The sequence below is a fragment of the Gymnogyps californianus genome, chromosome 25 (genome assembly GCF_018139145.2).
Source record: "Gymnogyps californianus isolate 813 chromosome 25, ASM1813914v2, whole genome shotgun sequence".
Taxonomy (NCBI): Eukaryota; Metazoa; Chordata; class Aves; order Accipitriformes; family Cathartidae; genus Gymnogyps; species Gymnogyps californianus.
Genome location: NC_059495.1, coordinates 271,481 through 542,464, shown reverse-complemented (window position 1 = coordinate 542,464; position 270,984 = coordinate 271,481). Strand labels below are relative to the sequence as shown.

At 57.1% G+C, this 270,984-nt stretch overlaps 15 protein-coding genes across 20 annotated transcripts in view; 9 read left to right on the top strand and 6 right to left on the bottom strand.

Annotated features, from left to right (window-relative positions):
• Positions 1-42,182: 42,182 nt before the first annotated feature.
• REXO2 (RNA exonuclease 2) lies at positions 42,183-48,329 on the bottom strand. The gene is made up of 7 exons (XM_050910824.1): positions 48,198-48,329; positions 47,995-48,078; positions 47,446-47,523; positions 45,310-45,421; positions 44,409-44,517; positions 43,999-44,052; positions 42,183-42,605 (listed from the first exon to the last, which is right to left on the bottom strand). Exons 1-7 carry the CDS (start codon positions 48,327-48,329, stop codon positions 42,476-42,478), a joined length of 699 nt encoding a protein of 232 aa, XP_050766781.1. The 3' UTR covers positions 42,183-42,475.
• A 619-nt stretch (positions 48,330-48,948) lies between these two features.
• On the bottom strand, positions 48,949-51,700 carry RBM7 (RNA binding motif protein 7). The gene is made up of 5 exons (XM_050910821.1): positions 51,605-51,700; positions 51,195-51,357; positions 50,488-50,590; positions 49,999-50,092; positions 48,949-49,541 (listed from the first exon to the last, which is right to left on the bottom strand). Exons 1-5 carry the CDS (start codon positions 51,698-51,700, stop codon positions 49,116-49,118), a joined length of 882 nt encoding a protein of 293 aa, XP_050766778.1. The 3' UTR covers positions 48,949-49,115.
• Positions 51,701-56,256: 4,556 nt separating this feature from the next.
• Positions 56,257-57,676, bottom strand: NNMT (nicotinamide N-methyltransferase). The gene is made up of 3 exons (XM_050911052.1): positions 57,501-57,676; positions 56,805-57,012; positions 56,257-56,692 (listed from the first exon to the last, which is right to left on the bottom strand). Exons 1-3 carry the CDS (start codon positions 57,658-57,660, stop codon positions 56,257-56,259), a joined length of 804 nt encoding a protein of 267 aa, XP_050767009.1. The 5' UTR covers positions 57,661-57,676.
• Positions 57,677-60,772: 3,096 nt separating this feature from the next.
• Positions 60,773-140,728, top strand: ZBTB16 (zinc finger and BTB domain containing 16). 3 transcript variants are annotated; one of them, XM_050910993.1, is made up of 7 exons: positions 60,773-60,886; positions 78,803-80,165; positions 110,347-110,444; positions 119,504-119,590; positions 136,961-137,131; positions 139,236-139,403; positions 139,678-140,728. In XM_050910993.1, exons 2-7 carry the CDS (start codon positions 78,877-78,879, stop codon positions 139,905-139,907), a joined length of 2,043 nt encoding a protein of 680 aa, XP_050766950.1. In that variant the 5' UTR covers positions 60,773-60,886; positions 78,803-78,876; the 3' UTR covers positions 139,908-140,728. The 3 variants fall into 3 exon arrangements, with proteins under 3 accessions (XP_050766950.1, XP_050766952.1, XP_050766951.1); XM_050910995.1 differs by lacking the exon at positions 60,773-60,886 and adding an exon at positions 78,202-78,267 and having other exon boundaries at positions 78,807-80,165; XM_050910994.1 differs by lacking the exon at positions 60,773-60,886 and adding an exon at positions 78,237-78,267.
• A 5,215-nt stretch (positions 140,729-145,943) lies between these two features.
• LOC127025870 (5-hydroxytryptamine receptor 3A-like) lies at positions 145,944-151,319 on the bottom strand. Its single transcript, XM_050911022.1, has 10 exons — positions 151,253-151,319; positions 150,802-150,805; positions 149,096-149,258; positions 148,880-148,924; positions 148,409-148,518; positions 147,678-147,847; positions 147,295-147,455; positions 146,826-147,036; positions 146,410-146,643; positions 145,944-146,242 (listed from the first exon to the last, which is right to left on the bottom strand). The coding sequence occupies exons 1-10, from the start codon at positions 151,317-151,319 to the stop codon at positions 145,944-145,946; spliced, it is 1,464 nt and encodes a 487-aa protein (XP_050766979.1).
• A 7,187-nt stretch (positions 151,320-158,506) lies between these two features.
• Positions 158,507-185,238, top strand: USP28 (ubiquitin specific peptidase 28). Of its 3 annotated transcripts, XM_050910866.1 has the most exons (26): positions 158,507-158,563; positions 162,074-162,151; positions 163,497-163,629; positions 164,859-164,970; positions 165,651-165,813; positions 166,731-166,817; positions 167,660-167,797; positions 168,236-168,309; positions 168,851-168,927; positions 169,306-169,454; positions 171,630-171,757; positions 171,920-172,015; positions 172,890-173,069; positions 173,763-173,977; positions 174,219-174,289; positions 174,607-174,835; positions 176,278-176,481; positions 177,031-177,170; positions 177,361-177,546; positions 178,484-178,579; positions 179,557-179,735; positions 179,829-179,907; positions 180,300-180,379; positions 181,490-181,613; positions 182,482-182,680; positions 184,100-185,238. In XM_050910866.1, exons 1-26 carry the CDS (start codon positions 158,507-158,509, stop codon positions 184,273-184,275), a joined length of 3,450 nt encoding a protein of 1,149 aa, XP_050766823.1. In that variant the 3' UTR covers positions 184,276-185,238. The 3 variants fall into 3 exon arrangements, with proteins under 3 accessions (XP_050766823.1, XP_050766824.1, XP_050766825.1); XM_050910867.1 differs by lacking the exon at positions 177,361-177,546; XM_050910868.1 differs by lacking the exons at positions 177,361-177,546; positions 178,484-178,579.
• A 2,909-nt stretch (positions 185,239-188,147) lies between these two features.
• LOC127025898 (putative claudin-24) lies at positions 188,148-188,815 on the bottom strand. Its single transcript, XM_050911055.1, is given in 2 exon segments — positions 188,148-188,215; positions 188,218-188,815. Coding segments are annotated over 2 exon segments (666 nt in total).
• A 2,048-nt stretch (positions 188,816-190,863) lies between these two features.
• Positions 190,864-192,943, top strand: LOC127025749 (G protein-activated inward rectifier potassium channel 4-like). Its single transcript, XM_050910833.1, has 3 exons — positions 190,864-191,040; positions 191,148-192,360; positions 192,609-192,943. Exons 1-3 carry the CDS (start codon positions 190,864-190,866, stop codon positions 192,941-192,943), a joined length of 1,725 nt encoding a protein of 574 aa, XP_050766790.1.
• Positions 192,944-195,354: 2,411 nt separating this feature from the next.
• UBE4A (ubiquitination factor E4A) lies at positions 195,355-207,081 on the top strand. 2 transcript variants are annotated; one of them, XM_050910982.1, is made up of 19 exons: positions 195,355-195,491; positions 195,580-195,756; positions 196,024-196,136; positions 196,786-196,938; positions 197,069-197,228; positions 197,427-197,629; positions 197,876-198,067; positions 198,982-199,315; positions 199,582-199,708; positions 200,650-200,957; positions 201,856-201,988; positions 202,915-203,102; positions 203,523-203,623; positions 203,728-203,841; positions 204,737-204,911; positions 205,040-205,220; positions 205,673-205,820; positions 206,082-206,239; positions 206,408-207,081. In XM_050910982.1, the coding sequence occupies exons 1-19, from the start codon at positions 195,368-195,370 to the stop codon at positions 206,544-206,546; spliced, it is 3,228 nt and encodes a 1,075-aa protein (XP_050766939.1). In that variant the 5' UTR covers positions 195,355-195,367; the 3' UTR covers positions 206,547-207,081. The 2 variants fall into 2 exon arrangements, with proteins under 2 accessions (XP_050766939.1, XP_050766938.1); XM_050910981.1 differs by having other exon boundaries at positions 197,069-197,237; positions 197,403-197,629.
• A 327-nt stretch (positions 207,082-207,408) lies between these two features.
• On the top strand, positions 207,409-209,205 carry ATP5MG (ATP synthase membrane subunit g). The gene is made up of 3 exons (XM_050910987.1): positions 207,409-207,510; positions 207,645-207,805; positions 209,025-209,205. Exons 1-3 carry the CDS (start codon positions 207,447-207,449, stop codon positions 209,121-209,123), a joined length of 324 nt encoding a protein of 107 aa, XP_050766944.1. The 5' UTR covers positions 207,409-207,446; the 3' UTR covers positions 209,124-209,205.
• A 3,261-nt stretch (positions 209,206-212,466) lies between these two features.
• Positions 212,467-258,179, top strand: KMT2A (lysine methyltransferase 2A). The gene is made up of 36 exons (XM_050910884.1): positions 212,467-212,817; positions 224,797-224,866; positions 226,125-228,793; positions 230,123-230,300; positions 230,696-230,930; positions 232,252-232,316; positions 233,132-233,503; positions 234,134-234,207; positions 234,891-235,019; positions 235,874-235,987; positions 237,184-237,330; positions 237,619-237,714; positions 238,510-238,630; positions 239,441-239,554; positions 239,907-240,091; positions 240,673-240,846; positions 241,673-241,783; positions 242,032-242,105; positions 242,625-242,818; positions 243,208-243,314; positions 243,458-243,595; positions 244,874-245,032; positions 245,323-245,440; positions 245,525-245,603; positions 245,859-246,019; positions 246,804-246,989; positions 247,646-251,957; positions 253,321-253,401; positions 253,936-254,000; positions 254,386-254,556; positions 255,210-255,284; positions 255,593-255,767; positions 256,165-256,272; positions 256,707-256,790; positions 257,041-257,170; positions 257,567-258,179. The coding sequence occupies exons 1-36, from the start codon at positions 212,467-212,469 to the stop codon at positions 257,840-257,842; spliced, it is 11,898 nt and encodes a 3,965-aa protein (XP_050766841.1). The 3' UTR covers positions 257,843-258,179.
• A 4,319-nt stretch (positions 258,180-262,498) lies between these two features.
• Positions 262,499-263,320, top strand: TTC36 (tetratricopeptide repeat domain 36). The gene is made up of 3 exons (XM_050910831.1): positions 262,499-262,616; positions 262,768-262,956; positions 263,049-263,320. Exons 1-3 carry the CDS (start codon positions 262,499-262,501, stop codon positions 263,318-263,320), a joined length of 579 nt encoding a protein of 192 aa, XP_050766788.1.
• A 594-nt stretch (positions 263,321-263,914) lies between these two features.
• Positions 263,915-265,816, top strand: TMEM25 (transmembrane protein 25). Its single transcript, XM_050910830.1, has 6 exons — positions 263,915-263,923; positions 264,250-264,499; positions 264,764-265,054; positions 265,139-265,435; positions 265,507-265,593; positions 265,703-265,816. The coding sequence occupies exons 1-6, from the start codon at positions 263,915-263,917 to the stop codon at positions 265,774-265,776; spliced, it is 1,008 nt and encodes a 335-aa protein (XP_050766787.1). The 3' UTR covers positions 265,777-265,816.
• A 120-nt stretch (positions 265,817-265,936) lies between these two features.
• IFT46 (intraflagellar transport 46) lies at positions 265,937-270,668 on the bottom strand. Its single transcript, XM_050910829.1, has 11 exons — positions 270,645-270,668; positions 270,363-270,572; positions 270,151-270,290; positions 269,594-269,668; positions 269,386-269,479; positions 268,900-269,028; positions 268,353-268,474; positions 267,871-267,937; positions 267,533-267,593; positions 267,164-267,249; positions 265,937-266,783 (listed from the first exon to the last, which is right to left on the bottom strand). Exons 1-11 carry the CDS (start codon positions 270,666-270,668, stop codon positions 266,688-266,690), a joined length of 1,104 nt encoding a protein of 367 aa, XP_050766786.1. The 3' UTR covers positions 265,937-266,687.
• A 228-nt stretch (positions 270,669-270,896) lies between these two features.
• ARCN1 (archain 1) overlaps positions 270,897-270,984 on the top strand; it is a 7,706-nt gene continuing 7,618 nt past the window's right edge. The window contains exon 1 of the mRNA XM_050910988.1: positions 270,897-270,944. Within this exon, the coding sequence (XP_050766945.1) occupies positions 270,942-270,944 (3 nt within the window). The 5' untranslated portion in view covers positions 270,897-270,941. The remainder of the gene's footprint in view (positions 270,945-270,984) is intronic.

Genomic DNA, 270,984 nt, shown 5'->3' with positions numbered 1-270,984 from the left:
GGAAGTCGTGAATCATGACTAGATGTTGTGGCCCAAACAGATCAATCCCGTGGGGCGAGAGCGGGAGCCGGGCGCGGGTGCTGGATCCGGCCCCTCCGCGGTGCCCAGAGCGGCCGCTGCAAGCCCGGAGCAGCTCCTCCGGCATCAGCATGGACGTGAAGCCGGTGGAAAGGAGAGCGGAGGCTGATCCCGCCGCTCAGCCGTAGAAAGAGCATAGTCACGGGCACCTCTGCCGTGATTTGAGCGGGGCTGTTGGTCGGCTATAGGTCTATGTTATAGGAACGTGACTTAAAACCACGTTATTCTCTCCCGCGCCCCCTGCGCCTTCCGTTACGTGTGCAGCCCCGGCACCCAAGCGGGGCTGCCTGGATGCCGAGGTCCCGCAGGCAGCGGGTAAAAGCGGAGGCTGCCGAGCGCTAATCGCATCCCGTTAGCTGGTTGCAGACTTCGCCGGGTTTTGTTTGGCCTGGTTTATCTGCACCTTTATTAGATAAGCTTGAATTGGCAACGGGACGTTTGATGCAATAGCCTACGTGCTCTCCATCCGAAAAGGCAGGAGGGCAGCACCCCAGCCCCGCAGCCATCCTTCTGAGCGTGCGCAGCCAGCCCTGCCTGCCTGCCTGGGGATAATTTTAGTTCATCTTGGCAATCTTCTGCTATATACTTAAGTAAACAAAGATCAAGCTACTCACAACCTTAATTAGGCTACATATAAATAATAGATAACTGGATTAGCCAGGAGCATACATGGGAGAGTAACAATAACAACAAAAAAAATCCCACTACCGGTGTTTTCCTCGCAGCGTAACCCTGCAGATCATCCCTCTCCCCCGTCCTTTCCCACCCCGCGCATCTTATTTGCTCGCTCCCAAAACGGAGGGACCGCTCCGGGTGTTGTGGAGCAACGGGAGGATGGATTGCGTAGGGCGGCGGAGGTGGCCAGTCCTGCAGCCGCGCCGGGAGGAGAGGCGAGGTGAAAGCGCCGCGCTGCGCCCTCGGGCTCTGCGGCGTGTCCCGCTCCGCCGTGGCTCGTCGATGGGAAGCTCGGCCACGGCGACGTCTGCGGCGAGTCTTGAGAAAGGCAGGACGCTTTGCTGCTAGCGCCTGAGGAGACCCTTTGGGCAGGGCGTTGGCCGTTGGCGAGGATGAAGGCAGGGCGCCCAGGCTCCCCCGCGGCATCGACGGCGGGGAAGAAACGATCGCGTCCCCAGGCGCGTTACTCACCGGCACCTTCTGTCGGGAAGTGACGGAGTGCTTCAGCCCCGTCAAAAATAACTCCCCGGCTGCGGCAGTTCATCCTGGATCAGCAGTCCCTGTGGTCTCTATCGATCAACGCGTGTCCTATCCTAATGATGTGATAGCTGTGAAAAGTTGAGCTATTTACACAAGGTCACTTTATTAGTAGGGAAATCGCTCTTATGATAAATGAGCGCTCCGCAGCCTGTCACGGGCGCTCTCCCGTCCCGCTCAGCCCTGCTGCCGCGCGGCTCTGCAGCCTTAGCAAAAAAATGCGCCTTCGGTCAGAAAACACGGCAGAAAAATAGTGTGTTTCTGGGCTTTCTCTTTTCCTTGGCGCAGCGCGGGATGGAGGGAGGGAGGGGAACATCCCAGCTCTTTACTGAGCAGAGGTGACTGCTGCTCCGGACTGCCTCGTTTCCCACTTGCAGCAGCACAGGGTAACTGGGATACGTGACCACAAGGCATAAAATGTTACAAGAAGATATTTTTTCAGCTAATGTGCTGACACAGCACCGTCTTTGTTTCTAACTAGGAGCGACTTATGAATTATCTCAACCTGAAGCCTGAAATACACGTTACAGGCTGTATCTTTCTATGTTTTATTTGGGCTGTAAAGTGATACCTTATTATTTCTCCCTCCTGGGCATCCTTTAATGAATCTAGATTTGGAAGTGAACTATTTATTACATTTCGGGAGCTTAACCATGGAAGGAGAGGAGGAGGGATATGCAAATTTGCAAGAGAGCATTAAATAAAAAGGCCTCCTCTTCATTAAGAGGAAAACCTGCGTCTGTCGAGCCAGCGAATGGCTGTCCCTACAAAGGGATTTAACGGGGGCGTGGGGAGTGGGACTCTGCCCGGGAAGCCACCCCGTTCTCACTCCTCTCACGCTCCGTTTGTACGCGAGCTCCGGCCCAGGGCGACTTTTGGCGTGAGATGCAAAACGCTCCCACGGGTCCCCCCAAAAGCCGGGGAAGGCAGGAGAGCCCGGCACACCTGCGCGGCGGCTGCGGCAGCAGGAGCTGCCGCCCAGTGTGTGTCCCGTAGCTTCTCCTGGAGACGACGGGGCATCTTCTCCTGCTTCAGGGCATCTTCTGCTTCAGCGCATCCGGCAGCCCAGGGCGCTGCAGAGAAATGCTAAGAATTGGGAGTTGGAGGTACGTCTCATTGTGTTCGGCCCTCGGTCTGGTCGACGCAGTGGTTTGGAAAAACGCAGAAGAAAATATTTTTCCTGCAAGTAAACCGGTGGTTTGTAAACAGATAACCCCAGGTTTATCGACCTAGTTAAATGCTATCAAAAGCTGTCAGCAGCTCCCCCCTAGCCGAACTCGGAGTTTCAAAACCGCAGCGGAGAAAAAGGTCTGCAGCTGCAATTGTATCGAGAGGAGCCCTGGCGTCATTAGAATGAATGCCGTTTGTTTAAAAATAGAAATATTCTGCCATCTTCCAGCAGCAAAAAATGAAGCAAGCTATTAAAGGATTATGATTCTGTGACTTCAGACCTATTGTAGTCTTAATATTTCATGGTGCATTGACACAGAGTACATAATACGCTGAACAGCACTGTTGGCTTCAGCTGTTGCAAACAGTATGGTGCAGAAATAATTGAACTAAAAAGAAATTACAGCTATTCGGGGAGGTGGCAACTCTGCTTTGTAGATGTGAGGTTGCAGGCACTGACTCAAATGCGCACTTTAAAAAAAAAAAAACAAAAAAAACAAAAAAACAAAAAACCCTCGCTGTTTTTGATGCTGGAAGGATTTTTGGTGGATTCTCCTCTGGCTGGCGCAGTCATTTAGGGCAGGAGCAAGCAGGAGCCAGCCACTGCGCTGCTGCGCCCATGGAGGGAGATCCGGTTGGTCAGCGTTACGTGAAGGCAAAGAGGACGGAAGACGAGGCCTCGTCTACACGGGGAGTTGCGTTCGGTGCAGGCAAGCTGCTGTGAATCTCTGTTTATGCTTTTAAGCCTCCGATGCATCATCCGCTTACCGCAGCTCAGCAAGTCGCTGTTTGTCAGCCGTGCTGTAAGTAACAGTGGGCGTGCTCGTAACCCAGCGTAGAGATGGCATAAAACACGGCAGATTACACCTTTCATCTATTCTTATTTCGGTTCTTTTAGCTTAAACTAGTTCCTGATCGTTAAAGAAAACCCAGCCGAGGCTAATTTCCAGCAAAACAGCTGTCTGTACAGAGTCTTCTTGCATCTTCGCCGAGTCGTGTTTTAAGTCAAGCTGGCTAAGCGTGCGCAGGCGATTCCTGGATGTCGCAGATCCCTCCTGCGGTCCTGCCTGGCCGCTTTGGCGAGACACCGGGCCGCGCAGAGGTGGCGGGGAGATGCTGCGGAGAGGAGGGACCCCTCAGGTTGCCTGAACAAAGGCAGCCCTGGTACGACAGACGTGAGTAACAACAGCAGCGATGCCTCGGACACGTCTACGACGTCCTATGGCTCAAGGGATTAGAAATGCGGGTCTTGGTGCTAACACCGACGGGGCTTGGCGTTCGTTTCGTTTCCACCCCGGTCCCTGCACTGTTCCCTGCACGAGCTGACCTGGTGCTCCATCTCTCCGCGCCAACAACCTTGGGATGTAAACCTCAGCTGCGGCATTTGCAGGTATTCCCGTCCTGTCCGACCCTTTTCGTCAGCCCCTTGCCTGACTCCTGCTCCCCAGCCCGATCGTCCGTGCTCTGCCGGCCAGCTCCTCTGCTCTTATAGCCATCAGACAGTCTTGCCTGGAGTCGCATCCTTCATCTCACGGGACGGCTTCGTGGTACCCTTGCACTGGCCGCCCTTGGAGACGGTGTCGTGGGTTAGATGGACCTCAGGCCTGAGCCGGTCTGGCACTCGCCGCATCCCTCTATTTCTTCGGTCGTTTCACGTCAAGCAAAAAATCAGAGAGGAAGAAGAAGCGTTGCAGCAGTATTGAAATGCTTCGGCGCTGCTGGATTGCGGCGTGGCAATATTTCATTCCGAAATAGATTTTTCACTTAAAATTTGCTAAACGGTGGGTGTCAGCCGGGAAACTCCATGTTTGGATCGCTGGCAAGCGCCTGTTGGAAGGGGAACTTTTTCCACAGCAAATTTTGAAGTGTCTGATTTCCAGCTCGGAGCAAAGACGCATTTCAGCGCGGGGGCATCGCTCCCAACGCCTGTCTGTACTAAAGCCGCCCGTGCCGAAGGCAGGAGGCCTTTGCACCTCGAGGGTCGTGAAATCACGTTGAATTTCTCTGGTCCCTAAACGCCCTGATGAGATGCCATTCGTTTGTAAGGAAACGCTAGCGCTAGTTATAATAAATCAGTCTTTGCTGGATGAGGTGTCACTATATATGTGTATATGTATACATGTCAATACAAATAGATACAATAATATATATTAGTGTATCATAGGTAACATATAATACATATACTTACATATATGTAAAATGTTTTCCCTGTGAACTTAGCGCGTTTAGCAATGAAGGGGGTTACCCGCAGCCGGATCTGAAGGGAGCAGTCTGTAATGGAGAAAGACCAAGCTCTTGAGAGCTTCCAGCTTGTCTCCGGGACGGATGAAATACTGATAGCGGCAGAGCCAGCCCCGAGCCCTTCCTCCTGGACGGCCGGTACCGCTCCGGCGTGCCACGGGTGGGGGAGGCGTTTGCAGCCGTGGCGGTAGCACCCAAGGGTCCCGGTCCAAGAGCACGTCCTGCGCCAGCACGTGCATCGCTCCGCTCTCCTTTGCTTCTCCAAAGGGGAATCTGAACTGACGCGTTTGTGGGTGTTTGCGTTTTGATCAAATGGAAATTTTCTGGTTTTCTGAAAAATTTTCAGCTGGCTCTGCCCGTTTGCCTCCCCCCGGAGCGACGCAATTTCACAGCAAATCCATCATCGCAGCAGCCGCTTGGCGCCGTCCCCGCTCCGGCTCCTGGCAGCCCTTGTCATCCCTCCCTCCGCCTCCGCAAACGCCACGTGTGACACCGGTCCTCCGCTCTGAGCCGATTTCTTTCCGTTTGGGGGAGCCTCTCTTCCAGCAGAAGGCGAAACAATAGGGAACAAAACTTCTCAACGCAAAAACTCTCAAAATGCTATTTTTGAGAAGCAAGTGTCCCAAAAGCAGGCACGTTGCTAAGAGGATCTGCCAGCAAAAGATCTTGCAGGTGAGAAAGCGCCGGATCCGAACGCGGTTGTATAGGGCGTAGGAGGCGGTTTCCAGGCTCCGGCAGTAAATGAGGGTGGAAGTCAACGTGCCTGCTTGTCGTTCAGCCAAAGGACTTTCCCGGGCACCTTGCAACGTCAACAGACCTGTCGCGTGGCAATCTCGCATTGATATTTTGCAATTAAAAAGCGAAAATAAAGCGCAACTCCTATAGAAAGCCAACGAAGCTATGGCTGGAATGCAGCCCCTGCGGCAGGAAACGCACTGGCTGCCTCATCTACGTCCAAAACCTCCGCGTGGCAACTTTGAAGAAGCGGCAAAGAATTGGGTGCTCTCTTGGTACGGATGGCAAAAATACTCCGGAGGCTCAGGAGGTGATTCAACCAACTGGAACAGTGCCACGTAGTCAGGATCGGCATGAGTTTTTTCGAAAAAAAAGGACAGAGGGCAGGATCATCTGCTGCCGTGGGGACCCTGGCTCTCTATTTCTCATTTCTGCGGCATGTGTGCAACCCCTTTTAATAGCTGGAGCATCGTTTCAGTACCGGCAGAGAACAAGCAATGGTTCCCAATGGTTAGCTGAGTGAGGACGCTTCTCCTGTGACTTGATCTCTGCCGGCTCTCCGGGTGTCTCGGTATTGTCTGGCAGTGGAAAAGACGCTCTGCCACCTGCGAAAGAGGGGGTGCCTCTCCCTCCGCCAGCCCCAGTAACACCGCTCCCAGCAAATGATCCGTTTGTTAGTGTCAAAGAGAGAAACTCTGCCTTGTGACTTTGCTACTTGACATGATAGGGGCTCTTAGGAGACGGGAAAATTGAAGACAACGCTTTTTTTCCTTCATTTGCTGGGCAACAGTATGGGGAAAGCGTGCAAGGTCTCCAGGTAATGTAAGGCTCCGGATCTTCTCGTGGTCAATCGCCGTCCTTAACCTTTCTCTTTTCTGCTGCGAGCGCCCTTGGGACTGTTTGCGATTTCATTTCAAGGCTTTCTCTCTGAATGCAGGCAGGCGGAGGGGGAGATTGTCACGCAGACACGTAACTCCTCCTGAATTCCCCCCTCTCCTGGCATCACATGGACGGAGGCGGGTTAGAAAATGGTACCATCCCGGGATCTGGTGGTGTTACGGGTTTTGTTGTAAAAGGCTTTGTTGCGCTAAAAAGGCAGGGGGCCGGCAGGTTTGGGGTCCTGTCCCGGACCTGCGACCAAAGGCAATCACCCCCTCGCTCCCACCCCCCCAGGCTCTGCTCCGAAGACGCTCGCAATGCCGTATTTATCTCAATGTCATTTTCTTCGAGATGTGAGCTGGAACAAATCCGGAGCAGCTGCTCCATCTCTAAGTGTCCTTTAGGGATCCCTTCAGCAGACACTTTGCAGGATATAATGATGACATTCTAACGAGCGCTAATGCACATGTTGTCATCTTTCTGTATTTACACTTCCCACAGGAGGCATCATTCGGAGAAGGAAAAGCGAGAGATGGAAACTTCCATGCAGAAACTTTGGCGTCTGAGCCCGGCTCGGCCGGGGAATCCACCTAATTAAGAAAAGCCCTAAGCCGGGGAGATCCCCAGGCTGAGAGGGGCCAGCGGCTGGCAGCGCACGCAGAGGCACAGCCGAGCAAAGCCCCCCGGTCCCTGCGGTCTGATGACACCAGGCTGCGAGGAAAAAGGAGCGGGGGGCCGGGGGGCAAAGGGTGACTGTGGCGTACAGAGCGGGGGTAGGAGCGCCGGGCGTTAACGCCACTTGCCTGATTCTACAAAATAAGTTTGGCGGCAGAGCCAGCATCCCTCCAGATCTCACGAACGTCAGCCGAATGATTTAACCGCGTTACGTGTTCTGGCATATGCTTGCCTTCTCTCCGCTTCCCCCCGAAAGACGACGCGTGGAACACGCTCGCGGCCCTTGTGGTGGACACCCATTAGCCACATCATTAAACAAACCCTGTAACGGCATCAGCGAGCAACGCTTTCCCGTATCTGTCGCTGGGAAGAGGATCCTCGCGTTGCAAGTGCAATCAAATCCTCTTCGGCCACGAGGAAACAACTGCAGTAAGCTCTTTCCCCAGCAGGAACATCGTATGCATACGCACGGGTGCGTGTGGCTATATGTAAAGAAATAAAAGAGAGCCTACCAAACAAAGTAAGTGAAATGAAACTACGTATCTATATGCTTGGCGTTTCATAATAGAAGCAGTTGAACCGGGTAAGGTCGCCGCTTTGTCCTCTGCTTACTGATCTTATCAGGGGGAAGATTGTATCAAATAAATAATATATCAAAAGATTTCTCTCTTCATCTCTTCGCGCACACGCGCGCTCCGCCGTCCCTGCTGCATTACCCAAATGAGGAGTGAGGATCCAGCCGGTATGCTAAGCAGTAATAAACGGCTCTGCTTGTCGGTGGCAATATTGCTGGCAAATTTCCGAACCAGATTAAAAAGTAAATTAGATTTCTTTTGGAGACTTGTTTTCCAGGGGTTTGCCTGCTGATGTTCTCGTGCAAGATTGCAGCTTTGCCGAGGGGGGGAAGAGAACAAAAGGGGAGGATAAAGAATCGAGGTTGCAATTATCCCACTGAACAAGGTTCTCCGGTGGAAGGCACCTAATCAGGAAAGTCTCAAATTTGCTTAAAATACAAGGTGCAATATGAAATTTATTTATAATCTGCCTCACCTGCTCAGATAAAACTGTTTCTAAAGCCAGGCAATTGCAGGAGACAAGCTGTAAAATGGAACAAATGGAATCAAATCGGGTATTAATAGCAGCAGAATGAAAGAAAAACAAAAGAGGGTCTTTTAGCAATTTCTGCGATACAGAGAACACAGGTGGAGCAGCGTGAGACAGAGCAGCATTTACCAACCGGGGGACGCGAGCGGACGAGGGAGATGGGGATGCAGAAGTTGCATTCCTCCCTGAGGGCGGCAGGGCCCCGCAGGGCAGTAACGAGGCGCTGCTAACGAGGTGGGCGATGAGGCTGCCTTACTCGGGGGCAGGTGAAGTTACTTATGTCCCGGCAGTGTGGAGCCGCCCAACTCCCCGGAGCTGGGTGCAACGTGGTGCTCTGCCAGAGCCTTCGCCTGGAACCCCCGGTGAGTCTCTTGGTCTTTATTTCTCTGTTTATCCAGCCGAAATGTTATTTTCTTGGTTATTCGGTGTATGCCTTTAGTCTATGTGCTCGCAGCCCCTAGCACCGCCTGTTGTTGACCTTGCTTAGAAGCTCAAGGAGCGACTGTAGCAGAAATAAGGCAGAGAAGGTGTTGGATGTAGAGCTGAGATGGCTTTTGCCCGTCTCCCCGTGTCCAGGAGCTCTCGCTCCAGCTAGATGCGCAGGTTGGTCCTACGGCATTGCAGAAGTTGGTCATGCGGGTATTGTTCCGTTTTCCATGCCTCTGTGGTTTATAACGTGCTCTACGTCCATCAAAGGCAAGCGCGCTGCTGAGAAACACCGGGATTGACACTGGGGAAGTGTATTTACCCCCAAACGTTTATAAAGCCATTTGCCCTACGCAGACTGCCTTGTTATTGCACTGAGCTGTTAGGGGAAACAGATTAGCTGGCTGGGTTTGGCATACTACAGCGTGATGGTTTGAGACAGAGCAGCTGCTCCAGCATTGCTTATAAATATTGTCCGGGCAGGTGGCTACTTCAGGCGTTTGGTTGAGGACGTGTGTTTTCCTCGTTTTGAAACCTTTTGCACGCAAACAACCCTTCTGTGTTTATAAACAAGGTCTCTGGGGAACGCACTCGCGGACCTCGTGTCTCACCTGTGCTCCTAAATGGCTGAGATGCATTGAAAACCTGAAACGAATAAAGCAAGCAATTCCTCCTCCTACTTCTTGCACCGTGCAGCTCTGGCAAGGAGCAGGCAGACGTGCCCTTGGCACGCATCCCTCGCGACGCACGGTGCAAACTGGGTTGTGGTGGGCGTCGGGCAGCTGGATCTGACCGCGCTGCTGGGTGCGGGGTCTTTAATTCCCCTGAAGACTTACTTTCTGATTTTCTGCTTTGGCGACGTCGCCATGCAAACGATCAAACCGCATTAAATTACTGAAAAAGCTTTAAACAAACAGGCACCGCAGGCGGCTCCTGGCGTGGGCGGCTGGGGCAGCGCCGGGTTGCGCCCGGGGTCCCCGGGAGGCGATGCGGGGTGTGCACGGGTCTCTGCACGTACCGGGCTCTCCCGGGGATGCTGCACCGCAGCCGGCATCCGCTGCCGTGCCGGCTGCCCTTACCCCCGGCTCCTGCCGGCGGTAGTTCCCTTCATTTTGTACATATTTGGGTAGCTGCGTTTTCGGGCGCCGAGCAGCTGCCCGGCTGACACGAGTGACGCGCTCGGCCCATGTGGGCTGACTCCTATAATTGGGGTCAATCACAGAAAAAACCCTGTCACAGCAGAAAGCGCTTCTCAGCTGCCGGGGCTGCCGCAGACAGCGGGGCTCCAGGGACGGGGAAAGAGCCACGCTGCCCTCCCTGCCCTCTCTCTGCCTCTCCTCGCCTGCTTTCTCTGCGCGCAGCTCCTCTTCGCTCCCTCGCTCCCCTGCCAAGGGGGGAGAGCGCTCGCTCTGGTGTTGGTTGCCAGATCTGCTACCCTCCTCGCCTTCCCTCCTGCCTGGGCTCCTAGAGGAGTCCCCTGGGCTGTTCCCGGGGCTCTTGCTGCCTCCTCTCCATGAGAAAGAGCCATAATCGCGTCTCCGGTTGCCTTTGCCCAGCCGTGCAGCACGGGAGCAGCCTGGGAGGTGCCTGGGCTCCCAAAGTGGGGGGAGAAGGTATCCTCGCTGCCTGCATCGCTAGCATCTCTGAGGGCCCTCAGGGGTTAGCTCCTCTGAGACGTGACTGCACGGCCCCTGCCTCGTGGCGTTTGCCAGAACACCCTCCCGCATCCGCTGGGGGCTACGTAGCGGCGGCACTGGGTTCTTATTGCAAAAAGATGGGGGAAAAAAAAAAAAAAAAAGCAGCTGATTGACCGACGTGTTTGACCAGCCCTCGCTGGTACCCGGCACGTACCGCCCGCTGCTGAGGATGTGCGGCCATCGGAGCTGGGCTGTCCCCTCGCCTCCCCCCCCTCCCCCCGCACGGGCCCCCCCGCCTTCCAAGCAGCAACAACAACGGGGCGGTGATCTGCCCGATGCACGAGCAGTCTCCTCGCCTCTCGCCCTTGCCCCGGGAACAGCCGAAGCTAAGGGCCAGGCAGGAGCCCTGTAGCATCCTGGAAACCGAGGGCCCTTCTGCTCTGCTTTCCCTCCTCGGGTCCCCCATCTGTCAGGGGCGAGCGGAGTTTGTAGGCTTGCGAGCCATGGGAAGAGCGCAGGGTGGGGAGGCTCCGTTGTCTGTGGCGGTGGTGTTGAAATAAATAAATAAACGTGTACAGATGGCTGCTGCTCCTTTTCGCTAGCCCTGCCAGTCAGTGACCGAGGAGCAAGGGACCTTTCACGGAGATAAATACAGTGCAAGGGGGTAGCAATTAAAGTGAGTGATTTCTCTGCAGCAGGAGCTTTCCAAGGCTCCGCTTCCCGCGGCGTCCTTGCGTTCGAGCAGGGAGAGGAGCGAGCGGCACCGGCGTGTTTCAGAGCAGCACGAGTCGGGGACAGGCCGCCTCCGAGGGGACCTCGCCTCTCCGTTCACCTCTCATCAGCGGCACTTAGAAAGCCCAGGAGGTCTGCAAGCAGCCATCTAAACCCACAAATAATAACAAGCTCATTTCCCTGCTAGGTCATGCAGGCAGGACCTTTTCCATCTCCTTCCCCCCCACCTTCTCTGTTGCAAGAATAGCGCGGGGGAAAGGTCCGTGGCTCGGAGGTGGCTCTGCGGATTTTTGCCCCGAGCTGTTTTCATGCTCTCCAAAACGCGGGGCGCAAGAGTCGGGAGCTGTCACGGCCGTAGCGGGGCCGACAAACCCCTTCAGGAGGTGAGAGGCGAACGCCGCGCAGCTCGGGCTCTCCAGCGAAGAGGGCCTCGCAAATCTGCGAGGAGGAAAGAAGACCCCGGTAAAGGCAAAAGGAGCGGGACGGCCTTTCAGGGTGCCAGCGTATGCAGAGCGGCTCTGGGGCGTACTGCGAGCTGCCGCAGCCGCAGACAGCAGCTTCTCCTCTGGAACAGCTGGAGGGTGGGAAGGAGGGGGACCCCATTCAGAGCCACCACAGCCCCCCAGGTCTGCACGTGTTCCCCGGTGCTTTCCGCTGCTTTGTCTCTGTGCTGCTTCCATTTTGGACCTTCCATCGCTTATCGTAAGAGAAAGCGCGTCTCGCCTTGTTTACGAACGATAAATGGTTTATATGCCACGTGTTAATCATTACCCTGCACCTTTAGTCGAAAGCGTTATCCAAAGCTGCAACCGGGGGCTCATTTAGATTTCTTGTTTGTAGCAATAATACCCTTTTAATATGCTAAATGAGAAAGCAAATGAACCTTCCTTACGCTTATGAGTTTTTAAAACACATCTCTTCTTTAGCGGTTGAAGGTCGCTCTTTTGGCAGATTAATGCCGAACTATCAGGCCCCGTTCGTTGTCTGGGGTCAGCGCCGCTGCCGCCGGCGCTGCTGCTGCTGCTGGCACCGCATATTAAAAAGCGCTGGCTGGGAGCGGGGACAGCCACGCTGGTAGGCGGGAGAGAGCTCGGACGAGCGTGGGGCTTCACTTCTCAGGCCTGGTATGCAGGTCCCTCCGGCTGTTCCCAAAGTCCGCAGGCATCGCCACGCCCCGTCCAGATCCCAGGCTTCGATAAGGCTATTTCGGTTTCTGGGCAGCAGACGCGTCTCTTCGGATGCCATCGCGCATTCCTCTCTCTTTTCTCCTTTGCTCTTCCTAGGAGCTTGTGTCCTGGTGATCTATGAGTTGTTTGGAGAAGCAGCAAACACTACTTCTGCATTATATACATGTCTTGTCTGTTCCGCTTGATAATGCCATCCTTTAATGTGCTCAGCAGTAGCTTTTTGGCTGGCTCTCCCTGCCGCTCCCCTAAAGCCTGCCTGGCGCGCACCGAGGCCTTTTTCTTTTTCAACTAGTTTAGGGGATTTTATATCTAACTTTGTTTTCCAACATCCTTGCGCGCGGAGGAGAAGAGACCAAACGAAGCAGAAATCCGCCTCGATAGCCTGGAGCGTTTCTGTTCCTTGCAAAGACGTAGCGGCTCTGAGGTTTGCTCGGAGATGAAAGAAGAGAAGGCGACGACAGATTAGCGCGTCAGAAAGCTAACGCTGGGCTGCAGCGAGGCGATGCCAACGCCGTCGCCAGGATGTGCTGGCAGCGTATACGGCTGCCGGCGGCAGGGCCGGTGGCTGTGCATCTTCACGTGCTGTCCCGTGTGCTCGTGTCCTGGCGTGGGTCGCAGGGATGCGGATGGAGGGGGAACTGCCTTTCCTCTGCCTTTGGTGTCAAGGCTGGCCATCATATGGCCAGTATATATATATACGTATAGTGACGCTCGGTCACGGACAGTCACTGGCACCGCAGAGGTAGCAGGGGAGGAGGGGGAGCACTGCGGTTCAAGCTCAGGGATGAGGAGCTTGTACTGTGCTCAAGGCTCTCTGGCTTAGCTCGGTACACGATGACAGCACGTTCTTTTTGATTCCCGTGCAAAAATTCCCACTATTCCTGGCTTTCTGTTTGCTCGTCTCCTGGATTTTGCGGAGAGGGGCGCGGGTGCGTGTTCTCGCACCGGTCTGGCTCGGCGAATGTCAAACTGGCTCTGCGGGACGTGATGCTTCCAGGCTGGGTCAGCCGTCCCACCGCCGGGAAGGGCAGGGGGGGAATTCCCCGCTGCCGGCTCCGTCCCTGGCGCCGAGGCTGCAGAATAAATCCTGCCTCCCTCCCCGCACGCCGCCCTCCTCTCGGCTTGGTGATGAGCGGGAGAGGAGAGAAGTACATGATGGATAAGCTTTAAAAAGGAGTCCAGGGTCACAGCTTTGTCTATAAAGAGTAAATAATGCGAGGAGCAGAGACCCATCTCCCGGGTGGCACAGGCGATGAGCGGAGAACGTGCTTTGCCTTGTGATGGAGAGCTCCCTCAGGGCCTTGGACCCACCGGCAAATAAGAGACCCATGGGGCGAGTCTCTCCTGTGCGCAGCCCGGGGCAGCGAGACAGTCTCGGTGCAGGGAACCGCTAACGGGGAACGACTTTGAGGCTGTAAAGACGTTCACCGCTTGCACGGTATTTCCTCCTTTTATGTTTCACAGTTGGCAAACAGCTCTCTGATGTCTTATTCCAAAGGGCTCCGTACGGAAAACTTCCCCAGCTCCGAGCAAACGCTGCTGCGTGAATAAACGATGCAGGGGAGAAGCACCGAAAGGTTTGGCCGAGAGAAGCGTGCCGGTCGAAGCAGGTACACCCCGTGCTCTTACTGCCAAGGCGCCCGGCTGGTGGGATGCAGCTGGGGCGATGTTGCACATCTGGAAGCGGCAGGGAGGGCAACTTTCGTGCTGGTGCGATAACAGGCGCGCTGGGACAGCATCCCACCCTCCTGGGAGCCTGGGAGGAGAGCTCCGCAGCGTCTCGACCGCCTGAGTCAGCAGCCGTCGAGTACAACTTGACCTCGCGCAGAAAGAGATGTCAAACAAATCTTTGTGCTCGTCGCACGCAGTTTGATGCAGCTTCCTGCAAATCAATCTCTTGCCATGCCCTGGCCGCTCGATCCCTTTCTGGGGAGGAACGCGAGGCTGCCAGTGCTACATCCACCTCCCGCCTCCTCCCCTCCGTCCTGAGAGTCCTGAGTTACAGTGGGGTTACGGAGAAGCTTCACTGAGCAGCACCCCCAGGATGATGAGCCGGTCACACGAGCTCAGGCGATAACCTTTAGCGCCATAATTATGCCTTGAAATGTCCTTGGAGAGCCCGCGGGGGCTACAAGAAAAGGAGGAGAGCGGAGGAAACGGCTCCTTGCCGGGATAACGCCTTGCCTCCCCAGAAATGGCTTTGGAGGCGTGAGAGGGGGGACGGGGAAGCAAGGAAATCCCGGCACGTTAGAGTTTCCCAGCGCATCCCCCGCTCCGGGCGGGCGCAGCGGGGCTCGCCGGGGTCAGCTCCTTTAACCGCTTCCCCCGTGTTCGGTGTCTAATTCGACAAATTCCATGGCAACGCGGCCAGCCGCCGCTCTGCGTACCTGACCTCCCCCGACCCCCCCCCCCCCCATTAACATCTTTCCTACCATGTTGCTGTAACCTGGGTCCAAAACGCTGCGGAAGCGCTGCTGACTCTGAGTTGGGCAGCCAGGAGGTGAGACGCAAGAGGAGCCGGGGCTGGAGGGCGCCCGCCGGGTGCTTTTCTTCAGCTGAACTCGGCCCCCGCCGTGTCCCATCTCAGCCCAGTCAGTTCGCCTGGCGGTGTCGTTAAGTGGACGGGAAATGGGTTTGTAATGGGGAGCGATGAGCTGCTTTGACACCAGGCGGTCCCACCAGCTTCAGCTGCGATATTTCCTTTACTGGGACGCGTCCAGGCTATTTTCAGCGAACGGTGAAATTAGAACGGTGTCAAAGGTACAAGGATAAAAGGGGTTTTCTTTCTCTCGGGAACAGAAAGAGGTTAATTAAAAAGAAACAGAAAGAAAGTCTTTGTCCGTCCCTGGACCGACTCAAGCGTGGGAATGTGCAGGTTTGCCTTTTGGGCGAAGCTGTGAGGGTTTTATTACCAGATAGCGAGGTGCCGGTCAGCAGCGCAGCCTCCCAAGCGCCCCAGCCGCTCCTCCGCTGATTTTCTGCACCGGGGTCCCCGGTGAGAACGAGTCCGGGTTGGTTTTCCCCCTCATCATCGGAGACGGGGACCCGGGGCCGGTGGGCGAGGGAAGGGGACGCGGCCCCGGCTGCTCCCCGTTTCCTCTGCGCCCCGCGTAAGCGCGCCAGCAAAACCCAAGAAGGAAAGCGGGCGGTTTCGGGGAGGGACGAAGCCTCTCCGGGGGAAACAAGGGAAGGTGCCACGAAACCCCGGGAGCCGAGCGAAGCCCGTCGGCCCCTGCACGACCCGGTCCCCGCGGCGGGTGGCTTTCCTCAAACCTTCAGCCTCCTGCATGGTTCGGCAGCATCGGCTGCCTCCTTCCTCTGCTGTTTGGGGCGGGGAGGGGTTTTAATAATTTTTTTTTTTTTTTTTTTTTTGTGCAAAGACATAATTACACTTCCCTGATTAATCTTCAGGCTGAGTCGAGTGCTTGCCATAAATCTTTGAAACAAACACGTCTATTTATATTTTAATTATCTTTCTTCTTTCCTAAAGTTCAGGTTGATTTGAGCTTCTCCTACATATTTCTCAACGGAGCGGTTCTCCCCTCACCTTTCCCAGGCGTCTTGCGGGTGAGACCACGGTGTCCGGCCGCGCCGTCGCTCCTCGGTGCCAAACCGCTTGTTTAGGCTCGCGACCGATTCGTATCCGCGAGCGCTGGGCCCCGGCGTGTCCGCAGCCTTGCTGGAAGCGGCTCTTCCCGGTGGCTGCTTGAGCCGGGGGAGAGGAAACCGGTCTCCAAAGGGAGCGTGGATGCCGAATTTCGGAGCGCCCGCTTTCCCTGGGTAACCGCTCCCGCCGTCCTTTCATTTCCAACGAGCCGCTGTAATTTGTAAACATTAATAACCATTATTACTGTTAAAAAGGAAAGAAAGCGAGTAGCCCTGTAACTAATTACTTTAAGTGTTTTCAATGAGCCACAGTTCAACTCCTTTATAAAATCTCCCGCTGCGCAGACCAGATTGTCATTATGATCGGATCTTTCCTCAGACCTATTAATTTTGCCCAGAATAACAGCCGAACAGATGCAGGGAGAAGGCTACTCTGATTAACATAATTCTTCTCAAAGACCGTTCCCTCCCTGAAGGCCAGCGCGCCGGCTCCTCCATCCTCTCCCGGATCTCATTACGGCCGGAGAACGCCGGGCGCCGACCGGTGATCTCGGCAGATGTCACTTCTCGGAGACGAGGCCCCGCACCTCCCCGCCCCGGGATACGAAACCTTATCCGAGGAATCAGGGGGAATTACCAGCCCTGGCGCCGCGTTCCCCTTCTTCCACGGCCGGACTCAGGTTGGGGCTGAGCGGCGATGGACGTTTTGCGGCCCAGGAGGCTAAATTTTAAGGAATTCCCTAAACCTGCAGCTTGTTCCCCATTTTTCAACTTGTTTTTTTGTTTTGTTTTCTCCTTCCAATTCCCTTGCAGCTTTTTCTCCCTCTTCTTTACCCCGCTCCTTCCACGGGGGAAGGCGCGTCCCTCGCCCCGGTGCCAGCACAGGAGGGACGAAGGTTTTCCCTCTGCCGTGAAGCCAAAATACGGTTACGCGATGAAATATATTTCCATCCCCGTGCAAGTGCCCACGTGCCGTTTAAATGAACCTTTTTAACTGAACGTTGCGGTGGCATTTCGCATGGGGGAAATTGCTCCAGTATTTACTGCTATTAAATTAATTTCTCAGTAGAGGATTTTAGACTCTTGTAATTCATGAGGATATTTTAGGTCCTGTTTACTGTCTGGTGCTGAAAAAAAATTGTCTCGAGCATTTGTTTGCCGACTATAATGCTGTTATTACATTAGCTTGCTCTCGCAGGAGAGACAGGGCTTCATTAATGTTGATGTGGAGCTTATTGTATCGCCGAGCTCTCCAAGCGGCGGGCAATTTTTCATAACGCGCACGTGGCGACATTCAGGCACGTAAGGACGAGCGGAAAACGGCTGTGGCCTGGCACCCGTACGCGCCCTGAAAGCCTGCGGCTCTGCGTGGCGCCGAGGGGAGGTGCTTTAAGTCCCCTACTACACATACATATACATATATATATATATATAGTGCCCCAGCTGCAAAGGGGGCTCACCCCTCTAAGCAGAAACGCCTTTGTGGCCAGGCAGGGGACTCCAAAGGATGGAGCTCAGACGGAGAAATGTCTGTTTTTCTCAAAGAACAGATAGCAAAACGCTGAAGGAGACGCAGCCCGAGGTGGGATGGGCAAAAAAAAAAAAAAAAAAAAAAAGAAAAGAAAGTGCTTCATTTGAAATGTTATGAGTATCTTTTAGTTACTAATGCCTTCCCCTCCAAATGGCTGCGTTTCTGCAGCGGAAATTGGCAGCAATCAAGCTCACAAGTGTTGGGAAGAGATTTACTTGGACGGATGAAAGAAAACCATTTTCTTCTAAATGCCGGTGCCCAGAGCAAGATAATCTGGCTTTTTCTGACTATGCATACGGCCGGAGATGCGCACGCAGCTCCTTCGCTTATAAAATACAGCTGCTCGGGTGGGGGAGAAGCCCGCCGAGGCCGAGCGAGGTGTTGTTTTCATCTGGCGATAATGAAAAGCTCCTATCTGGTTCCTTCATCTGCGTTTAGCGCAGGGGGTTGATCAACAAAACGATGCTATTTGGGGCTTCGTCCCTTTTGCTTTGAAGCAGGCGTGTGAGGAGGCGGGGAGGGGAGCACCGAAAGCCTGTGAAGATCCAACCAACCGGACTTCTCAAAGCCCCCCAAAATAATTATTATCCCCCTGAGAAAAGAGCTTTTTCTTTCCTCAGAGCCCTATCAAAGCCGCGCCGCATCCTTCAGATGAAAGCCCCGCTTTTCAGTTCCCTCCTTTTAACACCTCGTTTGTTTTTAAGCTCCGTTGTTCCTAAATGAACAAACGGCTTGTCCGCTGCGCCCAAAATAACTAAATAACTAGCTGGCGTCGCTTCGGAGCCGTCTCTGCCGCGGTACCTACGTGCTGCGGCATCTCCTGCCGCGCTTGCTCTGCCGCTGCTGTCGAGCGGGAGCTCGTCCCTTTTTTTCCTCAAGGCAGTTCAGCGGCTCCAGACGGCAAAAATTCAGTGTATTCCAATTTTTTAAATAGAAATAATAAAACAAATGGTAGCAAGTAGCAGATGTTGCAAGGCGTAATTACCAGCTAATCAGTTTCTGGCTGGTTTGGGGTTTTTCCCCCCCTCTCTCTCATGTAGAATAGCTGCCTGGCTAAGCTGCAGGGTTCGGAGAAAGCTGGTGTAGGCAGAGGGAAGAGCCTGGGGCACGACGCAGGCGCTCGGGGAGCCGATCCCGGGCACGGCCGGGTGTCTCCAGGCAGAGGGAGCGATTCGGGGGGGCGAAGCTGGGGCTGCCCATCACCCGTGCCTCGGTATAAAGGCTCCTGGCCAACGCACGCCCCGACTTCGCTGTGATTCCCGGACGCGCGTGGAAAATGAGGCCTGGCAGCATCGTTCTCCCCAAAATCAGTAGTTGCCTTCGATCTCTTCTGCTCTCGGGAAATGAACTGTGCGACGGATCAGAGGAGAGCGGAGCAAGCGGCATTCGGAGGGGCTCGGCCCCTGTTTGCCGCGAGGCGGAGCGGCATGATACGGGATCGCTCCTCATTAAATATATACATGGTCTGTGTTTGCATTTGCTAGAGGCTCGCGGAGCCTCGAAACCCTCTTTCTTTCTGTGTTCCGTTTCTTCTGTTTAAACTGGTTTTAGAAGCGCTAGCGGGAGCGGGGCGAACTGCGGCATGGCGTACGGGAGCCGGGGGCCTGCCGCAGGATAGCTGGGATGCGGGGACCGATTCTTCCCGTTTGTGGATCGGGACACCACGACACACGACGTCACGGCGAGCGGTGCTGCGGGGGTTCGCATCCTAGCTTTGTGCGCAGACGGCAGTCTCCCTTCTTCCCCTCTTCTTCCCCTCCCTCTTCCCAAACCCGAGAGGGAGAGGGCGGTTGGAGAAGGGATGGCAGCGCTGCTTATCTCACGTTCGGAAGGGAGCAGGAGGCTTTCAAGTAGCGTTTCAATAAGGATTTTAAACTGGAGCGATGCAAGTTAGATCGGAGCGGAGCCTGATCTCTGCAACTCCCCTCCGCTCGCTCCCCGTTTGCTGTTCGGAAATGTCACGGTTTGTACTTCTGCATCGTTGACGCCGCTCGCGAACGCTTGCATCCGTGTGAACGTTACCCAGGGAGAGCTGAAGGAAAAAGCGCTTGTTTGCCTCCAGATACCCCCTGACGCCCCAAAGGAGCCGTGCGAGGGGGAGGCATGGCTCAAGAATAGAAACTGGGCCGTGAAGTTCATCTTCGGGTCTGGAATTAGATCGCTTGATAGTTATGTATAACTTTTTAGGGTGGGCTCTTGTCCGGTCGTCATATTATCTACAGTCTTTTTTTTTTTTAATTTTATGGGTTTGGGGGAAATGTGCCTTCTCATGTGTGTACGGTACCTTGCACGAGGGGCCGTTCAGTACCCAGGGCCTCTCGGCACCATGAAAATACAAAGGATAAATAATAGTAAACGTCCAGAGCTCCATCTGATGCCTTTCCAGCCTGCCCGTGCCTGTAAATATAGCAGCTGTATGGAAATGTTTTTCCCCTAGCAGAATTTATCATACGTTCAGGGCTTGCAAGATCCAGACCTGGAGGCAAAAGTTGCTTTTTTTTTTTCTTTGGAGTTTCCTCTTTATGGAGTCGCTTATCGCGTTCCGGCGTGCTCGCTCCTGGCATCGCCTGGGATCTGCAGGCAGAGGCGCCGCTGGAAATGCAGCCGGGTGTAAGCTCGCCCGCGCGTGTGCGCACCGACACGTACAGGGAGTTATCCAAACGTCTCTGAGCCTCGTAAAAAGTCGTCTCCAGCTCAGTCTTCCGTTCCTGCGCCGGGTGAAAACTCTCGCCGTGCCTTATTGAAGGAATGGAAGTCGCTCGTACCTGCTGTTTGCTTAGAGGGAATAGCGATTTTAAAAAAAGCAGCCAGACAAAAAGCTCCAGGGGCCTGATAGCTAAGTAGTCGGAGGGATGCTATAAAGCATCGCCTCTGTCCGGTGCCATGTAAATCACGCGTGTTCGGTGATCCGGGGTCTGTGTTTGCCGGCGGCAGCTGCCCGCTCCCTCCCGGCCCAAGGAGGGCCCTAACTCGGATTTACGGGGCCAAGTCACGGAGCTGGGGGCTCTGATCTGAGCCCCGAAAGAACGTCCCGCGGGAACAACCGTGGCACTGGAGGTGTCGCTTCCAGATAACCCACGGGCCCTGTGAAGAAGCCTCCCCGCTGCTCAGCACCGGGTTGATGCGGCTGCTCTGCGAGGTGTGCTCTCCTCCCTGGCATCCCTGCTCTGCGATGAGCGTAGCAATTGTGCCCGAGCAGAGGAGGGGCGAGGACCAAAGGGCTGCTCCGCCGTCTCGGTTCCCCTAATGACTGCCGGGTGATGGAGACGGAGCGGGGAGAGGCTCGGCTCCTCTGTCTTTAGCCGTGGCACTGATGCGTCGGATGATCCTCGTTCACCTTTCGGAGGTGAGCTCCGCTCTGCAGAAATAACAATTGCAGGTTTCACGATGCGTTTTTGTTAGCAACAAAAGCGCCTTCTTCCTGCAAACCGGAGGGGGAGTCTTCCCAAGCTCCCCGCCCAGAGACCACAAGGAATCGGTGACAAGTTATCTCTACTCCTGTAAAACGCAAACAGCTAGGGAGGTACGACGTCGGTTATCGTCCCAGGAATATTCGGGAGGAGTCAGGCTTGCTCTGTGATGCCGGTGCTGGCCTTTGTCGCGGCTGGGAGGAGGCGTCGGAGGTGCCAGGGCTGAGAACCTGGCTGGCTGTGCTGAGCCTGCGACTGTCGGAGGCTGGCTGGGTCGCTTTCCCGAGGCGGCTTCACCTCCCCGCTCTGAATCCCATCCCTCCCCGGGGAATAACAGCTCCTTTGTCATCCCACCGCGGGTCTCTTCGGACAGCACGCTCCCTGGCACGGGGGCTTCCTTATTCTCCTTCAGTATTTAGCCAGTAGCCGTAAAGCCTGGGTTTTTTTCAGCTATTAGCATCTTGAATTTAAAGTGCCTAAGATACTGCAGCTTGAAGCCTCTTCCGAGGACTCCGAAAAGCTGGACCAGTTTGACCTCACGGACAGGCAGATGTCTCTACTGTCTCTTTTCTTACCACCTCCGCAGAAATATACAGTCAGGGTCATTTCTAGCGCAGGAAAAATGAGGAGCATTGCAAAAATCAATGTTCAGCGGAAGACAGAAGTGACTGGAGGGTTGAGGGGGAGGATGCTGCTCCCGGCTTCTGAAAGGTTATTTTAGCTAAAGACGATAAAAAAAAAAAAAGCTCCGCAAAGAGAGCGGCTCTTGCAAAGTCCACCCAATCCTCGCGGCGGTCCGTAACTTCGTTGCGGAGGCGCGTGAACCTCCTCGGCGGACGTTGTTCCTGTTACGGCAACCAATTCCCGTTTTACGCGCCGAAGATCGGCTGCCGTCTGCCCGAACCCAGTGGGAAAATCCGGCGGGGATGCGTCTGCTCTGCGTTGTGGGTGTCTCGGTGACGGCACGGCAGGAGGAGAGGCGACCTAGGCTCGGAGGGATCCCTCTTCCTTCAGGGCGTCCTAAAGGGTTGCTCCCTTCGGCACAAGGGGAACAGAAAGTTAAATGGAGGGCACTCGCCAGGAGAGGCTTCCGTAAGCGACCCTCTGGACAGCCAGCCCTTTCAGATGTTTACTTGAAGCAATTAAACATCTCAATACCTGGAAAAAGTAGTGTGCGTGTCCTTTGTTAGCGCTTGCACGGGGCTGGATGGGGAGGGCAGAGAAGTCCGTCCCTGGGCTGCGAATGCAGCCTTGTTCGGGCTTGGCGCGAGGCGGTGGCTCAGGCACTATTACAGGGTAATAACGGTCTCATTTGGATTTTATCTGCACAATATAAATTTAATGGTTTCACTGGAATGTGCTATTCACGTTGTCATAACATAGGGATGTTTGGGAAGGCTTCAGAGGTGGTTTAATTAGCAAAGTTAGTTGGGAGGGCATTTTGCATTATCTTCCTCCTTTTCTTTCTACTAATGCTCTATAATTTCTGTCAGGCGAGAAGCGCGTAAGCTTTGCTGCACATAATAAACAGAGGGGGTTCAAAGCCGGCGGTTAGCTTAGCTTCAAAGGACACGGGGGAGGGAGGTCGCCGGCAGGCAGTTTATTAGCTGTCATTTTATGTACCGCCCCGCGAAAACAAATAAATAAGCCAGAGCGGATCCGTCCTCCGCAGCGCCGACGGCCGTGGGCGCAGGCGGTGCGCGGCTCGTCCCGTCCCACGGTGCCAAGCCGGGCTTCACCGCCGAGCAGCCGGGGATGCGGGCAGGAGCGTGCCGGGCACGCCACCAGGATGCTCGGAGGGGGCTGGCCGTGCCAAGCGACGCCGGGTTTCCGTGGGAAGGTCTCGAGCGCTTCCCCTTGGCGGCAGCGTCATTCGGGGCTGTATTTGTGTCCCCTTCGCAGCAGAAGCCCCTTGCCGCGTCCGCACGGGAGTCGCCTGGCAGCTCTGCTCGGGCTCTCCGCCTGCCTTTCTGTCTCGCGTCCTAGGAACTCAACGCCGCGGACCGCCTGGCTCAAAGCCCGGGGGGAGCCGATGGGAAGATTTCCACCGGCTTCAATCCAGCTTGGATCGAGCCCAGGGGCGGGAGCGGGATTAAGACATCCGCTCGCTCCCTGGATGGCCCGGGTGATGGCCATCACCAGCGGCACTCCGAGCCTGGCCCGTCGCTGCCTCTGCTGCGCAAAGCCCTCCTGGCTTCTCGGCTCCTGCAAGCACCGCATCCCTTGTAGGAAGGTAAAAGCTGTTGCAGCGGCCGTGACGCCGGCGGCCTCCGTGTCGGCCTCGCTGAGGACGGAGCAGGGGTTATCCGCATTCAAGTGTTTCCAAACCTTCTTCGGAGCAGGGGTTATCCACGTTCAAGTGTTTCCAACAAAGCAGCCTGCTCCTAACATAAATAATAACAAGGAATGAGGTTTTTCTGCTGCAGTGGTGGGCAAAAAAAATTCAGATGAACTTTCCCACTCCTTTTCTTTCTTTCCCTGCATCTGAGAGCGAGAAACACAATTGATTACAGTCCTATCAAATTAGCACCGTAGCTCAGGCTTTAAGCGGTCAATTATGATCAGCAGCGGAACGCTGGAATCGGTCGTTAGCTTTGTTTCCGCCGATGCTTTCCCGCAGGGCCCGCTCCAAACCGCGCCGGCAGCGGCGGCGGCTGGGAGCGCCGAGGAGGTGCCAGCAGCGCCTGCCCAGTGATGCCGAGGGTCCTGGGAGCTGGGCTGGGGGCTCTGCACGCTGCGGCGGAGCCCCTCGACCTCTTTCCTACTCCCAGCCGTGCTTGCCCAGCTCCCTCGCGTTTTTAATTTTCATTTTGTGGCTGCTCGCGGGTTGTTTTGGCCTGCTGCGGGAAGCAGGCTGCAAAGACGTGGGTCGAGGAAAAGATAACGGGGGGTAGGGGAGGAGCGAGAAAGGCAGGGAAGACGAGGAGCCCGGAGGTTAGGGGACAGCCCACGTGTTGGGGCTGCCCAGCCGAGGCTGGCGGAGTCTTCTGCAGTGGGGTCCTGGGCAATGAGGGGTGCCGAGCAGGGGTCCCCGGCGGCTGCGGGGTCCCTGGCAGTCCCCGGGGCATCCGAGCCGCTCTGCTCCATTGAGCGGATGGAGAGGCTTGCTTTCTGTTCCCGGGCAGGGCTTCAGACACCCGTGGCAGCCCTACCCAGAGCAGACGTGGAGTCTGGCCGTCCCTCGGCACGCTGTTTGGTATTCCAAGGGAAACGCGTCGGGAAAACGGGGGAGCCGGGGGGGGGGGGGAGATGCGGGGCTGGGCTGGGCTGTTGGGCCAGCTCGAGTGAACACGGGCCGATTAAGCTTTGCACTGAACTCGTGCCAAATTCAGTGGGTTCCAGCGGATTCGCTTCTGCCGGGGACTTGAGGGAATGAAAGATGCCTGGATTGAAAGAGGAAAAAGTATTCCCACCAAACTATTCAGGACTTTACCCCCCCGTAGCTCTGCTTCCAGGCCCATCGCTTCCTCCGTGAGCTGGTTCACATGAAAGGCTCCCTCGGAGCTGCTCCTCCAGCGCACGCCCGGGCTCGTACTCCATTCGCCCCTCGCAAATTGAAAAGTCTTCCGGAAGAATGCAAAGCTAAAACCTCTGGGTTTTTTCAGTGCAATCTGGCTGCTGTTAGTAAAAGGAGCATTAGAAAAGGTTACATTCTTAAGGAAAACGGTTCCGTTACCTGCGTTAACAAGAGTGAGTCACGTTTTGACGGAGGATGTAATTTGACGAGTCCTAGCTGTCAGTCAGACCCGAAGCACACAACGCACGGCGAACACACGACCTGCCGCCCTGTGCCCATGCCACCCCTCGTTTATGGGAAACTGTCACCCTCATAGCTTCAATCCCTGACACAAAAAAAAAAAAACCAAACCCCAAAACAGGTTCTGAAGGGCATATCTTAAAGCTTGCAGAGAGACATCTAGTTATGTAGAAATAAAATATGAATTTTAATGTGAGGCATTAACATGAGCTCTTTTAGGAATAACTACAGGACTCCATGATGAGCGTGTTAGAGCACTGCTTCAGCACAGGTGCCTGCCAGTCTTCATAAATCGGCTCCAACAAGTTAATTCTTCATAAAGGAGGACGAATTTGAATCTCGGGGATGGATGAATGGGTACGTAATAAAAGAAGCCGCATAACTTAGAGCACTCGGGTCCCGGCAGGCGGGAGGAGTACGGCAGCATCGGACAACGCAGAAGCGAATAAGAGTTCCAGGAGACGTTCTTTAAACCCCGGCAAAAAGCAGTAGGTCGCAAGGACGGCTCTTACCTGTTGCTTGTATCGCGACGCTTTCCAGAGGCGCCCGGGCTGACTCGGTGCCGTTAGGGGTGCCGGGGATGCCCCACGGCCCACGAGGCCGGCCGGCCCCGTGGGAGGCGGCGTGTTGCTCGCGATCTGAAGGCCGGTGTTGACTCGGAGAACGGGCGGGGAGCGGGGCGACGCCGCTTCGCGCGCCCTCGTTTGTTAATTTTCACCGCGGCGCGCTTCTCGGGGAGGAGAGCGCTCCTCCTCCCCGGCGCCTGGGGATGCTGCTCAGGCTAAGCCGGTTTAAAAGGCAGCTGAGATGCTTCCCCTTGAATAGAGCTTGCCGCCGAGCCAGGCTGCTTTTTATTTGTTGTTGATTTTATTGATGTTATTGACTTTTTCATGGGGCACTTTGGGGACGTTTGCATGATAGCGTGTGCAGGCGCTACAAATTGCTTGATGTTACACAGTGTTTAACTCGTGCTCTGCACCAGCGAGAGAGACACATTTTTATTAAGAATCTGTTGTAGTCGTTGCTTTTGTTTTTATGATAAAATATACAACGCAGTCATCACCGCTGCCATCCCACCGTGGCTACCGGCTAAGGCAAAATAACGATGTGTCGTATAAGCGCTTCCAAGACAGTAACAGAGGTATATAGTGCACGGACTCGTTGCAAAGAGCCTCCCATGCCGTGTAACGGCGTCCCAACAGACGATAGGCAACCTATGGGGGATTGCAGCACGACACAAGCGAGACGCAGGAGCGGGGCTGCTGTCGTGCGGTTGTTCCCAAGCCAAACGTCTGCGAGCGAGGCTTGAATCTTGCAGAAATTCGTAATTAGGAGGGGTGCGATTGCAGAACGGTAATTCCGAGGGGCGGAGAAGGTCAGATGCATCTGAAGATTTTTGGAGATTCCGAACAGACTCGCTAACCCGAGACCGCGGTCTCTGCGGCCGCTCTCCTCTTGTTGGCTCAGCCGCGGCAAGGCAGGCTGTGCGTCCGCTGATGCCGGACGAGCCGCTCCGGAGTGGTGACATCTTGCCGCCGGAAAGATGGTGAAGTCAGAGAAGGTTTCGCTTGGAGGAGAGGGGAATAAGATGCAGATGGCTCCGGTTACAGCCTCTCCCCGGGGCATTTCTTCGTGTCCTCGCTGCCCCTACCCTCTGCAGCTCTGCCGTTCGCTTCTCCCGGTGCAGCTGGTAGCGTAGCGTTAAGTGTTTTGACCAGAGGTTTTGTAGATTGAGCTCTGGAAATGTGATGTTAACACGGCACCGCACACAAACGCCATTAATATTTCAATACGTGGGTGAGGACAGGGAGAACATGCTTCTTCCCCCCGCCCCGTAAATAAAACAGGATCGCTTGGTTTGTATTCCAAGACTCGCCGCCTGCCTGAAACAGTCATATTTTAAAGTTGATTGGATCTTAAAATTGTAAGAGGTCCCCGGTGGCCCGACTTTAGCTGGCATTATCAGCTCAGCCATTGTCTTACGAAGCAATCTCCTCTTGAACCATCCTGTGCTCTCTCATCCTTTAAAAACGCGCAGCCCGGAACCGGCTCGGTTCTCTCGGGCTAAGACCGTATGGCGATGGTGAGGAATGAAGATGAATATCATCGCGCCTGTGACCTTGGCAGCAGCCAGCCTTGTCCTTGGGACTGGGAGCTCCTCCGAAGGTTTCTGTTTTGCTTTTCTTTATTCACCAGGGACGGGTTGACAGTGCCATCCTTCAGGTTGAAAAACGCTTCAGTGGGAAAGAGCTGGAGGAGCATGATGGCGCGGGTGAAGTCCCGAAGTGCAGGTGGGGCAGGCTGGACCGTGCTGCACCGGGGGCTAAAAGCGCAGGGCACGGAGGGGATGCTGGCAGCCCCGTGTCGCAGGGAAGCGCCAGCACCGAGGCATATCGCCCGGCGAGGACCACGAGGTCCCATAGCAGTCAGCAGCATCGTAGCCACGGCGAACGGGGGACCGTCCTTCTGGCAGCCTTCAAGTGTCTTGTGGCATTGTGCGTGCCACTGCTTTCGCCGTCACGGCGGATTCAAACGCGGTGATGCTGTCGGGAGGACGAAGGAGAGGGTCCTGGAGCCGGGAGCTGCCGTGGTGTTTCGCCGAGAAAGACGTTTTCAGGCAGAGCCACGGCTTTCGGAGAAAGATCTCGGCACGTCCCCACTAAGTGGGGTTCGCACGGTGAAATTGTAAGGGTAGTTTCCAGAAAGTGGGGATAAACAGCTCTGGAAAAGTCTGGACTCGTCTGAGTCTCTGTGTTGAAAAACGACTGGGAAAAGGGAGGAAAACGGGCGAGGCGTGCTGTAAGGATCGGCTAAGGGAGCGCTTGCCTTCTGCCCAGAGGAGAGGGAGGTTTCTGACAGCAGACGGCTCTTGAGCGGAATAGGGAAAGGCAAAATTATGCCTAGTGGTTAGAAATGGGAGTCGGACAAATTCAGGCGAGAAATATGGGACAAATTCTTAGCAGCAGGGTCATAAAACACGAGAGCAGTTTACCTAGGGATGGCAGCGCAGCCTCTTGAAGTCTTTAAATCAACACCAGATATTCACACGATCTCCAGGCGGAGAGCACACACAAGCAAATTTTCAGAGGGTGGGCTTCTTTTTGCTACGTTAACTCTGATGTTATTTAGGCTTTAAAAAAAAAAATTTTTTTTTAAAAAATCCTACCAGTTGATTGGCCTTTGTGGTGAATTTTCCCTTTGCTTTTCATCTGAGCCCCGTGAAAAGCAGGATTGTGCGTCTGCAGTTTTTATTACCGGCTTTAAATAATTCTTCCACAATACTCTCGCGTACAAAATGAGACCAGTACTTATGTGTCTGTGGTATCTAGGAGACTGGCAGAAATTGTGCGCTGCGTGATTATCCAAAGCAGTTGTCATGTTATTCTCATCGCTAATGGTGTACAATTATGTATTAAGGCTCTCTCCAGGTGGAGCATCTCGGGGCAATTAGAGCACACAGCAGAAGACACGACGAAGACCCCAGGCCAAGTGACTTCATCCCTCTGGAAAGGGAAATAATTGTCCCAAAACACATTGTTTGCATTTTTGCCGCCTGAAATTAAAGCGGATCCGTTAGCGAGAGCTGATTTTCTAGAAAGACCTCGTCCGAGCTTCTCTCAAAGCTCTCCGGCTGGCTCCAGCTCCACCGTCGCCGCGGCGAGCCGGGTGGAAGAGCCCGCGCCGACGTGGAAAATATCAGCTGCGTTTGCATCGTTGTGCTGGGAATCCCACGCGGGGGTCGAAACCGCGTGGCCTTCCCCCGCCCCAGCCGGCCCCCCCCTTTGCCGATGGGTAACGGAGCGGCGCGGCGCATCGGGGGATGTCGGTGCTGCCGGGCAGAGCAGCATCCTTCCTCCGCGCAGGCCGATGCGCACCTCGGTGCCTCTATCAACCACGCGCACGGCGCTCCTGGCTAGGTCTGTGAAGCCGTTCGTGTCGGGAATACGTTTCCCCTCATCTCTTTTACTGATAACCTTTTGCTCTGTTGATTAGCCCTGGTTTATCTACTCGTATTATTGATGGTTAAAAACTTACTCAGATCTTATAAAAGCTGCCCGTGATATTTGGCCGGGTGGCTTCTTGTGAGCGTGAGGTGCAAACAGGATTACACGCGAAGCGTATTTCTCCGGGGGGGCACGGTTGCAGGCTTGGCTTGTCAGCAGGTACCTTCCACCTGGGCACCGTATCTGGGTGTTTAAATTCCCGCGGGACGCTGTCGATGCCCCGCTTCTGGGGCGAGCCGGGAACGGCGGAGGTCTCGCCTTGCCGGGAGCGTGAAGGTGGCTTTGGTGATGGAAGGGCGCGTGCGGAGAGGTGCTGGGGGTGCCTGGTCGGTGCCTGGTCGGTTAGGTCGCTCCGCGGTGTGCAGAATGAGGAGGGGAGAAGAAACCCAGCGAGCAACGGCAAACCTGCCCCGCGTCTGCTTCGAGGAGAGCTGCAGCTCTGCAAAAAGACGGAATCCCCTTTTATCGGGGAAAACGTGCGGTCCTCGTGTTCCCAGGCCAGTTCCCTGTGGGGAGAGCCGTAAGGAGAAGAGGCACCAGGCGCCGGTTTGATGCCAGACTGGAGGATAGAGCTGAGAAGTCAGAGCTGATACATTTATTTTAAAAACCGTGGGAGATAAATCACCAGGTTCTGGGATGAACGGTCCCTTAAACAAATGGCGCGAGCACGGCCGTTTCTCTTGCCGAGCCTTCCCCAGCCTGTCACCTCCCAGGGGAGCAGCGGGAGTGCCGGGGAGCTGCCTCCGGTGCCCGGGCAGCCCGTCCTCTGCAGAGGCTCGCAGACCGAAAATATCATCCAAAACTGCACTGCTGCCTTGGATAGGGGCCCGAGGTAGGGGAGAAGGCAGGAGCGGCAACGCCAAGCGTCTGACGCCGATCACGCGGGAATCGGAGAGGTGGGACGCTTGCCTTCTCCACTGACGCGTGCCACGAGTCCCGGGCTCGTGCGGACACCTACACGGCACGGGGATGCAGCCGGGGCTTCTCTCTGCTCCTCCCCTTTGCAAACAAGGAACAAAACAATCTTCATCCCTGCAGGAGATTCTCGTTCCATTTTGAAATGAGGAGATTACACCTGGCAAGATAAACATGTACCTTTAGTACCTCCCTTTGACCACAGGAGCTGAGCCTTCTTCAAATAGCCGCCCACGGGAAACCCGTGGGGCTCTGAGCAGCGTCTCCGTCCCGGTTCCATCGCCACGCTCCCTAAAAAGAGCTGCTTTTCCTCCCTCTCCCTCCCCTCGCAGCTCCGCAGCTCTGTGTATTTGGGAGACACCACAAGACCGACCGCAGCAACAGCAGCGATGCCATCGCGGCACCTGCAGCTCGGGAGAGCGGCTTTGGTGGTTGTTTTTTGGGGGGTTGTGTTCGTCAGCAGCGGTTCGAGAACCAAAACTTGTGCCGGGGGGAAACGCGGGGGCGTTTGCAGATACGCCTTGCGGGTAAAATCCTACAGCCTGTACACCTCCCTGGTAAAAAAAGGCAGCTCCTGCCCCAGGGGTGTTAGCGAGCAGACGAGAGAAAACAGAAGGACGCAACAGGTTGGGAAGCTTGCGGGGACGCTGGGGGGATGCAACCTGTCGGAGTCAGCGGCGGGCGAAGCAGGGGAGAGCCCTCCACCAGCTGTTCTCCAGCCCTCTGGGTGCCGGGGGAGGCTCGCTGCGGCCCTCAATGCAAGCGTTGCCCCTCCAAAAGAAAGGACTGGGCACCCGCCCCGCGGACGAGCCCGTCTGCAAGGAGAGCTGGCGCAGCCGCCGCTCGGGGAGAGGCGGGGGACGACGACGACGACACAGCCAAAACCCAGAGCCCCCGGAAGGGATGTGCGTGCGAGGAGTACTGAGCCCGTGGGGGCCGATGGTGCACGTAACTCACACCTACCCTAAGCGCACGTCGGAGAGCGCTTAATCGGGCCCGCAGCGATCGCGGCCGATTGTTTCCCCAACAACCGCCGTCAGCGTGAAGCTGCGACTCGCCGCAAGCCGTCCCCAAAGGGAGCTCCTGTCCGGCTCGCGCGGCACGGGTTACACCCGGCGATCAAAGCCTTCGTCGCCTTATTCTCCCCGCTGAGTTGCCAGGAGGCTGGCAGCCGGCTCCGGGCAGGCTTCGCGTGTGTGGCAGCGCTGGGAGCCGAAAGCCTTTTTTCTCCATCGTTATCAGAAGGAGTTTATTCTGAGCGAAGGGAACAATGCGAACAGGCGCCGCGGAGCGCTGGCTGGCGATGAAAAGTTTCTCTGAACAGACAGAAGTTTGCTTCAAAGGGGCCTATGAAGAGGTTCCGCTTTAATTACGGGGAGGAAAGTGCCACGTAACCTAATTAATGTATGCTCACAAATATATGTACGCACACATACGCACGCATGCGTCCCCTAAAACACGGAGAGCGCTGCCGCGGAACAGGCAGCACCCTGGTGATGCCGCGGCCCAGGCAGTTCACAAACCAGACTTAGTCACTGAAGTCACGTTGCCGCCAAAGGGAAATGAAACGTGGTTTTATTTTTAACCTGGCTATCTAGAGGGAAAGAGGAAGGAATATCTCGCGGCAGAAGAGAAGCAGATGAGGACCCTGGAGATCTCGGCTCGGTTCTTGGCTCCGCTACAAATTCCCCCTGCGACCTTAAGCAGGCCACTTCATCTCTCTGCGCTTCATTTCCCTTCGGCAAAGTTTGGAGAGCGCGATCCTCCCTCCGGCCTTGTCCGCCTGGGTTGGGAGCACACGTTTATTTTATTTTATTCCATCCCAGTGCAGCGCGCGGAGTTGGCACCACGCGGGAGAAGACCGGTGGCCGGGGGAAGTTGCAGGGCGACGTCTCCCGTCGCGCCTTCGCGCCAGCTGCGCGTTTATTCCAAAACGCAGTCGCACAGAGGAAAGATTTTCTTTTTAAAGCGGTAAAACGTTACACCGGATTAAAGCGGCGTGTAGAACGCCTGTACTTCTTGCCGCCCGATTCGCAGAGACAATCGCTTGCGTTGTTCCCTCTCCGTTATCTGTCGGTCTGTTCGCTCTGCAAACATTGGCTTTAGAGGAAAAGAGAGAGCCCTCAGCGCGCGATGCTGTCAGAAGCGCTCGGCGAGTTTTTATCCTGAGGCGCGCCGTGGCCAGCCCCAGGGAGGGACGGCATCCCGGGCTGGTGGCTGGGAGCTGCCCTGCTCGGGGTGGGGACGGGATCAGAGCCCCCCAGGGTACAACACCCTTTGGGCACCTGGGATGCTCGGGAGCAGCCGGGATTCACGTCCTCAGCCCAGGCACTGCTCTCGGATCCTTTGGGAGAGCATCTGCAGCGGGTAAACATCTGCCCGTACTGACATTTTTGATTGAGGAGGAGGATTGGGGTTGTTTGCGTGCGTGTTTGTTTTTCCAGTGGTGTGACTTTATCAAGCCAATAAGAGTAACTTCTGTGATAAAACGCAAACCAAACACTCCGTGAAGCGAGCGATAGAACGCCTTTCACCCTGTGCTTTTGAGTGCGAGCAAGGTGCGGGGACCGCCGCTGGAGAGCATCACTCTCCATCCTGTCGCAGTCGCGTTTTCGGGGGGGGATACAAATGCATCTTGAAGCAGAAAAGGGGAGAAAGGATGGGGCCCGCCCGGCGGCCGAGCTTCTCCGCCGGTCTCGGAGCTCCCCCGCCGGCGGGGTGCCCGCAACTGCAGCCACGGCGGGGGGCTCGGGGGGGGGTCCCCCGGTCCCACCCAGGGCTCTGCCGGCGGGGCGAAGGCGTCTCCTTCGCCTCAGCCTTGCTTTTCTTCGTTTGCGTTGCTTAATTACTTTCCCGCACCACGCCGGCCGGTTAACCGTCACCGATGTTCCTGGTACCGCGGGGGCCGGTTGCGCCGTGCGGTGCGCGAGAGCATCCTTCATCCCGCAGGGCCGGAGAAGGCGGCTGGGAGCGCGCTGCAAGAGCAGGGCCCGGCGAAGTCACCCCGGCGCGGGGCTCTCCCCAGGCTGCCCGGGAAAGGGGATTTCCGCGGTGAACAGCGCAGGCTTCGTCTTAGGGCAGCAAGAGGGCTTTCCCGGGAATTGTTTGTTCGCTCTCCTGGCCCTTCAGAGTAACCATCCCTCTGCGCCGAGTGCTGCGGGGATAATTAGGGGCCGCTTAGCTCACCGGCTAATTGCTCTCTTTTTCAAAATACTGTCTCTGTTAGGGTCTATCGCACCCGTTGTCGCGTCTGGCGAATCACCCCCCATTTATTCCCTTTCCCCGCTAGTACCGGGGAGCGGAGTGGATCTCTCGCCGGCTGTCGCCTCTCTCTCCCCGTGTCGCTTGGTGCTTGACCGACAGTCGGTGTTCGCCGTTCATGGCCCCTTCGGCACGACGGGTCAAACATTGCTTTTGGCGCTTTACAGCCGTCCCTGACACCAGAAGGAGCCTCCATCGCCATCGCTCGGGAAGCTCTTCCTCGCTGCGACCCGTGTTTTGCCCTCTTCCTCTCTCTTCCCTCTGCCCACGCTGTTCTGCTTTCTCGTCCGCCGCAAGGACAGGCCCCGGGAAGGGCGAGGGTGGCCCGTCCGCGCCGGGGCCCGGGCGGCTGAAGCGGCACGCAAGTTTCTGACAAGTTGTGTTTTGTGGAGTAAGAACCGCGGGGTAATTTTGCACGTCCTTGTTTTGTCATTTAGGGCACTTAAAGCGTCAGGGAGATTTCACTATCCTAAAAGCTTATCTGTCAGCATCGGTGAGTTATTCCAGTAAAAGGGTACCGTCAACAGCAGCAGGAGGACCAGAAAAAAAAAAAAAAAGGCGGCAAAAAAAGACACGTCTGAAGGTTTTCTATTCCAGGCTATCTGCGGCCGACCTTGAGCCCGTGCGGCTGCACCCCGTCATCTCCCACGGCCGGTGGGCAGCGCTGGCAGCGGTGCCTGGGGCCGCGGTGCCCGGGGCCGGGCTGCCCGCAGCATCCCTGCCGTCTCCCAGCAGCCGCCCAGCTCTGCCTTAACTGAACTGAATGAACCGGGGGATTTTGCTCGGGGGTTTGCCGTTCCCTCGCCCGCCTTCGTAAGGGCGGCGGCGTGCCCGTGCCGCGGGCTGCGGACGCGCAGCAGCTCTTGCGGACGGTTGCGGTGGAGGCAGCGGCTGTGCGGAGGAGCAGGGGGGGAAAAGGGCATGGGGGTTTCTCAGGAAAGTGGGAATTCGAGTGGGCCACTCTGAAGCCAAGCAGAAGCAAGAAGTGCGAGGGTCCAGTTCTCTCTTCCTTTGTGTCGGCGTAGCACAAGCTGGTGTTTGTCCCGATTTCCGCGGTTCGCACCCGAACGGTACAGTGCAGACGGATGAGTAGAGTGAGAGGCGCAGGGGAGGGCAGAGAAAAGATGGTTCCATCTGGATGGATGAACGGATGGATGACTGGTTGCTCTCTTTGCCGTTGTGGGAAGCTCGACCGCCTCGTGTCTGGAAAGGAGCTTCCACATGGAAAAGCCTCCAGCCTGGCGGTGCCGGGAGCTCCAGGGACGCTTGTCCTGAACAGCGAACCGGAAAACAAACTCACCTTGTGCAGTAAACTGGTTTTAATGTGCCGTTAACTATCTTTATATGGCTTTCTGTCCAAGGAGGTGGATTTACATACGTATTAAATGGCTTTCACCCTGCTACACGACCGCCGTGCCCTATTTCATTTACTCTGGAAATCCACTGGCAGACTGGATCATAAAGAAATGTTGTATAAACACGCATAAAGTGTTTGTTCCAAGCGCAGAAGCAAATAAAAGAGTTGATGAGATGGATTGGGAGCCCAGGGGCACATCGAGCCAGGGAAATGGCGCAAGTGCTATTTGCGACTTGCAGTCGAAATGAAAATATTTTCTCTTCCCATCTGGTCGGGGCTCCTGCGGCTCCCCCTTGGTCCGAGGGCTTCGGCCACCCGGCGCACGCCGATCCGTGTCCTTCCCGCCACCACAATAGCTCTGAAAAAAGGCGACGCGAGGCTCTTCTCTTTGCACGTGCTTTGCAACGGGAACGGTAACCCCTGGGCAGAGGGAGGGGATGTCGTCGTCCCCGTGGGGCATGTCCAGGCTGCCCTGGAGGTGCTTTCTCCCCACTCCCCGCGGCTTCGCTGAGCAGAAAAGCTGCACAGAAGGAGCCGGAGAGTAACCAGGAGGCAGGGAAAGACCTTGTCTGACCGTCGGCTGGGGCTGCCCGCAGAGCTCGGCTGACGGAGCCCGCGCCGCTGCCCCGTTTCCTTGCGGAGGAAGATGCTCCATCCCGGCGTCCGATGAGGCTCAGGAGCGGTTGGGCGTGAGAAGGGCGAGGGTGCTGTTACTAAAGCGGGCAGAGAGCCGGTGTGGGATTTTAGAGGGAGATCGCTTCAGCTCCGAGCTGTGCTGAAAAACTCTTGGAGGATCGTGGAGCAAGTCGACAACTGTTCTGGTTTTCTGGGTGGGTTTGGTTTTTGGGTTTTTTTGGGTTGTTTTTTTGGTTTTGTTTTTTTGTGTGTGCCAGATATAAATAATTAGAGCTTGATAGAGCGTGGGGAAAAATGCTGACTTATCGCAGGAAAAGGGAAGCACAAAATGTTTCCAAAGCAAGCCAGTTATTTATCAGCAAACCTCCTCCGCTGGGGCAGGCTGCGGGCGCTGGGAACAGCGCAGCTCGAGGGGCTGCCTGCGCTGCCCGCGCCTTGCCCTCTGCGGGAAGGGCCCTGGGGTCTATCTGCTGCGCGCCGGGGGCATCGGGCTTCTTTTCTCTGTTCTAGCTCTGGGGTAACGCTTCTGCTGCGCCTTGCGGTGGTGCCGGGGGTGGGTGTTTCCAACCGGAGCAATTGCACATTCAGGGCAAGAACGGCTTCGAAACCTGGTCGGAATGAGCGATGCGTTTTTTTAACTCGCTTTAGAATTGTATCGGTAATCCGTGGTTACATTATTAATGTAGTATTAAAAGGACTTGGGGCCTCTCAGCACATTCCTATTTCAAACAAATAATTACTGGAGCCAAGATAATTTATTAAATTGAATTGAAAAACGCAGGCAGACTCTATATTTGCCTTCGAGTAATTTTTTTTTTAACTACCACATCCAAAAATACACTGTCATTCACGTCGCCGTGTCCCAAGGCTGCAGACAGGCTGGAATGCCGATGCGGCAGCAGACAGCTTCGGCGGGACCCAGAGCCCGCAGCCTGGGTACCGCGTTGCCGGGTGAGGTCCCGGTTCTGCCTTTCACGTCTCCAGGCGAGGGCAGAGACGTACTTTTCCGAGTTCGTTGGCAAGCAAAGGGAAGCCCTTATCGTTTTTTTTACACCCAAAGCACCCTGGCAGGCGGCAAGGGGATGCGCTGCACGTTGTGTCGCTTGCGTCCCGTTTGCCTTTCAAAGGTAGGAGAGAGGGAGGCGAAAAGGAGGAACGCTTGCCTGATGGCGCCGCCCGCAGAAGGGTCTCTCCGCCGAAGCGCCGGGCTTCGCCGCCCGAGTATGGCTGCACGTGGCACAGAAGAGCAGGAGAAGGGCAGAGACGGCGCGTGGTCTCGTCCAGACTCGTCTCGCACCTTCGCCGACGCCGGGATAATGTAACAACCGCCGCAGATGCCGGGATGGACAGGCGACGCGGGGCAGCCTGGAAAGAGCTTTCCTCTGGCAGAGCTATTTTAACGGCAGCGCGTACAAGGTTTCGTCGTGTCTCGTTTGCTGGTCATTTGCGAGCGAGGCCGTTTCAATCAGTTGGTAATTTTTCATAAAGCGCTTTGATTAAATAATGAGGCTGCAAGCGCAAAATGTTATTTTACTATTCAAAACCTCCGCGATCGTAAGCGCAATATTGATCGAGCTTTCCGAGCGTCACGCGCAGAAATAACGACTCGTGTAAATGCTCCTGGACGAGTGAACGGTGCGAAGCCGCGGTGGGGGGGGGGGGGGGGGGGTCCGCTCCCTTTCCCCCTCCCCAGCCTCTGCACGACTTGCGCAGGAGAGAGCATCGCCTTCAGCACAAAATAACGCCTGCTTTGGTGGGTTTTATCTGCGCTTTGCCAAGACGCGCGTGACAAATTTGTACTAAATCGGAACTTCAAACCGTGCCAGCGCATAAAAACAGGAAAGCTATTGCATAATACAGGAAAATGAGATAAAAATCCTTCATACGGCACAGTTGCTTCAGAAGCAAGAATAAACAATATTTAAAAATGTATAAACACAGATGGCATATTTTCCTTAAAAAAATGTTGTGAGGAAAATAAAAGCCTCTTAAAAAGGAATAAAATATGAAAAGGAGGAGAAGTAGGTCAGAAAGAAGTAGGCAAAGGAAGGGGGGAAAACTAACAAAATGGAAATCAAAGATAAAGCACGGATAGCAACGATAAAGCAGGGAAAGCAAAGAAAAAGCGCCGCCCGCTGCCGGGGGGACGGCGAGCCGCCCGTCCTCGGGTCTAATCCAGCACCGTCCCAGGGTCCCGGCGAGCCGGCAGCGCCGCGGGCGATGCACCTTGGGCGTCTCTACGGGCGCCGGCTACGGCGAACAATCCCGTGCAGCGTTTCCGGGCGAGGAGAGCCCGGGGCCGCCCGGCTGCAAAGGCCGTGCCCCTTGCAGGGGACGGCAGTGCCCCTTGGCACTGGAATGGGGCTCCGAGCCCGCCTGCAGGCCCCGGTGCACTGTAAATTAAAGAAAGGCGTTTCGATTGCCTACTTACCCAGGAATGGGTGACAAAGGAGAGAGGCGTTTGAAAGGCTCATTTATTTGCGCCATTAACTATTTTAACGGCCTCTCTCCGATAACAGTCATCCCCATGGTTAGAAGAGCAGGTGTTTAAACAATAAGAGTGACTGAGAAGCCTCGGATGGTCATTATTATTAATACCCATAATATAAATGAACCAGGGAGACGTACACCCCGTGTGCTCTTTTATACCCTTCTGGTTTACGGACCGGTAGCTCTCTTCTCTGGGGCATCTCGCAGGAGGTTGGGCAGTAGCAGCGGCCAAGAGGCAAGACGCCGGCTGCGAAGGGACGGCGTTAAAAGCATCGCAGGGACTAGACTGGACCCGCAGCGCAGGCAGGTACCTTCCGGCTGGTCCTACGGGGAGTAAGGGACGCTTTTGGGTTGGTTTTGTCCTGTTCGCTTTCCGCTCGTACCGCGCAACCTGGGTCAAGGGTGCACGGTCGCATCATGCTGTGCCAGCGCCCCGAGCAAGCTCCGCTCAGCCACGGGCAGTGCTGGAAAGTGGCTTAAAACGATGGAAGGGTGTGCTCGGGCGACAGCCACCCGCCATGGGAGTGGAGCTTCCGTCCGAAAAGTCAGCTGAAGGTACTCGCGTCTTCATCTTCCCTGCGGAATAAATACCACGCGTGGCGGTGAATTATCTCCCACAGCGAAACCTCTGCAGTGAGAACTTAATTGATTCCAGCCACAAAAATAAGAGTTCATTTTGCCGGTGGTAATTTAAAACTATCGGTACATCTCGGGGAGGAATAAACGCATGCGTACTTGGTAAAAGCAGCGATGAGACTACAGCATCCTTATTCCTCTGGCGAGGTGAGCCCACACAGCCTCTGCATATCTGCCTTCGGGGACCGTACCTGTTACGGAGGGGATCTCCTAAGGGGAAAGGGGGACGTAACGCTGGGCAGCGAGGAGGAAACGGAGCCAGAGAAACGCAGATTTGAAACAACACGCACCTCCGTAACGGCGGGGGTAATGAAACGCTGGAACGCTCCAACAAAGGAAATGATAAATTCACCGTCGGTTGCTGTCCTCGAGTGGAGGTCGGATGGGTTCCTGGAAGATAAGCTTTAATTCAAGGATGTTATTGGACTCTGTAGCGTTAAATGATGCCGTAGGATGAGTAACTTCCTCCGCCGGAGGACCGAGAGGGTGAAAGAGCTGTGGCTCTAAAGCTGCTGTTTATCCGTTCCCACTTCAGCTTGGGGGCTTAAGGTCTAACGTGCACCGTGGCGTTGGAAAAGAGCCCTTCAGCAGCGGTTTCTGCTAGAAGGGAACTGGGTTCCCAAGGCCGGCAGCAGTTTCAGGTGGCGGCGAGGGGCACGTAGCGAGTCCTTCGCCCGCCCTCGCGAGGCAGGGCAGAGATGCTGCTCCCTGCCTGGGATGCTGCAGGGACGAGCTGCGGACCTGGGGACCCTGGCAGCACGGGATCCTCCAGCGCATTCAGGGCTTGGAAGCGTTTTGTTGTTGAAATCCTACTGAGCGTATATAAATACTGATTTCCAGTATTTTCTGGCTGCTGAGTCCTGCTCCTCCGTCCCGGGCTGGCTCCCGGAGCAGGTAGCACATCTCCCCATAACCAGCTTGGCCCCGATGTGAAAATCCTCTCCGGGCAAGAGCGAGTGCTGTCGATTATGGTTTTCAGAGGACGTTTGTGCTGTTTATTGAAGGTGTTTTCTTTTTGAGTGGTAGCTCCAGGTGAAATTTTTCTCGGTTGAAGCTGGCGGCGGCGGCAGCCGCCCCTCAAAGCTGTGGAGGTGTTGGATGTCGGGAAAGACCTTTCTCTTTCCCGAGAATCGGCATTTGCTGTGGCTGGTTGGCTCCAGGAGCCGGATTGGAGTCCCTGCAGGAAAAACGGCAGAAAGAGTTGGTTTCGGTGGTTGGTTTGTTTGTTTGTTTGTTTTTTTAAAATGAGTTGAGCAAATAAGCTGGCGGAGGAAAAACTGGCGAAAGGAAAACTGGGGCAAATCATCGAATGTCCAACTTTGGCAAATTGCAAAGCGTCGCTGTTTAGTCCTCCGTTGTTTCGCTCGGTAAACCGAGGTTTCCCTGCCTTCGGTCTAATCTGCACTGGCGCTTGTTTTCCCGTATGGATAAGCCCCCTCGCCTGCCATCAGACCTCTACCCCTCGTACTCCCCTCCTCCTCCTCCTCCTCGTGTCCCGACGTGGGGCGGGAGAAGGGCCGCCGCGCAGGATGCTCCTGCGGCCCCCGGGTTTTCAGGTGCGCCCAGCAGTACCCCTTTGGGGTGGGGGGGGTCCTGGTGGAGCCCCTCCGGCGGCTCGGCAGGGGGGCTTTCGGGAGCAGGTCCACACCTTGGCCCCCGACGGAGAGAGCCTGACCTGTGAGACCCGCAAACAAGCAAGGGCACGTTAACATTAACGAGTCCGGAATCGGTGGGGAGACAGCAGATCAAGCCGTGTTTAACTGAAACGCAGAGTACGTCTCGGCGGCAATCTGACGGTCTTGCCACGTGCGCGGGGAGATAAGACGTCGGTGGTGTTACAAGGAGGCCTGCAGCGGATGAAAGGGCGTTTTGCTGTTCAGGTGGCTCAGGACGTGATCTTGTAAAAGGCCAATATGTAAAACGTACGCTGCTTACACGGTCCGAGCAGAAAAGCGACAGGTTTTCATTCCGCGTGGGAAGGTAAACGCGATCTTTCCCCCTCGTGCTATTTCGGTAGCAGCGTATCAGTGCGTGCTGTCGCATGAGGGGACGCTGCAGGAGGGAGAGAGACGTCTCCTCTGAAAAACGGCTCCCCAAAAGCCACGTGGGGCTTCGTGCTTCTCTCTGTCCACCGTGCCTTTAGCTAAAACGTCCTCTGTTTACGAGGTGCAGGATATTTTTTTATGGCCGGACCCGTGAGCTGACTCTGGGGTTTACAAGACTCGCTTGCTTATTGCTGCTGCTGCTGCTGCTGCTGCTTCAATTAGAATTTAGCTGGCAGCTTTGGCGATGTGAAAAGCCGCGCTGATATCGGTAACGGGAGTAAAAGCCTGTTTGTGTCCCACCAGGGTGGGTCGCAAACTGTGCAGCACCTCCAGAGCCTCTCGTCATGTAGGTAGCCACGTGCGTAGCCATGTATGTAGCCATACGTGACAAAGCTTGCAAAGGCAAATCTCTGCTGTTTTAACGCCCCAGAAGCTGAGGGGCTAGCTGCACCTCTGTCATCGCCCACTCTTTCTGTTTTTCATGAATTAATGTATTAATGGATTTTTTAATGTGGCCAAGTAAAAGTGGCGAGATGCATTTCTTTGAAAAGCAAATGGGTTCTGCTGGCGTGCTCGCGTCGCCCGGCGCTCGCACGGCCTAATGTCGGGGCGCGTCGTACCGTGGGTGCTTCTCCCCATCTGTCAGAGCGTGAACCCACCGCCACGGGCCCCGTCCTAAAACACCAAAGTCCCAAAAAGGTTCAACGAGCACGTAAATACTCCCATTAAATTGACGTGGCTCCTCGTGCACGCCAAGTAAAGCTCGTACAGCGTTTAGAGAGCTTTTAACCCATTCACTCGCGCTGCCGAGGGCGCGATGGAAATATCAGGCACCGTAAATGGAACTGAAAAGGGGGAAAAAGGAGGAAATTGTTCAGCGGTTAACGGTGAGAGGGGACGTCCAGCCACGCTTCCACCTTCCAACAGAGCTCGCAGGGCTGCTGCCAGCGCTTTCACCCGCGTCGGAGGAGAAACCCCGTCGGGCGGGAGGCTGCAGCCTTTCCCAGCCGGTCTGGCTCACCCACTGGTGCCCAGGGATTTTTTCGCGGCGAGCACCCAGGCGTCTCCCTCTAGTGGCATCTGCTCCCATCCCGGCTGGGTGCTGCCGAGAGCCGGTTTCTCAGGAGTAACAGGGAAGGCAGCGTTGCGAGGGCTCCCCGATTCCTCCCCTCGTCCCCACGAGTCGCCTCGGCGCTCAGCCCCGCTGCGTTTGTGCGATTGAAGCAAACGCCCACGCCTCTCGCGAACTGACGAGCTGGCAGGGGACGGCTTCACTCGCCGCGGCGGCTCTGGGCCAGCGCTTCGGGCCCTTCCCCACTGGTGTTCCCATGCGCGGGGAGCTTAACGTTCGTAAAGCTCTGCAGCACCTTCTCCTTCGGAGCCGCGACGCTGAAGTAATTGCTAGGGCAGCAAGCACCGGGGACGCGCAGACGCAGAAGGATTCGATTACTTCCGTGGTTTTGTCCGGTAATGGGTAATACGTTTCAGTTTTTCAGTCTTGACGCTCGTGCCACTGATTTCTGGGATATCGCAGTTGTCCCTGCTGCACACGCGTCTACCCACTCTACTGCGTGACTTGCACGTACCTGTTCACTATCGAGTTACGTCACGGTTTCTGTTCTTAAACGTTTTAAGAAAGTTTCTAAAACGGAATGTTTTAAGCACGTTTCTAAAACGGAATGTTTTGCACGTTTTAAACGGAATGTTTTAAGCACGTTTCTAAAACGGAATGTTTTAAGCACGTTTCTAAAACGGAATGTTTTAAGCACGTTTCTAAAACAGAATGTTTAAGCATGCTTTCGTTTTAACTGCAACGTCCTGAAAAGCGCTGCTGAACAGAGAGCGCTACCCGCAGAGAGAAGTTCAGGCCCCTCTCCCGACACACGTTCCTTTTCTACTTGGCTTTTCCCGGACTGCGCGCCTAAAAAGTAGTAACGCTTTCTCCGTAAACCTGACCCACGGGCCAGTTTAGGTCACGGAAGCAGCTTTTCGTTATTTCCTGTTCTTGCGAGCGTGTGGTGAAAACGGGAATCGTTACCGGCTGGACACTTTCACGGCGACTATTAAAGGCCGATGCAGCCACCGCATCAACGCCCACCGTCCCAACCCGCGGCACTTTAGTTTTTGTGTGGAAGACACACCACCTCGGAACTGCAGGCAAGCTCGGCGACTTGAATTGCAGCCCCTCAGCCGGGGAGAGAGGAGAGAGGGCCGTGCTCTGACGCCAGCACCTAGTGCTCGCTGGGCCACGCTTACTGAGGGGCAAGCTCAGCCCATTTCTGAACCGGAGGGGTCGCACCGAAGGCCTGTCTCGTTAGCCAGGCGCACGCACCGCGACCCCGAAAGGAAAATCCTTTCCCAGAGCGTTTGCTCTTCGCAGAGCTACGAGAGGCTGGTTCGCCTAGCAGCTTACGGCGAGCGCAAAAGCGAAGGCTGTATGAAAACACCCGTCTTTCAACAGAACTGTTTTTATTGTGTAGTGAAAGACCGCATCTAAAACCAGACGAAGACGAGTATCAAACAGCGTGTTTTACCTAGTACGTACAAACAAAGACGCTGCTGAGGCTCGAGTGTGTCGATTCCTTGCTCGAACAGAAAAGAAGCAGTGACTCAGGCTTCCATCTGCATTTTAACAGCCGTTAAGAAACAAGGTCGCTGAAGGGTGCAGCTTCTCGAGAGACTGGCAAACAGAAAAGAACCAGCAGAGACGCATCTAGTACGCGCTACGGGACGGCACGGCAAGAGGAGAGATCAGCTGGCGGTTTTATCGCTTTCTCCGTTCTCTATTAGTTTCCTTTTCTTTTCATCCGTTTTCCTCTTGAAGATGCTATCTCTGTAGAACTGAAGTTCTTTGATGCTTTCCCTGATGTCATCGAGCGCTCTGAAAGAGAATTAAGGAAGGTTTCAGAACGCCTGCACGCATCTTCAGCTGCATCTGGATGCTAACGCTTCTGAAAACTTCCAGCCTGTAAGAAATCAACCCGGGATGTGCACAGACCGCGCATCTGTCAGAAACAAAACCAACCCTCGCTAGTCTCAGGGACGTGCAAAGCAATAAAAGTCCACCGGCGCCGACAGGCCGGGGAGTAACATACAGCTTTATTAGTTTATGTCACCACGGGACGCAGAAGCTCCTGAAAGCCAACAGGTTCGACAGCTTCGGCTATTAAAAGCGATTCAATCCGAGACACCAGAGGCGAGGGCTCCGGAGAGCTGCTTTCAGCTCCCGCCTTGGCCAGTTTTGCCTGCTCAGACGGTCAGGCCCGTACAGCAGCAGCAATCTTACCGCGCCTTTCTGCGGCGCGGCACAGCGACCACAGCGTGGTTGCGATCGAGACCTCTGCGACAGCCACCCCCTTCTCTGTTTGTACCAGAGCCGCCTCTCCGGCCTAGCCCGGCCACGTCGGAGCGGAGAGGTAAAGGCTCGGTGACTCCTTTTCACCGCCGCTTAGGACAGCCGTAGCTCTAAGTACCGAACAGCACCCACAAGAAGTCCACCGCAGACCCTGCAACGCGCAGGTGTCCTGCGCTTTTTCCTACGTTTAGCCCGCGCAGGTGGAAGAGCAAAACAGATGCGCTCACTGTGCATACGGCACGCGGTATGTATGGACTTATCAAAGCCTACGGATCCCACAGGACCCGCTGTCTCCTCCGTTCGGAAGAACTAGAAAACGTGGCTCTCTAGAAATAGGTGCGCAGAATCTTCTCTTCCAAACCCCGCGGCAACTGGCGACTTTTAGGGGTGCCTCAGCCGCTGGCAGGAGCATAACTCAAAATTAAACCCTTCCACAGGAAGGAGAATGAGCTCTCTGACACATTCCGAACTCGGGAAATAGCCAGGAACAGAACTCTCATCGCCCCGTTTGCAGCCTTCCAATTTTAGTGTCTCTGTGAACAACTCTGCCCAAAACAAGGACAGACCCGTAAAACCCGCTGTTCCGCTACTGTTTTCGTGTGATTTCTCACTGCGATGGCTAAGAAGCAACAGATGTATCTACGTTGCCAAACAAGCATCTTGGCTTGAACAGTAAACAGAGTGAATCAGAACAGAGAAGGAAACTTCTGATTCTCTGTGTTTTAATAACCCCTCTCCCTACACTAACCAGGCTTCAGACGGGAGAACGCAAACGTACGACGGGGAGCAGAAGCACGCAGCCTCCGCCGTCGTCTGCAGCGTGCCTGGAATCCAAAGGAAGCTCCATACTCTGCTCGTGAAGAGCGCGGTTCCTGCGTGACAAGCCCTGCTCTGTTACAGACAGAAGCAGAAACCTCACCTGTGAGAAGCCGCCTTCTTTGGTGCAAACTCGTATTCTTCTGGATACCAGCGTCTGTAAGCGGAAAAAAGCGCCACTTAAAAAGGGAAATCAGGATTCAAAAACATGTCCGGTGGCTGCTGCAGCTTTGTTACAGTCGGTGAAAGAACCGCCGTTTCACTGGCACCCGGAGAAGCCACGACCCCGCGAGGCAACGTGCTGCAAAAACTCCAGAGCACGCCGCTCAGGGAGTCCTCCACGGCTCGCTCTGCGCGTCCGCCCGAACAGAGCACAGGGAAGAACGAGGCGGCGGCAGGCAGCCCTCGCCCAGCAGCCTTTAACCTCGTTTCAGAAGAGCGCGCGGTAGCCCCGCTTAACAGCCTTCCCTAGATTATCTTTCGTCAGGACTACTTAATTCGGGGAACGCTTACCTGCAAAGCTCTTTGACAGTGCTCACGTCAATGATCCTGTAATGAAGATGCCTCATGAACTGAGGCATGTATTTGTCAAGGAATTTCTTATCTGCATGAACAGAGTTGCCTACAAAGACACAAACCAAGATGTTTCTTCAAAGACGTTACAAAGCTGCTACGAACGACACCTAAACGAGGAGCAGGCTAAGCGAGCTGGGGAAAGATCATAGGGGATGAAAAGCTATTCACGAGCAGCTCGTTTATCCCATTTTCTAGTAAATATGATCGTAAAGGTCTGTCAGATTTTCCTTGCAGGATCACACGTTGCGGTTTAGATACGTAATCCCTCTATTAATTCTTCAGTTACTACTCCTACAATTTCTGTCACACAGGTAAATACCAAGGTATTATGCAAGCATCGGATTTTCCGCCAAGCGCAAACGGGCATTGGCATTAATTTCACTTAGCACCCGTCCCAAGACGGTACGTGAACGTCCTGAACGTGGTTCCCGGCGGCAGCAGGACGTTGGCAGATTCCTACGCGGCGTTCGGCTCGATACCCAGCAAGGAAGTTCCAGACGCCGCTGGGTTTGCTGCTCAGATTTTACGGTCGCAGATGGCCGGCGGCAGTTAAGTTGCCCGCCCCGATTAGAACCGCACACGGAAACATTAATGCAAAAAAAAACCCCTGAAGTTTCCCACAGGAGTGACACGCGGTATTTGCGTTAGGGAACCTGCAGAACGGACGATGCCATTACTGAACCTCTCCTGGCTAAACCGGTTTGGATTTGCGTGCTAGATCTCAGCCTAGAAAACTTAAAGCATCCCCCCCGCCACGTGCATCAGCGGGCCTTTCGGCACCCAGCCGGGAGCTGCAGGAGGGACGATACTGTTATTATTAAGAAAGAACATACTTTACCTGCGAGAGGACAGAGACCCGGGGGCGTCTGTTGCCGTACGAAGGACAGAAACTCATACTCTGCTTGCTGCAACGAAATTTTACTCTCCTTCACAGCCTTAGTAAGGCCAGACTGCAAAAAAAAGAGCCGTAAATCAGAAATACGCTCCCATGAGAGACTTCCAGAAATGCTCAACAGCAAAAGGCCAGCCCTTCAAGTGCTGTTTGTCCCCCAGCGTGCCCAGAAGTACCACCTGCACGCCGTGTTTCAATATTCCGGGTCATCCCCTTGCCTTTACTCTCTCCAGGTATCTCCGCAAGCAGGCCCGACTGAGGGGCAGGGCGCCGCTCGGGAAGTAAAAACCAACACAAGTAAAGGCGATCGCAGCGTAGTCCTAACAACGCTGACGTTCCTGCGGTCTGTGGGTTTTGGGGTTGGTTTTTTTTCCCTTTCCCAGTTGCTCTACTTTACAGGGAGTCTTCTCAATTACCGAGACATCACGCAAGCCTCGTTTATACACCCATCCGTACGTGATCCAGGAGAGCATTACATTTCCCTCCGTTTCAGGAGAGGCATTCGCCTCCCCAGCACAGAGCGGTAGGTATAAACAACCAGAAATCATCAGGATCCTGGCTTCAGTGTTTATCAAGATTCCTATAAATCAGAAAAGTTCCTTCCTTCTTTTTTTTCCAATAGTTAAATGTCAAATCTGCTCCAAGTGCTCTCAGTGATTTATTTCCATCTGGCTACGCTATATATTTCCACGACTGTGCCGCAAAAATCTACTTGACAGATCCAAGTGGTGGTTAAAAAATTCATTATGTGGCTGCATTTTCATCTATATTCTAATTGCTTCTCTTTTCTTAGTCAATTAAAAATAAGTAGCTCCTCAGGAGCAGCGATAACGTATGCTACCATCTTCAATTCACTCGTGAACCGAAGCCGAGCTTGAGTCCTCAACTGGAGAAGGGCAAAAGCACCCATCACGGTAAATTAATATTCATTTCCCAAACTCTGGCTAATCCTTCCCGGGGAGAGCGAGATGCCGAAGGGGGGAGGAGGGGAGGGGTTACGGGTGTCTTAAAACTTCAGCCCTTAATTGAAAACTAACTTGAATTTCAATTTATAATCAGGGATCGGAAAATCCATTCGCCTTCTCGCTACTGGCAAGGAGGAAGCTCTCTTCGGTGGCTGCAAGAACTAAAAGAAAATCTCTTGCCACAAAAGTTAAGCTTTCGGCGAAACAATACGCTAGGCTTACAGCACCGAGGGGACAGGCAGAAATAACAATCCAGTGTTTACAGTAAACGGGCCTGTTTTATTCCACAAGTACCTACATTCGCAGCGATAGGTTTGCATTTTGTCAGCTCTGGACTATTCTACACCGATCCTGTGCCTGTTCTTAGTCAGGACTTCAAGCCGCATCTTCCCCTCCTCTGTCGGAATTACGCTTTGAAGTATTTTACACAACATGGAACGGGCTTCACCGGGAGGGGCTGTCAGAGTCCCTCCACCCCGGCCTACAGCCGTGGCTCCGGCAGAGGCAAGCCACGGCCGACAGCTCCGTGAGCAGACCGGGCAGCCGAACCCGACTTCTTACCCTCAGGCCGAGAGGCACGACGCTGAGCCTCCGCCTTTGAAGACGGGAACCAGCGGCACACGTCCGAGCGAGGGATCCCGTTCCCAGGCGCCTGTCTCACCCTGCCCGCGGCCCTCCCCTGCGCTGCTGCTCCAGCCGTCTCAGGGGACCGCTGGCTAGCCGCCGGCCTTTGCCGATGCTTCTGGCTCTCAAGTCAGAAAGTAGCTCCTGGCACTATTCGAACTCACTAAAAACCCGGCTACAAAGCGCAGGCCGCTTGGGGCAACCTTCCGGCTGAGATACGGGATGAAGGCCAAAGACGCCCGAACGCAACTCGCAGCCGTGCCACGCGTGACTTGCGAGGCCTCGGGCAAAACGTTACGCATCGGCTCCTCGGTACAAAGTAAGGACGATACTTACTGTCTCCCGTTCTGTATCTCCTCTGATTGCAAACCGTTCAGCACAGGAGGTGTCCCTTTTTAGGTGACTGTACTGCAACTAGTAATTCTGAATTATACGTCATTCTCACCGTCGCAAAGAAAGAGAAACTGTCGCGCGACTGCTCTAGCAGGGTTACCTTCCCGTGATGCTCCTTGCACCACTCGGACATGCTATCCAGCAGCTCGTCGGGCTGATTAATAATCAGGTTCGGGCCCTGCCGGGAAGAGAAAAAGACGAAGGTGGTGAAAACCAGTTTAGCATCGGGCAGCTACAGCCTCGAGACGCAACGCTGCCAGGCGCAGCGACCCGGCGACTTCGGCGGGTGGGCGAGCGAAGTCGCGGCGGGGAGGCCGCGAAGCGGCGGCTCAGGCCCGCACACGTCACGCACGCGTCACGCACACGTCACGCACGCGTCACGCACGCGTCCCCGCGCTCTCCCCTCGGCCCTAAGCGCCCGCAGCAGGTTGGCACAACGCGGCCAAAGCGGGGGCTACCCCAAGGCGGCGAGGGCCGGCGACCAGCACCTATTTTTTTCTTTTTTTTCCATCTTCCCCTGGAAGCAGAGGCGTCCCGCCGGGAGCACCCGAGCGGGCCCAGGCGGGCCGGGCCCCGGGGTGGCGGGCGGGCGGGCAGGGCCGGGATGCCCGCAGGGCCCCGGGGGTAGAACCCGGCGCCTCCTCCTCACCTCGGCCAGGACGTTGAGGTCGGAGTCGGTGATGAGGCAGGCCATCTCCAGGATCTGGTCCTTCTCCACGTCCAGGCCCGTCATCTGCCACGGAGGGGAGCGGCACCGTCAGCGCGGCGGCGGCGGCGGCCCGCCCGCGACCCCCCCCCCCTTCCTCTCCCTCCCTCGCCTCGCCTCCCCTCCCCCGCCCGCGCCCCCCGCACCTCCAGATCCACCCAGACCATCCGCTGGCCCATGCCGCCGCCGGCCATGCCCGCCGCCCGCCGCCGGCCCCGCCACAGCCGCCCGCCGCAGCTCCGCAGGCGACCCAGGCCAGCGCGGCTGCCGCCCAGCATCGCCGCCAAGGCCGCAAAGCGACGACGCCGCACTACAACTCCCGGCAGCCCCCGCGCGGCGCCGGCCCGGCAGGCGGGGGCGGGCGGGAGGGCGCGGGGGTTGCTGGGAGATGTAGTCCCGGCGGTGCTGGGAGCGCCGAGGCCGGCGGGGAGGGAAAGCGGAAGCCCGGATAAAACCGGAGAGCTCCAGGGAATGCCCCGGTCCCGTTCCCCGGCCAGCGGCTCCGGTTAGACGGAGCCAGCGTCGCTCCCCGAGGCTGAAAGGAGAGGTTCACCCAGGGATTCTTCCCCGGCAGACCTTTTAACGCCCTTCTCCACAGCGAGGAACGTTCAGATATTCCGTACCAAAAAAAAAACCGCCGCGTGAAATACCGGAGGGGCCCCCCCCGCCCGTGCACACCGACACGGAGACGGCCCCCGCCGTGCTACGGCAACACAAACGGTGGCTTCGCTGCAGGACGAGTACGCGGCGACGCTTTCTCTCAAGCTCTGGCACGCTGGCTTCTTTTTTTCTTTTTTTTTTTTTGCCCCCCCCTCCCTTCCCCTCCCCGTGAAAAGCCCTGCAGCGTAGAGTTAAGCCGTTTAAAACCGAGACGCTAGTTCTGGAGGACGATGCTGCTAGTGGTTTCACAAACTTTAAAAGGTAACGTTGATGGGCTGGGTTTTGGGTTGGTTTGTCGGGTGGTTTTGGTTTTGTTTTTTTTTTTTTTTTTATACATATGGTCGGTAAGAAACAGATTTGAGCTTTCTTTGCCATCAAGTTCCTTAAAGCCCGCTGAACGGGCGTTAATGCCGCGACGGGTGCCACTTGGCCTCTCTGTAGCTCTCCCTCCGGTAGTCGTAGTTGTGGCTCCAGCCGTCGCGGTGCCTGTCTTCGTAGGCCGGTTCCTCTCTGCCCGCCCTGTAGTGATGCTCGGCGCCGGCGTCGTGGCCCCTCTCGTCAAAGCCGTACTCCTCCCTCTTGCCCCGGCCGTAGTCGGGCCCCCGCTCCCCGAAACGCTGCTCGCGGCCGAAACGCCTGCTGTCCGGCTGGTAGGGGTGGGCGCTCAGCCGGCCCTTGCGCGGCGTCGGCGGCAACTCCGGGCGCCGCGGCATTTGGGAGGCCGGCGAGGGGTGAAAGGCGTGAGGAGCGTGCTGGTAGCCAGGCAGGGCGAAGCCGGGCTGCTCGTACTTGCCCCCGAACTGAGGCTGCTGCCACGCCGCGCTGTTCATCTGGAAAGAGAAAGGGAAAAGGGTCGGTGGATTCGGTGCCCTCGCTTCCCGGCAGAGCGCTTGAGCCCATCCGGGGCACGGGGCGGGGGCCAGAGAAACGCTAACCCCCGTGCCGGCCTCCAAATCGCAAGTTAACCGCGCCGTAAATACAGGGGAAAACAGAAGCTGTTGGTTTGGAAATGAGACTCAACGCTAACTTACAGAATAGCTATTACCGACTGCTTCATCTACGGCTAAAGCTCAAAGCCCTCCCCGACGCTAACCGCCTCGGTACCAGGAGCCCCGAGTCTTCTGGAACCGTCACTTCAACGCTCCGAAAGTACATTCCCACAGCCTCTCGCAATCCTCACGGGAAAGCAGGACTCAAAACTAGAGACAACTCTCGCCACGTGTTGTCCCTCAGCCGCGGGCGACTGACTGCAGGGCCGGAGGCTGTTAGCGCAAGGGAACAGCGTACCACCGCTTGTCGCTGCAGGTTATCGGCCGGCGGCAGAGACCGCTGCGCCGACGAGAATCCCGCGGCTGCCGCGCCGTCAGGGCTCCTGTCGTATCTGCGGAAAACGAAAAGAGATTAGGCATTTCAGCCTTAAAACGCGAGCCTGTTGCAGCCCGCGGGGCGTTTGCAGCCCCGTCGTGTTCCTCCCGTTGCAAACAAAACAACCGACCCAGCCCTTGCCACCACGCGCGGTCAGAAACTGGCACGCTTGCGCTGTGCGTTCGGCGGCGCTCTCCCCGGACATTCACCTCGCCGGATCTTTTCCACGCTCACCTGAAAATGACGATGCTCTTCTTTTTGTGTTAAGACCTCAGGCACCAAGAAGGGTGCCGAGGGCGCTCGGAGCTCGGGTATTTGCTCCGTAGGGCGGAAAGACCGCACCGCGCAAACGCCGCTTTCCGCTTCCAACTACGCGCGCGTACCTGCAGCGCGCGCCGACGGGACTCGTACCTGCTGCAGTTCGATGGCGGGTGCGGCGCGCCGGACGGGCTGGCGTTGGCGGCTCCGTGCGGGGAACAAGACGGATTGCCCTCTTGAGACGCGTGACTGCTCCCTGAGGAGAAACAAACGTTTCACGAGGCCGACAGGCACGAGCTAGAGGAGCTCGGGCAGGAAGCGAACTTGCGAGGCGCCGACCGTCGCCACGCGCTTGGTCAGCTCTCGAGTGTCGTCAGCGACCTGCAAAAGCGCGCGACCCCGTCCCCGAGACGAAGCTCTGCAACCGTCTCTTAAATACCCGCCGGCAAAGATGCGATCGGGCGGTGATATTCTGGCCAACGCGCCCCGCTTAACTGACATTAGGTACGACTTTTACTGCTGGCGTGGTAAAGTTAGAACAGCTTTCAAGGGTACCGAACGAATAATCAAATAAAAATAAAAAGAATAACCCCAAGAGAAGACTCAGCGCAGGGGTTGTACTTGGCCATAAGCGACAGAAAGGTCCCCGGCTGCAGTACAGGGACGAAAGCGCGGGCCCGCTTGACGCCATCATTCTACGAAATCATCGGCTACGAGGGGAGCGAGCGTTTGAGGAGGCTAAATTGGCCATTTAGCCAATTCGCTATACACCCGTCAGGCTGTGGGAGGGGGAAGCTGGCGGCAGTTTCGCTTTCTCTCTAGCGGCCGGGTTATTTAACAACGGCTCTTTTCGCGGGTACCTGATCGGAACTGAATTTTGATGGGCCTTCCGTACAGCTTGATCCCGTTCAGCAGGCTCAGTCCGTAAGGGACAGATTCTTCGTGTTTGAAATTCACAAACGCGAACTGCTTGGGTCTACCGTCTCTGTCCTTCGGGATTTTAACCTTAATTACCGGGCCCGCCTGCCAATCAAGAAACAAAAGGCGTTAAAGAGAAGCGGAGCAGCTCTCTAGAAAGCTGGGGGGGGGGGGGGAGTGGATGGCCGCAGCCCGGGCCTGGCGGGCGCCAGGCGGAAGTTTGTCCTCCGGCGGCCGCCGTACCCTCGCCTGGGCCTGCCCCCCCGCCCCCTACGGCGGCCGAGGCCTCCCCGCCCCGCCCTCCCCCGGTATAAAGCGCGGCCGGCCGGGGTCGGCGGCGGCCGGCCGGTACCTGGTGGAAGAGCTCGAAGATGAGCTCCTCGGTGACTTTGGGGTCCAGGTTCCCCACGAAGAGGGTCCGATCCGCCTCGGCCGCCGCCGCCCCCATCGTCCGCGGCCGGGCAGCCCGCGCTCAGCTGGCGCCGACGCACGCCTCTGCGCAGGCGCCGGCGGCGTGACGTCGCCGGCGCCGCCGGGCGCGGCCCGCCCTCTTCCGGTGGAGTCGTAGAGGGCGGCGACGGGGGAGGCCGGTGGCGGGGCCTATGGCGGCGGCCGGGGCCGGTGTTCAGCTGGGGGGAGCTTGTGCCCGGGGAACCCGGGGCCCGCCCGGCTCTCGGGTGAAGAGGCAGGCAACGGCGGGGTCGGCGGCGGCGGCGGGGTGCCGTCCTCCCGCTGCCCCGCTCCCTCCGGGGCCTCGGTCGTGAAGTCGCGACTGGCGATAAATCCCGTCTAGTCGTAACAAAGGCCGCTCGGTGCATCAGGTGGAGCTGCCCCAGCCTTTGCGAGGCGGCTGCGCCGCGACCGAGAGAGACGCCAGGCGGGGCCGAGCCCGGCGTCGCCGACGGCGGCGTGCCGGCGGCACGAGGCTGCGTGCGGGTCGTGACGGTGGGTCGCGACGTCCTTGCGTCTCTGCGGTACTCAGCGTGCTATCGGGAGCGTCCCTCGAAGAAACCGAGTGCTTCCAATCGAGCGCCGCCTTTTAAAAAACAGATATTTTAAAATAAACCACCTAAATTAGGTTTTTTTGCAGATAGGAAAACGCGCAAAGGCTCCCGGAGAGTTGCGCGAGCGTGGTGGGAAACCGTGGACCTCCTCTCCGTGGGCTCCCAACCCTTTTCTCCCCCTGAGGAGCCCAGCTGCGCCCCGTAGGGCTGGACACCCTCTGGGTGCGCGGGCGGTTAGCCGCCCTGACGCCGGGCCTCCGGAACGGAGCGCAGACGGCGTTTTGCGTCGTAAAAGTAAGAGGGGGAGAAGAAGCACGGGCGAAGCCGGCCGGAGGGCGGCCGCGTTCCGTGCCGTCGTGCGGTTTTATTGCCCCGGTGCTCCGTTTGATGGCCGCTGCCACCCTGCCACGCTGAGCGGGGCGGAGCGCTGGACAGTCGTCTCCCGGCTACTTTACTTCGAGTATTTGGCAAAGCGGCTCCCCCGCCCCTGTTATCGGAGCAAGTACGGTTCTTCCCGGCGACTCTAATCCCCTGGATGCTTCAGAAGAGGCCGGATGTTACACCGGGGGTGTTTTCCATCTGGAAAAATTTTGAAAGGGGAAGTCGAGCCTTCATTTTTCATTAGATTCCAACGCGTTACGGCAGATCCTATTCTCTTGTTAATTAGGCGCTGTTCATTTTCTTCACTTCATTACTTACTACCGCACCTAGAATTTATATTCATTTGGTTTAATCGTGTTCGCCTGGTTACGTTCTAAACAGTTACTCATTCAGAAAGGAAATTATTACCTCGCTCTGCCAGGACTTCCACTTTGCCTTAATTTCCCTGGAGCCTCGTTTACTTGCCTCTGCTTTTTTTTTCCTTCCCGGGCCCCCTTGGGCTTGGCTGGGAGCACGCACGGCGTTTGTACCACCGTCGGCTTGCTCCACGCGCGCCGGGCGTCTTCCAGCACGCGCCGTGGGCCATCCGCAGCCACGTTCGGAGACCCGCAGAAGGCGCCGACGGGCCCAGGCGTTGCCCGTCGCAGCCTCGCGCAGCCCGGCCCTGAAAAAACGCGCTACGAGAGAACGGGGAACGGTTTCGGGTTTTTCACAGGCACGCTCTTACAATTCTGTTGCGGTTCTTTTCCCTTTTTGCGTTACTATTTTACGCCCTTTTCGCGCTTCGAAGAAGCAAAATGGAAAACCAGAAAGTGTTTTTGCTTGGGAGCGGGTGGGCAAAACATGTTCTTTAGCTGCCTGTTTTCACTCTTAACATGCAGGCGCTCCTAAATATTGCGGAAACGTCAACCAAGTCCGCTCCGGAGGCAAAGCGAGCAACGAGTCCTCCTCGGATCGTTGCTTGCGCTCGTGCCTCGCGCCTCGTTCTTGGCCTGCCTCCCGGGTTACTCCTCGGAAGCTGGAGATCCCCGGCGTCTCCCAGCTCGAGGCTCCGGCTCACGGTTCAGGAGCCCGGTGGCGTTCCTGCCGTGCCTGCTGCCTCTGTCCCCAGCGCCGGTCGCGGGCGTCGGACGCGCCTTCCCTCTCGCCTGACCGCGCTCCCGCTCCTCCGGTTGTCCGGCCGGCTCCGTGACTTCTCTGAGCGGCTGACAGCGCCGTGGGAAGGGAGACGCTCGACCGAAAGCGGACGCTTGAGAATTCCCCGCTGTGATAGAGAGCTCGGTCAGGGGAGGGTGTTGCAAGTGACAGTCCTTCCTCCGGAGAGCCTGGAAGGACAGGTCGCGCCAGCTAACGCGGTAACGGCACCCCTCGTCCCCGCGTGTGGTTGTTGTGCCGGCCGCCGAATGTCTGGCGGCCTGATCGACGGCTGTACGGAGAGGGAGAGGAGCCGACAACGGTAACGGCCGCGGTGACGGCTGAACGAAGCCAGCTCCGGTCGCCGGGTTGGGTTCGTTTCTCTGGCTTCGTGCTTCGGGCACGGGGTGAGCTCGGGGGAAGTCGCCCCCTGCGAGAGGAGGAGGGAGAGGGGAGGAAGGAAAGGTGGGGTGCAGGAAGGCAGGCTGCCACCTCTTTTCACGCCCTCTCCGTCGCGTGGGCCGCGTCGTGCTGTTCCCAAAGCTTGCACAGGCGAGGGGAGAGCTGAGCCGGTCGTCACCCGAGCCAGCGTCTTCCCGGCACGAGTCCGACCTGCGCCCGCCGTGCTGCCTTCGGTGCCGCCGCCGTTTCTGCCGGCGGGCGAGCGGCAGGCAGAATACCGCCCGGCCTCTTCGCTGGGAAAGGCTTTCAATGGCTCCTGGCAGGCTGCGACAGAAGGGTAATTGTAGCTACAAACTTCTCCGTGAAGGGAATCATTGTGCTTTTTAAACAGACCATAAAAATCCCCAGCGATGCCGATGTTCGAACAGTTAAACAGCGATTAAAGACGCCGGCGCTCCAAGACCTGGGCATGTTATTTCCAGAGAACGTGTCAGCAGCTGCTGAATTCCTGCCGTTACTGCGCCGCGCTGGCAGGCGCGGAGGCCTTCGTGGAAACGGTGGTGTTATATTCAGCGTTAACTAGCCAGCGTCGGGGCCGCCTCTGAGCAAACCTCTGGTTTTCAGCGGGTGCCGGAGCGTTTCGTGGAGCTGGGCAACGAGGCCGTTCCCGGCGCTTGCGGCGGTGCCAAAAACCCGCCCCGCTTGCGCCGGGCGTCCCGGTGGCTCTGGGGATGGTCAATGCCGAGCAGAGCTGGAGCCGGCAGTGTCACTAGTGTGGCCCTCACCTCGCTGACGTGGCGTCACCAGCGTACGCTTCTGGGGTCCCATCCCATCCCATCTAATAACCCTAGGAAGCCTGTGCCGGTGCCAGCGTTACCCGACAGCCCTAAAGACTCCAGCGGGGTCTTTTTTTAATTAGGTTCTTACCGAGAAACTAAAAGGCGACGGGACGGCGAGGAGGCCGAACCCCTCCGGTTCCTGCCTGGGCTGGTGCTGGGTGCTGCGGAGCTTGTAGGGTGTTTGGGGACCGTGACTCGTTTCAGGCTTTCGACTCCGGTTGCCGCTCTCGCTCTCTTACTCGATGCCAGCCTCTTCTGGCACAAGGAGCGAGATTTGCGCGGGGACTCTCTCTGCGTATATCCCGCGAGATGATTTCCCGTTTCCCGATTTCCCTCTTGAACCAAAACTACCCCAAAAGAAAGTCGGTATGAGCGAGGGGAGGAGGAGCAGCTTCGGCAACAAACCCCAAACGTTTACTCTAAGAAAACTGCGGGGAACTGAGGCGCGTTGAGCACCCTCACGTTAATTCTTACTAACAATGCCCAGGCTCGAGCATCCCTAAAATGAATCTCTGGTGTGTCGCAGGTCTGGCTGGCTGCAATCGCGGGAGAACAACCGAGTCCGGCCAGCGGTGCTGCCGGCCGGAGGAGGTTGCTTTGGGGAGAGCATCGCTTCCATCCGCCAGCCCTTTCCGCCCCGTTCCCGCCTGCGCCCGGCAGGTACGTATCGCTGGGGCTGCAGCATTTTGTCGGAACGGTTTTTACAGGCTTACAGGAAAGATCAGCAGGTACTCTTGGTTCCGCGAGCGCGGGGGCTGTCTGGGTGCAAGGCATGCTGCTCCCCTGGATGGCATCTGGTTCTTTCCCCCCAACTTTTCAGGCGGAGCACGCAGGATTTGTCCAGAAACCAGAAACAGGTCTGGGTTTGGACAATCTCGCTGCCTTTGCGGCCAGACTTTTTTCCCAGAAGAATGGATTTTGGTCTACAAAAACAAACAAACACAAGAAAGGCGCGTCACCGCTGAAAGGGGGAAGCTCCTCGGAAGCTCTGCTCTGACTTGGGAGGATGGCAGGGAAGGGACTCGGGTGCAATTCCCGTTTCTGGGCTGGGGCGAGCCGGCGGGGTTACGCCGAGCCTGGGCTGCTGGCGCTGCGCGTGCCGCATAAATCCCAGCCCACGGACGCAGTTAGAGCGCTCGTGACTTTTATTTGCTTTCAGATAAAGGGGTAAGAGGCTGTGGTTTACGTCGGCGGGGCTTGTTGAAACGAGGCGCGCTGCCGTTTTCCTCCCCAGGGCCCGCGCGCTATCCGGTGATGGAGGCACGCTTGCGCGCCACGAGGCTCAAGACGGATTCGCAGTCCGCGCGGACGTCGTCGGCTGGGCACTTCTGGACCTCGCTGAACTTCACGTCAAAGCCAGCGCCCTCCACGGCTTCCTCCACCATGTGCCTCTCCAGGCGGAGGCACGAGAAAACCTGCTTGTTGAAGGCGTAGTAGGTTTCCCCGAGAACGGTCACCATCACCAGGTGCCCCCCCGGCTTCACGAGGGCACCGACGTTTCTCAGGGCGCTGCGGAAGGTGGCCAGGTCCTTGCAGGCGGCCTCCAAGCAGAGGGTGGAGACGAGGCAGTCGGCAGGAGGCAGGGACACGGGGTCCGTGGGGTTGGCTTTGGTCACGTCGCACTTCAGAACCTCCCTCACCTTCTTTCTCAGTTTCTCCTCTTTCTCAGCCCACTTCTCCCTAGCAAGGAAATAAAGAAATCGCTAGACGAAGGCTCGTTACGTGGTTATTTAGCGCCTGCGACTTCACGTACGCCGTGGTCGGCGGCAGGGCAGCGGGAAGCCAGCCTCACCTGTCCCCTTCCAGCTCACAAACGTATTTCACCACCGGGCTCCAGTCGAAGGCTCCCGCTTCGTTCTTCAGCCACTTCTCCAGCTCCCGGCGGTTCTGGTCCGTGTAGTCCAAGGCGATGATCTCCCGGAAGCGCTCACAAGCGGACAGAAGCTGGTAGATGGTGGGGCCGCAGCCGACGTCGATCAGGGTATCGCCCCTCACCCCCTCTAGGGCAGAGTAAGGGGAAGACCATCCCGGTGAGGATGGAGACGGGGCCCCAGGACCGCGACGTCCCGCAGCCCCGTCGCCCTGTGCTTCCCCCAACCCAGAAACGCGATCCCAAGTGCGGCGGACCCCGGGCACGGCCCCGTGCCCCCCGATTCCCCGGGGCTCTCGGGCAGCAGCCCAGCCTGGGGGCAGCTCCTGCAGAGCCCGTGGGCAGGGGCAATGCCTGCTGCTGGAGCAGAGGCACCGGCCCCGTACCCAGCCGGGATTTGACGGTATTTCTAGAAACTGGAACAACTCCGGCTGGCAATACCGTATATGCGTAGATATGCGTGCGTGCATATAGATTTAAAAAAAAAAAAGTGTGTGCGTGTGTGTATATCTAGCACATAGCTCGCTCTGTGTTGGGGCACCGGCCGAGCAGCGGGCAGCCCTGCAAATGGCGCCGTCCGACATTGCCCAGCACCGCGGGGGCGGGAAGGTTACTCACCCAAGGAGAACATTTCGAACAGGCTCCTCAGGTTTTGCATCAGAAATGTGTTTGGCTGTCCCTGGCTGTCGCTCAAGCTGTAAAATTCTTTCAAGTACTCCCGAGGGTCGAAACTCCGCTGGTAAAATTCTGCGTCCGTGAAGACTGCCGGGGCGTCCATCCTGCCGAGAGTGGGCCCGGCCGCTCGCTCCTCCCGCCGTGTGTGGCGTAGCCCCTGTCGTACTTTCGGTTTCAACCTCCCTCCAGCCTCCTCCGCTCCGGGTCCGAGCTGGCCAGACACGCTCCTGTTCAGGAGCAGGGCTTTCTCCTGCTCTCCGTTCCTGCACCGAGCTTTACTTTTTCCGGAATAACTTGCTATTGAAATCCAACACCGCCCCCCCCCCCCCCCAGCAGCCCCTGAGCCGTACAATCCCCTCCACGAATGACCATAATTAATGGCAATCCCCGGGATTACGTTACACGTCCCTGGCTTTACAGTAATTGACGGCAATAAACCAGTACAGTGCGAGCCGGTATCGCCGGCAGTCACAGCCCGACAGCTCCGTAAACGGTATTAGTGCGTCCGACACCTTTGCTTCTTAACAGCAGATTGAAGTCGGCGTGTTCGGTAATACAACGTGGCAAGGAAGTTTTAAGGCCATTAGATGCCCTGGCAGAGGACTGTCCGCATCTCTCCTGTAGGAAGGAGGAATCGCCGCCGGCCCGCGAGAAGCGCCTGCCCAAATTTCCGTTCTGTTTCATTTCAGCGATTTTGTTGCTTGCATTTTCTCAGGTTTTCCTCGGAAAACTGCAATTTCACCTCCTCGCCCCCAAAACCAGAATATTCCCAGCCTTGGCACCCGGGTTTTGCCTCCAGAGCCGGCCCCAGACCCCGCACCCCTGCCTGCGCCGTGCCCGGAGATGGGGACGGGGTGGGGGGGGGTCCCCTGCCTGCCCCGTGGCCCCCCGCAGCCCCTCGCCCGCCGTCCCCCGGGGTGGGGGGAACGGGGAGCAGCGGGGGGACGCGGAGGGGACGCGGTGGCGGCAGCCTCCTTCGCCATCCCCGCCACGAAGAGGCAGCAGAGCCCCGCGCTTCTCGCGGCGGCGGCGGCGGGTCCCCGCAGCATCTCGCCCCCTTCCCGCTCGCCCAGCGGGAGCCGGAGCGATCAAACAGTTCTAGGCTCATTACCGACTCCGAATCCAGATAATTGGCCTCTGCTTTTTTAAAGATCCGCCGTTAGGAGTGACGGGCGGATGAGCCGCCCCATCATCCTCAAAGTAATAAGCGCTGTTCTAGATCCCGAGGTGGCTTTGCTTCACGAGCCCCGGCCCGCCATACCCCATGCACGGCCAGACCCGCTTGCGCGAAACCAGCGGCCAAAGACACGAAGCGTAAAAAGGACGTCAGCTTCAAAGATGAACACGTTAAAGAGGTTTTCTTCTGCGAGCAAAGCCAACAACAAGCGCTCCCTGCTAACTCCGGCACTGAGACCCTGGGCTGAAACGGTCTCTAAAGCCACCGGCCCCATGAGAGCCCCCCCCGGCCACGGCAAATGGACCCGGGGGTGTCTTTGCCGTGGGACGTCAGCCCCCGAAGCAGACCACGGGCGCTCCCGGCCTCGCGGCTGGAAGCCCTGAGTTAAATCCTAATGATGCCAGGGCGGGGGGGTTTTATTCCTGCCGCCGCCTGAAACCCCAGCACTGCGACAGGGACGGGAGGTGGAGGAGAGGTGAATTTGCTCCCCCGGTAAATCCTTGGAGCTCAAGGAACCGTCTGAGGTGCTGCACGCTATACCAAGGTGCGGCCACCCAGTCTCACACACATGCACGCACAGGCAACCGGCCCCGTCACGCGCGCCAGGCTGCGAGGGGATGCTCTCACGGAAGGGAAGATGCCAGCAGCAAAGCTGACAGCGAAAATTAAAATCCAGCGACGCTTCGCTCTGTGCCCCCGAGGCAAGTGCTGGCGCTGGGAACGAGCAGCAACGCCACCCTGCCAGCCCCACATCTTGCTCCCGCTCTGCTCTCGCTCCTCGTCGTGGATGTACATTTTTTCTGAAGGTTGCTTGGCTCGCTTGCTTTTCCCTCCCAGCTCAGCAGGGCCGGAGGCTCTGTCGGGCCGTTCCCAAGGAACCTTCCCCGCCGGGGCCGTCAGGAGAGGGGTCTGCAGGGGGGACACAGAGAGGAGGGAGCGAAAGGAGCGGCGGGCAGGCGTGCCCTGCCTCATCTGCCTCCGGAAAGACCGGGGAGATGTCAGGGCGTCCCGTGAGAGCCGCCGATAAAATCAGAGTAATCGCCCACCACTCCGCCGGGGTCGGCTCTGCGCTGAGCATCACCGAGTTCGCAGCGGGGCTCAGAGAGCCCCGAAGCCGAGCCTAAACGCGCGTGCCCTTGCCAGGCTCTGAATTTATTATTATTTTTATTAAGAGACTGGGCTGAGGGATGTGAAAGCAGCGTAGCCCTGCAGCCGGCTGCAGCCTGGGGGCTTTGGCTCGTTCCTGGTGCTGTTTGCCGGCGCAGCGCGTACGTTTCAGCCTGTAGAGCCTGTCTCCGCTCATGGAACGACACGGTTTGGGGATAAAAGTATAAACCGTCAGCACCCAGAGTGCCTCAGGGTATTTATGAGCGGGAGCGGTGGAGCATCTCGGGGCTAGCAAGCCCCCGCGCGGCACGCCTTGTTGCCCACGCCGCCAGCCCGGCACTCCCAGCTCCTGGAAACGGGATGCAGAGCCTGCCTCTGCGGCCCCCGAGCCGGGGGCAGCCCCCCGAACGGCTCTGCCGCTCCAGCTTCCCGTCTCCCTTGAAATCTCGGCTCTAGACGTCTGATTTCCATTTTCCCCTGTACTTTCAGTTCAATCAACGCGTGTGATTAGGGCTCTGCGGGCTCCATTGTCGTCTCTACCTAAGTGCTTCTCTGATTGATATAAACAGCATTTTGATATTTACGCCGTGGAACGTATTGCTCTGCTTACTTTCCTGGATAATGCACAAAATCTGCCATTACAGGGAGGAAAAACAACACGCGGAAAAAAAAAGAAGTCCCTGCAGAAAGCTGCCGGGAGGGGAGGAGAGGAGGGGAGCGGAGCCCTCCCTGATGGGCCAGGGCTGTGCCCCGTCACCCTAAGGAGCAGCACCTTGGCCTCGTCCCGTCACCTGGGTGGCAGCACCAGCTGGGGAAGTTATAAAAGGCTGGGGGAAGCAGCTCAAGGTGCTGGTGTTTTGGGCTCTACCTGGTGTCTGCTGCGAGCGTGGCTTGTGTTGGCACCCGAGAGCCGGTTTGAGAGCAGCCGGCTTGTGCCTGGAGCGCGGGATCAGCCCCCGGCAGCGCCGGAGCCCTGCCAGCCTGCTCCAGCCCGCCCCTGGCACCCTTCCCACCCTCCTGCTGCGTCCTCGCCCCGGGGAGAGAGGTAAGCGAGACGCCCGGGCGCTGTCGCGTGGCACGGAGCTGAGCTGGGGCACCCAGGGAAGGGAGGTGTGCTTCGAGGCTGGGAGCAAAAGCACCCTTTTCTCTATTTTTACATGCTTTTTACTGTACTGAGCTTGAGGTGCTCCCCTCCTTGGTATTTGCAGGAATCTGTGTAAAGAAAGCACCCGAAAAGCTAATATTTCTGGTCTCGGATCCTTTTTGGAGAAGGGAGCAACTGTTCCCTTGTTGAAATCAGGTCGGTTATTTGAAAAAACACTTGACACTTGTGCTTTTAAAGGATAAAACGCCCTTATCTTCTGAAACGCAACAGCTCCTCGGGGGCTCTTTGCAAACTGCCAGGCTTCCCCGGTCCTGGGGTGGGTCCGCACGCAGCGGGACGGCAGGCCTGGAGGGACGGTGGGCTGGTGCCGCAGAGGTTCCCGAAGGCTATCCGCGGGGGGGACCGGTGCTTTCGGTGGAGTTGGTCGGAAGCGTGGTGGTTGGTTGTTCCGGTTGCTGCGGAAAACGCTTCAAGCTTTTCCCCCCACCCCGTGTTTCGCTTGGTCGAAAGTATTACGCTGCGAGTTTCCGCTCGGGCTTGGAGGAGTACCCCCGCGCTGCCGTGCCTTTCCCTCTGCCCCCTTCCTCCCGGGGGCAGGAGCAAGCGCGGGGGCTCGGCTGACTTTCTCTGCGGCACGTGCATCGGCGCGATCTCGGTTAAGTTACGTGGGATCGACGAACGGGCCCGCCGCTGGGATCTCGCCCCGTGCCTTTCGCTCCCCGAGAGGCTCCTGCCCGCGGCGGGGAGCGGGGGCAGCCGGGGCCCGGCGAACAAAAGACGCCTCTTCCTCCGCGTGGTGCAGAGGATCCCGAACAAAAGGTTCACGTTTTCTTTTCTTTCTTCCTCTCGCTCTCCTTTCTTTTCCCCTGCTCTTCGCCGGAGATTTAAACAGTTCTTTTTCTGGTTTAAGCTTGTCTGTGCTGCCACAAGAAACCAGCAGTGAACTATTATAAGGCTGTTTTACAGCCCTGTGGAAACCCTTTCCATCCACTTTGTTTTAAACGGGCATATCTTTTATTCCTGGTTTTCGGGAGCGTAAAACTTTACAGCGTTTGCTGCAAACCTTCATACTTTGCTTTGCGGTTTATTGCTCCCTCTGCAGATATATCTTACTCATAAATAAGGCTTTCATCTCTACAGTACTCGACTAGGAGCCGCAATGCCTCTGAGCCGTTTCGTTAATGGGACTTTGCCTAGAAATCACGGCGTGATTCCTCTCAAACCTCAGTCTTGCCTTCGCCCGACGGTGCAGAGCTCCGCGGAAGAGCCGCGGCAGCAGCAGGTTGCTCAGCCAGGTTTTTCGCGCCCTGGCCGGCAAATCCCTGTGGCTCTGGGAGAGGTGGAAGACGGCTCCGGAAAGTTCGGTGCGAGCTGGGTCTCTGTGCTGGGGTTGCTTTGGGCACCAAGGTGGTCGAGCCTTGGAGCAGAGAGAAGCGTGAAGGCGCCCGCCCCGGCGCATCCCCTGAGCTGGGCTGGTGCCGGACCTCTCCCACCGCTTGTCCAGCGCCGGGCTGCGCTGCAAACCTTTTCTCCTTGTGCCGTGGGTGCTATTCGTGCTCTCCCCCGGTGCCATCGAGCTGGGTGCCCAATATTTCTATGGCTCCTCGGGAAGGCGGGATGGGTTCTCCGACTGCCCTTTTCCGTGCTGTCAGGCGAGACACCCTTGCTCCCTCGCAGCGCAGTAAGGCGACGGGGATCTGCGCTGTCAGCCTGCTCTCCGGGCGGAGCGGCTGGATTCGGGAGCGGGAGCAGCGGAGAGCTCCGGAGCGCTTGTTGCCAGCGGCGGCATGAACCTCTGAGAGCCGGGCTGGGACGCGTCGCGATGCAAAGCTACTTGGGGGGGCCAATACCTGCGACGGGAGAAGCGTTTGCTGAAAGACGGTGCTCCTCGGGCCACGTCCCGCATGGGTGCAAATCAACCCCGGGGTCAGCAGAGCCGAGCTGTCTCTGTGCAGCTGCTCGTGCTCGGTAGGCTGCTTTAGGTGGAGAGGTTTCTCGCTTCAGTAGGGATGGTTTAGAGGTTATTTTGAAAAAAACTCTTTATGGTCCCTTGATTAGCAATGGATCTGGCTGCTCTCAGCTCCCGAGGTACGAGGGACAAATGAAGAGGTAGAACTGATGGAGCTGAGGTTCCTATGGGTTTAGGTCTGACGTGGATGTGCTGGCGTCTGACGGCTGCCCCGTAGCTTTGATTTCGATGGGAACGCTAAGAGGGGCTTCTCTTTTACCCTACTGCCCGTTTTTCCTGGAACTCATAGAGGTGCGCGGTGCTTGACATCCCTGAATGCGGCTGGCATCGGCCCACGTGTCCAAAACTCGAGCCGGCCGGGTGAGCGGGCGGCACGCTTGCCGGCGCCTTCGGTCTTTAGCAGACAAGCCCAAAGCCGCAGCGTGGAGGTGGAGGCATGCTGGGGGTTGGGTTTTTTTGTGCATTGCTGGTTCTGCCCCGGGAAGGGGATGAGGTGCTCGGTGGGTGGGCGTTTGCGGTGGGTCCAAGGGGAGGAGCGGGATGGGGACCGGTCCCTGCTCCAGACCCGGACCAGCCGGCGTTTTTCTGGGACTGTCGGGACACAAAGGATTCGGCAAGGTGTGGGATATTAATTGCGGCTTTCAGACCCCCGCGTGCTACGTGGTAATTTCATCGCATTACGGCGATAGCGGTTTTAAAAATCGCCCTCCTCCCATCCCCTTTTAACGAAATACGCCTTGTCTCGCAAAAAATGCGTTTAGGGCCAATTTGCTTAGAGGCCGGAGTGGCAGCAATTAAAGTAGCGTTGTGCGTTTGGAATAAGCGGAGTAATGCTCGCGTAAGCGTGACCTCTGCCGAAAGGACGAAACCGGGAGGGGGGGGAGATTTCTGTACGTCGGCAGCACGGGGTACCGTGCCGCAAGTCACCGAAAACGGGGTACCCGACGCGGCGCCTTGGAGCATCCCCACTATTGCGTTATTAAAACCTACTTTACCAGGGGAAAATAAGACCTGTCTAAAAACACATTGGTTGCATGCCTCCGTCCCCGCCGGCCGGGCATGGTGCTCCTCTCCGCTCCCTGCATGCGGCGGCGGCACCCCGGCTTCCCCAGCTCCGGGAGGGACCGGGGCGGCCGCGCGCTGGCAGGCGCCGCGTCGGCGGATGGTTTATGGGACCATTTGCCGGTGCTGGTACCTGCCGCCGAGCCTCCAAATGTCAGAGCCGGGCGCGGGGAGGCAGGCGATGGGAACAGGTGGGCTGCGCGGGTCTCCGGGGCCCCACTAATTCGCAGGCAATAAATTAACGGCGGGGACGGGGACAAAGTCCTGTGCTGGGTGCAGGTGACTGAGCAATTCCCTCCTGGCAGGCGGAGGGAGGGAGGGAGACCTGTCATCGTCAGGCTGCCTTTGATTTTATTGTCTGAGCCAGCCTTAAAGGCATCCTGCATTCGGCGCTGACGTTGCTCTCGCTCGGGGTTTTGGAAGCGGTGCCGAGCCTCGCTTAAAATAATGAGCGCCTCTGCTAATTACACGAGACTGCCTGTTTGCAGCGCGGGCCGTCTCTTGCATCTTCCCCGTAAAGGGACCAAAGGGTTTCCTTCGCTCCCGCAGGGACGGGAGATGTTCAGAGCTAATGACATCAGCCCCGTCAGTAAATGGTGTAAAGCCATTTACACCCACGCAGACCTGGTCCCCGGCCTTTCTACCAGGCGTGGGGCAGGAGCTGGCTCGGCGGGGCAGGAGCAGACCCTGGCAGGGAGGGAGGTCTTCCTCGGCCCCCTCCCATCGTCCGCTTGCGTCCCGCCTGCCTCCGGGAACGAGAGTTGGTGCCGTGCAGGGGGGAAGGTATGGGTGAAAGGGGTGCTTTGGTAAGGAACAGGGCCAAAAATACTGGGGAAAGGGGGGAAAAAACACAGGAGCGGCACTTTATTAAAAAGCTGTCCAACAAACTGTCGTCGGCCATGGACTCCGTGTCAGCACGGTTTCGATTTTGCCTGTGCTGCCTATACAGGATTCCTGAGTTAGCCTTTGGAAAAGCAATACGGTATTTTTGAGGTCCAGTGAAGATTCTCCCATAGCAGCTACGCTACGGGGGTTGTATCTTCAACCTGGGACTCGCCTGGGAGGGGAAAGGTTCATCGACGCCCGCCCTGTTACGCTTGCGTTCATTAAACTGGCTTGGAAACTTCACGGGCGCGCTTCTACGCCGGGCAGGGGCGGCTCTCCCCGACACCGCGATCGCCGTCTCTCCAGGGGAAGCCGTTGCGCGTCTGTAAGCAAAGTTTGGGGTCCCCGTGCCGCAGCAAGGGTGCGATTCAGAGCGTGACAAGGAGAGCGGCTGCTCTATTAATCGCACGCCTGCCTGCCTACCGTTATCACCAGCACTTACAGCCGGAGCGGCCGGCCCCCTGCCAAGGCGGCGTGCCGGGTCCCTGGCGCGGCTCTGGAGCCCGCCCGGATCGATGGCTTGAGAACCGATAAATTAACGTGCAATAAGCGTTGCGACTGCTCTGGGTTTATTTGCATCGCACGAATGGGATTTTTGTGGGTCGCTTGCAGCTGCGGCTGGCCCTTAAGAATACCGGTGAGTGAAGCCGCTTGGATTAATACGTAATTATTAACCGGGAGATGTGAACCTCTGACTGGCTTGGAGGGAGCCGGGGCTGGTCAGAGCTATGCCGGTGGGAAGCAGGCAGCGCCGGGCTCTCTCCGGCTCTGCCTCTAGGAAGCACTCTGACCTCAGGGAAATTGCTGCCGCGCTCCCCAAAACGGGGGAAATCCCTCCGAGTAAGGGAGGACGCTTCGTTGGCGTTTGCAAAGCGCTTTCTCGGAGACCCTTGGCTTGGGAGTGGGCGAGAAGCGTGGGCGAGGGACGTACCCCGCTGCAGAAGAGCTTGGGGCTCGGCGGTTAACTTTCAGCTGGAGGGAGAAGGTGCTGGGAAACGACGGAGCTGCCTGCTCCCGGAGCTGGAAACCCCTTCCCACGTCGGGGTTCCCCTCCGAAACGGGGGTGCGTGGGACGAGGCGAAAGCCAGTCTCGGAGGCTGCGGTTAGAGGTGGGCGCGTGGTTCCCCGGGGGAGGAGTCCTTCACGAGGCACGCTGGGTGCCGCTGGCGAACCCGCTCACCCTGCCAAAGTGCAGGGGAGACGAGGCTTCCCGGGAGCAGGCTGCTGCTACCCGGCCCGACGAGCCCGCGCAGATGGCGGGGAGATAAATGACGCCATCTCCCTACTGTAGTGGCTCGGCCGTAATTTCTGGAAGACATTTATTAGAGGCAGCCTTCCCTTTTTTCGGGGACTGTGACTCCCCGGGCAGGGGGAATTGCGACGGGGAAGGTGGAAAGCGCAAGCCGGCGTTACTGATGAGAGCGGCGCCCAAAACCCCATCCGTTCCTCTCCTCCAATTTTCCCCTCTGACAATTTATAGGTTAGTTTGATGCTTGAATAGCTGTGTCTGTCTAGTAATATGTATTCTCCGTAAGTATTCCCCGCTGTGGCATATCCTAAGAGAACTCCATCAAATAATTATCTTCCCTTTTATTTATTCACAGTCTTTTCACTCGATCTGCATCACGATAAAATATTCCAATGGTTTCCTCTTAGCACCGAGCCTTCCCCGGATTGTAAAGTGTATTTATGTACAGTATTAAATCCGCCCCGCGCTGCTCTTTATCTCGGCGCTTGCCTCATTCGATGCTACCGTCGGGCGCTGGCCCCGGCCGCCTCCCGCCTCGCCGGGGCATGCGCCGAGCCCGTGCCGCTTGCCCGAAGCCCGGGGCGAGAGGGGTCCGCGGGTGGCCGGGGACGGCAAGGCTGGGGCGGAGGGCTGGAGAAGGGCAGCCGCGCCGGGGAACCTTCTCGTCTCCCTCCCTTGTGGCTGCGAGCCGGGATGTCGCTGCCTTGCAGAGCCGAGTCGCCCGCTGGCAGCAGGAGGACGTGACTGCAGGATGGCCGAGGGCAATCAGAGCAGGGAAGAAACCAATAACCTCTTTTTTTTTCTTTTTTTTTCTTTTTTTTTTTTTATTCCCCTCTGGAGGGACTGAAAGAGCAGCGCTGCTCTTCTCCGAGGACTTGTCGGGTCTGCCGGTGCAGCCGGCTCGGCGGACGGCCCCTCGGGGAAGGCTGCATCTCCAGAAAGGGCTTGCCGTCCAGAGGGCAGCTTTTTCTACCTAAAGGCAGGCGATTTAAGGGGATGACGTGCAGAGCCCGAGCGGCGGTTTCCAGCGCCAGCGAGCGCCCTTCTGCAGGCGCGAGTCGTCGGGGGGTTTTCTGGGTTGAAAGGGCTCGCGTGTTTAAAATCCGCAGCGACGCCGGGGACGTCATTAGGCCAGAAGAGCTCTGCCGCTCTCCGGGGCTGTGAGGGAGTCAAAAATAAAAGTTAAACTCAGCTTTAAGTTTGCTCCCGAGGCGCGCGAGCGCTTCCCGGGAGCCCGTGGGCCGGGAGGCAGAGGCAGCACCTTCGCCTTTGGCCGTGCCTGGTCGCCGCGAGGCGAGGACGGCGGTTAATAAGTTGGGCAGGGTGCGAAATAGCGGTGACCGTTCGTAACCGTGGCTTTTGCTCCCCGCTTCGCGCCCAGTCAGCTTGGCTGGCAGGCGGAGAGGCCGGGAGTAAGGGGTTGCTCCTGGAAGAGGGAGATGCCGGGGAGAGGACCGGTGGCGGTGAGGATGATGACTGGTGGCGATGCTCCCACTCGCTCGGCCCCGGTACCTCTTTGAAGTGGCTTCCCCTCAAACCACGGAGAGGCGAGTTCCCCGGCAAGGGTTAACTGAGTGTATAAAATTGATTGCGATTTTAGTAATTCAGTATAATCACAGTCTACCAGCAGGTTGCTTTTCCAGCAGGAGGGTTTGGAATTATTTTCTGGAGTTTGCAATATAGAACTTAAATTAAGCCTCAGAAGTCAGAGGAGCTCTGCTGCATCTCTAATGTGGTGCTAAATTCTCAGCAGCACATTCTCTGTATTAAAGCCTTTGCTAGCAATTAGGTTCATTAACTATCACAATACCTTATTTATTACTCGGCATGCCATATGGTTTCCCAGCTAAAGAATGGCACCCGTTCTAGCACAGACCATTTGGCATCATAAAAATGTTAACAAATAATGTTATGGCTCTCAAGGGCAAAAGGGCTCGCTGGGTTGCAGGTCTGAACGGCAGGAGAGAATATGAAAACATTTTTCTTCTATGGCAAAATAAAGAATTCCTCGAGACAGAAGTATTCAAAGAATATCACGCTCGCATCACGCAAATGGGAGTTTTATACATGCCCATAATGGTTATGTCAATATTTGCAGCAGGCAGCGCTCTCACTCATCTCCTCTCCTTCCCCCGCTCTTCTCCTCCCTCTGAGCACGGACCTTGTTGGGAGCACCGACGGAGAAGGACCCACCTCCGGATACGCGTGCCTCGTCTTACCCCTCTTGATTTTCATGCTTTTTTGAGGGCCGCGCCTCTTGGGAGCGGGACTAATGACCAAGCACCGTCCTCTGTTACCGTCCGAACTTCATCCCTGCAGCGGCGCCGGTGGGAAGAGCAAATCGGGAGCCTGATCAGGGAATATCGAGTTAGGGGCTCTGACCCTGAAACGAGAAAAATCTTGCTTGTACGCTTGTTTAGCGGTCGTCGTCGGAGATCACGACCTGCGTGCAGCCCAGGCTGCGAGCGTTACGCAGAGCACGCTTGCGCTCGGTTCCTATTTTCAGCAGGATTAGGATTACGAGACGGCATTTCAGGTCACAGAGACTTGCATCGTCTCGTCTCGGGCACCGTGTGGCCGACGCGGAAGGAAAATGTGCTTTTCCGTTCCTGCTCTGTGACTGGACCCCCCCCGGAATAAACACGTCCAAAAGGTGATGCTGACAAAGTGCAACTGAACCCAGAGTAGTAACGAAAGCACAGAGTAAACCAGACTTTCTGATCCTATTGCGGTATCCCACGCCAGCCTCCAAATTTCCAGAAAGCGCTCAAAAGGCATGGGTTCGAGGCACCAGCAACACTGCCGAGTTTCCCGGATGATGCTCGCTCCGTGCCATGGCTTCCCTCCTAGCCTGCTCCAAGCTGATTCCTGCCATCAGCTTTCTGATTTTCAAGATTCCCCGGCAGGTGCCCGGCGCTGCCGCCCCTTGCCGAGAGCGCGGCCGGGAGGGAGGGAGGCAGGCAGCCCGTCCCGCTCGGCTCGTGCCCCGGCAGCAGCATCCCGTTCTCCCCGGGGTTCCAGCCTCACCCCGGCTCACCGAGAGGGAAGGGATGCCTCGAGCAGCTGGCGCTGCGAGGGGACGGAGCCCAGCAGACTGGAGGCGCCCGTTACATCGTTTGCAATTGCAGTCCTGGTCGGAAGCCTGAACGAGATGCAAAACCGACGTGAAAACAGCTCTTTCAGTGCATGCGTGAGCTGAGATACAGCGGCTGGAGTCCTGCAAGCGGGCTCCGGTTGTCTTTACCCAGCTAACCGCAGCAGCACAGCGCCAGCTTCGTAATTCCCCTGCCGACGGTCGCGTGGGTCGAGGCGGCCCCGTGGCCGCTGCCGGGCTAGGGGACACGGTGCCCTCCTGCTGACAGCAGCCGGCGGCGAGGCCGGAGCAGCTCGGTGCCCCAGGATGTAGGGCAGGATGCTCTCCGATAATTACCGTGGCGATGACCACTTCAGAAACGCCTTCAGTGTACAGAATAACCGCTCTTCCCGTGGTGGGCAGCGGCGGCAGAAACGTGAGCCCTCAGCCCAGCGCGGGGCTCGGTCTGTACGTGGCGGTCTGCCGGCGCACGCTCCGGAGCTGCCCGTGTCCTGCTGGAAATGCTCTTCCCGGGGAGGGATGCGACGAGGAGCGGTATTACTGCAAAACTCGCCGGCTTTAAAGCCAGCGAGGATTATTTCTCATCGCCTCAGCTGAACTCTCGAGCGAGGCCGGTGGAGTGTTTCACCTGCCAGTTAATGCGGTGCCCATGCCCCTGACGCCTCTCCCCCCCCCGCCCCGCGCACCCCGGACGGTCACTGTAACACCCGCTTTCTGCCGGGCCTCGGTGCCCCTCTTTCGAGGCTGCAAATTCCTCTTCCATCCAGCGCCTTTGGTCCCGGTGCTGCTGCTGCTGCCTGATGCGCCCTGCCTGTCACCCCCGTGCCGTTGGGGAGCGTTTGTGACGAGCGAGGCACCCACGGCGGGTGGGGGGGGGGGGGAAGGAAAGGCGGGCGGCCGGTTTGGCACAGGGGTGCGGGTCCTGCAGCTGCACCTACGGCAGCGAAAGCGTTGCCTCCCTAAGGCAGGGGAAAGGGATAGAAAATGAGCCGCTAGTGCCGAGAGAACCTCTCGGAGGCTCTGAACTTTTAGGCTTTTCAGATATTTTTTTTTTTCCTTATTCCATTTCACCCTCCTCTGAGATAATTACTTTTTTCATGAGAGTTGTGATTTTTTTTTTTTTTTCCCCCATCCCCTTCAGATACCTTGAAGGGATGTTTCCAAAATGTGCCCCTTCAAAAGCCTCTGCGGCCGGAATTCCCCCCCGATGCCCAAAGCCGTTTCGCTTTGCGAATCCAGGAGCAGGCTCCCTGCCCGCCCCATCGATCCCTTTGCCCGGCACCAAGGACCCACAGCCGGCTGGTGATGCCGCATCCATTTCTGTAGCGAGAGCGGCGATACCCGCGCCCCGATGCCGAGCCTTTAATGGAGAGCTTTCTTTTTGAACGGAGGGCTTCTCTTCCGAGGGCAGGGAGAAACGGCGTTCTGGCCCGTTTGTGGGGGAGCTGGTATTTCCCAGCCTAAGGGTGAAGTACCCAAAGCAGCAGAAGCGGTGGAGGAGAGGCACGGCGGTGAGAAACAGCGGGCTGGGTGTCAAAAGGGACTTTATACCTGGAGAGGAGTCGGGGAGGGGGGGTGTGGGAAGCAGCTGCACGCCCGGGGAGAGCCGTGTCAGCTGCCTGCACTGCAAGCCTTGCTGTCTCCCCCCCGTTTGCATCCCCAGCCGCTGGCAGAAGCACGTGTGAACCTCCGGCCCTGGGCAGATAGGTCTTATCCAGGAACGGCTTTGCAGGAGTGTTTACTTTCATTCTTGGGAGGCCGATCGAGCCGTTCCAGCGGGGAATGTGCTGCGGCCGAAGGTGGACCGTGCCAAGCTCCCTCCAGCGTGAACGTTGCACGGTCCAAGGGCACCGTAGCTCCCTCACGCTCGCCTCCCCGTCCCGGTGCTGACCCCGTCACGCAACCGGGCCGCAGAGCCCGCGTCCGCGGGGTTCGCGCCGGTGGACGCATACGTTGCGACGGAGCCGGAACACGCCGATTCCTCCCGACCTTCGCGAGGGATTCATAAATATCTCCCCCGAAAAGGGCGGTTTGCAAGCTGTCTTGATGCACGAATGTTATCTGAGGTTTCAGTCACTTAGGAATCTGTGACCAGATAAGATACCGGGGGTTTATTGTATCTTCTGGCAATTATTAAGAAAATAAAATCAGTTAATATCTAACCTTGAACCGAGACTGTAACGTTTGGCCTCAGACTTTATTGTGACTCTCTCCTACGTGCTAGAGTTGTAGAGTTTAGAGGGGTGTCGGGAACGATGGAAGAGATGAACAGGAATTGAATCTGAGACTAAAATACCTTCATTATGCAGCTAGATCATCTTAGAAACAAGATCTGTACGATGTGTGATTCAGCCGCTAGATTTTTTTTTTTTTCCCCCTGGTGCAAGAAAGGGAAGGAGGAGGAGCCCCTTTTTGGCAGAAGTTTCCCCAGCTGCGAAGGCATTTTGCGTGAACATTTAATGCACGGATGTGTTAAGAGAAGGGGCGGGGGGGGGGGGAAGGCTTCCACAAGTGTGGGCTTTTGTTTGCACTGTCAAAAACGGTAATGCGTTTTCTGTGCGCGCACACACAGAGGCACACGTATATCTATCTATATCTCTCTCTTCCCCCTTTGGAAAGGGGAACAGATGACTCATGCAACTGGAAACGGGACGTGGAGCTTTGCCCTCGCTGGAGAGGACAGACGAAATTAGGGGTGAAGGTGTTCGCTCGGTGACTGGGATCGAGGGTTGGGCTCGCTCGCTCCCTCCAGTAAATGGGCTGGAGTTTCGCGAGGGCGTGAAAACTGGCTGCTTTCAATCGATGCCACTTGTCGTCCCGAGGGGCTTTCAGGTTTTTAACCTCCGCGGTCGTTCAGGGGCTCTGGAGAGCTGTCCTGTTTAAAGGCAGCAAGAGGCTTAAGCAACGCGTCGAGGATATGTTCATCTCGCGCGCCGAGAAGCAGGCAGTGGGTGTTTTAACTCGCCCGGATTTCTCGTTCGTCCCTAAACTTGGGCGCAAGCCTTCCGGAGGAGGAACGTTCCCCCTGAGAGGGGGCTCCAGGCTGGAGGCGCAGTCCTGCGAGCCCTGCTCCTGCGGAGGGGACCGGCCAGCATCAGTAATGCCTTGCCGCACCGAAACCGTCGCCTGCCCCGGCGCGAAATTAATCCCGAGGAGAGCCGAAAACCAACGGGAGGTTAGGGAGACGGAGGAAAAGCAGGCTGAAACTCGGGAACAAGCCTCATTCGAGCATCCCCCATTTCGGCGGGCCGAGCGAGCTCCCTCCAGCCCCCAGAAGCGCTTCGCTGAGGCCCCAGTGTAGATTCTGCTCTATTTAAAAGGGGCTTTTTTGTTTGTTTTTTTCCCAGGATGAACTTTACCGAGCACGTGTGCGGCCTCCTCAGCACCGTGCAGTCGGGGCTGACATTTAAAGCCTCGGCACATCTCTTTTCTTGTCCCGTGCAGGACGTCAAATATTTTAGGTTAGGAGAAGGGGAAAAGAGGAGAAATAATGACACAGTAAATTAAACAAAGACAGCCCCCCTCCTGCTTATTAGGACTTCAAAAGGTGCTGCCTCTGGCTCGAGCTCTCTCGAATACGTACAAAGGGTAACGCTAAAAATAGGTACTGTACAAATGATTAGGTCATAGCCTGCTAGAGGGAGACATTTTTATTTAATTACTAACCCGGCAGCGCGTTGCTGGGGGGGGGGGGGGGGCAATACGTGAACAGGGCCGTTCAAAGCCCCGGCTGTAAAGTTTGTGCTCCTTCGCTGAGTCACTGCGGCTAAATTCCCTTTTGTGTCGGGGGATTTAGGGGAGGAATGCGGGAAGGCTGGCCGGGGCTGCCGCCCTCCTGAGTCACAGCTCCCACTCATCCTCCCAAGCTCGGGGGGGGGGGCCCGGGCCCGTAAGCTGCTAATTAGCCTCATTGTCTTAGGGGCTGCGCGGCACCTATGAGCTGGACACGGGGCGGGGAGGAACGGCTGGAAGCGCGCGAGCCGCACGTTCTCTCCCGTCGCCCGCGTTCTCTGCGTCGCAAGCCATCCCTCGTAAGATCCCGAGGGACGCTCATCCCTTCTTTTTGATGTAACAGCACCGATTCGGTCGTCCCCGAAACGGACGGCCGCGAGCCGCTGCTTGGGCGAGCAAAGTTGTGACTCAGAGCGGCGCTTACGAGCAGAAACGTCGTCGCGCCGGGGAGGATTTTAGTGTCCCCAATTTGTCGCTCGGATGCGATATCCCTTAAAGGAGCCTAGCTTTAGGGGGGAAAAAAAAAAAACAAAACCCACACAAACAACCCAACCAGAGGAAAAGGAGGATTTTTCAGGCTGGGAAGCTGCCGGGCGCACACGCGTGCGGCAGCCCCGTTCGGCCCGGCAGCTTGGCATGTTCGCCACGTGCATCCACGCGGTGAACACGCCAGGCTGCTCGGGTCACGAGGCGGGTGACGCGGTTCCCCTCGTAGCTGCTGCCGTGCCTTTTTCGCGTGCTCGAGCGTCGGCCGGATCGTGTCCCCTGCCGAGCCGGGGCCGGTAGGTTGAAGGGGAAAAGGCGGGCGCGCGGGGAAGGGCGGACGAGGGTTTCTGCAGCCCGCTCGCCCCGTGACGGCGCACGCGTGTCTAGTTAGCTCCGTCTGAATTATCGGACTTCACGTGCTCGCCTTTCCCCGCGACAACGGGAGAGCGAGCTCCTACGCGGCTCCGTGGGGCTCGGTTACGGCTGCGCCCCCGCAACAATTCACCCGGGAATCGGTTGCGCCGCGGATCGCTTGCAGAGAAGCGCGTAAGTCGGCGCTGCTCGCGTCCCGGACCAGCTGCGTCCTCGGGAGTGACTCCCGGGTTCCCTTTGTGCGGCGAGCCGGGGCACAATAAAGGGCCTGTTCCCGACTCCTCCGCTCCCCCGTGCCGCCACAATGCGCCCGGGTCCGATATCTGGACGGATCCCGGTGCTAATCAATGGGTTTCACAGGGAGCTTAACGCGCCGTGGCTGCAGGCGGAGCGGCCTCCCGGGGGCCCGCCACGGCTTTCCTCCCTCCCCCTGACAAACAGCTTTGTGCATCTAGGGGGTTTTGTTGTTGTTGTGTTGTTTTGTTGTGGTTTTTTTTTTAAATACAGTCTAACACATTTAATCATCTTTTCATAAGCTGTCAGCTTGCCGTGTGCGAAAGTAGAGCCCCACGCTCTGCCCCGTCTCCGAGCGAAGCTACCGTGCCGGACAAAATCCGGGTCTGGCGCACGCGGGAGCTTGGATGCTGTAAACTTCTCTCAAAGTCCAGAGTGATACCAAGAATCAGTTTTTGCAAGTCATGGATTTTTTTTTTTTTGAATCAAGCTAAACCAGATCTCATTTTGCACAAAATCCTTGTTGCGGTGCTCCAGAACTCAGCTCCGCGCCAGCGAGAGCGGAAAGCCCCCCCCCCCCAAATACACCGAAAGCGAAACAAAACCGTTCCTAGGAGAACGTACGGGTTGCAGCGCAGGAAAGTTCCCGTCCCCTCACTCGGCGTGCGCCGGCCGCTTCTCCGAAGCAGCAATTTTGGAGACTTTTCCGTTTTCTTCTCCTCTTCCTCTCCGTGTGCCTAGCTGCGTCCCGGAGGAGCGGCCTCAGGCTGCCCTTGCCTTCATCCCTTGAAATACTTGCAGGCCGCCGCTTTTGCCCTGTCCACGCTTTTCCCCCCGCGGGCCCGCTGATGCTCGCCGGGCTGTTTCCATCGGGAAAGCGAAGGTTCGCGCCTCCCCCTCCAAAATAAACGAAGGGCTGGGGGCTGAGAAGCGGATCTGAAGGGATCCCTCGGTTTCCCGGGAAGGATGCCCGTGCTCCGCCTGGTCCCCTGTCACGGGAGGACCTTCCCGAGAAACCCCGGACGTCTCACGAGTTTAATGCTGGAGGTTAATAATAATCGCACCAGGCGGCACATCATTGCCCCCGTATCTGGTTGAGAGATTTACAACTGAAACTCGTGGCGGAGGAAGAAATTGCCTCAATCACTTGGAGTAATGGCACATGGAGAGGCACTTGGGCGTGACTGCTATTTAACACAAGAGCCCAGCTTGGCTTCATTTAACGTGCTGGTTCCTTCCTAATAAACACGTTACACTACAAGGTGGGGATTAAGATCAGAAAAGTAAATAAATTGGAAACTGATGGGGAGAGATGGGAGGGAAATGGAAGGTACTGGGAGGGGGGGGGGAGCGACGGGCGATTAACTCCCATGCCGGGGCGCGGGGAAGCGACCCCGAAGGCCGTGGCGGTGGCTTCCCGAGCTTCGTTTCGGCATCTCCATGGGCCCCATCCGCGGAGGGGGTGCTCCTGCTCCGCACCGGAGCCACCGGGCTCACAGCGTGCCTCCAGGTCTGATGGCTGACCCTGGGAGATGGTTTTCCTTCCCTTCTCCGGGGCGCTAAGGCAAGTGGCTGCTTCTGCTTCTCCTCTTGGCCTTGCGAACGCGTCCGGATCGGTCCTTTCCATTCCGGATCGGTCCTTTCCGTTCCGGATCGAGGCACCCGACATAAGCGAGGTCACGGGCGCCTCGGCCGAGGCTCTGCAGGGCTAAAAGTCTGCGTTTCTTTAGCGTTTCCCCCGCGCAGCACGTTGCATGTCCAGGTGGCATTGCTGGGGGAAAAGGGAGTTGCTGCTTGCGGTCACGGACAAGAGTTTCTGGCTCTTTCCCGTTTTATGCACGTTCTGATCCCTCGGCCTTCTTGCCGGCAAGGGATCTCCCAGCTCTGTGCGCGCACGGGGCACTCTAAGGGTTTGGGAGGAAACAGGGCTCGGGTATGGGCAGAGCCAGCGTGGGCTGGCCAAGAGGGGTCGGGAGAAAGACCTCCGCGGTGCCTCGGGGAGGCCGGGGGTTTCCCGAGCTTGCTTTGGCACAGCCCGCTCGGAAACGGAGGCGGGCAAGGGAAGAAATCCCCGAGTGACGGGGGGGATCCCTTCGGTTTTGGCTGGCAACCGCGGCTCGCGGAAAGATGCTCCGGCCAGAGTCGTCTGCCCAGCTCTCCCATCTTGCGTCGCCTCTAAAAGCGAACCAACCTTCGCATTCGGACCCTCCGCTGTCCAGGCAGGTCCCCGAAGACACCGGCACGCTCCGCCCGCGACACCAACGCGGCGGCGTGCTGTGAATCCCGGGCAGGGATGCGGGCGCGCCGGGTTTCCCCGCTCGGGGTCGACAGGGCGGTGGTCGGTGCCTTTTCGGGCAAGGCGGCTGCGGGAAGTCAGTCTCTTAAACAACTCAGTAGCTTTTACTATATGTATTAGAGGAGCAACAAAAAGTGCAACGCACCAGTTGACGGGAAGGACTGGGGGGTTAATTTTCAGGATGCTGCCTGGGAATTTAGCCGTGGGATTTCCATTATTGCTAATGGGACTCACGCAGCTTAATTTCATGCGAGCGACGCTAAAAACATACCCCTAACCGGCTGCAAAATTTCAGTCCTGGAATCGAGCCTTTTAAAAGTTAGAGGAGGGTAAACAAACACCTGAAGCCACGCTGTCTCCCTATTTCAGTCGTTCGGATTTAAAAGTCGGGGAGGGGGAGGAACTCGAGCCGTTTTGGGCAATTAAAAAACCCACGCCGCGGGCGCGCCGGCTGCCTGCGCTCCGCGCTTTCGCTCTCCGCCAATTAAATCGGCGGAGTTACAGCCCCCGAAAAAAGAGGGGTAGCTGACGCCTTACCCTCCAGCGCGCTACCGCGAGCGCCGCGTTACCGCACGCGTCTAATAACCCGAGCAGCGCCGCCTTTCATTGTGAGGCCTCTGTTATTAGGCTGTTCTCGTTAAATGACTGCTATCATCTGGTCCCAAAGTACATTAAATCCCATTATAATTATAAACACACTTCCCCACAACGTTCTCCTTAGATTACATTTGCGCTGCTTTACCCCAAGGGTATCTTTGTACTAATACCGTCCGTAGTTGTTGTTTTAGCTGACGACGCCGGGCCCTGCGCCGGCTGCGGCGCGCCGCGGGCGGTGCCGGGGAGGGAGAGGTCCGCGTTGCCGCTGCCGCGCCGTCCCCGGCGAAGACGACGCGGGCCTTTGAATGGGCCGAGCGCCGGCGACCCCGGCGAAGGATGCTCTCCGCCCGGGGAGCAGCTCCCTCGGCGTGGGGCGTCCGGCGGCCCAGGCTCTACCGCCGCCTCTTTCTGTTGTTGTCGGTGCGACAGAGCTGCCGCTGGCGTTTCCCCTCCCGGTCTCGTTTTGCTCCGCTCGCCCGTCGCCGATCTTTGCCGGCAGACCTCCGTCACCCATCCTCGGGTGCCCGGGGGGGTGTGTTTGACACGACACCCGCCGCCTCCCCATGCACCGGCGATCCCGGCCTGGGGCGGGTGGTTTAATCTGGGCAAAAGCAGCTTTACCGGGGCATCGCGTCGCACCCGCCGCCCCCCAGCCCCAAATCCGTCGCCCGACCCAAAACTTGGCTTTCGGGTTGATTTTTTTTTTTTTAATTTTTTTTTTTTTTTTTTTTTTTTTTACCGCCTTCTTCCCCCTCTCTTCGATCTTAGGCCTCCCCTGAGCGCCGGGGGACCCGGGGCCGGGCTTTTAAAGCCCGGAGTTTGTCGAGGCGGGGAGGTTTTGTGCATGGGGGGCCGGTCCCGTCCCCCCCCACCCCCCCCCCCGGGGGTGGCTTTTGTCTCGCGTGGGTGAGGGCGCGGGTGAGGCGGCGCGGCTCGGGCAGCCCCCCCCCCCCCCCGCCGCCCCCGGCTGGCAGCCCAGCGCTGCCGCCCGTTCCCCGCTGCCTCGGCTCCTCCATGTTTGTTGTTGGCAGCGCTGTCCAGCCGCCGCCCCGGCTCCGGCTCCGGCTCCGCCCGGCTCCGCTCCGCAAGGTGCCGGGCGGGGCCGGGGGGGGCGCCCTCACTCAAGATGGAGCTGGGTGGGTGTGGGGTGGGGGGGGTGGGGGGGGGTGTGGGTGGGGTGTGGGGTGTGTTGGGGGGGGGGGTGTGGGTGGGGTGGGGGCGGCCTGACGTGGGCGCGGGGCGGCCCGTGGGCCGGCGCCGCGGTGATTTGCTGCGCGGCGCGGCGAGCGGCGGCGGCGGCGATGAGAGCGGGCAGTGCGAACTGCCGGAGCAGCCGCCGGCCGCCGTGAGTGCGGGCAGGGGGCGGGCAGCGGGCTGACCTCGGCCCCCCCCCCCCCCCCCCCCCCCCACGCCTTCCTCCCTCCCACCCCCACCCCCAGACCCCCCCCCCCCCTCCCTTCCCGCCCGCGGGGACGGGGCTCCGCCGCCTCCCCCCCCCCCCCCCCCCCCTTCCGTGCACCTGATGGGTCTCCGTTGCTCGGCGGAGCCCCGGCGGGCGGGACGGGACGCGCCGCGCCGGAGCCGAGCGAGCGGCGGCGGGGGATGCTTCCCCTTCCCCGGGCGGCAGCGGCGGGGACGCGGCTCCGCCGCCCCGGCAGCCGCCGGCCTCCGCCGAGCCCAGCGCAGAAACTTTTCGGCGAGTCGCCGCCGGGCTGCGGGCTAACCTTCCTCTCCTCTCCTCTTCTCTCCTCTCCTCCCCCGGCTCTCCTTTTTTCCCCCCTCTTTCTCTCCCCCCCCCCCCCCCCCCCCCCCTTCCCTCCCCTCTCCCTGCTCTCCGCTCCTCTCCGCTCCTCTCCCCCCTCCGCCTTTTGTTTTCGCAGATAGTCGGCACACAAAGCTAGTCCCAGATTTGAGCGACGGCGAGGCACCCTGATGAGTGAGCCTGGGGAGCGCCATGGATTTGACTAAGATGGGCATGATCCAGCTGCAGAACCCCTGCCACCCCACCGGGCTGCTGCACAAAGCCAACCAGATGCGCCTGGCGGGGACGCTGTGCGACGTGGTCATCATGGTGGACAGCCAGGAGTTCCACGCGCACCGGACGGTGCTGGCCTGCACCAGCAAGATGTTCGAGATCCTCTTCCACCGCAACAGCCAGCATTACACCCTGGACTTCCTCTCGCCAAAGACGTTCCAGCAGATCCTGGAGTACGCGTACACCGCCACGCTGCAGGCCAAGGTCGAAGACTTGGACGACCTCCTCTACGCCGCCGAGATCCTGGAAATCGAGTACCTGGAGGAGCAGTGCCTGAAGATCCTGGAGACCATCCAGGCCTCCGAGGACAACGACGCCGAGGTCGCCATGGCCGACGGAGCCGCCGCCGTCGCCGCCGAGGAAGAGGAGGAGAGGAAGTCGAGGTACATCAAGGGCCTCTTCGTCTCCAAGCCCGCCGGCGAGGAGAGCGGCTACGCTGGCGCGGCCGGCCAGAGCCTGCCGGCGGCTGCGGCGCAGCAGAGCCCCTCCGCCTCCGCTTCCTTCGGCCCCCTCTCCGCCATGAGCCCCACCAAGGCGGCGGTGGACAGCTTGATGACCATCGGGCAGTCGCTGCTGCAGGGCGCCCTGCCGCCCGGCGCCCCCGAGGACTCCCGCCCCGCTGCCGCCGCCGCCGCCCGCCGCCCCCCGGGCCTCGCCGAGGTCAAAACCGAAGCGATGCAGGTGGACGACGCCTCCAACCGTGACAGCCCCCGGGCGGCCGAGCCCGGCGCCTCTGGCGGGGAGAAGCCCGACGAGAAGGGCAAGGAAGGGCCCGGCACCCCGACCCGCGGCAGCGTCATCACCAGCGCCCGTGAACTGCACTACGCCCGCGAGGAGGGCGCCGAGCCACCGCCCGAGCCCGGCCAGGGGCTGCCGCTGGGGCCGGAGCCGTCCGCCGGAGCCACCACCGCCGCCCAGGGCGAGAAACCCCTGGGCATCTACTCCCTGCTGCCGAACCACAAGACTGAGCCGGTGCTCGGCGTGCCGCCCGCCGTGGCGTCCGCCCTGCACGTGCAGCCGGCCCTGGCCGTCTCCATGGACTTCAGCGCCTACGGGGGGCTGCTGCCCCAGGGCTTCATCCAGCGGGAGCTGTTCAGCAAGCTGGGGGAGCTGGCGGCCGGCATGAAGACGGAGAGCAGAGCCCTGGGCGAGCAGTGCAGCGTGTGCGGGGCAGAGCTGCCGGACAACGAGACCCTCGAGCAGCACAGGTGAGTGCCGAAGCCGCGCCGCCACCTCCTGCGCCGGGTGGGGGCGGGCAGGTGGGGTCTCGCCGGAGGATTTCGGTTTCTGGCCGGGCGTGCCGGCACCCAGTTCCCGCCGCGTACCCCAAAACCGGGACGCGGAGCGGCGTGCTCGGAGGGACAGCCGTCGCAACTTTTCCAGGTCTGGCAGCCGTGCCAGAAGGTTCCTTCCAGCGAGCGCCGGCTGGGGAGGGCAGCCCGGACGGGGCTCGGGCCGTAGGTGTTTCCTGCTAGCACAAACCCCTCACCGGCGTCCTCCGAATGGCTCGCGGTTGCTGCCCTTTGAGTTAGGGATCTGCCTGTAAAGGGATGCCGTGGGGCCCGGCAGCCCTCGCCCACCCTCTGCCGAGAGCTGGTCCCTCCTGCGCCGGCACCCCGGGGGGAGAGACCTGCGGGATCCCCGCGCCGGCCGCGGCGATGACATTTGAGATGGCTGCACGCAGCGCTTTGCCAGCCCGTGGTTTTATGCCGCTCGGCTTCCCGGTTTATGAAACATTTGCACTTTGCACAAAGTAACGCGTCGGTCAGGCTGGGTAACGCTGGGGCGAGCGCAGAGGGCTGGTGCTGCCGCAGAGCCACGGCTCCGTCCCTCCGGGGGCAGGGGCAGGGTTGAACCTCCAGCGGATGCGATTTTGGGGCTCCCCTGCTCGGGGGGGGGGGGGGGGATCTTTGTGCTCACACCGAGCCCCGCACCTCGGGGAGCCGCTGCGGAGCGGGAGCGCAGCGGTTGTTAACCGGCACGCGAGTTCGGTGGCTCCCCTGTTTACCGTCTCCCGATCGTGGGAGCGAGGACCGGAGCTCGTTCCCCGATTTGGCCGGGGAACGGAGTCGCGTTAATTACCGTGCCTAAATCGGCATCGCTGCTCAAACCCCTTGGTGCCGGGCGTGCTTCGGCGAGCGCCGTGCAGCACTGGCCCCCGGCGCAGCTACAGCCCCACGGCAGGACGGCAGCGTCCTGCCTGGGGGAAGGCAGCACCGTCGCAGTGCCGGAGGTGCTCGCGGCCTCCCCGGGCTGCGCACCGTGTCGGATTTTTAATGAATCAACAGGTTAATTAGTCCCGATGCACAGAACGCGCTCCAGGGACGGTGGCCCCGCCGGCGCGCGCCTCTGGCGGGGGAGCCGGTGCTGCCGGCACGCTCGCCGCCTGCGGAGGCTGCCGCCCGCGAGCGGTGCGGGATGCGCCGGGGCCGGGTGCCGGAGCAGCAGCAGCTCCCCGCACGTTCAGCCCGCGAACGTTTCCAGCGTGGGGCGGCAGCCGCCGCCGCCCCAGGGTTTTCAGCCCCGCGCGGGTCTGCGAGCGCTGGCAGCGTCGCCTCTCGGTCTGGCCAGCGACGCGGAGCCACCGCACGGACCCCGGCCAGTGCAGCCCTCGCCCCTCGGAGGGGTCCCCCGGCTGTGCGTGGGTGCACAGCCGCTTCCTGCTTTGTTCCCCTGCCTCGCAAGCGGGAGAGCTGGGGCTCGTGTCGGTTAGCGTGCCCGAAGCTGCCTCGGTGCGGCTCTTCCCCGGCCGTGCGGTGATGCAGACCGAACGTCACCGGAGGAGAGCTGCAGTGAAGGCTCAGAGAGAATTTTAACGTGCCTTTCTGCCCGCGGTCTCGAGCATCTCCCATTCCCCCTCCGAAGCCGCAGAGCAGCGACTGACGCGGCCGCAGGAGAGGGCAACGCCGGGGCTGCCCGGCTGCCGCTGGCCGGGGGTCTGCCCCGAGGCAGGGCGGGCTGCGAGGTCGGATCCTTCCCCGTGCTCCCGAGCGGTGGGGAGGTGGGGGAGCGCGGCCCCAGCCTGCCCAACGCTAGCAGCAGCCCCTATTTCGCGGCGCCTTTCCTGGGCTTGGCTTATTTTGACAACCGCGGCTGCAGCCGTAGCTTATTTCTTAATTATTCATGATCCTTATCGGGAGGCTGGGCACGCGCCGTGCTCCGGTGGGCTCGCGGGTCCGTCCGAAGCCCGGAGCTGAGCGCCGGCCCCTGCAAGCGAAGCCTCGAAGGCAATTGCTGAAGCCAGCGCCAAACTCTTGTTTGCCTGTTCTTGCTTTCAGACAGATTACCCGGCGCTGGCAAACTTTGCAGGGCCAGCCAAATCCTTTGAGCCATTTTTAAACTGATCTGTAAGACCGTCCATGTTGAAAGGCATTGGGCAACAGTCAAATGAACTTAGCCCCCGCCCCCCCCCCCCCCCAAAGTCTAAATCCAAGGCGGTTTGTGCGTAGACGGGGTCTCATGTGGCTTCTTTATAGTGTTTGCTTTCTAAGACGTTGTGAAAATTGCCGTTTGGGGAGGATTTGTGGGATCCTATTGCATTCATGGAGCTGTTAAACAGCATCTACGCTAGATTGGGATCTGTAACTCTCTGCTGGAGCAGTTCTGGCGGTGGCGGCAGCTGCGCCGTGCCGGCTACGGGCTCCTCTTCGCTCCGGTGCCTGGCGGAGAGGTGGTCTGGGGGGAATCTGCGCCCCGCGCCGAGGTCCCGGCACCACCACCTCCCCGAGCTGGGGGGCAGGATGTGCCGGGGGCACCGCAGCGTTGCTCGTCGACCGGCGGCTTTCGCTGACCTCTTTCTGCTGTGCATTCGCTGCTTGTGGTTTCGCTTTCCGACCCTGAAGCGAGCGCGGAGGTGCCCACAGCAGAGTCGTTCCCAGCTGCAGCGAGCTGGGGGCCGGGGGGCAGCTGCCGGGGAGGGGTACCGAACGGTGCCGCGGGATGCTCGGCCGCCCGGCGCGACGGCTTTCAGGTGCCGAGCCCCAGCAGGTGACAGACAGAGCCCGAACCCCATCCAGAGCTGATGCCGCTCCTTCCGCGAGGAGCTCAGCGAGCCAACGTGCACCGTGCCTGTTTACATCGCACAAGCGAGCGCATACATATGGCCAGTACGTTTGTTGACAGACACACACACGCCTATATAAGTATAAATATATATGTTTATAGTCTCGGAGCCTTCCGAGTGTTGTTCCCGTCTTCATTAGCATGGGGAAACGCCGGCAGGCAAAAGGAGAGCGGAGGGCCGGGCTGGCTTTTTGCCGGGCTTTGGCAAGCGCGTGGCGGGGGCCGCTCGCCCCAGGTGACGGAGGGTGCCCGAGGGACGGTCGTCTGCCCCAGCCCCGTGCGGGAGCGCGGCTCCGCGGCCACCCTCGGCCTCATGGCAGCATCGTCTGCGCCCTGCTGCCACGTGGAGAGCGCCGAGCGGCGACCTTTCGGTGGCCGAGTGGCTGTGAGCCCTCGGCGCTGACTCTGTTCGGGGTTTTCGGGTCCCCGAACCCGCCGGTTGCCATGCGATCCATTTTTTTTCTTCATTACCGAGCTTATGATTTTGACTAATTGAGTATATATTGAGTCAGCCACTCTTTGATTTTTTTTTTTTTTTTTTTATATAAAAGATTTCCTTCTAGGTTCAGCAAAGTTCAAACTTAATCTAATGTTAGTATCGATCGTCGCTTCTAATTGCAGTCAAAAAAGCTATAGTTCAGCGGCCCTTTTTGGGTCGGTATGAAGAAAAACCTCCCGAGCTGCGACGCGAGTGCCGTGCTGAGCCCGGAATAATTTGTCCTCGGGAAGTTAAAATACCTCAAAACTTCATAAGAGGCATGGTTCATTTTTTTTTTTTTTTTTTTAACGCCGATAGCAACAGGGGAGACTGCAGGTGGGGATGCGATGCGATAGAGTTCACTAGCGGCGCGGCCAAGCATCCAAACCCCGGTGCTGTCTGGGAGTTCCCCCGCCGTGATGACGCGGCTTGCCGGCAGCGTTTGCCACGTGCGTCGGCGCGAGGTGGAGGTGCTGGGCTGGGAAATGGAAGCGCTTTGCGGCGCCGGGTTTTGGCTGGAAGGTGCCTGTCCTCGCCGTCGTACGGGGCGGGGGGACGGACGACGCGCCTCGGGGAAAGCCTCCCTTCTAATTTCCACGTCCGAGTTTGGCATTTTGAGGTTTCGCGGCTGAGCCGTCGCCTACAAGACGTGCGCTCCGGCAGAGCGTTTTCAGGGTAGGAACGAGGCGGCTTGCTCTTCCACCTCGGCTGCTGAGTGGCTGCAGTGCCCCAAACCCCAGAGTTTTGCCCTCTTTTCCGCCTTCCTGAAGCGCAGAGGAGCGGCGGATCTACCCGGCGTGCGGGACCGGGCGTCGATGCTCCCGCCGATCCGAAATGCTCCCGCTCACGGGAAACCCGCCGCTTCCCGTGGGGATCCCGGTCCCGCGTCCAACGCCCGGCGGTCCCCGTGATGTGTAGCCCGGTGGTCCGCTGCCTGCCCAGAGCTGTAACGTTAACGCCGCGGCAAACTTTTAAGTAGCCGCGCAGGGGAACGTTCCGGCGTTTGGCTCTTTCTTTTGCCAGCCTCGCCGCCCTTCGTCTCCGCCTGGATCAGCTGAGCGTTGTACGACTGATGCCATTAGGCACGTTGGCACTGCTCGGCGTGTCACAGTGAGAAACAGATGCGGTATACCATTAAAGCAATAAACGTGATAAATCGGATCCCAAGCGCTTTGTGAGATGTTATTAGTGTTAATTTTGGGAGCCTGATACAGTAGCTGTTTTTTTATTTTATTTTAAGCATTCGGCAATTTATGTTCCGCTGCGGTCGAGGCTTTAAAAAAAAAAAAAAAGGAGGAAAAATAGAAAACAAAGTGGGGGGGCAGGGGGGGAGGGAAGAAAAACCCCCCTGAAGCCGGCAGCCCCCCGAACTCCGCCCGTGATGACTTCCAGAGTCCGAAGACGACTTGGCAGCTCTTGTTTCTTGCTGATGGGCCTTATTAGCGGCACCTGGCATCATAAGGGGCTAATGGAAACCAGCGTTGCCGGCTGCCGGGCCGCTGCCGCGCGGCGCGGGGCGGCCCGGCGAGGAAGCTCTGATTAGCTTTATGGGCAGGGGGACGTGCCCCGCTCAGGAAATGAATGTTGCGGCTAAGGTCCGCGGCGCTGACCCCGAGCGTGTAACCCGTGAGCGCCGGCGGAGACCCCGCTCAGGATGCTTGGGATTTCGGGGGCTCTCTGGTTCTTGTCATAGGCGGAGGGGGAATACGGCGCGGTATGTTGCAGCCTTGAACTTTTTGATTTATTCAGTGGGGGACTTAACCGTTTCCATACTCGGCTCCTAGCGCCGAGGGGGGAAAAGCCCCCTTCGGCTTCCGTGTTGTTCCGCCCGTTGCTCTGCGTCATTCGAGTCGTGCGGGAGATGCGTTGTAAAGCAAAACTCTGAGATTCCCACCAGAAAACCCCGATTTTTTTTAATTTTTTTTTTTAAAACATTACTTCTTTTTCCCCTCGCACGGTAATAACGGTTGCGTCTCCCCTACCGACGGCGAGGCTGGCGGCGGTGCCCGGCATTTTTGATGCCTCGCTGACGGCGGAGGGGCTTCCCCGGGGCGATGGGGATGCTGCGCGCCCTCTGACCGGGCTGCGTCCGCCTTCCCCAGCGCCGCTCGTGTCCCAGGGGCCGGGGGCGGGCGGATCTGTGCCAGCCGGTCCCCGTCGGCTGCAGGGTTGGCACCCCGATGCGTCAAACCTGCCCGATCGAGGATGCGCTCGCTTGACGTCGCCCGCAGCAGGGCGATAAGCTTTGCGGAGCCTTTTCAGCTCTCGTTGTAACCCGTAGAGCGGTGTCGGTTAAAAATGCATTTATTGGCTGCGCAGAGGGACCCTCGGAGAGCCTGTGCTCTTTCAGGGGTGACGCTATCGACTCTGGTTTGAGGTTTTTTTTTTTTCCTTTTCCCCGTGGGAATGGTGTAGAGCGGCCCGGGCAGTTTGTGACGGAGCATCCCTGCAGCCTTCCCCGCTTCTACACGATGTTGGCTCTTTACTTACACCGGTGCGTAAATCTGTTTTCCTTGGATAGAGTAAAACGATCTGCATTTTCCTTTTTGCTCGCAATTAGCAAGATTTTTCTTTTGCTTCCCCCCCACCCCCCCGCCTTTGACAGCTTCAAGAGAGGCTTTAAATGAGTAATTACTAAATATTTCCCGGCAGCCAAACACGGGGCCATGGCATCTCCTGTTGCAAAAGTGAAAAATATTTCTGTTTGCAGTTAATTTTAGTGGCAGGCAGATCATGTTAACTGGGTGTAATTGCTTCCAGATATGGCAGAGGGTTTTGTGTGTTGGGATGAAGGGTCTGGTAAGTGCTCACTTCCTGTGTAAATTAGCCTATTCCATTCATTCCTCCTCGCCCGGCAGTCCTGGCTTGTGTCACTCTGCCTGCGAGGTTTTTTTTTTACCTCCCCCCCCCCTCCCGCCCCGGCGTTAGGCAGCTCGGTGCTTTATGGTCGGATTTAGCCCTTGGCCGGGCATCGCTCCCTCCTTTGCCATCGCGGGCAGGCGCTGTCGGGATGCGCGGGCGTCCGCGTCCCGCCGGTGCCGGCAAAACGCCGCCGCAGACGGCAGCGTCCTCGCACCTCGGGGGTCTCGTCGGGCTTTCCGGAGGCCGGCTCGCAAAGAGACCCGGCGGTTGCAAAGCCGCCCTGCGACGGGTACCGGCTGGAACAAGGAGGGTGGCACGCAGGGAGTTCAGATGGAAGAGGTTCGCGTAACGTGAGCGACGGAGAAAGGTTTGTGCGTCCTTTTGAATAAACGCAAACACGTTTGCGGGCGAATCTGCGCGTGGTTACACGCCTTTTACCACGGCCTTATGAGCTTCCAGCGTAGTCGCGACATCTACTCTCGTTCCCAGGCTCGAGCCCGGTTGCAAAGACCTGCTGCGGGGCGTTCGGGAGCCTCGCGCCTGCCTTCGTTCTGGATAAGCTTTATCCGGGCTGAAGCGTGCCCGAAATGCCCGGTGTCTGTTTTGAACGCCGGTTTGCGCCCGCGGTGTTCCGGATGACTTCTGCGGCTGACGCGGGGAGCGGCAGATACCTTCGCCGAGAGTATTAAGCACTGCTGGACCGCGTGCCTTTGCAAATAAAGGCGGATTCCTCTTTTGGACGGGACCGTCCGCCGCACCCAGTCGTTTTGCAGCCGCAGAAGAGAGCCCGGCCGTAAAATTTGGGTTGGAGGCGCGAGGCTCTGCGCTCTGGCCGAGGGCCAGGGCCGCCCGTATCACTTTCGCTGCAGCGTTCTTAACTGATTTTAAGTAGATTACGGTTGGATACGCGCCCCGCTGTGCTGGTTTAGTTTTCCATCGGCCCGCGTCGTCTCGTTGCCGTTTTATTGGCACGTTGCTTAGCAAACGAGTCGGCGATACGCGATTTGAGGAAATGCTTCTCCACCTAGGCACGAGCGCTGGAAGGCGTATTGAGCCTCGCTAGAGCCGCCCGCCATAAATCGGCGTTAAACACCCTGCTTTGTTACCGGTGTCAGCGCGGGAGATGGGCTGTTTATCTGCGTGTATCAGCCGGGCTGATAACCCCGTGCTCTGTTTAGTGCTGTACGAGGAGCGGCTGGCTTGCGGCGCGCCGGCGTCTCCCGCGCGCAAAGGCAGGAGCGCTGCCGGATGCCGGCACGGGGGGCAAACGGAGGATGCCGGCACGGGCGATGCCACGGTACGTGCCTTACACGCCGCCGCCGCGGAGGGGACCTCTGCACCCCCCTCTCGAAAAAAACGTACGGCTCCGTCCGTCTGCAAACTCAACTTGTGGCGGGGAGGAGGACGCCTGTTTTCACCTTGGTGACCTATAAAGAAGGCAGACATCGACCGAGCGGAAAAAACAAAGAGAAACTGAAAAAAAAAAAAAAAAAAAGCCCAAAGCAAAACCCCAAACACCAGACAGTTTCCATCGCCGGGGTGCTCGCAAGGTCGGAAAGAGCGCAAATACCCCGCGGAGGCGGGGGTACCCCGGGGAAGTGGGCTCGTGGTCCCCGCTGGCACCGCCGTTGGGAGAGCGCTGGGCGCTTCCTTCCGCGCGGAACAAGCGTGCGACGCCACGAGGTCCGAGTCCCTTCTCCCGCGGAACGGCAGCGGAAAGCCACCTGTCCCGCCGGAACGCCCGCGCGGCTCCCGGCGTCGCGCCCCTCGGCCGGCGGAGCCGACCCCTGGCACGGCGGCTGTCCCCGCGCCCGAAGCTTGGCTTGCGTGAAGGCCAAAAACGGCCTTGCCCATCGGCGAGGGCCTGCGTTGATTTCGAAGTAAATCCTAGGGACTTTTTTAAAGGTACAATGCAATTTATGTGTACATATATATAAAAGACCCCCGCACGTTGCTGTTGCCTGTCACTTGATTTTGTTTCAGATTTGCGTTTACGCACCGGGTGCCGCACCAATTACAACCCACGTGCTGTTTGCCGCTCCGTCGCGACTGTTGGAAGTGCTTTCATCCTCTTGCCGCCGAGTTTGGGGACGGTGCTGGGCTCCGTGCGCTTTGCCCCTTGTCACCTTCCCTCGTTCTTTCCTCCGCGCATTATTTATAGTAAATTGTATTAGAAAGGAGCGCTAAGGAGGAAGTGTGATTCATCCTCCTTGAAACCAGCGCTGACATAAATAAAGGCAAAGCGCTTACTACGTGTTTTTTATTATGGTATTTAGGGACAGGTCATACTAATTTTGGCGTGCGCAGACTAAACCCGTGAAGGATACGGCTCTAAGAAATTCGATTTAACCGCAGCGCAGACTGCACGTTAAAAAAAAAAAAAAAAAAAAAAAAAGAAATCCAACCAAAACTCAGCCGGTCTTCTTGGAAGCGTGCACGCGAGGCTTTCGGGGCGGCTCACGGGTTTCCAGATTTTACTGCGCGTCGTCGGCCGGTCCCTTGGCTTCGCGGGGGTTTGCTGGGACTTGTTCTGGCACGGGAGCGGGGGGCGGCAGCGAGCTCGGGCACCCGAATCGCTCGGGTGTCTCGCGGGTCTGGAACGAGATGCTCGAGTTGGTCCAGAAAAGGGCTACCGGAGGGCGGGGGCAAGCCAGCGGGGATGCAGCGAGGGGAGGCTCGGTGCAGAGAGACCCAGCAAACCGCTCGCAAATCGCGCCAGCTCGGGCTGGCGGCGGGAGCTCGCTGCCGGCAGCGCGGCGCAGCGAGCGCCGGTGACGGATATCTTATCTCCGGCTGGGCACGGGCTGCGGTCGCAGCCTGCTGCGCAACACACACAAACTGCCTTTGCGTGGGAGAGATAAGGCGCCAGGCGTTGTGCAATGCCAGCCCCTCGCCGGCCCCCCGCTACCCGTGCCGGCACGGCACCGGCGTACTGTCCCGCTCGTGCGACGCTGCGGTCAGCCGGAGGGCGCGGGCGATGGCACCGCGTGCCTCACCGGCACTGGGGCAGGTCCCCTCCGCCGGCGGCACGCGGCCACCCCGGTGCACAGCGGCGTGGGGTGGTCGGAGCGCGGCAGGGCGCCCGCCGGCTCGCGTGCCGGGGCCCCTTTCTGCGAAACAGCACGGCGCTCAGAACCGAAACCCTCCGTACCTCCCTGCTGGGCGTTCTGCTATTTTTACCAGTAACGCGGTGATTTCCTCTTCTCTTTCTTCCTTCCCCTTGTTCGTAGAAAACGTCCCAAGCGCCAAGGGCGGGCGGGTGCTTCTGCGAACGAGAGCGGTGGCCGGAGGCGCTTGTAGGGCGCAAAGCCTCTTCGGGCAGCTCTGCCTGCGCTGCCCTCGCCTTTCGGGGGGCAGCGGGGGGAGGCTCCCGCAGCGGGCCCCGTCTCACCGGGAGCTCGGGCGGTGGATGGCTTGGAGCCCGGCTCCCGCTTGCCTTGCACGTGGGTTGCCTTGCACGGGAACCAGCGGCGTGCGATGAAACCGGCAGAAACCCCGCTTGCCTCCGGCAGGAATCTTTTCCGGGAAAGTTTTAACTTGGATGAAAACCTTTCCCATGGGGGGAAAAAAGTGGAAAGGCGGTGTTGGTTTTGCTTCCCAGGTCCCTGTCTCCTCTTGTCCTCAGGGGGGGGAGGGATGGGGAAACGCCGTTCCGGCTTTGCCGCGCCTTCCCCTAGCCTTTCGGTTCGTTGCCACCCTGGTTGAAGGGCGGCATTTTGTTGGGGGTTTTGGGCTTTGCCTTTCTGGGGGCTGCGGGGAAGGTCGCGTGTAGGGCAGGGGCCGTGGGAGATGGGTGCTGCGGTGGGAACCGGGCCGCCGGCAGCTCCCAGCCCGCCGAGTCAATGGTACCCAAGCCCAGGCGAGAGCGGGGCAGCACCGGGGCTGCCCCCAGCCCTGCCCGTGGGATGCCCCCCAGCCCTGCCTGCAGCCCTGCCCGCAGCCCTGCCCGCGGGAGCTGGGGAGGGGCGCCGGGATGTCGGGATGCAGAGGCCATCGCTTGTATTGATTTCTGGCTTATCTGACCCTTTCGCTGGAGGCGGCTCTTCCCTCAGCGTCTAACCAAATGTAACTTAAAGCAGCCCAGAAACGTATATCATCCTTCCCTTGCGTTAATTAGGGCTGGCCAATGCATTATTTAGCGGGGTGGGAGCTGCTGCGGGCTGCCCCGGAGCGGGTGCCGTGACCAGCCGGCACGTGGACGGGGGGAGCGGGGGGCTCTGGCAGCCCATATGCCGTCGACGCGGGCATCGCTCTGCACGAGTCTGGGGACGCCGGCCGGTGCCGCTCCGGCACATCGGGGCGGCTGCAAGGCCGAGCCGGGAGGAGAGCTCAGGTCAGACCTCGCCGTTGGGAGAGGGACTCGTCCAGCCATGCCCATCCAGAAGAAGAAGGGAAGAAGATGGCAAAAGAGGGTACCCTGGTGATGGCGGGGGGCTGAGCGGGGGGTGCCCCACGGAGGAGCAGAGATGGGCGTCTCCCAAGGATGGCGCTTGGGATGCGTTTTCTTCTCCTTATCCCGTAGCGTAAGCGCCGTGTGGCGGGGCCCGCTCTGCCGGCCGAGCGCCGAAGGCTCAGCCGCTGCCGGCATGGGCAGCTGTGCCGCATCCTCCTCCGGCTGGAGGTGGAAAGCGGCTCCCTAATTAGCACCTTTGTTGCTAAGTGAACGTAAGCGGCCGTGCGCGGCGAGCTTCCCGCTAGCGATACGTTGGTGCCGCCCGCAAATACAGTTGGTGGGGGCTGATAAGGATCGCTGACCTAGAGCGAGCGATGGGGACTTTCTTCCTGCCAGCATTAAAAGCAAACCACGTTGCATTGTGTTTGTACGGCCGGGCTGGGGGCGTCTCCTGGGTCGGACGTGCCCAGCCGCCGGTCGTCAGCACCGCGGCTTCTCACGGGGACGTGCCACGAGTGGGGTTTGCCCCCTCGGCGCGCTCGTGGGTGAGCGTTTTCAGTCCCCGGTGTCAAACGCGCTCTGCAGGACCCAGTCTCTTCGGGCTTTGGTGCGGGGTAATGATTTGCCACGCGACCAAAACGATGGCGCCCGCGTGTGCAAGCGGGATTTCTTGTGCAAAGTCGTGCCGCGCCAGGCACGTGCTTTGCCGTGAGCCGCCGCGGGACGGGACGGGACGCGACGCTCCTCGTGGCGCTGCTCCTGCGCGTGCTGCGCGCCGTCTCCTTTTGCTGCCGGTGCCGTTCCGGGGGATTTCGGTTCTCCCTCGTTGGGCGTAACGTGCGGCAAAGCGCGTCTTTGTACGGGCTCCTTTGTGCTGCGACGGCCCGTGCGGAAACCACGTTTTCCGCATAAGTAAGCGAAGGGCGAGAGAAATGACAGCGGCGACAACGCGAGAGCCCAGGCAGAGGCGAGCAGACAAAGAGCCGCCGGACGCGGCGAGGCGTCCCCCAGCCCAGGCGAGTCCCGGGTCAGCTGCAGCTCCAAGCATGGCCCTCGTCCCCCCTACACCATGATGTCCCTGGTCCCCGTGACGCCCCGCATCCCCCCGTGATGCCCCCACGATGCCCAGCATCCCCCCTGTGATGCTCAAGTCCCCCCATGGTGCTGAGCCTTCATCCCGCCGTGATGCTGTGGACCCCCTCCCAGTGCCCCAGTCCCGGGGGGGCTCAGCAGGGGACCACGCCGCAGGCGGGTGGGCGCTGGCTGGTGCCGGGGGACCGCGGCCGGGCTGTGAAAGGGCGCTGGGTTTGCTCCATCGGGGCATCGTGCCGGGCTGCAGCGGTGATGGCAGAGGCTGCTGCAGGATGTCGTGTGTGCTCAGACGCTTTCCCTCCTTTTTTCCAGCTCATTTACGGTTCGGGGCCGGGCGCGTGTCGGACGTGGGGGTTTTTTCCTTCTTTACATGCATTGGCTTAGTTCTTGCTTCTGTCTGCAGCCTCTCGTTTTCCCGTGGTAGGGGGTTTTGTCGCCGTTATTAACTAATGAGCTGATTCTTTTGCCGTTTTTAAATAACTGTATTTTTCCTTCAATGCGAGAAAAGGAAAACGTCTTTTCTTAATAGCACAGCTCTCAAAAGTCATTGAAGGCATGAATTTGCCATTCTTGTGCACAAATGTGCGGATTACCACACTTTGTATTACCAGGACTTGAACTGCTGAATCATGGAAGCAGGGGAATAGGAAATGTTTGCATACACGATGTTGGGAAAAAAGGGCTATTTTTAAAGGCGCTGTAGCGGGCTGCGTTGCTTTTCCCCCCTCTCGCTACGACGTCGTGTGGAGTCTGTGGCGCGGGACGCGTCTTGGTTCCCGGCGCCGGCCTCGAATGCACGGCAGCGGTGCCTCCTGGGACCGTGGCTCTGCTGCCTCACGCGCCCCCGGGTCTCCCCGGCCGTCCCCGACGCGCAGCCTCGGCAAAGCGCCGATTTCCCGTGCGCGCCGGTCGTCCTCTGGATGCCATCGCTCTCGCCCGTCGCGACGAGGGTCGCTGCTGAGGCAGCTCTTCCGCTCCGGTCCGCGGTGCTTGTATTTTCAATTACCTTTGGTCACCTCTTGTACGGCGCCTGCCCTGCGCTGGCGGGGTGAGACATGAGTTAGCTGCAAGTGTCACCGTGTTAAAAGAAATAACCGTATCATCTTTGGAGGGACGGTAACGATGGATGTTAATGCCAGCCTCCCGCCGGTTTAGAAACGGCGTCTCTCCTCTCTCCCTCCCCCAGAATGAATAAACCATGAGCTTTGCCGGTCCTGGTTGTTCAGCCCGACTAACGGCTCAGCTCTCGCCTGTCGAGACGCCGCGGCCGCTCGTGCTCTGGGTACCGGCCCCTCTCTGGGTCCGGGGGCTTTTTCCACTGGGCTCTGTAAGAGCGACAGCCCGCGGCGGCGCTCGTTAAACAAGACCCGCTTCGGATTGCCGAATCCCTTTGGTTGTTCCCGCATCATCTTCCGCCACATCCTGGCTCCGCGTCCCGGGGTCAGGTTTTATTATTTTATAGGTGCCGTAACGTTCGGACCGTGTCGTGCGGCGGTGGCCGGCGTGGTCTCCCCGCCATCCTCCTCCTCCTCCTCCTCGGGGTGCTCTTCAGCAGCAAACAGAGAGCTGTTGGGTGGCCGGAGCACGCGGCGGGGCTCGTGGCCCCCGGTCGCGTTTCAGAGCCGGAACGGCCTGCGTTTAGGCGCGTGTTTTGGAAAATACGTAATATTTGGGCGAAGGAGTAATGGTTTTGCCACACTCGGTGTAACGTGGCCGATCACGTTCCCCCGTGCGTGTCGACCTGTGCCTTTTCGTTAGTGAATAACGCCAGGGAAATCAGGGTAAAAAGCAACACGCCTGCCTGCGCGTAAAGATCTCGGTTGTCCCCGGTGCTGCTGCTCTCTCAGCCTTGCTCTCGGACGACTGGGCAGCCTTTAAAAGGTCTGCAGAGAGCCAAAGCGCCAGCAAGCTGGATGCCAACCCGGCTGCTGTTATTTCCAGAGCAGCTCTGAGCCGATCACCAGAAGTACGTGCTAGGGAGCGGGAACGGTGCAGAGAACAATTTTCACCCAACAGATTATTGTTCTTGCAAAAGCAGATTTGAAATCTATTTAATTTTTCAGCGTCCCATACGCCTTTAAACGTTTCGAGTGTGTTCTCACTGATGGGTTACCTTTTCTTTCCCCTTGGGCTATAATTAGTGTCCTTTACACAGAATTGCCTTAGAATTGGATTTGAAGAAGATAAGAATCAAATTACCAGTATTTATCTTGTAAATTCCAAAAGATCTACCGAGAGGCACCCGTACGCGGAGGGTTTTTAAAATGTTGCGCTCTGAAAACGCAAAAACCTCCCGAGAGGTGCCAGGCTTCCCTCGAGCGGCGTCGCAGCTGCGAAACGCCCTGGCGCCCGGAGGTGCCGGGAGGGAGAGGACGGCTCCGCGGGTGAAGCAGGCGCGGAGACGGATGTCTTTCCGTCACCTGATGGACGGTGACTTGTGCGTGCCGGTCGGAGCAGACGCGGCGCAGGCGGCGATGGTTTGGCCGCTGCGGTGCCTCGGGGAGGGCGATTGCCGCCCGGTTTTGCTCTCGGGCTGCCGGGGGCGGCGGTGGGGCGAGCGTCCCCGGTGGGCTTTGCCGGGCTGAGGGAGGGAAGCGGGTGCGGGAGAGCAGGGTTATCTCGGGCTGAGCAGGTATAAAGCAGGCTGATTTCCATCTCCGTGGCTGGCCGCAGGTAGGCTGGAGGAGAAGACCCTTCCAAATGCAGCCGCTCCCCCGTCTTTTCCAGGCTCCCGCCCGGCTCCCCTCCCCGCTCTGCCGGGCGGCGCTCGGATGACAAGGCAAGTCGAGCACCAGAAATGGATGGAGGTAATTTTGGTGGGCTCTGTTTTGACAGAAATTAAGCATCTGAATTTAAATTAAGGAGACGGAGAGCCCGGGCAGCTGAGACTATATTTTCATAGCGTAAACAGTTGCAGAAGAAGATTAATAGCATCTGTGTAAACACGCCGGCGCAGCGGCGAGGGGTTGGGGTTTTTCGGTGGTTTTTTTTTTTTTTTTTTTTCTTTTTAATAGTTGGAAAACACTAAGGCCGGCTAGAGGCAAGAGACGCCGTCCCTCCCCTCCTGCTCGCCTGCAGCACGGCGCGCACCTTCAACCTCCCCGTCCATCCCGCGGTAAATATTTCAGCCGCCCTCGGCCCCCCGCTCTCCCTTCTCGCAGTAAATTACATATTAAAGTAGCCTGGTAACTGAGCACCGGTTGCTGCGCGATAAGCTCCGGGAAATCGATATGTTTGCCATGTGCCTGCTTGTTTATGACACCTGCCTGCAGAGCAGTTGAGCAATGCTCCGCGTGCCCGGGCTGCGCTCTGCAGGCTCGCCTCCTCCCGAAACCCGGCCGGCTCTTGCAGGAGAGGGTGCAACAGCACCTACTGATTTTATTTGATTTCATTTTATGGGGTTTTTTTTTTTGCTCCCCCAAGCGCGCGTGTGCGCGGCGGCGCCGCCCGAAGCCGCCCGGCAGCGTCCCCTCGCAGGGGCTAAAATAACGCGAGCGATGATGTTTGATGATACGGAGCACGGGGAGGCTGGCAGGCAGGATGAGAGATCGGGTCGCGTCTTCATCCATCTTCGGGGCTTCTCCCGGGCCCCCCTGCGGGTTTCTGCTCCGCTTCCATTTGTCACCTCCCCGGAGCAGGTACGGGAGCGGAGCCCCGGGGGTTTAAATACTCATTTTGTGCGCCCGGGAAGGAAGGCGGCTGCCTAAGCGCGCGATGCTTTTATGGGAGGGGGTCGGTGCCTCCGGAGCGCTGTGCCATGCGAGCCGGCGGTGCTGGACCGCCTGCCCGGGTGGTCGCCAGCGCGATGCCGAGGACCCGTCGGTCGCATCCCGGTGCGCAGGGGATGCCCCGGCCCCGCGGCGGAGGCTCCCGCACTGCGAGCGGCGAACCCCGGTTCAGCTTATGGACTGGGACTTAGCCCCGAGCTGAGAAAACTCTTCCCCTTGACTTCAGAGCCCAGATGCTCCAAAGGTTGGGGTGCTTTGCCTGCGCCGGGGGCGGGCGCCTGCCCGCGTCCCCCCCGCCGCGCCGGCGGGGCTTTGGGATGGGATGGGAGCGTACGTTTTGGTTTTTTCTTAAATCTCAAGTCGGCAAGCTGCGGTAATTGACCTTCTGACCCAGATATGAAGTTGGGGAGGTAAAAGACAGGGCTTGCAAGATTTTTGTAAAACTGTTGACCTCTCGCAAGATTAACTCGGAGATAATAGTAATTATAAACAGATTACGGCGGGTCCGATCGATAGCGAACTTTACCTCCTGCCTAAAACTGAAGGTCGGCGTTTTGCTGCAGCAGAGATAACTGCTGCGGCTTTTCACACCATCGCGAGCCGGCGAACGTCCCTGTCCCTAGGAAGTCCGTGAACCGAGCGCGCGGGGTTTCCGTGGGCGCTTCGGGAGGGGGAAGAGGGGCCCGCGGGACGGCTCGGCGCGCGGCCCGAGCGCGGGGTGTTGCGATGCTGAATCCCGTGGGTGAAGTTCGGCGCGGTGCCAGCTGCCTCCCCGGGCGCTGTACCGGCGCGCCGGCTCCCTCGAGACGCTCGGGCCGGGAGGAGCGAGCGCAGAGGGGGTAGCGCCCCGCTCCAAAAAGGCGCTTTCTCTTCGCCTAGCTTTTAATTGCTTGCTTTCACTTTTTATGTATAAAAGATTGTCCATTTAATTAACTCGAGAATGCAATTTCAAAAACGCTAATGCTTTACACATGACGGCTCTTAAAATAAAAGTGGCGTTCCAGGATTGCGCCGTGCTTCCTTCGTCTCTGCGTTAGCCTCTTGGGGGTTCTTTTGGAGAGAAACGATCCCCCCCCCCCCCCCGGCAGCCCCCGATTCTCAAGTAGGAGTCGAAAAGTTTTGGGGCGTTTGGTCCTGGGCTTTTACCTCGTTAGCATTTTGGGGCTGGCGGGAGCCCTCCCTTCGCAAAGTCGGCGATTCCACCCGTGTCCTTGCCTTTCCCGGGATCTCACCTGTTAAAATCTCCAGCCAACGGCACCGTGAGCCGTAGCATCTTCTCTCCGGCAGCCAGAGCGAGCGGGTCGGCGTCGCTCACCGCCCAGGGACAGCCCGGTACGTGGCCGCGGGTGCGGGCCGGGGTCTGCCCTGGGCGCTCGGGGACGCCGCGCTGCTCGGCGAGCAGGGCTGGAGGGACGGGGCTTTGCTTTTCTGCAGTGCCGGCGAGCGGGTCTCATTTCTGCAAGCATTCCTCAGACCCACGCTAGCCTTGGGTTTCTCTTTTTTGACCTTTTTTTTGTTTTTTTTTTTCCTTTTTTTAATGGAGCTGCTTGATAACAGACACGCTGCTGGGTGCAGAGCGCAGCCTCGCCGCGTCCCCTCGCTTAAAACACCCCTTAGGGCCTTTCAAGGTTTGTTAGGTTTTACCAGGCGTCTTTAATCTGTGCCAAACGGATGGGGCCGGGGGACACACACGACACACCAAAGGCTGGCGAAATGGGACGGCGGCGCGGTCGGTCTTATGCGAAACCTGCCTGCCCTTGCCGGTGCGAAAGCCCTGGGGTACCCTCGGCCGGGAGCCCTGCCCCGGCACGCAGCCAGCCCGTTAGCGCTGACGAGCCCCCCCCGAGCCGAGTCCTCTGGACTTCTCTTGCTAGCAAAGGGGGTTTTGCGGCCGGCTCCGGGGAGAAACCCCGTTTTTCCCTCCCCTCTGCGTTAACGCCTGCCTTCCCCTCGGGCTGGAAACCTGGTGGGAACTTTGAGGCGAGCCCCTGGGTTTGTTGTTAAAAACCTGCACGCACGCCACCCCCCACCCCCCCACCCCTTTTTTTTTTTTTTTGTAGCTTAGAAACCTCTCTTTGTGGCAGAAGGCTGGGAGGGTTTGAATGCCACATACAGGCGTAGGAGGCTGACTGAGACCATACGGCTTTATCATTCATTAATTCCTGTGCTCATTCATCCCCCTATTTAAACTTCTCTGTAAAGACGGGAGCTACAGATGGTCTTTTGGTACCCGCTTTAGCCTGCAGACCTCGGCCCCGACAAAGGGGTACAGAGGGAGCAGCAGAGTGTACAAAATATTTCCAACCATTAGAAATCGAGGTCGCATTCACCGGCGGCTCCTGTTTTGAAAGCGAATTTGTGCGAGAGCGTCGTAACCCGCCGAACGGGGCACTGCCAAGAGTCGGGCTTAACTTGAGGGGCAAGCGTGAGCCGCCGTTCCGCTAGCCCTCCTTGCGCTTCAGAAACCGGAGGAGCGGCGGCGTTTCTTTAGCTGCGTCCTTGCCTTTGCGTTGCGTAATGTAAAACCCCGCTCCCTCCACCGACGGACCAGCTCCCTATCCGAGGAAGGGAAACGAAGGTCGCTTTTTTCGCCTGCGTTCTTTTGGTGCCCGTTGCCGTTTTCCTTCGAGAATTTGTTACGGTTCGGGCACCCCCCGGGCGCAGCGCCGCATCCCGGCGCGTGCTTGGCAGGGATGCTGCAGTTCGGGCGTCCCGTGGTACCTCGGGCTGGCCGGCGATTCTTCTCCTTGCGTTTTGCTTGCGCCGCGGCCGCCGCGTTCCCAGCGTGTCTAGGTGTTGCGTTTCACGTGTGGCTGCGGTGACGTGCCGAGCCGGGGACCTGCTGGGGGTGCGGTGCTCGGAGTAACGCTTGGCAGCTCCTCTGCCCGAATCGCCGTGGGTGATTCGAGTCCCGTGGGAGCAGGGGATGCGCAGGGCTCGCGCCGTCCCCTGTGCTCGCCCCGAGGTTTGCCGGGGGACGTGGGGATGCCGGTTGTGCCGTGATGCACCCCGTGCGCAGGGGCAACCCCCCCGGGTGCTGGGTGGCCCGAGGGCAGCCCCCTGCCCACCTGGATGGTCTGCACGGCTTGTGCCCCGGCTGCGGCGAGGAATGCGTCCCCTCGGGATGGGATACGGCCGGGAAACCCAGCCGACGTAAACATCCTCCTCCCGCCCAGCAAAAGGGGGCTTCGGCCGCGGCTGCCCAGCCGGCACGCTGGATTAAAAGGCTTTGATGCCCGCTAATGCGGCAAAGGTAGGAAGACCCCGGGAAGCCTCCCCGAGTCCTGGCATCCCGGGGGATTTTGGGGGATTGCAGTCGCGCCCCTTGGCAGAGGAGGAATTGCCGGTGTCACCGGCGATTGGGGAGCTGCTGGGGGGGGGCAAACGCGGGACACGTCCTTCGTAAAAAGCCCCCGTGGCTGCTGCCGAGGGGGTTCGAGACCCGACCCCGCGCGCAGCGTCTGCTGGGTGCGCTTGGTCCTTTCCACGGGTAAGTCAGGACCAAAAAAGTTTTCTCGTGGAGAAACCGAATTCTGCGATCTTGTTTTTACACATGCTGTGCTTAAATATTAGCGCCAATTGAGCAAATTGCCTTTTAACTGCTTTTATTTGCTTTCATTAACGGTATAATTTAAAAGCTCCCAAATTTGCATGGAACCTGTTGTGCACGTTGGGGGGGAGGGCGGGGGGAGGCTGCAGATAAGTTAATTAATCGTGAGCAAGCCTCCTCGGGGAGGTCCCGAAGCGCCAGGACGGTTCGGCAACGCCCGGGCTCCTCGGTTCGGGACGCCGCGTACTTTTGGCCGGGGCCCGGGGGGGAAGCGGAGCGTGCCGTCAGGGCTGGCGTCCCGCTCGTAACTTGGCTCGCCCGGAAGGTATTTATTTATTTTTTCAAGCAAAACATGTTGTAGGCTGAGCAAAGCTAATTGCGGAGAGCTGAAGGCAGCGCTCTTCCTCTTAACGTGCCAGCGCTTAAACTGATGCAGAAAGTTTAAAAAAAAAAAAAGGGAGAAAGTTGCCAGTCTCGTGCCCCCCACATCCCCGGCCCCTGGGGCACGGCGCTGCCCGCAGCCTGCCCGCAGCCAGCGACATCTGCCCGCATTGTTCTTCCCCGAGATGACGAGTTTCCAGCGTGACTTCAGCCAGCGGCCCGCTCGCTCCCCTCCGGGCGGAGGTTTGTGCCGTTTCGGGAGCGAAGCCAGCTCGGACGCCGCGAACGCGATGCAGGCGGCCCCCCGTGCCGACAGCTCCGCCGGGACTCGGGCTGCGTGAGCTCTTTGGACGCCTCCCGCTTCCATAGCCCTCCTTCCCAAAAAATGTGTTTTCCGTAGGAGGGTTTCGCTGTCGGACAGACAGCGATAACCTCGGTCCGAGCCCTGGCTCCCTCCTCCATCCCAGCCGTCCGCACGGACGCTGCCCTGCTCCGACCGTGCTCTGTTCTCCCCCACGCCGCTTGCACCTCCACTGTTTTTAGCGGTAGCAAGTCGTGCCTCTGAGTTGCTGATCATAAGCGTTTTGTGTCTCCACCTTGGGAACTTGGGTGGAAAACCGGGCGGTTTGCGCAAAACAGCCTGGGTGAAAGCACTTGTCTTTCTCCGGGACGGCTGTCCCCGCGTTCCTGGAGATCCTGGTCTTTGCCGTCGTCGGAGCATCCCAGGAGGGCGCGTGGCATTTTCAAGAGGAGGGAAGGGGTGGGGAGAAGAACACCCGTTTCTGCGTGGCACTTCTGGTTTTGGAATATGGTTCTCGCTTGTGCACTGCCCGGGGATGCAGCGGGTACCTTGGGGCTTTGGGTTGCTGGTTGCACCCGGCGCCCAGGCTCCCGCTCCAGCCCAGTAACCCCAGCCCACGCAAACCAAAAATCAGCCAGGCGCATCGGTGCCATCGCACTCACCGGCAGCCTTGCATCGCCGGCAGTAGCGCCCGTACCCCATTCTGACCCTCCGCAGGAGCCCTGCGGCGATGCTCCCCGGCCGGGTGCCGGTTATCGATGCCGATACCAGGCGAAAACCCAGCCGTGCCAGGGCTTGGCAAGCCCAGCTCGCCGTCCCCGGGCTGCAGCACCTCCGAGTCGCTCCTCTCGCTGCCACCTCCTTGCCCTGGGCGCTTTGGGCTCTCACCAAAGCCCAGCGCCGTTTGGATGCGTTAATTTACTGGCTTGACAAGGTGCATAATGTTCATCTCCCGGCTTCTAATTGGAAATAATTAGTTCTTTGTCAGCCCCGGGAACTCCCGAGGAGGTGGCGCGGAGCCGGGCGAAGGCGGGCGACGCTGGCGGAGGGCAGGAGGAGACCAGCCTGCGGCCGGGAGAAGTCTTTCTTGGGGGATCCTTGCGGCATGCGGTGTTTTCAGCCTGTCTGAGGGCATCTCTGCCGAAGAAGGGCTGCGTAACAGCCGAGTATTACGGTTTCATTAATCAAAGACACTTCCACTGCCCCTTTACAGCAACACAACTGCTGCGGCTGTCCCTCGCTGACAGCTCCCTAATTCATCTTCCCCGGGAAAGGAGGGGGGGGACCTGCTGCTGCTGCTGCTGCTGCTGCTGCTCGCGCCGCGGAAGCTGCAGCCGTCGCCGGTTTGCGGTGCCATGGCCGCATGCGTTTGCAAGGCTCGGCCCCGGCGCCTGGCAGGGTTTTACGTGGAGGCAAGCGTTATCCCTCGGCGCTCCCGCACAACGCCCTGAGAAGCAGCGTAGGGTCTGCTTGTTTGCAGGAGGAGATTTTGGCAGTTGCCAGCCTTCGTCGCGAGGCAGGGAGGGCGGGAAGCGGAAACCTGTATTTATGGCGTGCGTGAATACGTACTTGAATGGGGGGGGCTTTGGGTAGCTCTCGCTGTGGCGCTGGCAGGCCCCGGCCGGTCCCCTTGCGTCCTTCCCAGACTTTTCAAGCACAAGCTGGCGAGGGGAACGCTTTGGGAGGCTCTCCGGGAGTCGGCGAGCCAAGGGCAGATGGTTTGCGTGGCAGCAAAGGCGAGACCCCCGGCCGGGCTCACGCGCGTGCCGCTGCGGAGGGGAACGCTTGGGGTTCTTCCCATCCCCTGACCCGGAGGGGCACCTCTGCCGGCACCCAGAATATGGGCGTGAAACCTGGTTGCGCGCCCGACCGGGTCGCGTCCCGGGAGCCCGCAGCCCTGCAGCAGGAGGGCTCCGCGACGGCACGCGGAGCCGGGTGGCGGCAGGTCGGAATTGGGCATCCGGAATTCTAGCCGCAAAAAACGCAGTATTTTGGAGCCGCTAATAATGAGAAAGCGTTTTCATCAAAGCGTTTGATGCGTCTGCGTGCTGACATCTGGAGAGCGGAGATAGATATTTTCCTTAAGACTGTATTTCCAAGCCATGAGCTCTTCCCTGGCTGTTAATTAATCCTTTGTAGTTTAGCGACTGATGAAATCATGACTCTATGAAATTTTAATCCTTGCGCTGTACAGGCACAACTGACATTATCAGAGGACCCCAGGTGTGTGCTTGAAATTAGTTTGTTGAATCTCTTGCATATTTGATTACCTTATAAAACTCCTCGGGATCTGGGCCGCTTGTTGGAACGACAGCGGCTGCCTGTCATTTGTGCCCGTCCCTGGCTGCAGTTCCCAGCCGGGCTGGCGCGGAGGGAGGGGAGCCGCGGGCAGAGAACAGGGGTGCCCCGGGGGAAGCGGGCATCGGCAGCATCTCCGCAACGAGGCGAGGGGTGGCAGGCACGCGTCTCCCTGACGGGACACGGCAGCCGAGCTTCTGCCGTGGATTTCTGCCATCCGGCATGAGGGACCCGGCGGAGCTGGCGGGGGTGGAAATACGCGCGCCCTCCAAGGAGCGGACGCGGAGGGGGGAGAAACGGGGCTGGGAGAAGAGGATGCCGCGCAAAACTCGCTGGGAAAATGAAACTGAGCGCGGCGCCGACGTGGCGTCATCGGAGAGGGACGCGGGGGTGTCCGCTCCTGCCCCGCTGCCCAGTGGAGGCTGTTCCTGCTCCCCGAGGATGAGCTCAGCGCCGGGAAGCGGCTCCCGGGCTCATCCCAGTTCTTCCCTGCGGCAGCCCTGTGGGTACCACCCTGTTTCTGACGCGTGTCCGGCCTCGTCCCTGCGGTCGGGTCATCGAAGAGAGTGGAGATCAAAAAAAAAAAACCCAAACCTCCCCCTACCCTAAAATTCTCTCCTTTATTTAAGTTGGTCTTTGCTCCAGCATCCCGTTAGCATCTCCACTCTCCCGTCTCCCCACTTTTGGCTCCCTGGGGACTTTTGCTGTCTCCTCGGGCCTCCGGGAGCTGCAGGCTCCCTCTTCCCCGGGGAGCACCAGGACGATGCTGCCTGGACCATCCCAGGCCCCTTCCCGGCACCTCCTGGAAAGCATCCGATGTGCCGTGCCGAACGCTTGCCCGTGTCCTAACCGTCCCTTACGGTTAGGAGGAACGAGCGGCCGAGGCCGGCGCTTCGCCCTTTGTGGACCGCACCGGTGCTGCAGCGGCCCACGTGCTGCTAGGGAAACCAGATGATGAAAGTATTTTTAAACTTGGAATGCGTGAACCGCTTATTATTTCTGAATTAGGAATCAAAACATCCGCATGATCACGCCGCTGCCGCGGCAGATGTGCCCGGCGCTAAGGTCACTTTGCTTTTTTTGGTCGAAATTTCGTGTTATGTGGAAGGTGAAGTTTCCCCCGGCGCTCCGCCTGATGCCTCTGACGCCCCTGTCACGTTGGCTCGGCGTACCCGGCGTGATGCTGGCCGCAGCCCCGCAGGCTCAGCGCCGCCCAGGGGGGCGAGCGCCCTTCCCTTCGTCTTCGGCATGTCGGTGTCGCCCAAAGAACGGCGGCAAGGATTTTGGACAGCCGAATTAGGGCCGGTTGCTCTAAGCTGGGGGCTGCGCGCGGCACGAGGCGTTAACCCCTCGGTGCCTGCGGTCCTTGGTGGAATGTTCTGCGTCGGTGTGGAGCGGTGGCGCAGCGGAGGTGCGGGGGCCCGTTCCCTGGGCCGACAGGAGCCGCTGCCACCCGGTACCGTGGACCTTCGGTACAGGCGGCACGGTGCCGCGGCTGCGTTCCAGATCCCCTTCTGAAAGCCGAGGCGGGCAGATCCGTCCGGGCCTGGAGCTGGGGCAGCGTCTGTGCCCACGTGGTCCGGCTGCGACGGACAGGAGATGTTTCCCACCTCCGGCTGCGCCATCTCGGATACATCCGGCGGCGTCCCATCCGGCACGAGCCCGTGGGCCCCCATGCTTGGGCGGGCCGAGGTGCACAAAGGGGAAGCGCCGGTGGGGGTGAAGCTCCGTCCTGGGAAATCCTGTTCGATAAGAATGAATATTGAACCACGGATCTGAAACCCGGGGCATTGGAATAAATTTAAAAAAAAAAAAAAAAAATAAAAAAACCCTTTATGCTGCCCTGTTTGCTGTGGCCAGTTCGTCTTTTCCCAGTGGAAACGCGCGCTGCTCCGTGTGAGGGCTCTTCGGAGCAGCCGGCGGGAGATGCTGCCCGTGCGTGCTCTGCCCGGGCAGATGGTAAATTTGGGGAGTCGCCGCCCTTTCGCAGCCTTTGTTTGCCTTTTTGTTTGTGGGCAGGGTCTAAAAAGAGACTTGCGTCGTGCTTTTGGTGTTTGGTGCTTGGTTTTTGTGTAAGGTGAGGCGAAACAGGGAGGGATCCTTTCCTCAGCTTTTTTTGCAAAGGGGAAGCGCTGGCATCGTGCTGCGATGATGTCACGCCACAGCATCTGGTTTAACCTCATAAATTAGCTCATGGTAAATATAAATATTGTACGGACAGAGAGTTTTAGTGCTCTCTATTGATAGTTATCCCCTCCGCCCCCCCCCCCTTTTTTTTTTTTAAACTTCAGAAATAGTAGAATCTTTATTTCCAGCTCCTGTAAGATTTATTTAAATTTTTTTAGCAGCAGTGGTGGTTTGAGGGTGGTTTTGTTTTGTGTTTTGGTTTGTTTTTTTTTTTTCCCCCTTCTTAATTTATTAAACCGAAAGGAAGGTCTCAGCTCCCTTCCCCCTTCCCCGTGCCCTTAATAGCTCTCCCTGCTATTTTAATCCGCCGAGCCGGGAGAGGAGGGCAGAGCGGTGACTGTGCAGGAGCCGAGCCTCCCCAGCAGCACGTCCCGCGGCCGGCTCGAGCAGCCCGATGTCACCGAGCGTCATAAATCACCGCGTCGGGGCCGGGGGGGGAGGAAGATCACCCTCTCGGCCGCGCGGATGTAAAACTCTTATCGGAGGATGCGTAACGTGGTTTTTGCAGGCGGCTTGCTGCCCGCTGACCTTGGCTTTCCGCGAGATCCCCGCTGCAAATGAGACGTGGCCCCGCCGCCTGTGTCTCGATAAAATAGATGAGGGGATGAATTGATTTTCATATCGATTTCCCCGGGCGAAGGAGGCGCGGGTGGGAAGTGGGCGGCAGGGAGGGTTTTTCGGGAACCGTTTAACCCGGTCGTGCTGGGGGTGCGAAGCCACGCTGGTCCCGGTTCACCTTCCCCGTTGCTCAGTGTTGTGCGTGCCGCGGCGGGGACGTACCGGCCACCGGCCGGCCCTCCGACGAGGCACCGCGGTTACAGCCCGGTATAAATAAAATCGGAAGGCTCCTATAAAACTCTGTTATTGCTGCGGCACAAAGTTAGAACCGCTCGGGGTTTCTGCTCCCTGCCTCTTCGCGCGCGGCAATGAATATTTTATGGGAAAGGAAATACTTAGCGTCTGAATCTTTTTATAGCGCTGCTGCTGCTGCTGCTCCCCCCGCGGGCGGTAACCTGCCCCCCTCGCACGCGCGCCTGCCGCAGCCCCCTCGCCCGCCGCAGCTCCGCGCTCGCCGGGCTGAGCCCCTGCAGCGGCGTCCTCCCGGCTCCGCATCCCTGGGAAATGCGATGGGATGGGACGGGATGGGATGGGACGGGACGGGATGGGACGGGGGTCTCGACGGGACGGGGGTCTCGACCTGTTGCGCAGGCATCAGGAGGCGCGAGCGGAAAGCGCTGCAGAATTCACGAGGGCGGGTTTCCGTCCACGCCTTTCGCTTTCGAGTCGGCGCGGGGCTCTCGGCGTTGCGCTCGCGCGTCTTTTAGTCGGGCTGAAGTCTTGACGTGTCAGGACTCTGCGATTTTGCTTTTCGTCGTGCCAGCCTCCCGAATTCCCCCCCGTTTGAGCCGGCTGCCGAAACAGGGGTGGGGAGGGATGCGGGCAGTGACGAGCGAAGCTCCGAAGCCCCTTGGCGCTGGCCTCCCAAGGCCGGGCTGCCTTGCAGCGGCGCTCTGCTCCGGGCTGTGCCTCGGGTTCCACCGCTTCAACAGGTATCGAGCAAAAGTCTGCCGCGCCAGGGCCTTTCCTTGGCAATAAAGGGGGTATTTTTGCCTTTCCCTGGTAGCCGGTCGCCCTGCCAAGCTGCGCCCCAGCCCGGAGATGACAAAGTGCCCTTTAGTTAATTGCAGAACGGATCGCCTGGAGTTAAAAGTTCTGATTTATATGACTATGGCTCTAACTGCTCAATAACACGGGCCCGTAATCTACTTTCATTTCAAACAGAAGGGTGATTTATGGGGCAGCATGCCGCTTTAGCTCAGAAATGAGGTGTTCAACATATGCTCTGTTGACATAAATTCGGAATTTATCGCTCCTGTCAAAACTGCCTGTTGGACAAAGGTGCGCATTAAGGCAATAAATGGCTCGGAATAGTTTTCTGTCAAATTTCCTAACCATTGTATTCACTCTGTTTGAGGGGAAAAATATACACTTAAAAGTAATCAAACGGCCAAAAGCCATGCGTCTTGTTTGGCGCGGAGGGGAGGGGAGGGGGTCTCCTCCCCGCTTCCCAAAAGGGGCGGCGGGAAGGGGCCAGGCGACGAGAGCTCCTCAATAAAAATAGCAGGAGGCGTTTTTACGCAGGTTTTCAGGCGGGCGGAGCAGGAGTTTGCTTGCGGTGGCGGTGGGCCGCTTCCGGCGGTCTTTAGGTACCAGGGCCGCGCCGGTACCCACGCCCCCGGGATGCTCCGCCGAGCTCCCGCATCCCCTGGGATGCTCCGCCGAGCCCCCGCGTCCCCCCGGGAGCGGGCAGCAGCGTTTGCCACCGATCCCGGCCTTTTCACACAAAGCACCCCGTGGGGAAAACTCATAATTTTTACACCGCCCGGTCTCGCTGGAGTCGCCGTCCCTTTGAAGTGCTTTTTGCGGGGCATTTACAGGCCTTTTTAATTACCGGCAGCTTGCGAGGGGCCAGCCTCCCGCCCGGCTTTTGTTTGCCGGCGCTGGGTGGGGAGGGGGTATCACCCCACGGTCGGTTTATATCCCGCCGGGAGAGCCCTTTGCCAAAGCCCCGCGCCGGGGCTCGCCCGGGAAGGTCGGTCCCGGTCCCGGGACGCCCTGCCGCAAAGCATCCTCGCCGCCCTGGGCAAGCCTCCGCGCCGGAGCAAACTCCGGCAACATCTCGCAACCCGGAGGCTTCGGCTGGCTTCGTGTTTCCGTGCGCCTCGAACGTTGCGTCGAGCAGGAATTACGGAGGAGAACCGCCTTTTTACAAAAAAAGGCGTTTTTCCCGATTGCCGCTGCTCTCCGTCCCACAGGCGTCTTCCCGGCCGATTTGCTCGTAGGGACCTCGCAGGAGAAAGGGAGTACATGGAGCGTAATGTCGGCATCAGATTGGAATAAGAAAGCGTAGTTCATCTTTTTGCCCTCGAGTTTGGGCAGCATTGCCGAGCGGTGATGTATTTTAACGCCCTTAACTTCCCCCCCCCCCTCCCGCTTTCTGGAGGCACTACTTGAGAAGCACATATTGATCTTTCCCCTCAGATCTTAACAGCCCGAGCAGCCGTAATACCTTGCTTACATCTGCCAGGTTTTTGTGCAGTTTTGCAACATCTCCTTAATCCGGCGAGCAGAAATAGAACGTTTCAATCATATTTTGCTACCGGGAAACCGAGCAGATAAAGCGCTTTAAGACCTTGTTGAAAGGGACCGCGCGAGATGGCGAGCGATAAGATCCGTCCTATAAGCAGGCGCCGAATGGAAAACTTTTGTCGCCGCTGGAATTTGTTGATAGAGATATTGCAAATAAATTACTCGGCCAGCACCCCGGCGCGTTAAGACGACGAGGAGGTTACGCGGCTAGGGGAACCGGCAGCCGCCCGAGTCGGGTGGCAGGCGCGGATTTCCGGGGAGCCCCGGCACCGGCGCGATCAGCGGGCTCCTTGCTCCCGTATTTTTCCCTCTCCTTGCCGGGGAGGAGGCGTTAGCCATGCGCCCTTTTCTCGGGCCGCAGTCGGCATCGGGTGCTGCCGCCCCTCTCTCGCCCATTACAGGGGTGAGGATAAGCGGCTGCAGCCGGGAAGGTGGTCTCGAGTTGGCCCGGGTTGCCCTGGCTTTCGGGGGTCCGAGCTGGGAGCAAGGTTGGGTTCGCTGTTATTTCTGTCGGCTTGGGCGACGGGCAGAGAACGGAAACTCGTGTCCTGTTGTTGCTGCTCTGTTTCTGGCGGCTCGCTTTGAAAAAAGCCAAACCTCCAAGTTTTGCTCGAACTCGTTAACCGATTACGCTTTAATTCACTGAAAAGGCGTTCTAGCCTCAAAGAGGCGAGCGCCGCGGCGTTGGCACGGGGGCCGCTGCGCTTCCCCCTAACAAAGCGGTTTAAAACCCGGCGTTAAGCGCAGGAGCGAGCTCAGCCCGAGCCGGGGAAGTGTGACAGGCACGTCCCTAATTAAAAATGCAAAATGAGAAGGTTGTCACTTACTTAGCTGACTTGTTGGCAGGAGCAGTCTGTCAGGAGGCTGGTGTTTTGTTTATTTTTGCAAGGCGGATAAACCCTTTGGATTGTAAACCTTCTTGGCCTGAATTCGTGCATGACTCTTAATCCTCCGCTATGACACAGTGAATTCAGGACAAGCCTGATTAATAATTGCATTATACAGCAGTTGAGAGTTGAAACCGGCGCCTGCTCTTTCCCTCCCCGCTCCCTCTCTGCTCCGCAGCGTTCGCTCGGCGCAGAACGTCACGGGGTCTCCTCCTGCGGTCCCGCGCTTCCAGCCTCGCCGTGCGGCATCCCTGCGAAGCGGGGTCGCGGGGCGGGATGCGGGGCCGGCTGCGTCGCACGTTGGCGAGGGAGTCGGACCCCGTGCGCCGCGGGGGGCAGGGGAAGGCTCGGGGCTCTCTGCGGCTGCAAGGGACGGTCCTGCTAGGGCTCGGTGCAGCAACAGCTTCGCGCCGGTAAAACTTGCACCGGGGCGGGCATAAAGGTCGCGCAAGGCTAAACCTCCCGTGCGGGGAAGGCGAGCGGTGCTGGCAGCCCTGCGCGGCCGGGGCTTGAGCCCTCCCGCGGGAGCGGCGGAGCGAGGGCTCAGCATCCCGGCCTGGACAAGACCGTTTCTGTTTGGTCTTTGGCAGCAAGGCCATCAAAACACGCTCGTCTTGTTGCAGGGCGGCGATAAACGGCGGATGGGAGCGGAGGTCGGCACGCGGCGATTTGCCGCCTTGCTCCTCAAACGCGTACAGATTCTTCTCTGTTTACAGCGTCCCCGTTTTGAAACTCTGCGCGTGCTCCGGTCGCGAGCCCTCCCCGGCCATCGGTACGAAGGGCTCGCGTTAACCGAGGCGCGGCTCGCCGGCAGCAGCCCAGCGCGCTGGGCTGGAAGCGTTTGGGGCGCGGGGGCTTTTTATCAACGCTGCTGTCGAGCGCAGAGCCGGGTTGCTTTGCGAAAGCGTCCGTTCGTCGCCGGCTGACACGGTGAAATAAAGCAACGAGCACCCGTTCCAGGCGTTTCGGGTGCTGCGTGATGTTCCCCCCCCCCCGCGCGCTCGGAGGAGCTGTGGCTGTTTGGAGGAGCGAGGCTCGGGATGCTGGCCTGCAGCGTGCCGGGCAGGCGGCCCGGGGCTGGGCGACGGCGGAGGGGGGGGGAACGGGTTTGGGAGGGGATGCCCGTGGGTGGCAGTGACAGCTCATGGAGCAAGACGGAGGTCGGTCGCTCGACGTGGACGCTGCTCCTGCCCGGGTCCGCGCAAACGCCGTCTGTTAAAGGTTATTTCCCGTGATAGAGGGCTCCAGCCTGCCCTGCTGGGTCGTTTGCTGCCCGAAGACGGCGGAGCGTCGACGTCTTCGCGGCAAAGAGAGGGAAAGAACGTGGGGGTCCGGCCGTTGCGGCCAAGCGACGCGATGTTGTTGCCGCCCGCGGTGGCAGAGGTGGGGGAGATGCTGTGGCAGGTACCCGAGCCCCAGCCCGGCTCCCCGGGGCGCTGGGGGGTGCTCGGCCCCGTGGCGCGACGCAGCCGGGAGGTTGTGCAACGCCGCCCGGGCGTAGCTGAGCTTGTGCCTCGTGGTGCCAGGAAATGGTGAGTGGCATGTTTCCTGTTTGCTAGCTGGTGGTTAGGTTTTTTTTGCTTGTGATGTGTGTCAGGCTGAATTTGGATGGAAATTGGGATTCAGTTAGAAGTGCATACAAACAACCTCTTAAATTTTTTTTTTTTTTTTTTTTTTTTGGAGTACAGTACCTTTTTCAAAAGCGCTCAGTGCGTAGGGAAGGAGTTTGCCAACACGCATTTTTGCGTTAAGTCCAGATTTCAGATTTATCAGGTTTATTAAAAGACTCCAGCTACGGTAATGATGGCAAACGTTAAGCGGGAGAAGGCCATCTCATCGGTCCCGGGGAGTCACGCAGGACCTCCCGTCCGTGCCCTTCCTACAGGGCTTCCCAGACCAGAACCGATTTCGGGCGGCGCGTAGGTTGCGTGAAATACCGGGAAGGTTCTCGGCGTTGGTTTGGATGGCCTTCCCCCCCCCGCGCACGTGGGAGGACTAACCCCTCTCTGTTCTCCCCTAGGAAGCTGCACAGCGGAATGAAGACTTACGGATGCGAGCTGTGCGGGAAGCGGTTCCTGGACAGCTTGCGGCTGCGAATGCACTTACTGGCTCACTCAGGTGGGTTGGAAGGGGGATGCTCGGGGGGGATGCTCGGGGCGGGGGGGATGCTCTCCGTGCCCACCCGGAGATGCTGCGGCCGCCCGGCTCGCGCGTCTCGTCTAGAGGAGATGCGTGCGGAGCTGGCTGTGCCCTTCCCGGGACAGCGCTTTGCAAACTTGTTCTCTAGTGCCCAGTAATTTGATTTACTTAAATTTTCTTTTTTGGAGTTTGTTTTCAGTTCCTTAATTGGGGAAATATTTTCCAGGCTAAGCAGCTCGGAATAACAAACTCTACGTACCATGCGGGCTGCTTGTTGTTGTCCAGCCCCGCTCGTAGCGTGAGCATCGCCCCCGCCTCGGCTCCTGCGCGCGTCCCGGCACCGCGTCCCTCGCAGTTTCGTTAGCAAAACTGCTGCGGAATTAGGCGTTCTCTGCCTAATGAATCTAACTAGCAGGTTCACGCGATGCAGGCCCTTTAATTAAATAGATAGGGACGGGCTGGAACACTGCGCTGGTGGGAAGACCTGTGCTCTGCAAGTCGATGTAGGCTGATGTTGCTCTTGGGCGTGCAGGCCCTTGTACAGCTGGGGTTTAATGTAAAAAAAAAAACCAAAATGCAGACAGCCCCCGGACCCCCTTGCTCGAACGGAGGTGGGAGTCCTCGTCCCGCTCGTTGGAGGGCAAATCACTCCGGGTGGTGGGTCCCATGGCCAAAGCCGTGCTTGCAGGTAGCTTTGCAAGGAAGCTGTATTATACTTTATGGGGTTTTTTTAATCTAATTTTTCCCCCTCTCCTATTTTCACATATTTCTTTTTTCCCCACTGCCCCTTGTCCGCGCCGAGGGGCACGGGGCAGAGACGTACCTTGCCCGTCCCCGAGGGACCGGTGCGGGGGCTGCCTTCCCCACGCTCCTCCTGGCCGGGCGGCGGGTGCTGCTTTTCGGGGTGCTGGAGCTGGCCCCGACCCCATCCCCGACCCCATTGCTTGTCTGGACAGGCACCAGCTCCTCAGGGAGCCGGCCGGCAGCGGCGGGTTGCTGGGGCTGGTCCCCGGGATGCTGCTGCGTGTGTGTTGTGTCGTGTGTGTCATCCCCCCCCCCCGCCGCCAACACTGGGGTGCAGGATGCTGGTGTCCCCCCCTCTCCCAGTGCTGGGGTGCGGGATGCTGGTCCTGTCCCCGTTCCCCCGCCTCCGCCCTCCGGCGCTGGCGCGCGCGGCTCGTGTTTGTTATGGTCGCTTTGGCTCGCGGCCCGTCCCTGGCGAGCGGCCAGCTTTGTGGGTACAGTATGTACAGTGAACGCCGAGCCAAGCTTGTCATCGCGCAGGATTAATTATTATTTTTTTTCTTTTTTTTTTTTTTTTTTAAATTCCGGCGGGGGGGGGGAGGGCGGGGAGAGCTCTGCCCTACGCTCGCAAACAGCCGCCGCGAATTCCAGCGCTGTTATTTATTAAAGCGGGAGACCTTTGCACCTCTCTCCTCGCCTCCCCCCCCCCCTCGCCCCGCACTCCTCCGCCAAGCCCGGGGATGCAGCGAGGTTGCGCCGGAGCAGCGGCGCGAGGGCTGGTTTTCGGCGCGGCGGCTTGCCCCCTCCGCACCCGTGGGCGATGGGTTTAACGGGGAGCTCGCCCCGTGGGAGAGCGTCGCGGTGGGGATGGCTTGTGCCCCCCGGCTCCCGGCGGCCCTCGATGCCAAAGGCAGCAAAGGCTGGGTTTAAGGGAGGTTGGCGTCTCAGACTCTCCCCCATCTAAGCGTTTGTGGGCGATACCGGGTGGTAAAGGTGCATTTAAATTCAGGAACGAATTGGGGACCGGCCCTAGGTGGGGGGGTCGCGGTGCCCCCGCGACCCGGCGGGCGCTCAGCGGCGTTATCGCAGCAGCCTTGCAGGTGCAAGGTAAATACTCGGCCAAATGTTTGCGCTCCAATATAAAGCGTAAACGTAAAGCCTTTAATGCTGCGCAAAGCCTTTCCCTACGTGCTGCCCGGCGCCGCCCGCTCCCGGCTGCAGGCGCGCTCTCAAAAACCTGTAAGGATGATGTTCCCTCTCCCCGGAAAAACGAACTGCCGGGGGAAGCGAGGCGGGAAACCCGGCTCGTCGGGTGCTATGGTGGAGAAGCGCCATCGATTTGACCCGGGGAGGCTGGTCCCAGCGCCGCCGCTCGCTTCGCGGGCGTCCTGGCCGCAGCTGATGCTCGGCAGGCGTGCTTGTTCGCATCCTGGGATGCCGGTTACTAAATCACCTGCTTTGAGCTGGGTTTATTCCCCAGGAGAAGGGAGGAAAGCAGATTTCTGCCTTCCCCACGCCGCCCCCCAGCTTGCTTTGCCTCTCCATCCGGCAGAAACGTCTGCCGCGGAGATGGCAGCCGTGGCCCTTCTCTGCTCCGGGCTGCGAACGGGGGCAAGCGCCGAGAGCGCGCAGGGATGCTCGTGGGCAGCGCGCAGGGATGCTCGTGGGCAGCATGCAGGCAGCGCGCCCACAGCCCCTTGCCCTGCTGCCCAGCGGCTTCCCTCCCCACCCAAATATGCTCGATTCGTCCTGTGTCATCGGGGGGGGGTGGAAAGCACCCAGGTCCCGTTGGGTGATGGGGATGGGCTGCGCTCCGGGAGCAGGATCCAGCGTGGGCGCGGGGATGGTGCCTCGGGCAGGAGGGAAGGGCGCATCCCCTCCCTCGCCTCCCCCCTGCCCGTTTTCAGGGGAAGGGGGCTCATCCCACCGCCACCCGCCCCTCTAACGAGCATCGCCCCTTCTCCCCCAGCGCGTTCGGCGTTATCTCCGGCGGGCGCCGGGAGGTGATGTACCGGAGGCGGGGGCGACGGCGGCTCTGGCCCCCTTTGCCCCCGGCCGGTACCCGCGGCGGCTCCCCGGGGACGCCTCGGTGCTGTGTGTGTGTGTCCCCCCCCCTGCGCCGCCCGCCGCCGCCCCGGCTGGCCGGCGTCCCGCGCTCGGTCCCGGGTGATGTCAGCGGCCTGCCGGCAGGTCTGGATGTTCTGCCAGCGTTCCCGCGTTTATGATCATCCGCAGATGTGCATCCAAGAACACACTGTACCCACAGCAGAAATTAATGCAGGCTTGACTGCCGGCCAAGCCGCGCACACGGGGGAGAGGAAGAAAGAAAACAAAAACTGTTTAATGCTGTTTATAAATTATACACTGGCTGATGAAAAATACATTTCTCTCGCCCCCCGCCCCCCCCCCCCGCTCCCTCCCCATCCTCTCTGCCTCGAGAGCCTGAGCTGAGACCAGAAGAATATGGTTTGCTTTTTAGCTCCTGTTTTGGCTGGGTTCCTGGACCCGGCCGCTGGGTCAGAGCCAGCTGCTTTCTTCCCCCCCCTTGCCCCCCCCCAGCCCTTACCTGCTGAAATACATTTATTTTTCACCCACCGCCGCCTCTCCCCGCTTCGGCCGCCCCGTGTTACTGAAGGTGGGGTGCGGAGCGAGGGGCCGGGACCCCTCGTGCCGCGGCGCTCCCCGTACCGAGCCCATCCCGCGTGCGCCCCGGTTATTACCGCTGGACGTACGTGCCCATCGCCGCCCACCCACCCGCTCTCCCCGGCTTTCTGCTGGAGGGGGGAAACTTCCCAAACTTCCCCCGAGGTTGCGGTGCTGGGGACTCCCTCTCCCGGGCGGGGGGGGGGGTAAATGGGGCGAGACCCCCCCCCCATCCCTCCCCATCCCTCCCCGCACGCTCACCAGCCATTTATGCGGCTTTTGTGGGATTTTTTTTTTTTGTTTTTTTTCTGTTGTGTTGTTTTTTTTTTTTTTTTTAATACCGCTAATGTTTATCATTTGCCCAACAGGCTTGACAGATTTTGTTTCCTGTCGAGCGGCGCGGCTGCGAAGCCCCCCCCGGTTGCCAAGGAGCCGCCTCCCCGCACCGTCACGGGCTGATTTGGTATTCCGCGCGGCGCCCCGCCGCATTTCTGTATGCAAGACAAAGTGTTTTGATGGAGGACGATTGCAGGAGTGTCTGGAGGCTGTTTGGAGTTTTATGGGCTGTGCAGTACGCTCCGTGCTCGCTCGCCGCGCGGGGCTGCCGGGGCTTTGGATGGGGGGGGTGTCGGTTTGGTTATTTCCCCCCCCCCCCCCGCCGAGAGGAGGCTGCCGGAGAGAGCAGCACTCGTGGGGCGGAGGAAAAGGGGGAATTATGTAAGAACCTGCCTTTTTCTTTTTTTGCTCCTTGAGCTAAAAATCTGGATTATTTTTTTTGTGGTGTGTGTGTCCCCCCAAATCCATTTTTTTAATATGAAAACACCCCCCGCTGCACCCGCCGCCATGCGGCGTGGGAGTCGGTGGCGCCGGCTGGCGACGGTTGGGCGACGATGTTGCCGGTGGCTCCCCACCGCCACCCCCGTGCTCCATCGCGTCCAGGTGCTTTCCCAAGCCGCATCCGCGAGATGCTGCCGGAGCATCCTTCCCGCCACAGCCGCCCGCGGTCCAGGCGTGCATGGGTGATGCTCGCGTGGCGCTCGGCCGGGAGAACGGCCGAAACCCGCCTGGGTGTCCCCCTGCTCCCCAGTGCCTGTTCCCCGTCTCCGAGACGGGGAGGAAGGCCCGGGGGGTGCCGGCGAGGCGGCGGGCACCGGCTGGGCTCGTCCTATCTGCCGGCTTAGGCTGGCGTCCGCGCTCGGCTCAGGCGTCCCTCCTTACCTTCTAAGGCCTGCGCCTCGCTTTTTTTTTCTTCCTTATATTCAATTATTGCCTTTTGATGGCACTTTGGGGAGAAAGGAGGCGAAGCCGTTTGCCTCTCTCAATCCAAGCCTGCTCTGCGGCTCCGTCTTTTTTTGGCCCTTCTTGGGTCTCTCCGATATGGTTGGTTTTTTTTTTTCCCCTAGCGCGGAGATTTTCACGACTGTCTCTTCCACTTGGGTGAAACAGGGGAGAAGGGAAATGATAACAATAATAACAGCAATAATAAAAATCCAAAAGCAGCTTGATGTGGGTAAAAGAAGAAAACAAGAGAATGGGGTAGAGAACAGGCTAAATTTAAAATTGTAATTGGCTGACTTCCACAGGCTTGCGGGTGTTTTAATGACTCATAATAACTTCATTTAAAACCAGCTGAGCAGAAAATAGATTGGAGAGGAGCCTCAGGCCATTATGGATTTGTTTTTTTTTTTTGACAAGCTCTGTTTTCGGCAGCCAGGAAGGCACTCGCGGAGGGCTCGGCTGCTTCGCTCTCCCCGAGTTGGTGGTCTGCCCGACAGAGATTGTATAGAAACTGGGGCCGGCTCTTTTTTTCTTTCTTTTTTTTTCCCCTTCCTTTTTTTTTTTTCCTTTTTTTTTTTTTTTTTTGCGCTGATTAAAAATAGATGCCTTGAGGTATTATTTTAGCATCGCTGTGGTTTGGTGCTTTTTTTTTTTTCCTTTGCACTTTTGATGTGGTAAATGGAACATAAATAAAATTGTTTTTGAAATTACTGAATTAATTAGGTAGTAAAGCGACGACAGTGCATAAATTTACTTGGCAATTTTTTTTTTTAATCCATATTTCCCCACCACCACCTTCTCGCCAGTTACAGCCTGTTAATAATACATAATCCCGAATTTTTATTAATCCCCCGTGCTGGGGGAGGGAGGGGAAGAGATGGCGCATCGTACCGGCGGGGCCGTCGCGCCGAAACCGCGGTGGGGAAGGGCCGGGGCGTTGCTGCCGCCAGCCCGTCCTCCCCCACCGCCCTCCTCCCCGCGCGGCCGCGGGAAATCACCGATTTCCCCTTTTTTTTCCCCCGGGCGAGCGGCCGAGGGGCTGCAGCCCCGCGGTTCAGGGCAGGGCAGCAGCGCAGGCAGGCGAAGGAGCGGCCCTCGTAGCCAGTTTGGGGCGTTTTTACGACTTCCTACCATCCCAAGTGCCTGGAGACACCGGAGAGCCTATTTCTCGTCTCCAATAAAGTAATTAAAGTGAGCAGGCGTTATGAGGTACTGTTGGGATGATAGCGGCTAAAGCTAGGCGAGCTCTGTCTTCGGACCTGCCTAGCTAAGCCTGGCTTGAGGGGAGGGAGCCGGCAGCCCCTGCCTGCGCCCGCCCGAGCTGAGCTCGCAGGGATGCTCGCAGGGATGCTCGCCGGGATGCTCGCCACGACCCTTCTGGGCATCCCATTTCCGAGAGCTGCTTTAAAGCCCGACGGCGCTGCCCGTCCTGGCCGGCGTTGGGCTGTTCCCTTGCGTTTCTTTTAGGGGAAATTAAATAAGCTGGGGCCTGCCCCTCCTTACGGCTTTGGTTTCGGGGGCACCGCAGCCCCCGGGCGAGCGCTGACCTTGCCGAGGGCAGGGGGGGGAACGCGTCGGGCGGCGATGACTGTGCAGATAGCGCTGGACGGAAAAAGCCGGCGGCTCCTCGCCCGTTCGCGCCAGCCTCTCGCTGCAGGGACCTTTATTAGGCAGAAGCTATAAATTTGCTCGCGCAGATATAAATGTACGGCGGGGAGGCTGGTGCCAACTGCGAGGCTCGCGCCGAAACGCGGCTGATACTTGGCAGCACGCGGAGTCCCGTCCCGTCGGGAAGATCATCCGGAGTTATCTATATACTGTAGGCGATACGAGGCGCTCGCTAAAATTACCCTCCCCGATCCTGGGTGTACGTTTGGAGAGGCTAATCGTTTCTACGGGTGTCGTTTAAAGCACGGGGGGGGGGAGGAAAGCGAGGGGGAGAGAAGAACGCCCTGACACAGGCTCTGGATGCGCCGCTTTCAAATATGTCCTGCTCCCTTTAATAACAAACATTGAGCCGTGCTGTTTTTTTCTGAGCCCTGTTATAATAAGCTCAGATGTTGGATGACATTTTTCCCGGTGACTCACATCGTAAAATTAACCTTGAACTATTTACATATTCAATCGCCGCCCTCCCTCCTCCTCCTCCTCCTCCCCTCTCCGCGAGCGTGTGTACATTACAGGAATCCTGGCTCCGTATCAGTTTTTGTTTTGCTGATGAGAAAAAAAAAAAAGAGAGAGAGCGAGCGAGAGAGAAAAAAATTCCCCCGCCTGGAGTACACATCTACTTGAGGGAAAGAACACGCAGTCCTGGCCTTTGGAAATTGGCAGGCGGCGTGCTGTTCCCGCGCTGATAAGAGGTACTGTAAATAAAACTGTACGGCAGCGCCTGCTGTAAAATGCCCCTCGTCTGTACTCATTGTTCTGACAGCTCCGGCTTTTTTTGGGTCCGCTGTTTTGGTACACGCTGTGCTTCCTTATGTAAGCGAAGCGCGCCCAGCTCCTCCCGCCCGGCGTTCGCCCTGTTTATTTTCGCCTCGCCAGGAATTTTTTTCTGTCCCCCGTCCCCCCCCTGGCCAGATGCTGGGCCGCCTTTGCTTTCCTTGCTGTGCCTCCCCGCACGGCTGCTCTGCGAGCTCCCGCTGCCCCTCCGTGCCCCGGCCGTGCCGGCGCTTGGCTCTCGGCGGGCGCGGGGCACCGGCACGTGTGTCCTCCCCTCGCCCCACGCGGAAACGGGGGAAGGAAAAGCAAACCCCGCGTTTAGCACGACCCCAAGCCCGTGGATGCGGCGAGGCTCCCCAGCCCCGGCATCGCCGGCGGGGAAAAAGGGGGCAAGCGCCGGCAGGCTGCTCTGCCCCGGGGAGGACCTGTTGCTGCAGCGGGTTTGCCGTATCCGCGTGGATCACGCTTCGCTTCGGGCTGGGAGAGCTTCGAGTGGCGATGGAGAGTCATTGCCTTGGCAACTGCCGGCTGCGCATCGCCCGCGCCGGCATGCCGAGCGGAGGGCAGCCCGCGGCCGCTGCCCTATCGATTCTCTCCCCCCCCACCCCGGTCCCCTCGCCGCTCCGGCAGCTTCCCCCCGTCCCGGGCGCTCTCGGCGCCCTTTACGCCGCGCTCCTCTCCCTGCCGCCGGTGAAAAGGAGGGGACCGCCGGCAGCACTCGCGTGGCCGAAAGCATCCCGGGCGCGCGCCCTTTCGGCCACATGCGGGGGGAGCCGCACCCCGCCACCCTCCTCGTGTCGCCCCAAAGCCCCCTTTTTTTTTTCTTTTCTTTTTTTTTTTGGTATTTATCCCATGTGGCCCGTGCACGCTCGGGGTTGTTTGGAATGCAAACTTGACATCACGGCGAGGGCGGCGGCGAGCAACATATGCACAGTAAACAGGCAGACTGTCGTATTGATTAACAGATGAGACCTCTATTATCGATCAACGCTTGGCGAGAAAATTTATCACTTTTAATTTCGCCGCTGCCAAATATTTCTGCCTGCGAGCCAGCCGTTACCGAGACAATTTAAAGGCGAAGGAATTCTCTTTTGAATGCGCCTGGCGATGCCTCCCTCTCTCCCCGTCGCCTTTTCCGTGCACCTTTCTCCCGATCTTGTCGTGTTGGTGGGGCGGGGGGGTCGGGAAGGGGGTGGGAGACGCTGCCTGGACCCCTGGAAGCGGGCGGCGCGGCACGGCACGCTGCGGGGCGATGCCCCCCGCCTCCCAGGCTGCTCTGTGGCGCTCGGCTCCTCACAACAGATGAATCAAACCTCGAAATCTCAGAAACGGGCCCGCGGCTTTGTCCCGGCAGCGCTGCTTCGGACGTGGTGTGTATCGCTGATCTGTTTTTATCTGGGAGTTGCTTATCTGCTGCTGGGCGTCCTGGTTTTTTCCTCACCCGTACCAGCGGCACGTGTCGATAGTGATTTTCTAAGAATTCCCCCCCCAATACCACGTCTCCCTCCGACAGCCGCGGGCACCTCCGAGCTTCTCGCTCAGTCGCACCGTTTCTGCCGCGTCTCTGACCAGATGCGTCCTCGGGTGCCGGCAACGGCGAGAAGGGGCAGGGAACCAATTGCAATTAGATCGGTTGCGACGCTGATGAAACGCATTGATGTTTAATGATTTAAAACAAAACAAAACAAAACCCCACCACCAAATATTTAATTTCTTCCTGGCAAGCAGCTCGTTATCGTGCGTTGTGCTGTTACGCGCAAGGAACGGGACCCCGGGGTTAAGCACGGCGCTGCTTTTTGGGGCCGTGCGGGGGATATACAACGCGAAACCCCTCCGTCGCGCCGGTCCTGGGGTTGTAACGATGCCGGCGGCGATGCCCTGCGCGGGCGGGCGTCCCTCGAATAACCCTCCTCTCCCCTTTCTCTCCCCAGCGGGCGCCAAAGCCCTGGTCTGCGATCAGTGCGGCGCCCAGTTCTCGAAGGAAGACGCCCTGGAGACGCACAGGCAGACGCACACCGGTACGTGGCCTTCCCTTTCCGCCCTTCGCTTAGGCGCAAGTTTAACGCTTAGGCTGCCTTTGTAACCTTTTGCCCGACGGAGAGCTTAAGCCTTTGCGGTTCCCGCTTCTGACCTGCCCGGGTCCGTTTCTTGACTTTAATCCGATTCAGGTAAGTTGGCGGCGTTTTCTGCCGAACTCGTGCTCGGAAACGGTTTTGTACTTGTGCTGAAAATCCGCGTGCGGCGTTCGCAAGGGAAAACCTCCCCGGGTGGCTGTCGGTTCGGGATGTTTGCCGCTGGCTTACTTTGGTCTGGTTTTGCTGAGCTCGTAACGGTGCTGCTGGTGGAAGGAGGAGCGCAACCCGTCTCTGCGGTCAAAGCGAGCATCCTCGCACCGCTCACCCTGGGTTTCTCAAGCCGTGGGCACCACACTTCGACCGGCGTGACAGCGCTTGGCCACCGTTCGGGTTTAAGAGAAGCTTCCCAAGGGATAAATACCCTTGTCGGGAGCGTTTGGATGCTCGGGAGCGTCTGAGCGACGCGTTACAAATCGTTCGCGAATCCCAGCCGATGCCGATAGGTCTGGTGCCGTTTTTCAGAGCGTTAACAGGCATAAACGCGTTGCATCTGGAGCTCCGGGGAGGTTTCGTCGCGCTGCCGCGAGGTGCGTGCGTGGGTGCGAGCGTCTGCTGGGTGCTAGGGCTGTGCAGCGGGCGCGCGGCCACTCGCACGAAAGGATGCTCCGGGACCCGAGGACGGGGCTCTGGGGAGGGCTGGACCCGGCCGTGTGCGCAGAAAACCTCTTTCCCCTGCGCTCGCGTGGATTTAAAACCCCGACCGGCGTGGTTGCCACGGGCGAGCCTTCCCTGGCTCCGCCGCTCGGGCGATGAATTCAGCGTCTCGGCGCCTGTGCTTCGCAGGAGCGAGGGAGCCCCGGTCCCTTTCCGCTAAAGCACGGGTACGAGGCACCGGTTCACGCAGCGCCGTCGCGTTCGTTGCTCGGCGTTAACGTACGCACGCGGGAAACAACGGCGCAGCGATCGCAAAGGTAATTTGTTCCCTCCGCGAGCGAAACACCGGCCCTTTCCGAACGGCTCTCGGCAGCTGGCTTCGTTTCTGCTCGTGCGCTTCCCAGCCCTTCGGCGTAGCCGCCGTCGGGGAGGACAAGGAGCTCTTTATGCCTCTTGCGAAGGCCGCCTTGCCCGGGAAGGGTTTGCTGCGGGGCGCGGGGGAGCTCGTGGCCGGGCGGTCCCAGGCCGGAGCCTTTCGAACCCCCCAAAACCCGGCTGGAGCAGGGCAGAGCGCCCACTCCTCCCCGCGCCGCATCGGGAGCGGTTTAACCGAGAGCGAGCTCGGCTTTCAGCGCCGAAAACCCTGATGAACGCCACGGAGGGCCGGGTTCTCGCTCGGAGGTGGTAAGGCGGCTGGGCTGGCATGGAGAGCCCGGCCGGCTTCACGCCGGGGGTTCAAGGACCAAGGGGCGATGCAAAGTGCTGCGTCACCGGGCGGGAATAGCTCTGGCCGTCATCCGATCTGGGAGCTGTGCTGGCCGAGCACCGGTTCATAAATTGTGAAGTAATTGCCCTCCTTATCCAGCGTCGTGCGGCCGGAGGCCGGGCTTTGCAATGCCAGGGTCCTCTTAAAAACGGCGCGTACCGTAGGTTGAGGAGGAGGAAAAGGCTTGCGATGGGGCAGCCGGCAAACCGAAGGGAGCGGCTCCGCTCAGGGACGAGCCACCCAAGCCCAGGCGGGGAGTTGAAGGTGGCCGAGCAAACAGCGGCCGGCTCCCCGTTTCCTTACGTTTCCCCGAGCTGTTTGAGCATCCCGGGATGCAGTCAGTTGGGAGCCCGGTTCTCCTCGGTACCCCGGGGGGCTCCGTAACCCCGGGTGCGGCGTCGGGAGCGGGTGCCGTCGAGCAGCTCTTTAACGATGCCTGCGCCCAAAGGCGTCCCGCAGATGCAGAGCGGGAGCAGCCACCCGGTTTCGCTGGCGACCTCGGCGCTTCTGCGGGGATCGAAGCCCCTTTGGCTGCTGAAATCCCGGGGGCCGGACCGCGCCGAAGCTCAAAGGGCGGCGGGGAAACGGAGCGGATTTATTGCCCCCGCTTCCAGCTGTAACCACGGGCGGCTCGGTTAGGCGGCAGAGAGGAGCTGGGTGGCCGGGGCGGCCGAAATGAATCGCTTCCTCTCCTCGGGTGGCACGCAGAGCGCCCTGCCCCAGCACGGAAAGCATCCCTCCCCTGCCGTCGCTATAATTAACCCCGCTCCCAAATAACGGCGTCTCCCGGAACGGATTTTTGCGGGGGCGTCCTCCCTTCGCCCTTAGCGGCAGGTTGGTTGGCAGAAGGTTTTCCAACCTTCCAGCCAAAAAAAAATAGCCCTTTTTGGTAGAGGCGCAGGTAGATTCCTTCAAGGATGGCATCAAAACCCGAGGAGGGTGTATCCGGTACAGGCTGACCAAACGTTCCCGCTTTGCTCAAAACCACGGTGCTCAGGGGAGGATGCGGGACCTGTCCGCAAACAGTCGCTGCTGGTCCGGATGACCTACAGCTGCGGAGCATTTTTGGGTTCTTTTTTCGCAACGGATGGCCAAGATAAAGGGTCCTCAGGGTTTCTTTTCAGCACATGGGGCTGTTTCTCGGGTGAACGGTCAGGAACCAGGACGCCCTTTATCTCACTGATTTTTTTTTATTGCTCCCCCCCACATTGCCCTCACTGCTCCTCGGAATGCCAGCGCGAAATACGAAGCCAGCCTGTCCTGCATGTGCTGCATCAAACGCTGCCCCTCTGTTACAGCAGAGAACCTACGCCCTGCTTTCTGAGGCAAGGTAAAAAAATAATAAGACAGAAAGAAAGGCAAAACGCTTTCTGCTTGTAAGCACGGAGCTGGCTGCGTAGAGCCCCGTCGACTCGGGACTGAGACGCCCTCTCCGGGCGTTCGCTGTCCTTGGCCCCCGTCCCGCGGCAATAGGAAAAGCAGCAACTGTTTTGGCTCATCTTCCAGCAGCGCACGCTCGGTGCCACGCCGGGAGCGGGGTGGGTGGGGGGGAGAGCGTGGAAAATTCCTTGCTCTCCTCCTAAAACGTAGAGGAAAAGACAAAATGCGTGGAGAAGGCAGCCTGAGTACCCCCAGCGAGCGCCGGCGGGGCTCGGGATGCTCGCGCGGCTGGTGTTCGTCCTAACGGGGTTCGGGCTCGCCGCCGACTGTTATAAATATCAGAGGTGACTCGTCTAGGGTTTCCTCCCGTGCGCCAAGGCAATTAACGCGAGCGAGCGAGCATGTACGCGCCGGGCGGCTGGTGTCCGTCAGCGGGCCAGCACGGATTTGCTCCTGACCCAATTTCACGTGGGCATGCTCGACGCCTAAGATAGAGCGCGTTTTCTCCGGTGAGGAGTCGGTGCTCGGATTTGCGGGGTCGGCGTGCCTCCGGCCGCTCCGCGGGGGATGCGCGGGAGCCTTCGCCCTCCCCTGCCCGCGTCCCCTGCCTGCATCCCCTGCCCACATCCCCTGCCCGCATCCCTCGCATCCCCCGGCTGGCGATGCCAGCACCGGGACACAAGTAGCAGAAAAGAGTTAATAAAACCAACGTGTAACTGAAAATTGAAAAGCTATAAATCTCCCCCGCGCCCCCCCCTTTTTTTTCCCTTTCCCCCCCCCCCTTTTTTTTTTTTTCCTTTTGCTGGGATGTTGGTAGCATTTTGATTTAATAGTTGGCCAAACACAAGGGTCTATTTTATTCAGAGTTTACAGGCCTCAGGGCTGTTATTCCTCCAAATTTAATAGCATTGAAATTGCAGGGTTGGCGATAATTTGCCTATCACTTTCTGCTCTCCCATTGATGTTTATTGTCAGCGGGATGGAATCTCAATCCGATTCACTTAGATAACATGTCTGTTAAACATTTAGATAATTGTGCCATCATTAACTTGTCACATTATTTTAGAGATTCAAAACAGTCGTGCGGTATGAGCGGAGGTACAAAGGGAGAAAAACCCGGCGCACGAGAGCGAGCACCCGGGAGAGGCGGCGGTGGTGGCGGTGGGATGCCCCCGCGCCGGGTCCCGTGGAAAGCATCGCTCGACGGCTGCTCGGGGAGCTCAGCCTGCCTCTCCGTCTTGGCAGGGCTTTAACCACTTCCCCCCCCCAAAAAAAGAATTTCTGCGCCTGTTCTGAGCGCACACTGAGGTACGCCGTGATTTTTTTTTTCTTTTTTTTTAATTTTTTTTTTTTTTTAAATGTCAGAGCGCTTGGCGTCTTTCTGCGGAAGAGCGTCCCAGCAGCCCCGTTATTGGCTTGGGTTTGCAAGGGGGATGCGTGGGAGCTGCGCTGTCACACGGGCACACGCCGTCTCTGTTCTTGGCAAATTTAGTCCCGTTAATTACCTATTTGTCTTATCTCCTTTCTTTTGCTCCGCTTTCTCTGCCTCGAAACGGTACCCACCTAAAAAATCCCAGTGACGCCACAGGCATACGTCACGCTATTTTTTCCGGTGTCGGACGTTAAGGATTTTGAGCAAGCGGAACGCAACACGCAAGTTTGGTGGCGTGAGCCACAAATTACGTTGAAACACAAATCCCGTTTGCCTTACGCTCCGCGTGGCACCGCGAGCCGTGGCCGAGCCGGCCCTCCGCCGACGGCTCGAGGTTGTCTTGGTGGTGGCCGTCCGCAACGTCCCTGCTCCGGCGGCGGGCAACTTGGGGTCGGGAGATGCGATCCTTGACTCATCTCGCTCCCTTCTTTCCCGCGGCTCGATCGGAGCGGTGCCTGGCCACGGGCTAGCCGGCACGCTTCCTTACCGAAACCAACCCCACGTCTTCCCAGGCTGCCTGTGACTTTCTATTACCGTTTCACGGGACTCCTGAGAGTTTTCAGAGAGCAGCTCGACGAGGCTTCTGGGGGAAATACCGCCGGATAGCGTTTTCCTCCGTAGCTAGGGATAACGCACTCTAGTATTAAGTACGCTTAGAGGTAATTATCCCTCCCGTGCTCGCTTCGGTTCCACGGTCCCGGCTGGGGGAGGGAGCGCGGGCGACGCTTGTGCGGTGATGCCCAGACGACGCTTTGCAGGTTTCCTGTTGGATGCGAGCGCGGGTTTTGGACGCTCGGGTACGGAAGCGCGGCGAAAGCCCCGGTGCGCTCCTCCAGCGTGCCGCCCATCCCCTGACGCTTCTGTCGGAGGCCGCGAGCGGCGGACGCGGGGCTGAGATGGGCTTTGGCTGGGGCGCGAGGATCACGGTCCCTGTAGAGGAGGCAGGAGCACCCCGCGATGCACCGGAACGGGGAAAATCGGTGCTGGGTTCAAACCGGGACTCCTCAGCTTAGGAAACAAATCTGGTTAACCGTTGCCCGTGGAAGGCATGCCTCCGGGGCTCTGCGGCTTCAGCAGCAACTGAAAACGCGAAGTGCTGACAGCAAGGATGCTTTCGCGGCTGCTGTGATGTTTTTGGGTACGGGCATCCGACGGGAGCCGGATGTGCCGTGCGCAGGCACGGCATCTTTTGTGCAGCGTCGCCTGTAGATGTATTTCTAAGAAACTTGGAAAAAATGCTCCGTGCTTAATTTTGGCTGCTCGACGAGGAGCGGGACTCGCTCGCCCCGACCTTCGGCTGTGGCGGAAGGAAACAAAAGCGATGAGCTGAGGAAGGGCGAAACAGGAATCCGAACGCATCCGAAACGCAAAGCCTGGAGTTTTTGAAATACTCTCGTGGCCGCGTTTGTTTGCAAAAAGGACTGAAAACGGTACGAGCGGAGGGAAGGATGAGCATGTGCGCTCAGCTCGAGCCCATCGCCTCTCCTGTGCTTCCCAGCGCGCAGCCTGCACGCTCGTCCTGTGCAAGCCGGCGTCTTCGAAGGAAAGCGCGGGTTTTTTGCCAACGTTTATTTCTATAAAAACGCGGGCTGGGACAGCTGCGCTTCCCGTCGGAAGCCTCCATCCTTCGGGAGCGTAATTCACGGTGCAAGCCGCTGTGCCGCGTCCGCCGGGTTGCCCCCCGCCACCTCCGTCCGCGGCGCGCCGGGAGCTCGCTGGCAAGCGCGCGGAGCCGGGGCGGCCGCGGCGGCGGTGCCTCGTTAGCACCGTCCCCGCCCCGGCGGTGCGTGCCGCCGGCCCCGGCTTCTGCGGGGTCTCGGGGCGGTGGGTCCTGGGGGAGCGCAGCACAGAGCCCCTTTGTCTGACCGTAATGTCCTGTGACAGCGCTTGAAATCCGAGTCCCGGCGCGCATTCCTGAAACCGGGAATCTCCCTGCCTCCCAAACCGCGGCTGCGTTTTCCCACCTCCGCGGCGAACGGCGGCAAAAAATTCCCCGCGCTTCAAGGCGGGCTCGGTCGGGGAGCGCGGTGAGGCCGGGCTTCGCGCGGGCGGGCTCGCCCAAACCCAGCCGGGAGGAGATGGAAACGCGGCAGACCCGCGCGTCCGCAGCCCGCGGCCAATGGTCGGCCTGTAATTTTCCTGTGCAAATACTATTTAAAGCGCGATGAGAAAAGCCCTCTCGCTAAGCTACGGAGAAATCTTTCTTGTCCTTTAATTCTAGATGAAGGGGATTAGTGTGAACATATTTAACCTCTGACCCGTGGACAAAAGCATTATCAAATTTAGTTGCCGAGTGGCTCCCTATTTAACCGAACCAGTGCGGTATCTCGGCAAATTTTTTTTTTTTTTCCTTTTTTTTTCTTTTTCCTCTTCTTTTTTCCTCCCTTGAAAGCTTTAACATTCATTGTTGCCCCCGGAGCACGGCGGGACTCGGCAGCCCTCCTCGGCTCGCGTTCGAGATGCTTGTCAGAGCCCCCCGAAGGGAAACCAGCGCGGTCCAGTCGCTGCTCGAGCCCGCGAAGGCTTCAAAAAGCAAGCGAACCCCCTCAAAAAAGCAGAGCTTTCCGGAGACGGGGCTGGTTTCTCCCCGGTTTCTGCGCGCCCGCCTTGGCACGGGCCACGCACCCGCCTGCCATGGCTTGGAGGATGCTCGGCCGTCGCTCCGGAGCACAAAGAGCTGCCTCCCGTACCCCGCCGCTCCTCGTTTTGCTCCAGAGCGGGAAAGAAACCGCGCTCCCGGCCGTCGCGCTCCCGGCGAGCTCAGGGATGCTCGGCGCTGCCGTGCCGGGGCTTTATAAAATCGGGATGAAACGCGGGCGAGGAGGCGGCCGGGGGTCTCCTGGTCCGGCGGAGGAATGCCGAGAGGGGCCTCCCGTCAGGAGCCGGTGTCCGTTTACAGTGCATCTCTCATAAACCCGGCGGCGGGGGCGAGGGCAGGGGGACCGGCCCTCCTGGTATGTGATTGATTATCTGGTATTTATGCCATTGAGGACTTTTCAGCGGCTCGGGGTCAGGGGGTCATCTCATGTGTCTTGCTGCAAATCCGCTTCCTTTTGTACAGTGCGGGCTGGGTGAGCAGACACACAAAAACAGCTTTTTCTTTTCCTTGGGAAAAAGGGGAGGGGGGCGGGCTGGTGTCAATGAATTTTTTTTTTCAGCCTTTCCTGAATAGTGTCCTTTTTAATTCCAAAGAACTTTTAATTAAAAGTAGCAGGAAAGTTCATCTCGACAAGGTTTAACTTACCTTAGCAGTTACTTTTGTCCCCCCGGGATTCGCGTCTCCCCGCTTTACAAAAAAAAAAAAACCCCGCAAGGAACGGGGGAGAGCCTGCTCTCGGCACCGTTTCGCGGCTCCCCGGGTTTGCCGAGAGGGCCTTTTCATCTTTTCTCTCTCTTTTTTTTTTTTTCTTCCCCTTTTTTAATGATGGGGGTGCAGGGATAATAAGCGGACGCTGCGAATCCCAGCTTTGTGCCTCGCGGCAGCCGGTCGCTCCGCTGGCCATGCTCTGCCCGCACCACCAAAAGGGTCGCTGCGTCGGCCGGGATGCGAACCAGGGCTCCCCGGCATCCCCGCGGGGCCGGAGGATGCCAGAGCGGTACCACGCTGGCCGGGGGAGAGATCCAGGAGCGGAGCGGGTGGGCGACGGGGGCGGGCGCTGCTCTGTGCCGGGTGGGACGATGGCGATGGCGATGATGCTGATGGTGGATGGTGGCCGTGGTGATGGCGGTGTCCCGCGAGGTGGGATGCTGCGGGCGAGCGCAGGGGCAGGGCGTAACGCCGCTGACCAGGGACATCGTGTGCCGTCCCTTAAAACCCTCCTGGCAGGGAAAAGCATGCGCCCACCGTGACGTGCCGGTTGGCAAACACTCGTGGTGGAGAATCTTTGGCCAGAAAGACCCGGGGGGTGGCTCTCGGTGGACCAGAAACGCTGGGTGAGGGTTTCGTCTCCTCCCTGAAGCTCTTTGTTCAAAGACGGAGCGGTGTCTAACGCAGTAGTTTAACTATCGTCTGGAAAGCACTGGGAAAAACACGCTAGGTTTTCAACAGAAAGTCAAATTATTTTTTCAGCTGGTTTCACTCCAAATTCCGACTAGGAAGAGGAAATCTGGGAAGCCGGCGCGGTGACGACGAGTAAGCCAGTAGATGACAGCTTCCCTTCTGATGCGGCGGCCAGAAACGCCGCCACAATTTGCCTCCGGTCGCCCCGGGGAAACGCTCGTCCTCGGGAAGGGCAGGGATGGTTCTCTAACGTGCGGCTTCCTTGGGAATGGCAGGGATGGATCCGGCGTTCTCCAGAATGGAGGGCGATGGGACGGGCTTAGGGGAAAGCGGCACCGGGGGGAGATGCCGCGCAGAGATACCCAGATACCGAACGGATTAATGCGTTTTGGTCAAGTGACGTTTGTTTTGCCGGGAAAGGCGGCAGCTTTCCATCCGTACCTTTAGGGGTTGAAGGCGCTCAACACCGGTTTTTGCCAAGGCTGATCGGGAGCGAGGGAGTTCAGGGGCACGAGGCACGTCCGTGCACGCTCGCTTCGGCAGCGCCGGCATCCCCGAGCGTTGTCCCCTCTTGCCGGCGCGGTGCCGGCTCCGGGGCACGCTTGGTCGCTGCAGAGGAAAACCGCGTGTCGTCGTGTCCCCCCCTCCCCGCGCCGACGTGCTTTTTCCCTTCCCAGGGGAAGTTTCTTGCGGCTCCGAGCTTGCCGTTTCTCACCCCGGCCTTAAGGCTGAATTAACCGCCGCTGCCGCTCCTTTGGGGATCTGAACGTAGGCGCGTTTGCACGGGCGCGGTATCGCCCGGCTCTCCCCTCTCCGCTGCGTGGCCAGACGGGGCTCGGCGGCAGCGGCGGCGGTGGCGTGTATCCCTCCAGCCGACGTGCAGAGCAGCCTTTTGTGACGGCCTCCGTCTCCCGCTGGCTTTGTGCGGCGGCGGCGGCGGCAGGACGCCCGTCCCGGCTCCCCGGAGCAGGTTCTCGTATTCCTGATGTTACTGGGCTTACCGTGACCGTAAGCTCATCGGTACTGAAATGCCTAATGGGTGCTGGCAAGGGAAGGCCGTCCCTGTTGATGTGCTACATTTTTGGCCACCTGAACGTTTTTGGTACATGGTGATATATTTTGGTAGATATTCCGTACGATGGAAAGGCTTTGGGGGCTACAGCTTTGCAAGGAGGGCATGCCTCCAGCTTCGGCCAGAAGGCTTTTTAGGGCTTGCGGACGTCTTCAAACCAACTGCTTGGCCTAAAAAAAATAGAAATTGGGCTCGAAAATGCAGCGTGCCATAGGTGCAAAGCCTCCGTGGCGCGTTCCCGTGCTCACGTGGCATTAGGAGCTTGGGAAGCTCTCGCCTCCCCCAGCTGGGAGGCGGAAACGCGGTATGGCGGGATCGGCCCCTAAAAACATCGCCTGATTTTCGTTTCCAAACGCGAGGTTCACGCTGCGCCTGGTTTCTTCGGGAGGAAAACCTGCTCGCGCTCTGTCGGCGCGGGCTTGGGCGATGCCGAGCACGCCCCTTCCTCCCAAAGCCCGGGGACCACGGTCGGGGAGGGCAGGATGCGGCTGGATGCTGCAGGAGCCGGAGGGCGAAGGCGGCTCTTCTCGGGAGATGCTCGGGGATGGCTTGTCCCCTGTGCTGGCGGTGCCAGGGGCACGCCTGGCCCGACGCCGTCCCCCCGGGGGAGCATCCCTCGCAGGCGAGGAGCTGCCCGCATCCCTTGGTTCGCAGGCAGGTCCCCGCGGCGTGGGCTCAGCGTCCTGCCCTGGAGATGGGGGGACGTGCCGCGGTCCTCCTCGGCAGCCGATCCTCCCCCCTCCACCCCCCAAAAAACTGCACCCCTCGATTACCGCCCTGTTTGGAGCGGGGGGCTGCCTGGCACCGCTTCACCCAGCGCGGGTCCAGCTGCCGCCGTGATTGACGCAAAGCCAGTCTATAAATAAAGTCTTTCTCTCCTCTCATAAAGACTTTGCGGTTTAGTTTGCTTTCAAGGTCAAGATCAGACCTTTCTAAATAAACACATATCAAAGGATCATTAGCGGAGCAGCACTGTTAAATTGAGATATTAACTTCTGTCAGCCGCGCGTTTCCTTTTTGTTCTGTAACTCGCGACTGCGGCGGGTTTTTATTATTTTGGCCCTAGGCGGTAGCATCTGGCTTCTGTAGAGACTGTAAAAATTAAAAAGCAACACAAATCATTGCGAGAGAAAAGCAGTAAATTCAATGATAAGAATTTAAAATTAAAATGTTTCGGCGCTTTTATATTCCGCGAAACATGAAACGAATGAGTTGTGTGCCTGTTGCCATAAAGCCGCCGCCGCTAATAGTCGCTGGGCTCTTTCCCTCCCCGCTCGCTCTCCCTCCTCGTAACCGCTCTTGCCTGAGCAATCGCAGAAAAGCGCAATGAAGGAAGGTGACGATCGCGACGGCGGTGACGGCGATGGAGACGCAGGGCGGCGGGGAAAGGGGCGAGGTGCCGCCGATGGGAACCGGGGCGGGGGGGGGGGGAGCAAAGGGCCCCCCCCCCCCCGAAAAGGGAGGCGAGAAGGGGATGCTCTCGTCCCGCCGCGCTCAAAGGGAGATGGAGAGGTCGAGCAGGGAGGGTGTGACTAATGCGCCGGGTCACTGGGATGCGGGACCGCATTGTCCCCCCGGTCCAGATGGCCCCCGGAATAAATCACCCCCGGCGGGCGCGAGCTGCCCCGTGCCAGAGCCGCGGCTCGGGCTTTGCCGCCCGCTCCCCCGGGCTGGTGCGGGCGCCCGCGTTTCCAGCATCCTCCGTGTGCATCCCGCCCGGGACGATGGGGAGAGCTGCGGCCGGGCGGGAAGCAGCCCAGTGCATCGCTGCGGGAGCGAAAAAGGCAGCATTTAGGTTTGGGAGGGGTTTTTTGTTTTGTTTTTTTAATCCCCTGTGCTTGCAAGGTCAATGTTGTACATCGGCCCTGAAACGCTTGAGTTTTTCTAGGCGTCGGTAAAAAGGCGAGCGGGCACCGAGGCGGCGGGCAGCGCCGGGGACGGGGCATGCCCTGCCCTCCTGTTGCAGCCGGGGCGGCCGCATCCAGCCACCCCCGGAGGAAAACCAGCAGCGGAAGAGCAGGCGGCGCCGGCTGCTTTTTAAGAATTAATTTCCCGTAGTCGGTTAAAGTTGGGAAGAAAGCGGCGCTATCTCCGAGTAAATAATAATAACGAAACAAATGCCCCCTTGGGAGAAGTTGCCTTCCATAAAGATGTTAATTAGCGCGCGAGCCGAGCCGTGGAGTCCGGAGGCAGCCTTTGAAACCAGGATGATTTGGTGACTCTGGCACAAAACGCGCACGTCTCTTGCGTTTATCATCCGGGGTTTTTCCGCTCCCCCCCCGCCACTTAACCACGAAGGCTGTAGGGGCTGTTGGGCTCCAACCGAGCAGCTGGCACGGTGACGGCTGCCACCGTCACCCCTCAAATAGCACCTTTGCTCCGGCGCCGCACCGGAGCGGCCGGGGGGTCGTAAAGGGATGGCTCTGCCATCCCGGCGTGACACCCTTAAAAATCTGTGCATCCACGCGTGCGTGTGCAGGCGTCGTGTATCCCCACAGCGGCGTTCGGGGAAGGGCTCCTTCGCATCGCGCCGCCCCGCGGGTTTGCTTCGGTGCTGCCGCCGAAAACGCTGCTTTTGCTTTCATAACAATCCCGAAAACGGACACCGAAAACTGGGTTAATCTTCTTATCCCGAGCAGCGCGCATCCGCCGAGGCAGAACGCAGCCTCGGTGCCGGTGCCGCGGCCCAGCATCCCCGGCACCGTGCCGGTGCCCGCTGCTTCTGCCTGTCCTTCATCACCCATCCTCCTCCTCCTCCTCGGCTTGGCGCCAGCAGGACGTGCGCGGCCCCGGGGAACCCTCAGCACCGAGCTGAGCCCAGCACCTTAAGTACGTGCTTAACTCCTGCCGGCTCTAACGGTTCTCAATCCTACCCTTACGTGCGTCGTCCGAGCAGGGCGGCCACTGCCTGCCCAGCCGCTGCCTCCGACCGGGGCATCTGCTGCCGGACAGCGAGGGCCCCAGCCCGCGCCGCCGGCACAGATGCATAGTGGCAGCGACGGAATGCTCCGGGCGACGCGCGCCTTGCCGGCGCTGCTGCCGCCACCTCTCTGCCTGCTTTCCCGTGGGAACGGAGGGCTACCTGCAGCTCTTGGGCTGCGGTCGCCGATGGCTTCTTCCTCCCCTGGCGCTGCTTTTCATGCACGCCAGCAGCCTGCGGCCTCCCCTGCAAGCTGCAGCCGGCAGCGTTGTCCGGGAGGTGGAGGCTGGTAGGGAGCCCCTGACACTCTGATAAAAAAAAAAAACGTCAAACGCCCCTGAAATCTCATCCCGGGAGAGCCAGCAGCCCTCGGGCTCCTGCTTTGCGCGGCCAGAACGTTTCGGAGCTGTCCGCCTCAACGACAGCGGCAATTTCAGTGCGGCTCTTTGGCACGCGCATCACGTAAGAGGTGACGTTAAATACGAAGGCTGAAGGAGGAGGGAGTCTTACTGAAGACCCCGAATTTGCAGGACACGAGTCGAGGGGTTTGGGGGCTCTACGGTGGGCGCGAGAGGCAGCGACCGGCTCCGTCGGCATCCTCCGGTGCGCGCACCGTCGTGCCGGCTGTAACGCCGGAGCCTTCCTGGCGCGCCCCTCCGCAGCCTTTGATTACGGGCTTCTAATGCTATTGATTATTGCTGCAACGGACGGACAGACCCGCCTCGTTTTTTCGAGTCTCGTCGCACCGCTCTGAGGGAAGACGGGGAAAAGATGGCAGCGCGAAGAGGAGGGCCCGGGGAGGGGCGGTTTGCTTTGTGCATCCCGACGCCGGCTCCATGTGCCTGGGGGACGGCCAGAGCCGTGCTGCCGCAGCTGGGGAGCTCCGCAGCGGGGGACGCTTCCCCGGCACGGCAGCATCGGTCCCCTTCGGTCCCCCCCCGCCTCCCCTGCTGCCGGAGCATCCCCGGCTCGCCCTACGCCCGCCCGTGTCGGGGCTCCGGTGCCGCCGCGGGGTCTGGGGGGCCGGCGCGGGCGCGCGTGCACGCGGGGAAAAACTCGAAGTCAAATGTCTGAAAGTCAGATCCCTTTTTAGTATGAATTTGCTGTATCTCATTCTGAGCACTAATTCCAATTTAATTGCAAGTGGCCTGAAGCCTCTTCAATAGGAGTAACAAATGGTTTGATTTTGTAAACTTCATCAGACTGCATTTTAAATGCGACACACTAGCCCGGCTCGAATGCCAATGAAGCACTGAAGTAGCTCTCTGTTTACTAATTATCCGTTTTTACTTCAAGCCACGCTGGCTGGCTTGTCTGATTAAATCGGATTTGTGGGATAGAGAACAGCTAGCAGAGTTTTCTCTATAGTAAACGAGATTGAAACTATGGGCCGCCTGGCTGCACACTGTAAATTATATTTCCTTTTAAAGGGGACGTGTCGCCTTTCTCCCGCCGGCGCACCTCCCGCATCCGAAACTTCGCTGAAACCCGCCCGGTGCCACGCGGGCTTTTACTGTAATTCCTCCTCTCGCGGGGGCAGCGGGCGGGAGACGGCACTGCGTCCCTCGCCGCCGCGACGCCTGCCGCGTCCCTCGCCGCCGCGACGCCTGCCGCGTCCCTCGCCGCCGCGACGCCTGACGCGTCCCTCGCCGCCGCGACGCCTGACGCGTCCCTCGCCACGACTCGGACCGGGGGGGGAGGAAAAACCCCCGACTCCCGCGTGTTGCGTCTCGCTCGTCTTTATGTCTCTGGCGACCGCGCTTCTTAGGGACCGAGCCGCCGGAGAACCGGGACGTGCGTCTCCAGGCTCGCGGCCGTAGGGCTTTTCCTCCCTCAGGCAAGCGTCTGTCCCCTAAAAACCAGATTTCAGGCCGCCTGCCGTTTAAAACCGCCATGCATGCAAGAGGCGGCCAGCACGCTGGCCCAAATAGCACCCGACACCCAACCCACCTTGGCTTCTGCCTCCGAGCCCCGCTAGCCGCACCGTGAACGGCTTACGGCTGCCAGCAAACGGCGCCGGGTCTGGCAGAGATCCGTGAAGGTGGGCGAAGGTGGCTGCCGAACGCGGCGGCAACGGGGCTGCGCCTAAACCTCTCCCCGGTTGCTAAGACTTTAATTCCGCGAGCTTGACCTACGCCGCCCCCTCCCTCGGTATCTATCTTTGTGCCCGGGGGCTTTTTATATTTTAATTTGCTTTTGAACGTCCTGCAAAATTAATGGCGCGCTCGGGGCCATTGTGCGGCGTACAGTAGAGGGAAGGGCCAGCGGCGCCCGCCGAGAGCCGCCGCGTTGCCCGGGGAATGAATTGCTCGCCCGCCTTCGCCCCTTTTAATTGTTGACAGTAAAAAGCGTTTAAATGCCGCTTAATTTGTAATCATCTTCCCGCAAAAAGGGGAGAAACCATTAAAACGTCAGGGAAATGAATAAATCCGTCTCTCGCGGGTTTGGGGCGGCAGCGTTTCTTTATCGGGGGTGATTTTTCTTCCGATGGCTGAGGGCTGGCTCGGGGCCGCTCCAGCTGGGAGCCCAGGGATGCGCTCGGGGTGGGAGAGCAGGACCCAGTCCCCCGCGGCGCCCGGGGCGGCTCTCCTTGCGGCAAGCCTGGTACTGCCGAAGCCCGGCTGCGACAGGGACGGCAGCGACCCCAGGCACCCTCTCGGGAGCTTTCCTATTTTTTCCCGCCTCCCATCCTCTCTCCAAAGGTGGGACAGCGCTGCACGTGCAGCTTTAAAAAAAAAAAAAAAACAAAAAAAAACAAAAAATCAACTTAATGGAACGCCCGCAGCAGGACGGTGCCTGGCAGAGTCCCTGCTCGGTGCCGCGGTCCTCAGCTGCTGGAGAGCCGCGTCGGCGGAGCCTCGGGGCTGCAAACAAGCGGTGCCTGACCTCGGTCCTCAGCGTCCCGCTGCTGGGCTCGACGCTGGGATGCCGGGCCGTCTCCTGCGGCCTCCGCGCCGGGCCGGCACCAGCCGTCGCGCCCGGCGGATGCTCCGCTCTTGGAGGGCGGCTAGCGCCGGTGCCTCCGCAAGCTGTGCCAGCGCGCGTCGACCTCCCCCGTTTGGGGTGGTTATTTGTTTACGGATGCGTTAACGAGAAAAGAGAAGTCAATACGATTTAAAAATGCCTTTTGCAGGTCCCGGCGAGCAGCACCCCCAGAGGGGTGCCCGGCTCCAGGGGGAGCAGCACCGTCCCCGCGTGGGCCGGCGGGTGCGTCCCCCCCATGCACGCATGCACGAGGCAGCTCATCCCCGTCACCGCGGCTGCCGGAGTCGGCCCCGTTGGTTCCCCCCCCCCCCCTTTTTTTTTTTCCCTTCAAGCGGGGGCCAATTAGTTTCACAAATGAGGGCCCTACGGTGCCAGGGAGGATTTGTTACGGCCCCGCGCGCCGGCCCGGCGGCATTGTCCTGCCCTCCGCCCCCACGGGAGCCCATTGTCCCCGGCCCCAGCGGGGGCTGCTGGCGGCAGATTTATCGGGGCCGGCGTCCCGCCGGCCAGGGCCTCCGCTCCGCAGCTGGCCGCGGCGCTGGGGGCTCAGCCCCGGGGACCTTTGACCCGTCCTGCTGTCACCGCCGGGGCCGCCGAGGGCCGCGGGGCCGCATACCTCTCGGGATTTGCTTCGCACGGCCCGTTCGGGGCCGGCTGCCTTTTTTTTTTTTTTTTTAATTTTTTTTTTTTTTTTTTTTTTTTTGTCTCGGGAGCGTTTTGTCCGCAGCTGCGTGGGGGGCGCGCGAACCCCCGGCCCCCTCCCTGGGGATAAATCCCTGCGGAGGGAGAAAGGCAGCTCCCGTGCGGGGCCGCCTCTCTTGCTGCTTTTATTCCCGTTTCACGAGGGGGGGGGCGATTTCTGCAGATTTCGGAGCGTTTCTGGGCGGCCCGCTGCGCGCCTCGCCGAGGCTGGGACTGAGCATCCCTCTCGGCGCTCCTGCGTCCCCCGGAGCCGCGGGGCAGAGCTGGCTGCGGCGTGCCGGGTGACGGCGCGCACCGAGATGCTCTCCGGGATGCCCGTCACCCGGCTGGTCCCCAGGCTGGAGGTGCGGGGCTGGCCAGGAGGATGCTGCCAGCTTTCCCGCTAGGGAAGCATCCTTAGCTGGCACCTGCCGGCACGCCAGGCAGGGCCACGATGCCGACAGCACCGCGGCGGGTGCCTGCCGTTTCCCTGCCCTGTGGCGCGGTAGTCCCGGTGGGCTCCGCCTCACCGCCGGGTCCCCCCGGGGCTGGTTTTGGCAGCACGGCGAGCAGCCCCCCCCGCCCCTGCTGTTCCGAAAGGCAGCGCAGATCCGTTGGTTACCTTGAACATCTTGCTGCCGCTAATGAATTGCTAATACAATTTTCTAGATAATTTTATTTCCGCAGTCCTCACGTTTTAATGTCTCCAAAAAGCTAGCATTTATTTGCTTAATCTCCCCGCGTAATACAATTTGCACTGACTCACAGGTTCTGAACAATCAGCTATGCATAAACGAAAACAAATTGTTTAATAACACAAAGGTCTGATATTTTTGTCGGCGGCGTGTGAGTAGCTGGGGTTGGGGTTCGTCTCCTGCCTTTGCCGTCGCGGTGACGGCAGCCGGTTTTACGCCCGTGGTCGGCAGGACGGAGCCTGTGTTTGGGCTAGGGCTTGGGATCGCACGCAGCGCAGGGGCGGGCGCGTCGCCCTCTCGCATCCGACCCCGGGGCGGCTTTGCGGGCTGTTTCTTGGGGTCCCCGCTCCCCTGGGCGTTACGAGGCCCGAGCTCGGGCAGCTCTCGCAGGCGCGTGGGGATGCGGTGATCGCCCAACAGCGGCCTCGCGTTTGGGCGTCCCCGGGCATCACGGGGCTGGGGCTTCTAGCTGCCTCCCATGCAATAAAAGCCCCTGCCCCGCTCCGGCGTTTCCCCCCCCGCCGTGGGGCCAGTGGCGGCAGGGTTGGGGTCCCACCGCTGGGACCCCGACGACACCCAGCGAGCCCTGTAGCTCTTAGTCTCCAGGGAGCATCCCCGCTGCCGGGTGGGAGTGGGGACACCCCCCCCCCAAACGCCTGGCAGGGTGGTGATGCCATGGGATGGGGGTCCCAGGCGGTGCCTAAGTCGGCTCTCTCCCTCTCCCGCAGGTACGGACATGGCCGTCTTCTGCCTGCTGTGCGGCAAGCGGTTCCAGACGCAGAGCGCCCTGCAGCAGCACATGGAGGTGCACGCCGGGGTGCGCAGCTACATCTGCAGCGAGTGCAACCGCACCTTCCCCAGCCACACCGCGCTCAAGAGGCACCTCCGCTCCCACACAGGTACGATGGCACCGCCGCCGGGGTGCTCGGGGCTGGGGCGGGCTCCTTCCCTGCTTGTTTGTTAAAAAAAAAAAAAAAAAAAAAAAAAAGGAGGAAAAGAAGGGTGAAATCGTCTTAAAAGCATCGAGGCGAGTGCAGTTGAGGTTGTTGGGATTTGAAAAACGAGACGGGGGAGGGGAAAAAAAAAAAAAAAAGAAGCCGCGTGCGATAAGTTGATCCGGTGTAAGGTGACACGTGGCCTTCTTAGGGGATGTGCGACCGTACCCGCTTCATCAGCTTCCAGGCGGTAGATGCACATAATCAGCCGGCGCTCGGCCCTAACGGGATTAGGGCGACCTGCGGTACGTGTAGCCGGTGCTTCCGTGGCGCAGCCCACCGGGGCAGGGCTTGGACCGCCTTACGCCGTGTCCTCAAAGCGCCCGCGCCGTGTCCTCAGCTCCTCCACCAGCATCCCCGGGGCAGGACCAGGGGATGGCAGGGGGGAGAGGTCCCGGCCAGGCGGCGAGCGCGGTCGCAGCTCTCTGCAGCTGCACGGGCAAAGCGTTCCTCTCCCACCCTTCGCCCGCGCGAGCTGGAGGCTCGTGCACCCTCCTCGGCTGCGCTTTTGTTGCTGGCAGGGAGGAAAACGCATCCCAGGGCAGGATACCCCTTCTCCTTTCGCCCGTTAAGCAGCGTGCGTGCTGTACAGCCTCAAAAGGGGACATAAAAGCGGCTGCTGGGGGGACGTGCCGGCAGCGTCACGGGAGGGTCGCTCCGTCCGGGCTGCGGGCGGCAGCTGCCGGACCCACACGTGTGCTTGGGGTCCCGACGTGGGAAACGCGCGCCGACGATAAGCACGTTAATGCCGAGCGCTGGGGCTATTTATAGCCGGTAATCCGGTGACCTGGGCTGCGGGTCGGGCCGCGCGTGTCCCACCCCAACCTCCGCTGCTGTAGCAGCTCCTGGCTGCGAAACGACACCGGGATCATCGGCGCTTTAGGGGCGTTCAATCGCGCTGCGCGGTTTCGTCCCGCATGGGTGCGGGATGCCCGCGCTCCTCCCGGGGCCGGAGCGCGCCGGGAGCCCTGGCTCCCATTTCTACGGCTTCTCCTAAAAATTGAGGGCCTCGGAAAGGCCGGCTGCCTCCGGCTGCAAAATCGCTGTCTTTGACTGTAGGATCGGCAGCGGAGGCGACGTGAATTTGGAATTGGGCACGGGGAGGCGAAACGCAGCTGCCGCAGGCACCGCCTGCCTCGCCTTTGGAGTGGGGGGTCCGGCACGCATCCCGGGCATCCTCCTCCTCCTCCTCCTCCTCTGGTGCCCAGCCAGCGGCTGCGGGAGGGGGCGAGGGGCCGCGGGTCTCGGCTGCGGCACGCAGGGAGAGAGTAAAATATCATTTTAAAGAGGAAGCGAAAGCACAGGCATGTGAGTATATAACGAGAAGGACAATTTATGCCCAGGCACGAGTGCAGTTTGACACGGGGATAATGAAAAAACGTAGGTCATTGTGGATGACTTAAGCCTTCACAGCTGAAGAAAATGTATGAAATGCGGGGAACATTACACGCTTGGCAGCTCCGCACATCTGCAGCAGGACAAGTGAAATACAGTTCGCCATTCTTTACCATAAACTGTGCTTGTAGGATATGCGGCACAGAGAAATTGTAATTACAGTGACAAGACAAATCAGTAATATTTAAATATTCATGAACAAAGTCTCGGACGATCAATCTATCTTTATTGTCCTTGCCTTCGCGGCTGTAATAAATAAGTAGCTGGAGCCCTCACCTTTCCTTCAAATCATTCTGCCTTTGGTGCCGAACCGGAGTTCATTTATCAGCCACCCGGTCTGGAGCGCGGGAGACGCCCGGGGCCGGGGCCGTGCCGGCGATGCCGGGTGAAAAGCCTGGGAATTGGTGGCGGGAGGGTCGCGGCGCCCTCCGGTCTCTTTACCCTCCTGCGGGACCCGAGCGTCCCCTTCCGCACGGGGCTGCGGGGACCGGCACGCCGCGCCGGGGATGCTCCGTCCCCCGGGGTGGCGGCGGCGGCGGGTGCCGGGGGTAAATCCAGGCTGGGGAGGTAGTTTTGGCACGGCGGCGGCTCTGACAGGCGCGTGTGCTTGCAGGCGACCACCCCTACGAGTGCGAGTTCTGCGGCAGCTGCTTCCGGGACGAGAGCACGCTGAAGGGCCACAAGCGCATCCACACCGGCGAGAAGCCCTACGAGTGCAACGGCTGCGGCAAGAAGTTCAGCCTCAAGCACCAGCTGGAGACCCACTACCGGGTCCACACAGGTACGTGCTGCGGGGCGGGGGTTCTGGCGAGGCCGGACCGGTCCCCCGGCGGAGACGCCGGCGGCGTGGACCAGGGCGGCGGCCGGGGATAACGAATCATCGGATCCGCCGGCGCGTGACTATTGTAAATAAGGGATCAATAGTCAGGTCGGTTTTGCTGTTCATTACTGGGTTATCGGCTGCGCCCGCCGCGGCAGCGTCGATGCCGGGCAGTTAATTACCGCCCGCAGGCCCCGAGCCCCCGCTGACGCCCCCGTCTCCCCGTCTCCTGCAGGCGAGAAGCCCTTCGAGTGCAAGCTGTGCCACCAGCGCTCCCGGGACTACTCGGCCATGATCAAACACCTTCGGACCCACAACGGCGCTTCCCCCTACCAGTGCACCATTTGCCTGGAGTACTGCCCCAGCCTCTCCGCCATGCAGAAGCACATGAAGGGCCACAAGCCGGAGGAGATCCCCACCGACTGGCGGATAGAGAAGACCTATCTCTACCTCTGCTACGTCTGAGGGAGGAGGCGCAGGGGCGGCGGGGCCGAGTGGCGGAGGACTGGGCAAAAAAAAAACAAACCACCAAACCCGCAGCGTCCACGGCCTTGTTTGTTTTCGGTTCTCGTTCGTTGCTTCTCGCCGGAAGGATGCTGCGGCTCGCGCCGGGGCGGGCGGGGGATTGCACCGGCCCCTTCCCCAGCCCCGGCTGCTCGTGCGCCCGCTGCCCTTGCGCCCTCGCTGCGGGGCAGCTGTCGCCCCTTGCAGCCCCCGGGGAATTCGCTCCCCGGCCGGCCCCTCCGTCGCCGCTGGTGCCGGCCACCGGCGCTGCCGGGAAGACCGCGTAGGAACAACGCGCTTCCCCGACAGCGGGCGTACGGCCGGTGCTTTGGGAAGGCTTTAATTTCTGGTGTCCGCTGTCACCGCGTAGACCCCACCGCGGATGCCCTGCCGGGGACCCGAGCTCGTGCGTGGGGCATGGCTCCGCGCGGGGCTCGGCCACGGTTTCGGGAGGGTTCCCGAGCCGCGGCATGGCAGGTGGGAGAGCGCCGGCGTCCGGCGAGCCGTAAGCGCTTCGGCGAGAGCATCCCCGGAGCGGGGGTATCCCGGCCGGAGGAGGGTGTCTGGGGCAGGGAGCCGGGAGCGAGCCGGGCTGCCTGGCGGTGCTGCCCGGGGTCTGGGCGGGCGCGAGGGGGGCCCGGAGGCTGCCGCCCTCCCCCTGACCAAAGACCTCTCTATGCATTTCCCCTTCCTTCCCCGCCTTCCCGGGCGGGGGGGCGAGGGCGAAGCCCCTCCACGGGGAGATGCGGCCGGTTTGGTGATGCGCGGTCGATGCCGGTGCCAGCGTGGGTGCCGCCAGCGCGCGGCATCGCTCCGAACGAGGGGGGGGTGGGGAATTCTCTTTTTTTCTGCTGATTTGGGGCGCCTGGAAGGTGCCGAGCGTGGTTTTTTTGCCCAGCCCTCAGCTGCAGGAGCCCGCAAGCGAGGGGTGCCCGGTGGCGGGCGGCTTCGCTCGCCGCTTTGGTTGGTTTTTTTTTTTTGCTTTTCGTTCGGTTTTTTCTGAACTTCCTTTTGGAATATTTCCGCGTTTAGCACATTTTACTTGAAATTACCTCGTTTTTTTGTGACCTCATGAGCTTTTTTATTGATTTAGGGGGGACGGGGGCGGCGTGGCTGGGAAGGCGCGAGCCGCGTGCCCGGCGCTGGCGGTGGAGGGGCGGCGCGGCGGCGGCGTCCCTGCCGGCCTCCCGTTGTGCATTATCCTTACCAAAACTGGTATTTTTTGCCCGGCCCCGTGGGCCGGGGGCGTCGGTTCTGAAGCTACCTCTTGTGTTCGTTTTCGTTGTGTTTCTCCTTTGCGGTTGTGGAAGCGGGCTCTGCGGTTTCCATCCCGCGCGGCGCTCGCGGCCGCGGCCTTTTTGGGTTTTTTTTTGTCGTTTTGCTGCGTTTGGGTGAAAACGGGGCGGGGGGAAGAGTCGGGGGCGCGGGACGGTGTCTGGATGCGGTTTGGAGGGATGCTAATGGCCCCTCTCGGTTTGGGGTGCCGGTCCCGGCAGAGCCCGTCCCACCTCTCCCGGTGCCGAGCGGGGATGCGGCCGCGGGAGCGGCATCCTCCCTCGCACCCCGGTGCGGCTTTGCACGCGCGTGTGCCTCTGCGTGCGGGTCCTTTGCTGCTCCGCGCGGGGTGGACGCTGCTGTTGTACAATCCGGGATGTGACTGTGGAGAACGGCTTGTTTAATTGTTGTGCCTAAAGAAAAAAAAAAAGGAAAAAAAAAATATTAAAAAAAAAAAAAAATCCCCGGTTCTTTCACACGGAAAGTTGCTGCAATTTCTGGCGCGTGCGCACGCGCGCGGTAGCTCCCCGCGGTGCACCGGCGCTGCCGGCTGCGGGTGCCGCGGAGCCCGCGGCCGAGCTCATGTGGCTTTTTTTGCTTTAACCCCCCCCCGCCGTCCCCCTCCCTCCCTCCCTTAGTGCCGCAGCCTCCCGGCTGCGACGGCGTCGCGATCGGTGGTTGGAGCGATGCCGCCGTGACCCCGGGCGCGCGTCCCCGCCTCTGTTCGCCATGGCGCGGCCCCCGCCACCCCTCCGTATATATATATATATATATATATATAAGTATATATATGTGTATCATAGCAGTGAGGACCAAGCGCCCCGCAGGGCCCCGCGGCCCCGGGCTCCCTCTCCCCTGGCTTGTCGTCGGTGTCGTGAGTGCCCGCCTGCCCGTCCCATTGCTCTGTGTTGCCGCTCGTGGTTCGGGTCCGTCGCTGTCCTCGTTCCGTCTACCTCAGCACCTCTCTGAGCCCGGGCGCAGAAGGTGCCCAAGTTCCCCTTTGGTTTTCTCAGAGTATCTATCGGCTCCTATTTTTTGTACGACTTTCTCCCCCTCCCCTCGCCGTTCGCTCCCTTGCGGTTCTGCTTGCGAGTCCTCTCTGTCCTCTAGCCACAGATGCCGTTAGCTAAAAGTTTCCTGAACAATAAAGAAAATGGAAAAAAAAAAAAAAAAAATTAAAAAAAAAAATAAAACCAGTTGTGGTGTCTCCTAGTTGCAGCTCTCCGCATCTGCCTTCGTCCTGTGTAGATTCAGATGCATTTCTTTGTAAGACTTCAGTGTTTCTGACAGAGGAAAAAAAAAAGACAAAAAAAAGAAGAGTAAGAAGAAGAAGAATATACTGCTGCAGGTTTTTTTCTCTCCATGTGTCACTAAGTGAAGTTCGTGCCTTCTATAGCAAAGAGAATATTTTTTACATCCTACTAACGGTAGATTTTTTTGTAGTGAACATTTTTTGTATTTTTATTTATAAGTCTCATAAGGAAAATAGCAATGTTCAGTTGTATACCTTGAATCTGCAGTTAGAAAACAAAAAAAAACAACCAATAAAGTTAATTCCGTTGTCTCGGCCTGCCGTCTCCTGTTCCTGTGCCCGTGCCTGCCGGAGGAGGAGGAGGAGGAGGAGGAGGAAGGATGCATCCATCCCACCGGCCTGGGGCGAGCCGCGGGGGGACCCACGGCGGTGAGTTTGGGGGTGCCTGCTCGGCTCCCCCGGGGCTGGGGCGGGGGGGGGGGGGAGGGTTGTCCCATCCCTAAACCAACCCCGATGGGTGGGGGGTGCCCCCGGGATGCCGAGGTCCCGCGGAGGGGGAGCGAACCCGCACCCCTCGTCGCGGGCCGCGCGCCTCCCCGTCCCGCGGCGCGCTGCCTGCGCCGCTGCCTGCGCCGCTGCCTGCCTGCCTGCGCGCCTCACCAGGGAGCTGAGCAAGTTTGCCTCAATGGAAGTGAACTCGTTCATTTAAACCTGACTGCGGAGTAGTCTGGCCCCCCGCTGCGTTAATTATCCTGTAGTTCTCGACTGATTGCTGTACACTAAGCTTAAGCCCTCCTTTATTTATTTACTGACTACATTAACAGCAGCGCCTGCACTCCTTTTGTGCTGCGGCAAACTGTACGGCGCGCCGCGCGGGGCCAGGCGGGTGCTGCCGGCGTCGCCCGGCCCTGCCCGGGCCCGGTGGGTGCTGCCCGCGTCCCACGGGCGCTGCCCGCCACCCGCCTGGGCGTTAGGGTGCGGTGAAACGTTAACGACGGCGTGGTCGGAGTCACCGGATGCGAAGCATCGCTTATTTTTTTTTTCCGGGGATGGATGGCGTGTGCCGGGCTGCCGCGTGTGCTGGCGTCGAAGGCCGGGCTCGTCCCGTGCCCCAGGGCTTCCCGGCGGGTTTGGGGGGCTGCGAGCCCACCCCGAGGTCCCGGTCCCAGTCCCTGCCTCCCAGAGCTCCCCGCCAGCACAGCTCTTCCAGGGGAGGCTTCGGGCGAATAGGGGAGAACTTTGGTCCTGGTTCAGGCGGGCGGAGGTGGTCCCGCTGCCAGCAACCTGCCGGCGGCAGCGTCCCCGGGAGAAGGGGGGATGAAGCCCCTCTCCGGCGTTCGGCCTGGTACAAAGGCTTTATTCTGATACCGGGGAAATTGTCGTAGGACCGGGCCTTTGTCTGCACACTCGCGCAGCAGCTGGGAGCGATTATGCTGCAACAATGTTCTGTTCCATCAACATTATGTCCTCATTAAACCTTTATTAGGAGATTAGATTCAGATTTATTGATTTTTTTTTTTATTTATTTATTTTTTTTAAAGAGGAAAATCCAGGCTCCTCTCGGAGAGATGCCTGGAACTTTTCCCCGCATGCGGCGCTTCCCAAAGCAGCGAGAGGGCAAAGGGAGAACCTGGATCCTTCCTCCGGCGTGGGCAGCCTCCTCTTCCAGGGGGGAAAGGACCGCTGAGCTGCGCGAGGGGGTTAGGTTGGGTGCAGGACGGCTTCCTAGCCTGGGGAAGGATGAGGACCGAGCGCCCGCGCGGCCACCGGCGTGGTCCGTGGGACGCGGCGGCACAGGTGAGCGTCTCGCGGTGGGTCCCCGAGGGGCTCCAGGCTCCCAGCGGGCAGGAGAGGGATGGCTCCGCTGGCTCGGGGGTCCCGCCGCCCCGTCCCCTCCTCGAAGGCGCGGGCTGGGCGGCCTCGCACGCCCGGGTCAATGGGCCCATCGGATTTGTCTGTTGGAGCGTTTGATGTTACACGAAGGCGGCTCATTCCAGAGGGTGTTAATTGCCCGCTGCAGTGATCAGGTCTGTAGCGCCATCGATCTCGGCAGGATCAATGGGCTGATTTAGTGTCTCGCGAACTCTTTAACTGGACACCTCATCAATAGGCAGCCACTTACAGACCATCAGCGCATTAGCACGGGCCGGCGCGGCAGGAGCCCGCTCCACCCGTCCTCAGCACCCCTGTCACTCAGCGGGCAGTTTTCCTGCAGGTGATGGCTCCGGGACAGGGAGCGGGGCCCTTGGTCCAGGGCCGGTGGGCTTGGGGGCGGACGTAGGAGAGCTAGACGCTGTCAACCCACCTCTCCCTCCGCCGCCCGCAGCCCGACCGTACGCAGAGGCGCTCCTGGAGCACGGGATGGGCCCTCCCGTCACCTCCAGCATTTTCGAGGACAGTGCCCGCGCTGGTTGCTCAGGTACGTTACCGGCGTGCAGAGCGAGCCGTGCCTTTACAGGGTTTCGGGCAAGCACGGCAGGGCCGGGCGCCGCCCCGAAAACACCGTCGGTGTTTCTTGTCACAACCCCCTGGCACCCCCGGCTCTGAAACGGGAGCGGGTACCGCGCTGGGAGGATCTGCTCCTCGCAGTTCGGGCTCAACTCCCTGCTCCGGGATGCAGCCAGCGGTTCTTTCCTCTCGGCTGAGCCTCGTGCCTCCGCCCGGGCAGGGGTGGAGAGAGGGAGCCGGGGGATTGACCAAAGCTGCGGCAGCAACCGGTGACACCGCGGGTCTCTTCCAGCATCCCGGGCACCCCGGTTCGTTTGCCGTTGGCTGGCCCTGGCTCTCTCCCGGTTTACCGTACGGCTGGGCAGGAGCGTGACGGGGATCTGCTGGGCAAGCGTGCCCAAGGGGCCCGGGCGCGGGGACAAAGACCCGTGCGGAGCCCAGCGAGCAGGGGCGGTAACGGAGAAGGGGACACGGCGCTTCGTGCACGGAGGTGGGGGCTTCCCCAGGGCAGCGGGGCCGAGGGGTAGGGCACCCCGGGGGTAGCGGGGACCCACTCGGGGCAGCGGGAACCCCGGGGCAGCGGGGACCCCCGGGGAGCGGCGGGAACCCCCTCGGGGGCAGCAGGAACCCCCTCAGAGGCAGCGGGGACCCCTCGGGAGCAGTGGGGACCCCCGGGAGCGGCGGGGACCCCCTCGGGGCAGCGGGGACCCCCGGGCGGGCGGCGGCGGGGCCGCTGTCCGCGGTGCTGAAGCGGCGGCCGCCGGTGGGGCCGGGCTGGGGGCGCTGCCGGGGGGCGTTGGGGGGGTGTGGAAGCATGGCGCAAGGCTTGGGCAAGGGGTCATGGGTGCCCGGTGGTTCCTCCTCAGCTCCGCCTTCGTGCTCGGCTGCTGCGGAGCTGGGGGGGGACGGCGGCGGGTGCAGCAGCCTGGGTCAGCGAACGCCGGGGAGCCCCAGAGCCGAGGAGCGGCCTCGGCGGCGTCTGAGGGCCCCCCAGCTCTCTCGCCCCCGAAGGCGGGCGCCGCTCAGGCGTCCCGCCACACCGACCAGAGGGTGCCCAGCGTGACGCTGTAGGCCAGGACGGCCGCCAGGTACGCCCGGAAGAGCAGGACGTCCAAGACGTAGCCCACTTGCAGCCACTCGCGGGCGGCGTCGCGGAACTCCTCGCGTTTCTCCAGGAACTGGCGGATGGCGGTGATCTCGCGCAGGACGCCGCGCATCAGCGGGGAGCCCTCCGCCTGGCCGGCAAAGGCCGGCGCGGGCCTCGCGCCCCCCGCCGCCTCACGCTCCCGGGGGTCCTCGCAGCCGTAGTGGTTCAGCTTGGCTGCGGGATCCAGAGAGGCAAGGGAGAAAAATCTCTTTAGACAGGGACGTGGGATTTCTGCGGGTGACCCAGGCATCCGGATCACCACGCAAACAGGGGCCACCTAGACGGCTACATAGGACCTAGTCCCCTTCAGTTCCCCTGGGCCCTCTCTGTGCCGCCCTTACCTGTGCTGTCGTTGTTCTCCACCTCCCTGGAGATGTCCGAGCTCTGCGTCCTGCTTTGGCCGAATTCCTTCCTGTCCCGGATGCAGAGCAGGACGGCGGCTCGTTCCAGCAGCAGGCGCTTCACCCACTCGGGGACGTGGGGCTGCAGGTCCTGCTTGTGCACCAGGCGCACGATCAGGATGGTCTCCGTCAGGCTGACGACGAGCAGCGCCATGCACACCACGAAGTAGATGCCTGTGGGGGGACGTCAGCGAGGTGAGCGGCCCGCGGAGGCTCGTGCGCAGAGCGCGGTCCTGAGCGAGTCCTCCCTGCCCACCTTTCTAGGGGACCTGTGGTCTCTGTACAGAGCCGCAGCTCCTGCCGCTCCAGGCCCGGGACTGCCGTAGCAGTTGGCTTGGCAGGTAGTGCCGCCGTACCTATCAACGGGGTGCCGACGGCCGTAGCCGGCAGCGTGTCGGATACGATGATGAGGAAGACCGAGTAGCCCAGCAGGAGGGTGATCTTGAAAGAGACCCTCTCGCCGCTGTTGGGAGGTAGGTAGAAGCCCACGATGTCCATAACCATCAGGAAGATGCTGGGGAGCAGCAGGCTGACGGTGTAGAAGAGGGGGCGTCTCCGGATGACTACCTGCGGGACAGAGAGACAGGAAAGGCTCAGCGAAGGGTTGAAACGAGGGCTCGAGCCGGCGCGGCTCTCCGCCAAGGCAGGCGAGGATGGTGGGACGCGCTAAGGTGAGCCAGAGGAAGGGCTCAGCGCCAGGAGCCTCCTGCCCGCCGGCGGGAGCACCGCGGCCCGGCGCAGCTGGGTGATCAAGCAACAGGGGCGGTGGCAAGACCCTTCCCTAGCGCCCCATCCCCGAGAAGCGCGGCGGCCAAAGACCCTTACGTAGAACTTCATCTCGGCGTAGCTGTCGCTGCTCTTGACGCTGAACTCCTGGAAGCGGCTGAGGACGTAGAGCAGCTCCCACTCGCCCTGGTTCATGAAGACGCTCCGGTCGAACTTGACCAGCTCCGGCTGCCGCCACAGCGAGAGGTTGATGTCGCGGACTGGGGGGCGGCGGAGAGGTGAGGACCAGGGGTGCCCGGCCCGAAGCGCCGGCAGCTGCCGGCACCTCCACGCCGGGCTGGGTGCCTGCCCGCCCCGCACGCATCCCCGATCCGCTGGGGCCATCTAGAGGGGCGAGTCGCCTTCTGCACGGAGCTCCAGCCCGGCGGAGGTCCTGCCCGCTCCCCCCGAGCCCCCCCGGCCCCGGGGGTCCCGGCACTCACTGTGGTGCAGCCAACTGGTGAAGGTGAGCGAGCAGTTCTGGACGTCGAAGGGGAAGTTGTAGATGTCCAGGCTGCAGGCGGTCATCACCTGGATGGGTTTGAGGTTCTGCACCTCCCCGTGGTGGCCAACGTAGACGTAGGGGACGTGGGGGGACTTCCCGACGTCCACGCTGGGGGGCACGAGGGACAGAGAGCGGGGCTGGGGAGCACTCTGGGCCGGGACTCCTCCTGCCGACCCGCGTTTGGGAGGGGAACTCCCACGTGCCCCCCCCATCTGCTTTTTTGGCCGTACCCACGCAGGGACGCCTGCCTGGCATCACCTCTGCGCTGCCCTCTCCCAGCCCAAGGAGCATCCGTGTCCTTGCCCCGGGGCCCTCTGGAGCCGGTGGGAACACCTTAAATCCCCACGGAGCGGGAAGGACGCCGGCTGGCTTCGCAGGAAGGGCCGGCAGCTCTGCAGCTGCCCTCGCATTGTGCTGCCTTCACAAAGCCTTTCTCCAGATAGCTGGATCCCACCCCCGGCACGGCGCGGGTAATTACCGACGGTTGCGGTTAGCCAGCATTGGAAATGGCCCAACTGCCCAGCCGTTCCCCATCTGCAGCTCGCCCGATGCGGGGAGGCTGCCAGCTCTGTGCCGGGAATACAAAGCGCGGGGCGGCGCGTGCCCGCGGTGGGCGAGGGGGGTCCGGCCCCGGGCCGTCTCCCCCCCGGGGACTTTGGCCACACTCACAACTCGTTGATGAGGATGTCGGGCACCCAGATGCTCTCCGCGGGGAGGGAGATCTGCGTCAGGTTGTCGAAGCGCGCCGGGTCCCACCTGAGGAACTCGTCGGTCCAGTGCTGGGGACAAGGGAGAGGGGGGCTTGGAGGGCGAGGGTCCCTTCCACCCCGCCGGGACCCAAACCCCAGGCCAGCACCCTGCCGTGGGAACCGCTCTTCGGTGCCATCCGCAGGAGGGAGGAAAGGCTTGTCCCCCGGCTATCGCACCACCCAACGGGGTGAAGCCGGAGCGCGAAAGCTGTGCCTTGAGTTCGTGCCCTACAGAGGCCCTGCCGTCCCCTGGGATGGGTTCGACCCTGCTGCGCTCCTGCAGGGCTGCACGCCTCTCCCGCGGCAAAGCCTGTGTTTGCAGGGGGGCTCGGCCCCGGGGGGGGGGACCCTGGCAAGGGAGGGGCGAGGTTTCACGGTCCCATCCGCTCACCTGCCTGTACCAGATGTATGTGGTGAGCACCTGGTTCTTCTCATCCTGCGGGAAGAAGAGGACGCGGTGTCAGCACAGCGGGTATCGGCACTCTGGAAGATGGGCAGAGGGTGCCGCGCACCGGGTACCGTTCCCCGTGCCGCGGACGCGCAGAAGCTGCCCGCGCTGCAGGCACAGCTGCCCCCACCCCACGCGGGATGGGAGCAGAGGACTCACCACGCTGAGGATGGCGTAGACCATGAGGTCGATGGCCACGTCGGTGGTCGTTCGCCAGTCCCGCACGGGCCGGGTGCCCTTCTGGTAGCGGGCCAGCAGGTAGTGGGACAGCCGGCGCAGGGCGGGCTCGGCAGGCTCCGGCGTCCGGCCACCCCGCCGGTACCTGCCGGCAGAGGGAGGGATGGACGGAGGGCCGCTCGCACCGGGGCGGCGGCTGCAGTCGCCCCGGGGGTGTGCCGCGAACCGCGGGACGCTGCTGGCTGCCACCCCCCGCTGACCGCTCGGGGTTTCCCATCAAAGCGCGGGAGGAGCATCCCGACGGGAAACAAGCCTGCGTGCCAGAACCGTCACCTAACGTTTTATTAGTATCTTCCGCTGTGTAGGTGGACAGGGCTGCGACCTTCCCCCGGCCTTGGAAGGCAGGGCTGCCGTCTTCTGCCTCTCCCGGACGGACGCCAGGACAGCGGCAGCGGGGGACCGCGAGGCGCTCGCTGCCCCCAGACAAGTTTCCTACTGCTCGCTGCTTCCAGGGGCATGTCTTCTTTGCTATGCAGGTGGAGGCGGTGAAGGTTGGAGGTGAACGGGGATGCTGAATTCGTTTACTAGGTACCTTGGCATTTATTAGGTATCTTGGCTTCTGTTTCCTGTGGAAACGGTGCCTCGGCTGGTGCCGGCAGCATTAATCGCAGAGCAAATTGCTCGCGGCACCCGCGTCCTCGCTGCAAGGCAGCCGGCGACGCCGCAGCCGAGCCAGGGCGGCAGAGCCGCGCTCGTGGCTCTGCTCTGCAGCACGCCCAGACCCGGCGTCCAATTCCCGCCTAATCAAAGGGACTAATTGGAATAGATCTGCGGGAACTTGGGAAAAGCTGCTGGGAAAGGAACTTTAATCTCTCTTTGAAGCTAAAAAAAACCAAAACCCAGCAGCCTCAGCCCCTCCGACGTTGCACGCGATCGGTAATGCCGGGGAGCCGGGCAGGCGCATGACCCTCGCCCAGGCCGGCGTGCGCCGATGGAGACGGCGAGTGGGGGGGCGAGAGGCAGCAATTAGGGTGAGGGGAGGAAAACAGGCACTGCCAGCATCGCGCGCGGGGCCAAGCGGCCTTTCCTGCTGGCGGCAGCTGGCGGCAGCTGGCTCGCGCCCGCGCTCCTCCTCGCACCCTCTCCTCCTCCTCCTCCTCGCACTCGTGCCGCCGAGCTCCGGGTCGGCATGCTCTGGCAGCACGGAAGTGGCTTTGCAGAGGGAGGACTGGGCTGGGTTCTGCCGCGGACACCGTGCCGGTCTGCCCGGCCCCGAACCTGTGCCGGCAACTCGCCCGGTGCAACTCGGCGCGGCCCTGGCACAAACGGGGTGCTTCTGCACAGACCTTCCTCCCCTCTTACCTCCGGCATCGCTAGGGCAAGAGCATCATTGCTCCCGCTCCTTTTCTGCCGCTTCTGCTGTGCTAACTGCGGGAGAAGGTTTGGGAGTCGGGAGCGATGCCCCGATGCGAGGGGCTACCTGACTGAGTCACAAACCTGCTGAAAGCTCTCAGCTGCGGTGGTGTGAAACAGCACAAGTACTATTCTGCTCGTTCTCGGGAAGGTTAAACACGGAAAAATAATAATGGTAGCTGGTGGGCGTTTTGGCAGTCGGTTTTGCGCCGTGCGGAGCTGAGATCGCAAACCATAGGCACAGCATTGCTTCTGCACGCTGCCGTCCCCAAAACCCAGCTCTGCGTTACGAGGGATGAAACATTACGTTAGAGAAATCCCTTTATCGGGTGGAGGGCTCAGGCAGAGGGATGCAGGCAGGCAGGCAGGCAGGAGATAACCCTGTTTTCTCTTCCTATACACCCTCAGGGCTCGGACCCTGCACGCTTCCAGAGTGCTTCGAAGCCCCGTGCCGATGAGCCCACAGCGCAGAGCTGGGTTCAAACGCCGCGTTCCCTTGCTGCGGGCGCTCAGCCTGCGTCGCCCAGGCAGGCAGCACCCCTGGGCTCGGGCTTCTCCCAGGTACGTCGCTTTTCAATAGCATTAAGGTCTCTCTAAAAAGCAGCCCTTCGCCTGCCGCCCGGCGCCGCTCGGGTTTTAGGAAGGCGTCGCACGGCGCCGTTCGGTGCCGGGAGCGCCCGGTTCTGCCCCAGCTCTCCAGCCCTGCCCGCGGGCCCCTCGCCTTACCTTGGCTCTGCAGCGTCGAGGCGAGCGGCAGCAGGGCCAGCAGCGCCCCGAGAGCGGCGGGCGTCATGGCTCTCGTGCCGCCACTCCGCTGGCTCCCAGCCGCTGCCTCCCTCCTCCCCAGCCTGCCGGCTCGGGCTCGGCGGAGGAGTGAAGCACCCGAGCAGGGAGGCAGGCAGGCAGCACTCCTTGCTCGCCTTCCCCCCCGCCGTCGGGTTTTTGAGAACGCCCAATTAATCTCGCGATCAGCCTCTCCCGCTGCATCAAGTTTCAGGCTGGGAGGATGCGAGCGGAGCCCACCCAGCCACCCCCCCGCACACCCCACCGGCTCCCCCGGGGACCCCCCGTTCCACCCCCTGCCGCGTCCCCTGCCCGGGGTGCCTGGCCCTGGAAAAGCGGGTTTCAGGGGTGCAAGCATCGTGCCTGCGTGCAGCAGGAGCGGGGGGCACAGCGGGGGTGCGGGGAAGAGGATGCCGCAGGCACCAGGAGGTCCTCGGGGATCAGAAAGTCGGGGGTGGGGGGGGACCCTCTGAGATGGGGTGGTCTGTGCCGGGAGGTTACCGAGACACGGCCAGCGCTGGCGCGGGGCGGTTTTCCATCAGCATGGGAACGGGGTGGGGGGGCTCTGGAGGTACTGGGCTTCCCTTCACACCCTGTGGCGGGGTGGATCTGTCCTGCTGGAGACGGGCACAGCTGGCAGATGCAGGCAGCACGTGCTGCCGGCCTGCCCTTCGCACCCCTGCCAGGGGCAGAAAGCCTTCCCCAACCACCTCGGACCCGGCACCAAGACGAGGGTCTGTTCTCATTGCAGCGGTGTGCATTTGCATGCAAACGTCAGCAAATGAAAGCACTTCTTGCCAGTTCCCCTTTCCCCAAATATTCAACGCCTTCGGGCAAACGAGACCGTAAGCGAGGGTTGGTCTCGTACAATTGGGAGCAAAAATTTGTCCAGCAAAAATCTGGTACCCTGCTCAGGCAGCAGTGTCCTTCCCTCCGCGCCAGAGCATCGTGTCCTTGGGGCTAGGCGACGTCCCTCTGCCTGGCAGGGGAGCCTTGCCCCGACCCCCGTTCCCTATAATCTTATATATTCGTCTACGTATGTCCGCGTTTCTATGTGCTGTAGGCGCCCGTGCCCCCACGAAGCTGCCAGCTGCTGGAAGTGCGAGGGAAGCGGCGGGCAGAGACCGGAGCCTGCGGCGGTGGCGCAGAGCAAATCGCATCAGATGGCAGCGTGGAGTCACTTAAACGAGATAAGAATTAGTGCGCGGCCCTGATGAACTCCCCCTCGGCTGCCAACAGCGGTGTCAGGGAGAGAGCGAGAGCAGAGCCGGGGCTAATTTGATTTCTCGGCTCCGTTAGCGGCTGGCAAGTCACCTCCCGGGGAGCGCAGGCAGCTCGGAGCTCTTTCCCCTTATTGAATCTGGGTAATGAAAATCACGGGCAGCGCCGCGGCGGCGCTGGGGACCGTGCCCCGCTCTGCCCCCTCGCCTCCGGCCCCCCGCATCCGCGGCGGGCAGGATGCGGCCGAGGGGGCGAGGACCGCTCAAGCGGAGCCTCTGCTGCAGCATCATTAACTCTGAATTTTCTCCCTTGGGTTTTACGTCTTCATCTTAAAGAGATTTTAATGTAGTTCCTATCAGCCCTCCTGTTATCGGATATCTAATTAGCGTGATCTATTATAGCCTCGCATTACGCGCACGCGCGCGCAGGGGGGCTCTTGCGGGACTTTTTGTGGGACGGCTGATATCAATCGGCAGCGCCCGGATCAGATTTACTTTCCGAAATGGCGTAATGGGATTTTATTAGCCCTGTAATCTGCTGCTCGGTAATTGCTTTTCTGGGAATCGAAGCGCTTGGCGTCCGGGGCTTCCCGCGGCTCAGCCCTGCGTCCTGCCCGGGCTCTGCCCGCAGCTGGGCACGGCAGCATCTCTGCGCTGGGATGGAGACGAAGGGCTTTTTCCAAGGGCAGCCACGCTGAGAGCCGGTACCTGGGCTAGGCAAGCAGCGACCTCCTTAAGCTGGTGCTTAGCCAAGAGCTACGGTGATCTCGGAGGCCGGGGCGAGCACAGGGGCGCAGGCACAAAGTCCCTGCGATGCGACGGGACGAGTGATGCTCAGCATCCCCCCACCCGCAACGGGGCGAGCGACGCTCCGCGTCCCCCATCACCCCAACCCACCCTTACCGGGAATGAAACCGAGCCCCGTGCGCGCAGCATTATGCACCGTACTCCCGCGGCAGCGTTAGCCTCGGCAGCTCCCGCGCCGTGCCGCGGGACCGCCGGGGGCTTTGGCAGGCGTGCGGCTGAGCTCCGTGCAGGACGGGGTGCCGCAGCCGGGCCAGGGACCGCGGTGGGAGCCGGGAGGGAGGTCTCAGCTGTGGTGCCTGCCCGCGCAGAGCAGGCAGGGGAGGGAAGCGGCCATCCTCCGGGCTGCCACGACTCGCCTTTCAGAGCGTGTTTGGAGCGTCAAAAGCAATAAAGCATCGTGGAGGAGCCCTGGCAGCGCGGCTGCCTCCCGGCCCCGGCCCCATCACGCGCCCGAGGCCGCTCATTACGGAGCCTCACGCTCCCCCGAATTGCATGTCTGCTATGATTTAACGCTGCGAGACATGAAATAAACACCGCACGCAGGCAGGGCTGCCGGCGCTGGCACGGGCAGGCTCGCGGCAGCCCCCGGCGCCGGGGGATGCGGGACCCTCCCGTGGGGCAGCGGTCCCCGGGGACGCTCGGGCTCGCTGCATCCTCGGGGCGCTGCGAGGGTCCCCAGGGCCAGAGCGGGGGGGGACACGCGGGGTCTCTCCTCCGGCACCCGCCTCGCGCAGCTCCAAGACCGAAGCAGAAACCGAAGTGCCGGGAGTGGGCGCTCGGTGTGGCGCCCTTGGCTCATTTAATCGCTGTCGTGGGTCACCGGGGACGCTGGTAGCTTTGCCCCGCGCCGCGTAAACGCCTCGCTGCCTGGCTGATTACGTACCCCTAAAGTAAATAACTCCGCGTAAATAGAGGCGGGCTCGGGGGGTAGAGCCCGAGGGGGGGCTGCCGCCACGGGCTCCCTCGCTGCACCCTCCGCTGCGGCTGCCGGTAAAGGCTTCTCACCCCGAAACCGTGCATGCGTGGGGTGGCTGGTGGCGGCGTGAACTCGGGCGTCGGGCTGGGCGCAGGCAGCCTGCCCTGGGACGTGCCCTTGAAGCGAAAAGCCGCTTTGCTCCGGCCCTGCGGGAAGCGATGCCCTGCAGCCCAGCACCCTTGGAGCAGGCAGGCTGCCCGCCGGCAGCGGAGGGGACGGGTCGCCCAAGGACCACGGAACTGCTAAAAAATCGCCCTCGGCAGGTACCGAGCCCATCCTCACCCCACCAGCAAAGGAGCCCGACGCCTTTAAATCCCCCGGCGAAGGGAGGGGAGCGCTTTCCTTTCAGTCCTCTTCTCCATTAGACACCCTTCAGGTGTTAGCAATATTCTGCCACTGTTTCATTATCCATTAAAGCCAGGTAATAATAAGTACGCGAAGGTATTTGGAGCCCATTGCTGTTAATGAAGGAGATCCAGCTCATCCCGAGCGGGGACGGCAGCCACGCGTCGCAGGCGCGAGATCACCCAAGGTTAGGCGGGAATTGCCTTGCTGAGAGCGGACCCGATGGGTGTTTAGTCTTGTGTGACTCTCTTTTCCTTTTTATTTTCACTTTTTTAAAGGAGACCCGTGCCGGAGGCTCGCTAGGCAGGAGAGGGAAGCTGGGCTCCAGCGCCGTTGTGGCTGCACCGGCAGCATCCCAAAGGTAGCTTGGCAGCAGGGATCGCGCACACGCCGGCTACCTTGATGTAAAAATGTCGTGTCTGCCTTCCTCACCGTTCACCCCAGCTCTTCTGCTGCGGCTGTACTTTTAAAGAAGTATTTCCAGTCAGAAACCACAGCGCTTCCAGCCTGGGTTTTAATAAAACCACGTTGGCCATTACAGCTGGGTATTTTTCCCTTCATTTTCCGGAGAAAATGAGGGAGATTTCAAGCAAATTGGAAAGGTTAATTTGGGCTGCAAAGGCTGTTAGCTTTTGATGCAAAACACCTGAAAAAGTCTTACAGAAAAGCCTCCTCCCTCTTGTTCCTGTTGGAGCCCAACGCGCAGCCAGAGCGGCCGGGGCACCGCAGCCGGGCTCTGCCCCAGGGCCGGGGGTCCCAGCCCTGCCGGGTCGCCTCAAGAAGTCCTAGTCCTAGTCAAGAAGCTCCCGCAAACGAAGCCATCCTTCTTCCACGAGCGGTGCGGATGGGGGAGCTGGTCTGCAGGGTGGTGGGGCAAGACGGCTGGGCCAGGGGATGCTCCGGGGCCAGGGGATGCTCCGGGGCCAGGGGATGCTCCCAGTCCAGGGATGCTCCGAGGCCAGGGGATGCTCCCAGTCCAGGGATGCTCCCGGGCCAGGGATACTCCTGGTCCAGGGATGCTCCGGTCCAGGGGATGCTCTCAGGCCAGGGAAGGAAGGCAGAGACAGATGCAGAGCAAGGCAGGGAGGGCTGCGGCAGCGCTGGAAAGGTCGGCCGCTGTCGCACAACGCGTGGGGACGGCCCCGGAGGGGACGGTGGCTGGAGACGGGCTGGGAGCACGTGGTGCTCAGCCGTGTGCAGGATGCTGCCGACGGCGGGCTGCCGCTCTGGCCGTCGAGGGGATGGTGCCCGCATGCGGGCATCGTGTCCCGACCACCCCGTGGCCGAGGATTTCGCAGGGAAGCGTGAATTTGGGGGTGCCCCTGTTTCTGGGTGCTGAGCTGGAGGCAGAGCCCAGCACGAGGCTTTTGTGTTGGGGGGTGGGTTTTGTGCCACAGCGTGGGCGAAAACTTCCCGCTGTTTCTGTTTAAGGATAGGAACGGAATCCTCGCGAGGAAACCAGAAAGACGCCGCGCCTGGCAAGCTCGCAACTCGTGGGCGACGCGACCCAGAGCCGGGATGTGACCGAGGGGCAGCGAAATCTCCCTCATCCCGCCACGGAGGCTGGAGCTCCAGGTGAGAAATTCCGAGGATCATTTGCTGTCTCAAGCACGAGTGTTTGGTGCCCGCTGAAATTCCCTGCAACTCCCGTTCCCCTAGTGCTAATACACCGTTCTGGGGATTTTTTTTTACATTTTTTAAAGCACCTACAGCGCAAATTGCTTCCTTTTGCTAAGACGCAGCCGTATGGAAAGATCTCGGGACATGGAAGCAGTGGGGTAAGGGCAGGTCTTCCGCTCGTTCTTTGTCTGAGGGTGTACGATCCCCCTCTGCAGTAAATTATCTTTGATGTAACGGCGCTTTGACAGCGCTTGACACTGCAAACGAATCGCCAGTATCTGTCCTGCACCCTAATTAGTCGCCATGGCATTAATCAGGCTGCTAAACATAATACATACCCTCGGCAAACCCGGAGCTAAAAATATGAGGCCGAGTTTATCTTTGTAACCGGAACGTTCAGAATATTTACGGTTAATGCTGTTTTTTTTAAGGTAGGGAAATTCCTGGGGACCCTTCCCTGGGCGGGGAGCTCCGGCTGCGGGCTGTGCCGGCCCGGAGCATCCTCGTGGGAGCACGGCCATCCCGGCAGCTCGCGGCCAAGCCGCAGCGAACGCCCGGCTCTTCCTCCTCAACTGAGACGAGGAGCCTCGCGGCACCAGCTGGCTGCCGGAATTGCCTCTCCGCCGGCGTTATTCCCGGCTCTTCCCTCTGCCTTTCCCACGTGCCTTCCATCTCGCTTGTTAAAAGCAACGGGTGCTTCACAGAAGAGGGGCTGGTTACTCTTCCTAACAGGGGGAGCCCGCTTAGAGCGAAACGGGTGGTTAGCGAGCAGGCGCTCCTGTTTCTCTCCCCCATCTCGGCAGCCAGACGCTGCGGCGTCCGTCGGGGATGCTCCAGCCCCGGCACAACCGTATCCGCGTCTCGCAGTCGGCCGACCTCGACATAAGCACGTTGGGAGTCTTACCCCCGACGGGATCATCTCCCCGCTCGGGCTTCCCCCAGGTCCCCGTAACAGCGGGATATTCCCAGGCAGGACTAGTCCTTTATGGATGCCAAGCAGGAGGCAGAGGATGGAGGCGGCGATGAAGCCGGGGCTGGGAGCAGCTCGGGCGAAGCAGCGTGCCCGCGGCAGCACGGGGGGGATCCCATAGCAAAAATCACAGTGACCAACATCGCCTCCCTATCTCTCGCTACTAACAGCCTCGCAGGCTCCCGAAACGGGCAGAATTTCTTACGTCGCCTTTAAGCTTTACCGGGTGTCTTGTTTTTCCTTTGCCTATCAGGGAAATTGGGTAACGCCGCCGGCTTGCTCGGTTTTACTTTATCAGCCCTGCTAACTCCTCCTCCTCGCCCTCTCGCCTCCCGAATTCCTGAGCTGGAGCACCTGTGAGAACGTGGGAGCCGAGACGATCCCGGAAAGGGCCACGTCGACATTCCCAGGCCTCTTCCAAAACAAAAGGCGAGGGATGCTCTGCGACCACCCAGGGAAAACCCACGCGGGGGAGATGCCCGCCCAGCCGGGAAAGGGCATTTTGGCTTGGGAATGAGCAAGCCGGGGGACGGCGGTGGCATCATCCGACCCTTTTACCCCCGTCCTCGTGCCCGCCCGGGGAGAAACGCCGACCGGCGATCCTAAGCGACGCGTTTCTGATGACGCCGCAGGATGTTTTGCTCGCCGGCCCCCGGGGAGCTCGGCCCCATCGGACCCGTGCGGGCTCGCCCGGATCCTGCAAAGCCCCCCCGGGACCCTCGCTTGGGATGTCTCCGCTTCAGGCGCGAAGTTGTTTTATGAAGAGAAAGGCGAAATCTCGGCCGTGCCGGCGCAGGGATGCGAAGGGAACGGCGCTCGATGCCCTTTGGCTCGCCAAACCCGGAAAAATGCCCATTTTCTGCCGATTTTACCCAGACCCCGAGAAGTACGGGCTTGGAAAAAAGCAGAAAGCAGGCGGCCGGCCCCCTCTGCCGCTATGACCCTTTTCTCCACCGTTTTCCCCCCGGGATGCGCCCGCCCCGGGAGCATCCCAGCCGCAGAGCTCCGGGGTTCGGCACCTCGAGCGGCGTGACCGGGGCAGGAGCCGTTCCCGTCCCAGCACACACATACACACACAGCCGGCTTCCCCCCCCCGTCCCCACGGCGGGCAGAACGGGACGGAGACACCGGGGCCCGGCGACACCGGGGCCCGGCGGCCTCAGCCAAGCGGCGGGGCCGGAACCGGCGCGGCCGCGCATGCGCGGCGGGCGGCGCGGGTCCCGTTCCCCCCCCCCCCCGCCCCCGTGCTGGCGGCCGGCATGACGGCCGAGCTGCAGGCCCCGGGAGGCGGCGGCGGCGGCGGCGGCGGCGGCGCGGTGAGACGGCGGGGAGACGGTGGGGTGGGTGTGGGTGTGCGGGGAGCGGGGGCTGCTCCCCCCGCCCTGCCACGCCGCGGGGCCGGGGCTGTTGCCGCCGGCCCTCCCGCCTTGGCACCTCAGGCCTTCGCGGCCCGGCTTCTCCTCAGGCCTGCTGCGGCCCTGCGCGGGAACGGGGGGTCCCCGCGCTCCGCCGGCACTCCCCGTGCGGCTTGCCAGCGCTTCCCACGGGCAGGCGGGCACCCCTCCGCGGCCGTGGGAGCGAGCGCCGGTCCCGGAGGGCGACGGTCTCGGTTCGCCTCCGGCGGCAGGCGCAGGCGGCGTGTGCCAGCCGTTGCATCTGAAACAGTCTTTAGGTGTTCGCCGGGCTTCACGCGTTGTTTGCCTTTAAGACTTTAGCGGATCCAGCGCGGCGCGGTCGGCTCCGTGGGAAGGGGCACGGGTGGGTTGGGACGGCCGCCTCACGACGGCTTCCTCCCCTGCGAAGAGCAGGAGTTAAGTTTTCTCCTTGCCCCGTGGCTAAAGCAGCGCCTTCGGATACCCGTTAACAAACACCGTCACCCTTCAACTTCAGGGCTCGGCGTGAGCGGTCTCTAAAAGGACCCGGACCAGAGCGCCGAGAAGGACGCGTGGCTCGCCGCTCCTCCGCGGCCCTCTCGGCTCACGAGGTCGGCGTCGGTGCGTGGGGGAACCGCGGCGCGGCGTGCCCCGAACTGCCACAGGCGTCCGCTCTTCTCTGCAGCAGCTCCGCGCTCTCGGGATGCGAGAGGAACGGTGCCGAGGGGCCAGCGTTCAAGGCGTGAGCGGGGAGAGGGTGTCGGCCCTTTCTTTGCGTGTTTAGAAGCCGCATTTGCACGGCAGTGGTTTCCCCACTCGCGCGGGGACGGTGCCCGATGTGCCGGAGCACGCGTTGGTGGAGCAGGAGGAGTTCGCTGGCCGCCGCCGCTTCTTCCCCTGCCGGGCGTTGGTTTGCCAAAGCCTCCTCGGTCAGGAACGCGGGCAACATTCCCGATGCCGCCTGTGGGTTTTTCGCCCTCCTCGTATCCGTTTTCCCCGCTGTGATACAAGCGCAGCTGGGGTGCGGAGGCCGTGGCTCTGCGTGCCTCTTCCACGCCGCCACCTTCCTCCTCCTGGCGCGCCGTTCTGTCTGGAACCCCCTCGAACTCCCGCACCGCGCCTGCACCCTTCCCCGCTTGCAGTTTCTCATCGAAACAAACTACTGCTGAGCACGGTGAGTCGCAGTAGAGCAAGGAAAATGGCAAAACCTCCCACTTTCATCGCTCGCTGGCCGGCCGTGTCATTTTTATCTCCAGCACCCTCCTTCCTCTCAGCCTCTTGGTTTTGTACTCATCTCCTGTTGCTGTAATTTAATAGTAATAGCGTTTTGGTTTGGGTTGTTATTTTTCCAGCAGGTAGGGCTTTTGGGTTGGTTTGGTTTTTCAAGTGCAGTATGCATTTATAGCGGCAGCACGCTGGTGTTAATTACCAGCTCTGGAGCTTGTTTTAAAGCGCCACGGCGCGTAACCTCAAAAAGCAGTCAACCGGACTAGTTACAGCAACAAAACCACGTGCGCTCCCCAAAAAGTTAACAAAACTGTTGCACAGAGTGTGGTTCCCGGTGGCTTTTGTGGGCTGCCAGTCGGCCGCAAGCCTCTCGAAACTTGTGGTACGGGATAAGGTCTCCGCTGTTAATACAAACCTTCCTTCTCAAAGGCTGAATAAAATTGCGCTGGAAATCATTAGAGTATTAAGTGGTAACTTAGAGCGGTGGATCGGTAATTAGCTTTTATGGTTACGGCAGCCTTTGTGAGTCCTCCTTTCGGTGAAGCAGAAAAACCCCTGAAAATCATGCCCTGTCCTGCCTCGAATTTCGTTATTGTAATGCGGTTTATTAGCGTGGGGTTTTTTTTTCTCCAACGGAAAAATACGCCCTGCAGCGTTAGGTGGGGTTAGCCGACAAGCACGCCGCTCGCTAAGGTAGCAAAATTAGCAACATGATATAAGTGGTTTGCCTTTGTGAAAGTATGCCCGTCCTGAGCCTCGTACCCTTGGCTCCTTATCGTGCGGTTCCTCACCGTGCTGCTGGCTGGGCCTGCGGCTTTCCACCGCCTCTCAGCTTTTCTCAGGACTAAAAGAGCGTGCGGGACGGGTTGGGAGGCGCGCACACAGGTGCTTTTTCTTGCAAAAGATGAGCAAAAGTAGTATTTTAGGGGGGAATGTCACGAGTAACTTGTCGGGGGAACTCCCGCCAAAAAATAACCTGGGATTGGGTTTTTTGTTTGTTTTAACCACCGATATGGATGCGTGCTGTCTTTACGGTATATGTGTGTGGAGTAGCATCCGTCAGCAGTACGGGTGGATGGCTCGAGAAAGTAGTTGACTTACTACGCACTGGGTGGAACTTGTGCTCCAATGGCATGAAGGCATCTTAATTTTTTTCCCAATGATGTGAGTAAGTAGAAACTTGAATGTCTTCGTCTGCAGCGTTGCCGGTTAAGGTGAATCAAACGTGTGATCTTAAGAAGCCGGGATTCCTTGGGCTGTGCTGACAGCAGGATCCTAGATCGGCTTTATAAATCAGGCATACGTGATACAGTCCCGGCCGGTTTTCCTGTTGTGGCATCCTTCCCGTACTACGTGCGGTGCCGGCGTTACGGAGCCGAACGTCGCGGCGTCGGATTTCACCCGGGCTGAGCCATGGGCGACAGCAGCTGAACCGCGGCCACGAAAGGGGGGTGGTGGGACCCCCGGCCTCGGGGCTCGCTGCTGCAAGGGGCTCCTCTCCCCGTAGCCGGTTGACTGAAGTTATTCGTGGCTTAGTAAGCCCAGCGACCGCTCCCATGGTAAGCCAAGGCTGCAAAGATTTGATAAGCCTGGTAAAGAAAACTGCTGTAATTGGGTTTGGTTTTTTTTTTTAAGTGGTTGAACCAGTCAAAGAATAGGTTGTTGACCATGGCTTGGGGCCTAGAGCGAGCATCTCGCCAAACTCGAGTGGCCTGGGTGGCGGGGGGAGGAGAAGCGACAGCAGCCCTCTCGGGCCCTTATTCTGACACCTTATTGTCAGTGAGAAATGACATGCACAAATGGCATGTGCGGCCAGGCTTAAAATAGCCCCTCGCCGATGCCCTGAGACCACGCGGCCTCCTTATATGTCCCGCTGCACATGCCGCTGCTGTCTGGGGGCGGGGGTGCCCATTCCCACCGCAGGTGCGGTGCATCCGACAGCGGGGATAGCCTTTCCTCTCAGGCCTGCTACCGTCCTCCTCAGGATACAACGGATTGAATGTTAGCCTGTGCATTGAGGGGGAAAAAAATTTGAGTACGATGTTCAAGCTGACGTTGGTACGGCCGTCAAGCAAGCGTGACCGGGTTTTTGTGTCAATCTGTCAGTAAAAAGGAAAGAAAGAAGCAATACTCCGGTGAGCCCTCGGCAAGCCCTGCAGAAACGGCTTGATGTCTGTCCTGGTCACCTTTTCACGTGAGCTTTCTTTTTTTTTTTTTTGCACGTAGGATTGCCAGATGCTTTTAAACCAGCTGAAAGAGATCACGGGAATTCAAGATTCGGCTTTCCTTCACGCGGCTCTAAAGGTTTGTGCCTGTTGTCATTGTTCTGTGGAAAGGAGGCCTCTGAATTTGCCCCAAAAGTCAGGCAAGTTCAGGCTCTCTGGAAACATAATGCACGGGTCAGATGTTCCCCGGCATGTCTGTGGGCTGATAGTGAGCTAGCCCTCGCGAAAGTAGTCGGTGCGTGGCCTGTGAAAGCGATACGGCGCATGCTGCGTGGAATAACGTGGTTCCTGAGGGAGGTGGAGGGTGAATCCTCCGCTGCTTTTCTGCCCCTCGCCGGCGCTTCTTTCAGGCGTAGCCGTCAGGCAGACAGGTACGCGAGGCCGGCGCTTGTGGGTGTCAGCAGGGAGCGTGCAGTTTGGGGGTTCGTATGTGTTCATCCGCATCTGAAACAAAAGCCCCACGCTAAGTTGAGAACAGTTCGTTTTTCTAACGGTAGACCTTAAAATCTGTGCCGCAGCAGCGCGTGCTGTGCCAAGACATCGTAAACATTGCCTGGAAGTTCTGCTCCTGCGGGGCTCTTATCCACGCATTGAGGTAAACACAAACTGAGTGGGTCACAGCAGGTTTTTCTCCACGTAAACTGCTTCAGGAGTTCTGGACAGCTGCAGTAACATCGGTAGCTTTGTGGCTGGCGGTTGCCTTGTCCGTCACCACAACAGTCTCGTCTTTGCTCCAAAGTGAAGGGACACAGGAATCTCAGGCACTTGGAGGAGCAATGTTTACCTGGAAAGATTCCTCCTCGTAGCGTGTGTTTTGGTACTTATAAATTGTGGTCTTAAACTGGTTGCAACCGCGTCAGTCTGGAATCGTCAGATGCCGTCCATCCTCTTGAGATGTAGCAGCAGTATCTGGGCTGTGCTGATAATATACACAGAGGTTTGTTTAAAAAAATCCTTAAATGTTTGGTTAAGAAGTAATGTCCAGAAAAAGTTAGAATAAACTTAAAGGAGTTCAGCCTGTAGTGATGGTCTGAAGGAAGCCCTAGCTCGGTAAGGGACACGTGTCTTGAAATCCACAGAGAGTTTGATTGCTGCGAGTCTCTCCCGGTGGTAAAGCGCCCTGTCGCGCTTCAGGCCTCCTGCGACTACTCGCATCTCTTGTGAGGGAAACGAAATTAGTTAATGGAGTCTATATGGTCCTAGTAATAAAGCCAAAGTGCTTTCCGACAGAGAAATTCTAGCCTTCGTTATTTTCATTTTTGACTACTGCTTGTCACCAACAGATAGCTCTCTCCCGTAGCCAGGGAAAGCAAGGTCGGTGGCGGTGTGCCTGTCTCTACCCCGGATGCATTAAATGTCACGCAAATGTAGATGAAGTAACCCTGGCGCTATGGATTTTTTTCCCCCCCCTATTGTTCTACTAGGCTGCTAATGGAGACCTAATGGAAGCGGTCACCTTCCTGACGGAGGAGCATGCTCAGGAGCCGGCTCAGGACGCGGCTGCTGCAGAGCCGTCCGCTTGGGAAGGGAGCGCTGTGGGCAAGCAGCTCCCACAAAGTAAGTCAGTCGTTTGCCTCTGCTCGCCCTTACAGTTTCACGTGTCTCGGGCAGAGCCGAAAGGGGAAGCATCGGTCCTCCCTGCTCCTGCCAGTGAATCCCTCCGGCTCCTGTCCTGGCGCTGATCTGGTTTTGCCGGTACTGGTCACTGGCCGCGGGGCGGTTCAGGCAATTAAACCTTCCTGGTGAAGGAGAGCTGCGTCCGAAAGGAAAGTGACTCAATAGTGTTTTAACAGTGTCGGTAGGTGACACGTCAGAGTTACGCGGCTATCGTTGTTTCAAACAGTTGGTCTTGGCTAACAGGGAAAACCCAGAAAGCTCCTGAAGCAGCGCAAGCAGAATAGAGAACCGAGTCCCTGTCAAGGATCATACATTTCTTTCTACAGCATCTGCTGGCAGAGCAGGCAAATTGAGTGTTTATTCGAGCTAGCAATTTGACTACGTGAAGAATGTTTTTATAAATGTTACAGGTATTGGCAAAAGCGGGCCGTCAGTTTGATACGTTGAGATGTAAAAAGCGTAATTGTAGTCCGAGGTAGTTGAGAATAGTTTCTTTAAACCTTTTTGCTGATGACACATCTATTAACGGGAGCTTTTCCGAGTGAGTTTATCACCGGACAGGTTCACAGCGCCAAAAATCTGTGCTGGGAGCTTTGAAGCAACACCCGGAACAGTGCGGCTGCCCTTTGTTCCACTGCGTAAGGCTTCCACCTCTTCCCGAACTACTCATTTTCCTTCCTCCTTCTTTCCTACGTAGCTAGTGCACGAAATGACTCGTAGCTGAGCATCCTGACACGAGTGAAGGAAGGCGACTCTGTGTGATTGCGCCGATTTTATTGAAATGCTTTGTTTCTCGAAACGGTGTCGGTTGTCAACACCGATGTCAAGGCATAGCAAATATAAGCAGCAGCTGATGTTCCTGTGGCATTATTTCAAGAGGTTTGAAATGTTCCCTCAAGCTGTGAATTTGGCTGTAAGGAAATCTGGCCAGCACGCAGCTGCACTGTCTGTCCTGTTCTCCTCATCCAGCCCACTCGATCGCTTATTTCGGCTTCCTAGCATGATCCCAGCTACAAGGATTTGTATTTAAAACTTGAGCTAGAAAATTATGCTCTGTCATTGGAAAAAAACATGCTTGTGAGGTGTAACATTTTCTAGAAGTTCCTTTTAAAGAAAACATTTGCCTGCTCCTGGTGGAAAACTGATCAGAATGTTGCCTCCGCTTCTAGACGTTGCTCCTGCGCTTACCCCTAACAACAAAGACGACGTCCGCGCAGTCGACGCCTTCAGACCGCTGGAATCGCCGAAAGCTCAGGCTGCAGAAAGAGATGCTGCAGAAAGGTCAGTGGGTCCGTAAATTGGTTTTGGTTTTCCCGGGTATCGTAAGTGGATTCTTAAGCTGGTAACTGCAAAAGAAACTTAAGTCACCGACCAGATGTATACCTGCTGCTTTTAGAAGGTGCTTGGATCATTACTGCCTGCTGGGTAGTCGACCTTTACTTCTGGGGCAGCACTGCAACGTGACGGTTGAAATAGAAAGCGCAGGCCGAGTTGTGGCTTTGTTCAGCCCCTGCTGCTGCCGCTGACATGCCACACAAAAGGATGCTGTTCCGGCGTTGTGGCACCCGTCGAAGAAGCGCCTTGAAACCTCACGTGTCGGTTCGCCTCGCACCAGTCGCTGCGTAGCCGTCTCCTTTTTACCGTGGGCTGGATTTGCCTCCGGTAATGACTAAGGGCACCAATGTAGCATGCGGCTAGTTCGTGAAGAAAAACAGGCGTATCTTAGTGCCTTCTCCCATGGTTCCAAATTGTCTTGCGGTCATGTTTTCCATCCACCTCATTTGAGAGTTGAAACTTCTCTGGAGTCAGATAAGACATCTGTTGCCTGTTGCGCTGGGTATCACCCGACAGCGCCCGGCTCTAGTGTCCCGCTTGTGACCAGAGGGGAGTACGATTCCCGTGGTTCTCGAGAATCTGTGCGAGACGGTGTTTTACAGCGCGGTGTGCATCTTTTGTGACAGACCACAGGAAGCGCATCCTGCTGAAAACAAAAATCGCTCCAAAAGGAAACGCTGTGAAGTCTGGGGAGAGAACCCCAAGCAGAACGACTGGAGAAGAGTGGGCGACTGGCCCGTTGGAATGAAAAATATCGGAAATACGTGTTGGTTTAGCGCGGTCATACAGGTAATCTGATAGAAAAGTTCTTCTGGAGTTGCTGCGGTCTTGGAGTCAAAATGTTTATCGGTTAGAATTAAATACGCAACAGCTCTGTGAAGCGGTCACCGTATGCAGATGAGCGAATGTGACCGTGCTCAAATGAGACTTCTGTTTTTATTTGATGTGACCGTGATTTATTCTGGGCGTGCACAGAGAGAGCCAAGGAGCAGTTAAATAGACTTTGCGTAAAAATAGATACAGATACATATAATCTGCGCGTACGTATGCAGGGGTTTTTTTTGGTGCAGCGATGTCCAAATGCTTACTGAATGACAGAAGCTTGACTGGCAAAGTGAACTGATAATTTAATTTTACTGCAGTTATTGTTGGCTCCATAATACGTGGTGTATCATTTTGCAGCTAATGGAATACAGCGGCATAAATGCTTGAACGAATAAGCAGCTGGGCAGCATGTATTATTAGCGATAACCTAAACAAGGAGAGACGACAATAAGTGGAACTGAGCAGATTTGTCTCTTCTAACCATTCCACATCAGCAGATAGACATTAATCGTATGTCTCCAGCTTTGAGAGGAAGTAAGAAAGCTTCAAATGGCCTCCTTTCTCACTGTCACTTGTTCCTAGATGCTTTTGCTAAGCGTGCCTATGCAGAATAGAACACTCTTTCCTAAAATGGTTACACATATATATATATATCTCATAGAAACAGCAGGATGAGATTTTGTTCTCTGGTGGGCGCGATTGTGCTGGTCCGGCGCGCAGACTGCTCACTTCGTAAACGTTCGTTTAGTAACACAAGGCCATCGAAGAATTAGAAGCGAACAAAAAAGCTGTCGAGTAAAAGAGGGGCGACGGGGCATCGAACTGCAGCGAGTCAGATCCTCGCAGATGCTGACTGGTCTTTGCCTCTCCTTTCCTTTCAGTCTCTGTTCCAGTTGCCGGAATTTCGGAGGCTGGTCCTTGGGTACTCGCTCCCGCAAAACGTGCTTGAAAGTTGTCGTAGTCGCACTGTAAGTTTTCATCGAGTGACGCTGTAAAGTTTCCCTCTTTTGTGGTATACTGTTCTGCTCTTTCTCTAAGCAGATTTAATTTGAGGCCATCTGAGACTCCTGTGCCTATGTTAATGGCTTTCAAATTGCCAGGCTACGTTAAAGACAAATGTGGCAAATACTTTCCAAAGACAGAATCACTGTAGGAAAAAATCAGATGCTTCTCGTAAAGCTTTCCTCTAGAGCTTCTGACTGTGGTGCGGGGAGAAATTTGTCCCGTAAAACGTCTTTGGTAGCTCCGGATTGTTCGTTTGTTCGCATGCACCATAGAAGAACTGGCACTTGAGCCAGTCTGAAGGTCCCCCTAGCCCCGGTACCTTCTGAGGGCGGTCAGCAGAAGGTGCTTAGAAAACATTTAGAGAAAAAGGCATACATAGAATAATAACCCTTCGCTTGTTGTATCATTCTAGCTTGTGGCCACCGCCATTTAGGAGACTTTGCTTTACTTGCTTTCATGTGTGCTCTTGACGCTCTAAAAACCCTCAAGTGCAGACGGAATAAATTCGTAAATTCACCGGCTTTTGCCTTCTGTTTTAGCAACTATTACTTCTGGCACTCTTTTCTCTAGAGGTTTTGTTTCGGTTAAATTTTTTCTCCCAATGCTTCCACTGGGAGTCCAGATGGCTGCCAAGAAAGGACACTGCATGTCTTTCTGCTTTTGTCCTTTTTAATGTCACCTCTTTCCTTGGTCGTTAGCGTACCTCTTAAGGTACGTGCGTGTGGTATTCTGTAGCACTTTGCTTTAAGATGCTGCTTTTTTGAGTTGCAGGAAGGGTTTGGCTTTTCTTCTTTTTGCAATGCAGGGGAAAAGAAATATTGCGTTCATGCAAGAACTTCAGTGTCTATTTGCTTTAATGCTGGGGACACGTCGTAAGTTTGTAGACCCTTCCGCGGCACTGGAACTCCTGAGGGATGCGTTTAGATCCGCTGAAGAACAGCAGGTAAAACCGCGTTAAAAAGCCTTTTGCTTCCTTCAGAACAGCACTTGCAGCCACGGAAATCCTATTTCGCTTCATCCTGCTGTTACTTTCAGAGGCCTCTTCCCATGTTTGTCAACTGACAAGCAGCTGTCCCTGGGTCGTTTAGGCAAAATGTACGTGCTTGCTAATTAAACAGCCAGCGTAACAGTGCTCTACCCAGTGCCATCTGGGTAGTTGGGTAGCGATCACAATAATTTCCTCTGATCTAGTTTTCAGATGAGCAGAGTGTTCATTATCGGTCTAAATCAGCACAGCACTTCAGTTTCACACTTCTTTCGGCTGGGTAGGTACAGCAATACCAGTCGGGTTGTATTCCAGTAGGTTTGTGAAACCAGTAGACCGTGGAAACGCTTTCTGGTTGGTATGACGTTTGACTCTCGGCTTTTGTCCCTCTTCTAGCAAGATGTGAGTGAATTTACGCACAAACTACTGGACTGGCTGGAGGATGCGTTCCAGCTTGCTGTGAATGTCAAGTGAGTGTTTTGTCGTCTGCGGAGTTTGACCTGGGACTGAGGAGAAACAGATTTTAAATGCGACGCCTTAATAAGCGAGAGGGCTTTACGTGAGAATTTTGAGTAAATGAAAGAGAGTTCGTTGTTTACTGAGGATGATGCTCCCCGAGCTCGGAATATGCGTATGAAGCGTTATATCTACATTTCCTGTACGTAAGTGTAGGACTTTATTCAATGCCGATACGGCCTGCAGAGCAAATAAGCTTTTCAGGGGAACTCAGCAGAACTGGTGTACACAAAAGGTCTGGGTTTTTGGAACTGCATTTCAAAAGGTAGTGCCTTAACTTTTTTTTTTTTTTTTCCCCTTCCTTGCCAGTGCAAGTGCTGTAATGTGCTTTTGAGTATGGAAACCGATGAGGAGCTTCCTCTGTACTTTGTGCTTGGATAGAAAACTTGACTTTTGACTGTAGGAAGATTCCCAAGCGAAGGCTGAGGTTATGACTTGGGGCTTTTCTGCAGCCTACAGCTGGACGTGAATGTGTGCTTTTTCTTTCTGAAACAGGAGCCCTGGGGACAAATCTGAAAACCCAATGGTACAGCTTTTCTATGGGACTTTCTTGACTGAGGGTGTCCACGAGGGTGAGTTAAGGGTTTGGTAGATTCGCTTTTTAACTCCTTTGAGTGTTTTGATTTATTGCAGTGATGACACAGGATTTTGTCGCACGTTCCTGATGAAATTGCCTAGTTATTTAAACTGGCAAATAGTCGTCGTGATAAAATTGTCTGTAACGTTTATAAAGTCTGTCTTCTGAAAATGTTCAATACTCGCAAGTGCTCACGTATTGAAAGCACTTGTTTATAAGGAGGCTTACCCTGACAGACGCGTATACAGCTATATGCAGTTCGGTTCTTGCAAGTGGCGCCTCTGACTGGTGCTGACAGCAAACTCTTGAGTTAACCAGAGTTTTTTGTTCTCTTAAGTTAGTTCATGTTTTTTGTATCGTTTCCATCATCCAGGCAATACTTTTTCCAAGATCGAAACCTTCGGTCAGTATCCCCTTCAGGTAAATGGTTATCGAAACTTGAATGAGTGCTTGGAAGGAGCCATGGTGGAGGGAGAGATGGATGAGGCGACAGCATCTCAGTCAGTGAAGTATGGACAGGAGGTTAGTTTTACGTTTTTTTGTTGAGCTTTTGGTTGCCTGCTGCAGAAAAACGCAACGCGTATAGCGCAGGGGTGTCTCAGTATATTCTGATAACTTTGGCAGTTGTAAATGTTCCCTAAGAATTGCATAGAAAATATTTTCTGGATACCTGGAGTCTCGCGTAAATGTATGCTAGCGTTAACCTGGTGAGACACTAAGTCTTTGCTTGTTTGTAAAGATGTGTTGTCCTATATAACCAGTTTGAGGAGTTTGTTTTAAATTAAAAAGGTAAACATCTGCTTCTGATGCAAGTGTGATAAAGTCTCTCTCTTTCTGTTGAAGCCTACCTGTACCTGAGTAGGGGGACAACCACTGCCTCCATATTTTCGGAGGGTAAAAGTACAGTGCTTAACTCTATGGTATGCCATTTGGAATTTGTATCTTTCTCCCTATTACAGTGTGTGTTTTTTTCCTTCTCATTTTCACTCTTGTCTTCTGACTGTGCTGATTTTTTTTTTCTTTTTTTTTTTTCTTTTTTAATCTCGCGAATCACAAACCAATCATAAAATGCTTAGTTGCAGCAAAGCAGGAAGTGAAGGTGTACCATTGCACACGTGGGATGCCGAATGCAAGTGCAGCTGAGAAGTTAGCTTAGAGAAAGACGCGGAAATAACGTTAAGAAGTTTGCAAAGGTGTCTGGCGTAGAGGGGGCAAGGAAAGGTATTTCGGTTCTGTGAGAATGTCTGAAAAAATGCGTTGCTGTGGTTTAAACTAGCAGAGGAGAAATGAAGTCTGGGGCGGGTAAGCCCTGTCCGACTCCGGACTCAAACGTTTGTTTCTGGTTTTCCTGCTTCCTGCCTGAAGCTGTTCAGATGCATTTACAGCAGATGTAGGTGAAACTGATGTAGGCTGGTGCCGGAGACAAAGGGACGTAGGGAGTTAATTGGGCAGGTTCTTTTCAATCCAAGCTTTTGAGTTCCTCCAAATCCTTTTCTGAAAAATAAGGGAAATTGGACTGATCGTGGAGATGTGTTAATCATTCTTTGTCTGTACGGATAGAAGGAAAAGGCTCTGGCTTTATTTCTGAGAAATCTGACTGGAAAAACTGTGCATCTTGATTTCGCTTCCTAGGGTGTCGTGGCTAGAGGACTGCATGATAGGGGACATAGAGAATAAGGTGCGTTTTGTCTTTTGAGAACGTAGGTGAGTGTACTGAAGCCCTAAGCATCAGTGGGATTAACGAGAACTTACATTTCTCCTAGATAATAGGTGTGTAAATCATTCCTTCTCTGTGTTTATGTTCTCTTGTTCTGAAGATTGGGCGGCTTCTCAAAAAGCTCTGCTACCTGGACATTTCTTTCCAAAGCTTTTTAAAAACAGTAAATTTGCCTTCCTCGGAAATATTTCAGATCTAAAAATGTGCTGTTGCACTTTGGCGTGGGGCAGATTTATTGTGGCAGGACATCTGACGGGAGTCCTGCAAAGGAAAATGAGCTTAGTGTGCTCCTCCTGAGCCCGGCAGGGAGCATTGTCTGGGTGGTGCCATGCTAAGGTAGGTGAAGGAAGCTTCTGGCAGTGGATGCTGGAAGTATTTGTGAACCCGGGAAGAGAGAGAGAGGCGGGGGGGAAGTGTAAATCCACCCGAGAATTTTTCTTTCAGCGTGGCTCTTTGAAACCGCGCGTGAAACGTACAGAAAGTGGGTGTCTTCTCCGAATCTCCTACCTTGAACAGTTTGTAAATAGACAGAGAGAGGATACGGAATCGGGTACTGCTTAAGGACGTCTGGTTTGTGCTTCATCACTGCGTGTGATCTGCATTGGAGAGGAACTGTCTTGGAGGCTCTCAGCTGACACGCAGAGTTTGTGTAGTGTCTGCTAATTTTGTAAAATTCAGTGCTGGACCCGTTAATAATCCACCAAGCTGGATGCATCAGGCAATGAAAAGTAACTTTCTGAAAGCTATTACGAGGCTTTTTCAGGGTAAAAAGGTAAAATGGAAGCAGAAATTTTAATCTCGTAAAATTTGGCTTTCTGACTAGTCACTCCGTAAACAAAATACGTACTAATTCAGTATTTAAAGACAGACAGACAGACATTTAGGATCGGTCTAGAGTCATTTAGGAGCAGTCTAAAATGTGCCGTTTAGCAGTCATCTTAAAACAAGTCCCTTTGGGGGCATTTCTGCTTTTGTTACAGCGCTGGTTTACAAAACTCCCACCAGTACTGACCTTTGAACTCTCCCGATTTGAGTTCAATCAGTCACTAGGACAGCCAGAGAAAATTCACACCAAGCTAGAATTTCCCCAGACTATTTATATGGACAGGTGAGTTGTTCTGTTGTACGGTACGTTTAAAGCTATTGCTTTATTGTCGTTAACGAAATTAAGAAGGTCATATGGGTGAGCGAGGAAGGATTCTAAAATACTGAGGAAAGATTGTGGATGGTAGAAGTCTCACGTGGCAGGGCTCTGTATTTCTCTGTTTAGGTACCTCTACTGCAGCAAAGAGCTTATTCAGATGAAGAGAGAAGAAATGAAGAGATTGAAGGAGAAAATGGTGATTCTGCAGCAGAAACTGGAAAGGTGAGTAGTCAGCTCGCTTTGCTTTTGTGCCCTGTGGAAGTGTGCAAATGCTTCCTTTTAAATGAGCTTTCCAATAGAAGAGGAACTTGTAGGGGAAGGAGAAACAGAACCGGGTTTGTTCCGAGAAGCGGGGAGTGAGGAAGTGTGCTTTTGAAAAGAAACTCATGGCTTTGATGGTTTCTGAATATTACTGATGCTGTTGCAAGAATAAATTCTTTAAATAGTACAATTGTCGCTGTCAGCTGCGTTGGCAGGTTCCAATACATTCAGTAATACATTCAAAAGAATTTACGTTATTTTTTATATTAGAGGCCCCCTCCAGCTCAGAGTTTGGCATTATTTATTGGGGAAGGAAGGAGATCGACAGGAAAGATCTGGTTTGTGGGCAACCAGGAGATTTCAGGTTCCAGGTGCTTTGTGTAAAAGTCCTTGTCATCAGCATTAAACTTGCTTACGGCTCGTATTTTTAAAATGACGGTTCCAAGAACAAGTGGCAGGCAAAGGGGCGCGCTGTGTCGCAGTAGCCCTGGGCGGTGTCCGTGCTCGGTGAGGTTCTGGTGGGCGTCGTGAAAGGAGTTGATACTTTGGTGCTGTGTTTTGCTTTGGTGACTAAAACAGCGCTGATAGCCCACCAGTGTTTTGGCTGCTGCCGAGCAGTGCCCTGCAGCCTCAAGGCTTTCAAGGTCCGCTGGTGGGAGGCGGCGAGTCGCGTCCCTTCCCATCACCTGGGTTTTTTCCCCTCCTTCCTTCACTGCTTAAACTGTCTCCATCCCGACCCAGGAGTTTTCTTCCCTGTTGCTCTTCTGTTGTCCCCTCAGGTTTAACCAAACAGTCACGTTCCTTCATTCATGCAACGTCTTGCATTTTTCCGTAGGTACATGAAATACGGCTCCGGCCCAGCCCGCTTTCCGCTGCCCGACATGCTCCAGTACGTTCTCGAATTCATCGCTACAAAGCCAGCTGTAGTTGTTTCTTCTGCTCAGGGCTCTCAGACAACGCTCCTGCAGTCCCAAGCCGAGCCTCATGTTTTGGACGTGCTTTCACAGCCGAGTGGGTTAGTAAACAGAAATAAAAATAATTTGTAGGAGAACACTTGGCCTTTCAGCTGAATGCCCCTGGTTTGCATTCTAAAAGTGGATTGTTTATCTGGGCACCTGTGAGGGTGATGCTGTAATGTGTGAATGCCTGCGCAAGTAGTCAGGCGCTACTTTGCTCCTACTTTGGTTCTGTTTGTGTAAATACAACGCTGCGTCTAGTCGGTTCTTTTTCCTTTTCCAAAAGCGTCGCCATATTCCCTGTCTAAGCAGCAATTCTGAGTTACGTTATGTGCTCTTTTTGGTTAGGCTACTAATTTTTTTGCTTCATCAGCCAGTAAATTCCTGCAGTAGTGGATTATTACAAACCTGGCCAGCATGGTTGGGTTATACTCTAAATTAAGCTGAGTCATAATGAGTTTCTTAGTAGTAAGGGAAGGAATTTTTAGAATTGCTCATTGTGGATCTGTGCTTACAGAGTTCCGTAAGAATTTTCGCTTTCATTTGTCCTGTATTTTAATTGGGTCTGTTAAGGTAGAAGTACACTTCAGTGTTACTTGTTCTCTTTACGTTGTGTACCGTCCTGGAAGGGAAATCCCGCTCTGGCTCTGGAGCAAGTTTTGTTTGGTTGATTTCATATTCTTTTCCAAAAAGAGAAAAAACAAGAGAAAGATTGAAAAACCTGTCCACTGCTCTTGGATTTTGCTTCACAGCGTACTAGAAAAGAAGGATACTCGGACTGAAGATGGAGCTTTCTTTTTGGCAAACTCTTCGCCCCAGCAAAAATCGAGTACACCGCTCCAGCCTTCTGGTTCGCCGGCAGAAATGTCTGAACGTCCAGCTCCTCACGTAGTTTCCGAGGAAGAGCTGAACCTTGTTCGGACCTGTCTACAGCGATGGAGAAACGAGATAGAACAAGACGTGCAAGGTTGGCCCCAAATATATGTGTTGTGATTTTTCTGTTGAATGCCAGCCTGAGTTCCCCCCTGTTGCTTCAGCTGGATGCATCCTGAAGTGCCGATAATCTTGTACATGTTTCAGGTCTGGTGTTAGGTGTGTTTGGTAGTTACCGCATGGCTTCAGGCTTTTTGAAGTGAAAGGGGCCAGAATAGCCTGATGAGTAGTCATTAATTTTTACATATATCTCTCATTCATGATGTTCTTGGCAGATCTGAAGGAGTCTATTGCCAGAATCAGCCTGTCCATTGAACAAATGTACTGTGACCCTCTCCTCCAACAGGTAAGAAATGCCGCTTCGTTAGGTAAATATTAAACTGATATTGCTGATACTGTTTTTTGTGAGTAGCCATCAGTTTAAATCGTCCACTTCATTGTACTTAAAAAATCCCACTGATGAGGCAGAGAAAGGATTCTTTATGAAAATCTTGTTGCTTTTTCCCTTAAAAGTCAGTTCTCACTTAGTAGGAAACTTACGGTGTGAATCGAGAGTCTTGTGCCAGGCTACAGCCGTGAACGTATTTGCAATTTTTGTCCGGAGGTCGGACAAAATCGTTTACTAAAAGTACGTCTGAAAACTACGTCCATGTGAACTTGCAGGTTCCCTATCGTTTGCACGCAGTCTTGGTACATGAAGGGCAAGCAAATGCTGGTCACTACTGGGCCTTCATATACGACCAGCCTCGAAAAAGCTGGCTCAAATACAACGACATCTCAGTGACAGAGTCATCGTGGGAGGAACTGGAGAGAGATTCATTCGGCGGCTTGAAGAACGCCAGTGCCTACTGCCTGATGTACATAAGCGATAAGGTGTCTCGCTTTGTTGCAGGTACTGGAGCCAAAACTGCTGGTTAAGTAGGCATTTGTGTACCATCGCGTCTCTCTAGCCCGCGCGATCGTTACGTTCCTCAGCTTCTCTTTGGCACAGTCGCTGTCTTTTGACAACGCAAAAAACTTCACCCCAGATAGAAGTTGAATCATTTGCTCCGTACTCGATTCATTTCTAAATCCCTGATAGGGTTGAAAACTGAAGAAAGAACTGTACTGGTGAGATTAGGTACAGTGCTTTATGTATTATTAATGTGTATAAATATTCGAGCTCCCCCTTTGCCTCTTTCAACATGCATCTAGCGCTGGTGTTTTTCACTTTTGACTCTTCGTAGAGTTTATGTGACGGTGTTTCTTTTATAAGGGCATGTGAAACGCCTCCTACTTTATTTCTCCCATTTTTATCACGCTTTCTGACTTGTCAGCTTGGTTTTTAGCGGTATCGTTACATTGAACCTAAACGGGGGCCCTCTTTTTACGCAGCCTTTCCTAGTGCATGAGTTATTGGTAACAGCGGCTTAGACTTGCAAGTGTGTTCGCAGTGCCAATGTATAAATAGTTATGTGGAGAAATTGTTGTGCACGTGGCACTATACATGGCAAACAGCTGTAGAAGAACCTGATAATTTCACGCGTGGTTCATTTTGATGTAACAAATAGAAAGAAACAATGGAGAACTGTCATTCTGTTCATTGCTAAATACGGCTGACGAGGATCTGGAGGTTGTTCTTTGTCTTCCTCCAGAATGACAGTTCCGTTTCTGAAACGAACCCATGGTTGGTTTTTTTAATCTCCTATTTAACGCAATTTTTGTTGTTTTTTAAAGATGCTTTGCTTTTACAATGGGTGTGTAAGAAATATCTGGTGTAGAGAATTGCCGTTTGCTTTTGATGAATTTTAGGACTTGTCTAAGGCTGATACTACTTGGGGTTTGCGCTATTTTAAAACTGAATACTGAAGCAGATCTAAAAAGTGCTGAGAAATACCAGCATGACGCTCGTGCTATGGAGTCCACGCAGTTCCCTACCTTTATACGCTATGTAGTGTTGTAGGTGTGCTGTCTCCAGCTGAGTTGTGAATTTTCCGGCTGTCGGCAGTTTAAATACTGTTCTCTGTACAGCGGTAGCCCCTGAATGAGGGTGCGTTTCTGACCTACTGCATCAGCAGGCGCTGTTTCTGGAATTCCTCTGTGATAAATGCCGTCCAGGGGTAGAACAAAACTGGTTTTTGTTTCAGGTAACTCTGTAGATTTGTCTTTATTTTTGCACTTTTGCTTGTGAATCATCTTAAATTAGCAAGCTAGTAGGAAGTTGGGGTTTTTTCCCATTTGTCCCTCGGCCAGTTTGATTGTGGCTTTCCATAATATTGCACATTTGCGCAGTCTCTGACGGTGGTGTCCTGCTGCTGCCTGTTTCGTTACATGCCGGTCCTGCGTTTCTTCCAGACGGGGACGACGGCTCAGAGGTTGGGCAGTTTCAGAAGGAAGTCGAAGCCTTGCCCCCAGAGCTGAGGCACTACATCCAGGAGGACAACTGGCGGCTCGAGCAGGAGGCAGAGGAGTGGGAGGAGGAGCAGTCTTGCAAGATTCCTCAGATGGAGCCTTCGCCTGCTTCTGAATCGCAGGACCTCTCTTCTGAATCAGGACCAGGTAACGCCACGTCTCAGTTTGCAAACCGTGTTGAAACCGGCAGCAGCCAGCTGGTCAAAAATACCGCTGTGTCGGAGCCTTGCGTAAATTTTTAGATATCTAGGAGAAACTGTTGATGAAGCAGCAAAGGCAGCCGGTGGGGGCTCTGTCCTGGCAATACAAAGGCTGTTCCGCTATTTTTGCGTGTGCACCCTTCCAGGCAGGTCACCAGAAATGCTGTTTTCCGTTCATTTAATCATAATGGGCTAATCTCATTTCACTTCCAGACTTTTTATTATTTATTTATTTATTATTTTAAAAAGTATCGAGTAGAAAATGTTCGAGTGCTGTTCTCTGGCACGGGAAAGCGTTGCTTGGCAATCCCTGACGGTGTGTGCCGTACCCGCTGCAAAGGGGTATGCACAAGGTCACGGAGAAAGGCCTTCGCCTCTGGGATGAATGCTGCGGCTGTTTAATCCCGCATAGACAAGCTACAAAACATTTTAGAACAAGAGAGGGGAAGAAGTCTCGCGGTTCGTGCTCACAAATACCATACCTCTGCCCTGACAGATCAGTCTTCGGTCTGCGAGCAGAGCGTGCGCTCCCTGTCCTCCGAACACGCCATGATCGCCAAGGAGCAGACTGCCAAGGCCATTGCAAACACCGCCGACGCCTACGAGAAGAACGGCGTCGAGGCAGCTCTCTGCGAGGTAGGAGCGGAGCCCTGGCCCAGGAAGCAACCCGTTCTTGTCTTTGTAGTGTTCTTCTTGACAGAGCTTTGCTTTTTCCATTTCTGTGTAATTCTGTAGCTGTGCCACGTTTAACTCGGTCCCCTTTTGCTTTCCTGTATTTTGCTTTGGTTCTTCTTACTCTTTTTCTTCTTTTTCTTCTTGGCCACAGCCCAAGGAGGTAGAGCCAGTGAAGGCCCAACCGGGAGAAACAGCCCTTACAGTTCAGGCAGAGCAACCACAGGACGCTAAGGAAACAGAGTCTGCTGCCCAAACTAGCTCACAGGTCTCGGAAGTGGAAATCCCCAGTGTGGGGAAGATTCCCGTTAGATCCGATGCAGACGGATATAATGAGGAGGTACAGATCCCAGCGCAGGGGTTAATTACTGCCGGTCATTAACCAATAACTTTGCAGTTAGCTGGCTTTGAGCTTTCCTAAGATTGGGTACGATAGTAGCCTGTCATGGAAACAGTGCTGTTGACAAAGTACGTTTTCCCACTGTGGCAATGAAGAAGGCCAGACCAAATCGTTTAGTAATTTCGTTTCTAAATGCCATCAGAAAAGCGGCTCTGTGAAAGCGCTCAATCGTTAGGTCTGCACGTTGTTCCTTTAAGTCTTCTTTCTGGGACAACTATATCAACATCGATCCTCGCTGTATTAATTTATTTACAAGCCTCTTTACTGTCTTCAGTTACAGCTTCGTCCCCTCTCTCAAAGACATTAACTGCTGGTAGCGTAACTTACAGTACCCTGGCTACTGATTTTTTTTTTTTCAGTCTGACTATTTAACCGCACTCATACGGACTCAAGCAGCGTTTCGGAAGTTCGGTCTTTTTCACAAGTGCAATTGGATTTCACACAAATGCTGAGACCGTTACTCCTTGCGTACGTTTAATACACGCTTGTATGAAGTCGGCACAATGAACTGCGCCGCCATAGGCGCTGCTCTCTTATTTATACTGCTTAAGAAGATTGCATGGGACGCAGAGGGGAGAGGGCTAGCGTGCTTTACGTTCTCGCTTGCTGAATTTGCAAATTCAAGGCTTGGAGTGACCAGCCTTCAGGCCTTTAAGTGCTTAAAAAAGCCCCTGCATGTAAAGTGCATGTGATAGACGGAGTAAGTAGTACACAAGTAAACCACAGCTCTGGCGTATTCCACCTGTATTCATACGATTTCCTTTAAACCTTCTCTTTTGAAAGTTTTTTCCGTTCTTCACCATGCCTTCTCTTCTTTCCCTGTCTGTTACCGTTTTCCTTGTTCTTGTTTGTGTTTGTTTTCCTGCTTTCGTGGTAGGTGATGCTGAGTCCAGCCATGCAAGGTGTCATCCTGGCTATTGCAAAAGCCCGCCAGACCTTTGATCGAGACGGGTCTGAAGCAGGGCTTGTGAAGGTATCTCACTTGTTTGCGAACTCCAATAGTATGGATATCTGTCTTCACAGAGTGAAGAATCTATGCTATATTGACGTATCGGGAACGCGAAGGGAACGATTTGTGCGGTTTTTCTTCTAGTTAACGGCCTTTCTGTCCTGCATTTCTGTTTCTGCTCTCTTATTGTGATGATGTATCCGTGGGTTCTAAACAATTTTTAGAGCTCGTTAAGAAAGAACTCCCTCCTCCCCGGAGAAACAACAACCTTTTTTTCTTTTTTTTACTTTTCGCTATTTTTTCTGCTTATTCTTTTAGCATTGGCAGTTCTCTCGATCTGGACAATAAAAAGTAGATTTTCTTTGCGTGCCTTTCGGAATCTGTTGTCTAGGTCCTCAGCGTGCTGGTCAGAAAATAAACCAGCACTCGTGAAACTGGTTTTTTTTTGGTCCCGAACATGCACGCTTACTGTGACCCTCTTGTAAAACGTGTCCTCAAGAAATGTATGCGTTGAACAGAGGGATTTAAAAGAATAAGCACTGCTGAATATCGAAGCCCGTGTTAGATTTTACAGGCAGGTAGATTTAACTAAAAGTGCCGCACGGGAGAAATCACCCGTGCTATTAATCTCCAGGAATATAAATCACAAGATACTCTTGCACCTTACTACAGCTCGAAGCGTATTGCAATCGATTTTTACAACCTCGGCACTCGCAGGAGGATTACCAACGCTGCCTAAGGCAGCTGTACGCCCCCCCCTCTCTGAAAGGCATTTTGACACCTCGGTGCTTTTGAAAATCGCACGCTTGGTGCGTGGGGTGGATGCCTTTTGTTTGTAGTTCCAGGTGTTGGCGGGCTTCCGTTCACCCCTAGAATATAGCCAAGGAGCGGAGGCTGGGTGTCGCCCACGGGAATCCCATCGTTACAGGACGGGTTTAAGCCGCTGTGGCATTCCCGCGGGCAGAGGAGCGGACGCGTTAGTACGTGTGTTTCGTCGGCAGGCGTTCCACGAGGAGTACTCCCGGCTCTACCTGCTTGCCAAAGAGACCCCGACCCCTCAGAACGACGCCCGGTTGCAGCACGTGCTCATTTACTTCCTGCAAAACAACGCTCCCCAGCAGGTGGTGGAACGGACCCTTCTCGAGCAGTTTGCCGACAAAAACCTCAGCTACGATGAAAGGTTCGTGCCGTGGATTCCGAGGCGCGGCTTGTCTCGTCTGGAGGCAGCCGGGGCCGTTGTTCTGATTTGTCCATCCCCGCTTACGCGGAGCAGGTCCATCAGCATTATGAAGGTAGCGCGAGCAAAGCTGAGGGAAATTGGCCCTGACGACGTCGATATGGAGGAGTACAAGGTAAGGGACGGGAGCGGTGCCTTGGATCCTTCACGCTGTCGCACAACTGGCGCCGTCCAAAGCAGCGCCTGGGAAGCGGGGAGCGCGGCGCGGCGCGCACCAGCGAACGCGGCAGTCGCTGGCACGCCTGTCGGCAGCGTCCGCGCTGTGTCTGAAGCCTGTGTCCGCAGAAGGATGCCGAAAGGGAGAATGGATACGCTGGGAATCTCCCGAGCTTTGAGGAATGTCCGCGCAGTCGACTGCATTGATTTATGTGTCGCTTTATGAGAGGCGCTTAAGCCCTTCAGAGGGTAAAATCTGATACGCTTTTGAGTTGCGAAGGAATGTAAACGGCGCGTGTGCGCCTCACGGGTGAAGCTGACGCTCCGCTTTCTTTTGCTGCTCCTCAACAGAGATGGCACGAAGACTACAGTCTTTTTCGCAAGGTGTCAGTTTACCTGCTGACGGGGTTGGAGCTGTACCAGAAGAGAAAGTAAGTTACTTCTAATTGTGTGTTTGGACAAGGGACGCTATGGCCTAAAAGCAAAGGCCGCTTTGACAGAGCTGCTTCTTTCTGACCCGCGATGGCCAGTTTGCATTCAGTCGTGTATTTGAGGCCGGTGGGCTTGCTTTGTGACTTGCTAATAGCCCTTTCTTGAATCCACAGTCAGCCTTGGTTAACAGTTTAAATGTTATATAAATAAGCCGAGGTACTGGCTAGCTGTCTGACAGCGTCTTAGAGCTTCCCCTCATTTTTCCCTCTGTGAAGCAGAGCTTTATATTCTCATTTCCAGAGATGGGGTTGCAGGAATGATTGCCATCCCCTTCCCCCCCTCCCCGTCCTTTGGACTCCAGTATTAAAATTAACCTGTCTGGAATTGGACGTTATACTTTGCGTAAGCACGCGCTTTGGAGTACTCGAGGCTCCGAAGAACCTTAAAAGGGCCTTTTTTTCCTCTCCCTGCTGTTTTAGAACCTGTATTTTACATAAATAGTGCAGTGTGGAGAAGGACAGTGCCATTTTATGAAGGGTTTGTAATTTGAAAAGTGACTTTTCCAATCCGGGAAATAAACTGGCTCTCAGCAGTTATTCATGGATGGAAACAGAAGGGCGTTGTGAGGTGGTTAGCAGCCGTGAGCCACCAAGCGCAGGTGGGCGAACTGAGAAGAGGCTGGGCGAGGGCACGTTAGAGCTTCCCTGAATTGACCTAATCCCTGTCAGCTCTTCTGTTCCCTCACCGGGGGGTTTAGAAGCTCGACAGGAACAGAAAACGTTACCTTCTGCACTTCTTGGAGCGTCCTCTCAAAGTGCAAAGCTCCCGGAGCAGTGCAGAAAAACGTCAGCGCTCAGTTGTAGACGAGCTTGGCTCTAAAGGGCTCTTCCTAAGACGCTCGTTTGGCATACTGGGCAAAAAGGAACATTAATTACTTGACGTAGGGCACTTGGCTTTGGCAAAGCAATAGAGTTTCTTTCCTGTCGGGCCTGACGCTAGTTACCGTTGAGGCCAAGCGGAAAACGTTTCCTGAGCTGACAGGACCGGCTGCGCTGCGGTCGTGATCCTGGCAGAGCCCCTGGGCCGGAGAGCTGACACTCTTCTCCTAGGTACCAGGAGTCGCTCACCTACCTGGTCTACGCCTACCAAAGCAACACCAAGCTGCTGCTGAAAGGAGCCAACAGGGGAGTGAACGAATCGCTGATCGCCTTGTACCGAAGGAAGTGTCTCCTGGTTTGTACTGAGGAGCTCTACGCTCGTCCCTAGAGAGGAGGGGAGGGAGCGGCCTGGGTGACGTCGGCTCCTGCGGTGCAGTTCGCTTCCCGGCTGCTCGCTGTGCGTCGCCCAGGGGATCGGACCGGACCGTGTCCCCTTTTAGGAGCACGCTTAATTAACGTGCTGCGTTTTCAGGGAAGGTTCGGACGCTGCTGAACGCGCTCTTGGGTTTTAACTCGGCGCTTGTGTCGTTAACTCAGCGGTTGCGCTGTTTTCTGTCCATTCGCTTCCTTCCCCTCACCTCCGCCCCCCCAATATTTGTTTCTAATACTAATGGCTTTCTCTCTCTGAGCAAAAGATGACGTCCTTTTCCACAGGGGGCGAAAAAACAGCATAAAAATGAGGTCTGTTTTTTAGTTCGCGCTCCGTGGTTGCCAAGACCGGTGTAACTGTCTCTCTCGTGCCTCTTACCGTGGCTTCTGCCCCTGACTGAGTACCAGCAGTAGTATGGAAATGTAGGAGATGATAATTCCATGAAAGAATGTGCCCTGCGGCTCTGAGGGAGTCTGGGTAAAGGCAGATCTGGATCTTGGCATCTTAAAACCAGAATTATAAATAAGCTGTATGTACTCTGTACATATAGAGAGAGTAAATTACATATATGTGTATATTTATTTACCAGTTTGTTTTCTATGCTGTGACACCCCGTGATTAAAGGTGGGCTGTTCCACCAGGGCCTGGTGCCTGGTTCTGTCAGTTGGTGCGTCTCTGCCTGGCCGTCGGTGAAGGGGCCCGAGCTGTGTGCCTGTCCTGGCAGCGTGCTGATGACCTGAGGTCCGTCCTTGCTTTTTAAAAGTCTGTCCCCTGGTTCTCCCTCCCCCCTTAGAAGCTGAACGAGGTGGCAGCGTCTCTGTTCGTAAGTTGTGAAGAAGCCCGCGTGGCAGAGGGCATCAGCATCCTGAACGAGCTGATCATCCCCTGCATGCACCTCATGAACAACTTTGAGGTCTCCAAAGAGGACCTGGATGCCATCGAGGTCATGAGAAACCGCTGGTGCTCCTATTTGGGACGAGAAGACATGGACGGTAGGGAACCCGGCCTTCCCTTTTTCGTGCTGTTTGTGGGCAGGGCAGCGTCTAGGTCTGAACGAGAAAGGAATTAAAGGACCGTTTAAAACGCTTCCTTAAATTCCTGGCGCTTGCACTCGAGCACGTTTGGGTGCTTCTGATTGTGAGAAATGGATTTGAATCATCCGTTGAATTATGTCATAGAAGAATTTAATCTCCTTTTGCAGTGAAGCTGCAGAAGGAGGATTCCTCTTCCCTGAAATGGGAAAAGCTCCTTTCAAAAGAATGGCCTAGCGTTACCTGGATGTGCTCTGGCTTTCCGTTGTCATACTGAGTGGAGGGTTCCCCGTCAGGAGGGAGGAACAGGTTTTAGCAGAGGCCAGAAACACGGCCAGCGTTGCAGAAGGCTGGGGGGGGGAGCAGATTCGGGGCACCTTCGCGTTCTGAAGAGAGGGTTGTCGTCGTAGGGCAGAATTTTGGTTCTGGATAGCTGTTCTTGTTCTGTATTTCCTTCTGCGGCCTGGAGTCGGGCTCCCGTGACTCCCCTCGGGTCGGTTCCGTTACGAGAAACTGGTTTCGACCCCCCCCTTGATCTGCGTGCGAAGGGAGTCATTGCAGAGCTTTTTGTCATTAGCAGAGGGTAAGCTTGCTGAAGGAAAACAGTGCAAAAACACGGAGGTTTATTCTCAAAATACTGTTGTAAAAAACTAAATTGGATAAATCTGTGCTAGCGTGCAAGTTTCCCACTCTTGGCCTTGCCACAAGGGCATTTACTTACGCGGGGGATTTTAAAGAAAGAGAAGTAGGCTGCCTGCACCTCCCGGATCGCGTGGGCTAGCTCCGGCGTCGCCCCGTTCTGCCTGCTGTTCCTCATCCGAAGGTGCCTGTCCTCTAACGCACGGCCCCGTGGCGTTTGGGTGGCCCGCTCCTGGGGGACAGAGTCCTCTGCCAGGACCGGACGATGCCCGCTCAGTACGGGCTGACCCGCCGAGGCCCGAGACGTCACGGGCTGCGAAGCCCGCTCCGTTTCCTTCGCGTGCGAAGTCGGTATTTGAGCGTCGCCTTGAAACGCGTAGTTGCTTCCGACTTGCCAGCCGGTACAGCGCCTTTACTGGGAAAACGCGCTACCCCGGTGGGACGCGGCGCTGGCCCCAGGGCAGCCGGGTGGCAGCGGAGTTTCCCTCTCTGTGGAGCTCTGGGGAGGCGGGCAGGACTCGAGGACCGAAGGAGACCCGGGCCGGCTGCCGGCACGACGCCTCCTCTGCGGCAGCAGACGCCGCTCGTCCCCGCCTGCGGGAGACGGGCGGTTTTCGGCGGCGGAAGATGATTCTCTAAAAGGCGTCGTAGCTTTTTTAGCCCGCGGCCCTGGAGCCCTCTGGCATCTGGTCTTTTACTGTTGCGCTGCCACTGACTGTTTCATCCTCTCCCCCTTGACAGCAAAACTGCAGATGAAGCTGGGCGAATTACTGCCCCGGCTCCTCGACTGCTCCACCGAGGTCATCGTTCTGAAAGAGCCCCCGAAGATCCGGCCCAACTCCCCCTACGACCTCTGCAGCCGGTTCGCAGCCGTGATGGAGTCCATTCACGGGGCCTCCACTGTGACTGTGAAATAGACGGCGGGCTCCCCGCCCCGGCGTGGTGCGGGCGCTGCAGACCGCCCGCCGGCCCGGCGTCCTCCCGTCGGGCAGCGTTCGAAAGGGAGAGGGAAGAGAAGGGGCGGTTCGGATTCGGAGCTGTGTTCCTTGTAAATACGAGCGAATAAAAAGCAGTATTGCACTTTTGAGAGAAAACGTTACGCGGTAGCGCGAAGGACCCGGACCGCTGTTCTAGCCGGGCGCGCCGGGTCCACTGGCAGCGCCGTCTGCCGTGGGGTCGCCAGGCCATCTCAGGAGGTTCTCCCGGTTTGGCAGCTTCCTAGCCACAGATCCCTGGGCCCGTGATGGCAGCAGAGCCGAGAGACCGGGTCCTCTGGTGAGCCGGGCTACGAGCCGCCGTGGATCCGTCAGATGCATTTGTGTCTTCCCGAACGATTAGCTGCCGGAGGTTAGGCGTTCAGATCTCGCCAGGCTCCCGCTAGCAGGGGTCCGAGCTGCGCGACTGGGAAGCAGAGAGGAGCGGTGGCCGACGCGCGTTTTGGTCAGGTCAGGCGGGCGCTTGCCTTTCGTGTTTTTAAGTGGCGAAGGAGAACGTGCGGGGGGCCTTCCTCTGAGGAAGGCACGAGCAAATGGTGGCAGCGACAAGGGACGGGACGGTAAAGGTTGTCGCCCGCCCGACTGTGCCACAGCGATAGCTTCCCGGCTAAGGCAGATCGCGCGCCGCGAAGGACCGAGAAGGCGAACTTCCTTCTCGCCTCTGGCGGGTTTTCAGTGCCGGATTAGTGTTGACGACAACTGCGAGGGCCAGAATCGGCTCCCTTTTTTGGTGGTGGTGGGTTGTTTTTCGGTTTTGGGGTTTTTTAATTGACTTTCTATTAAAAAAAAAAAAAAAACAAAAAGTGCTCCGTTTGGATTTCCGTTTGCGGGCAGCCTGTACGTGCGTTTGAGCTGCGGCAGTTGTTTTAAACCAAATGTTCTCAGTTAAGGGGGGGGGGGGGGGGCATCCTCTTTGGTAGGACTATGCAGATTTTCCTAAAAGTGCAATAAAAGCATTTGTTCTATGTTAGAATGAAAAAGCTCCCTCCGTCTTTTTATTTCGCTCCGGTGTTATGCCTCAAGATTCCTCCTGGCTTCAATATGAAGAAAGGGAAGCAGGAGAGAAAAAAAAAAAATACGTATAATGTTGGCAAAGCAACGCGGCAATTTCTGCGGCTTGATGAAGCTCCCAGACAGGCAGGAACGGCGCGCGAGCTCACCTCGGGTCTCCTGTGAAGACAGCGGAGCGCTTGGGAGCTGCCGGGACAGGAATTTCACGGGCTTCAGCAGAAAAACGGGTGAGTTTGGTGGCTTGAGCGGGCGTGCAGAGCAGCGCGGTGGGGAGAGGCTGGGGAGGCAGGTCCTGAGGAAAGCGTCCGTGCCCGTCGTCGGTGGCGGGAGGGTTCTTCCGAGTCCTGTTCTTCGGAGCGGAGAATCTGTTCCGGAGCCCTTTCCCGTCGCAAGCCGCTCTGCGATAACTCGGGGCGGGTTTGGAAGAGGGAGTCCGCCGTTCCCGGGCAAGCAGCGGCGGATAAGCACTCACCTTAAATCGGTAAAGAGGAGGGAAAACCGCGCTCTTCCTGTAGCCGAAAAATCTCTCTTTTCTTTATTAATTGGGGAATTGAACCATTTAATTACGTGTTGAGCTGCTAACGTGACCCTGTGTTCTAATGGCACCCTTCCACCTGCTGCTGCTGCTGGCACCGCTCTGACAAAATACGGATTTCTCGTCAGCAGCGTAGGAAGAGGGGAGAGACGCACGCATGCACGCGGGCGAGGGTTTTTTGCAGCACATTAGACAGATGTTTCTAGGACTCCTTCCCAGCACCGAATTTGCCGTAATTAGCAGAGCTATCTTCGAGTGGAAGCTGTCAGCACGGTCCCACCGTTCGGTCGGTGGTCGTTTCGCCGTCGCTGGGGAACGAACAGCTCCCGTGGGAGAACCTTGCATTCTCCCCGTTCTTTTACGGTAAAGTAGGAGCGCCGTTATCTCTAGAGACGCGACAAGCTGCGCGCCTCTTCCAGGGCGGTGGGATGCCGCAGAGCCGGCCCCGCTGCTTTTTCAGCTTTTTGGGGGTTTTCTTCCCTCCGTTGTCGTGACGGCGAGCGGAGGGATGAGGCCTCCCACTTGCTTCTCGGGGACGTTGGCTGCCGTGAATGAAAACGGTGAACTTCGGCACAGAGACCCCGGGGCCGTGGCGCCGCGTGCTCGGTGACTGCGCTCGCTCCTCCCCGCCGGCAGACGACTCGCAATTTCCGCCAGCCAGCTTTTGCCACGCTGCGGCGTCGGCCCGACTCGCAGGCCGCGGGCGGCGGTTCGGGGGAGAGAATCCTGAATTCGGAGAAGCCGGCGCTTCCGACCGTCACGAGGCAGCGGCGTTGCCCCGTTCTTTGTGTCGCTGCCAGAAAGTGAAACATCCCGCCGATGGCCGAAGCCTGCTTTAAAAGAAAAAAAAGAAAAGGGGGCAAAAAAAAGGCAAAGACTTCTCACGAGCGCAGGTCTGTGCCGGGAAAGTCGTGATATTTGGAAGGGAGGGGCGCCCCGAAGCTGGAAACCTTTGCCCGGCTGCAGACGTGAATCAGATACCCCGCGTGCAGCAGCTATAGCGTTCTCTTCCCTACACACCGCGCGCTTCCCACGCCCAAAGGGACGCAACCCCAGTAGGGATCCGACTCTTAGCTCGCTGCTGTGCCCCAAGCCCCGGCAGCGTCAGGAACGCCTGGGGATAATCTCTCTTCTCCTCTCTCCCTGCCCACCCGCTCCTGAGCAAAGGGCAGGTTTCAAAAGGGGGCTCCCGGAGGAAAGCGGACTTTGCTTCCCCCAGGAACGCCGGCGTCGGCTGGGGGATTCCTTGACTTCGGTCACGCGCCCGCGGCTGTTAGCCCGCAGGGATTAAACCAGTGGTGAACTCGGTTTTTAACCGGTGCCTGCAGCAGCGGGCCGGCTTCTGTCGGGACTCGGGGTGTTAATCCAGCCTGGTGTTCCGTGCTGTTGGTGGCACGGAGGCGTGCAAGCAGGCTTTATTTTTACAGCTGAATCGGGGTAAATGTGGAAGAAACGGTTAAGGAGAGGCGCAAAACGCCGCGCGTGCCTCTTGGGCACGGGTAAACGGCGCAGTTGAGGAACTTTCTACACGAAGGTCTGCGGCACGCTTACAGCTTTGATCATCTTAGCCACGAGAAGATGAGGCTGCTGCAGGGGATGCGGCCACGGGCATCCTGCCTTTGCAGCAGGAGCCGTCTTTGGCACCGCCTCGTCTCTCGTTTTCCCTCTCCCCCTTCTTTTCCACTTTTCTCTCTGTTTTTTCCCCCACCCCAACCTTTTCAGGACAGACCAAAGCATCGTTGGAGCGGCAGCGCTGCCCCTTGCAGCTCCCACCCTTCGTCCCCGCTCGTGCTGCACCTCGCGCAAGACACGGCTGTACGTCCAGAGTGCAGAAACACGCCGACCGCGACCATTTATTGCCGATACATCAGAGCGATGCGGACACGCGAGGAACGAGCCGCTGCGCTGGGGCGCAGCTGCTAACCGCGGCAGCCTTGGCTACGGGGGGGCTCGCAGGGGACGCTAACGCGGCGTCATCGATAAGTGACTCTACCGCAAACGTCGCCGGGAGTACGAAGTGCCGCCCGCTGCTCTGCCTCGTTGCCTTCCCACGCTCGCTCGGCGAGTGCGGCGGGGAAAGCTGTTGCTCCTTAAAAAAGGAAAAGCGAAGCAGACGTGACAGAAGAAGGGGGGGAAAAAAAGCCTGCAGGGCTGCCGTAGGAATTAGCCAGTCATCCTGTAAAACATGCAGGAGCCGTCCCAGCGAGGGGAAGAGCCGGGAGGGGCGCAGGGCACGGCGCCCCGATCCCTAGACGACCAGGTCTGCGTTTCTGGGGTGCGGGTGGTGGCCCCCAGCCGGACCCCGTGGGGCGGGGGCTGACGGCAGGGGGGCGCGGCGTCGGGTCCTGTGGAGCGGGCGCCGCAGGCGAGGAGCAGCCCGCCGGCGGCGAGGAAGGCTCCGGCAAACCACCCCAGGAAGGTGGCCTCCCCGAATTCCCACCGGGGGACGATGGCGGGGACGGCGTCGTCCCAGAAGGCGAGGACGGTGTTGTAGGCCACCCAGGAGACCGGCGCCAGGGTGGCCATCCCCGCCGCGCCGAACGCCGCTCCCCCGGCGAGCAGGAGTCGCCGCTTTAGCCGGGGTTTGTCCTCGCAGGCTCTCCAGCCCTCCAGCCCCGGGGCGGCGAGGAGGCAGCCCAGCAGCCCCAGCCCGTTGGAGAGGCACATCAGGAGGCGGGAGACGCGCAGCTCGGCGGGCAGCGCCAGGAAGGAGCCGTGGGCTCGGCACTCGACCGTCCCCTCCTCCCGGGCGATGCAGACCTGCCAGAGCCCCATGGTCCAGACCTCCAGCTCGTTCAGGTCCAGGCTGAGGCTCTTCCAGAGCGGCACGAAGGTGGTGACGCAGGAGGAGACCCACCCGAGGAGGGCCAGCAGCATCCCCCCGGCCTGCGCCTTCGCCCACCCGCTCCCGGCCATGCTAACGCCGCCCCGGTAACCTGCGCGCCGGGCCCGAGATAAGCCGCCCCGAGCATTAACGCTTGCGGAGCAGCGTCCGCCCGGGGGAGCCGATTCAAGGCCTGGTCCTCCAACGCCGGGGTATGGCCACGGTCGTTTTCCAGCCGTCGCTGGTTCTTCCACGCGGAAAGGAAAGGGCGCCCGGCTCGGCAGGAAAAGCCGGGTGCGTCCCCGCCGTGACTCTGGCCAGGGCCTCGCCGTGCCCGGCAGGGTTAAGCCAAAGCATGCAAATCCTCCAAGCCTCGGCCACCCCGAAGCGAGAGCCTTGGCAGGGAAAGCGCCTCTCGGCAGCGGCGGCTCCGGCCGTGGTGGGGCGGGGAGGGGGGATGCCCAGGGCGGGATGCGGGCAGCGGAGAGCCGGCGCCAGGCTCTTCTCAGGAGGGCTCGAGGCGTCGACCCTCGTTTGGTCGTAAAGAAATAGGCAAAGGAGCCTCCGGGAGCTGCGGCGAGGACGGGGACGTCCGGGGAGGGTGCGCCTTTGCCCGTGGCTCGCAGGTGGGCACCGACCGCCCTGTCCTGCACCCAGCGCCTCGCCAGCGGACACGGTTCTCGGTGCTCGATGCGAGCAAGCTCTTGCCTGGGAGAAGATATCCTGCTGCAAAGACAAGACGGCGGGGGGGGGAAAGGATGGGCCGCATCGTCAGGAAAATCCCAACTTTGTGCTGGCGCTCGGCTCCCATCCGCCCCCGCGCGCGTCCCCTCCGCGGGGTCCAGCTTGCAGATTCATCTTCCCTGGGAGATTAGCGACTAATCTCTCCTTCATCTGCCGTCTTCCTTATCAAGGGGGGTATCGGGGGCCAGGCTGGAAATTACTGAGTCCTCCTGGCGCCGGGGGTCCGGCCCCGGTCAGTGTCAGCGGGGGGGGACACACACCTTCACAGGGGGCTCCCCAAAGGAGGGGGCGAGGGAGCACGGGCCGCGTTCAAGCCGGAGCACGGACCAGGCAGGAGAGGGGGGACGTTTCCCAGCCCTTGCTGACAGTCCCATCCCCAAGGGTGGACGGGGAGCATCATCCCGAGGGCAAGAGCGGGGAAATCCACTGGGAAACCCCTCCTGCTCCTTCCCCCGGGCGTCCGGGCGCCTGCTCCTTCCGATTAAATCGTCTCGAGGTAATTGTGCCTGTCATTGAGACAGATTAACGGGCGACCTTCTGCCACTGGAGCGGGATTGGTGACCGCCACTGAGCTCCCCGTCCTTCCCTCCCACCAGCCGCGGCGGCGGATTCCCATCCGCAACGGGCAGGAAGATGCCCACCGGCGGCCGGTTGGAGCGGGAGCCGCGAGCCGAGGACGACGTCTGCCGGTGCGGCAGCTGCTCCGCCTGGACATGAGGTGGGTGCCTCTCCCACCCGAGGGTCTGCGCAGGGCTGGGCGGCCGGGAGGCCGGCCCTGAGGACCACCGGTCCCACTGGGGCAGCGGCGGGAGATGCCGTGGGAGTGGGAGGGGTCCTGCCCCGGGGGCACCGGCTGGGGATGCTCGGAGGAGGCAGGGCGCCCACGCTCCCCGTCCCCGCGGGTCTCTACTCTGTATTTCCAGGAACGCGACCTCCCATTATGTCTCCCTGTGGGGACTCAGCCCATCCCCAGGAGCCCCAGCTATGGGGTCCGCATCTCCATGGCGGGCGGTCCTTCCTCCTGCAGAGGGGGGCCGCCCGTTTCTGCTCGGCGCTCGTCACAGACCGGGCAATTACGGCCGCGGCCTGGGAGCAGCGTGGAGCGCAGCTCCGGGCGCTCACCCGGAGCTTGCCCGCTGCCGGGGCTGCTCCCCGCCGGAGGCGGACGCCTCCTTCCCCGGCCTCTGCAATGCAGTTATGGCTTCTAATGGGCTTGGCCATCTGGTGCCAGCCCGTAGCCGCCCCGGCACGGCTCCACGGCTGGCACGTGCGCTGCCGGGCAAGGGCGGCCCCGCCAGACCCTGGCCCTTCACATCCAAAATAACCCCCCGCTTTGTGTCCCCCGCAGCAGGACCCTGCGCCCAGCCCAGGGCTGAACCCCGACCCCGGCACCACCATGGTGCTCCCCTGCGCCCGCAACGGCGGTGGCGGCAGCGGCCGGCTGGTGGCCGAGGAGCCCCGCGGCCGCAGCAACTCCATCCCTCCGGCGCAGACCCCCACCGCCAAGCACATGCTGGCTTACCTGCCCCGGCCGCCCACCGACACCAGCCGGTACGGCACCTTCCCCCAGAAGGTATGGCTCGCGCCGGGGCTCTCGGGCATCCTTCGGACAGGATGCTGCTGGGCGGTTGTGGTTGTCGGAGGCGATTTCTCACTGACGGGCTCCTTTCTGCCCTGCAGCCCGAACTCCCGGCCGCCGCCAGGGCTCTGGCGGAGGACGGCTGGCAGCAAGCCGGTGCCGCCGCTGCCAAGAGAAGCGCCCTGATGCCAAACGACCCGTCCCCACCCCGCCACGGCGGCATCGTCCCCGGCGAGCCGTCCCTTCCGCCGAGCCGCGGCAGCGTGGCTGCCCAGCACCGTCCCGGCGATCCGTCCTGGTGCCCGTCGGCTGCCCCGCGGGAGGCGGGCGCCCGCCGGTACCCGCTGCACGCGCTGAGCGTGCCCAACATCCCCAGCTCGGCGCGCGGCAAGGCCCCCGCCCGCAGCGCCGCCGCCGCCGCCGCCGCCACCACCGCAGCCATCCCTACCCCGGAGGGGCTGCCGAGCCGGTGCCGCAAGCTGCTGGAGGAGGACGGCCCCGTGGTCCAGGCCAGCAAGCGGCAGCGGCAGCGCTACGTGACGAAGGTGGGCAAGTGCCAGGTGAACCTGGGCAACATCCAGGAGAAGAAGCGGTTCCTCTCGGACATCTTCACCACCATCGTGGACCTCAAGTACCGCTGGTTCCTCTTCGTCTTCATGATGTGCTACATCGTCACCTGGGTGGTCTTCGGCACCGTCTACTTCTTCGACGCCTGGGCGCGGGGCGACGTCGGGCACCGGGGCGATCCCGAGTGGCGGGCGTGCATCGAGAACGTGGACGGCTTCGTCTCCGCCTTGCTCTTCTCAGTGGAAAGCCAGCGGACCATCGGCTACGGCTCCCGGATGGTGACGGCCAACTGCGCCGAGGGCGTCATCCTGCTGATGGCGCAGTCCATCGTCGGCTCCATGATCGACGCCCTGATGGTGGGCTGCATGTTCGTCAAGATCTCCCGGCCCAAGAAGCGCGCCCAGACCCTCATCTTCAGCAAGAACTGCGTTGTCTCCCGCCGGGACGAGAAGCTCTGCCTGATGTTTCGCGTCGGGGACCTGCGGGACAGCCACATGGTGGATGCCAAGATCCGGGCCAAGCTGATCAAGTCCCGGCAGACGGCCGAGGGGGAGTTCATCCCCCTGGAGCAGTCGGAGCTGAACCTGGGCTACGACACGGGGGAGGACCGCCTGTTCCTGGTGGAGCCCCAGATCATCTGCCACGTCATCAACCGCCGCAGCCCCTTCTGGGACATGTCGGCCGAGTCGCTGCGCCGGGAGCAGTTCGAAATCATCATCATCCTCGAGGGCATCGTGGAAGCCACAGGCGAGTGGTCCGCGGGGGTCGGGGTGGGGACGGGCGGCTCCCCTGGGGTCCCGGAGATGCCGGGTGAACCCGGGCTCGGGGCCGGCATCCTGGCAAGAGATGCCCGGGGCCGAAACCGGCTCCCCCCCACCCCTGCAACGGGTGACCCAAGGCTGGAAGCCACCCGTTAGGCAGCAGGGAGGGGGGGGGTTTCGTTGCGGCTCCCCGGCGCTCTGCCCGCCGGCGGCTGAGCCGTCGTCTCGCCGCAGGAATGACGTGCCAAGCCCGCACCTCGTACACGGAGGACGAGATCCTCTGGGGGTACCGCTTCGAGCCCTGCATGTCCCTGGAGAAGGGCGCCTTCCGGGTGGACTACAGCCGCTTCGAGATGACCTTCGAGGTGCAGACCCCGGCGGCCAGCGCCAAGGAGCTGCAGGAGCTGAAGGAGCTGGAGCAGCAGGAGCACTCCACGCTCAGCCTCTACTGGGACCACCTTCCGCAGCCCTGCGCCCCGCCGGGGACCGGTGAAGATGCTCTCACCGGGCTGAGCGTCCCCGAGGGCAGCCGGGGCGAGCCGCCGGAGCGGGGGGCCGCCGCCTCCTGAGCGGCTCCCGGGGGGGCCGTGACACCCGGCCGGGCCCTCTGGGTGCCCGGCGCAGGGTCCCGCGCCGACAGTGCCATAGGCCACCCACCCTCCCTCCGCGGGGCTGAGCCCTCCCGGCCCGCACCGCGGCAGCCGCGTGGCATCCTTTTCTCCAAGCTGTTCTCTTGCGACGAGGAACACGAGACCAACGGCTGAGTAAAGTCTCTTTAATTAAAAAAAACAAACAAACCAAAAACACCACTACACAAACCAGTCGGCAGCGTTTGTTTTGTTTGTAGGACGCTTGGCAGGGGTGGCTCGGGCGCCAGAATGGGATGGCTGCGGCGCAGCACGGGGAGGGGAGGGCCGGGAGGGGCTGGGGCCGGCCGCTCGGCGGGAGCCAGGAGCCCAGGCTGGCGGGGAACCGCTCCTGCACCCCACTCCTTTATCCCAGCCCCCCCAGTAACAGAGCATCCCGGGGGAACCAGCGCAGGACCCACCGCACCGCGGCCGCTCCCGCGGCCGGAGGGCGTCTGCGAGCGCGGGGGGGGCTTTTATAAGCGGCTCGCCCCGCCCCGCCCCGCTCCATTGGCTCGGCCGCCGTTGGCCCCGCCCCGCCGCGCTGACTGGCAGCTGGCCGGCCGCCGAGGACGGTTGGGCCCCGCGCGCTGCCGTAGCGCCCCGCGGCACGCCGGGAGTTGTAGTCCGGGAAGGGGGGGGTGGTCGGTATGGCGCGGCCTCCTCGGGACCCCCCCTCCTCCCCCCGCCCCGGTACCCCACCGGAGCCGAGGCCCCGCCCGGGGCAGGCGACGCCGGGATCCCCAGAGACCCGCCGGGCCCAGGGGCTGTGACCCCACTCCCCCCCCCCACTGTCGCAACTGTTCCCCCCCCCCCCATTCTCCCCCTCCCCCCCCAAAAGTGGCTCCAGGACCCCCCCCCACCTCCCCACCGACCCAGACAGCGCCCCCAAAACACCCCCAAACCGCCCCCCCCAGCCCCACACGTTGCCACGGGACCCCCCCCATCACAAAAACGTCGCACCCGGCCGGTGCTGCCCGAGGCGAGGACACGGTTTGATAGAATTAAATTAATAGAATTAAATTAATAGAGTTAAATTATTAATAAAATTAAATTAATAGAATTAAATTAATAGAATTAAATTAATTACATCAGTAGAATTAACGTAATAGCATTAGGCGCGTCAGTGTCCGCTCCTGCGCAGGGGGTGCCCCCGCCGCGTGGGGGGCACCCGAGGGCGGCCTGCCACCCAGGGAACGGGGGGGGTGATGCGGCCTTTTTATATATATATATATATATATATAAAATACATCCATAAAAGTTTGGATGAACTGAGGGTGGCATCTCCTTCCCCCACGCCAGCCCCCCCATCAGTGCCGGGCTCTGCGACCATCGTATGATGGGAAGAAGATTAAAAAAAACAAAAAAAAAAAAAACAAAACCAAAAAATTCCTTTTCGGTTTCCTTTGCTGCCGCCTTTCTCTTTTTTCCTTTATTAAAGGAATTTGACTTTGTTAAAGTGCCCGCGCCATCGCCCTGCGGGGCTCCCCGTCACCTTGGCCCCCCCGCGGTTGTGGCCACGATGCTTAGCATCGGACGAAGGCGTCCGCCGATTTTCTGCGCCCCCACACACGTCCACGTATCGAGAGATGCTTTCTGACATAACAGCAGACACCCCCCCAAAAAAAAAACCCCAAAACCCCCAAAAAATAAAAAAAATTAAAAAATTTTAAAAATTATGTGTGCTTTGCTATCTTTATACAACTGCAAACAGGTGTTTCTGCACGCAACCGCGTCACGCGCCGACCTGCGTATTAACTAGCCGATTTGCATGATAATTTATATGTTTTGCATGTTAATTTACATGTTTTGCATGTTAATCACGCGGCTTTGCGTGTCATCAGTATGCCAATGCGGCCGCTCTGCCGATAAACCAGCGCGGGCCCCGTTATCCCGCGGGTCACAGCAATACGCGGTGGTCCGCGCGGGACTCTGCTGTCCGCGTCCCCCACCCGTGTCCGCGTCCCCACCCGTGTCCGCGTCCCCGCGGGGCCGGTAGGCGGGCGCTCGCTCCTCCCCGCCGCCAGGGGTCGCTGCCGCACTGGGTCGTCCCTTCAAAAGAGACCCGCCTCCCCTCCCCGTTTCCGGCGCCTGGCGGTGACGTCTATTGTGGTGCGACCCGGTGACGCGCAGTGCTGTCTGGCGGCGGCGGCGGCGGCAGGCGAGCGCGCCGGACCCGGTAAGCGCCGAGCGGGCCGCGGCACCGGCTGGCGACCTCGTCACCGAACCGGCTGGCCCCGCCGCCCCCCGGGGAGAGCGGGTCGGGGCCCCGGCAGCGCTGCCCGGCGTGGTCCGGGCCCTGACGGCGGCTCTCCCCGTAGCCCTGCCCCGGTCCCCCAGCCCCGCATGGCGCGGCCCTGAGGGGAGATGACCGACCAGGAGAACAACAACAGCATCTCCAGCAACCCCTTCGCCGCCCTCTTCGGCTCCATCGCCGACGCCAAGCACTTCGCCGCCGTCCAGAAGCAGCAGCAGCTGCGGCAGCTGACAGGTCGGTGGGGGGCACCGGCGGGGCACCGGCCCCTCACGGCGGAGGCGAGGCTTCCCCCGCCGGGACGCTGAGGAGCTGTGTTTTACAGGCGACGAGACTTCGGTCAGCCAAGATGACTCCGACAACAGCGTCTCCGAGAGCCTGGACGACTGCGACTACTCGGTGGCCGAGATCAGCCGCTCCTTCCGCTCGCAGCGGGAGCTGTGCGAGCAGCTCAACATCAACCACATGATCCAGAGGATCTTCCTCATCACCCTCGACAACAGTGAGCGCTGGGAGCCCTCCTCCACGCTGGGAACCCTCCTCCGCACCGGGAACCCGGGGCGGGGGGTGGTTACAGGCTGGGGGAACTCCCTGGCGCTGGGCAGAGCTTGCCGGCTCCGTCCGAAATTGGAAGGGAATGCCGGGAGGGGGGAAACGTGCCTCGGCGCAGCGGCTCGCCACGGGCAGGGCCCTGCCTGCAGGTTCCCCCGCCTGCCGGCACGTTCTCCATCCGTTTGGGTGAAACGGGGTCGCTCCGCGTCTTTCCCAGGCGACCCCAGCATGAAGAGCGGGAATGGGATCCCCGCGCGCTGCGTCTATCTGGAAGAAATGGCCGCGGACCTGGACGACCAGGACTGGCTGGACATGGACAACGTCGAGCAGGTAGGGCCGCCCGCCTCGGGCCTTCCGCTTACTTTGGCGACCGGAATGGAGTTTATTTCCCCGCGACGCATCCCGAACGCAGCCTGTTCGCCGAAGCCTAGCGTGGAGCTGCCGGGTGCAGCTCTGCCGGAAACGGCCACGGGGTTTTGGGGGTACGAGGCTGAGAAACGTTTAGAATTTGCCGCTTCGAGCCCTTCCTCCTCCTCCTCCTCCTCCTGGAGGCTGCGGGAGCTGGCTGCCGTGCAGATCGGCTGGGGATGGGGAGGGGAACGAACTCGGCGAGGGGGAAGACTCGTGCGTGGCTGCGGGAGGCAAGTGTTGCAGCGTGCCGCCTTTTACGCTACCGAACGGAGCTTTGGTCGGCGTTACGCACGCGCTCAGCGTAACGACAGTAACTTTTTGGCGGGTTTTCCAGTGAAAATAACTTCCATTAGGAGCGACGTCGGTGTTAAAGGAGAAATTGTTTGTCTGGCAGAGGAGCAAGCCTGAGGGCTCTCGGTGTAGTGCTCTGTTAATTAATGAGGGACAAGAGGGAGCTCTTCCGGGCAGAAATAATTTAGCCCGTGGCGACGCAGGGCTTCTTTCTCGGGGGGATATTGTCTCTCTGCCGGGGCCGTTTCACTTCCCGCCTGTCTTTGCTGGTGCCTAGGCCCTGTTCACCCGCTTGCTGCTGCAGGAGCCTGGGAACCACCTGATTTACATGACCTCCGCCAGCACGCAGAACCTCTCCGCCGACCGGGACGCGGGGGAGAGACAGATTCTGCGCTACCTCTACGCCTGTTTCCAGAGGGCAAGAGAAGAGGTGGGCAGGGGCTTCCGAGGAAGAGGGCAGCTTTGTCACCCAGCTTTCTGCTCCGAGGTGACCGAGCTGAGGCGTTAACGGCCGGAAGCGGGTGCCGGGGCCCCAGCTCTGTCTCGTTCTCCTTGCGCAGATAACCAAGGTCCCGGAGAACCTGCTGCCCTTCGCCGTGCGCTGCCGGAACCTGACCGTGTCGAACACTCGCACTGTCCTCCTCACCCCGGAGATTTACGTCAACCAGAACGTGTACGAGCAGCTGGTGGACCTGATGCTGGAGGCGCTGAGAGGGGCGCGTAAGTCCGGCCGGTTTTTGCGGCGCTAGCTCAGCGCTGCGAGGCTGCCCTTCGCGTCGAGCTTGCGGGCAGAGCGGCGCGGAGTCGGGTGAAGCTTTGGCTCCCCTCGGCGCTAAGAGGGCGGGCCGCGTTTAGGTGGCGGCGCGGAGGTTCGGCCGCTTGGAGTATCGTGAGTAACAGCCGTGCTTCCCTCGCTAGACTTTGAAGACACGACCGAGTTTCTCGAGGAGGTCATAGAAGCCTTAACGATGGACGAGGAGGTGCGGACGTTCGGGGAGGTCATGGTTCCCGTGTTTGATATCCTCTTGGGCAGAATCAAGGAGCTGGACCTCTGCCAGATCCTGCTGTACACGTACCTCGATGTGCTCCTCTACTTCACGAAGCAGAAGGACGTAGCAAAGGTGGGTGCCTCGGCCCGATCCAGAGCTCCTCGCGGGCTCTGCTCGCAGGAGGGGCACGTTTCACAGGACCTGATCTGTAGCGGTCGAACCAACGGTACAGCGTAACAAGGCCTTGTGTGCGTGCTCTTACCCCTCCTCCTTTCTGACAGCCTGTCCCAAACCCGACAGTTTGTGGGTTGGTTTGGTTTTTATCTCTTTTCACTCGGATTTTATATAACTGTCAGCACGTCCTGCTGCGTTCCCTAGGTTTTTGCAGGCTACATCCAGCCCAAGGACCCCAGCAACGGACAGATGTACCAGAAGACTTTGCTAGGCGCCATTCTGAACATCTCCTGCTTGTTGAAGACCCCCGGCGTAGTGGAGAACCACGGCTATTTTCTGAATCCATCCCGATCCAGCCCGCAAGAGATCAAAGTGCAGGAATCCAACATCCATCAGGTGGGCTGAAGCCTGGCAGTCCCGCTTCCCCCCGTGCCTTAGCCGCCTCTCGTTGCCTGAGGGTTAAAGACGCGACGCCGGGCCTTTAGTTCCGCCGCTGGCTCTGTAATAATCCGCCTCGTGACTAAGCGGGTCGCGAAACCGCTTTGGATTCTCGCGCTGCCGCGTGGCGAACGGTTTCGCCCGCTTCCTCGGGTTGTTGTCGCCCGAGTCTTTGTGTCGAGCAAGTCGCCTTTTATCGAAGTGGTTGTCTGAGCTTCGGGGAAAGGGTAGGGTGGTGCTCGTGGAGCAGATACCAGCACCGTTAAGTTGAGGTGCTACGCGAAGGTAATCTACCTTAGGCGTTGTAATCACCGGGAAATAGTTTTCAGTACCTGTCCTGTAATTAAGAGGCTAATTGACTCCCCGGCAGAGAAAGTGACAGGCAACGTCCTCTCTCATTATGAAAGTAAGTAAGTAGCTTCCCTCCTCAGGGGAGCGGTGCTAGGAATGTTTCAGAAGGAGGGAAGCAGCAGAACGCAGGGTATCGATACGGGAGTAAACTGGGGTGCAGCAGAGGTCGCAGAGAGGGGCTTTCCCAGTCGCCCCTTCTTTCAGGGTTACTGTTGCTGCCAAAAACGCGTAAAGAATTTCGGTTTTACTCCCCACGGGAACGACTTGCTCTCGACCACGCTTTCGAGAACGTACCTCGTTATTCTTAGCTGCCGGCCTCGGGCTGTGACCCGCTCGTAATGTGCGTGTCTGACGGGTGACTAATAGAGGTGTCCCGGCCGTGGTTTTCTTTGAAAGCCCTGCCCTTGAAGAGCAGGATGCGGTCCGGAGCCGGGAGAGCTCCCAGAGCCTTAACGACGGGAGAGGCAAAAGCGCGATCCCGCCAGTGACTCCCTCGACCGCGTTCTGTTCCCCGCTAACAGTTTATGGCCCAGTTCCACGAGAAGATCTACCAGATGCTGAAGAACCTGTTGCAGTTGTCTCCAGAGACGAAGCACAGGATTCTCTCCTGGCTGGGAAACTGCCTCCACGCGAACGCGGGCCGCACCAAAATTTGGGCGAACCAGATGCCGGAGATCTTCTTCCAGATGTACGCCTCGGACGCCTTCTTCCTCAACTTGGGAGCTGCCCTCCTGAAGCTGTGCCAGCCCTTCTGCAAACCAAAATCTCCGAGGCTGCTAACCTTCAACCCTACCTACTGCGCCCTGAAGGAGCTGAACGAAGAGGAGAGGAGGAGTAAGAACGTGCACATGAAAGGTACGCCCAAACCTCGGGGCAGCAAGGGAATGAGAAAGGGGATCCCCGCAGGGCCTTACCTCTCCCAGTAGCGCCCTCTCAACGCGTGCCAGTCACGGGACAGGCAAAGGCGTGACTAGAGGGGAGCACGGGGAGAGCTGAACGCAAGTAAAACGCTGCCTAGCATCGCCAGCAGTCGTTCCCTGTCTTCAGCAGGGGCCCCCTTGAGCCCTCCCCTCCCCAGCGCTGCTGGGTAGGACTTGACGCAGAGGTGCTTTTCGTTCCAGGTTTGGAGAAAGAAACGTGCTTGATACCCGCCCTGAGCGAGCAAGAGCCGGAGTTTGCGAACAGCTACAATCTGGTGACGGAGAACCTGGTCCTCACGCAGTACACCCTGCACTTGGGATTTCACAGGTAGCTGCTCTCCCATCGCCCCCAGTGCCGTTTTCCGCCCGTGTCTGGCCACGTACGTTTTTAGTAAATACTCGGAAGCCAGAGTAGGCCAGTCGAGCTGCCAAGTACCTTTCACTACACGTCTCGACTGACGTTTGAGCCTCAGGCCGACCGATTTCGGAAAGAAACTTTGTTCGCTGGCGCTCACAGTCCGTGCTAACGGTCTTACGGGCTCCCCGTTATTTATAGAACCGTTAACAGCCACGTGCTGGGTGTCCGTGGGTCGTTCGGTTCCCCCCTCTCCTCGGGGGAACGGGCCGCTGGCGTCTCGCTTCTCTACTAGAAAGCATCTCGGCGGCAGAGCACCTGCCCGCTGCGAGCTCTCCGAACCGCCCCAGTAAAGGGATTGTACGTGAAGCAGAAACGCGAGGTAGCTGTCCGTTTCCAGGAAAGGGTTTTCTGGACACCAGAACGCGCTCTTTTTCTCAGCTTCCCTCTGCAAATCGTTGCCTGGATACTGTGAGGTCACCGCTGATCCAAGCACCGTCCCCTTCTGGTTTATGCTCTAAATATAGAAATGGATGAAAAAGTTAGGCGAGTGCCTTGTTGCTGGGAAACTGAAAAAGTCACCTCGCCGGCGCCTCTCGGGCTTGCCGGATCCCTGACCTAGGTAACCTCAGGGGGCTCGCAGCTGCGCCGGCTCGCTGCCCGCGCCCCTGCGGAGGGCTTCGCAGCAGCCCTCGGTTTTCCGGACCGCTCTGCGGGCTGCTGCGGTTCCTCGGCGGGGTCTGGTATCCTCCCAAGCCCTGGCTCGCGTTCCTCTAAAGGCTTCCTGTTGCCGGCACCCCAGATAGATTATCCACACAAAACTCAAGCAGGATAAAAGCGCGCGCTAGCTTGCGTGTTGCTCGGGCAGTCTGTACGTCTTGTCTCATCTCCTCCTTGCCTTGTTTTCCGGGTAGGTTGCACGACCAGATGGTAAAGATAAACCAAAGCCTTCACCGCCTGCAAGTAGCGTGGCGAGAAGCTCAGCAGAGCTCCAGCCCCGCTGCCGACAGCCTCAGGGAGCAGTTCGAGCGCCTGATGACCATCTATCTCTCCACCAAGACGGCGATGACGGAGCCGCAGATGCTGCAGAACTGCCTGAATCTGCAGGTCTCCATGGCGGTTCTGCTGGTGCAGCTGGCCCTGGGAAACCGCGGGACGGAGCCGCTAGAGCTGACCTTCCCGCTGCCGGAGGTGGAAAACAGCGCGTTGGCCTACGTGCCAGGTGAAGCCGCTTGTCCTGCTGGCGGTCTGTCCGTCCGCCCGCCGCAATTAACCGTCCAAGCCTCGAGCTACTCGCGTAGTACGGCGTTGAGGGTAGTTAGGCGTACGCGGCCCGATTCCTTAGGCTGTTCGTGGCACCTGGGTTTCCTCTTCACTGAGACGCTGAAAGGGCGTTCTGCCCTTGAAAAGAAGGGTTCCAGAGTGTGCGAGGAAGCGTAGGGAAGGTCAGCCACAACTTCAAACTGTCAGCAGCGAGGTCAGAAGCTCCAAAGAAAGCTGGGACCTCCGAGTTCACCTCACAGGCGATAATGCTGGTACCATCTGGATGAGCCCTGGGAGAGCTGCCCGAGGAAGCACTCTTCTGTCCAGGGCAGGACACAGTGCTACAACTGACGGCGTCTTTCTTTCTGCAGAATATTCTCTTTGAAGAGGGTCGCTCTTTTAAAACACGGGGCTTCTTGAGGGGAAGTACTTAGGGTGTTGACGCTGCCGACCTTTTAAAGATCCCACTCGCGGCCAAGTCGCAAAGTTTCACCAAATACCGTACCGATTTACCGTTCTCTCCGTGCGCAAAATCCTCCTCGCGGTTTCTGTTGCCTAGAGATTCTCTTCCCTTGGGTGTTTGGGGGTTTTTTTTGTGTAACAGTGTGTACGGTCAGCAGACAGCTGCTGGGTTTCACCCCGTAAGCGACGTGACTTCCGAGAGAGGTGAAGTGAATCCTGTGCGTTACTAATTCCATCAGGCCGGGCATCCTTCGCGACTGCGGTGTCCTGATACAGCTAGTTAGTTCCCGAAACTTTAATCAGAATCGGGGCGATGAGGGGAGACTAGACGGGAGGCTAGAAAAGGGCGAAATGAGCTGCCCGAGGAGGAGCTCACGTGCAATCTCCGTTTGCAGAGTTCTTTGCCGATAATTTGGGCGACTTCTTCATTTTCCTGCGGCGTTTCGCTGATGACATCTTGGAGACTTCCGCCGATTCTCTGGAGCACGTCCTTCACTTTGTTACCGTTTTCATGGGCGATGTGGAGAGGTACGTACAGCCCCGGGTGCGAGCCCTGCGTGCCTATCTGCAGAGCACCCGGAGGGGAACGAGCAAGTGGAAGCTGTCAGAGATGTCTTGAGGCTCGGTTTATCCAGCCGCGAGTGGGGTGGTCTCTTGGGAAAAGCTAAATTCTGCCCACAGGAGGCACGGTGAGCGAGGCCCTGCCCGAAGGACGTGGGCTTCGCGCGAGGTACGAAGGGGATTCGGTGTCTAAATACTTGGTGGGTCGCATGACGCAGGAGCCTCGTCAGCTAGAGCCGTTTTGGTACTTGTTAAAGGAAGCTATTGGGATTGATCTGCTTGGAGTATCTCTATGAAGTCTGCTCCGGGAACTGAGCACTGAACAAAATTGAGTCGTTTTATCGATCTTCCCGATAAGACGCCGCCGCACGCGCTACACTTCTGCTGTTCGTTCATTTGTACTCGCACGTGTAAACAGAGCGCACTCACGGCGGGGCGGCAGGAGCAGGCGGAGGTGTCCCGTGGTAGGCAGCTCTCGCTGTTCCCGCTGTCCCGGCGCTGGCCGCGGCAGGCGGAGGCTGTAGTTCTTCCTGGCAGTACCCGACGGCCTGACCTCGGGCAGGCCGTTTGGCTTCTGCCCCGCGCGCGCAGCAGGGGAGAGCGATACCCTCACCTCCGTGGTTTGTACTGGTCAGCAGGCTCAGCAGGCAAAGCGCTTTGGGCTTGCAGAGTAAATAGGAAGCAAGTTGCTGGGCAGTAAGGAAACAACTGGGACGAGTCCGGTTGATTCGGAGCGAGCCGCTGGACGCCAGCGTTGGCTTTACAGACGGTCCGCAACAAGCGGGCACTCCTGCGTGGATGGGCGCAGCTCCTGGAGCGTTTCCCAAACAGTTCGGTCCCCGCACCCTGGCCCTCAGGCCATCCCGGATTGGCTTTGTTGTTTCCTCTTGCAGGATGAAAAACCCTCATCTGCGAGCCAAGCTGGCAGAAGTGTTGGAAGCTGTGATGCCTCACTTAGATCAGGCCCAGAACCCGCTCGTCTCGAGCGTGTTTCATCGCAAGCGAGTGTTCTGCTCTTACCAAAACGCCGCCCACCTTGCCGAGGCGCTTATCAAAGTCTTTGTGGATATCGAGTTCACCGGTAAGCGTGAAAAGGGGAAGAGTCGTCTTCCTTCTGTAACATTTGCAGGTGGAATGTCTCCGGGGTTTGAAGTACGTCGGTGAAAACAAACGAATCTATGTGCGCTTTGTTTAGCTGCTCGGCTGCGTTAGGCAGGCGGCATTCCAGCGTTCCAAACTTCTGGCTCGTGCAGAACTGCGTGTCTAGAAATCTTGAGCTATCTCTGGAGCTCAAGCTTTTCAGCTCGGCAATGCTTAGAGCAGGTCCTCGCCCGCCGCCTTCTAAGGTGGGATCGGTTGGACTGGGTTGAAATTGGTGGCGGATTCCACTGACCTGTACGGGAGCAGGGGGTTTATTTCAAACAAACTGCGACAAGGAGTTAGCGGCCTCTGCCTGTGCCCGCTGCCCACCTGAAATGCTCTCGCTTCTGCTCACGTCTAGGCGACCCGCACCAGTTTGAACAGAAGTTTAACTACCGCCGCCCCATGTATCCCATCCTGAGGTACATGTGGGGCACAGATTCGTACCGGCAGAGCATAAAGGTGAGGCAAGAGGCGCATATCTAAGTGCATGTACGGAGCGCGCCAACCTGCGTCCTGCCGTTGGGACTGTGCCACACCGCTCGCCGTTCTCTCGCTCCTTGCAGGCTCTGGCTGACTACGCCTCAGAGAACCTCGAGGCCATGAACCCCCCTCTCTTCTTGCGCTTCCTTAACTTGCTGATGAACGATGCCATTTTCCTGTTGGATGAAGCCATACAGGTAGGGCTGACCGCGCGTGCTGTCGGCATCACGCAAGCAACGGCGCTCGCTCCCCTGACGACGGCGGGGTGCGATACCCACCACCCGTCCCTAGAACGGTATCAGCTTGCTCTGCTCCGCTCCTGCCCGACGAATCTGTGCGGTAGATACTTGCAGGAAACGGTTCCAGGCTGGTGTGGCCGATGCCCTGGGAGAAGGGGTGAGGGCAGAGGGGCGGTGGGGTCCGGGGCACTGCACGCGGGGCACTCTCTTCCCTCCCTTCGGTCTCGGGAGGCAGGTCAGAACGAAGAGGAGCAAAGGGGGCTTTTTTTTTTTTTTTTCAGATCTAGGGTGGAGCGCCCTGGGGGAGTTGCGAGGAAATCTGCCTGCTGCTAATCTGGACGCAGCCAGGCTTTAAACAACCTCTGCGGGTTTTGATTATCAAATCCTTTCCGCAGGTGCTTTATCCTAACAAAGGCCTTTTGTCTCCAGGCAGCTCTCCTTTGGGTTTACAAGGCGAGTGCCAGGTGAACCCTTGTCCCTGGTGCGTGACGACTGTCTCTCCGCACCTTTCAGAGCTGCCTGTTGCTGCTAGAAAGGGCTTTTTTGGGGGAGCTTTTGCCTGCCATAGAATTGGTTGTCGGGAGGCCGGCAGATGAGACGGGTGACGTGGATATTGCCCGTCTGGTTGTGAACGTTTCTGGACTTTCTACGGTTTGCCATCCAAACGGATGATGTTCTGTGTTTTGTGCAACGTGTGTGGTGGTGAGAGGCCTCCTCAAGCGCTCTGTTGTACCTTCCGCGTCCCGACTCGGCCTCTGTCAGCCGGGAGCAGTGCAGAACAGGTCTGGCTTAGCCGTCGTTGCCCGTTTTACCTGCCTGTTCTCCCACACGCTTCCCTGCCGTCTCTTTGCAGTACCTCAGTAAGATTAAAGTTCAGCAGATCGAGAAGGACCGCGGCGAATGGGACAGCCTGTCCCAGGAGGCTCGCCGCGAGAAGGAGTCGAGCCTGCAGATGTTCGGTCAGCTGGCGCGCTTCCACAACATCATGTCCAACGAAACCATTGGCACTCTGGCCTTCCTGACCTCAGGTAGGAGAGCAAGCCCTCCCTGGAGACGCTCCCTGCCTGGGAGCGGGCGGGCGGGAGCTTGGTTTCAGGGTGGTCGGAGCGGGAGGGGATTGCTGTGGAGCTTAGGGAACCTTTGGTTTCTGTTCCAGAAATTAAGTCCCTGTTCGTGCATCCTTTCCTTGCCGAGCGCATCATCTCCATGCTCAACTACTTCCTGCAACACCTGGTTGGCCCGAAAATGGGAGCTCTGAAAGTCAAGGACTTCAGCGAGTTTGACTTCAAGCCGCAGCAGCTCGTGTCTGACATCTGTACCATCTACCTAAACCTCGGGTAGGCGACAAGGGAGAGCTGGCGGTGCGGGGTGGCGGGAGCCGTCCGTCCCGGGGACATCCTGGCTAGCAGAGCCCCGCGGCCCACTGCGTCGCGGGGCGGGAGCCTCCCCTCTGGGAACGGCGCTGACGGAATTGCTCGGCGTGCTTTCCGCAGTCCTCAGCGGGCCTTTCGGAAGCGTGCCGTGCTCTTCCGTCATCTAAATTAAGATTGTTACCCGGGGAAGTCAGCTGCAACCCAGCTAGCAGGGATGGCAGCTAAGCACGATGGCAGTTACGATTCATACCACGGGTCACTTGGGAGAGGACCCGGGAGAAATGCTTCATTACGGCCGAGCTCTTCTCTAGCTTTGCGTTCTTTGCTGTGGTAGTGCAGCTGTTGCGGGGACTGTGTTCTGCAGCCCGATAAATGTGGATTCTTAAACCTTTGCTCTCTTTCAACCCGTGGTCCAGGGATGAGGAGAACTTCTGCGCCACGGTGCCCAAGGACGGCCGCTCCTATTCACCGATGCTCTTCGCCCAGACCGTTCGGGTTCTGAAGAAAATCAACAAGCCCGGCAACATGATAGTGTCTTTCAGTAACCTGGCTGAGAGGATCAAGGTGAGAACTGGAGTGAATTGAAGCTCAAAAAAAAAAAAAGGTGGAACTGGTTCCTGGCGTCCTTTTCCATCCGTGTATCACTGTGTCTTTGATGTGGAGCTGGGTTTCTGGGAGCGGGGCTTCGTCTGAGGCTCAGGTGGGGCAGCCGGGAGGGCTCCCTGCCAGCACGGACCTGTAAATGCTTTAGCTACGAGTTAGGAGCAAACCTGGGTTTGAAAGGACTGGGAGACGGAGTCTCTGAAAGCCGTGCGTGCCCGCCAGTCTCTTGCAGACCGCCAGCAGCAGGAGGAGGAGACGTACGCGGACGCCTGCGATGAATTCCTGGATCCGATCATGAGCACTCTGATGTCGGACCCCGTGATACTGCCCTCCTCCCGCGTCACCGTGGACCGGTCGACTATAGCCCGGCACCTCCTCAGGTACGAAGCGCGGGCCTCTTGCTTTGATACTTCTTGGGGGATCTGTTTCACGTATCCAATGACTCTTCCAGGCCTGTCTTCCTCTTGTTTTTCTTTTTTTTTTTTTTTTTTTTCCCCTTTCTAGCGCTGGGACTGTCCAAATAATCTCCTCGATGCTTTGTCTTTCAGCGACCAGACGGATCCTTTCAACCGGAGCCCCCTCACTATGGACCAGATCAGACCAAACGCAGAGCTTAAAGAGAAGATCCAGCGGTGGCTTGCCGAGAGGAAAAAGCAGAAGGAGGAGCTGGAGGACACGCTGGACTGAGAAAACCAGGACCTACAGTCACGGGCGAGATAAACGCCTCGCAGGGGTAGCGGCCAGAGCTCCAGAGCGTCTGTGCGATTCGCCACCTTCATCAAGACCGCGTTTAGTGCATTGCCGCCACCTCCGCAGTCTCTCCTACGACCTTCCCTTCCATCCCTTGTTCTGTCTTTTCCTTTCAAGACTTTACTCTCTAAGACTTTCCACCGCACTACCGCTTTGAGCCTCTGCCTGGGGGGGGAAGGCCACAGTCTCTTCTGCGTGGCCTGACGCCCCGGCCCTCTATTACTTGTTCTTGGTGTTGGCCGTGTTCTTTTCCAGCGACGCCAAAAACCTCCCGTTCTGTTCTGTGGCCACGCGTGAACTCTGTAACCGTACGTTCCGTGTGAAAGCGATGCCTCCGCAGGCGCTCCCCCGGGGTCAGACGTGGGTGCGGACTGGAGGCGGGCGGCTTTGCCGGTGGTGTGGCGGGGTTTCTTTTCCAAATGATAATTGGGAACGGAGGGGCGTTGGAAATTAAAAGAGAGAGATGATCTTAGCGCTGAGCGGCGGCGGTCTGGCAGCTACTGGGAGTGGGGAGGCCCTCGCTGTAGAAAAACCTCTTTGGGTTGGCTTGGAGGCTGCCTGCCCCATTCGGGGAGCTGGGCGCGAGTGGGTCCGTCCCCCGTGGGCCGAGGTTACCCTCCCGCGGCGGGAGCGGCACGGCCGGGGTCTCGAACCCGCGGCGCTCCCCGTCCCGCGCACGTGGCCCGGGGTCCTCGCTCCGGGCTGCCCGCGGCAGACGCCTGCGGGGCGGGCGGCGCCAGGCGGCGAGCGGGCAGCCGCGGCGGCGGGGTCCTTGGGCGGCGGCGGCAGCAGCGGCGGCGGCGGCGGCGGGGTGACATTCAGCTCGGGCCCGGCAGCATGGCGCAGGCCGCGCAGAGGCTGGCGCAGCGCATCGCCGCCCGCGGGCCGCAGCTCCTCAGCGGTGAGCGACCGGGGGACGGGAGGCGGGTGATGCGGGGCTCCAGCCGGGCGGAGGGGCTGGGGGCGGCCCGGGGAGCCCCGGCGGGCGCCCGCCGTTGAGAAAACGCCTTTCCCTCCCCTTCCCTCTCCCGGCAGCCGCCGTGGCCTACTCGAAGCCGCGCTTGGCCACGTTCTGGTACTACGCCAAGGTGGAGCTGGCCCCGCCGACCCCCGCCGAGATCCCCCGGGCCATCGACAGCATGAAGGCCATGGTCAGGAGCTTCCAGACCGGCCGCCTGGCGCAGCTTACCGTCAAGGTAACGGCGGGGCGGGCGGGAGCGGAGGGCCAGCTTTAACGGGCAGGGCTCCGTGCCGCCCTTGAAGCGTTGCTGCTGGGGCTGGGCCGGCTCCGGCTCTGCTCGCCTCGTCGGTCCCCCACCCTGCTGCCGGTCCCGAAGCTCGTTCAAGGCACGATGTTCCTCCCCGGGAGCCGAGACCGGGCGGTTTGCTGCCCAGAACCGGCTGTTGGGCCTTTCAGCACCGTCAGCTGAAACGTACCTTGGGCCGCACCGGTGCTTTTGTCTGTCACCGGCTCCCGAAGGCCGAAACCCGGCTTTGGTGGGTGTTAAAACGCGGCGGATTGGGGAGGGCGAGGGCGCAGAGAGCATTTCCCATCGCCCTGGGCCATCCCGTTGCCTCAGTGCTCTCATCTTTTCCTGAGGCTTTTCTGCTTCCTCCTGCCTGCTCCCCGCAGAGGACCCGGGTCAGGCTGCTTGCCTGCCTGCCTGCCTGCCTTCCTCCTCCTCCTCCTCTTCCGTGCATCCAGCCTGTAGCAATGAATCCACGCGGCGCTCCCTGCAAACCTGCCCGCTGGTTTGTTTGGCGCCAGACTTCCCCAAAACTACGTTTACAAAAATTTATCTGGGTTTTTTGGGGGTTTCCCCCCCGCCCCCCAGCACACTAGCTTGAAATGCTTTGCTTGAACGACAGAGCTGCTGTCAACGAGACCTGAAGCTCCAGGAATTTAGGGGCCGAGAGTTGAAAGCGTTTTATTGTGTCGGCTTTGCCTTAACTCTTCCCCGCCTGGACCAGGCCGTGCTTGTGCTGCTCGGGCCCCCGTCGTTATCTGTCCAAGGGAAGAGAGCGTCGGTAGGCGGCTGGGCTACAACAGCTGTGGCATCGGTCGGCCTTGAAACTAAAGCGTTTCCCACAGAGCTGGTTTAAGAAGTGATCTTTTGAAAGGGCTGTGACAAGCCAGGAACGACAACTGACGCTGTACTGAGCGTTTTAGAACCATCTCCAGGACGCGGCCTGTTGGGTGGCCAAACACTATAAACACTGCGTTGCGCTTTTGGGGGTTGTTTGGGTTTTTTTGCTTAAACTGTTGCCTTGTGAATCGGTCAACGGCTTTGCCTGTCATACGTGGAGCTTGACTGCAGGAGCGAGGAAGGAAGCTGTCGCAGGAGCCAATGATCTAACCGGTGGCTTGCTTTTTTTTTTTTTTCTTTCTTTCTTTTCTTTCTTTCTTTCATTCAGGAAGCGCTGAGGAACGGTCTGGTGGCCACGGAGGTGCTGATGTGGTTTTACATCGGCGAGATCATAGGCAAGGGCGGCCTGATCGGGTACAACGTCTGAAGGCTCGCCCTCAGTAACGCCGTCTTCGGTGCCGTGGTCCCGGGTCTGTAACGGGGTGTGTGACAATAAAGCCAGGAACCGATGTCGAGCTGTCGTGGTCTTTTGTGGCGGTCGGGGCGCGAGCCTCTCCCCGGCCCGGTCGCGCTGCCGGCGGTGGAGATCGGCTCCTCGGAGCCGGTAGCTGCCTGAAGGCCGGTCCCCTGAGACAGCACTAAAGCTGCCTTGGTGACACTGCCGTTCCTTGGACAACCGCTGCGCCTCAGCTCCTGCGTTAGGGAAGGCCCGAGAGCCCCGGTTTCACGCTGAGAGTGCAAACGCTCTCATTTGTTCCTGAATGTATTTCACATCAGCCAGCGGGAGCCCAACAGAAATGCCAGTGCTTCGTTTACGCTATCAAAAGCTACCTGCCACGGCTTACGTCATAGGGTCTGTAGCACCATTCCACGCGGTTCCGCTGGTTTGGGGTGCAACTTGTCGAGCGGAAGCCTTTGAAGGTTGGCAGAGCTTTACCTGTACCTGTCATCTTCGCTCCCCGCCGGCTGGAGGTGTAAGCTGTCTGGAAATCCGCAAGCTTGCTCGTTTTCGACCGGCTTATGTAGAGAGATATACAAAAACCTGGTGAGTCGCCTGCACTCTGCCATGTTTTCGGAAAATGATTTGCAGAAGGTGTTCTCTGAAGCCAGCAGTCCTGTTGGGGTAGGACTTAACTGTTTTTATTGTCTTAGAAGATGGTGCCCGGTCAGTATTGCTTCTTGTTGGTACTGTTGTCGTATCAGCTGCCCCTTGGCTCCTCTGGGCCTTGCGTTTGTCTCCCTGGTGAGCCCCGCAGCCCCCCACCTCGGCTGCCCAGAGCGACCCAAAACACCTCTGGGGCGGCTGCGCCAGCAAGCAGGGCCATTCCTCTTCTCCCTGCAGCGGAGCTGACCTTCTCAGCCCTTCCTCCCAGCAAGAAGCCTCTCGGACTCCTGACGGGTAGCACAGGTGAGCTCACGCGCTTTGTATGTGGTGACCAGAAGGTCAGCGGTGACAGCAATGGAAAGCGCCTTTTTTTTTTTTTTTTTCTTTTTAAAAGAAGGGTTCCTGACCCAGCAGCTGCGGGTCACAACTGGTCACAGGTCCCAAGACGCACCGGTCACCTCCGCGTGACGGATGGGGAAACCGAGGCCGAAAGAACGCGCCAGCTTCCCCAGGTAAGTCGGCGACAGGAGCAGCGACGGGACCCGGGCTTCCAGCCCCCTGCCCAGACTTGGTGTCCTGCATTCGCTGCTCCCCGCACGCCTCTCCAGGAGATGGCGATTTCTGCCTGGCACGGCCAAGCACCGGCCGCAGCGGTCCCGGAGCAGCTCTTTTACACCTGGCGCTTGCCGGGTGCTCCTGTGGCTTCCTTTGCTGCCGAGGACTTTGCGACTCCTCGCTCCCCTCCGAGGAGGTGACGCTTTCTCGCAAAGGGCACCGGCAAATCTAACCAGGGCTGGCAGCCCAGCGCCCCGGTGTGCGCACCAGCGAGGGTGAACGACGGCCCCGAAAACTGCCCCTCCCCGGGAGCTCTTCACAACCCCATCGCCCAGCAGATGAATACGGGTGAGGGGAACCCCTCCGGGACCCTCAGCAGGGGTCTGCAGCACATACTCCTTAATGAGAGAGAGACAGAGAGGTCACGCGGGGGATTTAAAGCGTGATCGTGATGCGCAGAAGGTTTCTGGACCTGAGAGAACCTCCCCGAGAGCAAGTCTGCCTGGCCTCGCGACCTGTTCCTACCCGCGCGTTCCTGCGCTCTCTCGGGGCGGACGCTCGCAGGCAGTCGCGAGCGGGCCCCGTGCTGCGGCTCGCGCGCCGGCGCTGGGTCGCGGGGGCCGTCGCGCTCGCTTGGCGGGGAGGATGGGCTTGAACTCGACTGGCAAAGCATGGGAGAGCTTGGAAACGCTCCCGTCCCTTTCGCGCTCCCTGGAGAGACGGAAACCATCTAATTTTAACTTTCCTCCCTGGAAGTCCTCACGAGAAGCCACCCTAGCCCCGCTCCCAACGCATCAAGCGTGAAATAAGCAGAAGCGGCGTCTGTAAAGCCGGTGGGCTCCAGAAGCTTTTCTGTCCTCTTTTAACATCGTGGATGCCGTCCGGTTGCTTCTGTACGGGGCAAACAGCCTTTCTCTCCTCCTGGGTCACTCTCTCCCTTCACTTGATGAGCTTTACAGGAAACCGGTGTTTTACGTTCCCCGAACCGAAGGATTTTATAACCGTGTGTTTGCAGTGTTGTTTTTCTCAGGGAATACAGCGGGCCCTCGCTGGAGGTTAACCCCCTTCGTGCTGTGCCCTGCAAGATGGAGGCGAGCCGGCGGCGTGACACCGGGGACCGGAGGGAGCCGCCAGCCTCGTGCCATCGCCGTTACCTTCTTCCGGGAGATGGCACCGGGCCGGACGCTGACCCGGCCCACCAGGCAAGTGGGGCGAGGGGGCAGCGGGTAGGACGGGGACGCGGAGGGGAAGGGCCGACAACGGCAGCTCACGGTCCCTCCGTGCTGCCACCCCTTCGCACCTACCTGGGTGGCTGCTTTCTCCCCCCCCCTTAGCTCGCTCCGGAGCCAGGCCCACCCCGCTTTCCCCGGGCAGGCCCCTAGCTCCGCACCGGCCCGGGAGAAGGGCGGCTGTACCCGGAGGGAGCGGGGGGGGGGGGTGTCCCGGGGAAGCGGGGAGCCGGACGCCCTGTCAGGGGCTGAGGGGCCCTGTCAGGCGGTCCCGGGAGGCCAGGCCCCGGCCCGCCGCCCTCCCGCCTCGCCGCCGGCCCCGCGCCCTGGTTGCGCGCCGCCGGTATGCGGGGCGCCCGCCCGCGCCTGCCGCCCCATGCCGGGGCCGGGGCCGGGCCGGGCGGCGCCCCGCGCCCCGCATACGGCCTGGCGCTATGGAGGAGGCTGGCGGGGCGGCCTACGCCGTATGCGCGGTCCCGGGCGCCGGCGGCTCCCGCTCTCGCTCGGCATTGCCGTCGCGCTTATGAGGGCTTCTTGCGGCCCGGTTATGCGGCAACCAGGTTCTGGGGCCCGCTCGCGAGGTGCCCCGCAGCTGCATGGCCCTCCGAGCGATGAGGGGCCGCGGCGGCGGGAGGCTGCGCTATCCAGGACGGGGGGCCGCGCTGGGACTCGGGCCCGGGGCCCTGCATATCGCCCAGCGTTATGCCGGGCTAGCACCCGTCGCGCATGGCTTACCCAGCCGCCCGGGCGGCGGGATGGCGGGGCCCCGCAACCTGCATGGCGCCCGCTGTTATGCAGTACCTCTGCGGGCCGGCGAAGCGCTATCCAGGGCGCGGGGCGCGGCCCGGCCCCGCTCTCTGGCTCGTCGCCTCACAGTAAAGATGGCGCACAGCGGTCGGTGGCGCTTCCCTGCCCGGCCCGGCAGCGGCGGCTGGGGCCGCCGGGGGCTGGGGGGGTCCCGGCTGCGGGTGCCGGCCGTGCGGAGCCTGCGAGCCGCCGAGCCGGCGGCGGCGGCGCCGGCGGCGGCGGGCGAGGGAGAGCGCGGCGGCCCGTGCTCCGGCGGGGCGGCGGGAAGCGGGGGAGGCGGGGCAGCGCCGGGCTCCGGCGGCTCCGGGGGCCCCGCGGCCGGGGTGGGACCCGGCTTCGACGCGGCGCTCCAGGTCTCGGCCGCCATCGGCATCAACCTGCGGCGGTTCCGCGCGGCCTGCGGCGCCGAGGCGGGCAGCGGAGAGGTGAGGAGGGGCGGCGGGGCGGGGAGGGGAAGGAGGGAGGGAGGGGGGGTTGGGGGGGGGGGGCGCGGACGACGGCGGCGGGCAGGGAGGGAGGGAGGGAGGGCGCGGCGCGGCCCGCGGGTCCCGGCCCGCAGCATCCCCGCTCCGCCCCGGCGGGCGGCACACCCCCCCTTCCCGCACACCCCCTGCCCGCGCCGCCCGGACACACCTACCGCGCCCGCGGGGCCCGCGCCGCCGCTCCCGCTCCCCGCACAAAGGGCGCGCCCCGCCGCCGGGCCGCCGCCGCCGCCTGCCCGCGGGGAGGGGGGGGGTGGGTGGGTGGGGGGGGACGGGGACGGGGGGGGGGGTGAAGAGAGATCCTGGCGCGGCGGGTGGGTGCCGGCCGCCCTCCGCCTCCGCGCCGCGCGGTCCCTCCCCGCGCACGCGACTTGCCGCCGGTGTGTCCTCCCCGCCGCCGCCGCCGCCTCCATTATCCTCCTCCTCCTCCTCCCCTCCCGCCGCTCCCTCTCCCGCGCCCTCCGCGGGGGTGAGGAGCGCGCTCCCCGCCACCGGGAGGTAGGATGGGGCCCGGGGGGCGGCGGCGTCGTCTCTTCCTCCTCCTCCTCCTCCTCCTCCTCCCTCCCGTGGAGGGCGAAGCCGGGGCGCGGGGCCGGGCTCTCGTTTCTCCCCGTTGCGGAGGATGCTCTGCGGGGTAACGCGTCCTTCTCCGGGAGAGGGGGCTCGCTCGGGGGCGCCGGGGCCGGGCCGAGGCGGGGAGCCGGGGTGTCGGCCCCTCCTGCGTGCCCCGCGGTGGGTGCCACGCACCCGCCCTTCTCCCCTTGGCCGCCCTGGACGCCCACCCAGACCCCAGGGCCGCCGGGCCCGGTGCGAGCACCGTTCGCTGGCACGCAGAGCGCTGGCTGTCTTTTTTTCTTTTTCTTTTTTTTCTTTTCCTTTTCTTTTTTTTTTTTTTTTTTAGTTGCTCTTCTTCCTGCCTTCATTTTTATGGTTTTTGGTGTTTTTTTTTTTAAGCCTTTCTAAGGCAGCTAGAGCACGAGTCTGACAACAACCCACCTATTGACAGAACAGGGAAGACATGATGGGGGTGTGTTACTTACTACAAGCTGCAGCGTTCCTTCCCCCCCCCGATTCTTGTTTTGCATCACTTGTTAGCTGCGTCCTTGCGCCGGCGAGAAAATTCCCCGGGTCCTTTGTAGCAGGAGCGCTTTATTGTTTTTTGAAAGGCCAGTTCTTTCTGTCTCTTCTTCTACAGGCAGATTGTCGGCTGCGGAGCGGGTGAGCGTATCTTTGTCTATATTTTGCCCCTTTAAAGAGCGGTTGCTTTGCTTTTCCATCGCTGGAGATATCAGAGTTTATTAAAACACACTTAAAAACACAGTTTTCTTGCGCCTTTCCGGCTTGGTTTTGGTGTTTTCTGTTGGGTGCCGTGAAGTGGAGCTAGTCACTCACAGCTGAGCTAGAGTAATTCCTGGGCTGCAGAGTTCTGGCTCCAGCAGGCTGCGGTGCGAGGAGGAAGGGGGTCGTGTTTGCACGCGCAGAGCTGATCGTGGAAACGCTTTTAACCTCACCGGTACAGCGCTTTGGGTTTTAACTCGGACTGCCCGCCAGCATCCCTTTTATTTGATACCAGTATCTTAAAGGCTGTGGTTTAGGATACTTGTACATTTTTCTGCTTGTAATAGACTAGGTTCAATGGAATTTACCGGGTCTACTTGAAAGAAGTTAGTGTCTCACCAGCGCTAGTTCGGTGGCAGAAATGACTGAAATCTGGCTAACCAACCTGACCACAGAGTTAACAACTCGGGAGGTTTTTATGTGGGGGGAGGCGAGTTGCTTTGTTTCTTTCCTTTTTTCTTTTTTTCTGAGATGACTGTTGGGTTGTTTGGGGTTTTTTTTTTTAATTCCAATGGTCTTAAAGTGTATTTTTGCATTTCAAAAAAACCTCTAAAACATCTTTGAAAGATCTTTGTGAGTTTGGCCTTTAGGGCATCTTTGCTTTAAAATAAAACAGCTTGATTACTGTTCTTGGTGCTAGCAGCTGATGAAGACAGGGTCTCTTGGATCTTAAGAATTTTACTTCTTGCATCACTTTTCTGTTTAGCTACTGAAAACTTCTGCCTACTATACATTACCTACAGTGGAAAGTAATGGTAAAGGTTCTTTGTGGCTTGGTGTCTGTAGGTTGAGCTTCACCTGACCACTCATGAGCAGGGAAGGGGTAGACCCCGGATGCTTTCCCTCACTCTAAATTTGCAGTGTGTGCTAGCGTTCTCGGGCGTACTCGGAGAGCAGATACTCTCAAGCATTCAGATTTAGTTAGCTCGCCGAGTTGGTTTCTTTCCTTCGGTGATGCTCAAGAAACAAAGCATCTTCGCGTTGAAGGAGCTAGCTCTCCTGACCGGTGACTTATTCTGCATGTGTTACAGTCATAGTGAAGATCACACCGCCGCTGCCAGTCACCAGAAGCTGTAGGACAAGCTTTTCCCTCCTGCGGTACGAGTTCTCTGCGGGGTGGGAGCTGGGGGTGTGAAAAGAGCGCTAGGACGTCTAGGAAATCGGCCTGTGGGTGCTGCCCGTGGTCTCTTTAGAGGAGAGGGCGGCTGTGTGTTGGTGTCGAAACGGTGAAGTTCTGGTGCCCGTGTGGTACACCGCTTTGGGTGCAGCCGTTCTTCTTCTAGAAAGGGGGCTTCCAGAAGACCCCTGCTTACTAGGGCTCACCATGTCCTTTGAATAACTGCCTGGTGCTCGCACCATTCTCTTCCGCGAGGTTGAGGGTCTTCCCTGAACCAAGCCAGTTACGATCTTCAGCTGAGTTGGCATTCTGCATCGGGAATGAGCTCCGAGTTGTCGCTTTGAGTTCAGGAGCCCATGGCGATCAGGGGAAGAAGCTGTGTTAGCTTTTTACATACAACTTCTGCTCCGCCTGCTTATTTTTTTGACCTCTTGGTGGCACGCTGCATTCCAGTGTTCACTTCCGTAAGTACCTGTTGAAATTGTGCGTTACCATCAAAATGTGATGTAACAAAAAAGTAGAAGTCCAGAGCGAGTGTTATGCTCGGTGTCTCCCTTGTCTCCTTGGCCGCTTCGTGGTACGTAGCAGACTTTATTTTTCATCTAACAGGTACCTGAATTCTGGGGTGTTGCCGCATACTCCCCGGGTTTCTGGTGACTTTGTATGAATCCTTGACTTCTGCTGCAGCTCGGTGTTTCACTGAGTTATCTTGAAACCGGCTCGCTTTAAGGGAGCAACATTATGATACTTGATTTTGGCACTGCAAGAGCTGGGGCGGAGGGGCGGGACGGACACTTTTTGCACAGTAAAGCTATAACCGGTTGAAAACGGTGGCGTTTGTACTGCGCGTTGTCCGTTCTGCTTGATGTGCATGGCACTTTGGTAATAAGGGACATTTGGTTGTGCTTTCTTGATTCATTACGTCGATACTTGGTATAAAAGAAGCTGGCGTGTAGTTGTTAAATATCTGCTGCGCCTGTCAGTTCAGAGCTCTCTCCCCCTCCCCAAAGTTTAATTGAAGCTTTGGGACATAAAAGTTGAGAGCGCGTTGGATGCACGTTGACAGTTTACTCCATAAATCTGCATCAGCTTGAAAGCTGCAGAAACTTGAGGTTTGAAATGGAACGTAGCGGTGATGATGGTGTCTCTAGTAGCGCTGCTGTAATTATACATGGATCGTAATTTTTTACGAGGTAAACGTTAGAGTCGTGGATGTTCACCGACGGCTGGCTTGTTTTGAAATGGTACTAGATCCACGTGCTGGGAGGAAGGAGTGGCTTCCATACTGCCGCCACGGTCACGCCTGGGCTGGAAGTACAGATAATTTCTTTCCTCCACGGGCATTAAAATTCTGTCTGCGTCAAAATTTCCTCTCCTAGCGTTATGTTGTATGGTCACTGTAAAACTGCCTGGGTGTTTTAATCTGTGAGGTAGAGGTGTAAAGCCCTGTCTGTTACTGGCAACGTGATTACTGCACATGTACGGGGAGATAACTGCTCGTAGGTATTGATGTAAAACAAGAGATGCATGGTGAAGATGACACAGATCACGGCCTGAGAGATGGAGGGCTCCTTCGTGCTTTTTCACCTTTCTGAAGACTCGGGCGCTCCTCTGTCAGAAGTGTGAAAATAAAAGTACGTGTTTTAACCGTCCTGGTGAGTTTCCCGTTTCCACGATTCGGTCAGCATTACACAGTACTCGAAACCCTCAGAGGAGCGGTTTTGTGAAGCTTTTTGATGGAAAGGGATTTGGTTCCCAGTGAGAAGCTGTTTGCGATGGAAGGTGGTGTCTCTGGCAGCGATGATGGGTAGGTAAGGCGGTTTCAGAAGCAGCAGCAGTGTGCACTGACCAGTTTGCTCCGGGAGCTTTTCGACATTGCGCTGCCTTCAGCTGGAAAACTCACGGGACAGACTCTTGCAGCAGTGTTTCACTGCGTCCTTCTGTATTGTCATCAAAGCGCTGAACTACAGATTTTACTGTACCGCAGTTGGAGGAAACGAGGGAAGAGACTGGGTAACTCTTTGAGTCAGTAGTTCACTTCTCGGCCTCTTTTAACTGGCTTCCGAGCGCATCCCTGCCGAGGCTGCCTCCTCCTGACCTGTTGAGTGCGTGAGGAACGGTGCCGATGGCTTCCACCAGCGAGTGGGTAACGGCGTGCGCCGGCACTTTTCTCCTGTGGACGTGTGCGAGGGAACACGCTCGCCGCAGGCTTTCCAGCTGTGGTGCCAAAGCTTGCTGCCCGGACCGCTTTTAAGCGGCGAGAATTAAGTGGGAAAAGGCTCTGTCTTACGTGAAGTAAAACTGCGACAAGGAGGCATTTTGTTCGGGTCTCGGTTGTACTCGGTTTCAGTGAACAGAAGCACAGGTAACCTGCGTTCAGAGGGAGCCTTCCGGTGGAGGAACTTTGTTTTGTTGGTTCAGCGAAGCTGAACCCACCAAACCAGCGAAGCTTTGTCACTCCAGCGGAGGTTGTCTCCTCTTCTTGACCTGTCCTGTAGACTACCTGAGGAAACCGTATCTGGCATTCATCGGAAGGCATCCTTGTCCCCTCCAGTCTCTTACGAAGTCCGGGCTGGTTTGCGGTGAAGCATTGGTAAAGGGCAGACAAAGGGAGTCACTGATGCCATGCTGCGTCTTGCATCTCTGTCCAGCATCGGTGGCCGCTGGGGATGATGTTGGCAAAGAGTATGGGTTCTTGCAAGCTGCTCAAATGTGATGCTTCTCTGGCGATTAAGTCCTTTTAGCTAGGTGGCCGTGCAACATAAGCCTCTGGGGTTTTGATGATCTTGTTTTTTACTGAGAGTATTGCCGTTCATTATGCTCAGTCTCATCAGTTCAGTCTTGTGCACGGACAGCAAGTGAATTCTCGGACCTTAAGGTAAAGGGATACCACAAAATTCCCATAGAGGGGTGAGCTGTTCCCCCCCGCCCCCCCCCCCCCCCGCCCTGAGCCAAGCTACAAACCATAGTTCGACTTCAATAACGCTTTCATGCTTTGCCGGCTGGCGTACATTTCTTCAGGAGCGAAAGACGAGTTTGCCGCTGCTAAAGATTCCTTGTAATGCATCGATACAGCAACTTTAGAGCATAGCCATGTGTGTGCAGAAGTATCTGAAGTTTTGCAACCTGCTGCTTTGGTGCGTTGGGCAACTTTGTTAGTTACGTCTACTTTTATTTAACAACAAGCTCTAGAGTTCTTTCCTCAGTTGTCCAAGTCCGGCTGAAGCATTTCTTTGTAAGCATCCATTATGGAACCAGGAGAGAGAGAGATTTCGCTTGCCAGAAGGCGGCGTGTCGCCAGCAGTCTCTTAGATGTGGTCCAGGAGGCTTTGGTCTCGCTTTTCTCTCACCAGGTGCAAGCTAAATCTTTCTAGGTAATTGTTTGGCTGACCCTCTCCCTGAGAGGTGGTATCGAAAGCTTGTTGCAGCCAGAATGAGACTGTGTGAGGTGCTCTAAAAAGCATCCCTCTTTGTTCAGAGTGGACATTGTAAATCAGAACTTCTCATCCAGGATGGAACCGGGACTCCATGGAAAGCAGGGGACCAATTGCATTTTGCTGGTGGGCTGCTGCTGTAAGTTAGCCTGCTCCGCTGCTCGCAGTTTGGCCAGGTAGCAAGAGACTGGCTGTATTGTTACCTCCGAACACTCGATATTCTCATTTTCCTTCTAGCAAGCTGGCAAGACTGACCCGCGCACTCGGTTGTACTGTCAGAACAGGCGCTCTCTGCGCTTGGGCCCCGTAAAGAGCAACTTAGTCTTTCTAATTCTAAAATTAGGTGTCGTCCGAGGGACTCTGGAAGCTGCAGTCCTCATCACGGTTGTATTGTCGTGGTTGATTGCCGAGGGTACAGCCGCAGCGCAGTCGCAGCGGTGTATCTGCCCGTTGTTCTGGTTTGGGGGTTGTCGTGTGGAGGTGACCCAGCCAAGAGCTGTTCTGTGCTATCCGGGACACGCTGCGTTGACCGGTGCTGTTTCGAGGCGAAGCCCCAGCAGAGTCTGTGCGTCACTCCCGTACAGAGCTTTCGTCTAACTAAAGAATGAAAGGACGAGTGGCCCTTCAGCCGAGTCAGTACATAACAGTAACCCACAAGCGCTCCGCCGCTTATTAGCAACGTCGCGTCACCAGCAGTTGCTTGGGAAGCATCTCCCTGAACTCCCAGATGACTCCGCTCCCGACGCGAGCGCAGAGCGCACCCGGCGTTGATCTCGGGGTTACTTATTGCCAGCCTCCGAGGATGTTTACTCTGCTGAAGGAAGAGGAGTCTGTTGGGTATTGTGCCGTAGTTACTAAGCAGGCTTCTGAATGAGCGTCTAAAAATAGCTTCTCTCTTTCCAAGAAGATGAGGTGCTGTATAATTGCGTCCAAAACCAAGATGGTGAACGGGAAGAGAAGTAAAGCATTGCTCAGATGACTCCATTGTAAAATTAAATAAACCTTTTCAAGAGGTGCTTGGAACAGCCACATTGCTGGTTTAGTGCTTCTGACAGCTTTAATGACAGTCCCGCACAACTCTGTGGATCCGTAGTGGTACGGGTTATGCTATTATTCCTCAGACAGAGATCGGAACATCAGTCGATACCTTCGGGATAGTTTCTCATTTGAAGGTGGATTTTCCTCCGAGATCTTTAGTCGGAAATGCTTTGAAGAGTAATTTTGCTCAAGAACATTGTAATAGAGATTTGCTTGCGACTTTTCTGTTCTTGTAGTAGCTGGGTTACTTCAGGAAAAGCCTTTCTTCATCTGCTCGCAAGTCTGAGGTTTAAACCACTGGAGGTAGTGTGATGTTTGAGTGGGAGATGTACGGGGAAGCTCTGCTGCCCATGGAGAGATCGCCTCTTGCCTGCTTAGTTAGGCTTCGTGTCTTGCACATGAGGCGAGCCTTCTCTCATCCTTTTATTTACAATCCCGAGTGACCTTTTTTGTGTTGCATTATTCTTTCTCAGGTAAATGAGGTCACGTTCCAAAACCATTATGGTTTTTAATCATTCTCCATCTGTCGTGCTTTGATAGTCACTTCTGAAAACCTGGAGGGAGGCTGTTCCTGCTTAGTTTGCCTCAAAAGAGCTTTTTGATGTGTGATGGCCGACTGGCTGGTTTAGCTTGGCAGATGCCTACTGGTACTTAGTGGCCTTCTCGATCTTCTCTGGGAAGTTACGAGGCTACCTTCTCAGATAGCGAGAACGACCGTTTTGAGGTCACCGATACGCTCGTGAATGTCGCCGAACGAACATGAGTGGCGTATTGGTCATGCTGCTTGTCGTCGTAAACGAAGCCAAAGCGATCCTTTTGTGGAGAGCGCCTTTTTACCGTAGACGCTTCTGGTGACTGCTTGGTAGGAAATGAGGAATAAATTATCATTTGCGGGATATCGGGCCAAAACCAGAATTAATGTATCCCGTTGGAAAAGCAAGGTAGCGGCGCTCGGTTTAAAAATAAAGCAGGTTCCAATTGTGGATTATGACAGGCAATTGTCAAAAATACAGAAAGTAGTGATTTAGTAGCCGCAGATAAAATAATAATGATGGTAGGACCCTGAACAACGAAATGAAGAAAACGTTCCTAGTAGCCACGTGAAGTTGGAGGCAGATGCAAGTCAAGACTGTTAGTTGTGTGTCGTTATTCGCTTCGTGGTCCCAGCCTCCAAATACTTGTAGAGAAGGTGTATCTGTCAGGGTTGTGTGGTGATAGCTGGGGTGAGGGTAGGCATTTCGGGATAGCAGGAGTGGGGGTTCCTCCCGCAGAGATCATGCGTTGTTTGCTCATCTCTCCGACCATCTTCACCACGTGCTCGTATGGAAACCCTCATCTGGGCCAGGCAGCAAGGAAGCAGGTCTGAGCGAACTTCGTAAGGGCAAGTAGAAGTCCAATACCTCTTTCTTTTCAAAAAGAGCACAAAAAGGCGGAGGGGTGGCCGGAGCGTTAGAAGGCCACGCTACGGGTTGTTGTGTGTCTTCAGGCCCTGGTGTTTTGCTCTGGGCAGAAGAGCAGTTAGCAGAAAATATGCTTCTGTCGTGCGACACTGGTACCGTTGAACAGCAGACTGTCGAGTCGTGCCTTGAAATGCATGCTTGTTCCCCGCTCCTAAGGTCTTAACGGCACACGGTCAGCCCCTTTGCCACTTTGTTGTTACATGTGAGGTTATTTTTATTTGCAACTGCGTGAGACTGTGTTTAATACTAGGTGCATCTCTTTTTTTTGTGTTACCGGAGGTTTGCAATCGTCGGGCAACAGCGAGCGTTTCGTGCGAATGTAAGTCGAGCGCCAGTAACCGATTTTAGTGTAAGGTATTATTTTAGATTACACTGAACTTACTTGCCTCTCTGGGCAGGGATGGTCTCTAATTCAATCTCGTAAATAAGTCTTTGTGTCTGTTACTCTTCCTGAAAATAATTTGTTTGTTTCTTTAGTGTTTTAAGTGGTCTGTTGGAAACGTGACTAGTCCAGCACATTGACCTGGCCGTAGCGAGGGCTCTGTGTCTGTCGGGCGTGCTTCTCGGGCTGCGGCACCGTGGTTCTGGAGGTACGGCCACGAGCTGCCCCTCGCTCAGAGCCGTTCCCGCGCAGCAAACGAATGAAGCGCTGGGGAGCTGTTTAATTAGAGCTGGGACACTTGGAAATGAATCGTTTCATGGAAAGAAAGCGCTGCTGTCGTCTTTTTCACCGAGCAGTCTATAGGATTCGCCTGTAAGGGGCTGTATATGTGCCTTAAGAGTCTTCTGCTTGCGGCAGTAAGTTCTGTTTCCCTGGGGGAGATGTGCTCATACACGCAGAAGTCAGCGTTATTCGGCCTTTCTCTGTACCCGGCGTACGCTACGTGAACATGATTGTGTGTTTGAAAATGCCGCAGGTCTCAGTTTTTGGTAGGCTAACGAAGAAGAAATCGCGTGGGGTGAGCGGCTGTTCCCTTTGCGTTTCTGAACCTGACTGTTCGTAGGTGGCTTGTGATTTTCCTGCTTGCGTTCTCAGTCTTTAGACCGTTTCAGCCCGGATTTGTCTCTGTTAACAGCCTCTCCCTTTGTCGGTGCCGGGGACCCTTTTTTCCCCGGGCGGGCGTCCCTGCGAAGGCAGTGCCTGCGCGGCGGTGTTTACATCTTGCAGCGAGCCCACGTGCTCGGGGAGTGGCAGGCAGGCGTGAGGGGGCCATTGATCCGCAGTGCTGGGAGCGGGCAGCCGGGCGCTCCTGCAGCCTTTCTGACTCCGCTTCTGTTACTGTAGGATTAACGTTGAGAAGGGGTAGCTTTTCCCTTTCGGGGAAAGGTCTCAGGGGGTGTATGGGGGGGGTTTCTGCGTGATGCAAGGTTCCTCGGGTAGAAACAACGCCTTTTGGCATAATTTTATTTCTTTTGCGTTGCTTTATCGTTGCTTTTTCCGGTTTTCTTGGCATCGCTGCTGCAACTGCAAAGAGCAGATAGGCAGCAGGGATGTGAGGAAGGGCAGGACTGTCCCCTTCTCCGGCAACCTGCGTTGATAATTGCTTACGGCGATTATGAACTGCAGCTTTAGGTTTTGTGTGTATTGTGTTTGACTCGCTAGAGCGTTATCTGTGTTGAAAACTTGAATGGCCTTCTGTTCAGAATATTTACGCTGTTTGAATTGTTTAATACGGAGGCTCATCAAACAGAAACCAAGCAGAAAATTTTGAGAAATAGTTTGTCCTAAGCCTTGCTGCTTTTGATCACATCATGACTTTCCTGTAGACGCAGGTACGGGTCTCAGTGCATGTGGTTTAATTTCTTTAAAACTGAACTGTGGTTTCAGTAGCTGAGACTTTCTTCATGGCCTGTCCTGTAAGTAGATGAATTAGAAATTTCGTGTAGAAAGCACAAGGCGGAAAAAAAAGCACTGTTTTGTCCAAGTCTTCTATCAGGCCTACGCTATGCGAGGAAATGGTGCTACTTCTTTGCACGGCTTACCTTCTCCTGTTCACAGTGTTGCACCTTTTTACTTTCAGGATATTGTTCTTGTAGTGCTCGCTCTTCTCAAAGCTCTTTGCAGACTCAAATTGTTACAGAAACAGCATAGTTACTTTCTAGCCTGCGGCCACGTTGCACAGCAGTTTAAAGAAGCAAGCAACAAGCGACTCTCCGTTTTCAAAGTTCAGACGAAACTTAAGGCTGGCAACCATAAATACTTGCGGTGAAATTGGACTAGGAAAGCTGGAACAGCGTAAAAACAAAAATGTGTCACAAATTTTGGTGGCAGACGAATAGGATTGACATTTTTGCATACTCCCTGAAGAACCTGTCTTAATGCAAACAGAGTGCCTTTAACGCCATGCCTCTGTCAGTGGGAAAAGCTTTGCAATGGAAGTTAGGTTTTCATCTCTCCTAAAGACAAAGTCTGAAGTGAATTAAAAAAAAAAAAAAAACAACCAACCACAAAACCAAACCAACCCCAATGCAACAACAAAAAATCACCTTTACTGTAATCAAGAGTAAATTTTTAAGAAAACTGTCCTTGGCGTTCCATAATGTTACCTATGTGGCTACTAATTCCATTGTTCTTTCAAATGTAACGATTAGTAAAGATTGCGGTCCCTTAGCAAGAAATGCTTTTTTGGTGGTGACTTTGCTGGGAGCCGTAGGAGAGGAAACAACCTTTGGTGCCCCTGAGAGAAAGCTCGTTCTGCCACCTTAGTAGTTTGCAGCGTCTCTGGCTATTTAGCACTATGACAGGCCGCCGCTCTCGGGGTGTATGAATGATGCCTGCGTCTTCGGGATGACTCTGTCTTCCCATCAGTAGCTTTAGCCTACTTTTAACTTGTTCCTTAGCCAGGCTTGGAGGTTGTTGTGTGATGGAGCTGATGGGGTGGGATTCATCTTGAAGGCATGCCAGTCTCTGTAGCGTCCAAAAAGGCCCCGAAATCGTGCGTGTTCCTTCCAGAGGCCGTAAGCGTCGCTGTTGGCTCTTGTGGGAGCAGGTGGCAAGCCCTCCCTCAGGGAAGCTGTCAGAAAGGGACCGGAGCGAGCCCTGAGGTCTTGTTTGAGCTCCAGGATATGCTCGGGCAGAATTATAGGCCTCAGATGCTTCTGCTCGTCCAGAGAGGCTTTTACATGAGTTTGGAGGAAGTTAGTCTACATTTGTACTAGAAAAATAAACACGGAAACACTTCTTTTGCTGGAGTATGTCTTTAGGGTAGTTTGAATAATAGCTTACGAGAGTAGACCTTTGTGGTTTGACATGAGCAGCAGATTTAATGCGTTAAGAGTTTGTTTCCATGTATACTTGTCCTTTGTTTCCCCATAACTCTTTTTGCTCGTTCCGTAGCTGTGCACTATAGCTGCTTTATATGTATATATAAAAGTTGTATTTCCTCTTTAGCAATTGTTCGCTGGAGGAACAAACGCCCGTTTGTTACTTGGGGAGGGAAAATCCTCTAGAGTCCTTTCATGCTTTGATCGTAGTGAAGTTCGTTTTAACGTTAATATCCACATCTTCAAATTTCCATCCACTTTCTCATTGCAGGATGAACAGTTTTTAGGATTTGGTTCGGATGAAGAAGTCAAAGTACGAAGCCCCACCAGGTCCCCCACAGGTATGTTCAAGTCGCAGGGCTGGATGTTGACTTTGTATTCTCCTTTGTGATGGTTTTGCTGTGCCTCTCCTGTTTGTTCCATCAACTGCCATCCACCGTAAAGGCCGCCCCAGTCTTTGGATTTGACTCAGTTAGTTTTGGACTCTTTACATCTGATCTGTTACGGAACAGGGAAACTTTGAGTAAGAGAGTTATACTGATGAAACCAGTATTTGAAACCTCATGTTAGTGTTTTGGAGAGGCAATTATTTTAATAGTAAGGATCTAAAACTGGTTTGAATATTTCAGTATCTTTCAGTAGACTCATTATCGCCTGTAACTGGAACCTTCGCTTTTTTGGAAACAAACCAAATATAGAACGCTTGAGGATAAGCTGTAGCGAAGTTGTTGCATTTTCAACTTTCAAGACGTAGGCTCAAATCATGATGGGACAGCCAGTGAATGAGTTCGGCTTTGATTTAGATTCTTGTCGGTAAATGCTCTCACCACAGCACTCTGCTCGTTCGCCACAATGGTCTGCTCAGCTTGGCCTTGCCAGCAAATTCTGCTGTGGAGAGCCTTGCTAATAGGGTGTTTCAAGTGAAGAATGAGGTACGTTGTCAGCGCTGTGTGAAGACCCAGGACTGGAATAGCTGGGTTTGGTGGGCGTGCATTGAAACGCATTGGTAGAGGTGAGTAGTGAAGCCTGGCCCATCTGCTTGATGATGCCAAGTGCTAACTGCGTTTCAAAGCTAAAAGCAGGTTTTTTTAGTAAATTACCTTGTATCAACCTCTCCCTGTACGTTGTTCTTGCCTTACTGACCTATCCCTTAGCAGTGCAGATGGATGGTACTAGAGAAGAAGGATTTTTTCTTTTTTTCTCCTTTCAACTAGCTGTGATCTGCTTTAAAAAAAAAAAAAAATCTTTTAATGTGGTTGAAAGGTGGTACGTACCCTTAAGAATTATCATTCCCTCTCAACATTAGGTTGATAGTGGTTTTGTGCCATTGCATATATAGTTGTTGTGAAAAGGCAAGCTTGCATTTGAAAAAAAAATTATCTACTTCATATTTTATATGGGAGAAGAGGTTTGTTGGGAAGGTACCCCGTACATGTATTGATAAAACAGTATTTTTATTTGTTGATTAACTGAAATGTCTTGGCAACTTGTACAGGCAGCGTGACTGATACTGAGTAAATGTTTGCGTGACCTGGGTAACGCTGATCCGACACTTGGAGAAATTTAACGTGTGCTCTGCGTTCTCTGCTTCCCTCTCAGTTAAATCTAGTCCGCGGAAACCCCGCGGGAGGCCCCGGAGCGGTTCTGACCGAAGTTCAGCTGTACTGTCAGACTCTTCGTCAGTGTGTTCCCCTTCGAGCAAGTCTGAAACCACATCCATGGAGAAAGTAAAGAAGAAGGAGTTGAAGAGTGGGGAAAAAAGACGAGGAAGACCTCCGGCGCTTACGAGCGTCAAGTTCAAATTGTCACAAGTAAAGGACGCGTCGGACGTTCAGAAGGGCAGTAAAGAAGAAAAAGAGAGTCTGAAAAAAATCAAAAGGTCACCATCCACTACATTTCAGCAAGCAACTAAAATCAAGAAATTAAGAACTAGTAAGCTCTCCCCACTGAAATCTAAATTTAAGCCTGGGGCGAAACTTCAGATTGGGAGGAAGAGCGTTCAGATCGTGCGCAGGAGAGGTAGGCCGCCGTCCTCTGAACGTGTGAAGACTTCCTCGACCTTAGTCATAAACTCGCAGCTGGAGAAACCCCAAAGGATTCGCAAAGAAAAGGATGGCACACCACCTCTTACGAAAGAAGAGAAGACTGCTGTCAGACAGAGCCCGCGCAGGATTAAGCCCGTTAGGATTATACCTTCCACCAAAAGGACGGATGCCGCAATTGCTAAGCAACTCTTGCAGAGGGCTAAAAAGGGGGCGCAAAAAAAGATTGAGAAAGAAGCAGCCAAACTGCAGGGCAGGAAGGGGAGAACCCAGCTCAAAAATATCCGGCAGTTCATCATGCCGGTTGTGAGCGCTATCTCTTCACGGATTATTAAAACACCCAAACGGTTCATTGAGGATGAAGACTACGATCCTCCCATTAAAATATCCAGACTAGAATCCACGCCAAACAGCAGGTTCAGCGCTACGTCTTGTGGCTCCAGTGAAAAGTCCAGCGCCGCTTCTCAGCATTCGTCCCAGATGTCTTCGGACTCCTCGCGGTCCAGTAGCCCCAGCGTGGATACGTCTACGGACTCCCAGGCTTCCGAGGAGATGCAGACGCTTTCTGAAGAGCGAAGCCATACTCCAGAAGTTCACGCGCCGCTGCCTGTTTCTCAGTCCCCTGAAAACGACAGCGGCGATAGGAGAAACAGAAGATTTTCGATAACAGAAAGAAGTTTTGGCCAGAGGACTGCTAAAAAGCTGTCGGCCTTACCAAGCGTGCCGCAGCAGCAGTCCTCCTCCTCTCCTCCTCCCCCCTTGCTCACCCCCCCGCCACCGCTGCAGCCCGCTTCCAGCATCTCGGACCATACCCCTTGGCTTATGCCTCCTACCATACCGTTAGCCTCACCCTTTCTTCCCGCTTCTGCTGCGCCGATGCAAGAGAAACGGAAGTCGATTCTACGAGAGCCGACGTTTAGGTGGACCTCCCTGAAGCATTCCAGGTCAGAACCGCAGTACTTCTCATCAGCAAAATACGCCAAAGAGGGTCTTATTCGCAAGCCGATATTCGATAACTTCAGACCCCCACCGCTGACACCGGAGGACGTTGGCTTTGCATCTGGCTTCTCAACGCCAGGCGCGACGGCTCCAGCACGTCTGTTTTCTCTTCACTCTGGAACGAGGTTTGATATGCACAAGAGAAGTCCTCTGCTGAGAGCGCCCAGATTCACGCCGAGCGAGGCCCACTCCAGGATCTTTGAATCTGTAACTCTGCCCTCATCGGTTGGTCGCACCACTACAGGGACCTCCGCAGCGGGTGTCTCCTCTCGGAAGCGGAAGAGGAGAGTGTTTAGCCCCATCCGATCGGAACCCAGATCTCCTTCGCACTCCATGAGGACGAGAAGCGGGAGACTTAGTACCTCTGACCTGACAACTCTCACCCCACAGTCTTCTGTCTCTTCCTCATTAACTAGCATTTCTGTTAGTTCTCTTGCCACTAGTGCCTTAAATTCAACTTTCACTTTTCCTTCCCATTCCCTAACGCAGTCTGGGGAATCGGCCGAAAGAACCCAGAGACCGAGGAAGCAGACTAGCACTCCGGCAGAGCCTTTCTCATCTAGTAGCCCTACTCCTCTCTTCCCCTGGTTCACGTCGAGTCCCCAGACGGAGAGAGGCAGAAACAAGGACAGGGCAGCAGAGGAACTCTCCAAAGATAAAGACGCTGACAAAAGCCTGGAGAAGGACAAGAACAGAGAGAAAGACAGAGAGAGAGAAAAGGAGAACAAACGGGAGTCAAGGAAAGAGAAAAGGAGGAAAGGGTCTGAAATTCAGAGTAGCTCTGCTTTGTTTCCTGTAGGTAAAATGCCCAAAGAAAAAGTTGTCAGCGAAGACGTTGCAGCATCATCGTCTGCCAAAAAAACTGCCGGGCGGAAGAAGTCTACAGCAGTAGATCCCGCGGCAGACATTGCCACTGCTGCTCTGGTAGAGACGGCAGCCATCAAAACCAAAACGTCCAAGAAAGGTAGAGGGGGGTTAGACAAATCGGATCTGGACCTCAGCCCCGCTGTGCCAGCTTTGGAGAAGGAAAAAGCCCTGCGTCTTTCTGCTCCTTCGTCAAGCACTGTTAAACATTCCGCTTCCTCCATCAGCTCGATGTTGGCTCAAGCAGACAAACTGCCAATGACTGACAAGAGGGTGGCCAGCCTTCTTAAAAAGGCAAAAGCCCAGCTGTACAAGATTGAGAAGAGCAAGTCCCTCAAACAAGCAGATCAGCCAAAAGCACAGGTATCCCTTTTTCCAAGGGTTTTGCTTTGTTTTTTGTTGGGTTTTGGTTTTTTTTTTTGCTAGAGCGCGTCTTGTTTCGAACTTACGCTGAAAGTCACAAGTAGCTTTCGTATCCTAAGCGTGAAGAATTAGCGTGCCGAGCTAAGCAGCTGTTAGTGCAACAGATGGCAAACGATCCAAAAACGAGGAGCCCTGGGCAGAAGCTGAGGGGGAGAGGGAGCTGCTGTGTAGTCAGCTCAGGGGGGAGCTGCGTGCATTTTTAGAGATCAGTACGGTGTAGCTGCTTATTAGGTTCCTCTGAATAAATCTAAGCAAAGTGATCGTCTAGAGTAGTAGTACTCGCTCTTAAAAGCACGGTTCCAGCAAACTGCAGTAGTCTTTCTTGGCCGCGATGTTTCTTGTAGGCCCTTCTCGAGCGTAAAGCTGGCTTCTGAAGATAAAGTTGGTCTCGGTCTCTCTCTTTTTTTTTTTTTTTTTTTTAACTTTACACGGTGATGATCTGTGACTTATGGGCGGGAGTAAAATCCATTGGGATTTTGCATCTGACTGGGGGACTGCTTCCTACCGCTTTCTTCTCTTCCCTCTCCCCCACCCCAAAACCACCCTTTTCTGCAGTCCTCTTTAGCTACCAGAAAGGTAGGCGAAATACGCTTTCAGAGAATACTTCCTTTTTATTTAGACTTTTGCTTTCCTTAATGGCACTAGTGTTGAAAATCACTGGCGCGTATTTTAAGTAGAAAAGTCTCAAGCTTTTGTCTCTGAAATGAAGAAGCGCATGCTTCTGTATTGTCTGGCCTGGTTATAGAAGAAGGCGAGGCCCTCACAATTGCCTGTTTGGGGGACTTCTTTTAGTCGGAAGTATTTCAGGATCCTGTGATGAAAACATGGAAAATTGCACTGAAGTGCTACGTTTCTTTTAGGACCTCCTCCTAAAGGCCAGCAGCTACAAAGCTACCAAACCGCTTGATATACTTCTGGCTTCTGCTGGATCGGTTAGCACCGAACATTAGTCTAATTCCAGACGGCTCTGGCTTTTATACCAATGCCTTGATAACACAGCTTTGTGAGCGAGTCTGCTTCCCGCCAGGTGGAAACTTACCTTGTAATTCCAAGCGAGTAAAACCTCTTGGTTTTGAGTTTATCCTCTCTTGGATAACCGAGGCTTAGAAGGCTGAGAGTCTTTTATTTTTATCCCGATTCTTACAAAGTGCAAGCTAAGGTAGAATTTAACTCTTTTTAGGTTGTTTAGAAGCTTCCGTTACGTGTTTCCCAGCCTCGTTTTGGTACCTTTCTTAGGAATACTGTCTGTTCTCATGTTCTGAAATCTAGGGACAGGAGAGCGATTCATCAGAAACGTCAGTCCGAGGACCACGAATAAAACATGTTTGCAGGAGAGCAGCGGTTGCGCTGGGCCGCAAGCGAGCAGTGTTTCCTGATGACATGCCCACTCTGAGTGCCTTACCGTGGGAGGAACGGGAGAAGATACTGTCTTCCATGGGGAACGATGGTGAGTCAAGATTTTTAGTTTTCGCCTGCGGATTCATACAAAGCCAGCTTTTGTTGACTGCGTGAAGTGAGGACTTCCAGTGATTAACAAGGGAGAGTATGGTAAACAGCTCCGGGCTCTCCGTTACAATGTCGCTCAAACAGGGTTCATCCTTTTAACCATTGGTAGTCGTTATAAACATGTGTTCTGCACTAAACTTTTGGTCTGCTGAGGGGCGTGTGTACATATACACATGTACACGTACGTGCGTGCGTATACCCACACGCTCACGTGCGCCCCTCGTGTGGCTCTGCAGATGAACTTACGTTTAATGGAATAAATTCCACTAGCAAATTAGACGCTCCTGAAACATTCCTTGACATCAGTGAATTCACATTAGAAATTTTTTATGATAGATAAGTCATCGATTGCTGGCTCAGAAGAGGCTGAACCTCTTGCTCCACCTATCAAGCCAATTAAGCCGGTTACCAGAAACAAGGCACAGCAAGAACCTCCGGTGAAGAAGGGCCGACGCTCAAGGCGCTGTGGGCAGTGTTCAGGCTGTCAGGTTCCAGAGGACTGCGGTGTCTGTACTAACTGTCTAGACAAACCCAAGTTTGGTGGGCGCAATATAAAGAAGCAGTGCTGCAAGTAAGTGTGTGTCCGAGAAATTGTTCAGCTAATCCCTACGCCGAGTGGGATAAGCGCACCCATGCTTCGGGACAGGGAACAGCAGATTTACCCCGTAGCACAGGCTTTGAGTGAATTTGCCCTGGGCTGAGGCTGGATCACAGCAGGGGACTGTAAACAGTTTAATTTAAGAGTCAAGATCCTGATTCGAGGTGTGCTTGTTACGAGCTCTTCTTCTGAAGTTCACTTCTGGTTTATTCTCCCCGGTTTGGCAAAACTGGCGTAGCATTGAAAAGCGTTTGGTATGAGACCAGTGGCTTTCATTTGGCAGTATGGGTTTTGCAAGGAAGGCAATGTATACGTAAATATTTATCTCTTATTCTCCCAGATTGCATTTATGAAGAGCTCGTGTTTTCAAGATGATGTTTATCTGGTGTATATACACTTCATATAACAAAGATGTCTCTGGATGTCATTAAGAAATACCACTCTTCCTTGATTTTTCCTATCATTTTTTATACACGTCACTTAGCCTGAACCTTTTGCTTTTTTAAATTGCTGCATTAAATTGATTTTACCAGACTAGATAATCTGTCTGAGAAGGCAGCGACTGAAGTGCCACCAATAAAGATTGTTGTGGTACGAAGAGCTATTTATAAAGCATAGCTGTGAGAATTGCTGCGTAGCGCTCCTCTGTGTGAAAACACTCTGCAGACTACAATCTGTACGTAGGCTCGCTCTTAGCAGCTTTGCCCAGGCCTCGGGCTAGGTTTCAAAACCACGGGCCCTGCTGCAAGAACGAAGGCAGAAACAAAGCCTAGCCCAACTTACAGAAGGCATCATAGGCTAAACAGAAGAGAAATAGGAGGTAAAGTTGAACGCTTAAAAAAAAGGCTTGGTCACCTAGTCCGATCCCGCTCCGAGAGTAACTGCTTTTGTCTGAAATGACCTCAGTTTGGATTACATAAAACCTACAGTTGAGAGAGTTTGATGTGGTTTCTTAGAGCTCTTGGAAGTATCCTGATACTTCTCAAATCTAGGAAATGGAATCGATGGGGGATTTACCAGTGAAGCAGTGTTGTTACGTAAGCATTTTTATTAACTTCAAAATTATGTTGAGAGTGTGGAAAACCAAAAGGAGAATACAGAGGAAAATCAGAAGTTTCTTTTACGTATCTCTGAAGAAGGGGGAGGGGGGCGGAGGGGAAGATTGCTTGGGAAAAGGTAGCAGGTGTATTGATAATTTTTTTTTTTTTTCAATTTTTCGTGTTGAATATTTACAGACTGCCCCCTTAATGTCTGCATTTTTCTTCTGATTTCACGACATGCTCTTCCTTTGTAGAATGAGGAAATGTCAGAATCTACAATGGATGCCTTCAAAAGCGTATCTCCAGAAGCAAGCTAAAGGTAGGCTAAAAGACTTGGCTCGAGTATAGCGCAAGAGAGAAATTCTCATTTCTTAAATTTTGCTCTTTGTGCTGTCGTTGTGGCTACACTGAGCTTACGAAAGGTTAGTCTGCAACCGAATGTTACGAGGGAGCCTGGCCGTTCTGCTGCTGTCAGGTCAAAGTTGCAGGAGAGATGCGAGTACAGGCAGCATCTGTACTCCCTAACAGCGGCTGTCTCTTTCAGCACTGGACTTGTAGTTTTTCCTTCCTTTTGTAGGGAGCTGCTGCTGATGGCTGGTCAGTCTCCCCTCTGCCCTTCAGGTGAAGCATTTCTCAGAGGTTTGCCTGCTCCTGAGTGACATGGGGACTGATGAGTCTCTTGGAGCCTCCTTGTCTCTGACATAAGGCTTAAGTGAGCCGTCATACGTGTCGTGTTAAATCCCCCCATTCTTGGTACGGGACCTCTGGAGGTCTGCGCGTTAGTGGGACGGCGGTCAGGCGGCTGCCTTAAACTCCCCGATCTTCGCCACACAGAGTCTGCTTTCTCCTTTGCGCAGTTAAGCTCTGAATCTGCTTTACTACGGAAGGGTTTTGCTTGCTGCTCTGTCAGAATAGAGGCCCTAGGTGTTAGAACACAGATTGCAACATAAGCCAAGCGCATTAATTTTACCGACAAAACGCTGTATTTTTTTGAGTGCCCTTTTTTCCTTTTGTACGACAGAATGACAAAATTCTGACATCAAAGTGTCTGTTCCCTTGTTTTAAAACGGCAGCGAATCATTTGAAGTCACACCACTTTGTCTGTGTTACTTTATTGATGCTTCTTCTTCCTAGCTGCGAAAAAGAAAGAGAAGAAATCGAAGACAAATGAAAAGAAAGAAAGCCATTCTGGGAAGAACCAGTTGGACTCTGGACAGAAACAAACTCCTCAGACTGTCGTGTCGAGAGAAGACAATGCCGTAAAGAAGAGCAGTGAGCCTGCTCGTAAGCCCGTTGAGGAAAAGCATGAGGACGGGAATTCCTCCGTTCCAGTGTCGGAGCCCAAACAGGTCCCTGCATCTGGTACCAGAAAGACTGGCAAGCAGACGTCCCAGCCGGTACAGCTCCCTCCTTCTCAGCCACCGAGCTCAGGACCTTTGAAAAAAGAAGCACCTAAACTTACCACTTCTGAGCCTAAGAAAAAGCAGACTCCCCAGCCAGAAATAGGTAAATGGGACTGTTTATCCTCAGTATGTTTGAGTCACGTTAAGTAACAATATTAATACCGCTAAAAGCTGTTGGATTTTAAAACTGATAAATGCTTTATGATCTGGTGAAATTACAGCAGATTATTTTGGAAATTTTGCTTAGAACTGGCTTCCTTTTTATTGAACTACAGTGTATATTGGGGTGGGGAGACAGACGGCCACCTTTGTTGTGATTTTTAGTCGTGTAGTCTTGGCGGTCTTGAAGTATATTTTCAATATGGTTAAGTCTGACTGTTCACAGTCTGAATGTGAAACAAGAAGGGTGTAATCTTTTACTACAAAACCGTAGTCCGCTATTGCACGTAGTACAGAACAGCATGAACAGTGACCAGCAAGGCAGGTCGTCTTCTCCAGGACTTCTGTGGCTTTGCACCCAGAATGCTTCAGATTTTTAGCAGAGCAACCTCTCCCGGTCATGCCTCAAGGAGGCTGCTCAAGTCGTAGTTGGTGAGGTGCGGTCACAGAAGAGGGTGGAAGAATTCTTGTCTAAAATTCATCACACGTTACCCAGCTGATTTGTTTCCCTTTTCTTCTCTACAGGTGGCTGTTAGTTACTTGAAATACTCATAATTTTTCCCCCCCTTCCTAGGCACAGAGCAAAGCAAACAGAAAAAAATTGCTCCCCGTCCAACTTTCCCTGTGAAACAGAAACCAAAAGAAAAGGTGAATACTGTTTTTTGTACGCAGTCAGTAAATGTCAAGAACCTGGAACTTCTGTCTGTCTAGAAAGTAGAACTGTGTTACTTAAGCCTTTAGCAGATTTTTTTTTTTTTTTTTTTTTTTTTTTTGGTACTTAAAGATGTTAGGTTTTTCCTTGTGGCAGTATGTGGATACCAAAATACCTGGCACATGCCTAAGATTCGGTTCAGATGTTAACTTCTTCTCTAAGACTTGTATGTTGTGGGGTGGAGGCTAGCTTTTCCGTAAAAAAAAAAAAAAAAAAAAATGGAACTACCTTTGTCTTGGAAACAACTCCATTATGGGGGGGGGAGGAATCAAACCCAAAAAAAGAATTGTCTTATTTAAATCTGAGAGAGAAGTGCTTAGGGACTAATTACACCCAGAGTTGCCCCACTGCAGCAAAATAAAAACCAGCGCTCTGATGAGAGAGAACAACATGATGTTAGAGGAAAATGCAGCAGAATGAATTAGAAATGTAATTGCGTGTGGAATGCCCTTAAGAAATGGTTTGCAGAATGGTTACTTTCTTGCAACTCTTACGCGCTCGTTAATTCTGTGATGGTGTGGGGCTTTTGTCTGTGAATTGTCTACGGCGCTTAATATAATTACTGGTTAAGTTTTAACGTTCGGGGTTGGGATTAATGCAGGCTCCTTTGCTTGACTAGGAAAAGCCCCCTCCTATAAGCAAGCCAGAAAGCAGCACGCTGAATTTGCTCAGCACTCTGACTAACGGAAGCAGTTCCAAGCAAAAGCCACCTACAGATGGAGTCCACAGAATCCGAGTGGATTTCAAGGTAGAGGACAAAATGTTTTAAGTATTTGAATGTTACCTGGCTCTAAACACTGGAACTAGAGTCCCTCAAGAGCGCTGGCAGTGACTTCTAAGTTTGTGTGTCTGGTGCCGTTCAGAGAGAACTGCAAATAGGAGCCTTCATGACAAGTCACTCGGTTGATTTTTAGAAGCTTGTTATGCCTCTTTTTTTCTTATAATTAGAGTACTGGATGAAGAGACACTTAAAGCTTTAAAACCTTAACTGTCAATGTGTGAGGATGGGCAAGAATTTGAGGTTTATGAAGAATTATTCCATTAAGATGGAACTATAAAACCTTACCAAGCCAACAAGATTTGGGGAAAATGTTAGTAACTTGTAATTCACAACATTTGGGGTATATCTGGGGTTTTAAAATGGTAAATCATGTACTTTTTTGAACAACGGTGTTGAAATAATAAAAATTAATATTTTCCTAATAATTTTTCAGTCCATCTATAAGTGTTGATACTGGAGACAATAGTGAGATCTCTTAAGTGTTTTATACAAATATGGAGCTTTAATAAAGTATAATTCTTCTGAAATTTCACTTTTAGTAATAATTGTGCAATCGTGAAAAACTTTGTCTTGTTCCTTAGGCTTGCTTTCCGTAGAGGGAAGGCTAGCGTATTATTGAGCTCTCTTGGCAAGAACAGCGCTGAGATGTGACTATTCCAATGTACTCTATAAAGTAGACCAAGGTAGAAGTTGAAATGATTTCAGTCTGAGACCGCTTAATCACAGGCGCAGAGCGTATAAAGCAGCAGTCAATGTGAGCACTTTATGCTGATGTTGTATTGCCTTATTCTGCATGGTGACGTATCCTTTTGTACTTTCAGGAGGACTGTGAAGTGGAGAATGTTTGGGAGATGGGTGGGTTAGGCATCGTCACCTCGGTACCTATTACTCCCAGGGTGGTCTGTTTTCTCTGTGCCAGCAGTGGACATGTGGAGGTAAAGCATTGTGTTCTGCTGTTGATGACTTAGTTACAGCACCGTGTTGTTACCAAAATAAATAAATAAAAAAATATCGTGACCTTAATCCAGAAGGAAATTAGAATAATACCTGTAAATCTGTCCTTGCTAAACTTTGTCCCAAGATACTGAAAGGCAAGGTATTTAAAATCGGTTTGGAAACTTCTGCGGTGCTTGCTTTGGAGGTGAACTGTATTAGGCGTAAGGAATAGCGTGTGTGAGAGCACCCGCGTCTCCTCTTAATTTGGAATCCCACATCTGATGTAAAGCAGGGGCTTTGCTTTCTTTTAACTTGAAGTAAGAAAGGCTGCCCGATAATGTTAAAGGGCTTTAGGCAGTGTTGACTTTCCGAGGTATGTCTGTATCGGCTGAGAGCTGCAAACCATTACTGAAACATGACTGGAAAGATTCTGGTGCTGCATAAAGAGCTGGATTGAGATGTGTTAAATGCGTTTCCAGGTAGCGATAGGTGCCTTCTCAACATCTTCAGACCAGCTGTCCTGGGAAGGTGGTGCTAGCCCTCTAGAAAAGGCTTGGCTATGATGAGTGAACGATACTTGGGGGGGAAAGGGGTCTAAGTTCTGCATGTGGACATCGGTGCACGTGAGGACCGTGAAGGTCCGGCGGGGCATGGAGCCATCCCCTTCTCAGTCAGGTTGCTCAAGGGGACAGACGATTCTCATGTCCCCTGTGAGCCTGCGGCGTTCATGCCTTAAGGACGGTTCTTTTTCTAGTATGACCAGCCTTGTAGGGGATGCATAGCAATTAGAAGAGCTTTCACGTGGGCCACCTAAGCTGAACGGAGGGAGAGATGTCTCTCTTTGCTCTGCACGTCCCTTCCTTCTGCACTGAGTGTTTCTTCTGGTGCGGTTGGCTTGTGTTACAGCGAGGGAGGGAGATCCTGAAGAGCCCTGTAGGCCTTTGCCAATACTCAGAACGCTTAGATAACGGGTACCAGACTCCTGTTTGCTGCTAGATGCCCAGTCTGGGTAGACGAGCATGCGTTTGGGTTACCTGAAGTACGCACGCAGTTTCCCTCCTAAAATACGCCAGTAGAAATCCTTGTTGTGTCAGTTGTAAAGCGGAGTTCAAAGTCGTTCGGAGCGCGAGGGGGCTTGTTTGGGACTTGGGAGCAGCCTTCTGACTTGCTAAAACCTCCCTCTCCCCCCTTGCAGTTTGTGTATTGTCAGGTCTGTTGTGAGCCTTTCCACAAGTTCTGCTTAGAGGAGAGCGAGCGGCCCCTGGAGGACCAGCTGGAAAACTGGTGCTGCCGTCGCTGCAAGTTCTGCCACGTGTGTGGGAGACAGCACCAGGCCACCAAGGTACCCCCAAACCGCCGGGAGACCCGGCGGGCACCCCCCTCCCCGCGCTGCTCCCAGAGCTCCCCTCGCTCCGGAGCTCAGCTAGCGAGCGTGCGCCGGGGAGCAGGGAAGCGCAGGGTCTCTGCGCGAGCGCCGCTGCGCGCCGGGGAGAATGCCTCTCGAGTCGCTGCGTTCCGTCTTCCTCCTGTTGCCCCGCATGGGGGATCCAACGTAAAACGAAAATGTCCAGGATTTTGCATCCCTTCGAAGGGTCTCTGTTCCAACGCTTTTTCCCTCTTATTCTCGTAGCAGTTGCTGGAGTGTAACAAGTGCCGAAACAGCTATCACCCTGAGTGCCTGGGCCCAAACTACCCAACAAAACCCACCAAGAAAAAGAAAGTTTGGGTGAGGGATTTTGATTTCTTTTTTGGGTAATTCGCTTGTTGACGGATCATAGCGCTGCGGGCCAGAGCTCTGCAGATTACTTGCTCTGATGCAATCGCTTAGCCTTTTCAGGCAGGGTGCCTGTTGCGTTGGAAGGTGCGTTTGGAAATAGATAATGAGGTGGGTTGTTGATAAGGTTCTGAACGAGCAGGATTTTTAAAGGGATTACACCTTTTTTAGTTGTATGAATTCTTCTGATCGTAGTCCCAGAACGTGGAAGAAGCTCTTTAGAACAGAAGCATTTACTTTGTCAACAAGCTTACCGGTTGATACTGGTATTGAGAGACAATTTGGATTAATGCGCTGTTTCGTGTCTTTCACATTTTTGTTCTAAACGAGTGCGAAAGCTTTGCCTATAGTGTATTCAGTGCTGATAGTTTTTAGGTGTTTTCTACTGCAATATCCTCAGAGTTGGAAAACTGTTAAAGTAAGACTTCCTATTTTAGGTCAGAAGAAACGCCACAACTACGTACGCTGTTGTTTTATGTGAAGGGAAAGGTGATACTTTCTTCGGTGCAAATATGAAGGACAGAACGACTATACTGTGATTTAGTTTCATTTTTTTCATGTTGCATCATCACCATCTTACCGTAAAGGGCGTGAAAGTTGTGGTATTTTAGTGAGAGTTCTGGAATTTGAAACTCCTTATTCTGCACTAATTAAATAATAAAGACTATGAACTGTGTCGTTAGGACTGAAGAACAGAAACCACAGGATAAAAGCAAGTAACTCTTGCCAAACACGTTCCTTTTCCAGATATGTACCAAATGTGTTCGCTGCAAGAGCTGTGGATCAACAACACCAGGCAAAGGGTGGGATGCGCAGTGGTCTCATGACTTCTCGCTGTGTCATGATTGTGCCAAACTCTTTGCTAAAGGTACATAAAGTTGCGATTCTTTACAGCGGCAGCCTCTTCCGGTGCTCGGTTTTGAATTAGGCAGCGTCAGCGTAGAGCGAACAGAGGGCCTGCAGGGCAGGTGAGCTTGTCACGGCACAAACAGGAGTGAAAGCTGGTCGTAGGGTGAAGCATGAGAGCATGCGTAATAGTTTCCGTAGGAAAGCCAGGTTCTTAGATTTTACAGTGGCTAACAAAAGTCGCCGCTGTTTTATCGTCAGAGTTTGAGGCTTCCAGAATTTAAACACTATAGCATATAAAGCAATTCTTACCCCCCTCCTGGCCCAGGTTTTCAAGTAGCAGTTGAGAAAAAGACATGTTAAAGGACTCCTGACATAAAAGCAACAAAATTCCTATTGTAAAGCGGTTGTTCCTTCTTGCGTTAGTTACTGCTGTACGTGATGCCTTGGAATCTAGGAGGGGCACTCCGGGGAAAAATCTCAGGATAGAAAATCTTGACTATTCCACCTAACTTCTTGCCCGTATGTCGTCTTTGTCCTTTCGTTTCACTCTGTAAAGCTAATTGCAGATAGTGTTTTGTCAGTCTCACCACCCCCCCAAAAAAAACCCGGGTACCTGGTAACGGAGTTCTAGAGTAGTCGGTGGTCTTGCAAGCAGGTTATTTTTGTGGGCGTTGTTCGCAGTGTTGTAAAAGTAGATGTAACTGTATTGGCAGCTTACCAGTGGGGGTTTTCAGAGAGCTGCTTTCTTAGCACACTAGTAAGCAACCGCCTAGCCTTCAAGGTGTGCGTGGCAGCTGAACTTCTGATAAAAATCACGTCTTGTTTGCAGGAAATTTTTGTCCTCTCTGTGACAAATGCTATGATGATGACGACTATGAGAGCAAGATGATGCAGTGCGGGAAATGCGACCGCTGGGTCCACTCCAAATGTGAAAACCTTTCTGGTAAGGCACATCCTTATCTCCTCTGTACCTAAGAACGCGGGGCAGCGAGTAGACCAAAGCAATCCAGGTTGGGACCTTTTTGCTAGAGTGTTACGTGAACACCCTCACCTGTTGTGACCTGCCTGAAAAATACCTGTAGAATGGCTGCAGGTAAACCAGTACTAATATCAGTGACGTCCTGAAAGCATAGGGCTTGCCTCAAATGCAGCGTCGCTCAGTTAGTTGCACAAGATGCTTTTGTTACGTGAAAAGCGTTTCAGTTAGTAAGTGCAGAGTAGGGGGTTTTCCCTATATCCATCCTTCGGTAAAGTAGTTCAGATTGCTTTTTTTTTTTTTTTTCCTTTGTCTCCAGATGAAATGTATGAGATACTCTCTAACTTGCCTGAGAGTGTAGCGTACACCTGCATTAACTGTACGGAGCAGCATCCGGCAGAGTGGCGCCTGGCACTGGAAAAGGAGCTGCAGGTTTCCTTAAAGCAGGTTTTAACAGCCCTGTTGAATTCCAGAACTACTAGCCACTTGCTGCGGTATCGACAGGTAAGCTGGAGCCTCGCGTCCCATTAATATATTCTGGCTTGAAGTGTTGCCTGGCATTCAGCTGAATTCTGGTATTGCTGTGCATCGTGCTGCTAAAGTATCTTTATCGTACTTGGAACAACACGTACTGTGATTTTCGTTTTCTTTCTTTTGTTCATTCCTATGGGAACAAAGAAGTGGGTAGCTGTGATATGACTTGTGAGGCTAAAAGAAAAAATGGGGTAAAGTTCTTCAGGGAATGGGAGGATTTAGCTCTGTGATGGTCAAGGTGCTTTTTTGTCAGAACAACAGGATCTTAGTCTTGAAATATATATTTGGAAATAAGACTTCTGAAAAATGAGTTTGATCCTCATAGCTGATCACTCTGCTCTGCTGTGTGCCTTACAGGTCAGCAGCAGAAAGCTGGTTAAGATCTTTTAATTTTTTGTCCCTACGTTTTGGACAGGCATTCAGAACTTGAGTCTCCTTTCTTTCATGTTAGCGAGAATCTCTGGGCCAATAAGTGTGTGGGGGAGTATGTCATGAGTAGCAGCCACACTTCAATAGCCCATGTCCCTCTGTCTGGTTGCTGATGTTAACAGGCAGCAAAACCGCCTGATTTAAATCCCGAGACGGAAGAGAGTATCCCATCCAGAAGCTCTCCTGAAGGTCCCGATCCGCCTGTCCTAACAGAAGTCAGTAAGCAGGAGGAGCAGCAACCTCTGGATCTGGAAGGAGTGAAAAGAAAAATGGATCAAGGAGGTTACACTGCTGTGGTATGTCCAAGTCTTAATGTTCCGCTCTAATCGTAGATCCTATGAACTGCGTTATGACCCGTGGTGTTTATAACCGAGCGCGCTTAAGCCTTTTCTTTATGAACAAGGAAACAGGTTAACGTGCTGCTAAAAATAATTCTGGCTGGCACTCGTGTTAGCGTTGGCCCAAAGATGTGTAATTTACACTGCTGTATGGCACGCTCCAACCAGCAGCGATACTTGGTTAAACCCCTTTTGCTCGTAGTCAGACATTTATGTTGATGGAAACAGGATAGGTCATCCTTCGTGTGCAAATTCTAACTGAAGGCCTAGCCAAATAACGCTGATGGTAGTCAGTTATCTGGAAACGAATCATTTGTGTGTGGAGGGATGATCTCTCTAGGGGTCATTTATACAAAATGCTGACGTTGACCGAATCGGATTTCTTTGTGGGGAGCAGCCTTTTCCTCTTTTTTTCCCTACAGAGCCTGTAATCTTGAGGAAGGCTGTATATTGCACAGCGCTAGGCAAACGTGCTGTTGCCAGATTTTGGCCAAATCCTCGTGAGGTAGCTAGCTTAGCCGATTTAAAATCGGTCAGCAGTCAGCTCCTGGTAGAAGGAAGAAGTGAACAGTTATGGGTGCAGCAGTTCTGCCAGCCCGTTTGCAAATGCACAGGGCTGCTTGTTTCTTCACCGCCAAATTCTTCCTTCTGCTTTTAAGTCGATGCTCTGGTTCAGTCTTCTAGTCATCTGGATGCTCACTTGATGCCTTCAAAAAAATTAGCGGATGGTGTAGCTGTGCAAGAGACAATCCTGTTAGTGTGAAATTTTGTGGCTTTCTTGTAGTTGGATTTTAGTGATGACATCGTGAAGATAATTCAAGCAGCCATTAATTCCGATGGAGGGCAGCCGGAAGTTAAGAAAGCCAATAGCATGGTCAAGTCCTTCTTTATTCGGGTGAGCTGGACTACAGTTATTTTGAAATCTGCTTGGTATCATACCGCTGCTTGTTGCTGTTGGAATCCAAAGGATCCGTCACGCTTACCGTTGCTTGGGTATTTCCAGGAATAAAATAATACGTTGTCAGAGTTGTTGATGTTAATGAAATCTTATTAGTTGTGGATTTACAGTAGATCTTGGCTGAATGTCTTTGCGTTTTTGGGTGTGTTGTATAACATTTCTAATGGAGTGTTGTTTTCCTTCAGCAAATGGAGCGTGTTTTTCCATGGTTCAGTGTAAAAAAGTCCAGATTTTGGGAGCCAAATAAAGTAACAAGCAAGTAAGTAATTGTTCTGTGTCCGACTGCGACACCCTGCGGCTTGCCAGCTGTCCAAGCAAAAAGTATCAAGAGAGCCTGTTTGTGGGGTTGGGTTTTCTGTTGTTCTTTTTTCTTTTCCCTTCCCCCCCCCCCCCCCCTTTACTGTTTAACTTCCTAAAAAAAAATCCCATTCCTAGGTTTTGTGTACACCTCCCTTGTTCTAAAGCAGAGAAACCAAAAACACTATTTAGAACTAAGTATATTGTGTGTTGGCTCATCAGTCCTGTCCTTCCCTCCCCTGCCTCCTCCTCACCCCCATTTGGTGTGACCCTCCTTCTGCATCTGTTACCCTCAAAAGAAACAGGCAGCCGCATCGCAAACTTTAAAATGTAAGTGACGGGTCGTAGCCTTTGTGGAGAGCATGTGCGGACTGTAAGTAATTAAATGGGTTGTAGATGGAATGTCAGTAGTGCTGGTAGACAGGGCACAAGGTCCTCTGGTGTAGTCGGGTCTGACAGCTGACTCCTTGTTGCATTTCAGCAGTGGTATGTTGCCGAATGCAGTGCTGCCCCCTTCGCTTGACCATAATTATGCTCAGTGGCAGGAGCGTGAAGAGAACAACCGCACCGAACAACCCCCTCTGATGAAGAAAATCATTCCGGCTCCAAAACCCAAAGGGCCCGGAGAGCCAGATTCACCAACTCCTCTACATCCTCCTACACCACCTATCTCTAGTAAGAAAACAGATCGCAGCGCTATTGCTCCCAAACCCGGAGTGCTTCATTCCAAAGCTTCTAGCAGTAGAGGGAGGGCGGTGTTAGTTCTGTATGCGACTGAAGAGTTTTGCAGACCTCTGTGACCTGAAATCATTCAGAGGCTGTAGCGTATGAGATGTTTCTGAGCTGAGCTTGGGCCCACAAATACATTCGCACCTGCCTCTTTCCCCCAGAACAAGGGCTGTGTAGGCTGATGTGCGCTTTTCCTTGCTTTACAAGCTGGCTGTTGAGAACTCTAGGCTGCTGTTTGGCTCCTCTACCCTGTTCGCTTACTGACAATCTTCCCAGACGAATTTTTGCCTCCCTGACTTCCAAGAATAAACGGTGTTCTCTCTTTTAACTAAAAGGCTCTGACAGAAGCAGAGAGGATAGTCCCGAACTTAACCCGCCTCCGGATGTAGAAGACAACAGGCAGTGCGCGTTGTGCCTGAAATATGGTGATGACAGTGCTAATGTGAGTATCTGGCATGGGCCCGTTTTGATAGGAGCTGATTTAAGCAGTGCTGTAGACTTGGTACTGTGGATGGGCTGGATGCTTTTTGTGCATTGCTGTGTCCCGTGGGACATTTGAAAAGACCGTTTCCTTCCGTCCTTTAGGATGCCGGCCGTCTTCTCTATATTGGCCAAAATGAATGGACGCATGTGAACTGTGCTTTATGGTCAGCAGAAGTATTTGAGGATGACGATGGTTCTCTGAAGAACGTGCACATGGCTGTGATCAGGGGAAAGCAGCTGGTGGGTATAAGTAAAGAATACTTTGTTAAACTTTGCACTGATTTACACAGAACCAAGACAGGAACCCCGCTAAAAGATTCCTTATGTGTGTGTTTTTCTGCTCTGTCCCCTCCTTGCAATTCTTTTTTTTTTTTTTTTTTTTCTTTTTCTTTACACGATGTATAATAGAACTGACTGAAGATATTTGAAAATTTATTTTATCCTCGCTCAGTTGAGAAACATTACGGAGACCGAAAGGAACTTGTAATGGGAGAATTGGAGGCTAATGCTTAATAGAGTCGTGTTTTTTCTCGGAAGGTCTTCGATTGCCAGTGCTATACCTGAAGCAGTTGATGCCGTATCTGTAGTCACAACCTGTTTTCAAAAATAATGTGGAATATCTAAAGCGCAGCCAAATGCTGTGTTAAAGCCCAACACCTGTCTCTCTAGTAGTACCAGGACTTACCAGGTCTTCTGTTGCGGTCCAGACTGATGACAGCAGAGGAATTCAAAGGGGAGCGAGCAAGCCTGTACCTTGTCTTTTGACCTAGGTTAAATTTTATATGTGTATAAAAGAAATAAAAATTGAAAGCAAGTATTGTCCGTTTCGAGGTGTTGATCACGGAGGATTTTCAGGTTTGAGTATAGATGAAGGATCTTGTCATCTAGCTTGTACGTAGCTACTCTGTTAAATACTGCAAGAAGAATGATGGTGGTGTCTTTTTTCTGAAGTCCCAAGCGGTCTTAGAAAACGAAATAATCTTCCTATTGGGAATTGGTTGTTGCTTACTTTCCAGAAGAATTAAATGAGACTGGAGGCGTGACTAGAAATCAGTTTGTCCGAATTTTGTTTTAATATTGCGTCAGTTGGTCCTAAATATTTATTAAAACAGCAGAAGCAGTGGCATAGGACTGCTCTTAGCCGGTAGTAAGCTGCCCACGTGGGGAATGTTCCGTGCGGGAGAAATAGTTGACACATTAATCGGTGAAGCTTGCAAATATGACACTTGGCTATGGAGTACAAGCAAGAAAGTCTGAGGTCTGGAGGAACCAGTCTGCAAATGCAAAAGTTGTTCTGTGTGAGGGGATCCTTCTTCCTCTCGCCTCCTCCTCCACGTCTCGCTTATGCATGTGAGTCACGGTACTGAAATGTTACAGCAATGGAGTGGGAGGTCAGGCATTACTCTAAACTTCTGTCTATGCCGAAAAAAACAACTGACAACAGTAATGGTAGCCTGGTTTTAGAAGGGATTAATTTTTAACTTTTTTGTTTTGGTTTGTTTTGGTTTGTTTTTGTAGAGATGCGAGTTCTGCCAGAAGTCGGGCGCCACGGTAGGCTGCTGCCTCACTTCCTGTACAAGTAACTATCACTTTATGTGCTCGCGAGCCAAGAACTGTGTCTTTCTGGACGATAAGAAAGTTTACTGCCAGAGGCATCGTGACTTGATCAAAGGAGAGGTGAGGTTCTTCTTCCACACCCTGCCTCGTCTGAAGATGGGGTTAGCCTGTAACTATGAGCACTTTTTAGAAGTTAATGTTGAATGTGTTGCTTGCTAGCAAGGGCCGGACCACAGTGCTCTTAAAAAGAAGTCAGCGGTACAACTGGCACGGGGAAGTTTGGCAAGTGGTATTACGTGGCAGTTCAAAAACCAAAAGGCCGAGCTGAGGATCGAGTTAGACAGACTGCGTAGTGTACACGTGGCGGTTCCTTTAAAATTAACAAGTAGTTTTGTGGATTCTTGCTCCAGGTGGTTCCTGAGAATGGGTTTGAAGTTCTTAGGAGAGTTTTTGTGGACTTTGAAGGGATCAGTTTGAGAAGAAAATTTCTTAGTGGCTTGGAACCAGAGAACATCCACATGATGATTGGTAAGGTCTAGTCTCTGGACGCTTGATCCACCTTTGGTGCTGAAATCTGGTTCACAGAACTCTTCTGTTCCTCTTTCTGCTCAGGTTCAATGACGATAGACTGTTTAGGAATTCTGAATGACCTCTCGGACTGTGAAGATAAGTTGTTTCCCATCGGCTATCAGTGAGTATAAGCTGTTTCATGATTAGATGTCTTTCAGTGTATTAGATGCCCAACGAGCACTGAAGTAACGTAGGCAAAAATTGACTGTAGCTTTCTTACGCTGTTCGGGAATCTTGTGATTAAGCTAGGTGTGCAGCATGTTGTGCCAGGAAGCCTTTGTCCCGTGCAGTTTTGAGAAACTGAGAATTTAAAATAGGAATGCTGAGGCTTACTTGACTGTTGAGTAAATTGCTTCATGTTTGAATTATCTTCCAGGTGCTCCAGGGTGTACTGGAGCACAACAGATGCCAGGAAGCGCTGCGTGTATACCTGCAAGATCATGGAGTGCCGACCTCCGGTCATAGAACCTGACATCAACAGCACTGTAGAGCATGATGATAACAGAACAATTGCCCATAGCCCAGTTCCCCTTACAGGTAATCTTTTAAGGACTTCCTAAAAGTATATTCTCTACGTGGTTTTTGCCATAGCGTATCCTTACCAGAAAGCCAGGTAGCGGCTAGGACCTGCGTCTCCTAAACCGATGTGGACTAGAATCCACTTCAGGCTTCCAAATTACGTTACAGCATCTTAAGACTTAAAAAATAAAATAAAATAAAAAAAGAGCTGAGCTCCTGGGTGTACTGGTAACTTTGAAAACTTGAGCGAAACGAAAACTACTGTTGTAATGCTTTCTAGTCTACAGATCTGAGATTTTTTCTAGTCATCTGAAAGTTCAAATTGTACTTCAGGTGTTGGTGTGTAGTATGGGGGTTGTTAAATACCATATTGAACAGTCGTATTGCGCTGCTTCTGTATTTCCAAATGGCTTTCTCTGTGTCCGTAGGTGAGTTAAAAAACAAAAAAAACCCCTCGGCCCTATCCTTTTCAGTTCCCAGCAGGTGAGGCTGTGGAAGATTTTTAAAACATTTATAATAGTTGTCACTGTCAACATAGAATCTTAAACTTTATTAAAATGTAATGGAATTTCATGTGTAAGCTGAGGGTTACTGTATTGCTGCAAGTATTTGAAAATGTTCTTAGGAGAAGAAACCAGACGTTATCTGATGGCGAGGAAGCGGTAATCTTTGACTTTGTGTTTATTTAACAAATACCCTGATTCTCCAAGTGAAACCTGATGGCAATATGTACTTTATCAGATCACAGCTTTCAGGATTCAGGGATGGCTTATGCTGTTATTTCTTTCTCATACAACAACAGAAACTCTACCTAAAGACAGCCGAAATACGCCTGAAATTGTAAACCCACCATCACCAGATCGTCCCTTGCATTCTCAGACCTCCAGTTCCTGTTACTATCCAGTGGTCCCAAAGGGTCCCAGGCTCAGGACGCCAAGCTATCCATCCGCACAGAGGTCTCCCGGCTCTAGGCCGTTACCCTCTGCAGGTATTTCAAGGGCTGTTGACTTTGATTTTTGGTTTTTTGGGGGAGGGGGTTTTTTGGAAACATTTTTGGTTTGGTTCGTGTCTTTTTGGGCTTCATTCAGAACGTGGTGTTTGGTTTTCTGTTTCTAGAGAAAATAGTCAAATGGCAATAGGTTTGAGGGAAGGGAAGTTCTGAAAATATACAGTAGAGGTGGCCTGTCAAGAAAAGTACAGCTGAAACAAAAATTTCCCTGGGCTAAAGAAAGCAGTGTTGGGGCAATATTAAAGCAGTAATACCGAAGAGCTGTAATGTAAGTTAGGGGCTTAATCATCTCGGTCGGTATTTTTCCAGAGAGGATCGGAAATCTGGTATTGTGATTCAGCTACTATTTCTGTAGGAATGAGTCACGTTTTGTTTCAAACTGATGTTGAAAATTTGCATCTAAAGTTGAGATGCAGAACCCTGAGGTGCAAACATGTCAACTGTACGTGGTGAATGCTGATTGACGGTATCAGATTTTTGATACCTATCTTGAGTATCATCGTTATTTTAATGCCATTTGGCTGAAAGGTTTTGCTGGTTTTTAATTTCTTGTGCTTCGTATGAAGGAATTGGGTATGCACTGATTGTGAAGGTTTTCAGATCACTTGATGGTCTTTCTTGCCTTATTTTCTCAGGAAGTCCTACCCCAGTGACCCATGAAATAGTGACAGTAGGAGATCCTTTACTATCCTCTGGACTTAAGAGCATTGGTTCTAGGAGACATAGCACCTCCTCTTTGTCACAGCAGCAATCAAAACTCCGGATGACTTCCCCTACGCGAGCCGGGAACGCTTACTCCAGGCACAGCATATCTTCAGTTTCCAGCATGGGGTCCTCTTCAGAACATGAACCGAGCGTCAAAAGTGCTGACCGCTTTGTGGGAACGGTGAATGCGGGTACTCCAAGCGCTCCGGTTCAAAGTTGCTCTACCGCTTCGGGCTCCCAGAAAGCAGCGGCTACAAGTGGAAGTAAAACTTACCAGCTGGATGCATCTCAGTCTGCGGAAGGAAAACATTCTAGCAGTTCAGATTCGATAGCCAAAGGTGCGCCTTCTAAGGGAGAGAAGATGAAAACGCTGACCTCGAAGGACCCAGATTATTCAGCTCATGGTTTTGCTTCTGGAGGAAACTCCAAAATGTCCACTCAACCAACCGGTTCATCGGGCACAGAAATGAATGTTAAAATAGGAACCTTTCAAGAATGTTCAGGACCATTTTCTTCCAAAGAAGCAATATCCTTTCCACCTTTGCATCAGAGAGGCCCAAGGAAAGACAGAGATCAGCACGTGGAACCTGTACAGCCAGAGAAAACGACTGTGGTTGATGAGATGGATGCGAAGACCTTGAAGTCCGCTGGAGTAAATAGCAGGTCTCCTGCAGCGAGTGAGCAGGTTGTTTCTGCCCCTAGAGACAGGCGTCAGAAGGGGAAAAAGTTAACGAAAGACAGTTTTAAAGAGAAGCATTCCCTGAAATCTGTTACGGATTCAAGTCAAGCAGTAGGCAGTGACGAAGGAAACCTGAAACCAGAATTTGGTAATCAGGGTTTGGCAACTGAACAAACTAGCCAGAGGTTATGTAATAATATTCCCGCTGAAAAAGCGGGCGAGAAGTCTCCGCCTTCACAAGGGCCGTCTAAAGGTCCTGCGGTGCAGATCGAAGTGGCCTCTAAGGAGTCGCAGGCACCTAGAAAACGCACCGTTAAAGTCACCCTGACTCCTCTCAAGATGGAAAGCGAAAACCAGTCTAAAAACGCGCAGCCGGAGAGCGATGCTGAACCTCAGTCTGCAGGAGCAGAACTGGCCGCTTTGGCGGAGCCCTCCTCAACTTCGGAGAGCCCGGAAGATAACCCTGTAGTTCAGGGAAGTCCAAACGAAGCGCCAGCACAGGAATCTCAAAATAACACGTATGAAAATCTGCCCGTTCAAGATAACAACTTGATGCTCCAGGATGGAACTAAAGCTCAAGAAGAAGGCTCGTACAAGCGGAGGTATCCCCGGAGAAGTGCTCGGGCCAGATCCAATATGTTCTTTGGACTGACTCCTCTGTATGGCGTGAGGTCGTACGGAGAGGAAGACATTCCCTTCTACAGTAACTCAACTGGGAAGAAGCGAGGGAAGCGGTCTGCGGAAGGACAAGTGGATGGCGCGGATGACTTGAGCACGTCCGATGAAGACGACTTATACTACTATAATTTCACTAGAACGGTGGTTTCCTCGAACACGGAGGAGAGGCTTGCATCCCATAACTTATTCAGGGAGGAGGAGCAGTGCGATCTTCCAAAAATCTCACAGCTAGATGGCGTGGATGATGGAACCGAAAGCGATACGAGTGTCACGGCAACAACGAGAAAAGTCAGCCAAGTAACTAAAAGGAGCGGTAAAGAAAACGGAACAGAGAACTTAAAGCTAGATAGAACTGAAGAAGCCGGAGAGAAAGTACAAGTCACCAAGAGCTCCGGTGTCCACAAAACCGACCCAAAGATTGATAACTGCCATCCTGTGAGCAGGGTTAAAGCGCAAGGTCAGGATTCGCTGGAAGCTCAGCTGAGCTCGTTGGAAACGGGCCGCAGGGCTCACGCAAGCACGCCTTCTGACAAGAACTTACTGGACACTTTTAACACGGAACTCCTGAAATCCGACTCCGACAATAACAACAGCGATGACTGTGGGAACATCCTCCCTTCCGACATCATGGACTTTGTGCTAAAGAACACGCCGTCTATGCAGGCGTTGGGAGAAAGTCCGGAGTCCTCGTCGTCTGAACTTCTAACGCTCGGAGAAGGTTTAGGTCTCGACAGCAACCGCGGCAAGGATATGGGCTTGTTTGAGGTGTTCTCCCAGCAGCTGCCAACCGCCGAGCCGGTGGATAGCAGCGTCTCTTCCTCCATATCAGCGGAGGAGCAGTTTGAATTGCCGCTGGAGCTTCCTTCCGATCTCTCTGTTCTGACCACTCGCAGCCCTACGGTGCCCAGCCAAAATCACAACAGGCTCGCCGTCATCTCGGAGTCTTCGCTCTCCTCTTCGGGAGAGAGGTCGATGCTTGCCCTGCCTGCCACGGAGTCGGGGGAAAAGAGAGTGACGGTCACGGAAAAATCTGCCTCGGGGGAGGGTGATGCAGCTCTCCTGAGTCCAGGAGTAGACCCGAGCCCCGAAGGACACATGACTCCCGATCACTTCATCCAGGGTCACATAGATGCAGAGCATATAGCCAGCCCGCCCTGTGGCCCCGTCGAGCAAGGGCACGGCGGCAACCAGGATTTAACAAGAAACAGCGGGACTCCGGGTATCCAGGTGCCGGTATCGCCCACCGTTCCCCTCCAGAGCCAGAAGTACGTGCCAAACTCCACGGACAGCCCCGGGCCCTCGCAGATCTCCAACGCTGCGGTGCAGACAACGCCGCCCCACCTCAAGCCAGCCGCAGAAAAACTTCTGGTAGTCAATCAAAACATGCAGCCGCTGTACGTCCTCCAAACTCTTCCCAACGGCGTTACTCAAAAGATCCAGTTAACGCCTTCTGTTAGCTCTGCGCAGAGCGTGATGGAGACCAACGCTTCGGTGCTGGGGCCCATGGGCAGCGGGCTCACGCTGACCGCGGGATTAAATCCGAGCTTGGCCTCGTCTCAGTCGTTATTCCCTCCGACGAGCAAGGGGCTGCTGCCCATGTCCCATCACCAGCATATACATCCCTTCTCCACAGCCACTCAGACTGGATTCCCACCAAACATCAGCAGTCCTTCGCCAGGTCTTCTGATCGGGGTGCAGCCACCCCCTGATCCTCAGCTCCTAGTCTCTGAAGCTAGTCAGAGGACAGACCTTGGTACCACCGCTTCTACGCCAGCTGCTGCCCTGGGCAAGAAACGGCCCATATCTCGCCTGCAGTCACGGAAGAATAAGAAGCTGGCTCCCTCTGGAACCCCTTCTGCCATAGCTCCTCCCGATATGGTCTCCAACATGACCTTAATTAATTTTGCTCCTTCCCAGATTTCCAACCACCCGTTGGATTTGGGAACCATTGCGAATTCAACGTCCCATAGAACCGTCCCCAATATTATCAAAAGATCCAAGTCCGGGGTCATGTATTTTGAGCAAACATCTCTGCTCCCGCAAGGCGGGACCGCTGCTGCCGTCGGCACGTCTCCCAGTGTTATCGGGCCAGATGCCGGTCACCTCCCAGCGGGGCCTGTGTCAGGCCTAGCATCGAGTTCCTCGGTGCTGAACGTCGTATCCATGCAGGCCACGGCAGCCCCTACTACCGGTGGGTCGGTTCCCGGTCACGTTTTGGGACAGAGTTCGGTAACGTTGACTAGCCCTGGATTATTAGGAGACCTTGGTTCCATAAGCAACCTCCTGATCAAAGCTAGTCAGCAAAGCCTTGGTCTTCCGGAGCAGCACATGACTCTACCGCCAAGTTCTGGGATGTTTTCCCAACTGGGAGCATCCCAAACCCCGTCTACGGCAGCAATGACAGCTGCATCGAGCATATGTGTTCTGCCTTCGGCACAGACGATGGGCATGACGGTTGCTCCGTCGTCTGCTGACCCAGAAGGCTCTTACCAGCTTCAGCATATGACACAACTCTTAGCCAGCAAAACCGGGGTTGCTTCCTCCCAGCTGGACCTTGGCACGGCTTCGGCAACGACGCAGTTGTCGAGCTTTCCGCAGCTGGTTGATGTTCCCGGTAATACCGGACTCGAACAAAGCAAGGCTTCCTCGTCGGTGATGCATGCCAGTTCAGCGTCTCCCGGAGGCTCCCCGTCATCCGGTCAGCAGTCGGCGAGTAGCTCCATGCTGGGTCCCACCAAAATGAAGCCGAAAATCAAACGCATCCAGCCGTCGTTAGACAAAGGGAACGGAAAGAAGCACAAAACTTCTCACGCGTGGACCAGTTCCTCCGAAGCGCACGTTCCCGACAGAGGGGCCGTTGCTGCGCCCCAGGTCTCGGCTACAGGGTAAGAGGAGTGTTTGATTTTGCTCATCCCTGAGGTTTTGTGACAGCGTAAGAAAGAATCTCGCGGTAGTTTCTACAGCGAGTTTTCCTTTTGATAATTTCTAAGGTAAAAACCTGAGCTGCCAGCAGAAAGTAGATATGTAAAGGAGTGAATAGAACTTTTACCTCTGGAAAGGGAAGGATGAAAAACTTAAGGCTTTGAGGGTCAGGGTTATTGAGGGCGTTATTCATTGTTGACAGCTCTGGCAAATTACGGAGCGTTTTAGAGACCTCAGTAGAGAAAATGGCACTCAAAAGGGTGGCGGGTTCTATTCCTTTATGTTGTTAATGTGCGTAAGCGCTCCAGAAGTTTTAATTGTACTATCAGCAGCGTGCTAAGGCACCAAAACCGTTACGGCGTTGCCTTGGTCTTTCTGATTACAGAATTTAAACTGCATGCCGGTTTCCGTGAGCTTAGCGTCTCTCTAGCGTGCGGTTTATTCTTCCTGCCCCTCTTCCCTCCTCCTTAGTCCCTACAGGCAAGAGGGACTGGGGAGGAACTGGGAGAACAGGGAGAATCTCGCTCTCTGCTTTGTCAGAACAGCGAAGCGTGCGCTTGTCTCTCGCAGTAGAGGATGACTCTCCAGACCTTAAATTAAAATGACGTTTGAATTGACTCTTTGAATATGTGGATCTGTAGAGAGAACAAGAGCCGCTGGTCTCTGTTTTACGTGCAAAACTGGACAGTTTTATCGATGTAGTCCATAGCTGTGTCACTGCCAACAATTACGCGTTTCACCAAAGATGTTGCACCGCTGGCTTGCAGTCCTGGCTGCCTGAGAGAACTCTGCAAAACGACTGCTGATACTAAAAGACAGTAACAGCCAGCTTTTGGTAACTGAGGAATGGTGCACGTCGCTTGCGTAATTCCTTGAGCATCTTAATGCCTTGTAATAAGTCTGGTTCTTAAAACGTTGATCCAAACCTCTTTAGACAGCTTCACCTTTTAAGACAGCTTTTTTTGCGTTGCTGACGCTTGCCAATTTGTCTTAGCCTGTAAAAGTTTTCTGTAGCTGTGTCCACATTCCACCATGCATCTCTTGGCTCCTGAGCTCATTGCTTACGGTTGCTCGGGCACGTTTCTCTTGCACCCGGATTCATGCTCCTCCTTTCTCCTGAAGTGCCAGTCTTGGTTCTGATGTGATGCTGGAAGCGTGATCTGGTTCCTCGTACCTTAGGAGCAGTTGTTGCTGCTTCTGTAGTTCTGCTGAACTGCTGAATCGCTCGTGGCAACTCCCAGCGGATCTCTTGCTGCTTTCCGGTCTCGTTGACGGCACGTACGGCTTGGCGGGTAGTTTGAATGTTCCGAAATCTTTTTGTTCCAGGACTCCTGCTATGAAGGCAGATACGCAGGATGCAGCAAGTGTAGATCAGCCGTCGCAGAAACCATGTGGCCAGTCCGCAGGGTAAGCATTAAACAGGCCTCTCCATCGGATTCCGCTCACTTGAGCTTAAGGAAATTTATACAGAGAATGCGAGAAGTCTTACTTTGCTAGTTAAAGTATCTTGGGAGCTTTCAGTCTGGAACGAGCGGTCACATTTAGTTGCAATATGGGGCCGTTTTTTAAATTAAGTAGCATATAGCTCTGCTGGGAAGCGTGCCGCTCGCTGAGAACAAGACTACTCATACAGTTTTGGCTGATCGTCTGTTAGCGTACGCCTTGTTACTCAGTAGGGCTGATGCAAAGAACAGGTCACAGACTGTATGAAATGAGACTGCTACCCGCAGGCTGATAGGTGCCTCGGAAATAAATGCTACTGAGTAGAGTCTGTCTACTTGTTTGTTTCCAGTTGAACTGATGTTAGGACGTTCGATCGGGAAAAGGGTTCTCGTACCTCTGACTAGTTCTCAGATTCTGTAGGTGAGTGTTCAGGGCCGGTGAGGAAACGAGGCAGGTTGTTAAATATTTTTCTCCGTGTTCGCTTCCTTCCCTCCCAAGGCAAACGGCGGTCCTCCCGGAATCTCAATCAACACAGACCTCGACAAATGAGCCGGAAAATGCAGGTATGTTGCTTCTCCAAAAGCACCGAGTCTTGGGATTCTCCAGGAGTGGGAAATCAGTACCTTGAAGTTTTGATTTGTGTGTATCTCGTTCTCTCAGGAAAAATCTCAGAGCTAATAGTCACGTTGTTATTGCTTTGAAGGGAGGACGGGTTTGTTTGCTATTAATAGACGTTGGACAAATAGTTATGTCTCTGTTTTTAGTCTGTGGAAATTTCAGCACTTGAGATTTCACACTCTTAACTACAACACTGTCTAGATTTTTTTCTTGGACGGATTTACTGGTCAGAAAGCAAGTTCGTAAGTCATTTTCGGTTGTGGAACAACCGGTGGAAAAAACGTCGTTCTGCCCAATTTCCATCTTCATGCTGGCTTCTGTCCTTTCTAGGCTCAAAAGCTCTCGAGGAAGAAGAGAGCACTTTCAGCTCCCCGCTTATGTTTTGGCTTCAGCAAGAACAAAAGAGGAAAGAGTGTCTTGGTGAGAAGAAACCAAAGAAAGGTTTGGTTTTTGAGATCTCTAGCGATGATGGTTTTCAAATCTGCGCAGAAAGCATTGAAGGTGAGAACTGTGCGTTCTTTGGCTGTACTGGTTTTAGCTTTCCTTGCTAGAAGTAAAGTTATGACTTCTGAGGATCTCTTACTTGCTTTTTTAATAGATTTAAAAAAAATAAATCTGTTGATTTACAGCCCTAGAACAGTTCTGGTTCCTAACAATGTCTGGATTCTATTGATTTTGGGGTTTGTTTGGTTTTTTTTCAATAGAATATATTCAGTGGGATATACGTCATCGTCCCATTTTGTTTTATCAGTTGACCAATGGTGATGAACCGTATTTTGTCAGGAAGTAGTCAGTGTGGATCAGGCAGTAGGGCATCTAGACTTTTCCTCGCGACCAGTTGCTGAAGACGCTTACTTCCCGTTATGCCAAAGTGAATTTTGGAGAGGATGGAAGCAATTGGATCCGAGGCTCTTTAATTTATGGCCCGTGAAAGGATGCAAACTTCCTATTCTCCAGTTAGCTTATTTAAACGTGAGCCTTTTGTTGGAAAACAGCATACTGCACACGCCCAGAGCAGTCTGCTGATGGTATGTTGTTTCACTGGAAACCTGATAAGATGCAGCAAAATAAGCAAGGCCCCTGTTTCGGCAGTCCTCGGTGCCGAGCGCTCGGATACTCTTTCACTGTCTTGTCTTCTGTTTGTGTGACTGCAGATGCCTGGAAGTCACTGACCGACAAAGTTCAAGAAGCCCGTTCTAATGCCCGCCTGAAACAGCTATCTTTTGCAGGTAGTATCCGGTGCCAAACTCGTTTCTACCGCGCTTTCGAACGTGTGAGAGCGAACGGAGCTTTCTGTGAGCGTCTTAGGGTTCAGAGTCTTGAGAGTTTCAGTTCAGCTGCTAACTGCTTTATGGAGGATAATTTCTTCCCGGCGAAACGATTGAAAACTCTTATGGGGAATGAACTAGCTAACGCGGTGCTTCTGTGAAAGTTGCAGGCTAGCGCACGAGTGGTGTTTAACAAGCTGCTGTGCCCTCCTGCTCCGAGTCTGCGTTGTCAGTTGGGTTTTTCTGTTGTGCTCTGTCTCTTGTTCCAGGTGTGAATGGTTTGAGGATGCTGGGGATTATCCACGATACTGTTGTGTTCCTGATCGAGCAACTGTACGGAGCGAAGCACTGCCACAACTACAAGTTCAGATTTCATAAGCCAGAGGAGGCCAACGAACCTCCTCTGAACCCCCATGGCTCTGCTAGGGCTGAAGTCCACCTGAGGCAAGTGTGAGCTTTGTCATCCTTAAGGTTAACGGCCCGTGTGCTCGATTAACTACCTCCACGGCAGGGCGTAAGCAACAAATCTCCGCAGCAGCGCTAAAGCTCTGGGTTAAAAAGAAACGTTAGCACCTTTCGCATGTAAATCACTTCTGTTGCATCTTCTGAGTCTGCACATTTGTCTGTGCCGCTTTGTTGACCGTTGCTTTGTTTAACAGAGCTTTCCTGGCTGCTGCTTTTATTCATGGGAACTGTTGTGTGTTACCCCGACGCGTAGAAGGCTTTAAGAGAGGACAGACTGGAGAAGGGGCAAAGCAGGAAACATGTCAAACTGTTGTGGCAACCACAGGTTTGTTTTCAGTCAGCAAAACAAACTGCCTTTCCTCTCTTCAACTTGCAGGAAATCTGCGTTCGATATGTTTAATTTCTTGGCTTCTAAACACCGACAGCCACCAGAATACAACCCAAATGACGAGGAAGAGGAAGAAGTACAGCTGAAATCAGCCCGGTATGCGGCGGGGTTTAAAGGTTCAAAGGGGAAAATAATGCTGGGGTGTTAAGAGGAGCTGATGGGGCCTAGCTACGCGTTGTGTTCTTCGCGGTGGTGCTTAAAACCTGAAAGCTACCAAGCGCTAGCAACTATAGAGGAGCCTCCTGCAATAGCAAGAGGACTGACAGCTGAAGGTGACCACCAGACCAGTCTTCCTTTGAACGTTTCTTTTCCTTGCTCATGTAAAACGATCTGATGAGAAGCTGGGCAGAAAAGGGAGGAAATGATCTTTTTACGTAGATTGTAAAAACACTGGATTGATTTTGATTGCGTCCTCGGTGGGCGGCCGCGTCACGGCGTCTAAAGTACTGCGTCTTGGCGAGTGTCCCAGACAATGCGTGGCACAGACTCTCAAAGAAAGGTCGTCACTTAGCAGTGTCCCTTTGTTCCAGGAGGGCGACCAGTATGGATCTGCCAATGCCCATGCGCTTCCGACACTTGAAGAAGACCTCCAAGGAGGCAGTTGGTGTCTACAGGTACGGTTTTGCTCTGCTACCGCTGTACTTACTCCTTGCTGGCTTGCCTCGGTGATAGCGAAGGCACGCGCTCAGGAGTGGGCAGGAGAGACCTAGTTCTTGTTCTTGTTAGCGTTACGTTAGAGAAGAGTAGTGATACCGCGGCAGTCCTTGTAACGAATAACCTGTTTTCTGCAGCGTTTGCCGTCTTGACGTTTCCGAGCTTCGCTTGCATCGTTTGAAATATTGGCTTATCTTGTTGCTTTTTTAGGTCTCCCATCCACGGCCGGGGTCTGTTCTGCAAAAGGAACATCGATGCAGGTGAGATGGTGATCGAATATTCAGGCAATGTCATTCGCTCCATCCTCACTGACAAACGAGAGAAATACTACGACAGTAAGGTGAGTTATGGGCTTTTGTAGAAGTTCTTAAAGAGTTTGGGAGAAGTAGAAAGTGGCTGTGCAGGTAGGCCAGGCTCACGTGAAGGCCGCGTTTGGAACACGATGAATTGGGATTACAGACTTGTCGGGATATTCCCGCTCTTGCTGGAGCTCTAGCGGCGCTTCTTACTTCCTCCTGTGGGCTGGGAGGGGTCTCGGCCCAGTCTTAGCGTTGCAGATCCAAAGAGCGCAGGGACGAAACGATTCAAGCACGAGCTTATGAAGACGCGTGGCGGGAGGTCGCCGATGCTCTTTAAGGCTTGATTTTTGGTTGCTGTAACGAGCTAGGTTGTCTGCTAGGGTGGCTCTGTCTTCACTTCCCTGAGCTTAACCCTCTGTTCTGTCCTCCGTGCGTAGGGGATCGGTTGCTACATGTTCCGCATTGACGACTCCGAAGTGGTGGATGCCACCATGCACGGCAACGCGGCCCGCTTCATCAATCACTCCTGCGAGCCCAACTGCTACTCCCGGGTCATCAACATCGATGGCCAGAAACACATCGTCATCTTCGCCATGCGCAAAATCTACCGCGGGGAAGAGCTCACGTACGACTACAAGTTCCCCATCGAAGACGCCAGCAACAAACTGCCCTGTAACTGCGGCGCCAAGAAGTGCAGGAAGTTTTTAAACTAGAACTTCGGTCAGCTGCACGCGAGCCCTGACGGGCCTGGGGCGAACCAAAGCTTCGAGTGAATCCCTCCCCGGCCGTTCAGACGGGAACGGGGAGGCCGGAGGCAGGAACGAAGATCGGCTGGGCTTCAGGGACCCGACTGGCGGCTGCGTTTCTCTGTCAGAGTCCACATCTTCATGTCTCGCATGCGCACACTTACCCTCGTGAAAGACGCGGGCGACTGGAGAAGATCCTCAGCGTGATTATGTTTTTGCTATTCTCGTTTTCCACCCCCCCCCACCCCCGGTATTTGTTTCTCAGCGTGGGGCAAACGAGCGGGAGAGGGGAGGGGAGGGGAGGTCGGCCCAGGCCCGAGCGTTGGGGAGCGATCGGGGGTCCTGTCCCCCCGTCCCTCTCCGTCTCTTGCCTCAGAGTGCTGAACGTGGAGCTCTCCTCCTCCGCCTCGTTCGAGGGCTGCGTCGGAAGTTCGGTAGCACGGCGTTTGAGCGAGCTTTCCTCCCGGGGAGGTGAGACTGCGCCCCGCCAACCCGCCGCCCCGAGGGGCCACGCGTGCGTGCATCTGCGGTTCCTTGTGCCGTGCGTCTGCAAAACACTATCTGCGAGCCGGCTGGCGTACGGCGTGGCGCGGGGGGCCTGGCGCGTTGCGCGGGTCTGGCTTGGCTGTGGTTTCGTCTAGGAAAGCCGAACCGGGGAGAGCGGAACAGAGCGGCCCGCGACTGGGCGGAAGAGGGTTTGGCTAGCGCTTCGCCCCGAAATCCCTGCCCGAGCGCGGGGGCGTTCCTGGCGTCCTTTGGCAGAGAGGGGGCTCGTGCCGACAGCTGCGGCGCCGTAAACCTTTGCGAGCAAAGGCTTCCGTTCGGCAGCGGCCTCCCTCTCTGGCTCTGTGGAAGGGAAGCGGTCCTTTCCCCCCCCCGTCCTGCCTCCGGCAGCTGGCTTCCTCCTCTACCCAGCGAGCTGAAGGCGCTTCCAGCCGGCGGTCTCTCTGCCGGGGAGACGGGGAGCGAGAGCCGGCGCCGGGGTTGGCGGCGTACGGCTGTAGAGCAGGGGCTGGGCAGGAGTAGGGAAGAGGCACCGCAGCGGCGCCTGAAGTTCTCCGCGAAGGCAAGGCCGAACGCTACCCGGCCTCGTCCGCGCCGCGCGGCGTCCAGAAGCGCGTGGGGAAACCGGTGAGCGGTTGGCCCGGCCGAAGTCGCTGTAGCTGAGGAACCCGGCTCCTTTTTAAGCGAACCAAAAGACACTATCGTCCCGGTTAAAAGTAGCGTAAATCCTCCTCCCCGTTGGGTCTGCTCCGCGCCCTCCAAAACAAAAACACAGAGAAAGACGTAAAAAAAGCCCCAAGCCTGACAAACGACGACATTGGATTTTACTCTGTTCTGTTTACAGTTTAGTATTTAAGGTTTTATAAATGTAAATATATTTTGTATATTTTTCTATGAGAAGCACTTCATAGGGGAAAGCACTTGTGACGAGGCTTTTTAAACAGTGGTATTATCCTAATTTAAGAGAATCTCTTTTTAATGATTTTTTTATTTTCATAGGATGGTTATAGGAAATACCTGGCTGGACACAGTCTGATCCTTTCTCCAGAGACGGGGGGGTACACTTTATGTTTATTTTTTACTCTTCTTCTGCCTTTTTGACTTCAGTAACTGTTTCCAGGAGGTTTGGCTGGACCTTAAACTTTATTTACCCGTCAAGATGGGGGCGGGAGGGAGAATTTGCCCAGCTGAGGAGGAGGAGGAGGAGGAGGAGGGAGTTTGACTCTGTCTGACCGACTGGACTGTCCGTGCCCCAGGCAGGAGGGCGCGATGATTCTGCCTTGCCCCGCACCGCCCCATCCTCTGCGTATTTAAAAAGGAGGAAAAACGATTGAGAGAGAGACCGGACCCTCGATACCTCTTGTGCTGGCAGGCTGGTCTGGGGGCACGCGCCTCGCCCCGCGGTCTCGCTTTCGAAGGCAGATGAGGGTTTTTTTTTTTCTTTTCTGCGGAGAAAGGAACGCGGGAAGCGCCCTCGCTTTTCCAGGCCGTCCCTGGTCAGGGGGGGGTTGGCGTGTGTAAGATCGGGAGGCGGCGGGCCGGAGGGCTGCTCTGAACTGGCGTCGGCAGCCGGCGGGAAAGGGACGGGAGCGCCCGCCGACTCCGGGGCGCCCCGGATCCGCACCCTTCGGGGCCCCGAGACCTCTTCCTCGGACCTGATGAACGAAATAGGGCGGTCGGAGGGTCGGGAACTGCCCGTTTCCTTTCGTTATTGCACTGTGTGATGGTTCTTTGGTGATAACCGTTGAGAGAGGAGTCAAATTGACGCTGCATTTGTTACTGAGATGATTTGATGCACTGACAGTTTGGGAACGCACATACCTTGAGGAGGCCCGAGAGCGCGTGCCCGGGGGATCTCGGCCCCGCGTCCCGGGCACGGCCGCTCTCGGTCCTTTTCCTTTCCCGTTTCTGACGGCAGTGCTGGGGGACAGCCCTCGCCTCGGCCGAGCCGGCCAACTGACCCACGTAGCTCGGCCCCGCCGCCTTTTCTCCCGCCCGCGCCGCTGCCGGAGAAGGAACGCCGTCCCCGGCAAGCGGATCCGTTCCGTCTGCCTGGCTGCCGGGGGGGGGGGAAAGCGCTGCCCGCAGGGAAAAGCGGGGAGGAGGGTTGGGGGGGAGCGGCGTGCCGCAGGAGCCCCCCGAGAGCCAGGCACCTCTCCTCCGGCGAGGACCGGCCGAGCCCCGCGGGTCCGGCTGGCTGTCCGCTTTGCTGCTATAACCCGTCGCGGCTGCCTCGGCGGGAGCCGCTGTGGCCAGTGAAACTGTCCGTGACCCCCGGGGAAGCTGCGCTGCGCCTCGGGGCGAGCCCGGGCCCTTCGGGGCGAGCGGCGGCGGTGGCGGCGGAGCGGGGAGAGGAGAGGCCGCGGCAGCGGGCGCGCGTGGGCCCCCCCGACCCTGTCCCGCCCGGGCTGGCGGCGAGCGCGGCGCGGCTTCCCCGTGTATGAATGTATATTTTATAAAGGACTGACGCCGATCACGGTATCTGAAAATGCTAAAAAAAAAAACAAAAACAAAACAAAAAAACAAAACAAAACAAAAAAAAGGAACCTTAGGGCGTTTATTTTTCTTTGTACAAAGCGACGTGGTTTTTTTTTTTTTTTAAAGGAAAAGCGGGTCATTGCAAAGGGCTGGGTATCTTTTCTTTCTGGTTTTCTTTCGTTTCAAAGCAATACCAGGTTCTTCAGCGAGACGGTCTTTGTGCAGAATCATGCCATTCAAACCCATACTACTGGTCCACTCCCGACACTCGCAAGTTTTTTGGTGGTTGGTTTTTTTGTTTTTTTTTTTTATAACTATAAATACGATATATATAGGAACTAATATAGTAATGCACCGTGTAATGAAGCCTAGTTCAGTATCGGTCCATGGCTTTTAATTCTCTTTAACACTATAGATAAGGATTGTGTTACAGTTGCTAACGAGGGCCGGGAAAGCCCCGCCGCGCGTTCCCGGCCGGGCGGCAGCTCCCCGGGGGCGAGGGCTGCCGGGGCCGGGGAGCCGGGAGCCGGGAGCGGGCGGCTCGGCCTTCCCCGCCGCTCCTTGTTACCAGTCAGTACTCGTACAACTCGGTTTCTTCCTTTCTTCCTCTCGTTTTGGTTATGGATGTTGGGGTACCACCGGCGTATGGGGGGGGGAGGGGGGGAACAAAAAAAAAAAAAGGAAAAAAAAACACAAAAAAAAAACGTGCTCTGTGCTTTCCTGGTCTCTTTTTAACGAGGTACAGTAGCTTTGTCTATCAACCGAGAACTATACTTGTGGTGTTTCTTTTATTGAACTTAACGGTCTCTTTAGTAAATACAGGTAGGTGAATAATTGTTTCAAAAAAAAAAAAAAGGAAAAAAAAAAGCTCTGCAAAGGCAAGGTTATGTTCTAGAAATACATTTCTTGACAACTTATCATGTATAACAAATCTCTTCCTTTTTTTTTTTTTCCTTGTGTTCTTCCAAGCTTCTGGTCGTTTGTTTGTTTGTTTGTTTTTTTTTTAAAAAAAAGAGGAAACGTGTCTAAAGTACATCAGTGTTAACTCCCTGTCACAGGGAAGAAGGAAATACTTTAATAGTTTAAAAAAATGCTGAAAGCTCTGCAAAAGACTGAATGTAAAAACAAAAAAGTGTACATAGTTGTAAAAAAACAAAAAAACAAAGGAGTTTTTAAACATGTTTATTTTCTATGCACTTTTTTTTATTTAAGTGATAGTTTAATTAATAAACATGTCAAGTTTATTGCTGCAGAGGGTTGCTCTCGATTTCTTCTTGAGGGTTTTAAGAAGCTGCTTCCCCCCATGTCACCGCTTCTCCTCCCAGAACCTGGCGGGGGGACGGGAGCCCCCAGAACCGCGGTGGGGTTTCGGCGGAGAGGCGCTTGGCTCCGGCTCTCTCTGGCTTGCTCTGGCTCGCTCCGGCTCGCCCCGGCCTGCGCGCATGGGTCACCTTGGGGAGCTGCGCCTCTTCCAACTGGGCTGCCGCCTCCGGGAACCAGCCGGGCGGTGGGGCCATCCGCCTGGGCTGGGATAGGACGGGGAAAGGGCGAAGCGGTGCCGGCGGTGTGAACATTAACCGGCCGGAGGCCGCCCGCCTGCACCCCGCAACCCGGCGGCAGGGTCTCGGCACAGAGGGCACCATGGCCACGGCGAACGACAGGGCCGTCCTGCAGACCATCTTTAACCCCAGCACCCCTTTTGGGGATATCCCTGGGCTGGACGAGGAGGAGGAGGAGGAGGCGGCTGCCCAGGAGGAAGGTGAGGCGATGCGGCGCTGGGTTCTCGCTGGAAGCGGCAGCGGGGTCCCCGCGCTGCGCTGGGGCGGGCGGGCAGGGGAAGGAGACCCGGCGGGCTGGGAGCAGCCCCTGCCCGAGGGCTCCCCGTCGTGCCACCACCGCCGCCGCCGCAGGGGAAGCCTTCGCGCCGGAGCTGCTGGAGCAGGTCCGGGACCTGGAGCTGCAGGGGGTTTCTGCCGCCGAGTCGGGAGACCTGAGCACGGCCCTGGAGAGGTTCAGTGAGGCCATCCGCCTGCTGCCCGAGCGCGCCTCGGCCTACAACAACCGGGCCCAGGCCCTGCGGCTGCGGGGGGACGTGGCAGGTAACCCCAGCGGCGCGGGTGCGGTGCCCCCCCCCCCGCTACCCCCAGCCCGCCCCAACGCCTCTCTTTCCCCCCTCCTCCTCCCCGGCCAGGCGCCCTGCGGGACCTGGACGCGGCCATCCGCCTGAGCCGGGGCTGCGGCCGTGCCGCCTGCCAGAGCTTCGTGCAGCGCGGCCTGATCCGCCGGCTGCAAGCTCGGGAGGAGGACGCCCGGCGGGACTGGGAGCGAGCGGCGCGGCTGGGCAGCGCCTTCGCCCGGCGGCAGCTGGTGCTGCTGAACCCCTACTCGGCGCTCTGCAACCAGATGCTCTGCGAGATGCTGGGGCGGCTGCGCAACCCCGGCGGCACCGGCGGCAGCGAGTGAGGCGGGCGGGGGACGGGCAGAGCCCTGCTCCCGGGGGTGGCCGCCGGAGCAGGTCCGCCTCCGGGGATGCTCCTCTTCCTCCTCCTCCTCCTCCTCCTCCTCCTGGCTGACAGCCGGGGACGGGAAGCACCGAAGCGCCCTTGCTTTGTCTCGGCTCCGCTCCGCCCCCAATAAACCTCCCCGTGTCCCCGGCACTCGGGCTCTGCTGCCGGCGCTGCGGGCGGCTGCGGCGTTGTTCCCCTGCGTTGCGCGGCCCCGCGGGGGCGAAGCTGGGCTGAGCGGGGCGCTGAGCCCCCCCCTCCTCCTCCGCTGAAGAGGGGAGATGGGGGCCGCGGGGACGACGACCCCCTGCCCTGCGGGGCCCTCTCCGGCCGCTCCCCTGTGCGCCGGGCCGCGCTCGGGCCAGCCGGCCGGCGGGACGGACCCCGCCGCCGCCGGGGCTGGGCGCAGCCGCACCGGCCCCGCTCGGGGAAGGCGGCTGCGGGGGCCCAGCGAGCGGGGCGCTGACAGCCCCGCCGGGGACCGGCCCTCCGCCGCATGCGACGGCCCCGGCGCAGAGCCGCAGCGCGGGCTCGGCCGGAGGCGGCAGCGGCCATGCTCCAGGTAAGCTGCAGCGCGGCCGCATCCTCCGGCCCTGCTGCGTGCCGGGGGGCCCCAGCGCCGGGACGGCCCCGTCCCCCGGCTCCAGCTGCCTCTCTCCTAGCGCTGAGCGCGGCCGGCGAGCCGCGGGGCGACCCGGGGCCTGGCCGGGGGCTGCCCTTGCCTGCCTGCCACCGCTGCTGCTGCTCGGCCTCCCGGCGCTCTGCTCGGCAGGTGAGGCTGCGGTAGGGTCCGGCACACGGCTCCGGCAGCGGGACCCGCTGCGGCTCTGATGCGCGGCGGGCTCTCCGGCAGGGCTGGGGGAACCGGGCCCCACCATCGACGGGCAGGTGCTGGCGGCGTGCACGTTGCGGGAGGAGGAGAGCCATGCCTTCACCTGCCGGGCCCCCCGGCCGGCCCCCGGCACCGCGCTGGTGTGGTACCTCGACGGCCGGAAGCAGGAGGCCAACTGCTCGGCCGCGGGCGCTGCCAGCACCCTCACCCTCACCGCCCGGCGCGCCGACCGCGAGCTCAACTGCTCCCTGGTGGACCCGGCCTCCGGTGAGACCTACAACGCCTCCGTCCTCCTCGACGTGCAGTGTAAGGTCCGCGGTGCCGGCCCTGTTCCAACCGGAGGTGCCGGGAGGGCACGTGGGGCTGCTGCCCGGCCGGGGCAGGGCCGTGACCTGCGCCCGTCGCAGCCGTAGCGGGGCCGCGTCTCACCAGGCCTGCGCAAACGCGGCCGACAGGCGCTCCCGGCCCCCCGGCGAGACAAATCCTGCTCCTGGCTGCGCTGCCCCAGTCCCCGGCTGCCCCCCGTCCATTCCTCCTGCCCGTCTCACTGCCTGTGTTTCTGTCGCCCAGATAAGCCGGAGATCCTGCGGGCAAGCGCCCGCTACCAGGAGGCCGAGGGCGCCGGGCTCCTCCTGGTGCTCTTTGTGCTGGTGCAAGCCAACCCGCCCGCCAGCATCACCTGGGCGGACCAGGACGGGCGCGTGATGGCCAACGTCTCCGAGTTCCTCCTCCTGGGCACCGCGCGCTACCCGGGGCTGGCTAACCACTCGCTCCGCGTCCGCCTCGGCGGCGCGGCTGGCAACTTCTCCGTCAGCGCTGCCAACAGCGTGGGCGTCACCACCGCCTCCCTCCTGCCCCCAGGTAGGTGTCAGGGGGGTGGAGAGGGGGAGCGGGCGCGGAGCAGCGGCCCGGAGGGGTGCTGAGGGGGCCGCGCTGCCCGTGCAGGTCCGCTGGACGCCCGCGTGGAGCTGCCCCTCCTGGGCGTTGCCGTCGGAGCAGCCCTGGCCCTGGGCGCCCTGCTCAGCCTGGGCTCCTGCGCCGCCTGCCTGGCATGCCGCTGGCCCAAGCCAGAGCCAGGTAAGGGGCGAGCGGGAGGGAGCAGCCCGCTCAGCCGGTGCTCCCGTTGCAGCGGCTCCGAGCACCCGCAGCCCCGGGGCGCGCGCCTGCCCCGCCAGACCCGCTCCCTGCCGCCCGACCTGCGCCTCGGCGACCTCGCGCCGGAGGCGGAGGTAAGAGCCCGAGGTGCCGGTGCAGAGGGACCCGCCTGGGCGAGGGCGAGGGGTCCCGGCTCTCACCCCTTTCCTTCCCCGCAGCTTCCCCCCGGGATGCGGGAGCCGGCGCCAGGGGAGAGGAGAGCGCCCTGCCGGGGCTGGAGAACTCCCTGCTCCTCAGCCAGCTCGGTGAGGGGGGGCGCAGGCGGGCGAGCGGCCCCGAAAGCCACGCTGCGGGGACGCCGGCCTCCACGGCTGCCCCAAAAGGCGCGGGCCGTGAGCTGCCTTTGTCCCGCAGGTTTTGTCCAGCTCCCGACGTCCGGGCGCATCTACAAAGTGCCCAGCGTGAGCAGCGACGAGATCTGGCTGTGAGAGGCGGCGTGGAGCCCATGAGCCAGAGCTGCCCGGCCCCAGGTACGTACCGGTCTCTGGAGAAGCGCAGCCGAGGGCGCCGGGGAGGCCGTGCTGGGTGGCGGGCGCTGACCAGCCCCCCGGCTATACGTTAAGCTACGCGCTGCAGGTCTCGGTGGCTGCGCCGTTAGCCATGGCATGTCTTTACGTAGCCCGTGCACTTTACGAATAGACTGTTGTAATCAAAACGCATCAAAAGCCGCTTATAGCCAGGCTCTGCCAGCGCTGCGATTCCTCCCGGGGTAAGGCCAAGCTGGTTCGTGGCCTGCTTGCCGCGCGATCCTCTCCGCCCCTGCCAGAGCTGCGGCAGAGGGGTGGGCGGGCAGTGTGGCAGGGGCTGGAGGGAGTCGTCCCCGCAGCAATAAACTAAACTCGAGCGTCTGTGCGGTGCCGCGCTGGTTATTTCTCCTTGGCGTCAGTGAAGGGGCTCGGGAATAGAAAAAGGGGCTCAATAACGCGGGGCGGAGGAGATTCGAGATCCCCAGGTCAGACCTCGGAACACGCTGGGAAGAGCCGAGGGTTGTGCCTGCGCGTGGAATTTATTCCCGCTCGCTCTGGCGCTTGTAGCACGCGTGCGCGCGCTCGAGGAGCCTCCGCTGCGCAGCGTCTACGTCACAGGGCGCCTGTCGTTGGGAAGAGCCGGTTGAACGCTGAACTCCTTGGGAAACAAGTCAAAAACGGAGCGGTTAGGCAGCTTCTGCAAGAAACGCGATGAGTCGAGTCCTCCTCTGTGAATGCAGAGCAGCTCAGCCGTATCTGTAAAACCAGGGAGGCTCCTGAAGCGCTGCGCGCTGCTTCACAGGCGGCTTTGGTCGAGTCTCCGCGTCCAGCAGCAGGCGTTGATCCGGGAGACGAGGGTTTAACGTGAAGCTTCAAGTAAAGCTTAACACTTCCGCCTCCGCCGCTCGTGAAGGTGGGTTGGGTGGCGGGCTCCTGCCCTTCTTCCCGTCAGCCAGGGGCTTGAAATGCTGCAGGGGAAAGCACGCGTTAGCGCAAAGATTCGATTCTCGTTAATCGGTGTATGCGGGCACGTCTGATAACGCAAGCTGCTTCCGCTCTGCGTGGGCTGTGCGCTCAGCAGTCGCCCTGACTTCGGCGGCAAAAGCATTCCGGGCTTATGCCGGACTGTCAAACGACGCGGCGGTCCCAGCCTTGGGGCACGTCAGAGGCTCCCCGTGTCACACTGAGGTGCCAGGGAAAGGAGAAGCCTGGCAAACGTTCTTTGGACCCCTTTACCGTGGCCGACCAGCCCTTCACAAACACCCACGGCACAGCAAAGCCAAACGCAAGGCGAGAAGCTTTGCGGTGCTTCCAGCTGGCTGAGCGGTGCCTTGCCGGAGCTGCGTACCTGCGAGTTCTTGAACTCGGAGTAGAGGGAGAAGAGGACGTGCAGAGGCTGGATCCGACTCTTGTACACGGGGATGTCCAGGATGGCTACGAGCGAGAGCAGAACCGCGTGAGAGCGTCTGGGCTGCGCCGCCCTGCACGGAGCGCTGTGACTAAAGGCAGAGCTTCCCGCCGCCCGCCATCACCGGGGCCTTCGCTCATCAAAGACCGCAGGCGCCCGCGGTGCCAGAGCCCGCTTCCTACCGAAGGCGGCAGAGCGCAGCCTTGTCTAGTCGGGGCTGAGCCCGCACCTAGAGGTCTCTGGCTTTAAGCGAGACGGTGCGGGGCCAGCAGCGCGCTTGTCCCTTCGGCGCAGCCCCCCTCCGCTTACCGCATATCATGTCGACGTATTCGGCCAGGTCGCAGTTCATCTCTGCGGTCGGGAGGCCCACCTGCAACAGACGGGGCCGTCAGCTCTGCTCCCGTGCGGCGAGAGCCCGCGCCGATCTCGGGCCGAGCCCAGAGGCCGCCCGGGCGGCAGCCGGGGGAATTCAGGCGCGAGGCTGCTCCCCCGCCTTCTGGCAAGGGAGAAAACGGGAAGCGAGGAGCAAACCTGCACGGGCCGGGCTGCGGGCAAAGCGCTCAAAACGGAGGAGGAACCCAGCTTTCGTGGAAGGTGGCGCCTCACGCCAGGCGCCGAGCTGACGGCGCGTCGCTCGGGCAACCTACCTTTCCCAAGAGCTCCTCGAATTCCGGTGACCATTCCTGCATCAGGGTCTCGATGTCGGGCATCGGCCTGCCGGGCGAGAAAAGAACGCGAGCGTCGGGATCGCGCGCCACTGAAACGGCTTCCTACCACCAGGCCGCTGCGAACGGGACGGCCTCCGTTCTAAGCAGCCGAGCGCGAGCCGCACGTCTGCCGAGGGTCGCCGGGGCCGTTTTTATTCATCCACGCGAGCCTAAGCTTGCTAAGTTGCAAGCTCCGTGCGCCAATTCAAGTTACGCAGGGAAAGAGAAGGGCAGAGAGGAAAGGAACGGCGCGCCCTGCGCACGCGCGTGGTAGGGCTGCCCTGAAAATCAGCACGGCTTCTCCCCCTCGGAGGTGTTCTGGCAGTTTTACTCAGCGCTCCTAGACTTCGCTACCGGCCTCCCACTGACGCGAGCTTACGCCGCAGGAGCGTGCGTGAAGGAGAGCTGACGTTGCGGCTCACCTGGTGTAATGGACCGTGGCAGGAGGTTTGCAGCGGTGCAGCTCGCTGATGCTTTCGATCCAGCTGTCAATGGCTTTGGGGTTCTTCTCTGCGTTCTCCAAGCTCTTCACTTTTATCTGCTGCTAAAAACCAAAAATACGAACCTTGGAAGCGTTTTGTGGCGGTTTGGGGCTTTTTTGCCAAGCCTGTGGCTCGCTCCTGATTAACCGTGCGTTTTCTCTTTCCTAGTTGCCCTTTACCGACTGATTTCTGCGGGCAGAAGAGCAGCTGGCAAACAAAACGCCGAGTAAAACCAGGTACGGACAACCGAAAGGAAACAAAGCTTCACCTGAAGGAAACAGATCCAAAGTCTGTACCAAGACTTGCCTGAAGCAAGGCTTGGATCCGTTGCACTTTAAAGCTGTGCATTAAAGGAAAAGGTTAGTTTCTTCTGCTTTTAAAGCCAAGTTATCGGTTGCGCTGCGACACTGTAGTCACAGAGACGCAAGTAAGAGTAAAATGCAATGTTTTTGCTACAGCCAGCGCCTCCTCCCTCCCCGCGACTCACCGTGACGTTGTGCTGCTTGGAGTTCTCCGTCAGCCAAAGGGAGAGCACGGTGGGATCCGACTGCTTGGTCGAGGGCTCGTCCAGGACCAGCAGGCCGAGGTTATCAGGCTTGCCGTCGGGACGGGGAACCTGCGGATAAGCGGAGACCCTGTTTTCTACGGGAGTCCTGAGCGGGGGAAGCTGGGGCCGTTTCGTACGGGGCCTCCCTGCGCTTCAACAGTCAGACCCTAGAAGGAATCGGTGGGCGCGCTCTCTCGAACGTGAGTCGTTAGTACGGTGCTGCCTGAAAAGCGCAAGGTGTCGGACGGGGGAAAAGGCAGCCCTCGCCCCAAATTACGCGTGCGCCGCTTGAGAGGCGACTGAACCGCTGAGCGTAGTCTCCCAGGTCTCTAGAACGTTATCTCCCGCAGCGCGGGGCAAGGGCCGCGCCGCGTGCCGTTTCGGCTCGCGCGGCAGGGCGCGCAGAGGAGCCTGGAGCGACTGTACCTTTAGGAACGCGTCGATGTCTCCAACCGCAGGAATAAAGTCTGGGATAAAAGGCTGCAGCTTGTGCTCGATCTCTATCGTTTTGGGAGCGTACCTGGGAAAAAACAACACCCCAGCGCTGTGGGTGGCTGCGAACGGTCCCGCAAAACTCGCCACAACGGCTGACACGATGGAGAGCCGAGAGCGGGCTACGACCCCTTCCGCTCACCTCTTGATGTACTCAAAGAGTTCTTTGATTTCAGAAGACACTGGCAGGTAGTCGTAATCTGCTAGACTGAGGTCACTAAAGAAAAGGACGAGAAAGGCGGGCAAAGATTAAGGGGTGGTAGGTTCCGTACGAGCAGGAACTGGGACCCAACTGGGCGAGGCAATCGTGAGGGAAGCTGAAACGCCAGGTAGGAAGTCCTCTCTTAAAAAGACTTCTTGCACGGGAAAAGCGCTATTGGGACACGCTTAGCCTGAGGCCTCCTAGCCAAAAAAAGCGATGGAGCGATGGAGCGTCGCTCGTGATGGTCGAGACGCGTACAGGGGATGTCGAAAGGCGGGCAAGTGCTCCGCACAAGGGCAGGCGTTAGGACAGCAGCCAGGGGGGTTTGGTAATGGTTTTGGAGCCGAGAGCGCGGAAAAGGAAGGAGCTGCCCGTCCCGACGCCCACGGCCACGCTCGCCCTCGCGGGATCGCGAGCGCACCGGCGGAACCGAAAGGGCCCCTACGGCACCCGTCCGGCGCCGGACCCCGGCTCCTCCGGCCGGTCGCGCCGCTTACCCCTCCAGAGCAGCCCCGTGCTCCTCCGAGTCGTCCTCCGAGTCGGTCTCGGAGGAATCCTCCTCCTCCTCCGAGTCGTCGTCGTCGTCCTCGTCCTCGCTGAGGGCGGCGGGGTGGGGCGAGCGGGCCGCCGCCTCTTCCTAGGCCACAAGGACCGGGCCTTACCGGGCCGCCCCACCGGGCCGCCCCTCCCGCCGCCGGCCCCGCGCTACCTTGCCGCCGCTGCCTTCCTCCTCGCTGCTGCGATCGGCCGCGCCACCTCCCGCCCCGGGCAGTCCCGGCCGGCGGGAGCCCCGGGGGCGGCCCGCGCCCCCGGCCCGCGGCGAACGGGCCCCGGCCGGCCTCCCCGCCGCGCCGCCCGCCTCCTCGGCCTCCGGCAGGTCCAGGCTCTCGTCGTACGGCTGGTTCTCGACCAGGCGGGTCTAGGCAGAGGGGGGCGGTGAGGCGGCCCGGCCCGGCCCGGCCCGCTGCCCGCCGCCCGCCGCCCCGCTCACCTCCAGCGCCCGCCGCTCCGCCATGCCGCCCCGCCGCCGCGCGCCGTCGCCATGGCGACCCGCCCGCCTCGCTCGCCCTCGGCCGGCTAGAGCGGCCGCGCCTCCGCGGCGCCCCCTGGTGGGCGGGGCGGGGCCCGCCGCCCGCCGGGACACCGCCCCGCCCCGCCCCGCGCGCCGTGCGTGACGGCGCTTCCGGCTGGGGACGTGGCTCGGCGCCGCCATCTTGTGGGGCTGCCCGAGGGGACGCGGAGCGCCGAGGGAGCGAGCGCGGAGCCCAGCCCCGCCGCCGCCGCCGCCATGGTAGGGGTCCGCCCGCCGCTCGCCCGCCGCGGGGCAGAGC

Coding starts and splice junctions, on each gene's coding strand:
- REXO2 (XM_050910824.1), bottom strand. CDS start 48,329: ATGCTGGGCGGCAGCCGCGCTGGCCTGGGTCGCCTGCGGAGCTGCGGC. Junction 48,079..48,197: donor TGGTCTGGGTGGATCTGGAG/GTGCGGGGGGCG, acceptor CCTCCGTGGCAG/ATGACGGGCCTGGACGTGGA. Junction 44,053..44,408: donor ACTGTCAAAGAGCTTTGCAG/GTAAGCGTTCCC, acceptor TTCCGCTTACAG/ACGCTGGTATCCAGAAGAAT.
- RBM7 (XM_050910821.1), bottom strand. CDS start 51,700: ATGGGGGCGGCGGCGGCCGAGGCGGATCGGACCCTCTTCGTGGGGAAC. Junction 51,358..51,604: donor TCTTCGAGCTCTTCCACCAG/GTACCGGCCGGC, acceptor CTTGATTGGCAG/GCGGGCCCGGTAATTAAGGT. Junction 50,591..51,194: donor CAAAATTCAGTTCCGATCAG/GTACCCGCGAAA, acceptor GTTTCTCCTCAG/GGAGCAGTCACGCGTCTCAA.
- NNMT (XM_050911052.1), bottom strand. CDS start 57,660: ATGGACGCCCCGGCAGTCTTCACGGACGCAGAATTTTACCAGCGGAGT. Junction 57,013..57,500: donor GTTCGAAATGTTCTCCTTGG/GTGAGTAACCTT, acceptor ACTCTGCCCTAG/AGGGGGTGAGGGGCGATACC. Junction 56,693..56,804: donor TGTGAGCTGGAAGGGGACAG/GTGAGGCTGGCT, acceptor TTTCCTTGCTAG/GGAGAAGTGGGCTGAGAAAG.
- ZBTB16 (XM_050910993.1), top strand. CDS start 78,877: ATGGATTTGACTAAGATGGGCATGATCCAGCTGCAGAACCCCTGCCAC. Junction 80,166..110,346: donor GAGACCCTCGAGCAGCACAG/GTGAGTGCCGAA, acceptor GTTCTCCCCTAG/GAAGCTGCACAGCGGAATGA. Junction 110,445..119,503: donor GCACTTACTGGCTCACTCAG/GTGGGTTGGAAG, acceptor TTCTCTCCCCAG/CGGGCGCCAAAGCCCTGGTC.
- LOC127025870 (XM_050911022.1), bottom strand. CDS start 151,319: ATGACGCCCGCCGCTCTCGGGGCGCTGCTGGCCCTGCTGCCGCTCGCC. Junction 148,925..149,095: donor TCTACGCCATCCTCAGCGTG/GTGAGTCCTCTG, acceptor TTCTTCCCGCAG/GATGAGAAGAACCAGGTGCT. Junction 146,243..146,409: donor GGAGAACAACGACAGCACAG/GTAAGGGCGGCA, acceptor TGGATCCCGCAG/CCAAGCTGAACCACTACGGC.
- USP28 (XM_050910866.1), top strand. CDS start 158,507: ATGACGGCCGAGCTGCAGGCCCCGGGAGGCGGCGGCGGCGGCGGCGGC. Junction 172,016..172,889: donor CTGCAGCAGAAACTGGAAAG/GTGAGTAGTCAG, acceptor ATTTTTCCGTAG/GTACATGAAATACGGCTCCG. Junction 173,978..174,218: donor GATAGAACAAGACGTGCAAG/GTTGGCCCCAAA, acceptor TGTTCTTGGCAG/ATCTGAAGGAGTCTATTGCC.
- LOC127025749 (XM_050910833.1), top strand. CDS start 190,864: ATGGTGCTCCCCTGCGCCCGCAACGGCGGTGGCGGCAGCGGCCGGCTG. Junction 191,041..191,147: donor ACGGCACCTTCCCCCAGAAG/GTATGGCTCGCG, acceptor TCTGCCCTGCAG/CCCGAACTCCCGGCCGCCGC. Junction 192,361..192,608: donor GGGCATCGTGGAAGCCACAG/GCGAGTGGTCCG, acceptor GTCTCGCCGCAG/GAATGACGTGCCAAGCCCGC.
- UBE4A (XM_050910981.1), top strand. CDS start 195,368: ATGACCGACCAGGAGAACAACAACAGCATCTCCAGCAACCCCTTCGCC. Junction 203,842..204,736: donor TGTTGGATGAAGCCATACAG/GTAGGGCTGACC, acceptor GTCTCTTTGCAG/TACCTCAGTAAGATTAAAGT. Junction 206,240..206,407: donor ATAGCCCGGCACCTCCTCAG/GTACGAAGCGCG, acceptor TTTGTCTTTCAG/CGACCAGACGGATCCTTTCA.
- ATP5MG (XM_050910987.1), top strand. CDS start 207,447: ATGGCGCAGGCCGCGCAGAGGCTGGCGCAGCGCATCGCCGCCCGCGGG. Junction 207,511..207,644: donor CGGGCCGCAGCTCCTCAGCG/GTGAGCGACCGG, acceptor CTCTCCCGGCAG/CCGCCGTGGCCTACTCGAAG. Junction 207,806..209,024: donor TGGCGCAGCTTACCGTCAAG/GTAACGGCGGGG, acceptor TCTTTCATTCAG/GAAGCGCTGAGGAACGGTCT.
- KMT2A (XM_050910884.1), top strand. CDS start 212,467: ATGGCGCACAGCGGTCGGTGGCGCTTCCCTGCCCGGCCCGGCAGCGGC. Junction 237,715..238,509: donor CCAAGAAAAAGAAAGTTTGG/GTGAGGGATTTT, acceptor TTCCTTTTCCAG/ATATGTACCAAATGTGTTCG. Junction 245,604..245,858: donor TTGTTTCCCATCGGCTATCA/GTGAGTATAAGC, acceptor ATTATCTTCCAG/GTGCTCCAGGGTGTACTGGA.
- TTC36 (XM_050910831.1), top strand. CDS start 262,499: ATGGCCACGGCGAACGACAGGGCCGTCCTGCAGACCATCTTTAACCCC. Junction 262,617..262,767: donor GGCGGCTGCCCAGGAGGAAG/GTGAGGCGATGC, acceptor CCGCCGCCGCAG/GGGAAGCCTTCGCGCCGGAG. Junction 262,957..263,048: donor GCTGCGGGGGGACGTGGCAG/GTAACCCCAGCG, acceptor CTCCCCGGCCAG/GCGCCCTGCGGGACCTGGAC.
- TMEM25 (XM_050910830.1), top strand. Junction 264,500..264,763: donor CGTCCTCCTCGACGTGCAGT/GTAAGGTCCGCG, acceptor TCTGTCGCCCAG/ATAAGCCGGAGATCCTGCGG. Junction 265,055..265,138: donor CGCCTCCCTCCTGCCCCCAG/GTAGGTGTCAGG, acceptor CTGCCCGTGCAG/GTCCGCTGGACGCCCGCGTG.
- IFT46 (XM_050910829.1), bottom strand. CDS start 270,668: ATGGCGGAGCGGCGGGCGCTGGAG. Junction 269,669..270,150: donor CACGGGGCTGCTCTGGAGGG/GTAAGCGGCGCG, acceptor CCTTTTCTTTAG/TGACCTCAGTCTAGCAGATT. Junction 269,029..269,385: donor ACATCGACGCGTTCCTAAAG/GTACAGTCGCTC, acceptor GCTTATCCGCAG/GTTCCCCGTCCCGACGGCAA.